This window comes from Colius striatus, chromosome 1 (genome assembly GCF_028858725.1).
Source record: "Colius striatus isolate bColStr4 chromosome 1, bColStr4.1.hap1, whole genome shotgun sequence".
Taxonomy (NCBI): Eukaryota; Metazoa; Chordata; class Aves; order Coliiformes; family Coliidae; genus Colius; species Colius striatus.
The window spans coordinates 139,869,587-140,074,926 of NC_084759.1; the positions used below are offsets into that span (position 1 = coordinate 139,869,587).

General features: G+C 38.7%; 1 protein-coding gene across 1 annotated transcript; it reads right to left on the reverse strand.

Annotated features, from left to right (window-relative positions):
* Positions 1 to 4,369: 4,369 nt before the first annotated feature.
* PTPRO (protein tyrosine phosphatase receptor type O) lies at positions 4,370 to 157,847 on the reverse strand. Its single transcript, XM_061988866.1, has 27 exons — positions 157,632 to 157,847; positions 68,504 to 68,777; positions 59,945 to 60,103; positions 57,843 to 57,995; positions 55,010 to 55,456; positions 53,875 to 54,036; positions 51,266 to 51,465; positions 47,996 to 48,116; positions 45,303 to 45,496; positions 42,961 to 43,072; positions 36,835 to 36,986; positions 34,113 to 34,233; positions 30,435 to 30,574; positions 27,182 to 27,314; positions 25,691 to 25,811; positions 23,310 to 23,378; positions 19,804 to 19,887; positions 16,585 to 16,620; positions 14,782 to 14,863; positions 13,646 to 13,736; positions 13,057 to 13,133; positions 10,626 to 10,760; positions 9,535 to 9,657; positions 8,068 to 8,222; positions 6,913 to 7,048; positions 4,529 to 4,649; positions 4,370 to 4,403 (listed from the first exon to the last, which is right to left on the reverse strand). Exons 1-26 carry the CDS (start codon positions 157,845 to 157,847, stop codon positions 4,545 to 4,547), a joined length of 3,798 nt encoding a protein of 1,265 aa, XP_061844850.1. The 3' UTR covers positions 4,370 to 4,403; positions 4,529 to 4,544.
* Positions 157,848 to 205,340: the final 47,493 nt, after the last annotated feature.

A 205,340-nucleotide genomic window follows, 5' to 3' on the forward strand; every position in this document is an offset into this window, starting at 1 on the left:
TTGAAAAGGAAACAAAACAGTTTTATAAATGACTAAAAAGTGCCTTACTAGATGTTAAAAAAGAGGCTGTATTGGATAACTTAGGAACTACTTCACTGTTTTACTGCCATTGAGCCTGCACTTTTAACTGGATGGAGGAAGAAAGTTTTAGCAGTGGGTATTCACTTGTCAGTTTTATGCTTTCAAAGCACATACTTTTTAACACCAGCAAGTGACTTCTTTGTTCTCCTTTAGTGTGTTTGTTCCCTTGGGACACAATGGGAAACCTCTGTGAAACCTCATGTTTACTACATAACACCTCTAACCAATATTGATACATTGAACAGTTTACTGGCTAGTGTGTTTTGCTCAGAAAAATTGTGATCTCTAAGTGGGATTTTTATACATTTATTGCTCCAAACCATTGTGTTCTATAAAAGCTGGTGGTTTGAGGGGAACTGGGGAATAAATGCAGACTTCCACATTATTGATGTGTGCAGAAATCAATGGAGGAAGTAGATCTCCAAAATAGTATGATATTCTGAAATGTGCAGAGCTCCTAGTGACTTCGAGTGCATTCATAAATGTTTGTCAAACTCTGACAGTGTCCTTGGAAGTGCTCTGCTGGGCAGTAACATCAGAACTTTGCTAATTTAACTAAGATAACAAACAGAAACTCACAAATAACCATGTGATGTGGATTTTTGCAGTTTTTCTGTAGTTAATGTACTAATGTCCTTTATTACTCCTTCAGCATCCAGACCAAACTCCAGGTATCAGGATATTAGTCTGTGCTTCTGCTTATTGATGAAATTTGCAGATTAAAAGAGCAGGTGAAAGAAACTAGGGAGACTTCCTAGATGCTTCCCAGCCACCACTGCTGCCTGTCACAGTAGTAGCAGAAAGCTCAAACTCCCCAGCTACTTTCCCTGTCAAGCAACAGCACCAACAATGTTACTGTTTCACAAGAAATGGTTGAAAGCAACAGCTTTTGCCTCCTTGAATGAAACTACTGTTTTCACACAAGCCCTTTTAAAGAGATAGAAGTAGGAGAGAGCAGGGTGTGACTGTATGGTTAATGATGTGAAGAGCCATTTTGGTGCCTAAGATTATGATGGTGAATATTTGACAAGGAGTGACTTAGTGTTCTTTAGGCACAACAAAAAACCTTGTAAAATGAAGTAAAGCACAAGTAAAGCCTCCCAAACTGTTCTTAATCTGTGTGTGAGGACAGAAGGAAACAGTTTTGAAGACCCAAGTATATTGGTTCGCTGCACAAGGTGCACTAGGAGAGACAACACTTTCAGATACGGTGCTCAGAAACTTATTAACTCTTCTAAAATATGCTCTTAGGTTCACTTGTTATTGTTTCCTTCCATGGTAGCATGCACAGCATGAGGTAACAAAGGAGGAAACCTGACCTGGTTTCAGTTAATGGTCATGCACTGTCCAGAGCAGCTTTAACATATATCTGGATCAGAAGATGCTGTATGAGCAGCAGATCAATACAGAGCATCTGTGGTGTTAGCAGAGCTGTAAGCATATAAGCCATAATTCAAAAAACCTATTACAAAACCTAAAGCTTTAGCCAAGCTTAACAGCTGCGATGACTTGAGTTTTTATTTTGGCAGATGCAGGAAACCATACCAAAATGCAGCAAAACCCCAAAACATTGTTCTTTTGGACTTACTTGATTTCAAGGAGCATGGCAAGGTATGACATGTCAATTCAGGCTAAAAGACTCTGCACGAGTCTTCTGAACCACAGTGACTCCCAGTCTCTTTCATCGCTTTGCTCATGAACTCAGGGAGAAGCAGTTTCCACTGTCATCCCAACACAGTTATGCAGCTTTGCATACCATATGGGATAGGAAAAGGTATTCTTTTTTGGGAGGAGTTTTATTGTAATTGATTTTGTGATTAAGTAGCTATGAAAAGAAAAATACACATCTGTTAGTGTGCAAATGGAATAATTTTTTGACATGCATTCAAAAACTGTCTAGTAAATTCAGGCTTACTCAGGCAGTATCGTTTGCAGCAATGTGATTTTGGCATCGTTGCAGCAATCTTGTACCCTATCACGTTGAGCCAAGCTTCTGTTACAGCCAGCTCATGCTGTGATATTTTATGTGCACATGAATGTTTTAGAAGTAACTTGCTTACTCTGGTCTATGATTCAGAATAAATGTAGGCTCAATGGACAATGGCCAGCAGGAGGGAAAAGGCAGTAGATGAGAAATCAAGAACATTTTGTGGGGAGGTGTGCGTGAACATATTTTCTGAGTAAACATATAACAAAACTCTGAAATACCTTTTTTTTTGTGTTTTTTTTTAAAGCATGAAGGTATTTGCCATTCTATCTTCTGTTCAGATTAGGGCAGACAAATCTTTGCTGTTCCTGCTGAAATGGCAAGCCCCTCACCTCAGGCATACTGGTGAAATAAGAGAAATGTTTACCATTGAAGCCTTTCTGGTTGGCAGTCCGCTCCCTGAAGACAGGGTCTGCTGCCTTTTAGCATCCATCGCTATGCATCTTATTTAGAGAAACAGCATCTCTGCTTTAGGACTGAGCTCAGTCAAAACTGTGGAAATAGTGTTAGAGGCTGGAAAGTGAAGCAGGAGGAAATTCATATAATATCCAGTTAATAATCAGAGGTAGAGTCCTGTTTCTTCAGTACCCTTGACAAGGACCTGTTTTATTTGAGCAGTTATGTGACCTATGCAGTTTTGCATAGTATATATGAAATAGTTTGAAGGAGGTTTTCAATTGTAACCTATAAGGTGGAGGAAGATACACCTATTTACCTATCAGTGGAATTAACTCTTTAGAAGAAAAGAATTCGAATATAATCTGAAGGAGGTTATCGGGTTCTTGGCCATAGCTGAGCTTCTGAAATACCCCCTAGTGCCCTGACAGGTGATAGCAGGCCCCGTGGTGAAAGAGCAGATGCAAGTGCTTTTGCTGTTTTGCTGACAGTGACTTCTACACAGGTAAGCAATCCAGTGTGTTTACTTTCAGTTCAAGTTTGTTTTGTTTACATTGAGTACCATTGCTGCTAACTTCCAATGAGGTGAACACAAAGCAACAGGTTACAAAAAAAATGCCATCAACATCCATTCTGACAGCATCCATGTCACAATACACAATGATGTACTGGAATTATACATAAGACCAAAAGAAAAAAGAAAAAAAATATATAGCTAGTTATTCTGACTAGAACTGAAACTGACAGGAAAAAAGAAAAGAGCCCCCCCACCCCACACTGACCCTGAAGCCCCTGCAGGAATCCATGCTGACGCTTTGGCAGCCTCGTAGCAATAATGCGAAAACCAGCCCTTCACATGCCAAAACCTCGTGTTTGTAACATTGTGAATTCCTGGCTTGGAGAAATACTTACATCTGTTAAAGCACTTTTTTTTTTTTTTTTAAATTTCTTTCTTTCCATTCCTCTCAACCTGAATTGAGTTTCATGTTTTTAGACAGGGTTAATACATATTAAAAATAATAAACAAATGAAGAATATAGGCACCATAGACTGCTTGGACAGTTAAATACTATAGTAGTGGAGTCTAAGATATCCCAGCTTGAAACTCAGCTGCACTTTGACTAGATTCATCTAAAAGAAGAGCCTGATCAGTGCTGTTACTGAAAAGGATGGTGAAAAGAGCAATCCCCTTGCTTAATTAGTAGTAGCACAGTCAAGAACTGAAACCACTCCATCTGTCAGGGTCAGCTGCCTGCTTCAGCTTCAGGCTTCGTGGTTTGGATTTCTGCTCGTCAGTCCGTTCCTCAGGTCTTGTGCTCCCCCAGACCCCACATATATCAGTGCTGTAGGAAACAGTCAAATCCATGTACCCAGCAACCCCCCCTCCCCCCTTTTCTCTTCACAATCTCCAGATTTCTTCATGTATGTTCATGCCTCGCTATTTACTAATGAGGTATTATTAGATACTAACAATGCCTGCTCTCCTATGGACATTAGCACAGACCAGTGACACATGAAGAAAGCTCATCGGTCAACAATTAAAAAAATATTGCACTTACTTTAACCTTAAGCCCAACCTGCAGAAAAAAAAAAAAAAACACCAAAAAAAGCCCCTTAAAAATTAACCAAAAGTACCAAATAAAAATTCCACACTCTGGAGCAATCTATTTTATGCACATATTATAATGTCTTTTCCTTCATGTTGTTTAGTAGAATTTGGTCCAGTATTTTTCTAAAAAAATGTCCAGAAATTAAACAGTTCAAAAGACACCGCAGGCTTGTTAAGGCTTTGTCTCCCCAGTGCTTCAGAAAGTTAAAGTTTCTTTCATGATCTGTGTACTGCAAAGCAGCGGTCTCTCATGGCAGAACTGGCCATTCAAACCATCAAAAGAAAAAAAAATCAGAAGCAAGGGAAGATGGGTGTGCTTCATGGTCTCACCTGAAACCAAACAACACAGAACAATTTATAAATTAAAAAGGAAATAATGAGGGTTCTTAGCAATTATTTTGCAGCCAGGACGTGAGGCTGTGTGCATGGCGCAGGGCTGGGCTTGCCTGACTTACCACCTGTGACTCTGAACTAGGACTTGCTGACGTTCTCATATATGACATCACTGATGCAGAACTGCTGCTTCTTCTTTTGCCACATCAGTTGCACACACTGGTGAATAAAAATGTATTGTTCCTGGAAGAAAAAAACAAATGAGTGGACATTTTCACACCTCAGAAAGCATGACAAAAACCCAAACAGTGAAACAGTTTGATAGTTCACACCCTGCACAGCTCTGTCTCTTGCTCCTCAGCCCCTCACAATGTACAAGGAGGTGTCTACTCCCAAAATAATATCCTGCAATTGCTACAGGTAGAATGTGCAAAAGCACAAAATCTACCAGAGCTGCCATGGCATCATAATCACTTATTAATTGCCTGAAAGATGGTGGGAGAACAGAACAGAACAGAATAGTTCAGATGGATCTAAGCTAAAGTAGATCTACTTTATATTGCCTGAAAAGTAATTAATTCCCAGAAAGGTACCTGAGTGCAACAAAATGCACTCATGCCACATATGCACTTGAAGTATAACTTCTTGTTCTTTAGTTCTTGACTTGACTTGGCAAAGACAATAAAAAAGCTTGTTAAAAGACCAATAAAAAGCTGAAACCTACTTTTGTTCACAGAGCAGTTAAATATTTGGGGAGTTGGCAACCTCTGTGCAAAGGACACTGTAACTAAGTCTGATCAATTGCATACACTTATATTTTTGGACAGGTTTTTTGTGCAACGAGACAGTGATTGTTTTTGGTTTTGGTATGGACAAGCTTTTCTAAGCATTATCATACAGATTAAACACTGGAACTCAGTTTGGAATAACCTTAATTTTTTTTAATTCAAAGAGAGAGAAGGCACACCCTGATGAATACTTGTACTAGTGGTTTATGTGCACTAGCCACAGGGAGCAAGTGGATCTCAAGAAAAAACAACTGCCCCAAAACCTGAATCTGGATTTTAGTCCCTGTCCCCAGTGGTCTGCTGATGGTAGGAGATATCAACTTGAGTTTAAAGCATGTTTCAGACCACAGAAAGGCCTGGACTTCCTCATGTCCACTAATTTGGAGTGGCTGATTTCAATTCAGGGTATTCTCCCATCCAATCCCATTTTTGAGCCTATGCTATTTGTTTTTTTTAAAACTGCTTAGCAAAGCACTGACTAGTTTCCAGCTTATGAGGCAATGTGAACCCAGGTGAACTGCGTGTGGTTTCAGATTTTGTAAGGAAAGCCTTTTTAGTGGCCTCTGTGCTGGAGAGTCAGTGCCACCTAGTGACCTCTGAGCCCAGGCTTGGCCACTGCCTGGAGCAGCAGGAGCTCAGCAACCAACAAAGTCCATGAAAAAAAAAATTAAGATCACATCACCTCTTCAGTGGTAACACAGTTGCAGCTGAAATCAACTATCAGGATTTGTTTCTCTGGTGTTTACATAGGATCTGCCTTTGGATTAATACTACCAATTGTGATGGGAAGTGCTAGTTTCATAGGAACGATCCAGAATGGTCTGAGAATACTGAGTTTTCACTTCTAGATGCTAGCTGTTACCACTTTGGGTTTTCCTTCTCCTATCCTCTCCACACTTAGTCATCTTTGCTTTGCTGTGGGTTCAACAATCCTTGGTAACAAATTATCTGCCAAACCTAGCCTGCAAACAGTGATGGTGGCACTTCCAAATGGATAGTGGTTGACAGCTGATACTGTCAACCAGTCAAGAGTACAACAGATGTGAAATCTTTCCCTCATCAGGAGAGGAGCTGGGAAGGTTTCAGATGCATAAGAGTTTCTAGTTTAGAAAAAGTTAGTGATTTTTTTTTTCCCATTAGATATTCTGACAATATGACTATTCTCCTGTTATTTGCTTTAAAGATAGACAAAGAACTACCCAGTAGATATTTTGCCAGAGAAAGAGGTGAGGAGGATATCTGTCAAACACACAATCCTTTTGTCTGTTTGCCTGTTATTTGTATTACCATTGTGTGACTGAGTTCCTTCGCTTGGATAGATGATGCCCTCTTGAACAAGCATGACTGGCTGTCTGATACTGATACCACTTTGTGAGCCATTAATCCCCTCAGCAAGCCCAATTCTTTTCAAAACGGTTTGAAATTTCATATGTTAATCTCTTCTAATGCATTTTTTTGCATACTAATTTCCCAGAAGGTGAGAATAACTCATCCCCTCTGGAAGACAGCAGTGAGATTGTAGCTATGTTATCACATCCACCTATGCAGCAGAATGATAATGTAACAATATTACAATGATTAAAACATAATTGTATCTATTGATAGCTATTTTGACAAGCGTCCAGGAGGAACAACAGTCATTGGAAACAAACGTGCTACAGAGAGGTATGAAATAGATCTGATGTTCCATTCACAGTGTTGTATAAAACTGAGCTTACCTCTGTCTGCACCATGGACATTCTGTAGGACCGCATGTCAGACACCAGACCCAAAATATCTACGAACTCGTGATCACGGATGTGCTGTAAGAGCCGATCCAGGGCTATGAAGGTTCCTGTCCGTCCCACTCCAGCACTGCAACACACAGAGATATGCATCTCATGTCAGGCTTCTCTGATGGGGATATGGAATAAAAAGCAGTGGTACTGCAAAAAACAGGCATTCTGTGACTGCAATAATCACATGTATCTAATCTGAGGTCAGACGAGCCTCTGTTAATCTGTACGATTTAATGCCATGCAACCCTTTGTCTGTTGTTTGGGCAGAATGTGTGGAATGGAAGGCTCTGCAGTTGTTTCACCTTCCTATGCTGCTCTTAATGCATTCCATGTGCATGCACACCCTCATCCATCCTTACCTGTCTACTTTCACTGCTCCCCTCAAACATTTCGTGAGACACCTCTAACTACAGGAGCTGTGGTTGTAACTGCAGAGACCCACTCAGCAGTGATTGCTGCACAGAGGCACCTAGGATTGAACCTGCATGACTGAGTTCCACAGCTCTCCATACTGCAAAGCTCAGCTTTGCTAAGGCACTGAACTATTGTCTCAAAGAACAAACCTCCCACAAGAGCCTACACTCCAGGACTTGTGTCTTGGGAGCATGACACAGAAATAATCAGCAACCCCTTGGCTGACAAATCTTCTTTTCCTCACAAAGTGAAGCTTAGTGGTTAGAAAAGAAACCTCACACTGTTATGATTTAGAGATTCTAATGTGCATATGATTCTTTGCATTGTGATTTAACATGCAATGTTCAAGTCTGATTTCCCTGTGGATGTGGCTCTAGAGGTTTTATAGAGTTTCCTGTAGAGTCCGAACAGCATACTTAGTAATAAGGATAGAAGTGTGCATCCCAGGAAAAGTTCCTTCTGCTGTCCAAGCCTTGAAAGTATTTTCAGTGAAGTTGAACAGCTCATCTCACCACAATTCAACATAACTATCAAAGCAGGGGACTAATCTTTTACCCTTAACATCAGAGAACCATTTCCAGCTAATAGGTGAGCAGAGCCCCAAAATCTGTCCTTCCAATGGTTTCCCAGCCTACTTAGTAAGTTACATCCTTTAGTTCTCCATTTCCTTGAAGCATTTACCTGCAATGTATGATCATGGGGCCTTTACTCTTGGCCGATTTCTGCCTGACCATCTGTACAAATTGGAGGATGCTTTCAGCAGCGTTGGCTGTGGGGACACCATGATCTGGCCAGGCAGTATAGTTAAAATGCATCACATCTTGCACCTCATCAGCCTAATGGGAGAAGCAGAATAGCAGCATGTTCACAGGCGTTTTAACAGTGCAGTCATGCTTGGTCAGACTGAGGGAGTTTTTTCATCATTTTGAGTTTTTTCTTTTTTTCCTCCAATACAGCCTAAGAAAATAAAGTCAGCCAAAAAAATGGCAAAGAATTTATATGCTATTTGATTAAAATGGAGAGGAGGTATCTGGCCATTATTATCAAAAGGGCATCAACTCTTTTCAAGTTTTACAAAAGCAAAAACAAAAGGGAAGAAAAAAAATAGAGGGGCAAAGGAAAATACTCATTATTATAAGAAAAGTTTATAATACCGAAAACTCTGGTCAACAGAGTTCAACACAATTCATTTTGTCATTAAGACTTAAAGAAACTTCTGACATGGGACAGGGTGAGGAGGTGTCATCACGAAAACCCATGGCAAGTGATGCTTTTAGTTTTGCCATTCTGAGTCAGGCTAAATAACCCTACTGCAGTAACCTCTCTCCAGTTACAGGCAACAACAGATCCTTAGGAATAGGATATTAAAAAATGAGATCAGTACAAAAGACCCCGAAGTAGCTGCCCTGAGTCTGGTAAAGGACCGTTTACCTGAACTGCAAACTGCAGTCTCACCATAATTTTCAAGAGACACCAACAGCCCAATATATCATGTTTTATGTGTTTGCACCTTTGTGTGCATTTCATAGCAGTGAGGCACGGCTGAGCAGGACTAAGGTCCTGGGTCAGGGTGGGCATGCCAATGCTCAGCTTTTCAGGTCCCCTCTATATCTCTAACCTTTCCTTCATGAGCTAGTGCCTGCAACAATCTAGTGAAGAAAACAAAGAAATCCTTGAAAATCTGAGAAGCTTTAATTTGGAAACTGCAGTCTCTCACATGTGTTTCCATGCTTTATAGAATATAGAAAATATAGAAATATATGAACATTGCAGAATTACACTGTTTTCAATTTCTACATTGGTATTCTCAAGTTTTGAATAGGTTATAGCAAAATGATAGCTTATAGCCCAAGATAAAGAAAATTAAGTTTAGATATTTGTTGTTACTATTGGGACCACAGAGACATCCAGAACTCTGGCTTTACTTCTGTTTCAATCTTGCACTTTTCTGATAAATTCACAGAGATAACAATTTTAGGGGAAACTTTTGTGATTTAACTATTTGCCTGTGTGGAATGAGGGTAAGGCCATCGATCTCTCTCTTAGGCTTTTTCCACTGAATGCCAGAAGTTGACAAAAGTTAAAGGAAAGGCTGGGCAGAAATTACTCCTACTGTTTCAGTAGAGTCATGTGAAATTTTTCACTTACATAGCTAATTCGGAAATTTCTATAAACCCAGTCTGTGTGCTCCTCCTCAGACAGCATCTCCACTGTGATGTCCCCATATGCAATAGGATCTTCTGTAAAAGGCCAGTAATGATCACATTTCACCTGAAAGGAAAATAAATACATACATATTTTATTTATATAAATATATATATATGCATGTACATAAAAGCACAATCAAAAGTATACTGAACCTCAGTATTAGAAATCTCTACAGAACTATTTACTTGTTGCTGAAATAAGAGGTAACATATCCTTTAGACTTTCAGTTTGATCATTCAATTTTGTAACCGTTGACATAAGCTATAGTTTTCTGAAGTGTAGCATTGGTATAGTGAAGAATGAAAATATTATGTCTTTATAGACTGTTACTTTTCCTAATAGGATAGGTCTAAAAGGAACAAAACATGAGGAGCAAGAATATATACATTAAAAATATATATATATTGCAAATAATTCTATTATAATACCAAAGAAAGTGCAAAAAATTGTATTTTGTTATTATTTAAACTTAAAAGTGCAGAATTGCACAATGGTTGAGGTCAACAGGGACCTCTGGAAGTCCTCTCACCTAACCCCTTGCTCAAGCAGGGGCACCTAGAGTAGGCTGTTCAGGATCATGTCCATACAGCTTTTTGGAATCTCCAAGGCTGGAGACTCCACACAATCTCTGGGCAACTTCTACCACTGCTCTGTTATAGTAAAAAAGTGTTTCCTGATGTTCAGATAGAAATTAATGTGCTTTAATTTGTGCCCATTGCCCCTTGTCCTGTCACTGGGCACCAGTGAGGGGTCTCTTGCCTCCATTCCCTCCCATCAGTTATTCATATACAGTAACAAGTTCTCCCTGAGCCTTCTCTTTTCCAGGCTGAAAAGTCCCAACTTTCTCAACCTTTCCTCATGTGAAAGACACTCCAGCTCCTTAACCATCCTGAAATGCCTGGCATAAGTGAATGAAGTCCCATTCCATTTCTGGTTATGATGCTGCATCATGATCAGGAAACAATGCAGATATTCACCCACCAGTAAATAAGTAGTTTATTTTCTATTATGTGCAAAAATTTGTCACACACCCTTCTTTTCTCATTACATTGAGTGAGCATAACAATAATTTGAGACTTTTGCTGGAGAACCATCTTCCAAAAATCATTCCTAGTTTCCGGCAGTGGTCCTTGGGTTGCAATGTATTCCTGGGGTGAATTATATCCCTAAGAAACAGAGACAGGTGCTGTTTACCAACATGATAAATATTTCAGAACACATCTTTTTCTCTGCCATACCTATTTTTTAGCTTGCTCATGTTCATTCTGTACTTTTTAAAGCAATTTCTTAGAGAAAGAGAAAAAAAAATCACTTTTTTTTGGTATTTATTTTGAGATTACAACTTTCATCAATTTTTGATACTCCCAAAGTATAAGCAATGTAGAAGACAGAAGATGGATCTGTTACTAAAGAAACCCTTTGCCCTGAGAACAGGAAAAGCAACATTAAAAAAAACAAGTAATGGGAATCCTAAATCAAAGTTCTGCTTTCTTCTAGATTTCACAATTAAGGGTTTGTTTAGGTACAGACATAAAAACAATTATAGACTCAGCCTCCTCAGCCCAGTGGTGCCTGTTATGACTTTCAGTCACTGATGTAAACGAAAGATAACAATGATCATGTGCATGTGTTTATGTCATAAGGGCTTAAATTAGTAAAATATTAACTAGAATTCTGCTTAAAATAATACAGAACATGCTGAGTCAACACCCTTAACAGATTGCCATTGCTATGTTTTAATGAAGCACAAGTGCTTTATACACATGTATTCCTTCTACTGTATCTATCGGCATGCTTGTAGCTGGAAAGACTCCCTCCCCTCTCAACACCAGAAGACCATTATAAAGATTATAACAAAAGATCCACGGCATGGTCATTTTGGCATCTGCTATAACCATATTTGTATCATCAAAACTGCATTTGGTATTCCTAATAAAAGCAAAAGATACATCCAACACACAGCATGATCCTAAGCAAATTGGGCAATTTCTGTGCCACCACAGCATGAGGGTTGTAAAAATATTTGTGATCTGGGAGCACTTTCCATAAATGGCTTCCCCCAGACATCTCTAGAAGTCATCTCAATCTGAGTTTTTGCATTACACTGAAATTGCTGTTTGATTGCCAGCATGGGCTATATCTGATCCAAGTGTCAAATCTCTATTATCACAGAGACAGAGATCACCACTAGCATCTGTGTTTGGAGGCAGGTAGTCCGTGGAGAAGCAATCATCAGGAAAAGCCAAGCATTAAGATGACACGTCTGCCCCAGTTTCTATGGTCAGCATTATGCTATAACTATGCTATAAAGAGATGTAAACCATCAAAAGCAGAACTCAGCAATTCAGAAGGGACTGCTACATAAAATCCTATTATCCCTAATCCCATGTCATAGAAGTTTCCCAAGTTATGCCTGATGCTTTTGAACACTGGAACATTTTTTCTTTCTTCACTGTGAGCTCAGGTTTGTGCAGCTTGCGTGTTTAGTGTCATGCCCTTGACACGTAGAAACTAAGTGCAGGCAACATGCTCAGCGGTACAGGCACAAAGCAACAAAGAGGTGTTTCCATCAGCTCATCTGAGGGCTCCTCCTTTTTCCATAATGCTGACCTAGTTCTCTCCAGCACAGCCAGGGCCAACTCTGTCTCCTGTTCACGGCATGGGTGCAGAAATGCTCAGCTGCCCATGGTCCCCAAGTGCAATGTCTTTTTTGCTAAATGTATGCTGTAGTGTCCTGCCCCCTCTCCATGCAAAGCATTGAACTTACAGGGAGAAGCCTGCTCTTCCTGAGCTTACACTGAGCCACAGTGAGGAGGCACAACAAAGCGACAAAACTTTGCAGCAGTACCAAGCATAAGCTTAGGTGACTGCACAAGCTCAGGCGTGAGTGGAAAAAGATGATGAGGTTTTAGTCCAACCCCAGTGTCAAATTGTTTGACTACAGCTCTGCGTACACTTTATCCTAAAATCCTGGATGCTACTCCCAGCACCATAGATGAAGCAGAAAGCAGAAGCTACCTCCATGCAACATGTGGGCTTTGTGCAGTTTCTCAGTTGTGGACTGTCTGGCTTAATCCTTTTCACATGTGCCATAGAAATCCAGAAAAGTTTCTCACTTAAAAGTTTATGGTTTCTATAGCTGTGCTAAAAAGCCATAGAACTAGTTAGCATTTCCTACCCACTTCCCTACCAGGTTTCATAAAGACTCACAGCTTATCCAATGCTACTGCAGCAGAATTTGCCAAAAATCCTGCCATCCCATCCCCCTGCCTATATTTCTGGGGGTTTGTTTTTTTTTATGGGTGGCAAAAAGCATAGTTCCCTGTAGGCAAAATAAGCAAAGTTATAGGAAATGCTGAAACACGATTGAGCTTCTAGAAGATATTGTGCTATATGCAGGTGACATGCTCTAACTGCTGTGCAGGACATTGTTCTTTACACTGACCAAGTCTCTGTACTCACAGGAATGTAGTTGGCATTGATGTAGTCAGATCCCTCTTCTTCATTCATTGAAACTAATCGGACACGACTAAAGTCATCTGTAAAAGGAAAAAAAAAAAAACCATTTGTCTCTCAAACGTGGCAACGTCTGTCACCAACCAGGTAAAATTAAAATGAATCCTAGAAAATCTGAAAAAAAATTCCATTAAAAAAAAGAAAACATTATATTTACCAACAGAGAGAAGTGTTTGATTCAGTAAACAATACATGGATGCAGCAGCATTACTGTTTTGCAAAATACTTCCTTCAAATGCTGTCTCTTTGGGCTCCCTTATGAATCATTAAAATCATAAGAGAAATATAGTAAAATCACTTAGTGGTAAAAATGACCTTGTTTTTCTCACCCCCAAACTCCTGTCTGGATAAACATCCCCAGAAAGCTATGTCTCCAAAATCAACAAAAGACATCTATTGCCTGGTTCTCTCTAAGGGCAGGTTTTAGAACAGGCTTTTTATCAGTCAGAGAATCTGTCCTGATTCTCCAGTTGTCTTACTAAAACTCTTTCCCTCTTGATAAACTTCAGCAGGAGCCTGTACATTTTGTACTTACATGGCAGGATATTTGTGTAGCGATTTTTACAACGATTCATGGGAAGATCAGCAGCAAAATGGGGTATGTCAAGCCCAATCAGTTTTAGCTCCTAGGGTAACAGGGAGAAAAACGCCAAGGTCAGCCTCAAGCACACTCAAAAAATAACTCTTTGTGAGGTGATTACTTGTGGCAGGTATCAGATGGAGAATGTTCATAAATCACTTTATAAACTGACAACAGGATTACATCGACTTTCCTTATCTCCAAGTTTGGCTACAAACTGCTAGAGAGCAAAGATGTGGTCTCTCCTGCTGATGCTGCCAACACACTGCTGCCATCCAAGGCTGTGACTGCAGAATTCTCCTCTTCACCCACACTTCATTAGCCAAAATAGTGTCAAACCAGAGACATGATAAGTTATTTCTGTGATGGTCATCCTCCCCCCTTAAAGAGTTTTCTTCCCATCTTCAAGTGTCCTTTGTTCTTGATACTGGGGAATGCTTGGAAGATCTTTCTAGTCATTACCTTCAGTAGCCACAGCTAATATACAATGAATCAGAGGACTTTGGCAGGAAGGGAACATGTCAGCTACCCAGAATGGTGGTAATGCCTTCACAATTTTCCCCACTCCCTTCCCATGTTTAAATCTTTGGAAGCTAGCCCTAGCATAGGAGCTTTTTGCTTTTATACTACTACATTGTCTTTAAATTCTGGGTCATTAAGAGAATGTACCTGAACTGATCTTAGAAAGATCTCCTTGCTCTTAAAGAGATTCTTCATGTTACTTTCTCATCTCATTCCAATGCTTCTTCTCAAATTAAGGGCATTAAATAAATAAAATCAAGACATTAAACATTAAAATCCTGAATTCAGTTCAGGCTGCTAGTGTGTCCTAGACTTAAAGGAAGTGTGTCAGTGACAATTATCTTGAACCAAATATGATGAGCTACAGATCAGCTTACTGAATGCAGCCTTTAATGACATCAAGGTCCACTTTTAAATTTTGCAGAGCTGGAAGTGAAACTGACCCACCTAGCAACAGCGTACATGAAACAACACACAGCACAGGAACATCCCACAGAAACCTAACATCTGGAAAAAAAAGCTGATCTAGGCGTGGCAGCTGGGCGAGTACAGAATCTCCACAGATTTACCTCAAATTGCAGAGAAAATTTATAATCTGAATCTTTGGCCATATCCTTGATGTATCCATCAAAATCATCCAACTGGACAGGGCTTTATAAAAAAAACACAACAAACCACAGAAATTAAGAATAAACCCCCTAAACTTTAAAGTACATTTTATTTCTGCTTTCCCTCAGAATACTATCAAGTCATGCATATGTATTGGCAACTGTTAATTCTAGAAAGCAACAATAAAGAGAAAAAAAATTCTGGTGGTCAGTGCCACCAAATGGTGAGCATATTGCTCATTACCTGCATCATATCATAACAGAACCAAAAAGAGAAACCGAGAGGGGGCCATTGATCCCTTTGCATGAGCTCAGTGCTACAGCTGCTGATGCTGATGATAACATAAGCACTCTAGTTTGGGGGGTTGGTCTTGTCCTACACAAGGGAAACCACTGGTCTGAGGTGAGGGGAATGGCCTATGCACTCTTCTTACGATTCCATGGCTCATTTACTGCTTTTGCAGGTGAGTATGTCCCCAAGGCGTAAGTGGCATCACGATAAACAGTGATTCAGCACCCCATCACAGATACACTCTCAGCACCATCCCATCAGGACAGTTTTGGAACCAGAACAGATGCTACTTCATTTAAGTTGCCTCTTGTGCAATGTAAAATGTTGCTTTCAGATATTTTCACATCTGGCACAGACATTTTTAAAACTCATCTGAGCTTTACTCATGCAAAAAAAATGTATTTCATATTTAGGTTTTTATTTTTTTTAGAAGGTCTACTATCATGGGTTTGTGTGGAGCTGTTTCTGGTAATGGGGAAGGGGCTGTAAAGATGGGTCCTGTAAGAATTTGCTCAAAACTTTCCCCTGCTCTAAGTCAGGCCCACTTCTAGGGGTGGAGATGGATGGGGGTGACAGTGAGCAAGAGACTGCATGGTGCCAGCTAGGCCTAAACCACAACAGTCCACAAAAATAAATCACCTAAGACATTACTTTGGATGCCACTGCTGTGACTATTTTCTCTGCTGGCTTTGAGAACTAAACACATTTGTCATTAGAGGTTAGATTCTCCTGAAGGCTAAAAAAAATATTGGTAGCTACAAAAAAGTGGCATATAACTATACAAAATCATGAAGAGCTTCACCAGACATAAAATAGCCTTGATTTAGCAACTCTACTCATTCTGCAACTTTTTTGTCAGGTGAGGGTCTGTTAGTACAGGCAAAGCCTCTGAACACAATGGAGAAATAATTAGGCTAACATTCTGAATAATAAAACACAGGTAAACAGCTTCCCTCACCTAATTATCATGCTCTAATTTACAAGCTACTGAAGCAGGTACACAGTAATCTTATCATTTACTTTCAGGAAATATGCCCAAAGGAACTTGTCTTATCACCACTTAATTACTCCTGTTTACCTGTTAGCATTAATGATCTAATGTTCTAGCATCAACCATAATGAAAGCCTCATGTCAAGAGGGAAATATCACTAGAAACAAATGCATCCTATTTTTTCACCATTTGTAATTTTTAACTAAGGATAAGCTCTGTTGGAATCACTAAATTGGATAATTGATCTTTTCCCTTATGAATAACTTTTTGTCAGCAAGAACCTGTTTTACTACAACCTATCCGTTGAGAATTGCTTTTGTTCAATTATTGTTTGTTTTGTGCCTTCAGATATCTCTATCAGGATGTTTATCAAGGTTTTCTACATCTGTAACTACAATATCACCATACCATCTACTCCATAATGTATGTTTAATCTAAGGTGATATACTTATTTCTTTAAATATCAAAGAAGTTACATACTTGGTCAGCTTTCTCTTCTTCAATCCATTTTTACTCCTGTAAAAATAAAATATTCTTTTTAATTCATTAAGCTATTGTATAGTCTTTATTCAAAGTTAGTACTAATTCAAGAATAAACATTTTCTGGTCACCATCATACTCAAGATGAGACTGGTGATATTATCTTGGACATTTTTAAGTTGATAGCAAAATTTCCATTGACACCCATGGGATGTGTTTTCCATTCTGTGGCTCTGAGAACTACCTGCTTGTGAAAAGGAAAAACCTGTGCCCCACAGAAGCAATGAGTCCTCTACAAATCCTGACCCAACAGTGCCATTGGTTACAGGTGGGCCAAGACTGAATCCCCAGGGCTGTGCTGTTGAAGGGGATGGGGGTACCACAGTGTCCCCTGAGCTGCTTCACTCTGGCTCTAGTAGGGTGGGAAACCAATGCTAACATCAGAGAGCAACTGGGAATGAGGAGCATCTGTTGGGTAATGGGAGAAGACCACCATTTGTAAATTCAAGCAAGGGTGAAGGGAAAAAGAAAGGGCTTGAACACTGTTCCTCATCCATTTCATAACCTGCTCATTATGATCAATGAAGACAATGGCAAATATCCTATTGTCTTCATCAGGGCTAAAGCTTAAACCTTAGATAATTGTAATTGACTTGTAACAAGAGATAATTAAGCCAGCCATGTAATACACTGTCTTCACATGATTTATAAGTGATGTAATTCATCAGTGACAGTTGAGAGCAAGATTATGAATGTGTTAAGCAGTTAAAACACGGACTTAAGAACTGCTCTACACTAACTACCACCATGTGGCTTTTTTGGAGGGAGAGCGTGCATTCAATTCATTGTTGACACAAAAAAAAATTAGCAATCAGCCAGATTAAATGCACAAAGTAAGCACCCTGGAATCATTTCTCTAGGATTCTTGCTTACTCAGAAGGGATTTTACTAGTGTCATTTTTTTTCCTCCTGGGCATTACACAGCAACTGTTCATTGACCATATTATAATGATGCCATTTTTAATTTCATGGTGACACTGAAATGACTTCTAGATAACTTGGGTCACAGTTTTAATCAGTAAATTAAAGGTGAAGACGTTTCAAAACAATGAAAGTATACAGAAACAAATATTAAAAAGTATTTTTATTTTTCTACTCTGCTAAGTTTAGAAATGAAATTATTCATTTCCAAAATTAAATTTTCCAAAATGTTCAGATTTAGGAGCAGACATAACCTATAGTATTTTTTGTTATCTTATCAAGGTACATTTTCATCTAGATGTGGACTTTGCCTGCAGAGTTAACAACAACTATCGCAACATCAGCTTGACACTAATGTGGAGGGTTTACTTTCCAAAGCTTTACTTTGCAAATATTATAAACCTCTTCAGCCTTCCATGTTATCTGTAATGTACCTGTATATTCATGTGTCCTATACACACAGTCTAGTAGCATTTACTCTGAATCTTCAAAGACTTTTTTCAATGAGATCTTAAAATATTTCTCTAAATTATTCAACGCATTTGTTTCCCCTGTGACTGTGGTAAACCTTTTAATGTCAGACACATTGGAATGACTTCTAAAAGAAAGAAATATATAAATGCTGTTTATGATGGGAATGCTTCTAAGTATGCTTCTCCAAGGAAAATTTCAAGATGCAATAAAGCAAATGATTGACATCTATTTCTCAGAAAAAAAATCCTTATGCTTTGATAGTCTCAAGAGGCCTTTGTTTCTTAGCATTGCAATTGTTTCTTGAATATTAAAAAAAGTCTTAAACCAACTTGTGTGCAAAACAAAGACATTTGAAACATTAGCTGGTGTTTTATCTGTTCTGTTTACAGATTAAAATACAAAGAAGTGTTTAATCTCATCTCATTCAACTTTAGTTCCTTTAAACTTGGTCATTTAGACTAAAATAGATAGCTCAATTTAAGAGGAAATCCCTGAAGAAAGGTACAGTTCTGCATATTAATGCATATTAAACAAAAAGACACAAAGGAGCAAGAGAAGATGATGACTCTTTTTTCAGCAGTGCTGATGACAGTGGCCATCTTGGGTTTCTCGACCATTACAGAGTTGAGAGAGACCAGTGCAACCTCCACGGTAACAAACTGCTTGTCTGATCCTCCAACTATGCAGTTCCAATAGTTCAGTTTACATCTGACAAGTTACAAGTCAATATGATATTAGCCTTGAAGAAAAGACTTCCATGTGTGTGTGAAGAACATGCTTTTTTTTCCTATTTTTTCATGGTAGAAGAAGTGGAATTTACTTTAGTTACATAAACCCACTCATTTCTGGGACCATGAAAATTTTGATAAGATTTTCCTACAGACCCAGTGTGACTCAAGGAAAACCAGTCTCAGAAATCCCTATTCTGAAGATGTCAGTGACTGCCTGCCAGGGCTTTGGTGCTATACATTAATGACAAATGACTTCACATTTTTGTAAATCACTATATCTTGGACTCAAGACCACCAGGAACTTAAGTTTCTTTTATGTAAATTAAGCACTTTTAGATTATAGTATTTTATAATTATTTGTTAAATGGTTTGTAAAATAGTTCTGGTTCTAAATGGACCCTGTGGCTTTATTGGTTCTATGGTTTTCAAAAAACCTCATTAATTCATTTACTAAGTCTCTATAAATTATTTACAGACTAAATTACTAAATATACAAACACAACACACAAAGACGTGCACACAGTGACTCAATTTTTACACTTTGGGACTTCTAGTTTATATCAATTCCCAGTGAACTGTTTCCCAAAGAAAAACTTCTACTGATGTCAGGAAAGTACCTTTAAAAACAGCATTTGACATCACACACCAAACAGGTGGAGCACAATCAAGCCATTTTAGTAACAGAAAAGCAGCAGAAGGCAATGCCAGGCTATGAAGAGGTAAATATCCAGGACAGAAGCAGCCAGGACTTACAATGAAGTGGCAAAAATTGCAAAGAGAGCAGTGAGATGAATATGATGGCCACCAAAAGATTAGCTTTTTAATACCAAAATGGGTTGGAGCATAGACAAACTAGATGAAGCAGGGTAGCAACTACTTTGATACCCACATCCTCTCCAATCCATGTCTAGTACAAGAAAATTATCTTCAAAAGCTTTGACTCATTTGAAAACAAAGGTATCACACACTTTTAATGTAAAATAAATTAACATTGTTTACATATTGCATATGGAAAAACAATAAAATCACTTACCAAGGATTAATATAAAATGCCAAAAGATAATCAGTCCAAAGGCATGAGGGTAGCAGAGTTAGGAAAGCAAATACACTTCTACGCCTGTGAGCATTAATAAATAACATACATAAAGATGAAAAAGTGAGGAGAGTTAGTAAGACAAACAGAAGTCAGGAGATCAGAAAATGCTAGTTTCAAAATCAGCTAAATCCATAAAGGCTTCCTCTTACTTCATAAGAATATTATTAGCATCTGTAAAACTTTTACTCCTCAGCCTGTCACCCTACGCAGGGTTTTCAGCTACCTAACATATAAAATTCTCTACGATCAAAATAAATGGCTTTTATGATATTGACTCAGGTCTCTTATTCTAAATCAACATTAATTGTGAAACTGTCAGATCTGCAGAGAGTAAAATGTGTTGGAAAATCCCATTCACAAGTTTATGGTAATTATATAGGTGGTGCTATTCTCTGATGCTTTGAGATATGTGAGGACACAGTTTGGTTTTGCCACATTTGCTCCTGATATCCTGTAGATATCAGAACATCAGTATCAGAGATACATTCAGATCATTCCAATATCTCTAAATACCCTCTGTTGAGTCAGAATTCTGAAAATATGCATCTAACATTTTGCAGACTCCTATTTTTAAGTCTTTTGAATTCCATCCTAGGTTTTCTGCAGACATTATTTGAACTTCTTCTTACTGTGGTTTCTATGACTAACTGTTCACACCATAGCTAAAGGAAATTTGAATACAAAGTCATTCTAAACATCTCTATTACTTGTTTACTAGAGTCTGCTACACGTTAATCCAGGAAACTCACTCAGGCCTGTCCTATCTACCAGTGAAGTGGGCTACAAGTGCTTTGTGAAAAGTGCCTTGAGTGAAAAATTCAAGAAACAAACTAAAACTGCCCCAGTAGCAGGATTTTTTGCCAAATGCACCCTCAGCATGTTTTTTCCTCCATCAGAAAATTTCCTGTCCTAAAAGGAATATTGTACTTCTGGAACTCTTCTAAAAAGGAGCCATACAAAGAGAAATTTCCTTTTTCAGTACTCTTGTCTCTTATGAAATCAGTACATACTGTGTTTTCCCCAATAAGTGGGTCACATCAAATGTAATCATCTTTAATTTTAATCTTTCAGCCAGCGGTGGAAAACTTCTGCCCAGGCAGTGAAGACTCCAAGTTATGCTTTAATGAGCTGCTGCTGAAGAGAAAACAGGCAGTGTAGTTTCTACAGGGCACCTTCCCCAGGCACTGGTAGCGATTGTGTGGGTCAAGCAGAAGCAAGAGCCCTTTCTAGTTATCCTGTGCCACAATAGTGCCTTCAGGCTTAACTGTTGTCAGGGTTTCTATGGGGGTGGATTAAGGACGAAATTTGGTTTTCTATAAGCAGCTCTCTGGTGCCCTAAAGAAGTTTTCATTAAGCTTAGAAGAGAGAGAAGTGATGATACTGCCCAAATACTCCAAATGAGGTTTTTACTTCCTCTTCCCTACAGAGGCAGGAATTATTCAAGCCTGAGTTTTCTTTCATCATCAAATCATCATGAGAAATGTCCACACTTTATCAAATCACAGGCTAACATGCTTGCAGGCTTACTTCTAATGTCCATAGATTAGGAATTCTGACACGTAAAACAATTTCTTTCATTCAACGTATGAAAAATACATTATTTCTTGATAAATACAATATTGTTCCCCTGGAATGATATAGTCTTTCACCTACTGCCTAGGTGTACTGAACGGTTTTATTTAATTCAAAGAGAGAGATGAAAAGGTTGCTGGAATCCTGAAAGCTCTGCTGAATCGTCCTTAGAAATCAGTGAATACATCCACAACTACCTTACTTGACCCCTGAAAAGACCTCAAGAAAAACAGGTTTCTTAATCCTTCTATCTGTCTTCAGAGAAATACTTTCCATTTGGCTGCCTGGACAAACAGTGAATTTGTTCTTGACGTTAGACAACAGAGGCACACAAAACAAGATCTCTTTACTAACTCTCAGAGAAGTCAGAACCATAAGATCATGACACACTGCGTTCAGTTAGTAAAAATTTGTGGAGATATTAATCAGGAATATTTTACCCTATTTTTGTTTGTACAACATAATTTATGTATGTATACATATATGCACATACACACATATATATACACACACATATACATACACATATACTACATCAAGCAACATGAATCTTTGCTTTTGCATCCAAACCTATTCATTTCCCTTTCCATAAAAAAGCCTTTTATGGTTTTAATAACATCTGTTGCTAGTTTAATAATTTGATTCAAGCTTGGATATTTAATTAACATGAGTGTTTGATCTTCTGCCTTCTTTGCCATTAATATAGTCCAAGTAAGAGAAGCTGAAAGAGAGATTAGTTTGTACTGCATACAGCTGGCTGCTATTAAAGCTAAACAAAGCAAGTGAAGCTTGTTTAATATCCAGTTAATTAGCAGCACAGTGAGGTATTTACAAGATTTGCTGGGCTTGTTAGTTCAGTTTGCACGTTTATTAGCAAAAAGCTTGTTGTGGTGCAGTGTCAATCCGTTTAATCCCATCCTTGCTGACAGGCTGTGTCCTGTGAGATCATGGAAGCAGCTCCCTGCACACCAACGCCTCTCTCCAACTTCCTGCCTGTCATCAAAGTTGACCATGGGCGTAAAACCATGTTTTCTTCCAACACACTGGAATGGGGCTGACAGCATGCTTTTAAATATATCTGTTTGGACTTGCCTTGAAAGATGAGAGGGTTTTGCAGAGATTGCTAACAAGAAGACAGTAAACCTTAGGTCAGTCATTAGCACCCATTTGATTATCAAAATAGGAATAGAAATGATCACATTGGTTGCCAATCAGGTAACTTTTGGAGTCCTCTTGCTTCTATAAAACTTAATCCTACAGAATTTATTTGTTTAAATACTTCTCTTTGGCTAATAGTGTCAGATATGGTTTGGAGTCCACAGTCAGTGCCTGCAAAACTTGTAGATGTTTTTCTAGACTAGCCAGTGGTGTTTTTTTTGAGTCTTTTTGACACTAAATTACAGTAATTATTTCATTTGGTTTGTTCTTGTTTTGCAATGCAAGGAGAAATTAATTAATGGCACTGCATGAACACAGTTGCTAATACGTCATTTATAGACAAGCTTACTCCCGGATGCAAATATATCTCTACGAAAGTGCTAATGACCTTATACATCAATTTTTCCACACTTGTGTTATTTTAGGAAGTCTTTCTGTAAAAGAAAGGAAAAAAAAAAAACCTCACAAAACACACCTATGCAACTTGGTTGACATGTATATACATCAACCACTACTAAAAATAGCAAGTGACAGAGTACGTAGTCTGGAGTCACCATTCAAGAAATAATATACTGAAACAACAGGTAGAGCAGTTTTATCTTAAAGAGGGATGGCAATGACACAAAAAATAAGCACCTAGGATTAAAGATCATATTTGACAAAAAGCAGAGATGGGGAAAAACATAATTAAAAGTTTTACTTCAAACACTCACCAGTTATAGGGAAGCTTTCCATCTCTCTCTAAAGATGCAAAATTGACAAAAGTTCCAGCCCCACACTCCCTGTTTCAGGAAGACAATTGAGTAGAAAGTTACCATTTTTGGATTTACAATGCTTGCAATGACACTGATTTAACAGAGAACTAGGAGTTGTGGAAAAGTGTTGAACTTGTACATCTGTCTGAGATAATCTGTGATAAACACAACTGAAATCCCTTAACACAGTTGTCCAAACACCCCTTGAGGCCAGGTTTCCTAATAATGCCTAAAGAGTGAAATAAGGGAGATGATGCCTGTAAAGATCTCAAATAGACCTTTCTACACTAAATATTCACTGCCCCAGCTGTAAGGAGATGATGTATATATGTGTCCATCAGGCAGCGTCATGGTAATTTTGAGTTCACAAAATAATTCCGGATACAAAATGAATTTCCCAAATAACATTCCAGTGCATTCATCACAAATACATTATATTCAGCTAAAAACGATAAGCTGATTTGACTGTTTTTGATTGTTTGATTTAAGTAAACAATTGCTTGCAGCTTATTACTGGATTTACTTTTTAAATTTCTTACTGGGCTTTTTATCTTCTGTGGCTAAAAGCAGCAATGAAGAGAAATCGAGAAAGCTTTGGGCTGCCTGCACAAGAATTAAGTAGGAAAGAGGATTAATTTATCTGGGATTTTCACCTAGACAGTTACATGTAGAAGGAATAAGCCACATAATGTTCACTGAAAGAGCTAGGCTGCAAAATATGTATGATATGGTAATCTACTGCAGAGAACACACAGCCAAGACATAACGTGTAAAAAGCAGTGTCTGCTACATAGCCAAGTGGAAGCTTCTTCACGCAAGTTTTTTTACATGAAATCATTTCTTTTCTTGACACAGGACAGTAAATTAATATAAAATATATGACATAGATTATAAAGCATGAAGACTCCAGGACATTTCCAAAACTAGGAGGTGAACCACATTTCAGAGGTTTGGGGAAACTCCCACAGTACACTCAGGCCATAATATAGCTCACAGTAAAGTGAACTGTTACACATAAGACCACAGGGAAAAGGAAATTGAATTTCAATACTCAAGTATAAATGATTGATGTAGATAGCTGAAGGAACCATAGGTTTTGTAAAAAAACAGTTTACTCCTACAAGGTAATTTTCCCCTTTATCTGTATGATACAAGAAATTGGGATCATTAATATTAGAGGTGAACAGCAGGACTTGATATCCGTTCTGCATTAGTGGGTCTCAGTGTATATTTGTCTGCATTGTGACTGCAGAGAAAGACAAGATCTAGGCGGCACCATATGCTCTTTCTCATGTGAGATGGACTAGATGATCTTTAGAGGTCCCTTCCAACCCCTACCATTCTGTGAATCTGTGACGCTGCAGTTCCCATAGGAAAGAAGCCCATATGAATGAAGAATTTTGACAACTGGAAGACCAGGATTTAGGGACAGGCTGTCAAATGCTTTAAACAGAGACTCTCAGGGACACATCCTGCTTTACCCTAGGGGTTGGATGGCAAGACTCAGACTCTACAAGGCCTCTGAAATGTGGCACCCTGGATCCTCTTGTCTGTTGATATAGGAAATCTCCTATTCCAAACCACGTCAAAGCATCTTAATGTCCTGCTGTGTCCAGCTGCTTCAGATCCTAATTATCCTTTAGATTCCTGATGCAACCCTTTAGGAAGAAGTGTTTGCACTTCTTAGCTACATGGTCTTGCAAAACTCAAAATGAGGCAAAGGTTGAAGCTTATAATGCAGGTCAGGAATGAAAGTAGAGAGAGAGAAGACATGCTAGTCCTAACTGACACCTTGAGTTTAGATGTGAAATTCCCACCATGGGTCTAATGGTGAGTCTTGGTGTAATTACAGTGGACACTACGTCTAGTATATGAGTGCTGGGACATGTAGGGTGTCTGATGTCAGCCTCTTCTCCCAAATAATAAGCGATAGGACAAGAGGAAGTGGACTCAAGTTGCATCAGGGGAAGTTTAAGTTGGATATTAAAAACAACTTTTTCACTCAGAGGGTTGTTAGACGCTGGCACGGGCTGCCCAGGGAAGTGGTCAAGTCCTCATCCCTGGAGGTATTTAAAAGCCATGTAGCTGAGGTGTTAAGGGACATGGGTTAGTAGTGGGCTTGGCAGTGTAAGGTAAGTGGTTGGACTCAATCTTAAAGGTCTTTTCCAACCAAGATGATTCTATAATTCTGAACAGCAGCAAGACAACTATTTTGAAGGTAGCCTGTTCATAAGCATCATGAGCAGCACCCATGCACACAAGCACCTTCATTTGCAACTATTGTCATGATGTGTTTGTTATTGTCTGAGATTTTTGAACTTAGCAAAAACTGGACTTACCTGGCCATTTGTAGATGTTTTCTCCTGAGTACAACAAGAGTCACCAGCAGCAGTCCAATCAGAAGGATACTTAGGATGGCTAACACGGAGATTACCACAACATTTGGATTCATCTCAGTAACTGTATATACAAACAAAGACTCTTAGTAATTCAGTTCAGAAGCACTGACTGTTTGAGTTTTTCCCCCCTGAATGTTATTGATAGTGTTATGTTTCTGAACTGATCTAATTCATCCTGAAGTGTTAACAGAGAGAAAAATCTACCACTAGAGATAAAAGGAGGTTTTGACTAGTCAGTGCTCTTACAAAACTTCTGTAAAGAAATGACTGAACTCTGGCATTTTGTTAAACTATAGCATGTTCTGATTATGTCTTTTGTCTCCCTTTTTAATTGACATTCATAACAAAAGAGAAAAAAAAGGTTGGAGGAAATATAAAAGACAGATATTCGTCATCATCTATCTCCAAAGTACATTTCAACTCTGAAGTTTTCTTCAACGATAATCAACAACTTTTCTTAACAGGCTAAGGTTCCATAACATACTGGGTTGAAATTGATTGAATAACTACGGCAAATAAATTTCAACTAAATATTCTGTTTTAAACAAAACCTGGAATCCATTCTCAACCTTGATTAATTTTTGTTCCATATTACGTGCTTATTAACTGTATTACTGGGAGACCAGATACCCTGTTCTGCCCACTATGTAAAAACTGTTTATACTTTACTTGCTCACAATAACTTTACATCCACAGTTGTCTAGAGCAGTATTTTTTAGTTCAAAAATTATGGAGATTTTTAAGCTAAGCATCAGAGACTAAACTCCAGTACATGGAGTAGCGTATGATGTACAGGACCAGTGACTACAGCTACACAACTAAGCAGAGATGACACCGATCATTCTGAAGGGGAGATTTTAAAGAAAAGTTTAGTGCTCTGCGCAGTTCAACACTGATATTCTTTCTTCAGAGTCAGTATAGAGCCCAACATGATGACATGCCTAGGGAGCCACTGGCTATCCCTTCAGGGTGTGACTGCTCAAGATCCTGCAGTGGCCCTTCTCCTTCTCTCTCCACTTCTTCACTGAAAGCAGATGATTTTTGGTTTAGGTGTTTGTGTGTGAGGGTTTTTTTTTTGCCTTAGTAGCTTGTAATTTTCCTCTTGTTTGAGCTTGTCTGAGAAGACATTTTTCTCCATAAATGTCATCAAGAAGTACCTTGATATTCAGCCTTAACACCTTAAACTAGGTCCCTTATTTTTAATTCCCAGTAGAGAATTGAGCCTCTAGTTTATATTTTTCCAAGCCAACCCCCTGGCAGTGATTTTTCTAAAGACTTTTTAAAATTGCTTCCCCACCTCATCCACATCTTGCAGACTTTTCATGATACAAACAACAACTGTGGCCAGCATTAATGACAGCAGCTTTAGATAGCAAGGAGAAACATGTTGTAGCTGGAGGAGGAAGAAGAAAGCAGGGAAGTGCTGCTTACCCATGGTGGAAACCGCAATGAAAGTGGGGATGCTGGGGCTGTTGTGGCTGAAGGTGGTCACACTGCAGTTGTAGGAAGTGGCAGGAGTTAGACTTGTAATGGTCACTATATGTGAAGAGACAGTAACAGGTTCCTGCAGACATGGGCAAAAATATACAGAAGTTTATCTCTCATGTAAACACAAGAGGACAAATCAGTGGTCCCTTTTCCACCCATATATTTGATCGGGTAAAGTCAGCTCTGGTTAAAGAAACCAATGGGTAACTAGGGCCTGTCTTTAAAAACAGACAGTCTGGCAGAATAAGAGAGAGGAACAGGGGTTAAACCAGCAGCAGGAACAGTCCAGAGCACCCTAGAGACCCTTGCAGAGAGCAGGAGGGTGACTCACAGGGTACATCAGGAACATGTTTGGTAGGAGAAAACTCTGTGACTTCCTGGACATCCCCAGAGGTGGGCAGAGATTGTGAGCTCTTGTTACTAAGCCATACAGAAGGAGGAAATTAGTTCTTTTTATACAAAGAGCAGCCAAAACAGTCACAACCTCCACATTCTTGTATGAATATGTGCAATTTCTGCCTCTGAGGTAGTTCCTCTGAATATGAAAACCTGTGAGCTTTTTGAGCAGCCAAGGCAAAAATCAAAGCTAGAGCAAAACTTTAGGATAATAACTATGATCAGACATCCCATACTTCAGTTTTTCTGACTAGTAGAAACTGTATGTAACATATTTATACAGTCTTTTAATTATTATGTCTCTGGTAAACACTTTTGTGTTTCTTAAATGCTGATACAGCAAAAGTAAACAAATACAACACATGCATTGGCTTAAAGATCTAGGTCCTCAGAAGCTTTTATGTACTCTTCAGCAAAAGCAAGAGTGTGTTGCAGACATGAAAACAGACTCTGAGCTACTGCTTTAGAAAAGGAACAAAGAGAAGTTTTATGAATGAATTTGGTCCAGATGGGAAGCTGTGAAATGCTGTAGCAAGTCCTGAGCATTGGATTTTTGTCAGCCATGGGCTCCTCTCCTAAGCTAGAAAGGACTCCTCTTGCAGAGCAATTCTGAGGTACATTAGGCAGATGTAATCACAAGTATATGACTGTAAGGGAGGAGACTTTTATTCCCTGAGCTGAAAGGAGTGGACACGTTTTGGCAATGGGATGTGTTCGGATGTTTTCCATCTTCCTCTCTAAGAAATTTAAATTAGTCAATCAAAACCCAAAATGTTAAAACCTAGAAAGATATTGCTTTGATTTTGCTGATTTAAAAATGGAGGAAAGGAAGAAAAATGTTGAAGTAATTAGCACAGAAAATCACAAAGAATTTTCACTAGTCTAACAGGAAAGCATCCTTTCTTTAGAGTTCAAAAACGAGTCCTTCCCTTTTTTTGATAGATATAGAAAGAAAAGTGATCAACCTAATTAGAAAGGAGCTGACAACCTCTGTGCATTTCTCAATGACAGATGTTCATGTCAACAAATGAGACACTCACCGAAGCTCCTGCCAAATGGAATAGTCTTTTCCTGATGTTCTTACAACAGATCTGCTCTGCACTAAAGCTGCAAATCCTGTGCTACCTTCCTGATCACATCAGTATTTTAAGTCTCTAAGTGGATAATGACTTCATGATCATTAGCTATTCACTGTGAGAAAGCAGGAATCTAGATGTCAGATCCAAACTACCAAAAAATTAAAGTGCATTTAAACTTTTTTTTCCCTTTAATCAGTGCCTTTCTCAATTTAAAAATAATATTGAATAATTTATACTGTTCTTCCATAGATTAGTGTGTACAATTCTTTTGCAGCAGTCAGTGGTCTCAGTGGGTTATTTTTCAATATTTTTCTGAATGATCAATGAATCATCAAATTGTTTTAGTTGGAAACAATCTTTAAGATCATCAAGTCCAACCACTAACCTCACACTGCCCAGCCCACCACTAAACCATGTTGCTCAGCACCTCACCTAGGCAATTCTACCACCTACCTGAGCCATTCATTCCAATGTTTAACAACCCTATCAGTGAAAAAGTTCTTCCTAATATTCAATCTAAACCTCCTCTGGTGCAATTTGAGGTAATTTCCTCTTGTTCTATCATTCATTACTGGGGATTAGAGACTCACCCCCATCTCGTTACAACCCCCTTTCAGTTAGTTGTAGCGAGTGATCATGTCTTCCCTCAGCCTCCTCTTCTTCAGACTAAATATTCTCAGCTCCCTCAGCTATTTCTCGTAATATTTGTGCTCCAGACTCTTCACCAGCTTTGTTGCCCATCTCTGGACATGCTCCAGCACCTCAATGTCTTTCTTGCAGTGAGGGGCCCAAAACTGAACACAGTACTTGAGGTGTGGACTCACCAGTGCTGAGTACAGGGGGCCAATGATTCCTCATTGTATGCCACAGTCCACATGAGAAAATGATGTTTCATGACTTGCAATCACAGTGCCATCAGCAAACCACAAATTAAGCCTCATAGGTTGCATAGCACTGAATATTAAGGAATTAAAATTGCTGCTGCTCTGTTCTTCATTGAACCTTACCAATCTAAAAATTCAAATGTTCAGGTGGCCTTTGAGCATGGGTACCTAACTGGATAAAGAGAAAATGAGGTTCATTTATGAGACTGAGAAAGTGGGTCTTGAAGGAAATACCCTGAGAGACAAAATGCATGAGGCAGTCACACTTACAGCATAAAAGTATTCTTTGAAGAGCAGTCAAGGTCCTATTGAGCTGCAGTTAACAGTTCTCAAAACCAAGAATAAAGTAAGTTACAAATAATTAAATGCTGCATAAAGATCTCATGACATCTAAATATGTCTATTTTCTCCATTCCTTATCAAGTTACCTGAATATTTTTCACTTTATGCCCATTGATATTCCCTTAATTTTGTAGCCTTTTAGATTTTGCATAGTATATTAGAGATATTTTCAGGAGTAGCCAAAGACTGGCACTCTGTTGGATGTACTTTGGTCAAACTAGTTCTAATTTCGTTAGTAAGACAGACTATTTTTAATATTGCAAAGTAACAAAATACTTCAGTATTCGAAATGATTTAGTAGTTTAGCCTTCAAAGGTTAATTCTGAACCACCTGACCACATTTGGTTTAATCATCTAACCTATATACTGAGCACAAAATGTCATTGGGCTTTACTTACAAATGCTAAACAGCAGATACCAAAAAAGAAAAGATGCAAAGGTCAATTTCAATTTCAGAGATGAAGAGAAGAAACTAAAGAAGAAACGTTTACATACCTGGACTTTTGTTTCCTGACCAGAACCAGCATGTTGGCAGTAGACTTCAAAGAAATCAGCCACTCCTTCTTCCACCCACAGCAGAGTCACAGAGGTCTGAGTCTTGTTGACAGCAAAAAGTGATTTTGGAGGGGCTGGTTCTGGTTAAGAGAAAAATCTCCTTTTATTAAGATTATCTTTAAATTTCCAGGCAACTGAGAAGAGGAAGCCATGAACAAAAATGAAAGCAATGCCTTCCCATCTTTCATTTCCTTCAGATGAAGCCTGCCAATGTAAAGCCCTGCCTCTCATGATGATAAACTACCACTGTAAAATAGGAAGATGATAAAGCCTCTTGGTTTTTCTTCTCTATTTAAACTGTTCTCTATTTGGACAGCTGGATAATTACTTTACTTCCCTTTTCAGCAGAGCCCTTGTTTGAGGATGATCAGCATATTCTATTAATAGAAAAATATTAGTAGAAACACTTTTGGGAGAAGACAGCTGTCCACCTACTAGCAACACGGTTTGCCTGAGAAAGCTTTTTTTCACAAGGCTTGCCTCAGGACATGATACAGAAGCCACTTTCCACAAGTGAAGGCCATCTAAGTTCATGTCATTGTAGTAGAGGAAACGTTTTGTCAAAAATCTTGTAGTATTTTTTCTTTTTCCTCCCATCATAATATTTAAGGGACAATGGGTCCGTGCTTATGTCAGCTGCAGGAATTTCCTCTCCTCACTGAAAGCAGAGGTCCAGATCTCAGAGGTCTTCAATTTATTGTTTTGATTTTTGTTGCGGTTGTGCTGGACGAACGGACAATGGGCAAACATAGACAAAGGTCTGGTGAGGAGAAGACAACCCCATGATAGGAGTGATTGATGTGTCTCGTGGGAGTGATGGTATCAGGAATACTGTGAAACTTGGACAGGCTTCTGCACCCAGCACTCCCAGCCTCACATGGGGTGGCATCAGCTGCCACCTCCAGGGCCACCTCCCCTCCTGCAGACCCCCATGGCTGGACGGGTAGTGGCCTGTGGGAAGCCACACTGACCTGCAGTGGAGGTCACCCCTGAACCAACTTGGAGTAGGGAAAGCACAGGAGAAAAGGAAGGGAACTCTTCAGGAGCAGCATGAGAGCAAACAGCCTGGGCAGTGTTGAGATATACTTTTTCTCTCAAGATTATTTGGAGACCAAGGATTGATCCCAATTTTCATCCTGATGACTTCACACAACAGATATTTCCAAACCCTAGCCTTCAACACCTCAGGCATCCTGGGCTCCTTTATTTTGCCTACAGAGAGTACAAAGTTTGGCTTGTACATTTCCAACCTGTTCTCCTGAGTCTTCAGATTTCATAATCTATGGATGTTTAACAAAAGTTGTCATTCTCAAACAATGATCTGATTTGAGGATCCTGACACACTACACATAATGTGCCATGCACAACAACATTGTGCTCTTTTTTTTTTCCCCTTCACAAATAATTTGTTTTTCTCATTCTGTGAGATGCTGTTGCAGCAGCCTGGATGTGATGTGTAAGATCCACCACAAAAAAAAAAAAAACTTGGCACAAAGTATCTGTTCAAGTGGTTATAGACATTCTGGAGACATATCTGATCCTCAGACAAACAGATCAGTGTTCTAAGGCTGGAGGCTGCCAAGATTATATTGGCACTAGGGAAAAAGTTGGGAAGGGACTGAAGCACATTCATGTGGCTCCTTTTGTGTCATGGGTTGCAGAGTATATGTTGTCCCAGTACTACACAGAAAAATGTCCCTCTCCCTTAATTACACTCATATATCTGCTGTTGGATTCAGAAACACATTCCACTCCTCTCTGCAGGTAAAAAATGGCCTCAATTAAAATATGAGTTTTGCATTTGGGCATCATCCCAAGCAAATCCTCTTCTTGCCTCCAGCAAATGGCTTGATTTGTGTGCAAGTGGAAAGTTGCCAGGATGAGGCAAACATCATGGAGGGAAGAACATTTGGCAGGAGTGCTTAAGTGACTGCCAAGTGCTGAGTCGTCTATCACTTAGAGTCAGTTCCCACTATTGCTAATTACACCTCCCCTTGCTACTCAGTAACAGAGAGTAGAAAAACCTCTCATAAAATATCCTTACTATTATCTATTCAAAGACTAAAACAACATAAAAAACTCCCACCAAAACAAAAAAAACCACTCCAAACCAACAAAAACTCCACACCAATAAGTCTAGAAGTGATTTATTAAAATGAACTTCATTCCACCTTCTCTTTGTTATCAATGAAAGAGTCAGTGCAAAATACCTGTATCAGTCCAATAAGAGTGTGCCTGTGCATAAGCAAAGAACAGGAAGACACAACTAGTCTGCAGGGTGTACAACATGAACAATACATAGCACTTGTGGACCTGTATGAAATACAAAACTAGCTAATATTTTGGAATACTCCCCTACAATATTTGGACAATGGTAGTAGGGGCATATACTCACCCTCACATATCCAGCCACTCAGTCCTGGGAATACACACATGAAACTCCGTGCACAAACACAAAGCATTGGGAAAAAAGTGGACAGGACACGCATAGGGAAAGGAAAATCCATGGAATTTGTCTACATTTTTTAAATACTCTGCTAAAAAGATCTGGAAGAACTTCAGATTCTTGTGGCCATGCTGATTGCCCTAACACTATTAATGAGATCTGTGTAAATGCAATTGAAAAAGATGAATAGCAATGATTGTTTCAAGATTTCTAATTCAATTAGAGATTATGGAGCCTTTCACATTCACTTACTTCACTGTCACTCAGAAAAGATTTATCATTCATGTATAGGAGAAAACCCAGTTGGAAATTACTAACTCTTCTTTACCCACTTTCACAGTGGAGTAATTGCCTGTAAAAGCACTTTGGCATGCTTCAAAATTTTGCCATGTTAGGTACCTAGGGCTCAACATTCTATGTGTGTGTAAAATTGAAGCATAATCTCTTATGGTGTAACAGTGTAGTGTCTGGTATTCCTCACAGGCAAATGAACATGTTAGTAGAAAGTTATATTTTAAAATCCTACTTAAAGGATGAAGTTCTTAAGTCTTTTTTGTTTGTTTGTTTGTTTGTTTGTTTCTTTCAGTAGATTACATATATTTCTCATAGAAACATGCTGGGTTCCAGATCCATGAATCTGATTGTTTTTGTAGGAGTACTGTCACTGATTTGTATTTAAGGATCTATTTTTGGTGTTGAGAATCTACAGAGATGTCTGATGAGAGAAGAAACCAGATCAGGTGGCAGAGTGTAGCCTCAGAAATAGGCTTGTCGGAGACAAGGAAGGTTCTTTGCATTGAAAATTTTGTCTGTGAAGCCTGATGGGCTGTTGATAAAACATGCCTGTGTTCAAGACCTTAGGGGAGTAACTATGAAGTAGAGTTCTTCTCCCAGTGAAGCATTAAGTGATTTTCACTCTCCTATTTCCACTTAAAGTCAAATTCTGCCTCTCTTGCTCCTTTTGAGTAATAACTATTTTAGGAGATTAGCTTCACATGCAAGAATGAGAGAATCATCACAGCAAAGGTGAGGTGAAAATTACAGCTTTGCAAAGGAAATGCAGGCACATATACGTGACTCAGAAATAAGAAAGATGCTGAATCTGCTGACAGTTACTTGTAGTCAAATGAGAGGAGGAGTAAGCTTATAATTTACAAACAAGCACTTCTTACCCAATTTCACCATCTGTGGCAATGAAGTATTGCTGCCTCTTTCAGTACAAGCCGTCACTGAAAGGTTGTAAATGTCCCCTGGAGGCAGGCTCAACACTGCAGTCATCACATTGCGTGTTATCTGCAATAATTATTGACAACAACTCTTAAATAAGACATAAACCATACATCCTTCCTGTAAAATTAATCTGGTCACTTAATATAATACAAAGAAAGTTCTGTGCACCAAAGCAGATGTTTTCTGCATACTCTGGATTTGTTACATGTACCAGTTCCCACTGACACCAACTGTGGAAGGCTGTAACGTTCTGCAGAGTATCACAATGTGGAAAGGAGAAAATCTTAGGCTGCATTTTCTATGTAACCAGTGAAAATTTAAGGAATAAAGAAGGTCTCCCTCACATCAAAGAAAGAACTCTTGTTTCTAGACTTTTCAAGTTCTGTAAAAGGCTGAACAAGCCATAGGCTTGAGTCCATTGCAATTTTAGAGGACTTTAAATCATGTCAGATATCTGTAAGAAGAGCACACAAGACACAAACAGGAAAGCCTTTATATATCCTAAGAACCTGTAAATTAAATCCAGATGGGCAAGTCTAACACCTACCTGGAGACCTGTTGACTTGACAATAAATCTCAGGGCCTCACTTCAGTCATCCGCAAGTTTGAAACCAGATATGATACAAAACTGAGCTGTGCTTCAAAAGGTTGTGAATAACTTCTTCCTGTTATTTAAGGTGTGAGTAAGCTCCCCATTCCACATGAAGGACAGAGAACTCAGATGCTGCAACAGACTGTTTTCGAAGCACTTGTAAACTATCTACAAAGGGTACAATCAGGAATCTCATGCTGGTTCTCATAGTCACTTAATTTTCGGCCTGGAGTTTTCAATTCCAAGTGAAACATACAGATCTCAATAGAGACTCACAGGACTATGCATATTATTTTCATCACTTTTTGCTAAAAATTGACCAACTTACACAGAGTCATGGGAAGTACAGGAATAGGAAGAAGAAAAAGTCATTATTGCCAATAGTGTTACCTATTTACTTTAATAACCTCACAAGAAAAACAACCTTAAAAACAATCACAACAATCTTAACAAATCAGATCAAGAGATCACATTATATCATGACTTTTTCAAGGAAAACATTTCTGAAAGTAACTAACAGAGCTTAGAACTGAAGGTGCATCCTGACACCTGCAAGTTTGTCTCCATATTTACAGACATGAGTAGGACCATGAAAGTTAGCTAGGTTGTCGCCAAAACTTCCTAAGGAATACTTTTTCCCTTAGTCCTGCAAACAATATAAAGACAAACACTTCTAAAGACATTCCTAAAGATTTAAGTTTTATTTGCAGATAAACTCTACAGTAGATACCCTCTATTTTTAGACTTTTGTTTAATCTAAAATTACCTAGTTAATATTTTATTTGATTTTATATCTAACATTTATTGTATAATTACTTAATGTAAGATTTTCATATTCAATGAAGTTGAATGGCCCAGAAATAAATTCTTTTCCTGGAAAAAAATAATAACCTTACAGAGAACATGACTTTTTAAAGGAAGAAAAATATCACAGCATTTTTTTGTTTTAATTCAATTGGTAGAAAAATAAATTAAAATGTGGAGTTTTCCTCTTGGTTTGAAACAAAGATACAAATATTGGAAGTTCCTGCTGTTCAGAAATGTCATGTTTTTGAACAGTTCTACTAATCATGTAATTAAGATTCATGCTGCAACAAGCTCCAGATGGGTGCACACTTGCTGGCACTAGGAATCCAATGAAAGCCAGGGTGCTCCATATAGATCCGAATGAAAATTGCTGAAAATCCGCTTCTAATTCAGCATATTCTGAGTCTTCAGAATGGAACTCTTTCCCTTGAAAAACACAATACATACTTTCCCTGTCAAGGATTAAAAGATCAATAGTGGTGTAGATGACAGTCACCAGCTGGGTGAAGCTACACTGCTGGCCATATACCTTCCTGTGCTGCAGTGCTCCACCACTATTTCAAACACTTCTCACTGTATGTCCAGGGGCTGCTCTTTTGCTTCAGGTTAGAAATGCACTTTGGCATCCTGCAGCAGCAGTTCCCTGCAGCAGCATTTTAACCTGTAATTGGAAACCTCAGGTTTCTTGTTCTTGGTGATTTTTAAGTATTCTCACAGAGTTCAAGAGAATGTGCCAAGAACACATCATCTGGCAAGTTTTCTAAGAAGTGCACATATTCTGGGTAAAATTCTCATCCTATCAGCTAATGACACTTGTATTCAAAGAGAAAAGGAAAACCACATAATTTATAAAGTTGTCTGTCTGATAAAGTCAGGAAATGGGAAATTATAGTACCTGGCCTGAATGAACTAAAGAAACCCAGCCAGTAGTGTAGTCTGGTTATTAATAAATAGAAATTGAAAATACCGTATCTGTTCACAAAAAATATACTCTTTGTATTTTACTGTCTGAAGCTAAGAAGTTTATAGGCTATTTTAAATTTTTTACCTAAATTGTCAACATTTGGACTGGGTCACCATAGAACCATTTTGTCCATCGGCTATTTCGTGAGCTTGAGTCTTTGGAAGTATGTGGTAACACTATGAAATAACTTTAACTAATCAGCCAAACTTAATCAGCTCGCTTAAACTTTGTAACACAAAGTTATCAAGTTAGCAAATATAATACAAAGAAATGTGTGACACCTTCCCCCACTCATACTTACACTCTTCTTGATTTTTTTCTTTCCTTCTGCAATGACCATCCAATGCAGCATCCTGGAATGAGAAAGGTCAGTGCCATCTCCTCCATAGGTCCAGGTGACATACAAAAGGTGGTTGTAATATTCTATGGAAGTAATCTCGGGTGCCACTGGTGCTGAAGGAAGAAGGCAAGTGTCTTACAGAAACGGTCTAATGCAGCTATTTATCAAATCCAGTAACAAACTTCTGCCAAAGGATGCTGTTGGGAATAGAGTATGAAAAAGGTAGCAGAAAAATACTAGGATCTAGTGCACCTGAGCACTAGGTGAAAGAAATGAAAACTGGCATTTAACCTGGGAGATGTGTAACAAAAATACACTTCTGTTTGCAATCTTTCTGTTTAAAAAAAAAAAAAATCATGAAGCTACTGTCTGATACAAATCATTTTTGGAGTCAACATTTATAAATGGAATTTGAGGTTAAAAGCCTCAGATATTGCTTCACTGTGTTCACTGAAAACAAATGACAATCAGTCAGAAGAATAATTTGGATAGCTTTTCTGCAGGGAAAAGGTATCTTCTCTTCACTGAGTATGCATCTTCCTCAGAGGAAAAGCCCCTATTCTGCAGTTTTCCAAAGAATATCTTTTGCAAAAAAAAGTTATGGCCACCTTTATTCCCAGGGTGAAAATCCCATCATCACAGAAGGCAGCCATCTAAGCACCAAGCGTCAAGTTTACAGGTCTATAGGTAGCTATATTATCAGGTATTAGGTGAAGCAGCTGTTGTCCTTCCTCTTCCTCCTGCCAGTGCTGTTCACTGCGCTGCACAGCTCAGATTGCCTCACCACAGCCCTGGCAGCTCCTTTGATGGCTTATCTTGAGATGGAGCTGCCAGCAAATCTTGGCTCCCTGTGCAGCTGTCCTGGTTTCATCTGGAATAGAGTTAATTTTCTTCTCAATAGCTGCCACAGGGCTATATTCTAGGTTTATACTGAAGAGAATGTTGATAACACAGGGATATTTTGTTTATTTCTGAGCAGTGCTTGCAAAGAATCAAGAATCACAGAATAAATCCCCTGCTTCTCTCCCTGTCCTGCCAGTGAGTGGGCTGGGGGGGCACAAGAAACTGGGAGGAAACATGATCAGGACAGCTGACTCAAACTATCCAAAGGGCTATTCCATATTATAGAATGTCACACCTAGTGTAGAAATGAGGTGGATTTGGTGGGGAGAGGTGGATCATTGCTCAGGCTTCAGACAGCAGGTGATGAGCAACTGCACTGTGCAGCATTTGTCTTTCTTGGGTTTTACTTCTTTTAATTACTATTATTATACTTTATTCTTCTTACTGTTATTACATTTCAGTTTAGTTTGGTTATTGTACTTGTTCTTATCTTAACCCATTAGTTTTGATTTTCTTTCCTGATCTCCCTCCCTATACTATGAGAGGTGTGGGGAGGGGGAGTGATTGAGTGGCTGCATAGTGCTTCGCTGTCAGCTTGGCTTGAACCACAACAGCAGTCCAAGAAGAAACATAATAATCTCTAGAACAACTCATCCTCTCTGAAAACAGGTATTCAAGATGACAATTACCTCCTGGGGGTGCTTCTCTAATAATTGCAGAAGGAGTAGAGCTGGTGAGCTCACTTTTCCTAATTCAGAGGTGCAAGTCCATAGTTAGGATTTAAGTTAGGAGTGAGTGAAGACCCAAAAGTGAAAGTCAGCAATAAGTAACCCCTTCACCAAGTGGTAGCAATGGAAAAAACTGGCTAAAACAGGGAAGTGTCTGAATCTGTGCTCTTGGCAGAGTCTTTAGAAGCACCATAGGGAAGACAATAAAGACTGACTGATCTTCCTCTGCACAAGCCTCGTTGAGTCTAGTGTGTTAGTGCAAAGGCAGCTCAGCCGGGGCTGCCCAGAAAGGGGGCTTTCCCAAACACCCCGGTCCCTCGTAAAGCCCTGGGTGCCAGCAGCCGAGGTGAAAGGCAGCACAGACTAGGAGCCTGAGTCTGTTTGAAGCGGCCACAAGATGTCACTGCTGCTTTCAAAGAGACTTCTGCCACTTCTGCGTCAAGCCATTGGCTAGAGAATAGATTTACCGAAGTAATTCCAGAGAGAGGCAGCAAAAAAAAAAAAATCCAAAAAACCCCACACGGAGCATTTAGAGACATTTCGAAACTCTTAGTAAGACTGTTCTCTCGAATCTTGAAAATGTCCTTTTATGCTGTTGAGAGGGAGCAATCTTATTTAGTATAAAATCTTTTAAGTAATGCTTCTTTTAATTTCTAGAGTTCCCCATCCATCCCTACACAGGGACTGTGTATTCCTCCCAATTTAAGGTCACAATTGGCACAGTAGTAGTCTTACAGACTACTACTAATTTCCACTTATACCTTAATATTGATTACATGCTTTCCCTCTTAATGTTCACACAGCTGTTTGCTTTAGGTATCTGGCAATGAATGTCCAGTATATGTGAAAGGAGACTAAGGACTAGGGATTGCACTATGTTCCACTGGGAGCTGAGTGGCACAGAGAGGCTGTAGGAAGTTACATTCCGTTGCTGACCTGGCCCAAAGTGAAAGCTGAAAGCATCCACAGGACCAACAGAGAGCAGACACGGTGGCACCTCAACAACACCATCAGTCTGTCTTACTCTTCTCTAAAACTAAAAGTATTTTCATTGTAAAATAAAAAAAGTGTCCTTGCTTATGGTTGCTTTAAACCCGTCTGTTTACAGCAGGTGGTATTAAAAACTTGTTAGTTACCACAGCAACACTGGCAACACCAAGATCTTTCCCTGCATCAAAACAACGGTGTGCAACTGTTGCTGCAGGAGCCTGAGAGAACAAATGCTGTTTCTGACAAGTCTATGAGACCTCCTAAATCTCTCCCATTCTCCTGGGGACACCTGGCCAGTTGTCATGGGAGCTGTCATCATCTGGTCTCTCCTAATAGTCTTTTCATTGCAAGTACTACAGTTCAGTAAATCCTCAGTAGACAGAGTCTGTGCTAGGGAAATGATTTGTCTGCTCTGAGCTTTCTGCAAGGTGTCATCCTAAAGTCCCAGATGATCCCTCTGCTTTGTTTTTAGAAATTAAGCTGAAGTACCAGGTGCAGAGGTTAGCTTTCCAGCTATACACAGAAGAACTGACAGATGGTGTACCATCAATAGGACTACAGAACCTTCATTTTAGTATTTACAATTACAGGCTTTTTGGTGGGATTGTTTGGGGTTTTGTGGTCTTAACTTCTGGCAACCTATGCAGAGGAGGTTGCAGTGTTCCGAATGATGCTGAAAGAGACTGAGGGCACCATAAAACCATCTATTCTCACTCTGGGAAAGAAAGTGGTTGAGGTTGATAAATAACTCTGAAGTCTCCTGGTAATTTGAAAGAGTGAAAAGCAGTACCTACTGGGGACAAAGATTTCAAACCTGCAGAAACGAAATATCAGCATGTTATTCTTGCAAGCTGGCCTGACTGCAGTCCTTGGAAAAAGCTGTAGAGATTTCAAGAAGTAAGGCAATCAGACGACAGGAGTGTATTTAATGCTTGCATTCAGTGGTGACCATCTACTGATAAGCACTTGTAATTCGACCAAATCAGATCTGGCTGTTAGGGCTCTTACCTTAAGATGCCGTGATCTGAGTTCACCGCTATGCAATGTTTTCATCAATACTTTGAAAGGAAAAGCACTACTGATGAAACATGTAAGTAACATGGCAACTGGCAGAGAAGTGGAGGACTTGGTCAGGGCTGTGATTTGAATTATTGGCTCCTATACTGGGCATGTTCAAATAAAACATATTTCAAAGTGCCAGGTGCAAAGTCGAGTCTAGGAAAAGACGTGCAGCCAACGCTTCCCAAATGACAAATTCTTGAAAGCATCTGCCGTAGGAGGGAGTCAGAAGCCACAGAATAGAAGCAAATCAACACAGACCTCCAGTGTGATGCCATAGTAAATGCAGTCATCTAGATGCACAAACAGGAGAGTATTGAATAGGGAGCTGATTTTGCCTCTCCAGGAGTATTCAGTAGGCTGGTATCACACTCTCAGTTTTCACTTACTTGGGTAAAGACAGTAAAAATCAGAGAGGTGGAGTGAAGAAAAAAGTAACATGAGAAATTGCCTTACTGTGAGAGCACCTGAGGAGTTCAATGGAAGCAATTTATCAACAGAAAAGAGTGAAAGTAAATTTTGTACGGAGAGGGAGGAAAAAACTTTGTGTTTCTTCAATCAATAAGTATAACAAGAATTATAGGCTGGATATTAAAATCAGAAAATGTTACATCAGAAGCAAAGGATAAGCCTTTAATAATATGAAGAATTAAGCATTGGTACAACTTTCTGGTTGGATATTTTCTGGGTATTCTCACTTAAGACCAGATGACCTTTTTGAAGAGAGGTTTTACCATCCACCGCTGGATGACATTATCTAAGAGAGTCATCCATTCCTGATTTTGTCTACATCTGGTAGTGAAGGACTTGATCCATTTTTAATCTAATAGCAGTAATACTCTTTACTTCCCCCATACAGAGATCTGGACTGAATCTGACAATGGCTTGTATTTTGGAATAACCTTAATCTCCCTAATTCCTGCTGCAAGTCTCTGGAGACACAATACTGAAGAGTGAGGGCCCCACTGAAACATTTCCACTCTAAAATGCTGAATCTGATACCCAAATCTGTTGGAAAAGACATTTCTCCCCTCATACAGCAACCAACCAGCTGGAAAATTGGTTCCTTATAGTGCTACAGAAAAGTTGATTGATGCTAAAGGACAGTGAATATCCCTTAAGACTGTTCACAGGGCCCTGGTGTGTGCTATGTGTTTCTGATACACTGGAGGAGTGCCAGATCTTGTTGGCAGTGAAGCTTGGGATCAGATATCTCAGGATGCAAGGTTTCTGATGACTTCAGTGGAGCTAGGACATAATCCATTAATATTTTTCTGTCACGGCTCTGTTGAGCACAGGCATTATATTAATCATCATTGAAAATGGGTCTTATTCAGTTCCTTCCTGGGTTACATCCTTTTAGCCTCTCACCAAAAAGAAAATCTGAGACCAGGCTAGTATCTGTTTTGGAGGAAGTGGCTGGGACCTTGTAAGCTGATTTTCCTCATAATTTGATTTCTACAGCTAGAAGTGTGAGTCATACTTTATTTTCTTTCACGGTGCATCTGAATTATTTATTGCTTCCAATCACCTTCTTCAAGGTGAACTAAACAGCAGTACATAAAGCAAAAGGATTCCATAGGGAACATTGATTTAACCAGCCTGGATGCTAGGAACATATGGCAAGGTGCTACCACAAGATCTCATATGCTCTTCCCTCTCCAGCAAATCTGACATATTGAAGATTTGAACCCAATGTATGTGACAAGAGACAATGGAGTGTGTTAAATACAAGGCTAGTCATAACTGGAAGAGGGTGATCCATCAGGTTGTATCAGTTTACTGCAGCCGAGAATTCAAATTACCAATGACTTGCAAACACACAGTTTCCTAAGGCCAATTTAGGTAGTGTGGGTGCAATGCCTTGATCACAAGAACACCATTCTCTCTTTACTGTGAGCAAGCAAAAAACACCTGGCAGAAAAGGCAAAATTAGAGGAAAAGAATAACGTGCTGCCATACTGCCTGCCTTGGTCTGCCTAAGAGAGAAAAACTCTCCATCGTGTTAGCTATGATGTCTGATCTGCAGATTATTGGAGGGGGGAAAAAGGAGGAAAAAGCATCTGAAAACATTGCAAATACACAGAAAAATGTTTCAGAATATTGACAAACCTAAGAATTCAGACCACTTATTTACCCATTGACGTCTCAATGTGTAAAACAGTGTTGTAAAAAGATGAGCAGGATCACTGGCCCTCACTGGAACCAGGCATTCAGTTGATGGAGAACTGGAACAAAGTAACCAAGTACTTCTCTTTGCATAGGAAAATTATATACATCCATTTAAAGCAGACTTCAGAGCTTTCCTTGAAATAAAGATAAAATAAAAAACAATATCCAAAAAGCAAAACTCCAAATAAGTACCCTAACTTGCAAGTATCTGCAAGTAAAATATAACTCAAGTTGGACTTTCTCAGCACTTCTGGTCCTGGGAGCATTTCCAGAGTCTTTTCAGATGGCTGCTTACCTGTTATGAAGCTGATGGTAGAGCTGTCACAGCAGCTCAGCTCTGGGTCCCCCCAAGTCACCATGGTGACCCGGAAATTGTAATACCAAGCAGGCAGCAGGTTAGCTATTTTCTGTAAAGTGATAAAAGACAAACAGCAGCTCAGGAGAAAATTTAACACCATGAGGTGTGACTTATAAAATACAACAATATTTATAAATTCATTTTGCTGAGCTCTCGTTCCTTACTCCAGTGGAAATCACTGTAATTTGATGTTTGAACATACTGAAAATATCTCTGTAGTGGGAGCGAAAACAGTTGTGCCTGCTCTGCTGCTTATACACATGGTCAAAATTCCTACCTGCCACAGGAATCTCTCATTGATTTCCAGGGTGACGAGAATGCTTCCTGCAGAGTGATTTTTCATCACAAAATCCTTATTTAATGAACGCAGAACATTCAACTGGAAAATGTAGGCCTTTCTACTTCAATTAAATAGGATTTGAGGATAAATTAAAAACAGTGGTTTTGACTCAGATGTTGTCACCTCAAAATACACATTTTTTCCAATTTTCAAACTACATTTCACTTTGTATTATTGTTTATTATAAATGAAATATGAAGGAAACAGAAATTACTTATGAGACATAAATTATATAAAAAACACAAATGAGATAGAATTGAAGTATAAAACGCAGTATGTTTTATATTATAATATCACAGGGAATATTTAAGTTAAAATTCACATTTTCCATTGAGAGCACAAACCACTTTAAATATTTATGTCTAAATGAAAAGCCTCATGATATTTTAAAAATCCAAAATAAAAGCAAATTGGAAAGAATGGAAATTTTCGACAAAGTAGAAATTGCTATTTTTACAGATCTCTGCTCTTTGCAGTGGCCTTTTTTTTCTACAGATACTAAAAGGCAATCCAAATATATGTTTTGTGGACTGTTCTCTTCATGCTTTTCAGAAAAAAGTTGTATCCAACTAACATAAAAACCTTGAAGAAGCTTGGACTTCTTCTGACATGCTCCTGGTCTAATATTGAAAATACCAACATTGTTCTGACAATTTTAAAACAAGATGCAGAGCACAAAACGAATGAAGTAACTTAACAGAGGGACAGGGAAAATCCAGTTCCAAAGGTTCTCACCAAGAGATAACACTTCAGGAAATAACTTTTGATCTAAGCTGTCAGAGAGCACTGCACTATCTGCCCGACAAATGCTGTAACAGAAGAACAAGGAAACATTCTTTCTAATTCAGATGTAGTCTTTGAAAAGATTTTTTAAGAAATGCTCACTTTAGCTGTGATAGAGCAGTCACATTTCAGGCTGAAATTCAGACAAAGGAATTCCAACTAGGCTTCTTTAAACAGAATTTGCAACTGCAAGGGACAATATCATCTCATTTTCTAATGAACCACATTAACTCTGGAAGATGGCATTACCTCTAAGTTGACTTGGATCACTCAGGTATTAATGTAATTGTGCTGAGTCATGATTACAAGATATTAATTACTCATTTGGCAAGTTATTTTTGTTTTTAATTTCCTAGGAGATTTACGTGCTAGATTTATAGTCACGTATCCAATTATAGTTGAGCTGCTGTAGCCAAAATAACTCCACAATTGGCATTATGCAAATCAATTACTGTAAATCATTGTGGCTTTCACAAGCAGCAAAAGTTATTGCTATCCTTTCTGCATGCTCATAACTTTCTGAACAAACAATTTCAGCTAAAATTGCTTGCTGTCTTGCAGTACAATGGTCTGAATAAAATCTGTTCACCTTCTCTAAAAAATAATGGAAAAGAAGTGGAAAATTTCACTTTACTTCAGCAAAGATACGTGTCTTCAAGAGACCAGTTTCCAATCTTGGCATCTTTGTAGCTTCAAAAACTTGAAGGCTATTTTCACAAGAACATCTCTGCAGCTAAGCCTTCCAGATGGCACTTTGCAAGACTTCAAATCCATATTATCAATATTAATTATGTAGATAAGGCTTTGGACTACTTCCTCTGAGGAGACGATGGAATTTTTAAAGCCCTGACTGACAAACTGACCCACAAACTGAGGCTGCCTCTGTACTCACTGAACATGCCCATTTGTCAACAAGAGAGAGGTTCAACTCCTACCTCATTGCTCTGTTTTAAATTTAACATGGTTCAGCTGGCATTCCCTTACTTTAGAACAGAAAATGCCTTTAGCATCCTGGCCATTTTCTCTGCTTTGCCTGAAAAAATGTGCCAGGCTTAAAGGCACTTATACATATCAATGGGGGAAAGGCTGAGTAAAGTCACAAGGTGCCAAGGCCACACACATGTGGGAAAGCAATAGTCAGTAATGGTCATTTTACCACGGAGGCGGTTAAGGAGACAGTTGCTGCTATTTCATAGTAGGTTGTCCACTCAGAGGTCATCGTTGATGGGTTGAAGTAAAACATTTCTACAACATATTTCCTGAACACCCCAAGGAAAGGTCTGTTCCAGCTCAAAACCACAGCAGTAGGTCCCAAAGGATAAAGCGTCAAATCCTTTATTCCAGTAGGCACTATAAACCAGAAATCATGATTAGTAATGTACCAGTGTTTATCTGTTACACTTTATTTTAAAACAGTACCTTTTCTTAACCAAGTTCTATCTGTTTTCTTCCTGACTAATTCATAGAATCATAGAATGGTAGGGATTGGAAGGGACCTTTAGAGATCACCTAGTCCAACCCCCCTGCAGAAGCAGGTTCACCTAGATCAGGTCACATAGGAACATGTCCAGGTGGGTCGCCCTAATTCCTAAGAGCTTCCTTGTCACAGGTAGCTGAATACCATTTTTTCAGCATTTGTTCTCCAGTTTGTTACATCTACTTTTTCAGAAATGACTGCAGGTTCTTTGGTGTTGGCAGCTCAGCTTGAGGCTTTGCTTTTTCTTAAATGGAAGGTTCCATTCTACTTTGAAAATCAAGAAGTTTAGGAGCTATTTCACATTGCTCAAAAACAAAAGCATCAAAAGCCACAGCACTTTGAAAGATGAAGACTAAGAGAAAGAATAGATTTTAAGTCTAGCCCCCCCTTCCCCAAGGAAATAAAGGTGCTGTCATGTATTGCTATTCTTGCCTCACGGATGATGACATTGAGAAAGAAGAGTCAAATGATTTGAAAAATGTCACATAAGGGTCAACTTCTGCAACACTTACTTGTCTGGAAAGCAATTATTCTTCATGACTTAACTGAGGACACTTAAATAAGTACTTTGCTAACATTTGCAAGGATTGCAGAGCCCTATCTATTCAATACTTGGTCAGACTCAAGACCAGCATCGAGACTGCTTCAGCCCATATTAGCACATGATTGTCTTTCCCTTCATAAATCATTTAACACATCTTTCCTTTCATTAAAGTGTTAATACTCACCCAGTTAAAGAAAGGCTTAGGATAAACATGGGGAGGAGTAAGTAATTTTTAAAGTGTATTTTATCTTGTTTCAGTTTCATTCATCATTATACATCACTGATAATTTAATAGAACAGGTTGTTTTTCAGTTCTACTATTTTAATTTCAAATTCAATATCCTGTTGTGAACTGAAAACTCGTACAACTGTTGTTTTATTGCATAAAAACCTCCCCTTTACAATATAAACCTATGAGATGTTTTGTTTAGAAACTGATTGCCATTTGGAGTTTAGTAAAAACCTTTTACGGTTGTGAGGCCACATAAAGTGATTTATTCCTTATTATGAAGGCACTTATTTACTCTAAGAATATGTGATTTTATTTTCTCAAGTGAAAACAGAATTTTGCAGATTTCAGAAGTAACTAGAGTGAGAAAGAAAATAAAAAACATTTGTAAAAATTGTGCAATGATAGAGACTGTAATAATAAAGTATACATACTTTTACTTCTAGGAGATTGCCTAGAACAAAAAGGCTCTCACCATATTAACTAGTCTACATATTTGCTCTCATTTAAGAATTATTAACTTTATTTTTTCTATTTCACTTCATTCCCTGCTTCATAGAGAGGAAGCAGAATGAAAAACACTGACAATCTCTAATTTTCAGTCACCTGCTCACAAGGCAGACTATTTGTCACATGGAGAAGCTGAGTGACACAGGTTAAATATTTCTCTGTACCTATAACCCTATACACTGAATTTCTTTACCTTTGCCCTTTCACTTCATAATACATTATGTTAAATGGTAATCTTAACAAAATAAAAAGATACTGAATTCTATCCTATTCTATTCTATTTTATCCTATGACTCTTTATGTAGGAGCCTAGTGGAATCTTGAACTACAGGCATGGGGGCAGCATCTCTGATTGTTGGCCATAAAACCACATTCTTGAAAACATCACAGTCTCAAAGGGTTCTTCTCATCTTCAAATCTCAAAGCAGAGAACACCAATACCCACCATTAAACTCAAGAAAATCAAGGCATACACAACTGAAGTTGGTGATGGTTGTGTAGTACTGCAGGAGACAAGACAGCCCTCCTGACTCTTAGCACTGTGGTCTTCAGACTGGGTCACATTTGCACTCTTCATAAAGCACATTTGCAACACATGCCTTAAGAACAGACCCACATAATTCGTGAGAGAGCAGGAAGGAGTCCCTTCTAGGAAGTGTCCACATTTGTCTACACATTTGTCCGCAGATCACTTGCAGCTCAGTCTGGCTACACCTAAGTGAGATGACTCCTATCCTAAATGATACACACAATGAGCACTAGTAGAGATAAACATATATTCAGGTGTCTAAGACTTAAGGTAATTCTTCTCACAGGGCACTCTGTAAATCCTGGACATAATTGATCTCCAGTTAGGTTTGGTAATAACATTTAAATGTGAAATCTATCTTCTCCTGAAGTATTTTCCTCACTTCAGTAAAAATCTAGACAGTAAAAGAAAAATATTCTCAGTAACTGTTCATTACGTTTGAAATAACCAACACAACAATTCTGTACTCCTCAATGGGCTCTAGGACTTGATGAATATACTACATACATTTAAAACCAAACCAAAACAAACACATTTCAAACAGTAGATGCAGGGTTTACCAATGGAAAATGTAACAGGATCAGAAGGTGGTCCAACCAATGGTCCTTTCCGTAAGTAAACAACAACTTGGTACTGGGCACCAGGAACAAGGTTTTCGATGAGACTGCTGGTTGAATTCACCTAATAGGAGGGGAACGCATCAGTTATAAAGTATTTACTTGGTAAAATAAAAGAATATTGAGACTGCACTTGAACTACTGCAGTTACAAAAGGCATGATTCTGAACACATTGCCATCAGCAGCTAAAACCATTTGTTAAGCACAAAATGGCAAAACTGTGAAAGTGGTCAGGACACACTTGACAAATGATCTGACTCAGAGAATCACACTTGCCTTGCTGCATAAGGTCAGCTGTCACACTGAAGACCTGCTTCCTCCTACCGTCCAAGTTTACTGAAATATTCAGGCTAAATTGTTGATATTCAGGTGATATTAGTCAGGCTGGAGTATTTAGATGGCGTGTTTTTAATAAAATCTAGAGAGTTTTTATCAGTCATCTGATTCATCTGCAGCTATGTGAGCTAAAGGCAGTGTTATAGGAAAACTGGTTTCTTAATGCATGTGCTGAGCAACTGCATGGTGAAATCAGAGACGAATTATTCTCTTTCGCCTCTTCTGCAAAGCACTACAAAACCTGACTAAGGGACATTATGATTTTTCTTTTCAGTTTGAAACATTACCATTAAAATTTCTGCTGTGTCACACCAGGTTTCAGACAGAAACTGGAAACAGAATGCCTGACCAAACGATTGCTGGTCTGACACAGTATAAGACTCTTGAAGAGTCACCAAACAGCAAATGTACGGAGCAATTTTGAGGGAAGGACTTCATGCACCGCTTCCAGAACTGCAGGCTGATATTTCCTACTAATATTTCCTTTGCAAACTTTCCAAAGTCTGTATCACAAGTCACCTTTGCACTGGTGGTTTACTGCAATGCACTTGAATCTATCACTGCCAAAAGAGATTTAGTGAAGAACAGAATTTGACTTTAACAGCTGCTTTGGAAAGCTAAATCACAATGTCAGAAACTTGTAAAACCTCTGCATTGAATTTTGCCCTTTTCAGCATGTCAAGGAGAATTCAAACCAACTGTCATTCATAATTTCAGGTATATTAAGCTGATAAAATTTGATTAGAAGTGGTACGAATATCTGTAATGACAGAAACAAATAATGATATTTAGACCCTCCTACCTACTTACAATAAGCACATATTTATTTTACAGATATCTTGTTTATTCATGAACTGGCTTTAAGTACTTATTTTTGAGTTTGTATATCAATCCTGTAGTATTTATTTTAATCATATATGTAATCATATATGTATATGCCTGTGAGCTGTGGTTTATAATACTTTATTATAATAATTCTGTTGCTTTGCTTCCTGATTAAATGACTGTATGTTTAACAAATGGAAGGAAAATGACTCAACGAGATTACAAACTGATTCTGAAAAACAATTCTCAAATTGTCACGAAAAGACACTTCCAAATATTCAAGTTCAGAGCCATTCTTGGAATAAAGCTCAAAACATTTTGACAAAGATTAATTTTAAAATACATTTTTAAATTACGCAGACTCTCTGTATTAATTTACTTGCAGGGCTAATGACAAAGTTGACGGAGATGAAGATTTACTTAGGAGAATTAGCGATCTCCTCCCATTCCCATGGGCAAGCTGAGGGTGCAGCAGGGCAGCACTGAAGTCTTTTGCAGACTCCTTCATGACACACATTTTGGCAGCCAACAGTTGTGGCACTGCTCAGAAGATGGCCTTGTCAGCATCTTGGTAAGGTAACTGAGATGTGGGCTAAATCCACTTTCTAATTAAAGCCACATGACACTGATCCATCATAGCCATGGGATTCGACATGAGGTTGTACTTGCTGAGGGAGAAAACTGATGTATTTTGGGGTTAAGGATTTTTGATCATTATAAACATATCCCATACAGCAGCTCTAAAGAATTGCTGTCTATCCAAATCATAGGTGATCTGAATTACTATCTGTTTCTCAGTGCTGATATTTCTTTTTTTTTTTTTTTGGATCATAGAATCCTTATGGTTGGAAGAGATCTTTAGGATCAAGTCCAACCAATAACCTCACACTGCCAAGCCCATCACTAAACTAAACCATATCCCTTGGCACCTCATTTATGTGTCTTTAAAATATCTCCAGGGATGGTGACTCCATTGCCTCCCTGGACAACCTGTTCCAATGCTTAACAACCCTCTCAGTGAAAAATTTCTTGCTAATGTCCAATCTAAACCTCTCCTGCTGCAACTTGAGCCCATTTCCTTGAGTCCTACCACTCATTACTGGAGAGAAGAGATTGACCTTCACTTCACTACAATCCCCTTTCAGGCAGATGCAGAGAGTGCTCATGTCTCCTCTCAGCCTTAGCTCCTCTCCAGGACAAACATCCCCTCAGTTGCTCCTCATAAGAATTATTCTCCAGACCCTTCACCAGCTTTGTTGCCCATCTCTGGACACACTCCAATACCTCAATGTCCTTCTTGTAGTGAGGGGCCTAGAACTGGACATAGTATTTGAGGTGTGGCCTCAGCAGTGCTGAGTACAAGGGGACAATCACCTCCTTGGTCCTGTATGCCACACTATTTCTGATACAAGCTAGGATGCCATTGGACTTCTTGGCCACCTGAGCACATGGCTGACTCATGTTCAGCTGGCTGTCAATTAACACCCTCAGCTCCTTTTCTGCAGGACAGCTTTCCAGCCACTTTGCCTCAAGCCTGTAGTGTTGCACGGGGTTGCTTGGGATGAAAAATGCTGACTCCTGATCACCACTAACTTCCAGAAATTTTAAATCTGGTTCTGTATTCATATATAGGGTATCTAAGAAAGAATTTATACTAGTTTAACAATAATTATGCAGATGAGTACTTTGCTTAATACAAATGGGTTACAGGATATGTCTAAGTGTTATTATGTTATGTCACCATTTTGCCTACTGCCACAAAAATGTCTCAAAGGGTACAACATAACTCACAAGCTTAAACAAAGGATTGAACACAGTCAGTCCAATAGAAATACAATTTTAATACTACTGTGGTTTACCACACACTTGCATTCCTGAATGCTGTGCTCTCCCTTCTACTCTGCATCAGCCATATCCCTTTAGATTGCAGAAGGGAGCACTGACCAACATGTTCTGCATCTCTGAGCCTAACAGGGTCCTTTGGGCACAAACAGGAGGGAGATTAGCAATTTTTTCCTGTATTTGAAAAGCTGCCTGCTTTCATCCTTTACCTCAGTGCAGTAGTGTTTTTCAAGCCTTTGACTTTCCTTTTGCTTCTGACAGGTCAGGGAGACCACAGACACAATGGTGCTGTTGCTGCCTCTCTCTTGTGATGCTGTCCAGGATGTCAGGGCAGTAGTGGAGCTTAGCACCGTCACGGTCACATGTTGGGGCTTTTCAGTGAGCTCTTCTATCCACTCACCTGTGGGGCCTGGGACATATCCCAAAAGCACATGTGAGCAAGCCACTCTATACATTTGAGGCACATATGTTAAAATGTCCTTCTTTCATGGGATTATTTACTACTAATGAAAGTGGCTGGACTGACAGTTTTCCATCTCTCCACAGCCCTCAGGCAGTGGAGATGGCAACCCCTGGGAAAAAGCCTGTGGCTGGTGCTGTTTCACCTGTAGCAGAACAGAGGATGAGAGAATTGTGACTGTTTGAAAGTTCAGAGTGCAGTATTCTCTGTTGCTTGCCAGAAACCACCAGCAATATCGGATTGGCTTCAAGGAAATGTTTAAAAGCAGTGATAATCAATAATGTACAAAACATTGACAAATATTAAAGGAGAAGCACACAAAATTTTTCACCTCTCCGTATACTAACAAACTTTGCCAGTGTGCTTCAGCCTCAAAGCATAAAAATTGAGTTCGCAGAGGTTATCTCAGTAAAGAATCTAATTTTCCACTGGACTTTTTGAAGCATTTGGTAGAGAACACAGGTTTAAAAGTAGGTAAAATAATACTTTGGAAAAGAACCTCAGTTAGGCTTGGTCAAAATTTCAGATTTCACAAAAATCTTCTTTTCTTGTCAGTTTAAAGTGATGCTCATGACAGGTCTCCCCTTGACATTCCATGTAATTTGAATGGTACTTTATGTTCATTGAGAAAATTAAACAAATGTCAGAGAAAGAATTTGGTATAAAATCAGTCTATAGGATTTGAAATCCAGACTGCTACCTTGAAGCAACAAAACTGTTGTGTAATACAAGCCAGTAATCTGACAGGATGATTCACTGACTGAGTAAGATAATACTAAAGCTATAAGAAGAATTTACTCATGACAGCAGACCCTCACCTACTAAAGTAAAAAGAGGAATCTGATCATTAGATTAGTCTCTGGAGCCCCAAAACCCAAACATTCTCATGTGTTACATGTAAAATGAAAATATTCTTTACATCCCTGTAACATCTTAATACTTTTTACCCAACAAGATTCAAGCTCATCCTTAATCTAGCCATCCATACACCTATACTTTGGATTAACATTGTCACATTTCTCAGAGGTCTCTGTCCCCATCAAGTGGAATTCATGGATGATACTGTATTGCATATTACTTCATGGAAATAAATCCCACCTTGTAAAATTGAGTAACATTTGGTATAGCAATGCTATATAATTCACTTGATATACTTGTATACTTATATATGCTTTAATGCTTTCCATATAATGAAACTCTCTAATAACCATTCCTTAAAAAAACCCAGAAGTCAGTTAAATTATTACAGTAGAAACCCTTTCTCTCATGCGATGTTCCCTCCTTTCTCTTTGATTTCCAAGTACTGTTTCTGACAACTATAAAGTTGTTAAAAACCATAGGAACAATAGTGGGACTAAGTGACACGCAGTCAAGTATTATAATGAATTTGAATTTAAGCCTAAATAGCATTTGTAAATGTTACAAGCTACTAAAGACACAATTTTCATTAGCAATGTACCTAAATACTCAAGTACATTTCCTTTTAATATGAATATTTCTGAAAGTTTTATCTACTGTTACTTGTTGCTGCACTCATGATTTGGGGAGACAGGTAAAATTGTGTAGTGCTGCAAGGTAGTCTCCTGTTCTCATGGTATGGCCACTGTGTAGCCTATATCTATTTCCTTTTGTAGAAAAAGGTACAAAGGTGATCACAGGTATCAGAAATATAATAATCTGAATTCACCAACATTTGTCTCGTTGATCTAATTATCAGTCGTGAAATTGGTTTACACAGTAGTGTATTATTACTTTGTATTTTGCTAAACCTTCAGTTAAGAAACCCTAAGATTCTACAGGGAAATGATAAATTACCTTTTCTCCTCTGAATTTAGCAGGCTGAACTATTTCATCTACTGTAATTTGCCCCGTGTTCTCTCAGAGACCATGTAATTTCAGTGTTCAGTGTTTAACTGTGCAATTCCCACACTCTCAGTCTGAGATGCCCTTTCGTCCCTAACACAGTACACGCAGCCTCCAGGAGTAAGGAAGTTAAGTATATTCAAGAATCTCTGTAACCGCTGATTTAATTCTTGGAATTAAAACCTCTCTTTGAAAGATGCAAGAGGGGAACCTGTTTCAGTAAGCCACTTCTGAACACTAGGCAATGACTCTATCAAATATATCACCTTCTTTCAGCTCTTAGCTCTGCCAAGGTGGTACAATGAAGGTGCATCCAGGCAGGATATAATATATAAGATACTTGCACTATATTTCCTTCTGTGGCACAGGGAACTGCAGAAGACCAGACTCTTCTGATCCTGCAGCAGATGCCAGAGTTGTTACAGTGGTTGAAATCTGTACATTATAGTTATGTTGGTCTGGGATTAAAAAAGACAGATTTGTTGAGATACTTACTGATGTAAAAGCTAAGTGTTTTTGCCGATTGACTTCCCCGAACTTCACAAGACCCAGAGGAGCTAAATGTTGTCACAGACAACTTATATTTTCCTGGTTCTTTCAGTTCAGCCACAAACTTGTGAGTGTCCTCACTCACTGTCAAAAATTCTGTGGAGTTCTCTAAATCAGAGGAAAAAGAAGTGTAGATTAATTGAAATTTGAAAGGCTTCAGCTACTGAGAAAAGTATTTACATCAGAATTACTGTTTCTGATGAAGGATTAAAAGTTATCCAAAAGGACTTGATTTATGGGGATAGTTTTATTTCTTGCTGTTGGGACAACAATAATTAATGACTAAAGTTTCAGTACAGGTAAGCCCAGCTCAAATTTTCATTCCACAGAAAGGATGATAAAATAGGATTGCCATGACTGTTCAAGTGAAAAACAGCAGAGCATGGAAGAAACAGAGCTTCCAATTTTCTGTTTCTTGCATTCTTATTCTGAAAAAAACCCGAGTATTTGTCCTCAGTGTGGAAAGACTTATGAAAACTCATTGCAGGAAATAAAATTCATTTGGTTAAAACAGATTTTAAACCAGAAAATCTTTAAGCAGCATGGCAATTTTCTTGTAGCTCAATCACTTGAAAAGTCTCCCCATTCTCCACCACAGACTCCTTGTGTCATAAGGAATACACTTAGTAACTATCCTCTGAGACAACTCTTAATCTAAATCTAGACTATCCTTTCTGTGTGCCCCTTCCAGTTGAGGTCTCTCTAAGAGCCTTTCTCAATGACAAATGAATATGCATGGTAAAAGATACTTTCTTTGTCTCAGTTTCCATCAGCTCATTTCTCCTTTCTCTGATACCAGAATGGATTAACAATAACTGCAGTGTAAACAATGAGAAAAAAAATCTACAACAGTATAGCAAAAGAGAATTCTAAACTGTGTTTTACTCCTCCTCCCTTACTTTTACAGTGTCTGGCCAGAGCTTGATGCCATTCAGTGCAAGAAACTTCTCAAGAAATACATGACATATAACAAAGTCCTCAGAAGCACCACTACTAGGTAAATTAATAATTTGTACATGAGGCAATCCACCAATGGACTTACAGAGAAGAGGTATGAAAAAGGTATAAGGCTCTGGTTTACCTTCCCTTTCAATATTGATATGGAAGCCATCAAATGCAGTGGGTGGCTTTGGTGGTAACCAGGTCAACACCATTTGTACGGGAAGGAAGGAAGGGGGCTCTGGCATGAGTTTTCCAGTCGTGCTGATGTTATTGGCCTTGTAATCACTGGAAACTGGATCGACAAACTCCTCTTCACCCTCTGATGACTCAGATTCATTAGACCACCAGTATGGCTGTGACGTGGTTTCATACTCAGTGCTGTTATGCTGGTAATTCGGCCAGGTTGTAGATGTGTTTGCTGCTGGAATTTCAGGTGGGTTGCCAGAAAAATGGCTAAGTTTTTCTTTCCTTATGACTTCTTGTGGTCCTATGAATGATTCTTCTGCAAAATTCCCACTGTGCTCTTCCCAACTGTTTCTGTTTATTGGTACAATCTGAACAGAAATGTTTCGAGGTGGGTAAGGAACTAAAAGAGAAGTAAGGGTTAGTCTTTTAAGAGGTATGTTCTGTGCACCTTTACAATATGTTAATTCCCCAGAGAAATATTGTTTGCAGAAAAACAAAACAATTAGGGATATTTTGAAATAACTTGCTCTTACTAAGATTCTCCTTTGTCTTAACTGTTGTCCTGGTTTCATCTGGGATGCAGTTGATTTTCTTCCTAGTAGCTGGTATAGGGCTGTGTTTTGGACTTAGTATGAGAATAAAGTTAACAATACACAGATCTCTTAGTTGTTGCTGTATCATTTATATACTAAGTTAAGTTCTTCTGTGACGCCTAGTGATAGGACAAAGAGTAACAAGCACAAGCTGGAACACAAAAAGTTCCACTTGAACATGAGGAGAAGCTTCTTTCCTGTGAGGGTGAGGGAACCCTGACAGACTGCCCAGGGAGGTTGTGTCTCCTCTGGAGGTTTTCAAAACCTGCCTGGATGTGTTCCCGTGTGATCTCATTGAGATGAACCTGCTTTAGCACGCGGCTGGACCAGATGATCTCTAGAGACCTCTTCTAACCCCTACCATTCTGTGATTCTGTGTATGACTCTATGATTTTCCAGTTTCCCAGCCTCTGACAGCTAGTGGGTGCACAAGAACTGGGGAGGGAGCACGGCCAGGGCAGCTGACACAAATTAGCCAAAAGGCTATTTCATACCATTGAATGTCACACTCAGTGTATAAACTGGAAGGAGCTCGCAAAGAGGGGTGGATCACTGCTTGGGCATCAGTCAGCATTTGGTGAGGAATTGCATTGGGCAGCACTTGGGTTTTTCACTTTTTTTTTTATTCTCCTCTCATTCCACTGGAAGAGGAAGTGAGCGAGTGGTTGCGTGGTGCTTAGTTGCTGGCTGAGGTTAAAGCACAACACATATAAATGTCCCAGAAGTGATTTTAGTAGGATCAAGATGAGTGTAAATTCACAGAAAAATCACAATTCAAAAATACCAGGAAGATAAGTAGATGTGAAGTCACAGTAAATCAGAGTTCAATGCTATTACCACAGCAAGGCTACTCAAGTGTGAATTTGTAAGAGTGGATCTTTGTTTATTTTAGTGTGTCTTCCAGAAAGATCTTGACCATAGAAAATACTTATGTAGAAATAAATTGTAAAATATTCACAACTAATACATGGTATAGCTCATATTTTAAAAGTATGAGTTTCATATTGCTGTAGGGCTTTTCATATGCTTTTAGCAGTCATCTATTCATAAGCATTAAACATTAGTTTAAATTTTAATATTTGTGAAAGCTTGATCTTAAGATTTGGGTCTCTAGAAGACAAGATTCTGGTACACAAAGAAGTTACTTCACCTTATGCCAGGAGGTGAACAGACAGCATTTTGTCTGCCTCACCGTAATTGCTTGTCTGTCTGCCCTCACACCTGGTTAAGTGTCAGTAGCCTCTACAAACAATTTTTACTGGAACCTCTTAAGCTGATACCTTACAACACATTAATTTGTTCACCTTCCCAGTTCCAGTCATGGCTGCTAATACAAAACCAGACACTACAATCTCATTGCAATTCATGAGAAGAATGACGGATGGGAGGGCAGCAAGAAAGAAAAATACAATCCCATTGGTCATATTCTTGTGGTTCAGTATCTCTGTAAGTACTTTTAGGATCCTTAGGACAGAACTCTGCTGGCATCGGTTGGCTTTGATCTGTCCAAGGCAATGGACCAACATTAGTTTATTCACCTGAAGATTTAGCCTTTTGATTTTAGCACTGGTTCATTTCACTTTGGACCCTGGAATATGTTTGTGGTCCAAAAGATTAACAGAAAAGTTTTGGGCACAGTCCCAGGATCAAATTAAATTAGTTCTGGATGCTGAACAAATGCAATTTTCAGCCTTCGCAACACTGCTGTCTTGGAAATTAAAAGTTCGTGCTTCAGGGCATAAACTGGCCGCCAAGTGGGGCGACTATGACATTCTTCTCTGTGATGAAAGACTGTACAATGAGGAAGGGCTTCACAAGCAGTTTAGCTATGATTCACTACACAAGGAGACAGACCAATACAGATAGATCAATATTATGCTCAGTGCGGCTATTTCTGTGGCTTAGAAATTAATTCTTAGCACAAGGCCTAGGATATATCATGTAAAGTAGAATTTATTTTCTAAGAAGCAAGCGTTACAACAGAAACATTCATGCAAATTTGCCTTTGCACTGTGTTGTACACATAACTGCATACTAGTTGCAGTATTATCCTCCCATGCTCCTGGCCAGGAGCAGCTCCTGGGTCTGATCCCACACAGACTCTCCTCTCTGTGGGATCAATCTCTGATCCATGACAGAAAAGAAAGCAGCCATACAGACTTTGAACAAATAGTATATAATAATTTTCTTCACCTGTTCTGTGCTGTTTGGGCTCATGCTGGACACCGCTGTATTCCACTAGCGTGCTTTTGTTGAAGGTTGCTTCTGATACCAACTGAAATGTGATGTTACTGTAGCATATACCCGGTAGCCAGTGATTGAAAACTGTTTTACCTTTAAAGAAATCTGCAGAAGATTTAAAAAGAAAAGACAAAAGGAGAAAAAGAAAGGAAAAAGGAAACATGCATCAAATGTTCACTTGATAATACAACTGCACATGCTAAACTGGCAGTGTTTAAATCTTGCTCAATCTGGTCTGAGACATGAAATTCTAATAATTTGGTTTGCCAACATCTTTTTTCTGTCTGTCAAAGCCACTTTGCAACAAAGAAAAAAAAAGCCCATCACAAGAAACATGAACTACTTTTCACAGGAAAGGGAACCGAATGTGTCAGCCTGTTCCATGTGACACTGAATATCTCAAAGAGCATCTCATGGTTTCTGCAGACCTTTAACTGCTGCATGCAAAAGCCTCTTTGGTCTTTTGCTGACTGAGGCATAACATTCAGAGTAGATGCTCAAAGAGCCATCTTCCATGCAACTGAGAGCCATGGTACTGAGAGCTGAGCTCATACATACAATCAATGTATGTGCTTAGGGCTATTTGGCTACAAGGAGGAGTGTGCAAGTTGATTAGTGAATGTCTTAATTCAGGATGACTTTTTATTTATCAGCAGTTGCAGCATTACAGCCCCTGGAATTATATATTAGCTGCAGAAGACTAAAATTACTGTTGGTATCTCTTTTGTTCTCTGGAAAGAGGTCACCTATATTTTGTGCTGTGATCCAAAATCACCCTTCCTAACTTCTGTCACTTCATAGCATAAAAAATGTGATTTTTTTTAGCCCCACTCTGTATTGAAGCAGAGACTCCAAAATTTTCTGACCTCCTGAAGGTGTGTATCTCCCTCTGCTGTCTTTAAAGAGAGCTTACAGCAACCAGATTTCTACTTTGGGAGCCTTAATTCAGTGCTTAAAATTAAATCCAGCACCTACTAGATTGCTCCAAGGCATTTTATTGCCACCATGCAATGTTAAGCCAACGGGGTTTCAGGGCCCACAGAATATACAGGTGCCTTTCTAACCTCTTGGGATGCTTTCCATAGGACAGTCCCATTTACATCTCTGAGACAGATGCCTTACTGAAGCTATACTGCAGGGTAAAAGGGAGTTCAGTCATAAAATGAAAAGAAAGCAGAATTTTCTCGTTAGATTGTTTACATGGTTTGATTGGTTGTTTACATTGTTTAGACTGACTGTCTAGATTGTTAGATTGATTGTTCTTGATTAGATAATTTTAAGAAAATTGAAATTTATAATATGCAACAGGGTTTATTAGCCCAGGGACAATAATGAATGCTACAGTAATATATAGTATTATAAAGCACAGTACTATTAGCTGGGTCACTGTAAGGTGATATACCACTACCAGGTTTAAATCCTGAATTAGAAGTATGGTATATGGAATGAGTTTTCCAGCTCTGGGACACTCCAGAGCTCTCCTATCAGTTACTCTCCAAAAAGGAATCCATAGCTAGAGGGAAGAGACTGGGAACTTTTTTAATGCTTTCAATTGAGACACAAAGTCATCTAGCAATTTCAACAAGCATTATCTACAAAGAAAAACATCTCTCACCCCTTTCTATTGACTTTTGGGTTTATTTCCTTTTTCTTTTTCTTTTGTTTTGGATTGTACAACATCAGAAAAGACCAAAAAAATGGTCAAAAATTTTTTTGATTTTAGCATATATGCTTATTTGGAAGCAGCAGAAATTGAGGATCCTTTCCCATGTTGATTTTGAACAGATTAAAAAAATCCAGACCACCTTGTCTTCCTCTAACATCCAAAAGAAAGGAAGCATCACTGGAACGAGGATGGGAAGCAGGTTTAAATCCAAAATGAACCACCAGCTCAATTTAAAGACCCATCCCTTATTTCATGTTCTATAAACAGACACATTATCAGAAATAGAAATCATTACAACAAATACATGTCAAAACCACACCTAAAGTCATTGTTTAAAACGTTTCCAGCAGAATTAGGATTAAGTTTTAGTAGAATAGTTTCCTCTTACCTTTGTACAGCATTGTTCGGTAGTCTTTTCCTTCCCAATAGCTTATATTTACTCTGGTAAAAACATTGTACTTCTCTGGGTACTGAATTTCAAACAACACTCCTGTTTCTGGAGATGGTTTATAATCATAAATAGAAACATTGCTCACAGGAAGGGGTTCTAAAGGATATACAAATAAAAGGAAAAAAAAGAAGAAATTAGCAGATTAATAGACAAATTGAGTTCTTCACTTATATACACCACCATGAAACAAATAGTTTTGATAGGTATGGCACAGGCACTCACATATACCTGGTGATATCCTGAGCTTCACAGAGGTCTGAGGCAAAGCTAATATTGTCAAAGCCAATATTTGTGTGCTCGCAAAACAATTTATGTTCTTGATGTCTACACTTTAATATTAAAAAAAACCCTTATTTGCCATAAAAAATAATGTTGAAATAGCAGATATTAGTTGAGCAGTCACAACTATCTCCCCAGAAAGATCTTCCTTTTTAATGTTTGCCAATCATATAAAAGTGACCAGACAAAAACAACAAAATACTTGAAATTGCTAATAAATTTGGATAAATATGGATTTTTAAGATTAGACGAGAAGTTTCTCAGTGTAACAGCTAAAGGAAGGTACCTGAGGAAAGGTTTTCTATTTTCATATACATTCATTTCTTTATTTCACGGGTAATTACACAGTCTTCATTTCTACCATATCTGAGAGGGTATCTTCAGTATATTTGTCCACACCAAACTTCCATAAAATATTGCAGTACCATTATTTTACAGATGAAAAACTAAGGTCCAGAGAATTAAAGGGATTTACTGAAGGTCACAGGGGAAGCCTTTGCACAAAAGGGAGGTAAAGTGAAGAACTGAGAATCTAGTGCAGTTGGGAGACTAGACTGTTGCTAATAATGAGACACATTCAGCCTTCTTTGTCCACAAAAACCTCAAACAAACAAAAAAATTACCCTTTTGCTCAATTCTGTTCACAGTAAGAAAAAAATGATAGCAGCCCAACTATATATTGGTTAAGATGGCCAAGCAGATATTCAAAACAAGGTTACAGTGTTTGTTGAAATTTGTCATACTAACGTATTTTAAGAGGTAGTTAATGCACAACACCCTCAGTAATTACGCTACATCATTATAAGTATTACCATGTTGATTTACTTTGTGCAAGCTGTAGGGATCAGACTGAAAAAAATAGGCTGTTGATTAGCATGGCCTTAGAGGATACACTTGTGTCCAAAATTCTGCTGCAGTAGGCCCCAGAGAAAAACTAATAAAGTATTTTTCCCCAAAGAGCATACAGTCATCATAGTCAAGAAAAAGAACAGATGAAAGGGAAGACCAGTAAAAGTTTCAGAAGTGTCATTTTTTAATTGATCAGAAGGTGGAATAGGTTAATCAGAGATGTGAAAGCAAGACTGTAGTGGAAGCAAAAATTAAATCCCAATTACCAGCATGGTATTTTTACCACAGTACTAGGTTTCCAGATGCAGTGAGAAGAAAAAAACAACTAAGAACAAAGCAACAGATGCAAACAGAATCTTTTCCCAAGTTCTAAGAAGACGCTACGTTGCCATTTCTAACTTTGTCAGAGCATGGGAATGCAATGGTGTGGGACTATTAAACTAGAATGGAAAAGAAGCTTCATTAGCTTCAGGTAAATATCATTATATTTGTATGTTAACCACTTACAAATAAACTATCTCACAGATACTAACAGGCACTCCAGTGATGGAATCCGTGAAAATTTTGCTGACAATTCATGATAGCCTAGAAATAAATAGGAGTAAAGCAGATCATGGGAAACAAAGAGGCTTTTCCCATCGCTTGTTCTGAAATAAATAGTTGATCTGGTTATCCACATGACCAGAGGGTTCATATCACAGCTCACACGGCACTTGATAGTAGTTTAAACGTCAATAACAATCTCTAAGTAGCACAACGCTTACATTCAGTCATCTTTCATGTTAGCGGGTGTGCCCTGGGCTTTTCTTCTGCTATCTCATTCACATCTGAGGTCTCCTTATGTCTGAAAAAAATTACTGAAACTTTCTTATGCCAGTGATTAAATTACTCCATTTATTCCTTCCTTCAACAAATCAAATAAAGAATGGAAGTTATATTCATTTTTAATCCAAATAATTTTTCCTCCTGATGCTTTGATTTAATTAACCAATAATTGAATTAAGTGGCAATCACATAGACTCTTTTTCTTGTTGTTATCTTCTGCTTACTATCCTCTACTTGCTTGTGGCTGATGTTAGTAGAGTAGCATGAGTGATATAATGCAATTTAAAGATTCTTCCATTATCTTACTTCCTTCAGCACCAAGTCTACACATCAAAAGATATTTGCAGACTGTGAAATTAAAAGGACACTCAGCAGATAAAAATCATATTCCGTTTTTCACATATTAACTGCTCCTAGGGTTATTAAACTCCAAGAATATGTAAAACGCCACTCTTCGCTATCTATATTTATAACTCAGAGCATAAAAAATCTGGTCTTTTTAATTTTACAATTTTCAGTATTTAGGATCTGGCTTTTCATAGACATCAGTGGTTCTCAAGAAACAGCCTAAATACAGTGTAATACAAATCTTCAGAAACATTTAGAAATGCTCTGCACTACATTGATATCTGAAGCCATGTTGCTGAAGGGACTTAGAGGATTACAGTGTCCCTCTGTGCATGTTAAAGGCAATTTATGTACAAACTTTTGATTTTTAGACTTGTATATTATATTAAACATATATAGACAAGCTTAAACTCTGAAGATCTAAACTGGCCTTTTTTCTCAGAATATGCTGCTAGTATAACAACTACTTTCCCATTATATCTGTGTGGGAAACCTAATTTCTATGCTTCTCCTGGGCTCTACAGATTTTTGCATTTAGCCCATAGCTTGCATTATATAAACATCAAGATAGCATAATAAATGTGGCTAACCTCTTCCACAAATGTCCAGGAAAATTCTGGATGCCAAATCCTCCATTAATGCATTACATTTGTGCCAGATACTCTAAGATTTGAAATTCAGGGGAAAGAAAAAAAAGTACATTGAAAATAAGTACCGTATTCCAGACTAAATACATTTTATTTTAATATTTGTAGATTTGGCCCCTGTAGAGATTGAATTAATGATTGATTACTGTGGTAGGTTAGATGTAGTATTAAAAGTGAATGGTTGAAATGAGACTGAGATCAACTCTCTTGCTTCTTATGCTCAAATAAAAATTAATCATGATTTAGTTTCATATCGTGACTTATGTAAAAAAGAAGTTCCATTAGTGGAGTGATCTAACTCCTATGGGTAATTTCTTTTATTCACATGAACTTGTGAATTATGTAATTTTCTACCGAGGATGTCAATATTTACATATTATATAGTTACTGGGAGTCAATCATAGTGAGGGCAAAGCTTCCGTTATGCTATAAACTTTAGGGATCATTTTATCTCTTGCTAAAAAGCAACCATTTTTGAGATTAAAAAGCAGTTGTTTAATTCTTTAGAAACACAATGTTCAAGTTTATGATGGGTAATAGAGATACCATATGCCATTGCTTATGAAAGAGGAATGTAAGTGAAAGTAGTATCTGAGCAGTAACAGTATATACGGCAATTTCTAGATGCCTACATAAGATAATAAATAAAAAGATGATACAAATTAAATAACAACATAGTGACACAAACTAAAGTGTGTATCAGCTCTTCTTGAACAGATTTAGGTCAATACATTAGATCAAGCTTCCAATAGAAACTATAGTTTTGTTTCCTTGATCCTAACGAAAGGGGTTTTTTTTCACTTTAAAATCGTATAACGTTATTTGTTAGCTGGGGAATCTGAACACTCTTGGACCTAGATGTTCTTCTGAGTTATGTTTGAAAATTAGGGCTGACACAGATAACCAGTCTTTTTAAACATGCACCGTGTCATTCTTTGAGAAGGAAAACCACAAAGGGCTTAGGTTTTCAACTTCATTGGAAAAAAAAAGACTTCTGCAGCTCCTACTTCACCAGCTCTGATCCATTAACAAGCCAGAGGAAAGTATTTGACCTGCTGAATCACTTCCTGCAGCATCTGGCACAAGTACAACTGATCATTAACTAGGTTTAGTGCCAATTACTTTCTGAGAGCTGAAGAGATCAGAGTCCCAGTCAGCAGGCCTGTTGGTCTCTTGAGGAGAATATTTTTTGTAGAAGACAGAGAAGCAGAATCCTCCCTAAAGGGAATATATTTTACAGTGATTTATGTAAAGAATCATCGGCTTTTGAAACAATGAGACATTTGCCACTCAAAACTCCTAGTCAGAAGCTAAAATAGAAGTCAGCCAGAGTTACTCTTAATTACCTCAAGAGATACTGAGATCCTGATTTCTCCAATTCTCGACAGAGATACGTTTTTTCTACAGCACACAATAGCTTTGCAAGGTACTGCTTTACTCATTCTTTCAAATGTACAAAACATTTTTTCTTTCACAACAAGAAGAAAAATTGACAGTGAGTAATTATAAAAAAAAGGCTATATGGGTATGAGTCATTCTAGGATGACTAAAACACGCTGGAGAAAGGGAGGCTGAGGGGAGACCTTATTGTTCTCTAAATCCTCCTGAAAGGAGGTGGTGGCGAGGTGAGGTCCAGTGTCTTCTCCAAAGCTACAAAAAGAAATGGTCTCAAATCAGACTAGATATTAGGAATGACGTTTTCCACTGAAAGGAATATCAACCATTGGAATAGGCTGCTTAGCGAAGTGGTAGAGTCGCCATCCCTGAAGGTATTTAAAAGACATATAGATGTGTCACTTAGGGACATGGTTTTGTGGTGGATGTGGCAGTTCTAGGACAACAGTTGTACTTGATGACCTTAAAGGTCTTTTCCAACAGAAACAGTTCTCTGATTCTGGAAGAAAAGACATTTTTTTAAGCACAACAGAACTCTATTCACAGGAATCTGGCCAAGACATCAAGATTCACACACCTATTCTTGTGAAAACCATCACACAGTTCTTAAGTGGACAGAGTTTCAGTTTTTCTCCTTCAGTGAACTGTTGAGCCCAATTTGACGAACACAGTTTTGCTACAAAATCATATAGGAAAGCTCTATTTTGTGCTTTAATTCTATTCTACATGTTTCCTGTCTAAGAGTAGAATGTGTCTTGCTCATCTTGTCCTAACATCCCACCTCAGGAAGTAATACCATGATACGGGCTGGGCCTAAGATGACAAAACCCCTGGGCTCTGATAAGAAATATTGCAACAAGTAGTTTATACTTTGCATTAAAATAGTCTGGACTACAGAACCTAAATAAGAAAACGGTATCTTGTTTTGTTTTGATTAATGTGTGAATGTCCTGAAATTACTCCAATCAGAAACAAGCAGAAAATAAACTGTTCAGCGTTTTCAGTCTTGTAGAGAAGGTCCAAATTAACAATGGAAGCCTTGGTAGCATACATACATACACACACATATATTTAATGTCAAGATATTTAATCTTTTTATATGTATATATTTACATGCACATATATCTTACTTTATATCTAAACACACTTATATAAGCCTATATATAATTTATAAAATATATATTGTGTAAAACATATATTTTTCTACTTTTTAAATCATTTGTCTCTTGAGAAACCTTTGAGGGGTAAAACAAAAGTCTTCTCTGTCTTAAATGGGATGAAGTTTCAAACTGTGAAAAGACATAATTTTTTCTTGCCAATATGCTGAGAAGCAGCATATTGTTGAGGGATGTAAATAGGAGAAAGGAAATGTCATCAAGATATACCATTGGAAAACAGAGGTCTTTCATGACTCAATGAATTTCCAAGTAGGCAATCCCTTTGAAGGACCTTGCTCTCCTTTTGACATGCCCAATTTGGATACACACTTCTCCCTGTGAAACTCAGCTCTCCAGCATATGGCCAAGCTGAAAGACAGCATCTCCCTGTGTAGTCTTCTTTGCAAACATCAGGAGATCCCAGAAAACTATTGTGAAATATCAAAGTACAGCCTTGGGAATAACCACACTGGCATCTCCGGCTATCCTGCTTGATTTATCTCAAGGCAGCCTAATGAATGGGGCTAATCTGCCACTGGTAAAGCTCTCTTGATACCAATAAAATTAGAACAGGAATTAATTTGGTCCTGGAAGCCAGCTGCAATGTGCCAGTTTTTTTGTTGTGTAAGATGTAGATGGAATAAATTAGATAGTCATATGTCTTTGCAGGGTTAAAATAAATTAATAATGTTAAATAGGCAGAAATAGCATGCGGCATGAAGAAAAATACGAATCTATCCTAGTTATTGTCTGTCAAAAAAACAAAGTTAATTAATAGTCAGAAAATGATGTAAAGCAGGCAGTGGACAATACCTATAGAAGGAAAGAAAAAGGGAGAGAAAAAAAAGGAAAACCAACTATCATGTCCTGCAGTTTTGTAGAAGACAGTGGTCAGTGCATGAGTTTTGAGATTTCTTCTCAAAAGCACTGTACTGAAAGACACCTTAAAAAGCCCAGGCTGCCACACTGTCTTTTCATTCCAAATTTATTTCCATTCCTGCAGCCTTGTGCTCCAAAAGTTGAGCTATGTTAATAGCTGAGGCTGCTATAAGAGAGCTAGCACTCATCAGCCTGTCTGACAGAAAATATTAGGAAAGAGACTGAGTCCTTTATCTCGCAAAGCTCCCGATTTATAGCATACTGATAACGCTCAGTACAGCATCTTTCAGTGCTGCCTGCAGGAATGCCCTTTCTTTTCCATGAATCTGATTGTCTCTCTGTTGAGATAAAAACAGCGAAAATAGTTGTTCCCTTTTTGTTAGATGAGTTCCCTAAGCAGCATTGACCAACTGCCAAAAAATCACTGGTCCTTCCAAGATCTGGATGAGCAGCAGAGGCCACAGCAGGAAACCTTGAGATGCTGCCAGTGCACTCACATAAGGCAGGTGGTGAAAAAGGGTGGACTCCTACAAGCCTTGGAGGTGAAATGCCTCTTGGAGTCATTGACCTCCCATTCTTTTGAGAATACTTTGTGGAAACCTCTCAAGCCAGACATGGGAAATATGAAGCTAGCTTTGACAAGATTAACAACACTGGTTCCCTTCTTCATTTGCAGATTCCCTGCACAGGAGTGTGTGCCCCATCTGCCATCCTGGATCACACTTTATTCTGCTACCTGTGACCCTTGTGGGCTCTGGAAATCAAACAGCAATGAGCCTTGCTGCAAAACTGCAAGTGCAACATTCAAAACCACTGGAAATGTATAGTGAAGTTTTTTTTCGTGTTTTTTTTTTTTTTTCCAGTTGCATATGACACCTAATGTTTGCATTACTTTCTTTTAAGAAAAAAAACCAAATCATAAAATAGAAAAATGGATCAGAATTACTATTTTGCAAGGTTAAAGTAGCCTAAGTAAAGGAAATTCAGGATATCTATGAACCATTACATTTTTCATTACACACAGATGTTGTTGCCTTTATGAATTACTTGCATTACCCAACAGCATGATACTTTTCCAATCAGACCCTTCATGGTTGTCCTCATCAGGGCACAATTCCAGAACAGAAGGGAAGGCTGAAGAATGTATAGATGATTCATTTTCAAGATTGAATCTTAAGTTTCAAGCACTTCACTTTGTAACATGAGGCTACTCTAACATGCTTTGAATGTTATGACACTTGATGAAATTTTCTCATTGACAGAATAAGTACAGAAAATTGTAACTATTCCTCATCTGCAAGTAAAAAAAATTTCTGGAAATTGGTCTTGCCTCATCCAATTTTTTTTTTATCTTTATTTTCTCTGAATTTGTCTTCCAGATGAAGAAATAATTTAAGTTCTACAAATTGTTTTCAGGTTGGCACACGGAAACAGTTCTGGAGCAACAGCAGAGCCAGAAATATGGTAGGAATCTGTGATGCTTCACATGATGACAGCAAACTAAATCACTTCTCTCCTCCATACTGGAAGCAGTATGAGATAAGCTACTACACATACAGTCTTCATTATAAAAAAGTGCTCAGCTGTACTGGCAGAAATACATGGTTTTGGTGACTGTTATCTGCTTTCCAAGTTTAGTATTGCTACAAAGAATATTAGTATAGCATTTAAACCAGAATATACCTAACCATGTACCTGAGTGCTTACATTGAAATGCCAGTCAACATTTTTTATTCACTCTGCTAGATTTTTGGAACTTCTGGTTCAAAGAGTTTAAGATGAACATTTGGAAAGGAGGTTCATCCATCACACTTGTTTCAATATGTTAAATCTGTCCAGTCAATATTCACAAAGGGTCAGATGGGAGAAACTCATAGCTGTCCCTTTCTTCTTGCCCAGACATTGTGAATTCTCACTCAGAAGCTTTGTCAACACACTCTTCCTACTGTTCTCACACAGGAATTAATCCTACACCAAGGAGGACCTATTGAAAACAAACAAACAAAAACCCCACACAACCTTCTCCACAATAAGAAATTCTGGAGACAACAAAATCCCAAAAACAATCACACACAAAGAGGAGAAACAGAAGTAAAAAAGAATAAGATATTACTTACTGGTTAACACAGTGATTGATCTTGCTGACTTGGAAACCATATTTGAGTTCACTACCAAGAGAGTTACTATGTAATATAGGCCATGGTATTTGGCATTAAAAACCACAGGGGCAGGTAAAGTGCTATTGAATTCTTCGAACTGGAAAAAGTAGTTCTTGGATTCTCCAGCTATCTTCACAACATATACAGAGGATGAGCTCACCACATCAGATGCTTCCAGGGAGACAATGATACAATTGTCTTCTCGGACAGTAACTTGGAAAGGTTCTGCATTCTACAAGACAAGAATAAAGACTTTGCTGAAATAGAATCTATTACTTCACTTTCACCTATTTCACTTAGTATTTCTAAGTTACCCACGTTATATTTGTGATAAAGTTACATTTCATATCCTGCAAGAGTTAACCTCAAACTAGCAATTATTTCACAGTACAATTTACAATCAAAGTCCACAGGCATGTGATCATCAGGCCAGTGTCTCTGCAGCAGAGGCTGGTTCCTGTTGTGTGGTTTCTGATGCTCTGGCTGCTCCATTCCTTACATCCCAAGGAACAAAGCCTCTGCCATTCTTTCCTGATGAACAATGGAGTAGAACAGAAGGATGACATTAAAAAGGGTATTGGGGCAAGAGGATTCCCAATAAAACCACAAACCATAAGTCATTTAAATCCCAAAAAAGAGATTATTAAATCAAGACTTCTTTATCTTGCAGAAACCAGATCATATATTCTTCAATGCAATATATTCTGCAAGCCTGCAACTAAAGAATAAGCTTTCCCAAATATGCCCATTCCAGCAAGTATCAGGTAATAAGCAACTCTCAGCACTGTCCATGGCTTTGGTCAACACTTCTCATTTCCTAAGCTACATCATTTCATTTTCAATATTTTTTTTAGTAGTAGAAAGGACCAATTGAACCCTTTTTTCATATATCAAGAGTATGTTAAGTCATTGTCAGCTGAAAACACTTTCCTTTTTCTTAATTGCAAAATCACGTGTCGGCATGAAGCACTTGTTTTCTACAGGAGTTTTAAAATAAATTTGTGGTAATTAATGAGAAGGAAAAGTTAAAGCTTACATAAAACCTTGCTGTTTATTACACCACACTGCTGCTTGGATATTTTTTTTTTTTACCCCCAACAAAAAGTGCAATATCTGATATTGTAGATTCTAAACTCCAGGGTATCTTTTTCCTGTTCATATTTCACTAGTTGAGAGGTCTATGTAGAGGGCAGGGTGGGCAATCATTGCTAGTTTGAAATTCATTCGGTCAAGTTGTTCCTGTACCAAAGAGCTAGACACCTCCTTCAGAGATTGATTCTAGCAGCTTGGCTACCTCCTGTCTTCCTGTAGTTTTGTTTACTGGGGATTCTTCCATGAGAATAATATTTTTTGGATTTATGCTGCAGGAGCCAGGCTCTCTGGAATTCACACGCAAGGTGTTGCCAACTCCTGGCATTCAAAAAACTCAAAAAAAACACCAAAACAAAGAACTAGTTCTAGAACTTGTAAGATTTTAAATAACAGTAGTTTGCCTTTACATATAATTATGCTTTTATCATCAGGTTTTGAGATTCAACAGTGTACCTAAGGTTTTATCAATCTATAGGCAAACTATAGGCCTACTCATCTGACCCAATGTGAGAACAAGGTAACAAGCGTATTACAAGTCCAGCTCAAATAGCACAACCAGTTTAGACAGCTTCAAGTCTGAAATTAAAAACAGAGGTAATACAACTTCAGCTGATTATTTGAGGTTTGCTTTGCCTAGTCTTTTAAAAAATGGTTTTTAACTTGCTAAAATTATTTAAGCCAATGATATCCATGGATGAATACACTGGTGTGCAAGTCTGGGTAATTTTTCACAGATGGCAGAGTGATTGCTCCACTCTTTACAATGTAAGACTACAATTATGCAAAAGCCTCCAATTCAGGCTCAGCTGAATTCAACAGACTTACTCTCGAGTAGATCAAAATACCACATTTCAAGTGTTTGCATTTTTCCATAAAAAGCATTTGGATCCACAGATTCAAGCCTTTAACTTCAAATCTGATAAAAAACAAGTAGAAGCTCTCTTATATTTCTTCTTGCTCATTCTCCCAGCATGAGGAAAATGTGAAATGGTTCCTACTTCATCTTTCTTGATGTGGGAAGACGGGAGAAGGAAGGCACCCACAGACTGGGCTTCCATTAGCACTCACACTATATATCACAGAAAGACCAGCTGTCTTCCAAGACCAAGCAAGGAAAGGCAGACCTGATTCAGCAAGGTTGGTGCTACATATTAATCTTGAAGTGTATGTATAATCCCAAAGAAGTCAGTGGGTTTTGACCTTCCAAAGACTTCCAAGTGAATGCTTCACTAGAGAAAAAGCACAGTGCTATCTCTAAAATTACCCTAGCCTTCCCTTGGCTTTGCCATCAAATTGTGCGGTATTAATTCAATGTGCCTACCTTGCTACAAAGAGATAGATAAAAAAGCCCAACAAATTTACACATGCCAACAAACAGTTCAAAGTAAGTTCCTTGTGTTTGGTTGTAATATAAATAATTTGTGATGTTAATCAAGTACAGCAGGAAACGAAGCATATAATTGCCATTACAGACATTCCTAGGATATAATTAGATACATTCAGATACTGCTCATATAGGGTGTGGTTTGATTCTTTGATTCTATGGGTATTATATTTACTATGTACTTTCATTACCTGTACTTTCATTTCTCTCCTCACAATGCTTTCTTGTATTCACAGCAAGTACCATTCAGCAAATGATTCACTAACTTTCAGTAGTTCTCACACAATTAGCGTAACATGCCCCTTCTAGCTAAATACATAGAAACCTCTCAGATATATGCTGTTGTTAACAACAATACCTAACTGAGGAAAATATTTTTTCCTGAGTCCTTTATCTCCTCAGCACATGGGATTGTGAAATGATAGCCTCCCTTCTTCATGTGACTGTGCTCAGATGCTTTTGAAACCCTGCTGCCATGAAGCATAAGCATTTTTTGAGTGATGCCTCTGTAGCAGCTATGTGGCTCATCCATCCCTGCATAATGCACCCCTCTCTTCAGTGATAGTTATTCTTTTCAGTGATTATATGGCCCTCTTCCACACACCTGTATGTGCCCAGGCTTTTAAACAGTTCTATGCACAGGACACATGGTTTGTGGAAGGCATCTGTTGTTTATTATCTATTGGCTCCTGAAATTATTTTTATCCTTCAATTTCAGCTCTAAGGTTTAGTTTATAGAATGAAGTGGCAAATAGGGGATGAATAAAAAGGCATGGCAATTAACATATCATAAAATGAAACCACTTATCTCGTTTGGCATATGGATTTCACTTTGGCAGTGTTTTAAAAGAACAGACCATTCTGGCCATCCTGTTCATGTTTTACGTGGTGGGGGTTACCAGCCAGCACTGAGCTTGTCATTTTGAGAAGAAGGTTAGGGAAAAACCTGAGTATTTTTTCTAAGCACTGCTGCAAGTGATAAATATGCCCCACTTAACTAGATTGTAAAGCCAGTGTGTCTTAGGACTGACAGCATCAGTATGGTAAATACACATTTCATTACTTCTGGTCAGCTACCCCCAGGATTTAATTTGCTGGTGTCACAGCTTGAGCGGCTGTTTCATGCCTGTGGGGAAATTTGGCAGGGCTTGTGCATTCAGAACCAAATGATTAGCTCTAACTTCCTTCCTAGTTTATTATTACAAGCTCGTGCCACGATAAAAAAAAAAAGAGAGAGGGGAGGGAGGGAAGGAGTAAATCCAACAATGTGATGCCTGTTCACAGTCATTTCCAGTGCAGGGATGAGTCATGCTAGTGGAATTTTTAGCCAATAACCAGGTCCCAATTAAAATAAAAAGGAGGGGGAGGGAAATAGATATACAGCATGTCAAATAAACAATATTCAAAGAGTAATAGGAAAATAAATGGTGTGCAGCAGAGCTCAGAGTTCTCTTTTCAGAAGTCTATATACTCAGTTTATTTCCTCATAACAGAATGTAATGGTTTAACCCCTGCCAGCAACCAAACACCATTCAACTGCTCGCTCACTTCTTCCCTTTCAGGTTGGGAGGAGAAGTAGAAAAAAAAGTAAAACTCATGGGTAGAGATAAGAACGGTGTAATAACTAAAATGAAATAAAATATAATAATAAGAAAATACATAATTCACTCAATATATTCACATAATATTTATTACTATTATTATTATAATGAAAAAGAAGGAAACAAAAAGAATAAGAAATAAAATCCAAGAAAAAAAACACTAGTGCTGCACAATGCTGTTTCTCACCACACACTCACTGATGCTCAAGCAGCAATTCACCCCTCCTTACCACCTCTCTCCCAGTTTATATACTAGGCATGATTTTCTATGGTATGGAATACCCTTTGGCTAGCTCAGGTCAGCTGTCATGGCCATGCTCCCTCCCAGCTTTTTGTGCACCTCTTTGATGGCAGAGCATGAGAAACTGGAAAATCCTTAACTCAAGATAAGTACTATTTAGCAGCAATAAAACCAGAAATACGTTATTAACATTATTCTCATATTAAATCCAAAACACAGCACTGTACTAGGTACTAGGAAGAAAATTATCTCAGACAAAACCAGAATACAGTATGGGTTTTTATTGAGGAAGAGATGCAAGTTGCAAAACATCTACTACTTTTATATACTTTAGCTTTTGAATGTCTAACTGAAACATGTTGGGTCAGAACCCAGTTATAAGAGGTGCAAGTAGTTGCATGTTCTGTCAACTTTATGAGGAGTTGTGGATGCTCATCAGCTGCACAAAATAACTGCATCCTGTAATCTAATGCTAGACAGGTGGAACCAAGACCCTGAACAAATCTGACTTCTGTCAGTTCTTGTGGAGTAAAACCTGAAGTATCATAGAGCTGTCAAAATAAGCATCTGAAATCCCAAAGCAAAAGTTAATTTTAAAGCTATGAGGATCTACTTCTTAAGGTGAAAGAACCATTGTGATCACCTACTGTATAATGGTGGTTGAAAATAACATCAATGCAAGCATTACAAGACAATATTGAACATTATATCCAGACCTCTTGGATGAAATACTCGTTATATATTCTATTATATTCAGATATATTTTGTTCCAGTGGCCAATAATGCTACTTTAATTCTAAATCATATTATGACTCATTTTCACCAATATTCGTCTTACCTAATTTGATGTACTCAAATGGAATAATCCAAATGACTGAGAGCCAGGATGACCTTTTCAGACAGAGTACCTGTGGATTCGTCTGAGATCTGAATTACTTTTGAAACTGCACTGAACAGCCAAAGTGCCCGTACTCCCATCTTGGCAAAGTTCCTGCAGTCCGCAGTCAGCAAGTTCAGTGAGCCCAAGCCTTATAACAAAGATAGGATTGGGATCCAGATTTCTGGATATTGGCCTCTGCTATAGTCTTGTAGTGGTACTTTCTTATGAGAAAAGGCTGTGGGGCCTGGGGCTCTTTAGCCTAGAATAGGGTCAGGGGAAACAGACTGAAGGGGAAATCTCATTAACACTTCAAGGCACTTAAAGAGTGGATGTCAGAAGGATTGGGCAACACTTTTTTTCTGTTGTCTCCAGTGACAGGACGAAGTGTAATGGACATAAGCTGGAACACAGAAAGTTCCGCTTACACACAAGGAAAAACTTCTTTCCTGTGAGGGTGAGGGAGCCGCGGCATAGGCTGCCCAGGGAAGTTGTGGAGTTTCCTTCTCTGGAGGTTTTCAAGAGCTGCCTAGACGCTTTCCTGCATGACCTGATCTAGGTGGACTTGCTTTTAGTAGGGAAGTTGGACTAGATGATCTCTAGAGGTCCCTTCCAAACCCTACCATTCTATGATTCTATGATTCTATAATTCTGTCTCCATGGAAAGAACATAAGAAATTTCATAAAATAAATAGTACTGCAAAACATGCGTAAAACTCACATCTTAATGGGTGTTTTTCCTCTGACAATTAAAAATGATACTGAACAATTACAATAAAAATGGTAAACGTTCATGTTGTTCAGAAACTGGAAACTTATCTCCAATAAATCTACCATGCATATTATTTCATATGAGTCCCTGTGCAGGGACAGAGTAAAATTTTAGCCTGTTTAAACTAGTTTAGTAATTTACTCTGTTTCATAACATTCTCTCTCTCTGTGCAAGGTATAGACTTCACAGTTTTGGGATGATCTCTGGCTCCTTCTAATCCTTTATAGCTAGAAAAAATAGGAGTGCCATGTGAAGTCACCATCCAGAGCAGGCAACAGGCTGGTTTCACACAATTTAGCTGCATTTTGAAATATTAACTGAACCTTTAATTTAAATGACCCTTCAAGTTCTTACCTTACTTCCGTCATTACTGCATCGCCTGGCCCAACTCGCTACTGTATCTTTCTTATTTTCACAGTTGCCTGCTCATACTCTTCACAGAGTATTTTCTGCTAAATGTTGCAACATCAAACCATAAGTTGTCTATATTCCTGCATCCAGTCTCTCTACTCCTGTTTCAAAGGCTTTCAATAAAAACCATTTAACAGGACTGAAACTGTTACGGTTTCACAAAAAAGATAGAAACAGCCTCAGAAAAAGCAGTTTATCACAGCCATAATCTAAGCAGCATGCTCTCCAAGCATAAGTAAGCACTGATGGAAACTGCCCCATACCAAGGCATCCTTAGAACTGTTAGCTGTCATTTTTAGATTCTATAATTTATACCAAAAAAAATGGGATAACTTTATCTTGACAGAAATTAGGGAAGAAAGTCTATCCTAAGCTTTCCACATGTTTCAGAGAATTCTGGAGAAGGTACAGATCTGAGTGTTGATTGCAAGAGGAAAGGATCATTTGAAATGGTCTTCAGGACCATGAACAAAAATGTTGCAGTCTTGTTACAAAAATGTAAAGACTTCTTGAAAACAAGGATAATTACTCCTGGGGCTTTTCTTTTTATCTACATTTCTCCACAGATGCAGAGAACTTCCCTTAATAAATACCCTTTGGAAGAAATATTCCTTGGAGAAAATGGAACTTTCATCTTCAAGATTTTCCATAGAAAACCCAATATTTTAAGAAATGAAAAGATAGTAAAAATAGTAGTTCTCAACCATTTATGATGTTTCATTCAGGTTAATACAGTATTTCTGGCATTCTGCTCTATGAGTAGTGTCCCGAGTACTGTTGCTATTCTCAGTCTCAAAAAGCCAGTAATAACAATCTGCTAGTCATATTTTATAAATGACCTTTAACATTTTTTTCTCTGGGAGATAGTTTTAAATGAATAAGTATTTTCCCCCCTCTCTGTACATGAGTGTAGAATATGGGGTGTTTTTTTTAGCAAACATCAAGTCCATTATGTTTTGCTACAATTCTTAAGTTAATAATATGTAAGGAAATCTTTCTGGATACTATCAACTGCTATTACAATGGCATTAGGTAAATGCCAGAATGCTAAATACGTGAAAATGAAATATTTGCATTCAGTAAGGCTAATATCTTTTATATATCATCTTGTTAGCATATCTAATACTTAATAAATTATTGCTAAATATATACTTCCATTCCATCTTTCTAGTGCAGATAGCAGAGTGCAAAACCCAAGCAAAGTGATCCAGAGAGTCTGATGTTAGCCAAGTTTAAAACTAGGTTAAAAATTCAAGGATGGCATTTCTCCATGCCATCTCAACTGCACACATACACCCAAATATGACAGGAATTCAGATTCAGGCACATATAGTTTGGTTTCTCTTCACTCTAGATTTTTAGCTTCTTTCTAGTACTAAAATTATGTCAAAAAAGGTAATTCTTCTGAAGAAAAACATTAATTTGGTCGCCTTCCCTAACTCAGACCTTCAGGGAACTTCTGCAGTTAAAGTTTAGCCATCTCTTGTGAACGTAGACAGACATCTTTCTTGAGCCTCTATGTGAATAACAGAAAACAAAAAAAAGGGCACAGGAAACATACTACCATTGCCCCATCACTTCCCTTGATTGTGCCAAATTTTCCCTTTAGTGATCTTCTCCAGTCAATACTTTTTCTCTGTCTTCAGGTGAACAGTGAAAGCAAATTTCTATGTGACGCAAATGTAAAATGATCTTAGTTGTACATAGGCCACATGGGAAGACAAGGTCAAGTTAGGTGGCTACTCTTTTAAATTCCAAAACGGAGAAGTTAGAAGGAAAGGAAAAGAAAGATTACTTTCTAGGAACAGGAGTTAATTTAACAGTACACTCCACGTTTACATTCCTAAGAATGTATATATTGTCTATCAATTGAGAGTATGTGCTTTCATAGCACAGCATCTACAGGTCAAAACACATCCGACTATACTCGAGTTCCCTATCTATCATAGGTGAAAAGAGGAACAGATCATCCCAGGAAAATGCTGAAGGAGAAAACAGAGTGAATGAGGAATTACTGTGGATCTGGTATTAGAAAGAAATGTCTCTTGATGGTGTCAAATGATCTTTGAGATATCCTACCTTTCCAAGTGATACTGGAGGAGATGTGTTTTCTGGATGATGAAGACCAAATTCACTCATGCTGCTTAGTGCTTCATCTCCAAAATTGTGGACTCACCTGTGAGAACGATGGAAGCCTGTAATATAATCTGATGCTAAAAAAGCTTCTAAACAGCTACTGATGCTGAAAGGTGACATTAGAAAGTCACACATAGAAAACTCCTGATGTTCAACAGAATGCAAAGACTGATGCTGCATCATGAGAAAAATGATGACGATGTGTGTCATCATTGCGGTGCAGCTGAGGGAACTGGACTGTTCTGGTGTCAGCTAACTTCATCTTACATGCCCTGGCAGAGAGTATGCTAGAAGAGTAGAGACTGAGACTTATGGATACTACAAAAGTGAAGATGCCTTCATTTTGAATTGATAGGGTGGACTAGTGAAATAGCTCTTAGAAGACAGAATGCAATGCTTTGCTATTTACAATATCTACAAAGAGAACAGCTAGGAAGAAGTTAGAGTTTTCATTTATCTGAGAAATTGAAGACCAAGGTGGTTATCTAATTCATTTGAAACCATAGAGCAGCTTAGTGGAAAATTGTGGAAGAGAATGAGACTTTCTGTCCCCTGCTGCGTTAATCTATAATAAGAGAACAGACTAGACACAGTGAATAAACTTATAGATCAAGGCTATTCCAGGAGCCTAAGTCCTTGTTCCCTAACTCCAAGTGATTTTAAAGGGTATTTAGGCACCAAAGTGCTCCTAAGTATTTTCAAAAACTCTGCTTTTTCAAGTATGACGTCTACAGAGGTTTGGAAATTTGAATTAAGGAGACATTAATAGAAAAGAATAATGACATTCTGTTTCGAATCAGATTTTCTGACCATCAGAAGCAGATGTGGGGTATTTTTTGACCCCATCTAAGCTGTCGACTTTGATTTGGTCCTGAGTTTACCTTAAAAAAGTAGACTGCCTTATTGCTGCTAATTTTTTTGTCACCTCCTGCACCCCAGCCACTCCTAGAAAAAAAAGCCCCAAACATCCACCACCCTTTTTTCAAACATCCCGGGAGCCATGGCATAATGAGGAAAAAAATGTCTAGATCTAGATCACCAGCTTTCCTATTCTGTGCTCTAAAATACTTACTACCTTTCTGCCTCAAGCCATAATCATAATGTGGCTATGGCTATCCCCTGAAAGAATGTATATTTAGGTTCAAGTGCAGGTTTATTTTGTTTTCAGATGCAAGCGGAATATGATAACTCTGCCCTTTGATCACTCTTTTGTGTTCATGTGTTCTCTAAATTGGGATGAGCTGATGAGATAATTTGCTGAGATTTTCTCATGTTATTTATACATAGTTTCTGTAGCTGAATGGTTTTTTTTCTCGCTAAAATATTTTTGCAGGTTTGTTTGTTTTACTTAGTGGTTTTTTTGCTTTTTGCTTTTTCCCAACCTGTGTTCAAAGACAGGCAAGCAGTCATTGCCATTTCCTTGATTACTAGCAAGAGATGAGCTCTGAGGTTCTCTATACAGCAGAGGGTCAATTGCAAATTGACATAGAGCATTTGAGTTGTTGCTACAGTCTGATTTTCAATTCACTTCCAGTGTGGCTTTAGGCTCAGCTCAGCCATTTGTACTGATGTGATAAATTCTTATCCACAGAAGAGTTCTCCATCACACTACTCCTGGCAATGTGCTGCTCAGTACTCATGAACGCTACCAAACTCTCTAATGCTGCAAAAACTCTGCTTGTCACTGCCACCTTCCCCTGCAGGGATAACTCCAGCAGGATTTATTTGGCTATAGTATACCAAGTGCTTAGTTTTCAGCACAGCTGCCACAAATTGACTTGAAGGAAAAGAATGAGAGGGGTAAATACAAATAGATCAGGAAACAGAGTCAGAATCCTCTGCTGTAAGTAAAGTCCTTTCAGATGTAGCGTGTGCCACCCCACCTGCCCAGAAGAAAAGACTGGATAGGACAGAGTAAGTGCTGTTACCTATCAGAGGGATAGCATTCCAGATTAATGAGTGTTATATGAAAGATATAATGCTGCTATAATGTCCTCTCCTAGCAGCTTAATGGCTTCAGTTTGCAAGGCAGAGTCAGATCAGACAAGAAACATTAGCTGTCTGTGGTATGACAGTAGTTGCAACTCAGATTTGTATTGCCATTATTATGCATTATGGCCCCAAATATTTTTTTTTCTAAATTAAAAATGTAAGGTTTAAATTTTGTTCAGCTATACTCTTTTTCAGTAGTATAAAAGTACACAATGAGCCCGACTGAGCAAGGCATATAACTTTAAGAATAGAAAAGGTCCTACTCAGCAAAAGAAGTAAGCACGTTCATAAATCCTTTGCCTATGTGACAAAGGCTGGCCCTACATATGGGAATCAGTCAGGAGATCAAGTTCTCTCCTCCTAAGTTGCTCAAGAGAAATAAATCCTTTAAAATTCCTTCTAATTTGTTTTGTGTCTTGTACGAAGTGAGGCTGCTAAAAAGTCATTCAAAAGATAATAAAAGTCTTGGTTCATTAGCTGATGCTGAGAGCTCCATTCTACAGGTTTGGTGTTCTCTTTTTAGAAATTATTATTCCTTACTGCTGTCATGTGGTTTTTACACTTGGCAGTTATTCAGGGATGCAGACAAACCTTTATAAATACATTCATCAGCCGAGTATCTTAGGTTGAGGTAGCTCAGCATTAATGGCATGGAGAGCATACAGATTAAATTTCTATCTGGTTTGGCGGTTACAAATCCTTTGAATGCAGAATTTATAAATTAAACTTCAGCCATTAGCTTTCTTTTATATATTTCTCTTTTAATACCTGACAGAGCTTTTCCCCAGGCATGACAATGGCTAGCCAGGCAAGAGAAGGCTTAATACACTGAGAGATGAAAGTCAGATGAGAAAAAGGTGTGTGGAAATTGCCAATGCAAAGTCTGTTCCCTAAAGTAGAATCGACTGTAGACCAAAGATAGATAATTTTAGAACTCGCTTTCCTCATTTTAACTCAGAATGCTAATCCTTTGTTGTTTCTTCTGAAAAGGCCGATTTTATAAACAGTATGACCTTAAATGAGTCAATATGACCTTTCCCAGACATACCCCACAGTAAATATTTACTGAGCTTTATTTCATAGGCATTAACTCATTGGTAAGATAAAAAGCTTTCCGGTCACTAACCAATGCAATATATAATATTACCATTGTGACATCAAAATATGCAGTTTAAAAGTGCCAATTATTTTCTTCCCTATTTAAAGTCTAGATATGAATTCACCATATGTTGGTTTATGTTATTTTTGTCTATTTTATGAAATATTTTTGTCACCAGTGAAAGGGAAGGATGGAGATGATGACACATATTTTTTTGCCTTTTCTTTAAGTCACAGCAAATGGTACTTCCATCCATGAGTGCTGGTCATTTTGCATTACATTAATTCAGGCAAAAAAAAAATCTATTAGTCTAGTTGGCTGGTTGCCATTTTACGGTCTCAGTATCATCATTTCTCAGTAACTGCAACACAAATACACAAAAATCTCTTATCTGATCAATTCCCGCACTCAAAATTAAAGCTATAAATATATTGGCTAAACTCTTGTTCAGCTTTGACTGAACCAAATCTTTTTTTCATGACCCTTCTGTGATCACACCTGCTTGTAGTTCAGAATATGAAATGTCAAGTTCTTGTTTTACCACAGATATGACCATAAAAAATCACTAAGATCAGTTTTGTAAACATATATAGATATCTTACAATGCAGATTATTATTTATAAGATCTTTTAAAAACTTGGAGCTGGGCACCAACATGTTTTTTTTTCTGAAGTCAAGTGTGTACCTTTAAGTCTCTCCACTTGCAGAGCATGGTCCTTTATGTACGTGTACATATGCAAGCTACCCATCAGAAAGATGCAAGAACATGCACACTGGTAGCACTGAGCCCTCATGGCAATAGGAGCTATTTGGTAACCAAGCCAAACAAGTGGTTTCTGTTAGTTATTCATAGCTTTTTAAAACTTTAAATACATTCTCGACTTATTCCTGACTTATTCTCTACCAGGTTATTACTGATATCATTCAGTTTTTCCTCCACTTCCACTCCCGTGTGCCCGTACAGGGGTTAAACCCCTTTACTATCAACATCACACTACAATATTGTTTTTCAGCTCAGATTTTTTCCTAATGCAATATTTGCCACCTAATTCAGGTGCTAGGAGAGTCAACAAATAGAAATGTGCTCCTCACCAAGCTGTTTCTCATCAGCCTTTAGAGAGTTAAAGCAGTAGAGAAGGAAGAAGGTTTGGTGTTTGGTTGATTGGGTTTTTTTCATGGCTGTCAATAGGTTAAATTAAGTATCGTAACTCCAACCATGTGCTTGTGGTGATTTCTCAAGATGATAGCAAGAGTGTTGAAAGCACACAGAAGAAAGCTATGGCTCCACTGTTGCCATTGTGTTGTCTGTCCATCCCACAAATTTCAGAGCAGAAACTCATCACCCAATAGCACTGTGAGCTCCCTACATTTTACAACACCAGAAGTCATTTGCAAGAACCAGCTTCTCCACAGCTTAATGAAACACCACCAGTAACCGACTGGGTGCACACTCTGAGCTCACTTCAAGCAGCAGGTAAAAATAATTGGTTTAAATTACCCCAAAGATTTGGATCATAAACACAATCGGTTACTACAGCTCAGTCTATAAGCAAAAATGTATTTATTGATGGTAAGAAAGTTAGCCATGCTCTGCTTATCTCTGCTTTGCAAATACATCTTCTAGTATGTACATGAAAGTGAAGATTCATACTTGCATTAAGTATTTGTATGTTTTTGAATAAATCCTAATCCATTTGATAATATTCTTTTTTCTTGTCTTATTAGCCCTCTAAGCTCTTCATTCAGTTCTCACACTTTGGACATCAAAAAGGCAGGAAAACATCAATGTCCTTATAAAGTTGCACATAAGTACAAAAAATCTGCCTAAATATGAAAGACTAGACCCAAACACTAGAGACCATGCTCCCAAGAGCAGGAACGCCTTACTACCAGACACAGTGAAAACAGAAGCTGCAGAAATCTTGGAATTCTTTTCCTCAGCTTGTCTCTACTTGAAAGGGGAAAAAAACCCACATGCATGAATGATGGTAATGGAAGACCTATTTGTGTCCAATTCACTGGAGAAAAGCTACAAGGACGTATCATCCTTGTGGAAGAATTTGCCTTTTATTCCTTGAGCCAGATGAAAGACCCATTACGTACAAAGTAACACGTGCAGATGAATACAGATTGGGGAACTCTATTATTCTCCCAGCACACTGCCTTGGTGTATCTTGTCTTCACCTCTGTCAAAAAAAAAAAAAAGTCTTCTTTCCAAGTGCTTCATACTATTGTAATGTGTGACTTTTTTGACTAATCTAGAATAGATTTGAAAGTGCACAGCAATCATGAGGAGTAATTCATGATTACGGCTCTTGCTGTGAAACAAAACTAACATGTGCTCTTGAAACATATAACAATCAACAAGTGTGAAATAAAAAAAAAATCACACCAAACCAATTGTTAGCAAGGCATGCAGAAGGAAAAATAAAATGAAAGAGCTACATCTTTATAGTCCTGGACAGCTTTGCAATTCAGAGAGATCTTTATAAGCATATAATAATTTTATTATCCTAAGATGAGGATCTGTGCCTCATAGTGACACATACAAGATCCTCAAAATTTTCCTCCACACACCACTATAAGATACAAGGTGCTATAAGCTCAAACTCTTTCCCCATTCCTATCTGCCTAACCTGACAAGAAGTTTGTGGAGGAACAGAAGATTTTGAGATCTAAACAAAAAGTCAGGATCGTGCAGGACATCACATTGGAGCCTGTTCAGACCATAAGCTGTTGTGTTACCTGTGAGTTTTAAGGGCTAACAGAGCAACTACTTCTTCCATATCAAATCATTTAATAACAAAAGAAAAAATTGTGCTTCCTACAATGAATCCCCAGTCTTGGTTGAAATCTTCATTACAAATAATCCCAAACACTGCAAAAATATGTCTCTGAGAGCAAAAAAGCATTTACACATGGTAAGACAGAAGCTGGAAAATAAAGAGCATGCTGTTTTATTCAGCTGTCCTAAAAAAGCCAGTAGCTATCAATCAGATGCAGGTCAGGAAAGAAGTGTCATCCAACCTAGCACGAAACTAGCTTGAAATCAAATGCCCACAATTCTCATCATCACCTGGTACAGCACACCTTGATAACTGTAGATGTGAGGATGGAAACAAAGCCACCTTTTCCATTCAAATGTGAATGCAGTCTGTTTTCCCTGCGTTTCAATCTGCCAGGTTAATGGCAAGATCATCCTTCCTTATTTCACACCAGGGAAGATGTGATCTTGATGCATGGTCTCAGAAGTGTGCCATCCCTCACTGTGGCTAACCAAAACATTATTCTGACTTGGCCTCATGGCTAGGAAAATTATGGACAGAGGTTTATGCAGTAGGTGAAAAGTACTCTGAGATTTCTAAAGGTATTTATAGATCCAGTATACACTGGCTCACTTGCACCAGTTTGTACCTTGAAAGACCTAAAAATCTGGCCTTTATGACTTCCATACCATGGGCCAAAGCATGATTCCTGCAGTACTAAGCTAACTCACTGATATTAGCTTTGATTTCTCAAGTATTTTACCTCCAGATGAAAAACTTGCAACTTATTTTATCCAAATATATGCGTTTTAAAAAAGTATTAGGAACTTATTTGGTACCCCTATCTTACACATTGAGTTCTGTGTTATTTAATTTTAAATATTTCATGTTAGCTATTCCAAGAAATTCCAGCATGCTTTTGCAAAGGTAGCTCAGAATGAGGATCTATGGAGAAAGACCAAGAGCACAGAGAGAATAATGATTAGTATTCAAACAAAACTCCTCAAAGGGCAGAAGAAGTTAGAACTGTGATAACTAATTGATGCTAAATACACAAAAAAATGACAAAAAGGATTTTGCCCTGGTAAGACAGCATTTTTTAACTGTCAGGTAGTGTATCCAAAGAAAAATGATACAATCCAGGAAGTAATTACCTGCATGAAGTGTGCTGTTTGACTTCTTTCCTGCTACAGTGATCTCTGGCAAAAGGAAGAAACAAAGAAGTTGGGGGAGGAGGAAGAAAAATTTGTTTGGTAACCTGAGAAGTTTAAGACATTTCTCTGTGTCTCAATTAACAGAAGGAGGGCTTGTTCTGCTGTGGGGACAGCACACAGTTCATAAAAGCAAGGACTATTTGAGCGTGTCATGTTAGAAATGAAGAAACGTAAGAGGCTTGATACAGCATTATTTGCTCTGAATAACAACCCTGTAGAGCCACTGCTAATCAGACCTCTTATTACACAATGGGTGATCAAATTCAGGCTTCATCCACACAGTAAAGTCAGCTCTGGATACAGGCAGATGTTGAAGCCCTCATTTATCCCAGTTTTGTTTTTCCCCAGCTTGCTTACCTGCTCTGGGCTGCCACACAGGGACAGATGAACAGCACATGTCATTCAGGATCTTCCCTTCTCTGTTATCTCAAGACTATACCTATTGACTACAGAAACTTGTTTATAAGTTTTCAAGGTGAATGTAATTCTTAGAGTCCTGTTTATAAATGTTTTATTACCCTGACTTTAGTTTATCAGAGCTCCTGATATCCTACACAATTGAGAGTTTAATGAACATTTAATATTTAAAACATCTCCCATGTGTTCTGATGATGTCAGCTTACTTTTTTAATACCTTCACCGGTTATCCCACATAGACTAATCTTTTGTCTTTTCTCCCCAAGACTTTTGTAACTATTATTTGATGTTATTCTTTCCACATTGTTACTTGACTTCTCTTCTGCCAGTAGCAGCAGATACAAGTACCTATTTCTGTTTCCCTCCTTTCTGCTCCATGACAATGTCTTGCCATAAATAAGCAAGAATGTCTCCTTTTTATAGAGGTTCGTAATAAATCTCAACAGCTTCCATCAATTTGCTTCATGTATATATTCAGAAAACACATAAACAGGAAACCAATTGCATACAACTTGCGGATGCTGTGCTCTCACATTGCTTACCTTTAAAATTTAAAAAAAACAGTAGGTTAGAAACCTAAGTGTTTTCTGTCTCTGGCTGATATATCTGTGTGTGGCACTCTGCAGTCTGTCCCTCTTTCTTCTTTATCCCTTTTTTTTTTTCTTGCTCCTCACTGATATGGATTGATGCTGCACTTTTGGAGACCAAGCTGGTTACCTCATCCAGTGGTGACAGCAACCAGCTGCTTCCAGTCCCACCAGGAGCTCTCATTGGTCCTTCAGTCTGCAATGCAACCATTGAACACAACTATGGGATGCTGAATCTATTTTAATTTCTTTGCTCCCCAAGAGGCAAAAAGGATCTCATTAATATTTACAAATATCTAAATGGTGGATGTCGGGAGACTGGGGAGTAACTTTTTTCTGTTGTATCCAGTGATAGGACAAGGAGTATTGGAAAAAAGCTGGAACACAGAAAGTTCCATTTAAACATAATGAAAAACTATTTCACTGTAAGGGCAAGGGAGCCCTGGCACAGGCTGCTCAGGGAGGATGTGGAGTCTCCTTCTCTGGAGGTTTTCAAAACCCGCCTGGACGTGTTCCTGAGTGACCTGATCTAGGTGGACCTGCTTGAGCAGGGGGGTTGGACTGGATGATCTCTAAAGGTCCCTTCCAACCCCTACTATTCTGTGATTCTGTAAAAAGGATTTTGTATCTACTCTTTTATGTGCAGGATGTCATCCTTAACACGAAAGACCCTGACCTGAAATAACACAAGTCTACAAATAAAATCTTATTTTAAAAGATTTCAGTTCACAGAATCACAGAATCTTAAGGGTGGGAAGTTGTGAACTATTTGGCCATGGCTGCTCAAAAAATCCTTGTGCTAAGTCTCCACTCACTCTGTGAACAGAAACTATGCTTTTTGACAAGAGATCAAGAAGTCAGTCTGAAATAATCACACATTTTTCTATGCATGACCGCTTTTGTGACTAATCCCAATTTGCTCCCTTAACTCCCTGCCTCTGTCTCCCTCCCTTTCAGAAGGTGGTAAGCTTGCCTAGTACTGAAAACAACTGACAGTGTAGGAGAAAAGGCAATTTGTACTCAGGCTCTCTTCCCCACTATGCTTCCTCCCACTCCAAATACAGTAGCAAAAGCGTATGTTTTGGTTCACTATCTGAGCCTAAATTCCCAGCTATTATGTTAATGAATAGCAATGAGAAAGTATTTCTGGTTATGTGGAGAGAAGACTAGAGAAAATCTGCAGAGTTTATGGTACCAATGAATGTGGGAAGCGCCCAAGACACAGACTTCTTACATTGTCATTCAGTTTCCAAGAAGTTTGGAAGCACTTCAGTCTTGTAACCTTCTTGTCACCCTGAGAGAGGATCCTAAACTGAAGTTCAGATCTAGACAAATTGGAGAGTTGATTGAAGCTGATGTCAAGATTGGAAAAATGCTCTGTATTTCTGTGACATGGTATTTCACTTGAGAATTTCAAAACACTTTTCTAATACATGTTAATGAGACCTCACGAGAATGCTATAAATACAATATCATGTGTATATGACTCACAGGGCTTACTAATTTTACATCACCTACACCACTGTTTGAACAAGAGAGCACCATTCGGCAAATTCCTCTGTGATGACTTAGCCAAAACAGCAATACCTGTGTTCTCAGGGATCAATCTGCCTCAAGGGTGACTCTTTAGAGAGATTCAAGCAGAAAGATATGTTCCCTGCTCACCACAACCCTCCCAATTGCATGACTGACTTACAAAGCAACAACAGTACAGTCATCTTGTCAAAAATGTAGAACATTCTTCTAATAAAAAAACAAATTCTAAAGCAATCTATAGTAGCTATCATGCTAAATGTACCATACTATGCCAATGGTTTATAGCAGGGTATAAGGAAGAGAGGGGAATGGATATGGATCCAAAAGGTATAGATCCTCTGGGACTAGACTTTAATTATATAGCAAGAGAAAAATAGATAATTTCTTAAACTTATATCCTTAAATAAAAGACATTTTCACTTGGTTTAATTAACTTAATATTGAGTTCCTGAGAAGCCTTTAGTAATTTCAAAGTGTTCACTCTACTCCTGTGCAATTACCCATTCAAGAGGTTCTACAGATGGAATAATAAGACATATGAAGGATTTGTTCACATAGTACTTTTAGAGGAACTGTGAGCCAGACAGATGCTCTTTACTTGAGACAAATAAGATGCTACAGTTATACACACTGATGAGAGGTCAAGTATATTAGAATGGGGTGAGCACTGGCTAGTGTAGCTACCTGATAGTTTAGAGCATGGGTAGGTAATCTAATGTCTATCTGTAAACTATGATAAGCCAAATCAATTGTTAAAGGCCCCACAAAGGGTAAATAATACAGCTGAAATCACGGTAACTAGATTTCCTCGGCCCGGTCTCAGTGGAATCAAGGAAGTTGTATCAAGCCATCCATTTCATGGTGATTTCTTTCTTTCCTACATACAGGATGTTTGAAGTCATGGAATTCAGTCAAAACAAGCAAGGCAAATTTTGATGCAATATTTACAGGGGTGAGAGCACTGAGACGGGGTAGAAGTAAAGGAAAAATCTGCACTGCTCTCTCAAAGCAAAGAAAGATGGAGGACAAGGACTGGAAGATGCTTCCTCTCCTCCAAATGAGAGAAAGACAGAAAGCATCTTTTTAGGTTTCAGTTAAACCCAGGAGTTTCAGCTCCTAATTAGTTATTAGTAATATAATAATATAAAATGATAATAAAATTGTTAGTCTTTTATGTTTTGGTGACTTGATGATGTTAATCATAGAATGGTAGGGTTGGACCTTTAGAGATCATCTAGTCCAACCCCCCTGCAGAAGCAGGTCCTCCTAGATCAGGTCACACAGGAAAGTGTCCAGGCAGGTCTTGAAGACCTCCAAGGAAGGAGACTCCACATCCTCCCTGAGCAGCCTGTGCCAGGGCTCCCTCACCCTCACAGTAAAATAGCTTTTTCTTGTTTTTAAATGGAACTTTCTGTGTTCCAGCTTTTATCCCTTGTCCTGTTGCTAGATACCATCGAAAAAAGGGATATCCCAACCTCATGACACCCACCATTTAGATATTTGTAAATATGAATGAGATCCCCATGCAATCTCCTCTTCTCCAGACTAAACAGCCCCAAGCCCCGCAGCCTTTCCTCATATGAAAGATGTCCCAGTCCCCTGATCATCTTGGTGGCCCTGTGGTGGACTCTCCAGAAGAACCCTGTCCCTCTTGAGCCGAGGAGCCCATAACTGGACACAGAACTCCAGATGATGCCTCACCAGGGCAGAGTAGAGGGATAGAAGAACCTCTCTTGACCTGCTGGCTATACTCCTCTTGATGCATCCCAGGATGCCGTTGGTCTTCTTGGCCATGAGGGCATATTGCTGGCTCAGGACACGTTGCTAGCTCATGTTCAGTTTATTATCAATCAGGACTCCCAGGTCTCTCTCTGCAGAGCTGCTCTCCAGCAAAGCTCTCTAATCTCTGACATTAGTGGATAAAAGATCAGTGAGAATGACAACTTTCCCACACTGAAATCCATACTTGTCTCTTGTCTTTGTGAATGGCTTCTCTCGAAACCTCAATCTAAACAACTCCAAACTTCTCAGTATTCAAATCCAAGAGCAGATTCTGAAGTAAGAATATACCTCTGAACTCTAAGCCATTCACAATCACCATAAGCTTTGTTCTGTAAGTTGCTATGATTGCTACAAATTCAATAGTGCACATTTTTATTTAAACAGAAAAATGGCTATTCTCTGCCTTTGACAATTAAAAAAAAGACACTGAAGTTTAAACCAAGCATTTAAGCCTTTTCTGTAGTAATTAAAGACTGAATTAAGAACTTTGACATTTAATATGTTTCTCTTAGTCCGGTCTGCTGTACTGTAAATGTTCTGCATGGATATGTTCTGTTTCTTTGTCAGTACAAAAATGTTCTGACATCTCCAAAAATTTCAGCTTAAATAGTGGGGAAAAAAAATCAGAAAACTCAGATGCATCTGCTTGCATGTTGCAGCAACACAGTACAGACTCACCTTGTTGGTCATTGACTTGCTAAGGAGAATTAATACAATCAGCTAAGAACAACATTGATGACAAGACATGTACAATCAAGAAGAGACAATCCAAGAGTAACCATTGCACCCTGGGATCAGTCAATCATGGACTGTCGGGGAGATGGCTGCTTCTAGAGGTTGAAAGGGTTCCTGAAAGGATTGATTGCTATTTGTAGAAGGGCACAATTTGGAAAAAGCAGTGTTCTTGTAAAACATCTGATGGAGTTAAAATTGAAATGGCCCCTATTCTCAAGAGTTAATGACTTTCTGGAAGAAAGATATTACTTTAGGACTCTACCATATTTCAGAGAAGAGAGAAATACACTTCGGGGTTAAGGAGATGTGGTGGGAACAGCAAGTTATTCTCTTGACCTGCAGAAGAAGCTGTGAAGTGAAGCTGTACAGTGGCTTGCCAAACGAGTCTAGCAGTTTCTGAATTTAAGGCTCCTATTTCCAAGACCAGAGGCTCCAAATTTGGTACTTTCCACTAATGATATCTGCAAGGCAGTTGTATTATCTATATGTATTTTAAATTAGCTGGTGACCTGAGCTGTATCTATTACAATCCAAATGCAGTTTGCATATCATCCATTATATAAATGAGGTCTGAAATGAACAAAACTGTTTACTCAGAAGACATCCATTTAGTGAGCTGGCATTTCTTCATTACCCAAAATATACAATAGTTGTCCACATAATTCCTTCAGCAAGCTAAATACACATAGTCCTGCTCCTCAACGGAAATTGTCTTTCAACCTCATTCAATTATTATGCATCATTCACAGTTAATAATAATTCATTCATAATATTGCATACATAAGACTTTATTGAAATTGTGTTCAATACATAGTAAAGTAAGCCCCTTTTTTAAAGCAAAAAGACCCTACAGCAATGAAGTTTTTACAACAAAGCTAAAAACACGACTCTCAGTTCAATTAAAGAAGTGCCTGTGATGGAGTGCTTGCTACATAAGAGTGAGGAAAGCCCTTGGAGTGCAGGGAGACTTCAGCTCGCTACAGAGGCACACACCTTTCTCCAGGTGCTAGGCAACACAAAGCCTTTTCTTCCACCTCCGGACCCCTCAAAGTTGAAAAAGTCCCTTTCCATCATGGAAGTGAGGGTTGCTGAAAGGTGTGGTGCTAGCTGAGAGCAGGTGGCAGCCTGGGGGGGTCCCAGGTGCCCCAGCAATGTCTGCTGCAGTCTGCTCCCCTCTCTCTGTGTGAGCAGGCTCATCCCAGCTGGCTTTCATGTGCCTGTCTTAGGACATCATTAACCCCAGTGTCTCCACAGCTTCCCACAGGGTTTTAGCAAGCTCAAGGCTGCTAGCAGCACCTGAAACATTTGCTTATGGGTGACTGCAGCGTAAAGTAGTCTAAATACTTCAGAAAGCCTGAGAATCTTACCTGCCTGTAACTGAATTCATGGCAATGTACTTCATCTGTATTCACTTTGGAGTGAATGGTGCTCTGAGACATCATGGTAATAAAAATATGACATTTGAGCCCTGTGGTTGCCTAATGTCTTGGACATTAAAGATGCAACAACCCCTACAGTTCTGTAATGACCCACAGTCCATCAGAAATTATTAAGACACACCAGAAGGCTTCATAAAACCATAAAAAGTCTGAATCTTTTGTTGTTCCTTGTACCTATTTCTTCACTTTCCATTTCATTCAGGCACTTGTATCACCCTCAAAAAGAGTGAGAAAAAAAGCATATGCTAGTATTTCCGAATAGATACAGATATATCCCTTTTGCATACATATGATAATTATACAGTGAAAGGTAATGGTAAATCAGAGTAATAACATTCACTCCTGCAAAGAGAGTTTCCATTTGCAAGAGGGATGGAACGATGAATTTTTGCAACAGGAAGAGTATTTTGTACTAAATTGATCAAATTTATCTCACTTTCACTGGAAACAACCTTTCATTTCTAACAGATTTAGCTGCAAGCGTATCAATAGAGCTTTAGTGCACAAGGGATTCAGTTCTGACAGGAAGTATTTTCTACCCCTGCCACATCTGAAGAGGAGGTACAGATCTTGAGGGAAATCCTTGACAGGTGGAATTGACATTGCCCTCAGATCATGTACAAGATATTACGTCAGGCACATTGTTTACTGTCATCTCTAATTTATCCTTTGTGACATAGTGCAAAACAACACGTACTATGAAAGAAAAAGAAAAGCATGAAACAGAGTAACTGGTACAACTTAGCAAATCTGTCAAGAACATCATATGTACATCATATGTGTGTGCATATCCCCAAAAATCTACAAAGAACATTCAGACAACTAGTTCAAAATAAATGCAAATCCCCAAGCCCCCAAAAATCTGACAGAACAAGGTCTTACCAGCTAAAAATATAAGTGCTGTGACTTAAAACGGTAAACTGACAATCTAGGTCAGGTTTTGCCACTCATTGGTGACTGCTCTCAGCCTTTCTGAATCTTTTAGTTCCTGATACTTACACATCCTTGTGTTATGACTTAAAAAAAACAGGAATTGTGATTCTAGATCCCATACCTTCTGCTTAACTAAATAAGGGACTTTACCAACTTAGGCTTCATAATACTATATTTTTTAATTGTAAATTTATAAAGGAAAATACTCTGCAGTACCTATTTCAGATTGGAACATAAATTCCAAGCATACTGACCTGATCCAGTCAAACCCTTAATGTTCATGAGGGCATCCAAAAAAAGATACAGAAATAACAAGAGCAAATTATAAAGATTAGAGGCACTAACTGCAATGTACTCAACTGCAGCACCTATAGCATTTTATACTCTGTGCAGGGAGTAAATAGGAATATCTAAAGTGGTTACATTGAGGTTAGCTCAAATCACTGCTTCCAGTGACTGTTGTTTTCCTATAGTGCTACTCAAAGGACTAAAAGGAGCACTTCCCTACCAATTTCACCTCCACTTGTAGACATCATATTTCTGCAACTGTAATGGAGAACAGATACCACCAGGCTGCAGCAAATGTAGTCCTGTATTTCTCTTTTTACTGGATAAGAAAAGAAGGCATATATACATTTAATTTAGGTGAGAAACATTTCTTCTCATCCATTCCATCTCCCTAACACGATGCACAGTCAACAGACAGGAAAAAGGAAGTTTGCAGTATTGAAGTGTTTTATAATCCCAAAATAGGAAACTTCAGAATAAACTTTCTCTAAGTTATCATAGAGCTCTCTACTTCAAACCCAGGTTCCCTTGTCATTCTTATATACAGAACCTCAATAGATTCAGTTTATTTTGGTGGGAATGTCTGACCACGCACAAAAAATCAGACAGAATTTTCTATAGTGTTTTGGTACATGAAGCTCTGTGTGTCTCAGAGTGGATCTGAATGCACCAGTAAGGGTCAAGGGTGAGACTTACAGATATGCTACTAGGTCTCCTGCTGTTTTCCTATTTCCTACTACACATACTAAAGGCAGGACTTCAGTGTTTAAGCTGACTTCAGAAGGGCTTGTGTTCCTCAGACTCTCATGGGGGCAAAAACTATGTGAATCTGTTAATATTTTTAGCATCCATAAAATAAGGTCTTACATTCACAGCTCAAGATGATTCAGGAACGAACATTTTAATGTGGAAAAAAAATATATTTTTTTCAGTCAAGGTCACAAAATTAGCCCAGAGCCAATCTCAATCCCAGTTCAAGAAAGGAAATACAGTGGTGTTACTTAAATGTTTCATACATATATGTGTGCCAATCACTTCAAGAGTATGTCTATTAAAACATGTTTCTGCACATCTAAGCAGGCCAAGGATCAAAAGCTGGGTTCAAATTTATGCTACTTTGAACTTAAGGTAGTGAATAAACAATCTTCAGTTTATGCTCTGAGATATATTTTCTGATATTATAGATCTTCATCCAAATTTCCTACTGCATTTCTGATACTTCTTCTTCTTGTCCAGAATGGATATCACTTGTTACTTGGGAGAAGAGACCAGCACCCACGTCATCACAGGTAGTTGTAGAGAGCAATAAGGTCTCCTCTCAACCTTGTTTTCTCCAGACAAAACAACCTCTATTCACTCAGTCACTCCTCATACGACTTTTTCTCTAAACTCTTCACCAGTTTCGTTGCCTGTCTTTGGATGTGCTCTAGAACCTCATTGTCTTTCACGCAGTGAGAGGTCCAAAACTGAACACAGGTGCGGCCTCACCAGTGCCAAGTACAAAATATAATCACTTCTGTGGTCCTGCAGGCCACACTGTTTCAGATACAAGCCAAGATGCCATTGGCCTTCTTGGCCATCTGGGCACACTGTTGGCTCATATTCAGCTGTCCACACTCCCAGGTCTTTCTTCCATCAGGCAGCTTTCCAGCCATTCTGCCCCAAGCCTGTGGCATTGCATGGAGGTGGTGTGGCCCAAGTGCAGGACTCAGCACTTGGACTTGTTCAGCCTCATACAACTGGCCTCAGTCCATCAATCCAGCCTGTCCAGTTCCCTTGAAGAGCCTTCCTACCCTTTAACGGATCAACACTCCCATCCAACTTGGTATAATTTGCAATTTACTGAGAGTGCACTTGCTTCCCTCATTCAGATTATTGATAAAGATGTCAAACAGAACTGGTCCTAATACTGAGCCTTGGGGAACACCACTGGTGACTGGCCGTCAACTGGACTTAACTCCATTCACCATCAGTCTCTGGGCCTGGCTATCCAATCTTTTTTTTTTTTTTTTTCCCAGCAAAAAGTACAACTATCCAAGCTGTGTGGGAAAAGGCTTTACTAAAGTCTAGGTAGACAACATCCACAGCCTTTCTTTCATCCACTAAGCAGGTCATCCTATCACAGAGGGACATCAGTTTAGTCAAGTAAGACTTGCTCTTCATAAAACCATGCTGACTATGGTCTGATCACCTGGTTGTCCTGTATGTGTCACATGATGACACTTGAGGTGATCTACTCCATAACCTTCCCTAGCACCGAGGTCAGGCTGACAGGTCTTTAGTTCCCTGGATCCTCTTTCCGAATCTTCTTGTAGATGAGCATCAAATTTGCGAACCTTCAGTCAACTGGGACCTCCCTGGTTATCCAGGACTTATGATAAATGATAGTAAATAGCTTGGAGAACACTTACACCAGCTCCTTCAGTACTCTTGGGTGGATTTCATCCAGTCCCATAGACTCTACAACTACGGGACAGCATTATAACATCAGTTGCCACATAATAATTCTCTGTGCTCTCCAAGCAAGTTCAAAGAAAAACCTAATGCATTCTTGTACACCAACTCATCCTATTTCATTATAGAATTTCTTTAAAGTGGTCTATACTTTACAGGAAGTACATAGTTTTCAATTTTTTCTTCATGGCCCAGGAGCTGGTTCCCTGAAGAAAAAGATCTGAAATCTGCAGCTTTTAATATCATGTCTAATTATATTAAATAGAGATCTGTCACCTAAGCAGGAGATGTCTGAAAGAAAAATCCACTTGGAAAAATTGTGTATTTTTTCAGTTTGAATTAAAGAAATAATTATCTGGAAGGAAATTAGTTAGATGAGGTGTTAGATTACATTGATGAAGTGTTTGTTTGATGTCCATTGAGAAGGGAACACCACTTTCTTGTCAGCAATATTTTACATATTTCACCAAAGACAATCAAACAATAACTTTCCATGTTCAGTAAAAACAGAAAAGAAAGAAACACAGCTTCAGAAGACAGTGGCTGAATACTGTCATTCAGCATTTTCTGTCTTTTAACACAAATGAAAATCACTTTGGGAGAAAAAAATGTTGCTTTTAAAGGTAAACCACATAATTTATGATTTTTTTTTAAAAGAATCCATCTTTAGAAATACAAAAGCTGTAAGATTTTAAGGCTATTTAACTAAAGGTGATTAACGAAAACTGAAAAGTCACCAATTGTTGAATCTATTTTGCCATAAAAACATTTGTAGTAAGTGTGAAAATAAATAAACACAAAAATTGACTGAAAATGTCAGGAAAAGTATGTGGTACATCTCGACTCCAGGAGATACCAGCAATATAAAAATCTTGTTCCTTCGATATTTTGGGTTTGCAGCTATGTGCATGTTACTTCTTTAAAAAGCTATCTATAGCAAGTGACAAGACACAGATTTTATGCAAAACATCTACAGCCAAATGCATAATGAAAATAACATTGGCTGAATTACTTAATGCCATCTGCTCTTTCTGCATTTACCCAACTGGGCAAAGAGCAAGGAAAGTTGCAGGATTTTCTTAGTTCATGCAGAGTCAACATGGGCGGCTTCCTCTGCCAGCATGCCCTGATGAAGTCAGGGCAAGGGACATGGCCATGCTGTATGCTGGAGTGGTTTCTTTGAATGCTATGAGTAGAAAAAGGAGACTGGAGCTATTCGAACCTCCCAGTTAAGGACAGCTGTGCTGCACTGACTCTGGGAACTCATTTTAGTGCACTTTGTCTCATTCTGTCTTCTCATTAACCAGTAATTGAAATGCTTGCTTGAAAATTTGGCCCTGTAGTTTTGGCAAATCATAAGAAGCCCAAGATGACATGTATTGGACAGGGTCTGGAGTGAGTGCTCCTTGGAGAACTGATAGACTAACTCATGCCTTGCTTTTCTGATCAACCTCCTTTTCCTATGTTAGAAGAAAATGAGCCTTTCCATAATTCCTGTCTTTCCTATTATCTCATCCTGCTGCTGAGCCCACAAGAGCAAGTGACAGATTGTGGAGAGGGCTTTTAGTGATACTGTAGATGCTTATCTGCTGTAAATCACAGCTTCATTACCTCCAGTGGAATACACTGAGCTAATATCAGCAGAGGGTCTGACTCTGCATGCTGCACTTTAGAGCTGTGAAGTTGTCTCTGCAGAGAAGCTACCAGTTTTCAATTTATAATTTAAATTAATGAACAACAAATGTTATTACCTCTGCTACAGAAAAGAAGGTCCTCATACAGCAAGAAAAATGATACTGAGCTTTCTCATCTACTGTAACTCTTCAATGGTTTTATATAGAAAGTAAGTAGTATTATTCTGTTCCACAAATTAAGGCAGAAATAGGGTTGTGTAACTAGCATAGCTAGTGGAAGATCCAGGGAGAGGCTCTCATAAAAGAAAAAAAAAGCCAATCTACCATGCATAAGGATTTAATACAGATTAGAAAACTACAGAAAATGATTCAGAAAACTCAAGAATTGAAGGCCTTATATAAAGCAAAGTGATCAGAACGATCTGATGGCAAAAAGAGGGAAGAGTTGACACATTTCTAAACATTTTCCAGTGGAGCAGTCTTCTGTAAGCTAGCATCTTCCCTGTCTTTGTCAATCTGAATTCATCTGAAACTGGATAAACCAGCCTTGCTTTGGACAAGGCAGCCCAGGATTAAAAAAAAAACCAACAACATACAAAATGAGCTCTATTACTCTATTTCAGAAAATGAGTAAAGTGTAACAGTGAAGGACCAGAAGCACAGTGTCAATATGCACATTTTTTCCAAGGCTAGGTAAAGACCCATAAAAATATCTCTAACATAATTGCTGCTAAGAGTTATGAGAGGTAGGGCCACTTTCAGCTTGGCAAAACTTCAACTGAAACTCACCTCAGCTTGAACTTCACACAATACTTCAAATCAGACATGCAAACCTCTACCCTGGTCCATGGGGCAAGAAGGACAAGGAGACCTCACACTGCAGAGGTCCCATGTGGCTGCACCTCCCTTGCATCTGCTGTCCTCAGGGCCCTTAGCTCCTCTGAGCATCCCATCCTGAGAGAAGTGATGGCCCATTCAGAATTTTCTAGCTATCTCAAAAAAAAGTCCTCAGTAATCTCTCATGTAATGCTCATGTAAGTGTCATGGTTTGACATGACAGCCTTTTCTGGTATGGGGGAAGGGTCTGCAAAGATGGCTCCTGCAAGAAGTTGCTCACAACTCTCCCCAGCTCAGAAAAGGCTCACTTCTGGGGCTGAGCCAATTAGACGCCTCCACGATCACTTTTTAAGAAGAAGTCGGAAGGGGAGGTGTCTTCCTCCATCTTCTTTCTTTCTTCTGCCCCTTCTCTTCTTCTGGCTGGTGGTGGTGCAAGGAGTAGGAACGGTGAGAGAAACAACCATACAGACTCCAAGGTCAGTGATGAAAGGGAGGAGGTGTGCTGGAGCAGAGACTCCCCTGCATTCTATGGAGAGAACTGGTGAAGCTGAGATTTATTTTCATTTCTTTAAAGACCCCGAGCCAGGGACAGTGATTTTGGCCGGAGGAGGCCTTGTCCCGAAGAAGGGGCTCTTTATCACTATGGCCGGAGGAGGCCTTGTCCCGAGGAAGGGACCTTGCAAGTGCAGAAACTGCAACCGCGGTGAAGAATCCACGTCAGAGATATTCACCAAGGACTGTGTCCCGTGGAAGGGAACCTGTATCGGCAGAAGCCGCAGCTGCTGGGAACAACCCACACCAGAGAAGTTTGTTAAGGACTGTGTTCCTGGAGAGGAACCCCGTGTTGGAGCAGGGGAAGAATGCCAGGAGTCATCCTCATCTGAGAAGACAGAAGCGGCAGAGCCCATCTGTGAGAGACTGACCACATCCCCCACTCCCTGCCCCCCTGAGCCGTTGGAGGGGGAGGAGGTAGAGATATCGGGAGCAGTGAGCTGGGCCCGGGAAGAAAGGAGGGATGGGGGAGGGAGATCTTAAAGCGCTGGTTGTAATTTTCTCATCATCCTACTCCCTTTTTGCTTTTATTCTGTTCTGTTTCTTGTAGAATAAACTTTCCTACTTTCCTCTCTAAGTCGAGTACTAGAGTCTGTTTTGCCCAGAACCATAATTGGCAGCGAGCCCTCCCTGCCCTTGTCTCAATCCACAACAATCTTGCTTATCTTTTTACTCCCATTTCACTGGGTCCTCCGCCATCTTAACGAGGGTAGGGGTGAATGGGGGCATCGAGCGAGAAACTGTCGTGGTGCTGTTGTGCTAGCTGGGCCAAACCACGACAGTAAGGTCTCAGAGTATGTATACTATGTATAGTTAAAAGTTAAGGTTTTGAATTTTAGGACTATGTGTACTGTTTTTCTAACTTGAAAGGAAGCCATCTGGATTAAAATCTTCTGGCTGTAGTTGTCAATGAAATGTAACTAGCATTATTAAAGTGTGACAGGTAGTCCCTGCAGATTTAGCCCTTTCCAGTGCTGAATGACAAGACATGTATTTGCGGTACACAAGAGAATTCTGGATAAAACTTACATCATTTAACAGTCCAGTTATTAAAATAATCTATATGACCAAGATGAAGAAGCTTATACCACTTAAAAAAAAACCAACAAAACCAGACGCAACCAAAAAAACCACAGAAGTATGTTGGTGTAATGCTTACAATGGCAATACGAGAGTCTATATTTGGTTTGTAAATAAAGATTTTTGTGACATTGTTTGTCAGTTTATCTCATAATCATTTGAGTGCAATGATTTATTACAGCCTTTAAAATAATACCATAATCCTTATCTGGGGGGCTATCTTACTACAGAAGTTCATACAGGAAGTTCATTTAGGAAGTTCCTAGAAGAGTCAGGCTCTAGGTACGCTAATTTCTTATCCTACGCTTAAACCTAGCACCTTGTCTAAACTTTTTAAAATAAGCCCTAGTGCAATTATCCAGCTCAATCATCTAAAAGCTTAAACAGTCTATTTGTTAAATGCATCCAGAAATCAGTTGTTTTTAAATAGCTGTCCTCACATATTTGCAGTAATGGGGTTAGTGCCAAGACACCCAAAAGCAAGCCAGACAGCCAGCCCTTTAACACATGCTCTTTGCATTCCACCTGACACAGTTTTGAGCAAAAACTATTTTTCTTCTCCTCCTCAGTTTCAGTTTGTTGCTTCTGTTTTATGTTTTTGCCAAAACATGTCCCCATTACCTGACTACATGTCCATCAGTGTATTTGAACTGGGAATCCAAGTGTTGCTTTGACCCAATAAAACACACATCTATTGAAGTGTCTCAAACAGGAACTGTTTTTAAAAACGTGAAGACTCGGAATACCAGCATATTTATCTGTCTCTAATTGCAGCTCACCCTCCAGCACACTGCACAAACAGAGATTTGCTAATTATCTTTTGGAGGTGAGCTTGGCTACTCCAGCTTTGATGCTCTGCTTTGCAATTAAATGTATTCCAGCAGCCACATGGGGGAGAAGGAAAAAATACAGCTTCCAGTTCTGCAATGACCTACTTATAGCATTAAAGCGCTGAGGGGGAGGGGGAGAGCTGGGAGGAGAAGAGAGGTCTAACTACAGCTTAATGCAAACTGACACTTATCTGTGCTTCAGACTACACAGCAATCAATATCAGATATGACTTCACATCCTACAGAAAATACTGGTAAGACAAAGAAAGTTAATGACAGGAAGAAATTAATACAAGACCTTGGTTTTCAAAACCTACAGTACTTTTAATATCTCAGTCCTTTTCTGCCTACTTCTCCATGCCCCATACCACAGTATTCCTAAAGTTTGTGTTAAATTCACATTATTTTTCAAGCTATGGAAATCACCATAATGAGCACTCTACAGTCACAGGCTCCCCAACCCAGAGAGCACACCTTCCAAGCAGGCAAGTACACAGATTCCTTTTCCTTCCTCTCAATAAGTAAAGCAGGGAGAGACTCTGATTTATTTAGTGTCACTAAGTCAATGCCTGAGCCACAAATTGACTCTACATCTCTTTCTTTTTTTTAAGCCGCACCCCAACACCTCAGTTTTGGGGTTTTTTTCCCATCTCAGGTTGTCTTCAAGGCAATTAACCAGAATTCTTAGAGAAAGGTGTTGATCACAGGAACATTTTTACATTCTGTCAAGAATCCCAGAATACACTGGATTTTTAATCATAGGATGTATTTTGGGGTATGGTTTCTGTTTTCAATATTCCACTATCCTGGTTTACGGCACAGATAATTTAATTCCTGGACTTCACTGTAGTCATAGTGCTCATTGGTGATGTAGTCAAATGGACTTAACAGTGCTATAGCTGGATTCTTATCAAATGCCATATACTTGGAGCATGTCAAATGTCTATCATTTAAATATCACAGCAAATGTTTTGAAAGTTTAATTGCAAGAGTTGAGTCAAACATATCAATAAGCACTTAAAAATCTGTTCATTCATTTGTAGCTTTTTATACACTATAATAAGAAGCAAAGGAAACCTCTTCAACTTATGCTGGAATAGATTTGGAATAATAGTTTGAGGACAATCACCTGCAATTGTTTTTTCTGCTGACAGATGGAATAGTAACTTCCAGTCTTGCTACCAAAGCTTTACAAATATATTGTAAATATAAAATATAAATGTACAATGGCAACCCTGCACTACAATTAGCTAAGGATCAACATAGAACAAAGAAGTGAGGGAGAATACGGGTTTTCATGCTTTGAGCCTCCACTCAGATGAGGAGCAATATCCAGAAGCACCATTTGCCCCAGTCAGAAGAGTTTAGGCCTAAATTATTAGCATTCTTCAGTATTCTTTAACTCAGTAGTCACATTGCTTAAAGGAATCATTCACATCTGTAGGATTTACTAATCCTTTTCCACAACTATCACAGAAATTGTCTGTTGTCTCTTTTCCCAACTATTTCTGACTCACATTACCTAAGGCTGTGAGCTTGTCATATCTGATAACTGAGGCAGGGTCAGACACGGTCAGTATTTTAACAAGAGACAGCCAGAAAGAGGTGAGATGCTATGGAGACGATGTCAGTTAATCAATGGACAGCAAATTACGCTTTGCATGACTCTGCACAGAGTATCATTTCTTCAGTACAATCAGTTGTGATATAATTGCTATGGAGCTGGAAATGAAGAGAAATATTGTTTCTACTTGGAATCACAGAAAGAATACAAGAATTTAATAAACAGCTCTAAGTCAAAACCTATTGCAATGGATAAATTCCTGAATTGATGTCTTGCAAGAGTGTTTGCAAAAAAAAAAAATCTCCATTTAAATCACTGCTAAAATCCCATTGCTCAGTCAGAGGTTTCATTTAGCATCATGTCCACGCATCAGTGCATTGTCAGGGAGATGGAGGAGCTCTAATCTCAAATTTACTCAGCCTGCAGCATGGCATCAGATAAACAGGGACTTGCTAGAGCTGGCCAATTTCAACTATTTATAAACCTTTGTGCCACCAAAACCCAGGCGTTAAAATGAGCAAGCAATTGAGAACACTGGACAAAAGGTGTTGGTTTCCTGGTTTCCTGCTAGTTTGGAAAGGTTTGCTGCTCCCTTCTAGTAGTCTCCTATAAACATTATCGCCACTGCTTTTCCATAGCTAGAATTTGAAGAAGAGGAAATGCATCCTGCAGAGGAGAAACAGGATTTCCTTGTTTCCTTGCTATGCACCCAAGATCCTTTCACAGGCTGTCTTATAAGGTGTCTTATAAGACATCAGTATCTCACTTCATCCATCAGGACTGTAAATTATGTACTTTGCCTTGCAGTGACATTAAGCCTCAACAGTTGTAAAAACTTTGCAACGCTTGGATGAAAAGCATCATCTACAGTACACTGTATAATTAATGTGACTGCACAGACTTTTCCTTCTTTTTAAGTAGCTTCTTCAAAAGCATCTGAGCATCTAAATCCTTGTTTCTTTTCATATCAACATGATTGATTGCATATTTAAAAGTATTAATTGGTTCTATGATAAGTTTTTAAAAAACTTTTGAAGCTTCAAGATATCAGGAAGAAATATTTTAATTGCTCAAACAACTTAAAATGTTCATACATTTTCACTGGTTCTTAATACACTAACACAATAAAGAGACTTATAGGTGAGCTATATGATATTTATTTAGAAAAACTGCTTGCAAGTAATGAGCTAATAATAAATAACTTGTAGAACATTGTGCATGAACTATAAAGAGCATTCAGAACAACTGATCTCATTCCTTGGTTTAATTATTCAGTTCTTTTTAGGCTGGAGCTACGTGTCTGGTATATTTGCTTCAGATCTCGAGAGGGTATTGACCAGGTTTTCTGAAGTCTTCTGCATTATTTATCTCTTCCTACCATAAGGGGTCTGATAGGCATACTGTTTCAATAATTAAATGTCAACAATTCATGCTGTTGGCCAAAACCCAGAGGACCTTCATAAATAAATAATAACATCTTGCATTTTTATAGCTTCTTTCATTCAAGGGTCTCAAAGCATTCTGCAAATATTCATTAAGACCCCCCCAATAGCCTTGTAAGGTAATTCAGAATTCTGCTCCCAGTTTTTCAGAACCAAGAAAACCAGCACAGGGAGATGGATCAGTTAGTCCAAGGTCGTGGCTCAAGCCAGTGGCCAAGGTGGAGATAAAGCCCATTCTTCCAGCCCCTTCTGTCAGCTCCCGTCACCTGGAAGTGGGAAGCTGATGCAACCGCAGGGACCTCACTGAAGTCACAGTCATGTTAAAAGCAATGAAAACGGCGCAGGGCAGAGAGGAAAACAGCAACTGCCCTACTCTTGATTTTTGTTTTAAACTTGTTTTATCACCAGGTTGTCAAACAAGATGAGCGAAAACAATGCTACATGGTACACCCATCTGACCCAGCATTGCCCTTTCTCTGTTTCTAACTGTGGTGCTGCAGCCAGCAGTGATTTCAGTCACAGCAAGGAAATATTTCACATCTTGTTTCCAATCTAGTCTGTCAAAAATGTTCATTAGAAGTCATACATCATGTTTTATTCACCTTTTTCCAGTCATTTTTGTAAGCATCATTCTCCGTGGCCCCTTTTTCACTCCGTACTGAGAAAAATAAGAATTATAATAATGATCTTACATTTTTGTAGTGGCTTTCATCCCACTGACATGTTGAGAGCAATGATGAACACAGAAATACCATAAGATGCTTTTCAGACAGTCTCATCTGAAATTAGAACTGAGAAGAGAAAGGCTAGGTCTGAAAGCTTGCTCTGCTCACTCAGGTAATTTTCAGACATTAATTCTACTTCCAGTCCTCCAAAGAGACGAGAAAATCCGCACAAAAATGACCTCAACAACCAAAACAAACCTTCTATTAAAATTCTCACAACAAATACCAAGTTCAAAAAAGCTACAGTACTGTGCTCCATTGCAGTTCATTTCTCATTTGAATGAAATGCCTAGATAAATGCAAAACCAGAAGGCTATATAGAATGCTATGTATATCTAGAGAAAGAAAGCAACATCCAGATGTGCTTTGGCTTATAAATTGCACTTTAAGGTGTCCAGCTTTCTATTGATTTCAGAAGAATGTCCATATTTTCTAACCCTTACCCAAACTGTCACTGTATACATATATATACATGTATCTGTACTCAGTATATTGTGTATGTGTACATACACACACAAAGTGCAGCCTCACATTACTAAGATATTTTAAACTTACTAAATTTGAGCACAAGTTATCCCTACACTTTTCACTAATTATTACCATTTATCACATGCCTGAATGTATTTACCTGTTCCTGGTATGACTTCCTGAAATTCTGCATTTGAACTTACTGCTATTAGAGCCAGGAACACTTACTGATTTTCAAGAACTAATACAGATTGGTTAACATCGCTGTAGATTTCATATCTATTTATTGAGAGAAATGATCAATGCCTTTTTTAGGTGTGATTTTAAAATGAATGTACATATTTGCTCTGTTGATGATGAAGATCAGAGGCTCTGATGAGAAAGAGATGACATGAAGCAGCATCCACATATAGTATCACAGTTCGAAATATACACTTTGTCCTATCTTGACCGATTCCTATTGCCAGTAAGAAAAAGATTTTAAAACTAATGAAATGTACAGATCTAAGGCTATATTAAAGTATTTAAAGAAATATCATTGCATCAATAAAAAGGAAATTAATTTTATACATTGTGAAAACCAGTAAAAAATAATGAAAAATAGCATATATGATGCTTTCATAACAGCAGTTTGCCTTTTTCTCCTGCAGATTCTTTTCTCCATGCCTGTGCTAGTCCTCTGCTTCCTAGAACTCCCTTTCACCAAATTTCATGTTCACTTTCAGTTTTCTTTACTCTACAGAACTATAAATTTGGAGCAACTTAGGGAAAGTGTACGTTCTTTTAATTGCCATATTTCTGTATCCACTCCATAGAGTTTATACATCATCCTTCCCCATATTCTTCTCCATAAGTCATCCAATTCAGAAATTAATTTTAATGGTAGTTTTGGCTTCAGCTGTGTGAGATAATGAGCTGTGGAATACAATTACGAAAAGACAGGAGATTATACGAAGTCACTTGTTTTTCAGCGATGGTGGCAATGTGGTGGATACCCAAAGATCTTTTTATCATTTGTGCAAAAACTAGCTGATCTATAAACTCATCAGACCTAATTCACCCATACATATACATACAATTTACAATTATCCTCTACCTGAATTTGTATTCAGTATGTGATCCTGTGCTAGAATAACACCTGTCATGTTGACCAGCTACAAGTGTTTATCAGTTTTCTATGTAGTTTGAATAAACGGCCCCATCACAGCCCTTACAACCTAGTATACGGGGAAAATGTTGTTGATGTGGGTTGAAGGGGCCATGAAAACACGAGGGTACCTATTTTGAAATTAATAGCACTAAATTTGCATTCATAAAGTCTTTTTGAACTTCTTCTCTACAAGCCTCAGCACATTTGGTCAACATTTCACAACTTACTGTTTATGTAAGATACTACCTCACTGAATGTCTTCCTTTAGAAGGCTACTTCACAGTGACCTTAAAAATACAAGGTCGAATTGAGTTCCATCGTGATCAAAGCTGATAGGTACAATACGCCATTTTGGACTGCTACTTGAGATAGTTTCAAATCACTTTATGTCTTAACAAAATTGTGAGTGTGCATGCACATGTTTGTGTCTAGTAACCATTTAAATGATTCATTTAGACAGACTTAACCCTGTCTCACAACATTAGAATATTGTCTCATGACAGCAAACTCCTTGATGCTGAACGCTTCTATATTACTACTAAAATATATTTTTAGTCACTTTTTTGTATTACTCTGAATACTTTCTGCTTGCTTTGTCATCCCCTTGAGATCCAGCAAGCAGTATAAGATAAATATAATTCATTTTCAAAGCAGGTACTATTGATCTCATGTCACTGCTCTATTAAAACGACATTTTGCGCTATGCAGAATGACCAATGCAGAAGTTATTTAATCTGACAGATGCTAGAGCAAAAAGACTGCTCACAGTAGCTGCTCACTGCATCGTGATGTTCAATAGATAACACTTCGGCTCACTTTGGAAAGGCCACTGTCGAATATGGAGTGCTACTGAACTAACTTTATTTCCATTTCAGAATATATTATCCACCTTTAACATTCCCTCTCTCCCTCCAGCCAAAGCAATGGTGACTGAAATACTGCTAAATTCCATTCTTTGAATCAGATAAAGCTACTAAACTGGCTCAAATAATATCCATATTCTACAATGTTTTTTTTTCAGTTCCCTTCTCAGTTTCTTTACTCTAGATCATTTAAAAAAAACCAAACAAAAAAAAACAAAAGAAATATCACACCCCTCAAAAAAACCCCTCACAGACCATATATATAGAGTGAGTAAGACTCTCAAATTTTACTCAAGATTTTTGCCTTTTGTGCCAAAAAAACTGTGTCTACAAAAGCCAAAAGTTTGTAGTTTGAGTCCACAGTTGTGGCCAGATCACCCAGTGCAGAAGTAGTCAGTTATTAAGCTGAGAAGAGTCTCATCCCAGTTTTTAGAAAATTCAGAACTCTGTCTTGTTTTGCTCATTCCTCCCAATTCATAACCTGGAAACTCTCCTAGAAGAGCTAAACAAAAATCTTAAATTAGGAGAAAACACTGATCAAACTTACACCTCACAGATCATTTCAATGATGACAATAGCATTATTTGCATGAATGAGGACTACTTATGTAGGCTTTTACTTTTTGCACTGTATTCCAAGATGCATCTACACAAGACAGGACAAAGCAAGGCACCTGGGGAACACAGCAGTTCAGCCACGTCAGAGCAGTGCTTTGCAAAGCCTCATTAATACTGCTGAAATGCAGTTCACACACTCTCCCAGGCATCTCCCAAGTACTACATACTGACATGCCTTCAACCACAGCCAAAGCCCATTGAAAGAGAGAGCTAATTGCATATCCTAATTATTTTTTTAATTGAAAAAGCTTGAGTCACTCAGGTTATGTCCACAAAGGTCTTTTGCAGATAGATGGGAAACTAGTTTGCCCAGGCTTTGGGCTGCCTAAGTGTAGCCTAGCTTCACCCAAAAGCCACAAGAGATACAATTAATGACGCTGTGCTTAAGCTAATCAAGCCTTGTCAAAACCTTTCCTTGTGCAATATGTGCAATATGTCATCTACTTGAAGACTAATGGTTTCAGTTCTGCTATTTAATGCCACCCTTGAATGGTGTAAATACCAGAGAAACTGGATTCTAGCAGCACATGAACTTTCCAGCAACTAAGTTGATCTTCATTTTCGCTTAGACAAGAGCTTAGGACAAATCAGGTAAAAAAGCACAGGCAAAGAGTGAAGGGTAAAGAAAGCAGGAGTAGCAAAGTTGCCACATGGATAACAGATATACGTGCAACTGCATGCAGGCAATCCTTTTTGCCCCACTCGGGCAAGCAGAGGCCACAACTGTGGCATACTGCTGCAAGTCTCTGCCTCTTGCCATCAGTAAAGTCTATTTCCTTTTACCCCTCTGCCATGCAAGAAATAGACTGTAAAGGATTTGCACCATAAAGTCATGGAAACCTCTTGTCTCTGGCAGAGTATGAAAACCAGGCTGTTAGTGGCAGAGCGTATTAGTTTATTTAGGTCATTTATAGAAGAGCTTCTCACTTGCTGTCTGCTCTCTAATAAGAGATGCGTCATCAGTGCTAGGCCTCCAACCCCCAACAGCACTACTGCTGGAGCCAATTTTTTTTTCCTTTTCAGTGTAAATTTGATGAGATAGGCAACATGGTGACTTCTGCTTTTACCTGGGTTCAGACAAGGAACAATATTAAGCATTAGAAGCAGAGGTTTAGAGTCAGCAGTTGGCTTTACCGGCTGTTTTGATAGCAAGTCAAACAGACCAGGTGAATCTTCCAAGGGACTTGATCAGTAGCCGTAAAATATTTCTAATGCAAACAACTGAGTATTAATAGCTACTCTATGGTGAGTATCCCATGTGATAAATACACTCATGGGAATCCAAGGCTCGTGCTAGTAATCTTAAGAGTTCCCAGAGGTCTGATTATTTTGCAGGAATGTTGGAAGCCTTGTCAAGACTCATTGCTTAATCAATCTCTGCAGAATCATTGGACTAACCAGCTCTTCACTGACAGGATAACCAGCAGCAGCCTGTGATCTTTACTCCTGCACAACTATCATGTTAACAGAGGCAAGGAAGCATAATTGACCATTATCAGTTCAATACCACCAGTCATTAAAATTGAAAAGGTTTGCTAACACAGAAAGAAACAAGACAAAGATCTATCTCCTGAGGAAAATGCTTGATTTGGTCATTTCTCTCCTAATGTACACGTTACTAAGTATTTTTTTAATTAGTAGCAATCTCTGATACCTAACTGCCTATTTTACTACTTGCTCATATTCTCAGATTTATTTTTTGTAAGGCAAGAAGATGGCATTCTGGTTGTCTATTCTGATCTTTCACATGAAACAGGCCAGGGAACACCAACCAATTTCTCTTAAGCCTAAAACATCTCTTTGAACCAAAATATACTTTACACGGATTCACAGTCTTGGCATCTTCTGTACCAATTTTTCTTTACTTTATATTAAAAAAAAAAGTCTAAAAAAGGTAGATATTACAAAAGTAAAGACCTACAAGTACGGAAGAATATGTTACTTCCCTAAGTTGCTACAGATTAATTACCCATAACGTAGATTTTTTTCATATTAAACTTAGCATCAAATTCTCTGATCTAACAGAATAAAAAATATGGAGATCAAACTGCTAGGTAGTATCAGATGTCTCTTTTCCATGTTGTGTCTTCCAGATCATAACAAAAAAACCTCCTTCCCTTCCCACGGATAAACTAACTAAATCGAGTTTCTTTAATCTCTCGCTATAAGGCATGTTGCCCAAGCCTGGTATCACTCTCATACTTTTTCTCCTATTTTTTAAGAGATACAAAACAAACAACATAGAAACAGCCTGCAGATTCGTAAGTGGACTTGTTGGATGTCATTATAGGATACAGCAGAAGCTTTTTTTTATTAGCCTTGAGCTGAAATTATTGGTGAAATTGTATTTGTTTGTAACAAAGGAAGTTTATAACCTTAAATGGAGATTTCTGATAGAAATGAACCTAAACTACACAGAGACAGCAGAAAGAGATTTAGGAAGAACTAGAGATGTTAAGAAAAGAAAAGCTTATTTTGTGTAATATCCCTTTTTTTCCACTTTTGCTGAAGAGTGAAAATCCCTCTCTGGAGGAATTCAGAATTAGCATGGACCAGTTTGTTTAAATCACATATGAGATCTTACTGATAAGTGGGAAATGCCTCTTTCTGAATTGCCTTTGGAAAAGAATCACAGAATCACAGAATGGTAGGTGTTGGAAGGGAACTTTGAGATCCTCATTCTTTTGTGTAATTGTTAAACATAAGTGTATCTTGCGCACAGTAAAGATTCAAGGCTGCTAGGCTAGAAGTATAAATAAAAATAAAGAGAAGGAAAACCAAATTTGAGCTCCTTCAATTCCCCCTCAGACAGTCCACATTAAACAAGCCATGAGAAAGCTTGTGGAATTCACTTTATCAGGGAGAATCAGCAACAATTTAAGGAAATGGGAAAGTTTTGCACTCACACATGAGCAACAATGGGGTCATTATAAAACATGACCAGTGTGCAACATAAACCTGACATGTCTTGCCACCTCGTTCAGGTCTGCAAAGCTCCACTGAGCACTACTACTTCAACACTCTCAACACATGGAAGGAGACAGAACACTGAAAATGTGCACAATCAAGTAAATGTTTCATTCTTAGCTTTTCCCCAGGCTCCATGTATTTGACATAACATCAGAACCTGGATCTCCATGTCCTGGACTGCAAAAAAGATTCAAAGTATCATGGCTCAGAGTGGTAGCAACCAGGGCAATAGGTAGACTGTGACAGCAAGAAAAAGATGAAGGGAAAAAAACACGGAGACCTGGTGATCATTCTAACAACTGTTTAGAATTCTGAGTCTTTTTGCCCCCTCTGAATTAATCCTGTCGATGGGCTATGGCAAGCTGTTACAGCCCTGGACACATCACAATGTCAGTTACCACTGTATAATTGCACTAAAAGTTAAGCTTTTGCTAAAAAGGGGAGGGGAGTGGTGTGGTCTAAATTTATACTATCATTATCAAGAAATAGTTGAGAACATGTCTAGAGAAAAAAAATCAATACACTGCAAGCTACCTGAGTCGACAGAGATCCTAAAGTGACAAATCTCATGGCAATATTTAACCCAGGACCTATTGATCTGGAGGAATTTCATCAGCGCCATCTTGTTCCCTCTTGTCTAATCAAAGTGTTTCCTATCCCCACAACACAGCAGCCCTCACTGGATGCCAATAGGTCTGCCAGGATGCCTTAGGAAGCATCATGTTATACAGCACTAAATATTTATGATAGTTTTCAGATAACTACACCCAATAAAGTAAATAGCATCTTACGTCAAGTAACATAGAACTGCATCCTTATTTTATCAGAAGTGATTCCGCCATTATTAAGATGTAAATCTACAGTGATAACTGCAGATGTAATCTTAGTTATTCTGTTGCAACTGTCTTGCTCTATTAAGAATCCAATTTCCAGTAGTCTTGCTTTTGGACAACACTGTGAGCACCTGCAAATTGGATCCAACATTAGAGACAACACAGAATGGTATAGAAAAGGACTTCCTATGTCAAAAGAACCATGGAATTACTATGTAACTGCTTTGTAACCAAGAAAATATATACCCTCGGAGTAGCTTATTAGTGTTGGTTATAAAAATCTCCAGGGTTTTGAGGTAGAAGGAAGAACATGAAAGAAACCTAGGTTTTTCAGGTGGCAGAGCACGCCTGCCAGCCCTAGGACCTGAGAAATAACATTACAATTTTAAAATGGCAGGAGGAGCTAGATTAATAATTTAGGACATGAGGCATAAGCAGACTTCGCTTATTCTCACTGCCATGTTCTCAGAACGCAGGTCAGGGCTCCTCCCTCAGGCAGGAAGCTCACTGCCATGACTACAACAGCAGGCTCACAATTTGGACAGTCAGTAAAAAAGATGACCTCAACTGCATTCATTGTTATTCTTGCTTTGCTAATGAAAGAGCAGCATTTTTCCTTAGGTGGAAATTACTCTCTCTGAGAGAGGTTCACATATCAACAACAAATTATTATATTTACCTCTTTGTGACTTATTTGGCTACACAGAAAATAATTACACTTTACACTTGTAGTTTTATCAGGAAAACAGTTTGCATATTTTTATGTTATACCATGCCACTCAGCATTATTTCCTTTAAGGCTTTAAAATTTCAGTGTTGGCTTTTATGTTTTTGGGAAAGTTTAATGGATAACACCAAGTAAGCATTTCACTAGTCCATTATTTTCTCTGCATTTAAGTGTACTGTATATGAAAAGAAAATCCTTTCTAAGACATCGCAATGGTATTTGCCGTTCTCCCTGCAAACATGAGGAAAAAAAATCTTTAGCAGTTTTTCAGATACAAAAGTAAAATTTGGCATCTCCATTCTTTGCTCATATTTGAAGTAATAACTTCTCTCTAAATGCATGATTCAGAAGTATAATTCCTCTAGGAATTTCTCCCAATCAGGTGTAGTGTCTTTGAAGACTAAGCCCTTCACCCTTACATACCAGTATGACAGAAGTTGAACAACTCAAATTGTGATCTCTAAGGTCTAATGCCCTCCAATTATCTAAAGAAGGCAACTACAAATTAATTTTATATGTATTGTACCTAGAAGTGTTTTGCTATGTGGCATCTTGCAAGGCCAATTTCATCTACCCTGATATGGATGAAGCATCCGTCATGATACCAGAGCATTATCATCACTTGTGTTTTAATTTAGATGCAGTCACTCCTAATGATCTCTGTATAGACACTGAAAGCCTGGGGAACTGCAGGGGACATTTATCCATCCTCCCTTCCTGCTCAGAGATGCAGTATGTGCTGTCTGGGATGAGACAGAGCAGTGCCTGACATCCTGCTGAGCATCCCTTTGCCAGCGGTTGGCCTCCTTTAGCAGTGTTTAACTTGTTTTGAGTTAGAAATGTATAAATTCAGCATCAAGGAGGTAGCTTCAGATCAGTGATCACAGTTGGTGAGGAAACCCAGCACAGAGCTCCTCACCTTTCCACGTGGTCTGAGAGGCTACACCGCTCTGCCCTGTATCAAAATGAATACACATGAATATGCTCACAACTGCCATGAATTTCTCCATCAAACCAATCTCTGGCTTGATTATTCCAGCAATTTAAACACTAGAGGGATAGGCTATGCATAAGCTGCCAAAGTGGAGGGAAGGGGGTGAGAGGACCAGGAGGTGAGCTGTCAGACTGCCACTGACCTGCCTAGCTGCCACAGCCACACAGGAGCACAGCAATAGGGTCTTGTCAATGGGAACTTCCAAAGTAATTGTCACAGAAAATGACTGTCATTGCTGACACAGATGGTCTTTCCTCTCAGCTGCATCCGTGGCTCTGAGTGGCCAAGGATGCCCTACGTATAAATGATCTGGGAGGTGAAAAGAGCTGTTGCCATGTTCCCGACCCTTTCAAAAGATGGAAAGCAGAAGAGGAGAATTGCCCCTCCCAGCAGCGGAAGCAGAGCCGTCCACATAAAAGCAAAGGGAGAAGGGCTGCTGTCACACAGAAGCTGGTGATATGACAAAGATGAAGACATCAAATAGCATATACCAAATGATGAAGAGCCACTGCACACCTCAACTTAAAACAGATTAAATGTCAAAATCAAAAGGCCATCAGAGAGATGAGAGTGCTTTTGGTAACTAGCAACATCCATCACTAAAATGCTGGTGTTTTCCATTCTGCCCCACAGGAGGAGGCCTGTGGCAGAGGGGCAGCATGAAAAGGTGGTACAGCCGCCAAGAAAGGTCACCTACCTCCACATAGTTTTGCTATTGCAGTCTGAAGCACAAAGTGCTTCCAGTGGTTACCATTGGTTACCAGCCTAGCTCCATAGGGACAGCTACTGCATGGCAGACAACCCCACATGGAAATAAATATTGAAGGCCTTTTGAGGCTACTTCATATTCTGCCATTTTGCTGTGTTCTTATTAGCAATAAAGCAGGGGCAGAACATAACCACGCAGACATAAACAAACTAGTTTAATTTCTTTCAGAAATTCAACTGTCTAGTTCACTTTCCATTCCTTACTCCCCCTCTCAGGAGTGAGAGAGCATTTGTTAAGTTTGGCTTTGAACACAGGAAAACATTGGGTTGTAATAACCCATCTAATTTGCTTTTCTTGGCAAGCATCCTGCACCAGTTGTCCCTGGTTCTGTTGTTAGGGGATGACTATGAAGTTAAGAAAACACACATACACACAAAATCTCCAGTAATTATGTATGCAGTACCTGCTTTTTATTGCACTGCAGTGTAATTACCTTTTTGTCATCTCAACTTCATTCCACACAGAACAGCTGAAATCCCTAATTACCAACTGCAGCAGCAAAAGTCTCCAATTTGCTCCCAAGGATGTAGTATCATTAACCCAACTCATTATGTGCCACTTGTCAGGTGATGGCTATGGAAATTTCACCTGAAAATGTCAATTTATCCATTTCCTTCTACAGAAGAGTAAACACCACAGTCTAGATGAAGTACTGAAAAACATCCACTCCCCAAGAGCAAACTCCAACAAGCTGATCCAAGCAGGAATCTCCCCAAAGCCAAACTGGATGAGAAAGATTTGCCAGTTGATTTCAGGATTTAGCTTGAAATAATAAGTGGCATTTTCTTTATCAGGAAGGGTCAGAGTTTGGAATATTGCACATATCAAATGTGGCACCTAAAGAGCAAGGCCCATCTGAAGCATAATTTGAGCTTTGGCCTAAATTGTAGCATAGCGCTATATGGCTTAAGAGTGGCTCCCATGAGCTGCCAGAGTGCCTAAGCAGGGAACATGATGGCGGTTACAAAGCATGCAATTTTACATAGCCAGCTGGGTGCCTGGAGCAAAATCTCATCCAGATTTCAACTTATATATTTTTGTTCTGTCCAATCAACACCCTTTGCAAGAAGCTGAGGAAAGAAAATCTACACAATATAAACTATGAGCTACGATTACTCACCTGAAAGCTAAGGTTTAAAACTAGCTCATCACTACCTGCTCAGAGCTACTCCTCTTTGCGTTTCTCTGTGCTTACCTTTTATATGTCTTCCTAGTGAAAGAGCCAGTTTTCAGAATCTATTTGCACAGGGTCTTGTATGTTGGATACTTCCATAAAACAAATAATTTGTCATTAATAATTAATAATTAAGCTGCTATAGCTAATGTCAAACTCTTAATAGAAATAAATAGATATGATCGCTCACCAAAGTAATGTGTGAATTTTAAAGGGATAAATATCTTACAAGATTTCCGAGAAGGGTATTTAGTGTAGGGGAAAAAAAGTGCTTTAAATGTCACTGTGGCTGTTTCAGCAAATATCTAAAGTTTCTGAGAATGTGGCTTGCAAAATAATGATCTTTAGTCAATGCAACAAAATTGCAGAGAGTAAATTTTGAATTCAAGTATCTGAATCATAAAATTGATTAAAAGCTGTATAGAGCTTTTCCACTGAAACAGAAGTAGAAATTGATTTGATAACTGATAGGACTTCAATGATTAAAAATCAGGCATTAAGACAAACATGGGTGGTAGGCATCAACCCTACAGTGTAGCCAGCTATATTTATTTGAATACCATAATGAATTTTTCTCTCTAGAAGTCCATGTGTACTTTTTGAATTGGTGATTCACAGATATATGGATTTCCATTGAAAACACTACAGAATGTCACACAGCCAGGTATCAGGTTCATGTTCTTTAGTTTTATGGTCTTGCTTCATACGTACATGTTGAACAAGTACATTTCAGAACTCAGAACATGGATTCGGATAGAATACCCACAGATGCTAAGCATTCAAAGAATTCTTGAATTTCCTGTATAAGTTCTAAACAACTGAAAGCCTTTATGAGTCAACCACTTCTCTGCCAGGAACTCTACCGTAACATCAGCCTATTAGACATCTACAGAAGGTGATACAAATAAATTTTCTTTTTAAGTGAACATACTCACTTTCTCTCCTCTTTCCAGAAACTAAAAGGCAAGACAAAGCAAATAACAAAAATTTAGCAACTTCTGCGCAGATTTAATTAAGCAGGCTCCATTTTATTGCAGACAGACTCTCCTATTTAATCTCTCACTCACAGTTTTCCTTCTCACTGCATTTTTGTGCAATTAAAAAAAGACAAACTGGAATGCCAATTAAATGTCTTTTGAAACGACAGCCACCCTTTCTGACACCTGTTAAGAAATTCATGAACTGACACATTTGCAAACTAATTTCAGCATTTCTGCAGTGGCCTCAATTGCCTTGTGCTCTAGGCTGCTGCATTTTATGCCTCAGGAAAGCAGAGTACATCAGCTGTTCTCACCACCTCTATGTGGCAGTGCTATGGGATAGAAGAGTTTCCTAAAGCAGGTGCTGAAGCAACAAGGAGCTATGGACTTTAGATTTTCAGTGGTTTGGAGAGAGAGAGAAAAGACTCTTCTGATGTTATTCATTTTTATTGATCTACTCCAGACAGAAAGTCATCAGGAATCATGATCCAGCTCTCCTCTGTCAATCCTCTCAGTGCTCTCATCGTCCTCAGACCCAAAGAAGCCCTCTTGGTCTATCTCCTCCCTCATGAGGCATCCCTTCTGCACTGACTTTAGAGAGAGAAATTTTAAGCTGCATGGTAATGGGAAAGATAATGAGTTTCCCCTCTGACTAGTCAGTTGCCAGAAGCATCTGAGGTTTCAGGATACAATAAATACAAGATAAAACCAGAACCTCCTGAAAACTATCCTAATAATCGTCTCTGAGAAAATATTGAGTTAATGGTCTCCATAAGCTTGTAACAAGACTTCTGAAGTTTGAGCTTGGTGGTAGTTCCAGGGATGTATTATTCAGACATATGGAGAAGCATAAAGGTTGGAAATGAGAAAACCCTTTCTCTTGCAGCAGAAATTACAATTACACCAGCAATGATAATAAACAAGGAGAGACCATGACTTGGCCTGGAGGCCCAGTATTCACATGTCACCTTGCACCACAGAGCAGTAATTTCAGACTTGAAACTCTTCTCCAGTCACCCTCTCTGTATAATCACACAAATGAAGGCATGAGCACTGGATGCCTGGAGATGTATGCAAAAATAAGAAGATTGAGGGTACAGTGAGAGGGCTAAAAGGGGCTGGTTTCCTGACACAGCTTTAGTCAGCACTACAGGAAAAGTTGTGAAACTACCACCTCATATAAAGCATCCAGTGGAGAGGCTCCAAGTGCTGTGATCAGGGTGCAGCACTGCTGCTCCTTGTTGTTCTCCTCCCGGCATCACCCACCCTTTCCGCTCCACAGTACTTGCAAGGCAGATCGCCCTGGTGCCTTGCTCTGAATCCAACCATTAAACTGATCTAGGTTAAAGGAAAAACACACAGGGAAGGAGAAGGAAAAGCCTTGGGATGGAAGGATGACTAGCATCATGATGCTGTTCAAAGTGAAATGCAATGCCGTCATGTGTCACTTGCATCAGGATGAGAACGAAAGTGGGGGAAACCCAAAGCCTGTCCAGCTGCCAAAGCCTCTGATTTGCAGGCAGTCTGCTAGATGAATCATCCCCCAAAGTATCCAAACCTTGTCAAACAATTTAAAATAAGGTGTTAAAAGTTTATTGACTTAATAATTTACTCTTTCTGCTATTCTGTTCACTTTTCCTCACTGTTTGATGCTTTTCATATGCCTCTGCTTGCAGAGGCTTTGTGCAGTCACTTTCACCTCTGCAAAGCAAGTGGAAGCATTAATAAGTCTTTGGTAACGAATCAGACTTGCTACAAAGAAAATATTACTGCTTCTGTAGTAACTGCTCATAAACCAAGCACTAGCTTAATTATGCCAGCACTGACACTACTAAAAGCCATAATCATATCTTCCTTTCTAACAGGCTATTTTTCTTCTGTTCTCTTTTTTCTCCCTTATGCTCTGATTTCTCTCCACTCTTATTAAAATTGCTGGATATTTTCACAGTAATCATACCAAGAATTACTTTATTTCCTTGCATTTTTTGTCTACAAGTGTTAGGAAATAATTTCTCACCTTTCTAAAGCACTTTTTCCAGCATTCACAGATTATAGCATCTAGTGAGAGTGCCAATTACAATCTACTTTCTACATCTGCAGGTTCTTTAGTTTTTTGCTTCATTTGAACATCAGTAAAAGTGATGGCATACTGTTCTTTTATCTTGCAGAAAGGAATTGAGATTTTTTTTTTCCTTGTTCTTCACAAAGACAAAACGGAACTTGCGACATTTTCCATGGAAGACAAGAAACACAAGGTAGGAGAAAGGGAAGAGGGACAGCAGGGAAAGGAGAAAAGGTAAGATTAAAAGAAATGGAATGAGGTAGGAAGGTAAGACATTCCCATTTGACAAGTTCTTGTTGACTTTAACTGCAGTTGAACTTGTTATTTTGGTGTATTTTTCATGTTTCATTTGCTGGAGTCATCACTTTCTGTGTACATACATGCTAACTGGGACTAAAAGAAATGGAGCTTATAGTCAAAAGAATAGAGATGTGTGGTGGAAAATTAGAGTTCAGTTCCCTCTGCTCACAGCATCCCAAACACGCAGTTTGACTCCCAAGCTATAAATTCAGTCACTCTTAGGTTGGAGCAATGCATATTATAAACATAGACTGTGACAGCTCCAACCTGAAAGGCTATAAGCATCATTATGAAATCATTGATAACTTCGGCAATTTGCTTGTAAAGTAGCAGCCTGCTAAACATGTGAAGGACCTGCTGGCTGCACATCTCAGATGAATGCTCATGTCCTTAAAATGCCACCTCTTCCAGGATCAGTCTCTCCTTAAAACAAACTTTCTTTTTTTAAAATTTTGTATCATACATTTTTTTGTTTAAAGCCTCTATGAAATTGATATATGCCCAAGTAGAACAAAAACTACAGTAGGGCAGAAAACTAGCCCACAGAACTATTCTTAAAGTTGAAGCACATATACACACAGCTGTTTGTGTAGGAAGATGAAGCATTGTGCCATGTCTTTGAATGCAAACCAAAAAACACACCCCCCGAACCAAAACCCCACACTCACATAGCACTTCTCTGTATTCCTTGCTTCTGTATTTCTTACTTTTTTATAACCTTTCTTGCTGCCTATTAGGTGTTCTGAAAATAGATATTTATGTTGGTAGCGTATTCTGTTCTCCCTTTGCATCCAATAGTTAAGCTACGCCGCACATCTGCTTGCTCCTGTCAGCTCATATCATGGCATTACTCCATCTTCAATCACCTGCAGCTGCAGTACTGCTGATCCAGCAGCCTGGCTTTGTCTTTCCTAGGTAGATCTCCAAGGCAGCACTTGCCTCTATATTTGTGTTTGAACAGCATCCAGCACAAGTTCACCCATTCAAGTCTCCAAACTGTAAAAATCTCCCAAAAACACAGAAAGAGATTCCACATGATTTTTTTTACTACGTTAAAACATATTTTTTCCTGCTATAGGCAGAGACTTAAAATATCTAACCCTAGCTAGTTTAAGTACTGACTTGAGTACTACACACTAGTCTGAAGCAGAAGCAATTTCAGAGGCCAGAAATAGAAACAACAAACAAAGGCTCACATACAGCTCTTGACAAAGTACATTAATGATCCACACCAGTCAAAACCAGCCAAAACATTTCATAGTTCTTGACTGCAAGTCTTCAGGCCTGCACTGATGACCAGAACTGTTTAAAGGTCATTGCAAACCCTTTGGCATTGCCAATTTATTCTGTAAATCTTTGATGTATAGGACATATCAACCCAGTAAGCAGGCCAGATGAACTATGTGGGTGACCCCACAGGTCCCCAACATCTCAATTTCTGCCAAGGTTAAAACAAACTTGCAAAAGCACAGGCAGACCTGGAGTATCAATGTCACTGCTCCTTGTTGTGCTTAGAGGCTTTGATGGGCTTGTCTCTCTCCAGGAGGGAACAAAACACCTGTGTGGTTCATACAGCAATGTGTAGATGAGCCACTGCTTTGCAAAGGAACCAGGTCAGTTGCTGACGAAAACAGCTGTTACAAGAGATTGCTTATTAAAGGTGCTTGTGTGAGCTTGTGCATGTCTAAATGGAGCTTTACAGCCTGACAAGCTGCCTATACTTACCTTGATACACATTCTTCATTTAAGTGCTTGACATAGGTAGGGACCTATTATGCTGTATACATGCTTTTGTATATAACACCATAACACAGTAACAAAGCACTGATGGGTAGCAGACAAGCAGCTAGGAGAAGACATATTTTGTAGAATTTAGTATTTTGTTATTGATGCAAATATGACCATTATTGAAGCAAATCAAATAACACACATTTGTTTCCACAAGATGGATCTTGGGGGTCATTATTCACTGCCATGAATAACATTCATTTTCTTGATTCCACAAGAGACAGCGGTGACTAATTTATTACCAAAGTTCATTGCTTCAAGAAAGAACATTTTACAATTGATGCCTGGACATCCTGTACTACAATCTTGTCATAGGAAATTAGTATCTAGCATCCTTCTAAAAGGTGGTGGTGGTGTCATCTTGTTTTAAAGAGTACTGCTTCTAATGCACTAGATGTTGTACAGAGTAACACATGGCCCTTTCACTAAAGGAGTTTGATTATTACAAAAAATAGACAGTCAAAGTGCTGGAAAAAGAAGCATTAGATGAGCAAAGTAGCAAATGCAGTATATAAAAGGACCTAGACAATAAAATATGGTTGTCTTTTACTATAAATAGTATGACTGAGATCATTGAAAAAAACCTAAGACACAGAAGAAAAGCTAATGCACATGCATAGAGTTCAATTTTTGTTTATTTAAACAGTAGTGATATTTCATAGTGATAGTGATATTTACAGGATTTCTGCAAATTTCCCAGCTTTAAATGGGGGGTTGGACCTGATGACTGCCAGAGATTCCTTCCTGTTTAAATTATTCTATGTTGCTGTAACTCCACTGATGACTAGTGAGGGATCTCCCAATCAATCTGCATTGAGAAAAATATTGGCCACATACTTCTCACCTTTCCCACAGCACTCAGAATAAAAAGAAAGAGCTACAAAGGACAGAAAGGCAGCATTCAAAAAATTCACATAAAAATCCCGTAGACAGATTGACAACACAGTTAACAAAATAAATTCACCCAATAACAGCCTAGAACTTTATGATGTTCTCCACTCTTACAGTACCATTCTACAGAAATAAACTTGCTAAAAGGGACTCCAGTTTCAGTCTGGACAATTCTGGTCAGCTCAGCACAAGGGCTGCAGAGACTGATTGTGTTCGAGGCACTGATCTCCTCAGCCAACTTCCTGCTCCACACAGGTTATGGGTTGCAACTAAACAATTTTTGGCTCTGGCCCCAGGACTCGCAGTGGAGCTGAGAGGTGTCACCCGGAGCGCCAGCCAGCACTTCTCAGCAGGGAGGGCTGGCTATAGCTTGCAGGATCAGCCCTTTTTGAGGTGAAAGCCATAAGGCACATTTAATTCCAGCAGCAGAAAGTGCAACACAGCTGTGCCACGTAAAATACCGGCATGATTAAACGATGTGGAGGAGAGGTAATTACTCATTGCTGGGTCACTGGAGGAGGATGGCTTATGTACTCATGAGGAATGTGGCGAGAGATAGATGCATATGTAAGCAGCCTGACAAGAATGTACTAACATTTCATAGACACAAACCTGGATCCACTTGGATTTTCACCTTCCCTCCACCAACAAAATGCAATCTAGATGCAGAAGAAAAATGACTGTCCCTGCCAACTCACTAGTAGTTTTATTATACCTACAGCAGCACTTATCCAGCATATTCAGTCTCATTAGCTTCAGTAGGGCTCTTCTTACTGCAAGATCAAAGGAGTCTTTTCCTGGAGGGTTTGTGCCATTGATAATTTGGATATCTGCAGTAAACTTAATCTATCTGTGGTACACCGTAGAGATTTGAGGCAGGGGAAGATTAAAGTGATTTGCCTAAGACAACAGATACAGTTTGAAGAAACTGAATGCAGGTTTCCACAAAGCCCAGGCTTAAAAAGAAGTAGTCTCTTCACACATTAAAAGCCGCCAAATACACATTTGGAGAATTAGGATTTTGCTATCACTACACTGGATATTTAAAGGGGAAGGATTTGGAAATAGGCTTACGTTTATCTTTGCGTTTATCTTTTTGCTGTTTTTTTGTCTTCTCTTCTAGTGTACTTTAATTTTGGCTGTGAAAGGCTCAATCAAATAGGTCAGGTAAGTCTTTTGCATATGTATGTTATCAGCAGATAGCAGCTTTGGGAGCATGCTTTGCCTACAGGCTCAGTCCTGACAAAAATACCAAACAAACCCTTGCTTCTTTTTGCAGGTATTTCAGAGTATGCTACTCCAAGAAGACAAGAGGTTCTGATAGCCATGGCCTTCCATAGAGGACCAACGCTGGTGTGACCAGACCACATTGGTTCTTCTGCAAAATGAAACAAGCCACTGAGCAGGCCAACACAGTCATCAGTGGTGGCACTGGGAAAGGCACACAGCACACACCTTGGGCATAGGGACAAACAACAAGATTTCTTTTGAAAGTCCTTTTAAGTGCTCCATTTCTTAAAAAGGTTTAAGAGAGAGATATAGGTATGATAGAGAATACTCTTTTGGCTTTGATAATGACATTATGCACAGCTAGCCTGTTCTTTGGCTTGTTAAATTTGAAATTTCCTGTGGGTAAGAAATGAACATTACATTGTCACTGTTTTCAGGGCTTTCTGCCATGTTAATCTGATTATCTATGACAGTTTCTGTCAGTTTGTTAGCAAAGATCCAATTATTCTGCTTGGCTTTTAAATTCTCACATATTTCTAGCTATGGGCCTGATTCTGAGTTCTTCTTTGTCCTCAGGTCTTCAGTGAAAATTTTAATGTAAAAAAACAAACCCACAGAATCAGAACTGCTACACTAGTGGTTTATACACAGTTCTTGAAAAATGGATGAATTCTTCATTCCTAGTAAGCATAAACAGAAAAACTGTTGAAGAAAATAAATGGCCCTGCACTTGCTCTGACTACACTTCTGTAATTCAAATTTACAGTGTTGGTAAAGAAGGGAGGATTGTTTTTTTTTCCCTTTCCTTAAACTCTTGTTTAGAACTTGGCTTTCCCCTCATGTTAAAAAAAGAAGAAAAATATATGACGTATTTTAAGCATAGAAATAAATAAAATAACCCCGTGGATCCATTTCTGAGGCTTTTGACATTGAAGACAGCAAATTCAGCCTGCTGTTTTCTCTCCTACACATAGTTTGCCTCAGATACAGGTTTGTGTGGGACAGACCAATAAGACTGGAAACTAGCAAGCACATAGTAAGCTATAAACAGACAGAAAAATAGATGTCCACATCATTATAAGTTGCTCAGCACCTAATCCTTGCATGTTACTAGCTTTTAACTCACCTATGAGGTTCCAAAATTAATTTGACCAGTCGTCACTTCTTAATGTCTTTGTCAATAAAACCAGTAATACATGTGCTTCATTAATTCCTGCCAGCAAACTCAGTGCCTTTCTCGTTCTAGTCTGTCCTAGATGTAAACTTTTTTAGTGATGTCTGTAAATACTATATGTCTACACAAGAGTTTTGTACTGAAAAGGACTGCCCACCTTTTCCTACAATGGTGTAGCGCCACTGACAACAGTGTCAGCAGGAGATAGGCACAACAGTCTCCTGTAGGTACTTAGCATACTTAAAGCTCTATGAAGCAACTATAGAGGCAAAGGTGCTGGAAGATAATGGCCTCTTTTGCTTGAGTTCCATGTCTCTATTGCTGCTACTAATCAATATTAGTGATACTTGTAGTAGTCAACATTCCCACCCCCCTCTCCCCCCAAAAAATAAAAGCATAATGGAAAATTTTCTATTTGGCAAAGTTGCATGCATATACATCAACTGAAAAATGAGTGGAAGAAGTCATGACACCCTGGCACCCACAAACTTTAGTGACAAACTCCTGATGACTACCTCACAAGCAACCTTTCATCAACAAACAAAAGCTGTCAGTCAGTCCTGGCAAGTCTCTCCATCGTTTCCTGTTGTTTTCACCTGCTGCAAGATACTGGCAGTGAAAGACGTGACCCAGAAAGGGCATGCTTCTTCATAGAAGAAATTCCTATTAATGCATACTTCTGGTCTATAAACAAATGTTTGCAGATAAGGGCTTTACTGTCAGCATTTGGGGACCAGATACTGCTCTTTTTTTTTCTTTTTTCTGTCCTTATTTTTGGGGGGTGATAGGGGTTAACTGTCTCTTGAGGCCACATATAGGTCAATCAAACACAATAAACATTATACTAGTGTCTTTTATTTACAATCTCAGTAAAAACACTGCATCAAATCAGGAGCTTAAGGTAGAAGCCACCAGAATTAATTTTATATTAATTTTCCTAAACTTTACAAAGTGGATGTAAGTTTCCATCATACCAGATGACATACTCAGCAAGAACACTTAACACCAAGCCAAACTCTGTTGCTAACTATTAGGTGCAACTTTCTGTATCATCATTCTCCAGCATCTCACTCAATGATAATTTATTTGCACAGTTCCTTCCAAAATGAGCCTGCTCCTGTTGGGTGTAACTTGGCAGAGACTACTCAAAGTCAGTAGAGTACTGTCAGCCACTATCAGGCAAGGATCTCACCAACAGTTCCATTTCTGCATCTCTTAAAAATGATAAGCAAAAGAGAAAGAAATAATAAAAAAAAACCCCACAAATCTTCTTCAGGGACTTTTAAAGCTTGAAAAAGTCTTCCCTTTCAAGTGCAAGTGTAAAATATATGCTTGAGGGACAGAAAGACTGGGACTTGGATGTTAAGAAGGAAAGATATTCTATGCTATTGCTGCCCCTTCATCCTTTCTGCCTTTCCCAAGCTAATTACGCCTAAGAGAATCAGACAAAATGTGTGTGTGTGTTAGGTGCATGAGGGGATTGGAGTAGAGCAAACCAAGGTGATCAAATCTCACCACTTCAAAGCGTAAACCTATCACTTGCAAGGGTTAGAAATTCTACAACCTCTCCCCCTCTGCCTGCTACAGCATCAAAGAATCCTGTGCTCCAAAGTGTTTGATGGAGTTTTACCATCTCAGGCTGCACAGCTGCTGCTTCAGTCAGCTTGCTGATCTGTATGAGCCAATTACCTATACCAACAGCTGGGCAGGTGTACTAGGAAACTGACTGTTGTACTAATTCAACCCGCTGGTGATCACCAATACACAAAGTTTCATAACAGAAGAACCCTGCAAGGTCTGTCAAGCTGTGTAGACAAAATTTGTCTATTACATCTGTCTGACCCCACTGGAAGTGAGTATGTTCTGAGGAAACAGTGAAAATAGAATATAGCACACACTCCTGAGTCTGGCAGATAGAATTATACAAATTATTAGCTGGCTGCCAGCAAGTCTCCAAAGCACTGTACCAAACAGAAGTTTATAAGTCTACAACACAATCAAATGAGCAAGGAATGACAGGGGGACTGCTCACTGTGCATCTCAAACCACGCAGATTAAAAGCGTTAAGTCTTGCTCACTGTGTCATCCAGGGTTTTTTCAAAGGCAAAAAAAAAAGGGGAGGAGGAAGGCTTCAAAGTCTTAGTGGCAACAGGGAACAGCACAAGATCAGAAAGGTGAAGACAGTACAAAAGTACTTACTGCACGTCATACAAAGGAGGTCCGTCTGCTAATGCCCCGTCTTCCTTCCTACATGCAAGAGCTGGTCGATTTTCTCCAATAAAAATATTTAAAGCTTTCATCAGTGTGTTAATCAAAAGAAAGCTACCTTATAGTTAAGTAAGGAATGGAGGGGAGGAAAACACAAAAAAACACTGGTAATTTTCATCTTTAGGCCTTCCCAAGCCTGAAACTTCTGAAGGAAAGGCGAGCAGCCTTCAAGAAATTTAAGATTAGCTATCACAACTGCCTTTAATTTTAATGCAGCAACAAATAGTTGTGCAGGGGACACTTGGCAGCCGGGATCATTGGCCACCCTGGTCTGTTACCTTTCCAAGCTGTCACAGGGTCACAGCACCACTCAGTCCACACACATAAAATGTCCCACTCTCCTTTACACCAAGGGTTATTGCTGTAAGCCACAGAGTTAGCAGCTACAGCCTGCACTTGGAACAGTGAGAATATTGTAAAATTCTTCCAGATTTCCTCAGAGAGGTAAAGCAGCTTAATTCAGTCTTGACTTCCATAAAGCTTTTGAAGATCCTTAAATGCAAGGTGCAGAACAGCCTGGAAAAGTAACTATGTTTGAGCCATTCAATAATTACCAGCATAGAATGAAGAGAATAAGTCAAACCAGTAAATTCAAAGAGAATATGACACTATCTGCAGCTTGATTTATTGTTAAATACTGTAGTATATTATTTGCAGTTCTTATATAGCCATATCACTGGGAGCTATGCATAGGAATACCTAGAAATCTAAAATACAAATGGGAGGATAAAAAATTTTCTTTATATGATTGTTATTTTCTGTATAGGCCATTCCCATTCTTCAAAAATCACTTTCACACAAATGAAAAAGACAAAAATGAGGCAGGAGGAAGGAAACATATCTGCATACAATCACCACCAGATACAGGTGAATTTACAAGCAGCTTAAGAATTTGAAATACCTGTACATATTTAAATTTGTGTAACTCCCTTGTATGCAGCCTTTCTTGCCAAGATGCATGGGCAATATACAGACAAGGCACAGACGATGCTTGGAGCTATTTCCATGGCAACAGACAGTGATGAGGTAATATACCTGAGATACTAATGACCTCAGTGTGGAGTCTGGATACTCAGATAAATGAAATGAGATGGCTGAAAATTTTCACATTTCAGTGTTTTTTTTAATGAGCAAGAGAATGAACCCATAACAAAAGTTTATAGATAGTAAACACTTTTTCCTTTGTAACACCTCTAGGGCATATATTTTTGTTAAAGACAAAAGAAAACCAAAAAACAACCTCCAAAACTGCAACTTAAAGCAAAAGCAATGTGGGTATCCTCAGGAAGAGCAAAGCTGACACAAGCAGATTGTCTGCCTCTTTTTATGCTTCTGCATGTAGAAATAAACACCCTAACACTTCCTGACTGAACATATTTAAGTCCATAGAGAGCTCTTATTTACTGTAGCAGGTACTAGCATAGGATTAGCATGAAGATTCATTTTCCCTCCTGGACCACTTTCTCTGTCTCAGTCTCCCTAAGAAATTCCTCAGTTAGTTTTTGCCAATGGAGACTACAAGAGTAAAAAAACCACAAAAAAACCAATTACAAGAGTATCTTATGATTTTAAACACTGATCAGTCAGGGCATGGAAGACATTTAAATTTTAGTATGTTAAAAATCGTGCTATTTGAAACTGAAGAACTATCTGCTAGATCTTTCTGTGGCTCTGAAGACAGTCTTCCGTCTCACTACAGTATTCTCTGTCTTCTCTCTATCTGTCAGAGAGAGACTGGGATGAACAAAGGAGAACAGGAAAAGCAAAGTCCCCTTAGACCATAGACCATATACACTAGGAGCTCTGAACCTGAAATTCAGAAAATGTCTCTTTTGCAAGGCAATGCTTGTCCTCACTTGCACCTTTACTCGTGGGTCAGTTTACCCATACTGTGTAGAAGGCAGCTTTGGTTCAAAATGGCACAAGACATGTTTGCCTTTTTGCTTTCAGCAAGCACAAGGAGCTCAGTTCAGGCTCCCAATTTTGTGCTTATGCATATGTAGATAAACAGGGTGAATGAAGCTAGACTTTAAAACAGACTAAGACGTGCACTTGGTAAGTAAAGATAGGCATGGACAACCTCATAAAACAAATGAAGAAACCTACAGATAATGCCAAATTCGGACTATTTTCTGGTGTTTACAAGAATAATTCTCTCAATTCTTCCCTCTTGTAAGTTAAACCTCCAGTTGATTTCATCAAGATGTAATGATTGCCAAGAAGTAAAAACTGTTTTTCATTTGTAGATCATCTTGTTATGATTGTCAGCTACATCACACTAGTTTCTAAAGCTGTCCCTACCTCCAGGGATCTACGTAAGTTTCTGCTGAAAGCCAACAAAGTCAGTTTAACAAATCACCCTACAAACACTTGAGAATATGAATTTAAATCCTGACTATGTCAAGCCAGTGGTTACATTACTGATGATTTATAGGACAGAAGTTCATCCTGGGTTTCTACTGAATTCTATCATGAAATCATAAAACTACAGTGTTCCTGCTTCATCAATTCAGCCCTAATACCAGGGCAGTACACAGCTCACATGATTTGCAGAATAACTGGGCAGCTGAGAAGTGTGTTGAGGACAGCTGAGGAGATACAACATCTGGGATGAAAGATACAAAAGCTTGCAGACAGGTTTGGCAGCAGGAGGTTGTCATAAGAAGATCACTTGTAAGAAGTAGTGTCCATACTTTGCAGAGGTGGGAATGATTAGACAAGAGTTTCCCTTCTTAATCACTTGTCTTTTCCTTTCTTTCTGTTAAATTACTACCAGATAACCAATACTTTTTCTTCTCTTGCAGCTGCCCTTGAAAATGCATTCCATCAAGATATAGAAAAAGCTCTGGTACGCTGCAAGCAGACCTTTTCTAAAATACTCTTTATAACAGATTAATTTGCAAGTTACTAAACACTGTTAAGCTCCTTTTCATCACCTCTTTGAAATGGGTTAAGTACCCTCTCAAGATCAAAAACATTGCATCAATTTCTCAATAAATATCCTTCAGTAAAACTATCACACTTTCCATTTTGAAAAAGTCTGTAACATGTAATAGTTTATTCATCAGAGGAAGCCAAGGTGGGGACCAGGAGTTGGAATTCGGTACTTCTAATAATGCAGCTGCAATGAGATCTCACTCCATGAGCACCATGGAAGTAGGTGACCCAGTTCTTTGTGTCCAGGTCCTTATAACTGCATCTGCAGTTGTTTGCCATCAGATAAAATACAAACATGTAGTAAAATCCCTGCAAAGGACTGCAAATAACCCATACAGACGTGACTGCTGCAGTACAGGGGACATTGGCCGACTAATTGCTGTGCTAAGTGAGTGCTGACCCTCTGTGCCCGATAGCAAGCAAATGGGGCTGAAGAGAGCAGAGCAACCAATAGACTTCAGGACCATCCTTCTTAGCAATGACTTAGGAATCAATTCACCTTGCCTGTCTTATAGCCCAGGGTAGGCACATAGCTGTTGTATTTCAGCTGTCTGCTTATACTTAGTTTGAAGCTTCACCAAGCTTTGTTTCGGTTTTGTGCATGAGAAATCAGTCTGTGAAGCAGCAGTAAGAACTGGTGATGCTGAGGAATAAGCCAGTTTAAAAGATAAAAGCATACAGCAGAGAGGCAGGGGAAAAAAATATAATCACTTCATAAGTGACCTAAAAATTAAAGCATACAGAAAATTCTGATCACATAAGGAGTGCAGCACAGGCGTGCCCTGCCACAGACATACTACTTTCTTGGCAGAGGAAGGAGATTTTCTGATGAGAGAACTGGGTCAGTAGAACTGGAAGTCCAGGCTTGTCACTTCAGCTGTTTAAATACAAGTCATGTTAGTGTTTAAATCCAGGGTTCTGACTCAAGGAATGTAAACAGATGCCATACTAAGACAAATCACAGATAAAACTATTTTTACTGATTTTAGTTTGTTTTTTTTTTTTTTTTTTTTTTTTTAATCTTCCTTCACTTGAACTTCCAGAGTTTGGTGCAAAAATTCAACAAAACAATCCAGTTTTAGTATGTGTCACAGAATCTAAGCTTTTCCTCATGAATATTTATAAACTGTAAATTATAGTCATTTGCATTGTTCACTTCATGCCAAAAAAAGCAAGTGTCACAAACCTTTCACTTAACTTACTTGATATTTCTATTGATGTTGAGAGGTCTACCTGGGTTTGAAAGCAAACAGGATTTGGCTTCCATCAGTGTGTAATTTCAAATAAGACTACATTGATAGGGCTCAACAGTATACTATAGTTTTACTCCAGAAAGACTCATGCTGAATATAGAGAAGGACAGGATAATTTAACCTGGAATTGTCCTTTACTGTAATTAAAAGTGCCCAATAATATTTACGATTCCTTCCTCTTAGCAGCTGCTCCAAGATTTAATGCAAATTAAAAAAAATATTTTGGAACATTGCTATTTTATTGTATTCCTGTTTATATTGCTGATCTTCACAAGCAGCTGAAGGACTTTTAGTGAACTGAAAAAGTTCAAATGGGTGTAACTCAATAGAAATGCCAACTGCAGTGCAAAGAGAATGGGAGTACTTGGTCCCTGAAGCATGAGAGTGAAGGTCAAAGAGTCCATGAGCTAACCCACAGAAAAAGGCAAGTCATAAAATGTGCTTCTGAATGTCGGTGAAATTATCATCTACATCACAGGACTATGGTTTGAAGATATCTCATTCATCAGGTTGTTCTTTTTTTTTAATTACTTCATGAATCAATTCATCTGAAGCCATTTTACACCTATGCTGTACCAACTTCTAAGGAAAATCAAAGTGAAGTCCCCAGAGACCATGCACCTCCTTGAGATTTCCAATGCTTTTCTGTCACAGTCAAATCAGAAACACACTAAGAGTATTTTGTGGCCTGAGGCATTTGGTATTTTCATTTCTGGGATGAGACATTTATGCAAATGCGTATACAACAACAGAAAACTTTGAAGCTTCTAAGGTGTCTTTTCACCACTGAAGGGTTGATGGGAATTTAGCATTTTCAATTCAGCAGCTTTCCCTGTCCTGTGTAAAACATTATTTTCTCTCATGCAAAATTGAGTTTTGTGGAAATTACTGTTAAAAGCACAGCCTTAAACAACAACAAAGCCTGTTGTCAGTGTCAGTTTAAACCATGACTGCTCTTTGGGTGAACTTCTGAGCACAGAGCACAGCACGCTGAACACAGTGTTGCTACCTGAGGGATGTTGCTTTTGGCCCTCTGTGGCTGTATGCTTCATATAAAATGAGATTTGCAGAGGAGGAAATTAGCCAGATGCAATTGAATTGCAATGAGATTTGAGGACCTATTTCCCATAAACCTTGAAAGCTGTATTCAGGATCATGCCCTAAAACGAAGATAAATGAGAAATGCTATTCTGCCTGCTTCCTGCTATCCAGTGGTGTGCAAACATGCTGGTTTGATGCAGTCTCAGAGCTCTCTCCTAACCCTGGAAGGCTAAACAATTTCACTTCTGTGGGCTTTTTTTCACCCAAGTTTATTCTACGCTGAACTGACAAACCTCTTCATGGTTAAAATTGCCTTTGGGAAGTTGGTTCCTGATTTAAGCTGCTTTTTTTGTAGTCCATTTCTATACTGTAAAGCGTTTCTTCTACTTCATTTACCTCTTCCCTTTCAAGCAGCATTCAGATTTGCAGATTTGTCTTTCTATCTTTTTTTTTTTTCCCCTGGGTTTTTTTTGTGTATATGTGTAATACTTGCAATACTACTGAGATAATCGGCCAGGGAAAATTTCTCCAGATAGAAAACCACAGAAAACTGTTTCTGAACACTTATGTGAATATCCAGTTTATGTTAAGAGAAAGAACGCATCTGGAGTACTGTGTCCAGTTTTGGGCTTCCCAACTCAAGAGGGACAGGGAACTTCTGGTGAGAGTCCAGTGCAGGGCTACAGAGATGATTAGAGGACTGGACCATCTCTTTTACAAGTAAAGGCTGCAAGATGTGAAGCTGTTTAGCCTAGAGGAGACTGAGAGGGAACCTAATAAACACTTATCAATACCTAAAGGGTGGGTGTCAAGAAGATGGAGTGAGTCTTTTTTCTTGGGTGCCCAGCGACAGGACAATGAGTAATGGGCACAAGCTAGAATACAAAAAGTTCCTTCCTGTGAGGGTGATGGAGCACTGGAACAGGCTGCCAGGAGAGGTTTTGGAGTCTCCTTCTCTGAAGGTTTTCAAAACCCACCTGGACATGTCCCTATGTGACCTAATCAAGGAGAACCTGCTTTAGCACTAGATGTTTAGCACCAGTTCAACTAGATGATCTCTAGAGGTCCCTTCCAACCTCTACCATTCTGTAATTCTCTGAAAGTGATAGAATATTGGTAAGGTGGAGTGGAGAAGCTGGTTTTACCACACCAGTCAGTTCTGACAATGCTTTCGTTGCAGAGCTGTACTTGTGCTGTGAACAACGGATAATCAGGCAGACCATAAGGGGACCAAATTAGCTGGAGGGATGCACAACATTCACTTTTCTGTTTTGGCTACCAGGGAAATGGGAAAACTATTGACAAAGACAACAATGTAGCATGCAATTCCCATACAGATAGCTTTATCTTACTCTATATTATCTACTGTATTCAAGAGTACAGATCAAACTCCTCTCCTCCCTCCCTCCCTCCACTACTTTTCAGTTTCTAGTAGAATCTTCCAGAGAATTTTTGGCTCCAAACCATTCTTATATTAAGTTTATGAGAGCCTTCCTCTCTGGTAGACAAGACTTCTTACTTAGCTTAACAGCAGACTAGAGCCAGCTAGCTTCTCTTCAATAGGTTATAGATGTGCAAAGATTAACCAGAAAGAGGAAAGAAAATCCCACAACTACATCATTTTAGTAATTCAGTCAGATAAAATGTTGAACCTGTGCTTCTCTGTAATAAGGTGTTAAAGAAAATGCAAAGTATGATAAGACAAGGCCAATGCCTCCAAATCATCCAAAAACTGAAGATGGTTGTGTTTGGGTGGCAAGAAACATACACTTGGTATCAGTAAGATGGTCGTTTCTTTACAAGTCAAAATCAAAATGACAATTCTAGTAAAGAGGCAGTCTTAAATCCTTGTAAGATTTTTTTAGATGAAACCCAACAGATCAAAATGGAAACACTTTAAGAGATTTAACTGTGAACTCCATTCCTAAAAAAAGAGTATTTCAAATCATGGTGTACCGTTAACATGTTAAGTGTTTTTCTATGTTCTATGAAGAAAAGACCCAAATCTCCCAGTATCTATTAGAAGCACGAACTTGTTTCCAGTGCCTGGAGAAGCAGCAGGTAATTACAAAACAGACAGAATAGCTGGAGGAAGATAAGAAAAATCATTATGTCACACAACCTTGAATTAGGTTTTTTGCATACTAAAAAGCTACAGTGTAAAGTCTTAATTCTAGTGAAGTCAATGGCAATGTTCCCACCAACTACTCTTGGGAAAAGTTTTATACAAAGGTTTACTTACTGAATGCTTGGGTCATCCTAAAACATTTATAAAGGTTACAGTAGTTATTAATGAGGTGTCTTATTAATATATGGCCTGATATATCACTTTTAATTTACAGTACTATAGGGGAAATTGAGTGAGATTATCATTTCCCCCACACTCCCAAACATTAGAGTCCCAGAGGAGGAGAGAGGGGAAGAGCTAAAAAAAAAAAATAGTACTTTTGTTACTATTCATGCATTAGGTGTTTTGAAATTTAGAAGATGGGTAAAATTAGACAAGAAACTTAAATTCATATATACACCTTGAATGAATGTGCAGTGACACAATTCAGTCCCTAATCCTGCAAGCATTCGTTTCCTGCGAGCATTCCAGTAATAGCAGGAGTAAACAGAGGATCTTGTGATGGACACAAAGTATTTTGTTCACCCCAAGAAAGTGCCCTCTGAGAAAGAACTGCAGCATGTGGAGTTGGTGTTACTCTCAGTGGCATCTTCAGTGGGAGGATTTTGTCTCCAGAACTATGAATTTGGCAGCTTGCTTATTCAGAAAAATAAGTCAGGAATAAAGCATTTGCCATATGTTGATTCTTCCTGGCAAGTGAAAATGAGCCAGCTGCAAGGAGCTGAAGTCTCCTAAGTTCTTCCTTCTTTGTGTGGTGTCTTCAGCAAAATTCAGCTATCAGGTAGGAAAAGATCTACAATTAACTGAATACAAAACTCATGTTCATCTTCCAGGTAGTCTCCAGGTAACCCTGCAGTAATTTCCCCTCACAATCAGGTAAATAACAGACTCCGGGGGGATTGGAACTTATATGCAACTTGTCATGTAAGTAGAGAATAATTAATTACACTCTTATTTACAGTTTGTCTGATAAGAGCATTAAACAGCAAGTAACTAGAAGAATTCTAAGGCACTGAAATGTTTGCTCTCACCCACTCAACAAGTAAACACAAGGGGAATGAAATTAATTTGGCATCAATTCACACTAAGGTCCCTCATAGTGATGTGGCTTAGTTTTTGCAAAACAGGAATCACAGATGTCTCTGTCCCGAAGTTGCAATGAAATTTTGTTGGTGCTCCACAAGATAATAAAGTGTTCTAAATATGTCAACAGTCTTAAAAATCATGGAACTCCAATTTTCTACTCTGAGGTCCTGTAGGTCCTCCATTTACTACTTGGATTATGATCCAAGATGTGTCCTTAATTTTTCTGAATTTTCTCAATTCAGACTGCTTTACTGGTTCCAGGCTCTGCTTGTATTTAAACTTCAGAAGCTGTATCTAGAGTAAATCAGCAACTTCAGACACAAACTTGCCTGGCTAATTACAAACCCACTAATTTCTGAAGAAAGCAAGTAAAGAACTTTAAAGGGAAGAGGAAAAAAAATAGGGGGTAGCGGCATAAACTAGGCAGAAAGCAGTTACAATATCCATGTCATATTCACTTGCATCCTGTTAAAATATCATTCTGGTAGAAGCAGGACATCTGTCACAGGTCTCTTAATACCTCTCTGACAAGGTGAAAATACAGTCACATTAAAACCTCTGAACTTGCCAGTGAAACATGTAAGTTATTCTTACACTTAGTAGAAACGAAGGCCCAAGATTTCAAATTGCAGTCATAAAAGTAAAATAAAAAGCAGAAAGGTAGGAAAAAAAAAAAAAGAGGGAACTGCTTTTATTTGAACCATGAAAAAGTAATTCCCTGGGATCAACACACTTTATTTCCTTTGCATATTCTTTTCTGAATTAATTTCACTGCTTCTTGATAATGATCTTAACTCATCAAATGAAAATAAAAAAAGTTGATGCCAAAAAAGCAGCACTAATAGGAGCATATGCCTTTAATGGTCTGGTAAGTGGCTATACAGCCCCTTTTATAGGTCACTTCTTAATCCATCTGCAAGGGCATTAGAGAGCAAATGTTGCTGCCTTCTTGTGGCAGCAGATAAGCCTGTCCATGACACTCATCCCTAAAAAACAAGGGGACCACAACATGAGTAGCAGATTAAGAGGAAGTGAAGGTGGAACCATCAGAAGAGTCCAGCTTTCACCAGTCAAGTGACTAACTAAATCTACCTCTGCACTGAGATATAATGATGGTCCAGGGCACATGGCAAGACAAAAATTCTGCCTTTCCATAGAAACAAAGCTTTGGTGTCAGTTACCCAGTTCTTGATTTTTTTTGTAACGTTAACAAAGGGAAAAGCAACATAAGTGCAAAGGATTCCCATGGGCTAAATTTCTATCAAGCTAAATTGAGTGACAGCTCTAGAAATTATAACCATCTGTAAGGTATGTATGCAGTACAGCAAACCCCCTCCTATAAACCCAGTGAGAAAAGCTACTTATTCTTTTCTGTAAAGTAGTGTGAGATTGACAAGTGAAATGGAAATACTCACATGGGTATTAACTATTATCATTTACTGCTACTATTATTTAGTTTTGGAGAGAGAAAAACCTTTCCTAGTCACCTAGTTTATTCAAGAAATATTTGTTTAAAATCATATTACCATAGGACTCAGGCATTACAGTATGAAATTTCACAGTTTATAGGTCTTGACATATGTTTAATTATCAGGCAGCGTGTAAGCTTTTCTTTCCTACTCATACTATTTTATGTATACTTTTTACACCATGTTATGAATAATAGGAATACATATAGTAAGTACAACTTGCAATAAAAGTAATGTATTATTCTGATTTGAAAAGGAATAAGACACCCAAAACAATAATGTAGAAAATAATTTGTCTGTGACAAAAAGAGATGAAAGAAACATAAATCTGTTCCATTCCCAAAACTAAAGCAACCAAACAATCGTATCCACATATTTATCCATTGGCACAATCCACTGATCCACTTCCTTTAAGCTCAGGCACCAGAAACAAATTGCATCCAGGATTTCTGCAAACCACATCTCCAGCTTTGTTTCAAAGAGCTGTCAAGTCCACATCACACTGCACTTCAAAGACTAATTTCAGCCTTTCAAAGGTGTGTGCCAACTTGTTTGAGTCTCAAAACTGTGTTTTATAAAACAATAGCAACAATAACAAAGAAAATTGGAAAAAATTATGTAGCCCAATGTGAACACTAATATCTTATGAATGCTTATTACATTTCAAGAACACACAATAAACATGAAAAAAAGCCAAAATAATATATATTTACCTGAACAACCTAAGGAACTCCCCAAAACCCCCACCTTTTTTTTTTTTTAATGTCTAGAGGAACCACCACACCACCATGTTAAAACATGAGAATCAAGAAAAAAAAATCTCAAAACAAATCAAAAGAATCCCAACTAGGAATCCAGCACGGAAGGCAGTTTCACTGTATACTGTAAGTAGCATCTAAGTAAACATATATATAAAAATGAAGCACTTTAAAGTCGATTTTACTTCTGGTGTTAATATTTCAATATATGAGAAAAGAGGAGGATGTTTTACAAATAAATCTTATATGAGTTAGAGTAATTTTTAAGAAGCAGATTAAGCACAGGAGAAATTGAAGCTTTGTTTCTCCTTCAGCTTAATATGAGGTCTCCATGCCACTTCATGCTGCGCCTTTCACAGATTAGATAACACTGACTAAAAGATTTCATTGAAATCTAATCAACTGCTTGCCAAAATAAGTTACATTTTCTTAGCTACTTGCATGGGGTTTAATATAAAAAGTAGGAGTCTACAGCTAAAACAATAACCAGTATAAATCACCTGGGAAAATCATGTATTTTGTGGAGATCCAAAAGCTGGAAGCTGATGGAGTTAACTATCTTAACCACTGTACTCCAAGCTTTATGCATTTGTCTTGTGCTACTGAGAATCCAGTGCAGGTTATGATTTCTGCAGCCAGAGCTGACATGGCTTTGTGTGCTCTCTAAAATCAAGTTACTTTTTTAAAAACCATGTAATTAAAGGTTTGAATGGTCGTGAAGAGAAGGGGGAAATCAAGTGTTTGACAAGAAGCCTCCTGTTTACTTCTAAATGAATAATGCAGTTTGAACAGGTGCATTATAACACATCCCAGATATGGCTTGTCAGCCTTGCTTTCTTCTGTGTAAGAAAGCATTGCTTTTGGATGCAAGAGATTAAACGCTAATGATATAAAATGTACGATGTTTTTAACAGGTTAGATAGACAACTCAAAGTTTGTATGCCTGTTCAGAATTTCTGGATGTGCAGTTTCACGTGACTCTAGGCAGTTTCTGCTATCAGCCAGAGACTGTTTCTCTCAGTTTTTTTCAGTATTTCTACATGAAATTGCAGAAGTGGTTCTCGTTGAAACAGAAACACAAGCAGAAAGTTTTGGTCAAACTATTCTTTGCTTCCAAAATATGAAGTTGAAAGTCACTAATAGGTATTTATTTATCTTGTCCAGGCTTTGTTGGCTTAACCTATAATATATAGAAGAGGACTGAACAGGTTTAAGCCATTATCACTAGGACTTCAGGGTAAAATCCTAACTCCACAAAGGCAGTGGAAGTCAATTTTAGATTTAAAACATAGAGTTGATGCTTTAATATTCACTTCCCCTTAATGTTCTTTTAAATCCATTCCCGAGATTTGAAAACCTTAGTCCAAATTACTTCATTTAGAGCTGCTGAAATTTCCCAGAAGCTTTCATGAACAAGAGATACTGAAATTCCTCTGCTTTTTGCAGCATAAAATTGTATGCAGCCCAAAAGGTGCATTTAAGAGATATGTACTTCAGTTACAACATCCAAGGAGTCTAATGGGAGTTTCAAAATTATAGTGGAACCAGAGGCTAGGCAGGTTTCTCTGTGATGCCTAATAAATATTACAGATAGAGCTTCTAATATCAGCTCTGAACTTTGTGCAAATCCTATGTCAGGTTTTGGCAATGTTGTAGGTTGGTAGAGAGCACAATCCTATATTTCCCCTTGTCTTAAAAGGGGCAGAAACAAAAACATCACTGCAAAAACATGAACAACCTTTCTCCACAGTAGCTGAGAGATTTTTCTTGAATGATGAGGGGAAAATGAACATGCAATGTTTCCAGACATCTATCATTCCAGCACAACCTACCCAACCCCTAGAAGCAACGGTGCTATTAAGAAAGTTTAAAGTTGTTATCAGCTCCCAAAAGTCATGATTTTTTGAAGCATAAAAAAACCTCAAAAAATCTTGCCATGCATTACTAGAAAAACTGTACCCCTCATGTTTCTACATAATTGACAGAAACTTTTTAAAGGAAATTTCACTTTAATCTGAGTATTCAAGGATGCTAGGAAATTTCCAGTGCTTTTATTCAGCATCTGTTTCCCCCACATTCCTCTGTCTGTGCTGTCATGATGATAAGGCAAGTCAGCACAGGGCAATCCAAGCCACAAGGGAAGGAACTCCATGCACTGGGGGCTGGATTCATCTTACACCCAGCTGAAACTACCAAAAATTGGGACATCTGGTCTGAGCAAGATGGATTGATTCTTATTCAACAGAGATGACGAGGTCTGGAAAATAAGCTAGCAGACATTAGGACCTATATGATTATATATCCGAGATATATAATTCACTCCCCTCCACCAAGTATATAGCAAAATCTACAGCTCAGGCCCAGGCTATACACAACTTTTCAATGGTTAACATGAGGCAAAACAAATCTCAGACACACAAGCCTCAGCTGCAATAGACAAGTCCCAGAAAGTGGTTTCTCCTTCTGTGAGGGGAGGACCTGATGCCAGTGAGGCTGGTTATCCATTGCTCCCAGGTGCTTCTATCACAAATTCAGTTGCACTCCATTGCTGCCAAGCAATTTTAATACGCTTATGCTGCACAGAGCAATTCTGCTGCCTTTCCCTCATGGAAGTGGTCCCATTGAATTTAACAGAATTATGCATGTGGAAGAGAGCTTGGCCCTGTGCCTGCCAGCTATGGAGCCATGGAAACCCTGTTTCAGGTGAAGGCTGTACCTTAGCTGCTTACTCAAGGGCTGAAGCCCACATCACTACAGCTCTGCTGCTAAGGGTAGCTGACTCAATTACATTAAAACCAATTTAGGCATAAGTACCTGAGGTGTCATCATGTATCCCAATTGTGTTGCAGACCTATCCAGCCAAAGGGCCCAGAGAGTAATAGCTTCCACCACAGGAGACCAGTTCCCAGACCTTGCCTCCTTGCTTGGGTGTACTCTGCCCACAGTGTCAGCAGTGTGCTGGGTCAGGCTGACACTTCCTTCGTTAACTGTCTACTGACACCACTTCTACGGTGCAGAAAATCCCAAAAGGCATAACTGTAAAAGTTGCTCAACGAGGGAAAGTCTGATTTGAGCCCACGGATGCCTACTGGAGCCTCCTCTTGAAATCGGCAACTGGAAATGAATCCAAGGAAACTGAAATCTGAAGCTATGCCTCTTGTGATGCATATGAAACAGACCTTTTTCTTTCAGTTTCTACAATCAATACGGATTAAACCATTCAAAAGCACAATATAGAGAACGTTAGGCTGGTCTCTCACTTAGGAGGCTAGACAAGCAAGGAAGGATTATTTTATCTAATTGAGACAAAGTACAGTATTTAAGACAGAGTGTTTGCATTAAACCAGAAAATTCAGAATTAAAAATACTGTTGAGTATAAAATTATGATTGCTAATCTCTACTCACAGGACAATGTTCTACTGACACATTTAGTAAATTACTTCCCTTTGCTTGCAGTAGATGAAGCCATCACTCAAGATGCTCAATTATAAATCTGAAGACAATCTAAAAGGTGAACTTCCTTTAGTTTTACTAAGGGCAGAAGGGCAATGCTGATGGTGTAATACTAATGTTAATGCATTATTTATTACTGAAATGTAGTCTGTATTCAGTAGTTCACTCATTTCTGAGATCATAACAGGCAGCAGTTTGCTTTCCTGGATCTTATTTCCCTCTCTGAAAGTGCATTAGGTGTGTATGCACAGGTTACCCAGCTTACCCAGCCTGCATTTTTGATGACGCAAAGAACAATTTGGTCCCAAACTCTCCATGAACCTATTCTTTTGAGAGTCCTTCTTACACATTTATAATATGTGTAACATTAATCTGAGAATTATTTTTAACAATTACCCAAAAGGTGTCTTAAAAGGAAATGTTAACTATAGTAAAAAATAACCAGAAAATAAAACTCAGTATCTTAATTTGTATATTAATGACAGGAAGATTTGTGGTTTACAAACTACAATTAAACATGGGTATGGAATAATTAAAATATAAAATGCCACATCATTAATTTTCATTTTCCTATGGAGATGAAATAGACATTAGCAAGTACGTGATCACCAATGTTACTACTCTCTACTCTCAGCATTTGTAGGTGCCACAATTTCATTATCCTTTGTCTCATGCCAATCTGCAGAGACACTTCTGCTTCAGTAGAATCTCCTGTCTTTGTTGAAATCAAAAGCTAAAAAATAACCATTTTCAATGCAGAACTATAGTTTACCAAAATGCAGGCATACATGGTTTTACAACTGTAATGGGTTTGCTGACCAAGTGAAGGTCTCCAGGTCAAGTCACTTTACTCACTTAATAATGGCAGATATTTTGAACATATTTCATCTCCAGATTCTTCTTCATCTGACTGCTGATGTACATCTACAACAGTCTGACTTAATGATAAATCATTTCTAGAAATGGCCAGAAGGTAAAAGAACTCATCTCTCATTTTAATTAAAATTTAAGCCATTCTTTATGGGACTGTTCACAAAGACCATCTAGGAAATCTGTTACAGGACATGAAAGGCAGTAGTCCCAGCATGATTGCTTTACAAATTTCAGGACAGGACAATAACATCTTACATTGATGAAGAACCCATTTTTCCCAACAGTGTTCCTGAGACTTCCCAAAAACAATTACATAAGACACATTGAATTATTTGCAAGATGAAACCTACATGAAACTTTTTTTATACTAAAAAATGTTTACACTAGCCTACTATTCATTTGAGACAGAGGAGTTTCTCCATTTGCTGCCTTTTTCTGGACTTTTTTTTTTCCTCTCACCTCGTTTTTTTACTAGTGCTGATAGTGACAGACATGTGACTCTGAGTCTTCAAGACTGGAACAACCCTGGGCCAGTACCAACACTAACTAGCACTAGGTCCACTGGCAAGGGGCTTTTTGTACAGCTGAAAAGACAAACAGTATTTGACTATCCAGACTTTGAATTTAAGAAAGGCTCTAAGTACTTCTATTCTTCTAGGAGAGAAACTAAAGAAAAATTCCTTCCTAGTAAACTGCTTGTTTCAGGTGGGTTCCTGATCAAGTACTGCTTGGGTTTGCTCTTATTTCTAAAACTGCTGACACATGAGACAGTTTGTGCAGACCCAACAGCTTGCTGTTGGCAGATGAAAAAGGAATTGCTTCATGTTTTCCCTGTCTCATCCCAGACGTCCACTCACATTCTTTTCACTGCCTGCTGGACTACTTCTTATGAAGGCTGAACTTGCTAATCATCCACAAAACTACCCCAGCTGAAGAGGTGAACAGGTCTGGTTTCAAAAAAGGGTCCAATGAGAGGACCCAGCAGCTTTGCACAGGGCAGGACTAGAGCCAAAAGGAATGAGACTTCCTGGCATCAGCAAACCTAGGATGAAGCACTATGAGCCAGGTAAAACCTAAGATCTGCTACCACTGTAATAAGTGCTGACAATAAACATAAGGTTATGTCATCATAGACATTCTACTTTGGAAAATGCCTTATGTCTCCTCCTTAGATAAACCAGGTCTTGCAGTCTGTACTCAAGATGACCCCGAGGCTTGTAAAACAGTCTGAAGTCAAAGTGATCATTGAAGAGTATAAATTTTCGAACCCCAGTTCAGCCAGGTAGTTAAGGACATCCATCCCCAGCCCTCAGGGTGCAGGTCATTTTGACAAAGCCGAGTGTTCCAGGCTAGGCATAGCCTTACAGGTTTCACTCACATGAGGTCTATGCCTGCAAGTAGGCAATGGAAGAAAAAGGCCCTTAGCTGTGGCAGAAATATAGTGGAGAGATTGACATGGATTTCAGTGGAAACAAGACACTGCTTACATTAGCATGCAGGATTAAGGAAATCCAACTGCTAGGCTTGTACAGAAACAGGCATGCATATCCTTTGAAGGCATTTGCAGTGCTTCCTAATGCCTTCAGAAGCATAGAGGCAACGTCGTCTTCTTAACTCTGGAAGTTACCATGCAGCAACTCATGTTGTGGAGATACATGTTTAGAGATATTCAAAAATTGTCTGGACATAGTCCTGGGCAACCAGCTCCAGGTGTCCCTGCTCAAGGTTGAGTGTTTGACCAGATGACCTCCAGAGGTCCCTTCCAATCTCAATGATCTTATGATTCTATGAACTGTAACAAGGAAAAGGTTATGAAACTCTAGCATAGTCACAGCCAGTTGAGCTGAAAGTAACAGGGACTGATGATGATTTTAATTATATTTGATAAAAATGAGTGTAATACCATTACTTTAGGTGAAGTTCATTTGAATTCACAGTGTAGGTGACTAAGCACGGTAATTGGCCCTTTTTTTTTTTTCCTCAAGAAATATGATCTCTATTTGAATAGCAGCTCTTTTCCCTAAAATAGTCTTTTCATGTAATCATAGTCTTTTTGTGACTATTTAGCATTCCACTGCAAGTCAACTATTGAGCTGGGCTAAATGGCTGCAAATGGTGAGTGCAAGGAAGCCTTTTCTTTGAGTGTTTTAAAATGCAATCCAAAATGTTTACTGGAGAAATTCAACTTCTTTGTGAAGTGAAAATCAAAATATCTCAGAAATGAGATTACACAATTTAGGTGAGGAGGGTGTGTTAGAAGCTGCATTTGAGCCAAAGGGATTTGAGCAGGATTAAGTGCAGGTGGAGGAGAATCAGGGCTGAGAAGCGCAGGAGGAAATGACAGATGAAACAGAGGGGAAGAAATGTGCTGGAGGAGAAAGAAGCCGAGGAAACATTAGCAAGGGGATAAACACTAGAAAGGATAAATTCAAGAAATGGGCTTGTATTTTATTCTTGGGAAGATATGGAATCTCAGACAATTACAGCTATTTGCGAATACCTGCACATAGTTGACAGTTACTGAATTTTTCTTGACTGACTGTTCCTGCCTCCATTTTTCTTTTCTCTAATGAGGGCTTAAAGCTTAGGATTGCAATGTTCTTTCTGAAGAACTGAAATATTTGGTGGGAAGTTTCTTAGGCTTCTCTGTCATACCAAGGACTACAAAATTAATTTTTGTTGGTCTATCCAAATGATGTTTTGGCCTCTCAAATCTTCAGAATACCCAATCTCCAAAATATTTTTTGCATAGCTTTAATAAATAAAACATTCACACACTCTGCCTGTTACCAAAGGAAAAAAAAAATCTAATATTTAATTAATGAGAGAAAGGAGAAGATTCTTTAAATTTTCCTAGGAATTTCTTCCAACTCTCCTATGAGATGCTGCTTCAGAGCTGCTCCTCCTCTTCCCCTCAAGTATTGATCTTAGTTTCACAAACTGAAAACCAGATTAGCCTGCTGTTTATCCATGGATAAGCTCCCCACTAACATTTAATACCAGCCAGCACTCTGTTATGATGATGTGATAATCATAGAATCATAGAATGGTAGCAGTTGGAAGGGACCTTTAGTGATCATCTAATCCAACATCCCTGCCAAAGCAGGTCCACCTAGATCAGGTCACACAGGAACACGTCCAGATGGATTTTGAAGACCTCCAGAGAAGGAGACTATACACTGTCCCTGGGCAGCCTGTGCCAGGGCTCCCTCACTCTTACAGTGAAATAGTTTTTCCTTATGTTTAAATGGAACTTTTTGTGTTCCAGCTTTTTTCCATTACCCCTTGTCCTGTCACTACATACAACAGAAGAAAATGATGCCTCAACCTCCTGACATCCATCATTTAGATATTTGTAAATAATGAGACTCCCCTGCAGTCTCCTCTTATCAAGACTAAACAGCCCCAGTTCCTGCAGCCTTTCCTCATAAGGAAGATGCTTCGGTCGCCTGATCATCTTGGTGGCTCTGTGCTGGAGAGAGCTCTAAGAAAAAAATCTGAGCTAAAGTAGCACAGAAACCCCTCTATGGCTTGTACCGGTTGCATATCAGAAAGGGATGCACTAGCACAGTCCAGTTGCTCCATGGAAGTAATTTTCTGCTTCTTCCCCTTCAGGATACAAATGACTACAAAGAGAAAGTACCAGCTTAAAGCATGGTGTTGCCTTCTTCTCTCTAGCCAGCAAAGCTGCATTCATCTGTAGATGGAAAGATACACCATTTCTCTAGCATAGAGCTGCAGGGGCAGAGAAGCATCATTAACATGGCAGCATTAGGAAGCCCGTCTCCATGAACCCTGACATGACTCACAGGCAGGCAAGGCTGGGATGTAAGAGTAGCTGGATCTTCCTTTGCCACAAAGCCACCTTTGCACTGCATGTACATGCTCACAGTTAACATCAGTGGGCACCTCCTGACATATAATGGGAGGGTGCCAGGCTACAAAGCCAAGTCAGTTGTTCTGCCCTCTCTTCTCCTTCCAAATGAATTGCTGGAATAAGGACAGGACAAAATAGGAACAGCAGCAAGTGGAGTCCCAAAGGAATTGCTCCGGTCTCTCAGCAAGACCAGACTTTCTGAAGGGCTGGGAGAATAATCCAGACCCCACTACGTCACTGTCATCCTATTTCCACAATCCTCATATAGGCAACCAAAATCTGACTGATACTAGATAAAAGAGCATCTACAGAGACTCCTCCATCATTGCCACAATACCATTTTTTTTTAAATTAAAACCCATATTTGTTTAATCCTTCACAGACAGAAAAGCAATATTTACATTTATGAGTCCGTGCTGGTCAAGGGATACAAACATTCAGGGAGTATCTTTATCTTGTCTCTCACCATAAACAATTTATAGTTTGATCTGACTCGTTACTTTGACATAGCTCCTTTAACCATAACATCTTTCCACTCCTCTAGTAGCAGATATTTAGTATTTAAGGCTCAGTACATATGTTGGATAAGAATGTAATCCTCAGCTCTGGGCATTGCAGTTCATGGTAAGATGATGGCTCTGAATACAAATTGAAAGTGCTGAGATGCAGAAAAGAAAAACACACTAAACCCTAATATGCATATTGTGAAGGCCTTCTGGCATCAGAATAAATCATCAGTTATTTAATTTGACATCTTTAGAAACACAGAGAGTAGAGGGAAAAAAAAAAAGAGAGAGAGAAAGAGAGAAAAAATGGATATGACCTTTAGTCCTATACTCCAAGCAAAGACTTTGGATAAATACTTGCAAAGAAAGAATATGCCAATATGCAAATAGGAAAAGAGATTAATGAGATTGGACCATTTCAGTAGAGAAAAATACCAGAACTCTCATTCTACAGGCATTTCTAACAGCACAGAGATGGATTTATCAGGGGCAGAAGGTCACACTTCCACTCTATTAGCCTTCTTAACATAGCATGTGCATTCCTGGGTGCCCGATGCAGACACACCTCTGCAGTCCATCTGCTTCCCCTCATTCAGACGGAGACTCTTCTCCTAACACAGAAAGACAGAAAGACTTTTCATCATCATTGTAAAAATTCACAGTGGGCATCCAGCCATCCATCACACAGTACTGTGGGAATATGGGGTAACGTTTCTGGACAAAAACATAAACAATCAATCCCTGGCATCATCTGACACCACTAGCCTTTGTTCTTTAAACTTGTAAAAGACAGAAAGAAACAATGCACTGTGGAAACCAGAGAATAAGTAAAACTCCTGCATCCACATGACAGGCGACTGTCAGACCATCCCTGTTTGAATAATCTATTATTAATCTCAGATTATTAATATCAACTGAAATTGTGCGTTTAAATCTCATTGCAGGCAAAAGGCTCTGTGGCAGAGCCAGTTCAGTCTGCAGTCCCTTTCTCACATGCCTTGCAGCTCTGCTGTGCCCTGCAGCATGTGAAGCGGACATCAAGGTCTCCTCCTTCACATCACCCTTCCTGCACAGTGGAGGATGGAGAGTTAGGCATAGCTAAATCTAGGTTTGAAGAGAGTTGGGATTAGAGAACCAAACTTTCTGAACCCACAGTCTGAGCACAGATGATCCACCCTGGACCATACATGACGTCTCAAAATCCCTCCTATTCATTTTTTTTATGCTAGATATATCAAAATGCAGAGGTTTTTCCTTTTTCTATAAACTCAGCTCATTCACTCTAAGCTCTCTTCTCCAAGATATCTTCACACTCTCTGCTGACACTTTTCACCTCACAAGTGGTAAGCACATTCCACAGAATAGTCTGTCTTTCTTCCCAAAATAAATTAAATATGGCATTGTGAGGTCTTCAGGGAAAAAGCATCATTTTGTTTATCTAAGAGATGATACAAGATTACTTTTTTATTGGTTTTTTGAGAAGCGTAAAATATGCTTTTAAGTTATTCACCAGATGATTTGGCTTTTTAAAGCTATAAGCAAGAGGCTTTTTTATGATCATAGAATCATAGAATGGTAGGGGTTGGAAGGGACCTTTATAGATCATCTAGTCCAACCCCCTGCAGAAGCAGGTCAACCTAGATGAGGTCGCAGTGATGCTGTTTGAAATGATGACGTTTGAAAAATCAGAATTCATGGAACAGGACTGGAACAAGTAAGGATCACAGAAAATCTATCATTTATGGACATTTTAAAGTTGGCGGAAGTTGGGTTTTGCTGTTTTGGTCTTTTGGTGGGGGGTTTGTGGTTTTTTGTTTGGTTGTTTTTTTTAATTCTGTACTGTGTAGCTAAAAAGAAATCTGTATTTTAGTATGGACAAATAAACACCTGAAAGTATGAGCTAACATAATTTCAAGGAAAAAAATCTGAGAAGCAAACCCTAATGAATCACTGAACTTATCCTCCCCACTGACATTATAAATCATTAGGAGTAAAAGGGCAGTATGATGCAGAGTCAGGCAGCAGAATCTGTAATCACAGCCGAAAGAAAGTGTTCCTTTGGAGCTCATTAAGTGTATCGAGTCCCTGTAATCTTCTATTGACTTTAGGAACAGTGGTTCAGTTATCAATAGAAAAAGTATAGGGGAGATTTCCAGAAAGGATTCCATATAGTCCCTTGAGATATATATTTTTCAACTTTGATTTTTACTTGTTTCTCTAAGTGGATGCAGTGATGACCACTTCCTCAGCTCCAGCACTAAGTCAGACAGGATGGAGGCCAGCCCTAGCTAGCCCAACAGCCTTTCAATTCATGTTGCTCACAAAGTACCCTTGCAGTGAAGCTTTAATGGTTTTCTGCATGTCTAAGACCTAAGCTTGTAAAATATATGAAGACATGTTTCTCCTCCTAGAAGTGCAAATCAAAAGAAGAGAGGGGGGAAAGAATAAATCTATCAAAAGCTCTTCTTGAGAAATGTGAACCTGTGAAATAAATGTGCAGTGATGGCAGATAAACTTTCTGCAGAGTCAGGCAGGTAAGTGATAATTTAGGCAAATTCTAACAATGGCAGCTATAAGAATTTTATTCTTGGTGTTATATTTCAAGCTCAAGCTCCAAGAAGCTGGTAAATGCAGGAAAAGCAGCAGACTTCAGCAAAAAGCTTGTGACTGTAACCCAGAGTTAGAAATTCTACAAAGAAAGATCACCTAAAATTATTTTTTAAAATTAAAGAAAAACAAAACTCACAAAACCCAGTCAGGTTAATACAACATTTTTGTGCTTATTTGAGTTCCAATTCATGATTTAAGAAGTTTTAATTTACTCTTATTCCTTTCCTGCAGAGCCTTATGAGGTTGTCCAGAGAGGTGGTGGAATCTCTGTCCTTAGAGACATTCAAAATTCATCTGGACATAGCCCTTAGTCCCTGACCTACTTGGCACTGCTTTGAGCTGAGGCTCAGAACAGATGGTCTCCAGACATGTCTTCCAGCTTAAAATTACTGTATGACTCTAAACAGTTACACATTTCCTCAGAGACACACTGTCCTTGCTCTATACCACAGCATTTGCCATTTTGTTGACAACCAGAGAACAATTCTGAATCACCTGCTTTCTCAACTGGTCCATTGCAGTCTCTTGCTCTGCTTTCCCCACATTCAGCAGTGGGCCCTGTAATGCCTTCTCAGATATGCAGCAGAGCAAGGAATAGCAGCATTATTGTCTGCTAAAGCCAGCTGGAAAGATAAATACGAAGATACCTATGGTAATCCAAAAACATAAAGTTATCCAGTGATATGCAACCAGACCTCATCCATCTTATAACACCATTGTGTCTTTTGCCTTGCTGTTTTTGAAGAGAATAATTCCTTTCTTTTGACTTGCAGCCTTACTCCTGCAACTACAGTCCTCACTCTAGACAAGTTAGCTTGCTGCAATGTTGTTGAACCTCAACACAAAAGTTATTACACTGGGAATTAAGCATGAGAAAATTTGACACCTTCTTGGCAAGACCACAGGAGACCCATACACCTTATGGGGCAGCAGAAAAATGCAGAGATGGTAAACTATCATCTAAGAAAACCAAATCATATTACTCTAAGCATTTCAATGGTCAGCTTGATTCTTCCAGTTAAAACTAACACTAATTCAGGTATCCAGTAGGTCACATCTCCTTTAATTGTATAACCAGCACTTCTGGAAATATTAAAAAAAATCTTTCAGATAAAATTAAAAATACTTTAATCAATAGATGATTTTCCTCCACAATCTGGACTGACAATGAACAATTGGTCCTATACCACCATTGCAAGATACCATTATTAAAAGCCAATCTCCAAAGAGGTCATGCCTTCATTTAAGGTTAGCTATAGAAAGAAAAAGAGATGCAGAAATAACCATAACCAGAACAGATGAAGCCTGCAAGATATACAACTACTTGAAAAGAGGTAGTAGGAAGGTGGGGGCAGTCTCTTCTCCCAAGTAATGAATGGTACGATAAGAGGAAATGGCCCCAAGTTGCACAAGAGGAGGTTTAGACTGGATATTAGGAAGAACTTTTCCACTGTGAGGGTTGTTAAACACTGGAATAAGATGCCTAGGGAGGTGGTGGAATCACCATCCCTGGAGATATTTAGAAGACAAGTAGATGAGCTGCTGAGGGTCATGGGTTAGTGGTGGGCTTGGCAGTGTTAGGTTAGTGGTTGGACTTGATGATCTTAAAGGTCTTTACCAACAGAAACGATTCTATTATGTGGTCTGGCTTGTTCCAAAATGCTTCCATTTCTTTTCAATTTCATCTCCTAACCTCATAATGTTCACAAACATATTTTAATTGTATGTGAAACAGTCACCTGCAACTATTCCAGTCACATCAGTCCTTCTGGTGAGGCCATAAGGAAAGCATTCTGGCTCTGCTCCAAAGTGCATATTCATGCACCTTATAAACAGATATTTCAGAATTTATTTCCTCCATTTCAGCACTTATCAATATTCTGACTTGCACTGTCCATCACCTGGTAGTGTCAGAAAAAAATGATATCTGATAAAAACTCCATCATCTCAGCATCAAGCATGATGTCTGTCTCTGGCCTGTTGCTTTGCAAAAAGGCTCTTGCAATGTTCAGGACATCAATGGCAAAATATTAAAAGGAAAAGCTACATATCTTCTTTTTAAAAGATACTTACAACACTCAACAGATATGGTTAGAAATTCCACTTAAAGCTGTTGTGAAGAACTGTAGTGAAAGGGCAAACAATTATTTTAACACTTGCTGCTATTAACTTATTTCAACCATTCACCCCTAGTTCTGTCATTTTAAACCATGTTCATGCAGAATCTCCACAATTTCTCTAAGAATACATCTATTTTTCTCCCCTTCATGGAAGGAATTCAGATGATGTGACCCTACCATGAGTTCCTCCAAGCAAAAGCAGCTCTGCTACTCAATATATTAACTAAGACTTGTTGCCAGCACTTAATGTCACCTTGCATTTGCCTTCTAAAGAAAAAATATCTTCCAGATACCTGTCTTAAATTCTGGCTCCCTTCTGCATTTCACATATGTATGACAACATATTTTGAACTTTTATTTCCATTGTGTGATCAGATATGAAAGTCTTTCTGTAGCTAACTGCAAGCATGTGAGTGAGCATCTAGGAAATAATGGCTGTGTTGAGATCGCACCTGAGCAGAACAGGATGAGAGTTTATGTTCTGAAATTAAAAGGCCTCGTATCATTGTTGGGTTTTGGTGTTGGTTTTGACTCGGCCGATTAAAGAAAGAGGGACCAGCTGTACTCGTCAGATCCATACATGAGTGTGCATCTCATATTGATGTAGAATTTGGTTTCCATTCATCCAGGTATCTGTGTTAATGCTGCAACACCAGCAAAAGTTGCTGTAAGTTGAAACATATATAAATCTGAACTCTTACTTGAATAGTCCCCAAAATACACAGAGGAAGAGAAACCCAGAGAAACCCACACTATTTTTTTTTGCCTAGCACCAGCAAGTTCCCTGCAAAGAAGATCCTCCTGTACGAGCAGAAGCGTTCCAGTACACTGCTACACTAGTTCCAGCAGTCGATTACAACATAGTAATTCTTGCCAACAGTCCTACTCCTTACGCAAAAAGGTTACTCAAAATTTTTCTGATAGGAAGTTTGTCCAAGTTATCAAATTCTTAGATACCAAAAATCAAAAACACCCGTGGCCTCCAGTTCATACTACCAACACTGCAGCAAAGCCAAGGTCAATGTCGCGTCACAGTTATCTGTCCTGCATGTCAAACTGCACAGCATCACTCAGCTGAAATTGCAAGTCTTCCTGCTACAGCTTGATCCAAAGCCCATTTAAGGCAACATAAAGGCATCCATTGACTTCATTTGGACTTTGGAGCTGTTCCCAGAGGAACAGTAGACTCTCTGATAGCTCCCTGCATCCTGAGAATTAGAGGCAACTCGTCAGTTCTGGTTCCAGCTAACACAAGTCAATGTTGTACATAAACAAGTGAGATGACAAAATTATTATCCATATTCATGGTCTACCTCCATTTCAGTTAAGTGCTGGTGATACCATACAGTGTCACCATTCTGTAGTTTTCATGATTTCCCACATTGCTGATGAGGAAATCTGACAGAGCTTCAGAGTCCATGGAGTCTTCAGATAGTTTTCAAAAATAGATTTCAAAATGAAAATGCATTTTTTAACACATTACTGAGAAGTAATTTTATACCAGATATAATTTGAAATACACTTAAGTATTCACTGTGTATTCATTTATTTTTCAGAAAATGTCACAATTTTTTATGTTGTATTTAATAACTGCTAGTTAATTATACAAAATCCCATCCCATCTGCTTATTCCTTCACAGAGAGAAATTAGAGGGCTTGATTCTACAGTCATTACTCAAAGAAGGAGTGGCATTGATTTAATGGACTTCCTGAAAAGGGATTACAGAATAGGTTCCTCTGATATTGATTTTGTGACATCATAATCTTTTCTTCAGAAGCAGGCACTGATGACTCAAGATAATATCAGTACGAGATTAGGCAGGGGCAGCCAAGTTAGAGAAAGAAAATTATTAAAAAACCCCAAACCTCCTAATTTACAGTAAGCTGACTACAATAAAATATTAGCTATGTTCTCTGTTTTGAATAAGAGTTCTCTTTATTTAAAAAAAAATACCCAAGTGATGTTTCTGTCTTTCATGTTTCCCTGCTTAGAGTTACTTTCATGAAACTATTCTGAGCTAGAGCATTTTTTGTAGGTTAATGCGTTCTCTTTGAAGGGATTAAAGTCACATTGATCATTAATTATTTTTTTGATGTTTTAAACTGATGTAAATGTCCAGAAGCTCTGATGAGTAACATCCTGTAGAAATCAATACTGAATAAAAACAAAAGCAACAGACAACCATCTCTCTGCTCAGCTCCTGAGGGAAGCAATTGTAACATTTCTGTTTGGAAGGTATACCACCCCTTCGAGAATACCAGCAACTGGCATATATGGTAATAATTTCTCAGTTATCTAGAGCATCCTTATTTTGATGTGTCTATCTTTCAGAGTTCAGGCAGAGTCTACAGATACTTTGCATACAGAACAAAGCTAGGCACAGCACTGCTAAGCAAACAATAAATAAATTAATTTTATTGCTGTTGGAAATGTTCATTTTTTTTTTCTTAAATCTGCCTTGCAGTACTTTGGGAAAACACTAATTAGCATTCTTTCTGTGATATATTTTTTTTCCCAACCAATTCTCTCTACTGTTATTCACCACATTTTAATAGGCTGTTGGGGTTTTTTTTGTTGTTGTTTTCTTCTTATTCAGGCTTGTAATTTCTTTGCTGTTCTTAAGTGGAGTGAGAACTACACCATTTCTTGGTTTATAGGGCAGAGTAAAAGGACACAGTAAAGATTCTCAATGTTACAATGACTTCCACGTGAACAACAAAGAAATTATCCTGAAAAGCTATGGTGCAGATAACAGACATGTGCCAAATAGTAGATTACACAAAGATAACAAGACAATTGGAAGAGTTTGTTGTCTGAACTGGGGACTCCTCTTAGCCGTGAAGAATGGCCCCTTCTTGGTTGATTCTAGGTGTGTGTCCAGCTGGAGAGGAAATGACTGAAAGCTCTTAAAATTGAAGAAGTTTCTGATCTGATCAACAACTTAAAAAACTATCTCCCATCTCTCTTTTCTCAAAGATTTGGTCTTTGCACCATATAGTCAGATGCCAAAATAACTAAATTGGGCACCTACAGCCTTGTAGCACGCAAAGAAACTACAGTTGTTCAAACACTTCTGACACAACCCATGTCTCAACTACCTAAAGAGCACTGACGGCAAATCATTTCAAGATCACAACTGTTACATTGACAGGCAACACTATCTGTTTTTCTCAAAGAACTTAGAAGGAATTTAGGATTTTTATCCCTGAAGAGGCTCATATCTACCAAATAGGTACCTCATATTAAATCTCTGGCTGATACAGAATGGCACAGAGCTGTTGACTTCTGTTATCTCCAACCAGCTCCTCTGAAATGCTCAATCCTCATGCTTAAATGTCCCATTTAAATTCTTCTGTCCCCAGTATTACCTTTTCTACTCAGTCACAGTACGTATCCCACATATTCTCTTCTCACGTCCATGCTGCTACCTCAAGACCAGAATATTAAAAGCTAAGTGAACTAATTCCTTTAGAAATGTATCTCCTGCCAACTCTCTTCCCTGTTCTGATCTGCTGTGTCACCAACTTTCCCATCACCGATGCTTACTGTAAAGCATTTCTTCTCTAAATACATGCACATAACCCAAGAGACAATGTATGTTAGCCGTAGTAATTTGAGCACAGTACACACTACTTTTTCTCTGGTACAATGTGCTATCTTTATGGCAAGCCAGACATGATGCATATCATTTTATTTCTGGAACTCCTTCATTTAAAAGCCACTGCAATTTCCTAGCATAAAAATGAAGGAGTTCCAGAAATGAAATGCATCACATTTGGCTTACCGTAAACACAGTAGGACTTCTTCCTTAGGAATGGCTCCCTTCACTGGCTGTATTCATTCAAGATTACACAGTACTATGAAAAGCAAGGTAACCTTTCTGTTTCAAGTTATCTCCAATTCTTTATTCATCTGTTACACGTTGCACGCGTGGCAGCTAGTATGTGTTGCTACATGTCTTTATTAAAGATTTTCCTCTTTTCAACTATACATTGATAGAAGTTTAATTAAAAAAAAAAGTTATGATAGCTTTTGTGTGCAGAATGTATTTCATAAGTCACTTCATTTTCTTAGCAGACTTCTAGGTACTGAACTCTGTAAAGATTTTAAAACATTTTTAACATTTGTCAAAGTTTTACTTTTTTTCCCATACTTTGCAACCAATTGCATGTTGTTACAAGAACAACTTTTTTTTTAAATCTTGAATAACAAAAAAATTAATCATTAACTGAGTGGAAGACAAGAGTACTCAGGATGACAAAAAATGATATCTACTTCTCCAATGGAAAAATAAAATCATTTCAAAGAACACTTAAACCCAAAGTTAACTGCTTGTCTTTGAAGTTGTTCAGAAGAAAAGACCTGTTTTCAAAGCTTTATTTTTGGACATTTATTGTCCTGACCCATATGCCTAGTAAAGTGAAAAAGACCAAAAAATCTCTCTTCTCCAGAGCTGAGATTGTCTACTAAAATAAGTCTCAAGATGGATTTACACAAGACTTGTTCAGTTTAATATTCATTCTGAAGCTCTTGAAGGTCATTTCATGATCTGCCTGGATTTCTGTGTGGTGACTGCAGAGATTAGTGAGATTTTCAAGTTCAGTCAGCACATCATCTTTGAAACCTTTAATGGGCTACCAATGGGATTACCACAGGTAAGACTTTCTTCAGCATGGTTCCTGTCTTAACCAGAATGAGGGATCACCTTTGAGTGTAGCTTCTTACTGAGGCGATACAACCTAGAAATTGCCTTACTGACCTTATGCAATTTGAGTCTGGGGCTCCAAACACGTCCAGGGATGAAAGATCTTTTCTTGATGTCTCACTATCATTTCACCACAATGAACTCAGAAATTTGCCAAAGACTAATAGTAGACTCTTATTTCACTGGCAGAGAGGATTTTACAAGCACCTACTATAGTTCTGTAACCATGAGTTGCCATCCAAACATCCTCCTCTTCATTAGTTTCACCTTCTAGAATCACCCTGATGATTAAATAATAATTTGAATAATAACCCAAGCCAAAAAAAAAAAAAAAAAAAAGAAAATAGAAAAAAAAAATCCAAGTAAAAAATTAAATGAGAGACAACATGACTTAAAGAAGTTTGGGGATAAGGATGACCACTCATAATAAACTTTTATTATTTTAAAAGAAAAGTGTTTGCTTTTGCTAGGAGGATGTTTCCTCTCCCATTCAGCCTGGAGACTAGTGGTAGGCTGAAAAGTTCAGACCATTTCACCTCAGTAGCTCTACTGATCCTGTCCCAGGAAACCTCACATTAGTTTTGCAAACAAAAAGGAACTGGTAAGATAAAGGGGTGTTATTTTGATACTAGTAAGAGGCAGTCATGAGGAAGAAAACAAACTTGTTTTCTCAGTAAGCTTCAGACAGCATCTCTTAGTGAGATGCGAGATGCTAAAAGGACTCTGTACTAAGTGTCCTCTCTTTTCTGGTCAGAAGGAAACAGCGATGAAGCATTGAGACTCCCAGCTGTGAAATCAGTCTTTCTCTTAAAAAGGTTTCTGCCACAGAATAGCTTTTGCCTCAGATTATTAAACATTAGATGCAGATATTCTTGAAAAGTACACCAATAGAAACACATTTTCTTTGTCAGGTAAGATGGTGCTGAGAAAAGTCTTATAGAATCTAAATCTCTTTGAATGTCTTGGTTTGTGAAAACTTTAATTTAGACTTCACTATGACACCAAATTCTATAAATTGATGTAGAAGTGGACAAAAGTCAACCCTGCTAGACAAAAAAAAGTTGTCCTTGCTAAGAGAAAGAGAGCTTTACTGTTTTATATGCAGAGCCTGAAGAGCATATGAGTGACATACAGAGACCTCAGTCTCCTGGAAATAAGATATGCTTTTTTTTTTAAAAACTTTTATTTGTAGACAGTTTTCCTGAAAAGCATCATCTCTCCCATTTAGTCCAGACAAGGAACTACTGTGCCAACCAGTTTTCTCATTTTTTTCTTTCTGAGAGTATTAGTCAGACCTTCTTGGAGGTATAACAGATTGTAAATGATGTCCCAGCATTATGTTTGGCATGTTTAAGATGCTTTTGTCTTCTACTTAAGCTCTACCTTGTCTCACGCAAATAATTCAAAATCACCCAGGTACAAGCTACTAACAGCATAGAACATCTGACATATCAGCCACATAATCCAGGGCACAACTTCAACTGGTCAAAGGTCACTGTAGACATGACTATGGAAGGTTGTTGGCTTGCAGTTAGAAAAGACGGAAAAGATAACATCAGTCACTGGAATCGAGGAACATGTCTACTTTTTAGTGTTCTTTATTTAGTTGAAGTACAGCTTTTCCTTTCAGTTGTGATCAGCTGTGCCTTTGCCACACCAAAATGAGACAATTACAAAACAGGCTTCTAAAGACTATCTGTTCCGGTCATTCAGACTGAAACACCAGAGAATGCAGACTTGCTGCAAAATGGCAATATATTAAGGAAGAGATTCCTGTGGCAGAATGGTTGGAAGCTTTTCTGTGAAGCACGACACAGCCCTGTTTCTCTCTCAAGTATTGTAAATCCATATTAATATTTGAGCTCATACACAATGCCTTTTTTCTGCTGGTTGCTAAACCAGCTATCAAATAAGAAGACTCCTGAAGAAAGGAAAAGATAAAGATTCAAGATCGCACTGCAATATTTCCAAAAGAGATTACAGGATTACCCTGGAGCACAGAAAGCATTGACATTGCATTGTGAATGAAGGAACTAAACATTATTAGCCCATGGGCAACAATATTAGGCACGTGACATGCAGCGGGCAATATCTGTGTTTGATCCCCTTTTGTCACTGATCATATCAGCAACCTCAGACAACTTCAGGAGTTGGAACAAGTTGGCACTGTTACTTTACATCATCAAATATGGCAATTGGAAGAGAAGACGTGCCTTGAGCAGTTTTATCACTGTGCAATGTCTGCTGATGATTTTACAAATCACCAGATGGACATCAAGGCCACATCAAGCAGATATAGCTTAGCAAGTGACGTTTGGGCTGCTAACACTGAAACAGCAAGCACACAGCCATCAATTTTGCCCATATTCAGATTCATCAGTTCAATGCCACTGCTTTCACAGTGAGATTAACTTCCAGGTGAACCATCAATTTAGAAACTTGAAAATGGGTAATTTTAATATTGCTTCAACAAGCTGGGAGAACAAAACAGCACAAAACTGCCGTTCAATTATTTGTCCCTGGAAAACATTGCAGACATTAAAGCAAACTCGGTGAATTTCAGCCTCAGAAAATTTAGTCCCATTTGTGATTTGAAACAAGTACTGCTATTGCTTCTCCAACTTCTTTCCTGTAACCATGTTCACTTTGAGCATCCCCTAAAGTCTCAGTTCTCCTCTCATTGCAGCGTCTAATAATAATGTACAAGATAACTAATTACAGTAGACTTGCTACCTAATCAAAGTCATAATCCAGTCACACATGGTGTCACCGATGCAACTCTATCTTGAGCTACACCTTTACTTTCTCTCACACTAAAAAGAATCTGCTAATGCTCATCAGTTTTCTTTGTCATTTCAGTGCTGGGTTTGTCTGAGTTTTATCTGGCTCACAAATTATGGTTACTTTCCAACAGAATGAAAGCCTGAGGCCCTGGCTACCTTCAAACCTTACCAAATTTCTTGAGATGTACTATTTATTTTACAAATTTAAACTACTTATTTCCTGTCTTGCTTTACCACAGTGGTTTTTTTTCCACAGTTAGTGCTAGTCAAAAACAAAATAAAACCCACAGCAAAAAAAAAAAAAACCACCAAATCATCTTGATTTTTTAAAAAATGCAGGATTCAGAGTGATATGAACTCTGTGCCTGTAGGATAAAACAGTCACTTAAAAATGTGTGCATTTGTATTTTAGCAAACAAACTAGAACATTCATCTTTCTGCTGGGCCATAGCATCCATGGTCTTACTTTCTTAAACATAAAAAATTAGGAAAACAAAATCACCACATTCGAGAGAACAAAATTTTGTTTGTATATTAACATTTTATCTTGCATAAATGTATGTTTCAGCAGATATGAAAATGAGACAGCTGACAGTTGACTACTATATGTGAACAGATGCTGTGAAAGCTTCCCTTTAAATAGTTCTGTCAATGCAGTGTCAATTTTAGAAGTGACACCACTGCTGTTCTAAGACATGATCCTGCAAACCCTTATTCACACAGGGAGCCCCACTGATTTCCATGGAACATTTACGTTTATAAGGCTTTGAAAGTTCAGGTCCTTAGTTGCTGAGCTCTCCTTAGCAGTGACTGACAAATATACAACAAAGTTTTTAGTAGTGCTGAGCACTGTACTTCAGGGCAATGACATTCATAGTCAGTGATATTCGCCTAACGGTACATACATTTTCTTTTAGAAGTTACACGAAGCATATTAAAAACGCTTGAGAAGCCATTAAGGGAGTAAAAGCATAAAGATAAAAAATGTCATGTGAAATCAAGCTTGCAGTATTAAGAAGAACTTTGAAAAATTAATCTGCCACGAAGATAGCCTGAGCCTGAGCACAGCGCGGTGCTGATCAAAAGCAACGCTGAATTCTACCACGATAAACCCGACACGATACGCCGCCCGCCCCTTTGTTAGCTGCATTTTCATAACGGCTCTCTGGGAGGGTGAAGGCGTGAAAGATAAGATACATGTCTCGGGGGAACACGTCCCGGAGAGTGTGTTTCCCCGGAGCTGGGGCGGCGGCAGGGGCTGGGACCGGCGGTGCTGAAGGACAGCGCGGCTCCCCAGTCTCGACCACGGCTCCAGCCCGGCCCCGCGAGGCTATTACACCCCCCAAAGGCTACATCGCCTCTCTCTCGGCACTCCCGCGGGGAACAGAGTAATTTTGGAGAAGGAGGAGAGGAAGAGCTAGTGCAACTCCTTCTCAGGCTGCTGGCACTTTCGGAGGGGACAGGAGAGCGGTGGGCGCACCTCGCCCCGGGCAGCGCGGCACGGTGGAGCGGGTTGCCCGCCCGGCCGAAGGCGCACCACGGAGCGGACCACACCACGGAGCAGACCTCACCGCATCTCCCCCAAAACCACATGCTGGCGCGGCTGCCTACGGGAGCACAAAGCAGGCAGAGCTAGGGCTGAGCCCCTGCCTCCGCATCTCCCGCGGGAGAGGAGGAGCGGACACAGGCACCTGGCCCTGCCCGGGCGCCGCGGTCCCGCCGAGAAAGCACACAAAGGCGGCGCGGAGGGGGATCGGCGTCAGTGAGAAGAGGGGGGACCCGCACCCCTCCCTTTCCCCGGCACTTACCTTCAGCAACACAAAGAGCCAGAGGAGGCAGGAGCGGGCCCCCGGGGCCCCTCGCCGGCGGCGGCTGGGCATCGGGGTGGACGGCGGCCGCGGCCCGCGGGGGCGGCCGGGCGGGAGGGGCTGTTGCTCCTCTGCCCCCTTGTCCCCCGCCTCTGCCCCACGCGTCCCCCGGCTCGGCTCCAAGCCGTGCCCGGCAATGGCGAATTGCGGCAGCATCAGGCGGCCGCCGGCAGCGCCGACCTCTCCGCCGCGCGGCGCATCCTGCCGCCCCCCGCCCCTTTTATTTGGGGTTTGCGGCGAGGAGGAGGAGAAGGAGGAGGAGGAGGAGGAAAGGGAGGCGGCAGCGGGGGGTGTCTCCTCTCTCAGGAGTTTGGGCGATCGCGCCGTTCGCTGCACGGTAAGGGGTGGGGAAAGCCGCTCGCCCGCTCCGGCAGCCCGACTCCTCGGCGGGAGCGGCCTCAGCCCCCGGCGGAAGGCGAGTGCTGGGAGACGGCAGCCGCCGCCCTCACCCTCACTGCACCGCCCCCGCTCTCCCTCGACCAAGAGCATCTCCCCTTCACAGGCGAGGAAAGCAAGTCGGCAGGCACCCCCAACTCTCCCGCTGCCCTTCCCCTAGGGCATTTTCCCTGCCCCGCCGCGGTCAAGGGGTAGAAATGCCGCGTAGCACCCGGGGGTGGGGGGACGGCTGTCGGGGAAGAAAAAGACGGGGCCCTAGCCTTCTCTGGACAAGCCAGGCTCCACACAGGGCTTTAGGCTTCTGCAGGAGGCAGCTGCTCCTTAGTTGTAAGCCCATATCCAAGTACCAGCAGACGACACAGTGCAAACAGCATAGACTTCCTTAGGGCTGTTCTCAGGAGGTACAATAAGCATGTGGACAGCTCTGCAGAGGTTGAAGGTATAGATCTAAATCTGAAAGGCATGGAGAACATCCTGTCCCCTGAGATACTCGGGCTCAGCAATTAGAGGGGTACACGGAAAAACCCGAGGTGACATTCTCTGTTTTATCTTCCCCCCCTATATTGCACTTTGCACTCCTGCAAGTTGGTCAGGGACATCTCCAAACTTAAGGAATAGGCAAGCTATTCATCTGTTAGGGTCTCATTTAAGATAATGACCCCAGAGGGGAAAAAAAAAAAAAAAAAAGCAGAGGAAGACACCACACACAAACCCCCAAAACACTTATACACCACTATTATGAAAATAGTCTTTCCAAAACAAGATGACTACATCAGAATCTGGTTTGTCACTGACAACACCTGCCCTCACACCGGTATGAATTAGGGTGCATTCATCAGAGCTATAACCAGTAGTGATCTGAACAAAATAAAGCTCTAATTGGAATAAGGCTGTGTTTGGGGCATTGAACTTCAGAGCAACTTTGGACCTAGGTGTGGGGTTTTTTGCTTACAGTAGTTGATCACCTTGCTTTTCCTTAAAAAAAAATAATAGTTGCTGAAAGTAGATACAGGATTTGTTTTCAAGTTTTCTAACTCAATTAATCAAGGCAAACTCTATTATATTCTTGTGGGAATGTCCTTTAAACTGATCAATTTAAAAAATTGTTTTCTAAGAGCGTTATTAAATTAGACAATAATGAATCTACATTTCAGAGTCCTGCCTGGCTTACATGTGGTATATTTTAATTTTCATATAACTTGTGCCTTGAGTCAACAAAAGCTTGATTTCAAAGTAGCCAAAGCCAGGGAGAGATGTGGTTATTTTGTGGTGAAATAGGCCCTTGAGCAGTGATTTGCCACACTTGATGGGAATTAATCCAGATAATGAATGAGAAATCCAGGTCCTGTGTAGATACTGGCACAAAGCCCAATATTTAGAGCTCCAGATGGCAAATGCTATTCATATCTTAATTTATAAGAAGCTGAGGATAGAAAAGACCTACTCAATGTCCAGTAAAGGACATGGGCCTCTCTTGGGTACCCATCACTCTTTTGGTGTTTGGAGCATTATCTGAAGTTGGCATGCAAAGGGTTAGCTGTAGTTAAATTTCCTTCAGTACCCAGGTTTAGGATGAAGAGAGAGGTTATCTGAAAGACAGAGCAATGAATTTCTTTAGGAAATTGAGATTGTCATCAGTACTTGAGAGCTGTGGATTGAATTCTAGACTAGGAAGTTGTTTACCAAGTAAATTAAATTGTAATAGTCAATTATTATTCACATTAAGATCATACTTTTTTTACACTCTTTCTTCTGCAGTGTTCTGCTCATTTACACTATTTAGATGTCCAAATGATGATGACATAAACAAGACTAAAGACTAAGGGTATCTCAAGAGAAAAAAAAATGCTAGTAATATTTTAGCCTCAGAACAACAGTACATGAATCAAAGAGTTAAAGCAAACAATAGCTGAAAAACTTGAGGAGCTTTTCTGGAATGTAACCTTTGGTGAAGGAGTAGTATATTAAAACACTCTGGTCTGGCTGATGCAGCAAAGAAAAATGTAGCCAAGAGAATACAAGAATTGCATCCCTTTTAAATTATGGAAGTCTAGTAATACTCAACCTTTTAAAAAAGTGACAGTGATTTGGAAGATTCCAATCTACCAATAGAAGAGAATCCATCAGAAAATTCTTTTAAAAAACCCAAAAAACCAAAAAAACCAAACCACAATAAAACCCCCTGTTCTATCAACTGTCCAGGATTGCATTAGACATAGGCAGTCAAACAGTTCCTGCCAAGGAAAGCCCACACTCGAGTAGAGAAAGAAGATAAAATGTGAGCAAAACTAACAAGCACAGATTGGCTTACTGAAGGGGTTGGCTTTAGGATTTTTCAATGGGTAAAATCTGGAAAGTCATACAAAGCCCTTCTTAAGAGTCCAAAGCAGGATGTGAAGGAGGAGCAAGAGATACTTTTTTCTGAATAGGAGGTGTGAAAAGTAAATACAGACTGGAGAACTAAAAAACAACTATGAAAACAAGGGCAACCTTATGGTTTCTAGCATATGAACTATAAAAACAATGAGTCTATTAATAAACCAGTAAAGCTTTTAAAACAGCAAAACAATGAGGTATCTCCCATTTATTTATGGAAAAAGAAATGAGCAATTTGTGTTTGCAAATGGTCAGTTAGTGAGAGATGCTGATACAAGGATATTCCAGAAGCTCCAGAAGCCACTATCTGCTAGTCAAAAGTACACTGACAAAAGTCTTCCTAAGGGCTCTTTAACCTACTACATCCCATCAGGAGGAAAGAAAGGAATAATAGTGCATCAGTGTACCTCACAGATTAATCTAGAATTTGGTTTATTCGAATTTAAAACATACAAACATTTAGAAAAAGAGAAAATAAAAGTCAGCATAGAAGTGCTCAAATCAGAAACCCATTCTGGAGTCAAACATGGCTTTTTCTGAATTAGATATTGTGGTTTTGGTGATTTGACCAAAAACTCTTTTCCTCCTTCTTTGCAGTCCAGAAATCTGAAAAACCCATTGTTGGCAGGGTACAATCTGAAACATATTCCCTGTTACTAAGAAAGTCCTATAACAAGGACTAAGTCAAACCCCTGACCTTTGCGTTTGTGTAGCTCCTGCAATACAAAGCAGCGAACTGAACAAGTCCATCACTTTACCAACAAGTTTCCTTAACTCACGTAAGGCTGACACTCTGGAATCTGTGCCATTCTTTCCCAGAATTTATTGAAGGTCATAGGTGGTATTATGGCATGGATATCTGGCCAGAAGGTATTGCATTATGAGCATTTCTCATTTTTACCTAGAAATCTAAGCATATACTTGGAAAGCATCCTCATTTTTCTTGGGCTATGATGTACAGTGGGCTGAAGTGGTATCAGGGCAAGTTTCAGGGACTTTGGTTCTCTCTAAATCCACCTGACAGTATTATGGTGAAGAAGAGAATTTGGAGCAGAGGGACCTGACAGTAAAGTGCATAATAGTATTATGATACAAATGAAATTCCTAGAGTCCTTTCTGTGCTCATTAGAATTACTGTAGAATCTAGGGATGAGTTATTTTGTGATGTGCATTCTGCAGGAACGTGACAGAAATAGTTCAAGGTATAAGACACAGGTGACCATAAGACAAAAATAGTTAAAAGAAAATCCTCTTGTGTTTTAAAAGTACCATGTTCAAGCAGGACTCCGTATCAAGCATACTTTGTCAAGAGCTTCTCAGGTAGTCCATCAAATGCTTAAAGGTGTGCTAGTGACAGTGCTTTACCTTTCATTTAATGACTTGATGAATGAAAATATTCATGGCTGCTTGTAATCAATGAATGAATGGAATGACTTAATGAATGTAAATGTCCTAACCGAACCAGGATTAACTGTCATGTGTCACCCTAGTTTAGAGGAAATAATAATAATAATAATAAAAAAATCAATCAAGATGTTATGTAGTTTCAAATGCTTATAAAAGGTTTCCTGCTTGTAGCTTACATGGACTTACAACAAATTGTTCCCTTGCCCCTGAAAACCCCAAAGCAACACTCAGATCTATCAAGTTTGCCTGACTTATGGGAAAAAGCTGTAAATTACCATTTATTCTTAGCTGTAGTATAAGCCCAGATTTATATGAAGCTTTACAGGCCTCAGCAAGTCTGGATAAATATTGCATGAAATGAGGTTTATTAAAAAAAAAAAAAAAGAAAACTAAACTACCCTGTAAGCAGAAGTCCTAGTCCATGAAGCTTTTAAAGCAAAAAACATTTGTCACTGAAAAATAAGTTATGAATAAAAGTCTGTATCCTTAAATATATTCCCAAAGCCTTTTCATTTAAGTGACAGGAATGGATAAAATAATAACAAAAAGAAGTGCAAAAAATGTCTAGAATAATGTGCATGAGTTGCCATTTATGTGTTTAAGGGCAAATTAATCTTAGCTTTCTTTTTGATAAGTACAGGCCCTGTGACTTTTAAAAGTGTGTCCCAGAGCCCCCCTAACAAATTTTGACAGGGTTTTTTTTTTTGAGATGTCTTTTCATGACAAGAATGATTGACACACTTCAGAAGTACAACCTGACCAGTTTCCAGAATGCTTATTAGTCTTTCAATGCAAGAGAATCACAGAAGCAGTGAACTCTCCCACAAAAGGTTATTTTCCTTAAAAACAGTCAGAAATCTATCGTTGGCATTGAGTATTTTCCTCATAAATAAGTCTATGAAAGATTTTGTCTGATATATTTTTCCTTTAGCACAGTACAGTGTTCATTGAAATAACGTGGAGAGGAAGTGGGTTGGTTTGGGATATTTTGTTGTACTTTGGTGGGGAGGGAGGCTGGGGTTTTTTCTGTCTTGGAAATTTTTTGATTGGTTGGTTTAGTCTTTGTTTTTCCAGAATGTCCACAAAGGCCAATTAAATTATTTAACGTTTAAACAGCTTATGCAATGTCTATTTACCTGTTCCACAGTATCTGGATGTCACAGGATACCGAAGAAACACAGCAAATCTGTGAATGGACTTATATATGGAGAAAAATAATAATATATGTTTATCTTTCTTGTGAGCTATTAAACGTTTGCTCGGCCTTGCCTGTTATTAGGAAACATCTCTTTTACATTTACTGTTCTCCCTCAAGTCTCAGCAGATATAGCTGATTAAAAAAAAAAGTTGCAGTTTCTAACTGTGCTTGTTTTGTATTATAGCCTGTATATTTCCTTCCAGATGCAGCACCCTTCTTCATTTTTGTCTATAATCTAAGCAAGTCAAAGGCACACTCACACTGGTGAAAGAAGAAGGTTGGGAATTTGTTTTTAGCACCTCCACCCATATAAGATAATGGGAAAAAAAAATAATCAAGTGATCTTTTCTGCTTAGAATTGGCACATCTTTCCAGAGGTAATACTCAGTAGTTCAACTGTACTTTACAGTGCAGAACCATTCAGGAACTTTATCCTCCCTCAAAAGATAAAAAGGGAAAAACATCCAGAAGAAAGATTGGCTTCTAGCTCACTCCAGTCAGATGTGGACTTCAGTACTTTTCACCTCTAAAATATACTGACTTCTTCTGATCCTCAGAGGCTATATTGATTCACAGAAATCTGACTCATGCTTACAGGAAGCATTTCTCTCCCCAGAAATTTACAATGGGAGCAGCAGATTTGCACAGATAGCATTCTTCTTTTCTTCACTAGCATCTAGGCTACAATTTTTTCTCTGTCTTCATCGTTTGGGGTTACCATATCCAAATACAAATCTGCATGACTTAAATCAGTGCCTTTTCACTCCCATTTCCCAAACAGGCTCAATAAGCTGCCTTTCCTACACAAAGATACTAGCTTCTGTGTATGACTTCCCAAACACAGGTATCGAAGGATTTTTTCAGAAGAATAAGAATAGCTGTCCCCCTGGCTCTGCAGTTAAGGGAGGTATTTAACTCATATGCTCCGTAGTTTCTGAAGGCCGTAAACAGAAGCACAGCACTCTCAAAGTTTCACCTCAAACCAAAGAAAAAGAAATCCTTGTGAGGTTTGCAGTCAGATTTGTTATCTCTTCTCAGCTAGAGTTACCCACTGATGGACAGCAATGTGAAATCCAAATCAAGACAAAATAATTGTTTCAGGCATTGAGCTGCAGTGTCACTATTTTACACACTTCATGACTGTATTCCCACAGCAGGAGTGTCCATTCTGTGATCCTTCTCCCAGGGGTAACGGTGGGTGAAGGTAAGCTACCCTGACCCAGCCCTGTGGGGATATTGCTGCCAGCCCCGACCACTTTTGCACTGTGCTCTCCCCTAACCCTTTGCAGTAAGATGCTCTGCTTAAAGAAAGGACTCAGCATCTTGCCTCCGCTTCATGAAAACCCCAGTCAATCAATAAGGCAACAACACAAGACTAAAACAATCGGTCACACTCTTTGATTAATCATGCCAATTACCGGATTCTCAGAGTAAACGATTTCAAAAGTAAGACAGTGTGGAAAATGGGCCTGCAGCTCTGTAAGAAGAGGTCAAAACGCTTGAAATCATAAATATATTCATAAAAACCCCATTTCATTCACAAACAATTTACTTCCTAGGGGGTGAATTTCATTCAGAGAGAAAAAACAAGATTCAGCAAATTTATCATTGACACTGTCAGGTGTTCTAATTTCAACTGCAGAAATCACTGAGGAAAGCGGCTTAGCAGGATTTAAGAGGGTTTTAAATGTTATGTGGAGATAAGGAGAAAACATGTAGATTTTTCAGTATGGCATCAATGTTTTATTTTTAAATTCAGCCTTTAACATTTCAAGATCTCAGGGACCAGAAAGAATATTAAACACCAAGGACAGGATGCAGGAATTTTTTAGGTTTGGTTGTTTGATTTTTTTTCAGTTTTACCTTTATGTATATATGGGCTCATTCCAGAGTGTTTGGGAAAAACATCCAACAGTAGGAAGGGAAACAAAAGCTTTTTCAAACACGTAAGTGTTACAACATCTCTATAGAACTTCCCCTCCATTTTTCAGACTCTCTTGCAAAGTCTTAATTCAAAATAGTCTCCATTCCTTTTTCTTGATCATCTTTCAAGAAACACATTTGGTCTATGCAGTTTACATAAATTAGCACAGTAATATGTCAAATACATCAATTATGAACTTAACACACTCTTGGACTAACAGAAGTTGCATTACTGACTTCAGCAGACATAGGGTGCCTTACTCATTTTTTTTGGAAAGTAATTTAATACAGATTGATACGATGAATCAAGCAAAGTGTTTTTTCTAACGTGACCTTCATCTCTAGGACTACTACTTCATAGTCCATATAGGAAGAGCTGGGTTGAAAATATGCTAAGACCATGGCTTACTGTCTCTACCCTGACATCTTCAACAACCCCTTAAATCAGGAAATAGCTAGCAGCCCTGAGCAAATCAGTTATGTAGCTGTACTGTTTGAGCTATGTGGCAGAAACAGAGCCCTTAGTTGCTGCATTTAGCAAAAATCATCTTCAAGGCCTCTTTCTCCAACAGAGCATTTGAAGTCTCAAATGGGATGAGCATGAGTCTCCTGAGCACATCTGCAGCTTTCTGGCCGCCCTTGAGGCAAGAGTGCCTGTCTGTACGAGTCTTCACTTCCCACCCAGACCCATCAGGAGGGTGCCAAGCAGCTCTGCATACTCCATAGACCATTGGGCAACACCAAGGGGATGACTCCACAGGTGACAATTCTGGCTGGGCTGTTACTTGCTTCGTCATGGCCAAAAACAATGTGTGTTTTCAATTGGCATATTTAACTAATGCTGGAGGAGAGCAGAGGACATTGACTTAGGTTAGGTAGGGACAGCTGAGGTGGAAAATCCCTGTCCTCTCCCCATTGAAGTACACTCCTGCTGGCGTCCTTGCCCAGTCTTAGTGTTTGCACATCAAAAGCCATGCCCATCTAGTGCTCAAAGTAGGATAATACACAAGGAAAAACATTGTCCAAATCAAGTGCAGGTATCAACCTAGTAAACTTGGGATGTTTTATTCAGTTATAGAGTTTCTATGTCCTAAAGGAAATGAACTGATGTTCTTAAGTCTACTAAAAGGCAGAAAGAATTTTATAAGGAAAAACTCACATAGTTTCTGAGAGATGAGAAACTAAAAGTTTGAAGAGAAACCAAAGTTTGAGCTAACAAAGGCTAGCTAACATATTGTCTCTTGCCCTGACTCCCATGGTCCTCACAGGGTGGTATTGAAGTCTACTGAAGTAGTATGAGGAAAGCCTGTGCTTCAGAGGCTTGAGACTGTCAGTGTCCAATGAGAGTGGCAGAAAGAAAAAAAACAATCCAGCACTGCTAACACTCCGCAGAAGAGTTCTTGCATTAACTTACCCAAGGTTATCAAATCCATGACAAATATGGGGTTCACTTTCCTATGCTTCCAGACAACCCACAAATCTCAAAGTACAAAATCAACGAAATTGCTATGAAATTAGAGTCATGCAAAACTACATGCAACAATAAAACCAAGGACAATCTTCATTTCCATGGCATTTTTGTCATAATTAAAAATATTCATAGAGCTTTATAAAGCATGAAATTACCTCGGCATTTTCATATCATAGAGTAGAACCTTGGCATCAGCTCAGGGTAAAACTCTGGAGCCCCAGGAGGCTGCACATTAGACATCAAACAGGCATCTACAGAGCTGTTCGAGTACATACTGAATGCCTTGTAAAACCAGAGGCAGCTATGAAATGGCTGGAGTGGTCTGATGCTTTTGGACAAGACAGCTCTGACATTTTCTGTCAGCTTAGGAAATTTGCACAAAGCAGGAAGTAGATCAATAGTGTGGAAAACATCAAAATGACATTATGGGGACTTTGACAAGGGTAATGTGTTTACAAGCATAATAGCTTCAGTTGCAATAATTAAATGTGGAGCTTAACACAGGCTGTACATGGAAACAGCCCCTCTGAAGCAGACTTCTAACTGACATGACCTAAATACACATACAGGGCTAAAAACCACTGAAAACGAAAGGCACCTTGGTACACTAATTCTCAGAACTTGAAGTGACTAATAAAGAGTGATGCTCGCAATATCTGATAAACCGTACATCTATGCAGCAGAGGAAGGGAAAATGTGAAATTCTCAATTTTAAATATGAGAAGTGCTGTGACTGTTTTCTGACAACAGCTTGTGTTAGAGCATCTCATTCCTGTAACAAACATCTGCTCAAGTCAATGGAGTAGCTTATGGGACAAAATACCATTTATTCCATGTAAAAGACTTAAGAACTTGGTCTGTGGAATTCATGAGATCAGGTTCAAAATAATTCACATATGTGCCAAAGAATATTCTGGTTTTGGTGTTCACACCCTTTTTCAACCCATCCTGTCATGGTCAGCCAAACACATCGCCTCTCCAAGTCTCATTAGGTACTTGTTCCTGGGCAGTTCATTTAGGCTTGCTTCTAACTTGGGGAGCCTATTGACCTTGGACAGACTGAAATTACAAGGACTCCATGATTTCAGTAACACACATCAATGATTAGCAGAACAATACAGATGCATATTGGGGTTCAGAATAACTAGACCCAAATTTAAGTAAGCCTTGTTTCAAATGTTTGACCATGAAAGCCCTTGCGAAAGGACATGTACTAAAAAAACCTCTCCAGTTTCTGTCCCATCGCTGAGTGAAACAAGTAATGTTCTAATATCAAGGTAGATTTGAATGCATTGCCATCAAAGTAATTACATTTGACAGATATAAGAAATGGGATCCTGTTATATATGGCAACACACTTTATTACAAAAAAATCTGACTGTGCAAGGAAACTCCCCCACATATCAAGGTCAACTAAAATTCCTGTGGAAAAGAGGATGAAACTAAAAAGACAGACAATACTCAGATGAAAACACAGATTTTCAGGATAATTTTCACTGCGTTCTAAGACTCTGAAACTTATCTGAAAGATTTCTGCCAATCATCCTCACAGCCCTGATCTATCCAACCTGAATCAAGGCATATCATCATTTTAAAGTGCAATATTGATTCAAGTAGACAACATGACAGGAATCAGAAAGGAGAAGCTCGTTACTGTGCTGGCAATGACTTTGTTATTGCAATGATAATAAAAAAAGCACCTGACTGTATAGTTGCAAAGGCTCAACTGAGCTTGAAAATGCCCATTTTCTTCCAAGAATGTCACAAGCAGAGTCAACATAAAAAAAACCAGACATAGCTGTGTTCTTCTCACTGGATTTCAATTAATGATGTTGGAAATTATTTTTAAGAGAGGAGATTTTATAGTAATGAAAGCGAATACAAAATTTACTGCTAAGATCATTATCCATGCAGAATACACACAGGTGGACATTTAAGCTCATGCTTATTATTAGAGAGTCCTCATCCAATAAATGTAATCAAGCAAGAGTCTGACAGATATCCTGAGGAGTAAGCAAATCCCTTGACTAGTAGCCACACATTCAAGTCCTCCAGATTTCAAATGAGACACAGGCACTGTGATAGCCTGATGTGGCACCAGGCAGAGGACAGAAGCACAGCAATTTGAGATCTTGAGATCAGTCACCATCAGGTGATGAAGTACTTGTCTTTGCCCCTCTTCCCCATATACAGTGCTGTAGGAAACCAATAAACATATCTTAAATACCAGATTTGCCAGACTGTCTATTTTCATTAACAGCACTTGTCTTTTGTGGCTACCAGTGCATTACCTGGGCCCAGCTGTCCAAATATTGCTGTCTTTTGTGGATTTTGTGCTTTCTGCCCACTTATACCCTTGTTTTAGCCTTATTTTTATCCCCTACTCTTGAAGTAAGCTGACCTACTTAATCACTTTGTTCTGCAGCTCCACTGAGTACCACTTATTAGTGTCTGTTAATGTCAAAACATCCTGCAAATTTTAATTTTTCTGGCACTTTCCTGCACTTGTAAAGCAAAATAAAAATCAAATGAAAGCAGCATCAGTAACCATCTATTTTTAGTGTTTTGCATGCAAGTCTGTAAACTATTATGACACTCATTTTTAGTATGAGCTCTCCAATAACTCTGAAGTATTTGAATGTTAGCATCAGTGCAATCAAATTATTTTAATTGTCAGTAAAAATGCATAAAATTAAAGCACTATCAGATTACATTTTGTTTTCATACACTTTAACCTATGCCAAGCAATATTTTGACTTTCATTTGAGTATGGCAAAGAGTTTCATAATATTAATTAATTAAGCCTTAAAAATCTCTCTCCATAACAGGAAAATACTACTATCTCCATTAAACAGATAGGTAAGCTGGAGTCAAATTGTGTTTAATGACTTGCCTGACTCAATGACAAATCCAGGAATAGAGCCAAGAAGTTCACTTTCCCAATTCCTTCTGCTTTATCACTGGAAAACATTCTCTGACTCTGGATGAGCATGGCTCTGGGTAAGCATGCACGAACTGCTTCAGTATGTGTTGTCATTTAAGGCATATAAGCAAAAATCACTACATATCCGTTTTGGTCGTACATAAGGAAGGACTCCATCAAGGCATGTTCTAATTAATATATGAAGATGGTCAATATAATATGTTGACATCAAAGCTCATATTTGCTGACAGTGTATCCCATCTCATTAAATTGAAATAATTAATTATAACAGTTTATCAATGTCAAGTTCTAAACTAGAGGCTCCCAAAGCAACGAATGCATCATTGCACCTTGTTTGATCTAATTTTCCTTTGCTGACAAAGTCAAATATGAAAGTGCCATGGTTTATGAACTATAAAGCTTTTCCAAATCCATGCATTATTGCCTGACTGTATTTTGCTAAAGTAAAAATCAATACAAGTGCAGCACGCTAAATTAGACCAGCTATAAGCAATACAGTGCATGTGTAATATTAGCGGTAGCCTTCCAAATACATTAGTGTCTTGCAGCAGGATTAACTGAATTGGTATAAAAGATAACTCTTTGCTTATACATGGAGTAAGAAAAGTCTTTCAATGAATTTAAGGTCCTTTCAGGAACATGAATGCGACTGGAAACTGATAGCTGCTAAAGTATGTTTGTGCAGACTTCCTAAGATTTTAAGAGTAACACTGAATTGGTGGGACACATCTGTTAATTCCTGTTGCTCAAGTTACCCCATAGGTTGTGAGGGAGCAACATTCAGAGATATGTCTCAAATTAGAATGACGTACACTCCATAACAGATGGAACAAAAATACACCAGTCTATGGACATATAACCTATTCACCAAGTGCTAAAAAAAAAAGGTGACTCTGACAGTATAAATCTTCTCATAGCCGTAACCATTGTGTCCTCCTGGGCTTTGTGGGTGAAAATAAAACTAAGCGTTGAACATAATCTTCCATACCACTGAAAACGTCTGAAGTCCTCTGATGCTTTAGTCCATTATTTATTAGGTTAAAGAAGTAGAGGAATTTGGCTGGAGAAGAGGTTCAGTTCAGTTCTCCTAAACTTTGTTTTTACTTTTCTTATAGGCAGCTGCACTGCAGCAGCTTCACAGCAGGACTTTGTGCCTCTGTTACTCCACATCAGTTCTGCAGGGAACAAAATACATAAGCAACTACTCCTGTACTCACAGACATTCTTAGTACCTTCATACTTTATTAATCTCTCTTTAGGATTCAGTTTCATAACTGAAAAATTGCTTAGATATCCCAGGGTCCTGGTCAGTATATATAGACTACCCGTACCTGATGAAGAGAGTTGGACCATAGCAAATGTGTTGCAGAGACAGGGCTCCACCTCAAAATTAGGCAAAAGGGGAAAGAAAGAGGACCAGATCCAGGAAAAAGGAAATACTACCTTTGGTTTTACACATTTACAGCTGTATGTTATTACATGGGGCAGCAGTATGTACTAATCAGTAACAATTTTTCCTATATATCACATTTCCATAAATCTGGAATTCTAGTTTCTTTATACTCACCATCAAGGATCTGATATACAACTGACATTTGACAACTACAGGGCATAATGTCAAAACATAATCCTAGGGGTCAGCCAAAATCCAATAGATTAGTTTTATTTTTCATGTAAGTACAGAATAATTCTGCAAAGTAATCTGGATTTTGAGGAAATAGAGATTCCTGAATTACAGGAATCTGACTAAGCTTGAACCTAACTGGATTACTTTTGTTAAACATAGACAGTAATCTTGGAAGATCCTAAACATCCTTATTGGTAATTCAGAATATTGACATATTTTGTTTTTGCATTAGAGAATATCTGGATGTAAATAGGAGCACTGGCTGATTCCCCAGAAAGCTGTGCTGCCCTTCAGTGAGATCTTAACCAGCTTAAGAGTTGGACAGACAGAAATCTCATGAGGTTCAACAAGGACTAGTGCAGAGTTCTGCACCTGGGGAGGAACAATCCCATGCACCAGTACAGGCTGGGGCTGACCTGCTGGAGAGCAGCTCTGCAGAGAGAGACCTGGGAGTCCTGGTTGATAATAAACTGAACATGAGCTAGCAATGTGCCCTCGTGGCCAAGAAGGCCAATGGCATCCTCTGTTGCATCAGGAAGTGTGTGGCCAGTATGTTGAGGGAGGTTCTGCTTCCCCTCTGCTCTACTCTGGTGACGCCTCATATGAAGTCCTGTGTCCAGTTCTGGGCTCCCCAGCTCAAGAGGGACAGGGAACTGCTGGATAGAGTCCAGCACAGGGCTACCAAGATGATCAGGGGACTGGAGCATGTTTCTTATGAGGAAAGGCTGTGGGATCAGACTGTTCAGCCTGGAAGAGGACACTGAGGTGGGACCTCATTAATATAAGTATCTGAAAGGTATGTGTCAAGTAGATAGGGTAAGACTTTTTTTCCTGTAGTGTTCAGTGATAGGACTTGGGGTAATGACAAAAGCTGGAACACAAAAAGTTCCATTTAAACTTAAAGAAAAACTTATTTTCTGTTCAGGTGAGGGAGCCCTGGCACAGGCTGCCCAGGGAGGGTGTGGAGTCTCCTTCTCTGGAGGTTTTCCAAACCTACCTGGACATGTGCCTGTGCCCCTTGATCTAGGTGAATCTACTTGAGCAGGGGGATTGGACTAGATGATCTCTCGAGGTCCCTTGCAAATCCTACCATTCTATGATTCCTGTGTGAAATGTTAGAGAAACAACTAAATATGCCATTGTGCCCACTGATTCTCCCTACACAAGAGATATACAAAAAAACCCAAAAAAAGGATCTCCTAAACCCTACACAACTAGAAGGGAACCTGAAGAGCTGAGAGAGCAACAATGCCAACTTTTCCCACCCCAATTAAAAAGATTTTGAGAATTAGAAAAAAAAGAAAATTAAATCCCTCTACCCTACTCTTATCCCAAACCACTGAAATCCTTTGCTCCAGCAGCTGAGTGGATGCCAACTGCTTCTTGAAGCAGGTGCTTGTCCTTGCCACAGTGAATCATGCAGAGCACAGAGTTATAGGGAAACCCTCCACCACCAGCCCACTGCTGGGATTAAATGATACTGTCAGCAGACTTGAGCAAAGTTTTCTGAAACACTGCCACTTTGTGGTGATTGAGAGTATAAAATGTATAATTTTCTACAGTTGGAAAATCCGGTTTTAACTGTCATGGCACATGGTATTAAAAAGAGAAAATATTTCTGGCAAAGAAATAACACCAATTAAAATATAGTAAAAACCCCATCCAATCAAAAAAGTAATTCTCCCATGAAATCATGGGAGTGATCTTCATACACTGTGTAGCATCACTGAAACTAGTTACTGGGAAAGTTTCAAATGAAACATTACACATGTGTGTGCAATATTCCACAAATATTATAATATCAGAACCTACCAATTGCTACCTTTAAGGAACTCAGTAAGCATAAGTCCCAAAGATTAAATGGTCATTTTGCATTGTTGATTGAGGGCAAGCAAAGCAGATTTTAAAATATTATTATTCAGGTAACTGTTACCTTAACATATTCAAAGGTGAGGAAGGCAAACAGAATTTTATCACACCTCATTGTAGACAGCAAAGCATTACCATACATCTTGCTGCAGGACATACACATCCATTTACGTCTTTATTTTTTTAGTACTTTATCATAGGTTCACTAGTTTTTAGTAAGTGGTCATGCAGGGATTGAGTTGGAACAGGGTCTCACATGGGGAAAACACACTGAAAAACACAGAGCTCCTCAAGCCCCTTCACCCTGAGGCTGTGATTCTTCCACTAGCAACCACCCAGTGCAGGCCTCATTGTCAAGGAAAGTTTTTCCAGGTGTCTGTTCTACAAGGAAACATGCTGAAGAGAGTGAATATTTTAAAATTTTACTATAATACTGAAGAACATTTTAGCAAGCATTTTATATTAAATATTTAATTAAAAAATTAACATCTCCTCCCACCAGTGCCATTGTTACAGGGAAAAAAAAAAAATCCAAAAAAAAAACCCCCACCCCATACAAGTAATTCATTAGCAGGCTGCTAAGCCCCCAGTTTTCAAAGAACCCTTGAGTTTTGGAAATGAAACCACACTAAAAGAAAAAACTGAAAAGAAAATAAAAATCAGACAAAAGGGGTTTTGTTTGCTTGTTTCATGATTCTGGGTTTTTTTCAGTTCCTTTGAAGTTCAAGTAGTAGTGCTGACTCAAATGGAGTTGCCCTTGATTTAAATCTAAGGTCATAGTCAGGTTCAGTTAGATAGAAACTCTTAACTATTTCTCATCACAATACAAGTACACACACACTCAAAATTAAAACCACTATTTTAGCTTTTTTAGAAGTAAAATACCACCCACTCATCCTACATCAGTAATGTGCAAAATGGGTTGCAAAATAGGTGATTTTTCTTCTTAGTGTACTTGTATAACAAAAATTAGTCTCTGATCTCCATCTCTGTGATGCGTAAAAACATCATTTCCCACAGCAAACACAGTAAAACTTTGCCTGTGTTAAGACTATAAATGTATTTCATCTTGAGGAAAATCCCAGAAAATTAACACATTTGTCTAAGATTGAAAACACACTATTTATTGAGAGAAATGTTTTGCTGATTTCCCAGGATTAAGAAAAATATTTTTATCTCAGAGGTAGGAGAGAAACCATGCTCCTTCTCTCCATAGATATGCAAAGTCCAACCTGACATATGACATGCAAGCAGTGGATTTCATGCTGTTTGACATGACAGGTACCAAAGTAAACAGGAAAAGCTGTAGCAGTATAACAATAAGTTAGTTAACGTTCAGGACAATGTTACAAACAGGAGAACTAAAACCACTACATAGTCTTTGAGAAAATTTTGCTATTTTAAAGACAAAAAAAGAGAGAGATATTTGCAGATTACTTGGTTGCTTTCATGTTATATAATTTGTTAAAGTACATAGAATTGGTCACAATTTCATACAAAAAAAAAAGGAAGGGCATTAGTCTAAACATAAATTACCCATCAAGATGTTTTTCTTTTTATTTTTTTATTACATTAGAATATAAAAGGTATTTTTTCCTATGTGGGAAGGGAAACTTTCTCTGAAAAATAATTGACATTTTTAACCTAGCCTAGTACTCAATCTAGTCTAAAACTAAGCTTATAAGAAAAAAACAAGTCTCATATTCAGACACACATGTGTTGGAACACAGCAGGGCTGAGCCATAGACTGTCATTAATTTAAAGGAGTGTGAAGGGAAATGAGTCCTGTGCCATTCTTAGCTACTTGTGATGTTTCAAATAGTATTTTTCAGTCCTCATCCTGCAAGACATGTCATCTAGTATAAGTACCACAAAAAAACCTAAACAATATCCACAATATTTCCTAGGTTGAGGCACTCAGTCACATATAAACTACAAAACATTTAATCTAGATACCCCCCAAGCTGAGGATTTCCTTCTTAATAGCAGAGTTATTCCAATGGTTCAAAAGCATTTTCCTAGAATAAACAAAGTGGCAAATACTAACCTGAGTCAAACCCACTGGGATGAACCCCTGCAATGGAGAGAGGTCAACTTGCCTTGCAGTATGGACAAACTCTGTAGGACCCTAGAAACCCAATGGTATGTATAGGCATTCTTCCCTCTCTTAGGGTAGAGTGAGACAGAAAAAAGGGGCTTGTTGCTACTCTCAACAATAAACCCATCAGCATAACTGGGCTACTTAAAGGGATATGGCTTCCTCCTGTTGACACAGTCTCAGGAAAACAAATTTTAGGGAAAATCCCATTGAGCTACATGCAAGGTAGATCATGTGAGATATCATCTTCTGCTGACCCATTCTCACCTCAGCTGCACCCTCTCATAAAACAGAGAAGAAATCTCCTCTCATCACTTCTAAGAGTCTGGAAAATCAACTGCAAATATTCAAGGTGATATTGAACTGACTGATAACCTGGAAGGCTGGAGTAAGATAGAAATGCTTTCCTACCAGACTGTGTAGGCAAAGATTACCTGCAGAGAAACAGCATTAAATCAGTATATGCAGCTTTAAGTTCAGTGATTTCTGATTTCAGCCTGCATCAGCACGGGGTCTTCATGTTATCATAACATAATGCTTTCTATGGGATAAGAGAAAGAAACTATAGCTATGGAAAGGGATCTCATGAGATTTCAAGCTGTGAGGATGATGAAATCCCCTCTCAGCCATTCCTAGCAAACAGCAATGCTTTTCCATGCTTAAAAAAAATGCAGTTAAACATTAAGCAGCTTAGGAGAAACCCACAGCAAGTGAAACAAGCTGGTGTCTCTAATCAGCAGTATGTTTAGGAAGCCTGGGGCAGGTTGCTTTTGCAAATCCAACAGCAGAAACTTATGGTGCATCACTGTAAACACACGAGCTGCCACAACTGCCCAGATCGGCAGATGCCCCAGCAGTAGAGGTGCTTACTGTTTCTTTCTACTTCCCCTGACACCTTTTTTGGACCCTCTGTAGCCTCTTCCACTTCACTGCAACTCTAGGTACTTTGGGTAGGGGCTGACTTTGTATAATGTATTTTGGGAATGGGGCTTTCTCAGGGCACATGGGAGCCTTCAATGCAGTGAAGACCACATAGTAAAACTCAACTAACTGCCTACGCATTCTCAGCCATCTGATCCCTTCAACGACCTTCAAGGATAGAAGCATACTTTAAAGGTCTAATAGCAACTTCTCACTCAGACCCTCCTCCATGGAAGACCAGCCCCCAGAAATCCTCACTCTGTCTAGCAAAAAGTCTTGTGAACTGGTGTCTCAATGCAGTTACAATCAAGATAGTAAATGCAAGTGTTGTGCAGAAAGGCCATTATTTAACCATCCAATTAAATCTCTGCTTGGGATTTATCATCCACCTTCAGCTATGCCATCTGCAAGCATACTGATAATAATTCTACATCTGAGTCAGCAGAAAAATTGTAACCATGAAAAGTATCTTGGGTAGGTGCAACCAAGATGTGAGAAAATATAGATTGAACACAACTAATTTAGTCAAATTCTTAACCACTCATGTTTACTAAGGATCTCAGAGCTCTTCCTATAAGATTAGTGATGCTAAATGCACCATCATAGCAAAATTCTAGTCTGGACAATTTTGATCTAACACTTCAAAAGCTCTTTCCTATATGAGTTGGATGAGATATTTCTTTACTTCCTCTCCTGCAACAGATTAGCTGTTCTTAGCAACTGCTGAGAGTGTCCTTCTCTGTTACTTTTGTTAAGTAGCTGATTGTGGAAGTGGAAGGGAGAATTTAACAACACATGATGAAAAGTGTTCCTTAAAAGGAGAAATTTAGAACTTTTTCACTGAATCCAGTCTTAAACACAGTCAAAGTGAAGGGATGCACAAGTTTTGAGTGCAGTATGGTCTGGCTCTGCCCCACAACAGGTTCTAGTCCCAGAAAGGCAGGTGCTGCTCCTCATAGCAACAGGATACTTCTCTGGAAAAGCACATGGCACAAAAGGAGAAAGTGAGTATAAGGTGGACAGAAGAGCAAGCAACGCATGAAATACTTTTACCGCACACAGACTCTGTATGTCTCCCTCTTTTTAGCTGGAAGGTACACATAAAAGGAGACAGTGAAAAGTAGAATGGTCTGGAAAGGTCACAATAGATTCAGTTAAAATATCCAGTCAAAGTATACAGTATATCAGCTGATGTTATTCACAATTTTTTTTTTTACTATTTCAATTTTCTTTTAATTTGTCATCTTAAATTTATGTTTTGTTTGGAAGCAAGCCTAAACCTAAAGCAGCAAGCAGTCCAACAAAGATTTTTACTAAGTAGAAACATTTTGATCCCTCTCCTTATGCGTTTTGGGGATTTTATCTTATGGAACTGACAATTTGATTTGCTTATTGCTCTAGTCTCACAAACAGTTAGCTACAGCAAAGGAGGGACGACACAGACTTTTAGAAAATACTGTTTCTGCTGCCTGACAAGACTCTCCCTGGCACTTCTGAACACACAAGTACTCTCCTGACATCTTTGGCCTTAAACTCATATTCTCAAAAAAATCTCTAAAGGGAATGGGGAAAAATAAAGCCTTCTTTTAAAACATATACCACATCCTTCACATCTGATGCTCTACAAAAAGACATTCTCAGAACAAAAAGCCAAAGCCTTCTAATGTTTCAGTGTAACATCCCTTCTTTATTGGCAAACAATATTTATTTCATACAAATACTATAGTAGCCGAACTCTACATTATTGTGAACTCAGCACTTTTCTGTTCTCAAGATTTCATTTTCAAAACTAGTGGGTGTTGTTGTTGTTGTTACTAGAAAAAATCCAATTGGTGCAATATGACCCTTCGGAAAATGTCTCACAGATCTGGTTCAATTCATGAATCTGTCCCCATGTGTATCAGCAGAACCACAGCCAAAGGCTCATCTGGGGCAAGTTTATTAGTCTGAGCACCATACCTCACAAAAAAATGGGTGGGCTGCATTCAGAGCTACATTGGAAATTCTCACTGACTGGGATCTCTGCTAGCTTGGATACCTCTATATTAGCCTCCAGCTTAGAAGGTAGATAAGCCTGGAGTTAGTAAGGCTGTGGGACTGTAGGTGTTTATCCACAGGAAAAAAGTTGTGGCTCCATATTGAATTTTAATTACACGTCAGAAACACTCTCATTTAATAAGTAACAGTCGATTTGCTGACAAAACTGTGTTTGTGCATAGCACTTCTATGCGTAGGACAAACTCAATTTAGCCTCACTTCATTTGCTGTAATTTTGGATTTCAAAGAAGTTCATTATTAAAATGGAAGACATTGCAGACAAAACTCTATTACATGAAGAATTCCTGCTGGGAAAATTCTCCAAATAGAATGGATTTCTCTGAAGCATTTTGAAACATCAGGGAGATCCTGGAAAGGTTTTATAATTCTGTTTTGATTTCACTGGGTCCTATAAACAATACATTTCCTGTATACTTGACACTTGTCACTAAAGAATCCTCATTCTTCCTGAGTTTGCATTACAATTAATCCTCTTTTAAGCAAATCACCACAGGCCAGATGTCCTCAGCAAAGCTTAAAAACATTAAAATGCATCATACCCTTCCTGTCCCTTTTATGATCTGCATTCATTCTGACAAGCCTGGGGATTTATGGACAACAGAGGTTTACATATCACAGTTTATAGGATGCAGCAGAAGTAAAACTCTAAAGAAGAGGCTGAAGTAACAACATAGTTACTTCTTGGTCTACAGTGGTGTAACTACGCTTTGCATCTTTTTGGTGAGCATGAGCACTGCCACGGCCTTCCAAGGTGAAGAAGAAGAGAAAGAGAAAGATTAAAAGTGTTAAGAAATTTCAGGAGCACAAATCTAAAAAAAACCCTAAAGCCTAATATGAACATACCAGTGTACACCTGCAATTGGTACAGTCAACATCAGTCCAGTGTCTTTGCTCTGAAATTAGGCAAGAAATATTTAAAGTCCCACAGAGAATCTCAAAAACACAAATATTGTCACTATGAAACAAACCAGAGAGCACAGAAAGAAGATTAAAAAATTCTGAGGCCCTCAGATATTTTAGAATGAGGGGTTTTTTTGCTCATTCTTATTTTGCCTCACAAGCTTACATTCCAAAATGAATACATGAAGTACATGTTTTTTCATGATACATTACAATGGATAGTTTAAGCAGCAGTAATTTCAGTTAGCATAACCTACAACCTTTATGTTCTATGAGCAATGATGTATTTGCAAAAACCTTCAGGCTTTTGAAGAAATCCAGTACTGCATTTGGATTAAATACAGTGTTCAAAGTCTAATTCCTCTCTTTTTGCACAGCAGACTCTCTTTTCCTATTTCCATGTCCACCTGAAAGATGCATCTGAAAGAATGGAAAAAAGAAGTCCATTCTTAATATTTCTCAAATTCATAATGTATATCCCAAAAATTCACCTAATTAATTAATTAAATTTTTTTCCACAGGTGGAAGAAGCACAGCAAATAATATTTTTAAAAGGCCTACAGGAGAAGAATTCATCCTGTTTAATTTTCAAAGTGTAAAAATAAGTTCTTACAGTTTGATTCTTGACCACATTGTGAGCTTTACATGCCATTTGTAGCACCTGGCAGGAATAGCTTACCTGTCCTATGGTCATATAATCCTCAGTATGTCCCTATGGACGCTTTTTATTAAGAAGATAATTATTTTACATAGCAACTCTATAATACATTGTAATTCACAATATGTGTGCATTATGAGAGATAATATAGCCTGTCAGAAATAAAAATTTGCACATACATTTTGCTGTTTCATCCATAAATTCTAAAAGACTTTTTGGTCAGCTGCTAAATAGGGGATAACAATGTGTATCTGAATGTGGATCAAATCATATTGCCTTCTAAAATTTGTTATCACCTCATCAGCTCAAGAGAAAAAAGAAAGTCAGTTTAAATGGAGATGAGAGGTCAAATAAAGTAAAGCAAGAATTCTGTAGCATCCTACCTGTAAAGTATGCTTTCTTCTGAGAGAAGCAAACCTAGTGCTCCCTAAAGCAGGGAGAGCTAATGCTGAGATAACCATTGCAGCTTCCACCCTTTGCATTCTAATTCCCTCAAACCCAGCAGTTCACGAGCATAACTTACTCAGAAAGAGAGCTAGAAGCTAGACAACTCAGATGGGGCTGGACAAGAGAAGTATTTGCAAGCATGACAACAACCTCTCTTCCACCTCTTCTTGGACTACACAGCAGGTACTTTATCACCCGTAGGGAGAAGATGACAAATTCCTACTTCAGATTTTCCGAGAAGAGCAATGTATATGTAGTACTACAAGATCTTTTTATGATTATTTTCATAGAGATTACTGACAGAGACAGCACTGGCCACCTCTCCACTCCACCTTTTCTCAAACCAGCAGCTCTCCCTGCTGCAGCTGGCCACTCATCATTCTGTATCCAGGCAACACACTTTGCAAGCTTTCCATCTGCTTCGTTTGTCCTTCCCAGAAAAAAAAAAAAGGGTCAATAAAACACTTGCCAAGCAATATGGATTTTTACATCAGATTATAGAACTTCAAGCACCCAGTACAGATCCAGCAAAACCAACATCTTATCTGTACTTCTTGATTTCTCTGCACATGTCATGGAGGGAAGGTAACCTCCTGAAATGTAGCAGGATACTATACATTTCAGCTTCTACAGTGACCTTCTCAAGTGATCACAGACAACTGTGGTGCACCTGCATAAATGGAACACAAGCTAATTCAATTCTGTACATTTCTTGAATTTTGAGTGTTTAAATGCATCACCATCCTCCTACTTTGGTTTTTTTTTGTAGGCATTAACACCTACAAGTCAAATACATACATATATTGTGTTTGTATACCAGTTAAACATTATCTTTAGTTTTATAATTGTTTTGTTTCACTGTTCATTCTTCTATATCATTCATAGAATAAAGGCATTGAAATAATGTATTACAGTCTCAATGCCGCATTACGTTCTGTGCTTGATTAATAGAATCAGGCACTTGGTGACGGATCACGCCCTGCTTATCGACTGTCGGTGCCCTCAGGCTGTACACGGTCACCCCACTGCCCTTCGGGCTTCTGCCTTTGGTTCTCTCGCCGGGCACTCACGTTGTGGTGGCCCCTCGGCTCCTCAGCAGAACTACCCGCAGGTGGCAATGTTGGATCAGTTGTTCGGGGTTTCCTGGCATAAGGGCCTGAAGATTTAACACAATTGTCTTCTCGTTGCTCGCATATTCCATTTCTTAGAGCATTTATTCTTTATGTTTAGCCTGCACTGGACAACCACCCTAAGACACATTGCAATGTTGAATTCACTTCAGATTTACTAATATTTCTACCTTGTCTACCTCATTACCCCACATTTACAGGCTTTCCTGAACAGATTTTCCAAAGGGATAAATTTTTTGAAGTGTAGAAGAGTTAGATTTCATTATATTCTGTGCTTGATGCTTTCTGTGTCCTATACTTGTCCAACCTTGGCAGGCTCAAAGGAGATGTAAATTACTACTCCAGATTCAATATGTTTAAGACTCCTTCAGGCCAAGGATTTTTTTCCAGAAGCCTCAATACTTTAAGTACTGCTACAAGAAAGAGACAGTATTCATAATTTCTCTTCCCCCCTCCCCGTTTTTTTCACCATAAATGTGCAGCTGCTGGATACTAAGTCCCCCTAGACCTCATTATCAACCCATAATGTAACATTGATCCCTGCTGAACAGCATATGGGTTTAGCCTTCTATATTATCATGCCAGTCCAAGGTACAGAAATGAAATGACAAATGCAGGATTGTGACTGGATGCCTGTATCACATCATACCCACTGATCGCCACCCAAGCAGTCCAGAGCCTTTTGGTCTCATTAGCTGGGGCAGAGGAAGCAGCAAGGTCAACTTTGCAGAGATGTTACTCAAGCTTCTCCTTCCAAACCACACACATACAGAAGGTTATGAGAGTAATTGGGAAGTACAAGGCAACTCCTCTTGTATGGTTTGATGTTCTAGTGTGACAAGGATGAGCAGCAGCACAGGATGGCGCACATATACGCCTCAAAGGGCTGGGAAGGCAGGCATAGGCACATCAGCCATGCCCCTAGCTGGGACCTGATCAATTTTGGCAATATATTGTAATGAAGAGTGTACAGCTGGGAGGCGGAAAGGAGTTTCTGCTCAGCTGCAACACATCCACCAGAAGCTATAGAGGTCTAACATATCTCAAGACTCTATCTTACTCAGCTCGATGAGAGAAGTAAATTTTCATCTTTTTTCGTGAGAGCACTGGAGAAAAGTCATCACTCACAGTTTGTGATTAGCTACCAGAGAGAGCAAAAGATTATTTTAAAATCACTTAAACTGTTTAAAAATTCTCTTTAACCTAAGATTACATGTGCAGCAGAGAGCATCAGCTTATAAATATTGCTTAGTTAATAACCACACATTGTGGGAATTGTAAGAGGATACAGTGCATCTTTTGCATTTTGGTTACTTTGAATCTTTTTTAAAACTGTCTGAAAGATACAATTTCTTTCTTGATAGTCTCCCAGTGGCTTACTAGTGTACTGCTGTAAGTTCCATATTCAGTTTCAAAAGGGGAGAGGGGGGGTTGGTGGTGATGGTGGAAATCACAGTTATATTTCCATCAAAGTTTTCAAATGAGGAGGAGCAGAAGTAAGCCTCAGAAGGTGCTAACATCCAGAAAGGAAATAACTAATCACTTCCAAATTTAAGTGTTAAATTTAAGAACCTAGTTGCAGTAGGATCCTTCTATTGTCAACAGGGAGAACTAGAATTTCTTGCGGAAATTCAGATGTTAAGCTTTCTACAAGGACTGTATCAGAGATGAACAATGAGTTCTAATGGCTATCAGAGATAGTAGGAATTCCCATTTCCTCAGTTCTTGACATCCTGTTTTCATAGAAAAGCCATCACATAGCTTCTATGATTTGTGGGTTGGTGGTGGTATTTTTTTTACATTAATTTGCATGACCTAGGGAAAAACAGTACAGAGGCACTAATAACCAGATTAGTAACCGCAGACCATCTTCTGGATGCATCACAAGATCACAGATCTGAAAAAAACCCACCCCATCTTGTAGCTTATTTCAGATACAGAAACCATACGCTATGAATATTGCTATCTCATAGAAGAGTGTGCCAACATTTGAACTTTTGATCACACACTATATTAGCAGCAGGACTGTGATCAGGAGAAAAACTTAACAGTAATTCCACCCTCAGAAATCCTCTGGAGAACTTGCTGCTGAGAAACTCCATCCTGAAGGCTGCCAGAAGCTCTAATCAGCTAATATATCAAAGTTCCAGTGTTGCCTGTCTACTCCCCTGATCTCAACAAGAGATAAAAATAATTCTCATGGGTCAAACTACAAATCTAAGAATAAGTAAGAAAATATGCATTACTACAATCTGCAAGATTGTGAATGGATGATGGTGGTCAAGACAATGCTTTGATGCTGTATCCAATACATTCTTACATATATCTCAGTTTGTGTGTTTCTTGAATCTAGCATTGATGCAGTAAGCGAGAGGTGAATGGAGGCATGTTGATTACTTCCACACTTTATGCCAGGCAGACATGCTCACATTTTCTGCCTTTATTGGAATTTAAACAGGCTAAACAGACACTGTGACAAAGCAGTTAACTTTTCATAGACTGAAATGGTAAACTAGACATTTAGAGTCAGGAGATATTTCTTCCTCTTTCCATTACAAGGCTTTAAATGGTAACACAGTACCAGACAAAGAGTCACTATCAGCATCAGGCTTAAGGAGCTCATGTGACTGTTGCTGTACAGCTCCTTCTTACCAGTTTTACACAGAGATGGATTGTACCCCGATTACACTTTTATCTTCACAAATCCATCTGAGTTAACTTTCTGATTAGATCAAGTTATTCAACTAACAGCAGAAAGAAAGAAAACAGGATTGCTTCCCAGGATAACACCTTTCCATTTAATGTCTTGTGCAGAATCAACAGTGATTCAAATCTAAACATCCAAGAGCTAATCAGTTTTCCACTAACTGCAGAGTATATGATTAACCCCAGTTTGCCTGAAGACATCAAAGTACTGGGAGGCAGCCACTTCTGAAGCATTTGTACCCAAGTGCCTGCTTAAGAATCCTCTCCCATCCTGAGCAAGTAACAGGTGAGAGTCATAGGAAGATCTAAATTAATCCTTCAGTCATCTTAGACACTATAAAACCCCTCAGATTTTCAGGTATGTGCAGATTTCCTTCTCTAGGAATGTTGATAATGATACAGCCTCTAACGTTTGGTTTGGGGTTTTTTTGTTATTGTTATTACTATTTTCTACCATCTGCAGAATTTCTCTGGCAGGTGTTTTCATCAAGAAAGCAGCATTATCCCAAGTTGTACATTGGTATATTTACACAATAAACACAACTTTACTAAACAAATAGCCAGCCCTACACGTTTCACTGAGGCTACTTTTAGAAAATATTATTGTTCAACTGAGCTAAAGTGACCCTGGAATATCCTGTGTGAGCAAGTGGGACTGCAGGAGGCTGTAGGTCAGTAACTTTGGATGTATTTTACGTAACAGATCAAATAGCTGTAAATTATCCCTGAAGTGGGCAAGATTAAGTCAGATGAGAGCAAGGGCTGTGTGGCTGTGGTCATGCAGAGCTTCAAGACTCTGTTCCAAGTCCAGGCTTTTTGGAAGCCAGTGATTAAACACTGGAAAAAATGTGAAATGTTTCAGATAATTAGAACCATTTATTCAGTGGGAAAGGGCATGAACTGCATTTTCTTAAGGAAGAGCAAATGTAGAAGGACTACTACTGGTGTGGTTGCACTCTGAAAACACATCTTCCCTATTAAGGTTAGATGATTCCCATGTGGGGTAGTAGACAAGAGGACTCTTGTTGGTTGTTTGCTATCTGCGCTTATTTACTATATCTAATGAAGTGCGCTATAAATGAAAATGAAGTGGTACACTGCAGAAATTGTCTTAGTATGTATTTGGGTGGTCAAAGTCTCATGGGGGGCTTGCAGTAAAAGCTAATAATGGGGCAACCTTTGCTTTGCATAATGAGAGCCTAAACAGCTGGAGGTCTATCTGAAATCTGGATGTAGTACTCCAGCAGCTTGAGGACCATCTGCAGTTACTTTCATTCATGTCTTCCTCTTAATCATCTTAATGATTAGCCAGTACATCATCCAGTGGAAATGCTAATATACCATAAGACATAAATTCTGAATTAGCAATTCCTGCTTCACACCAGTAATTTTTATTCAGGTTATAGGAGCACTTTTAAAAACGTCTTTTTCAAAAGATGTTCAGTTTAGTTTAAGACATAATGAGGCAGTCTGTTTAAATAATTTGAAAATTGTTTCTAATCTCAGTCCAAACAAAATGAAACTGAACATGAACGTGAACACTTTTGGAGCACAGAGGAATTTAGTCACCCTGTTTCTCCTCCTCTACATGTGCTCATAACTAGAGACAGCTCAGATTAAATCTAGATTTAAACTCTGTCTGATATTAATATCTTGTCTCAAATGGTACAAATCACAGTCCTGTCTCCAAACATCCAAGAAAAAAACCAAAAATTTGGATCCTAATGCAAATCCTGGGAAGCCTGAAGAGTTCTAACCAGCTCATCTTGAGCCAGCAAGTATGAGCTCAAACTTGCAGCTGAACTCTGACCCACATATGAGCTCTGGATTCCTGGGTTATTTGCACAACTCCTTATATGTAACACTCCTTATAAAGTAAATTTTTATCACATTTGGTTTGGAAAGGAATATGCAGAACCCAAAATGCAGCAGTCTCAGAGTAAGTGCCAAGAATAACTGGCCCTGCAGGACATGAAACCACTCAAAGCCCATCTATGGAGGGGCCAGCATGGTCACTCTCCCATCCCAGGAGCCCCTGCCAGCCTGCCTGTCTTGGAGCTGGTACAGCCAGCAGGTCTGGTCCCTTTGTTGAAGCACAGACTGGCTTTAGAGAAGGGAGACCTGTGGACTTGGCAATCAACCTGAAAATCCAGGCTTTCTCAAATCTATGTTCTTGATGTCACCCCTGAACCAGGCTGGCTGGCTTCAGGCCGTCTCTGAGTTCTCTGGGCTCTTTTCCCAAGTTGCTTAGCATTGAAGCTATATCTGTATTCCTATATCTCACCTAACCTACATTCAGCACCAAGCAGTTACCCACAGTCTGCTCCCATCTCCATTGCCATGTCCACAGGCATACTTCACTTAGGAAAATAAATTCACCACTCAGACACTGCCTTTTTCCTCCTGAGACAAAATACTTCTCTCTCACTTACCTGCAAAGGTAACTAACTGTGAAACAATCATAATGTTAAATGGTTCAATAAAGTTTTCAGCTCAAGGAACAGCAATCTGCAAGGACTCAAGTATGATATAGGTTGTATCAGTATGCTGATGGAAAATAATAATATATTACACATAGCATTTATATACGTGTACTATTAAACTGACTGTGTATCTTCAAAACCATGTAAATGCAGAAGTGATATGTAATACGCAAATAATGAACAGCTGATGTATTTATTTGATAAGAAAGCCAAGTAATAACCTCTATATCCAGAAAGTAAATGGAGAGATATTCTCACATGCTTCAGTTCTGGTCCTAACGTCTGATAAATTTGTATGGAAAGTTTGAGGGGAAAAAAAAAAATTTGCCCCAACAGAAGTTTTCAATTCTCAAAAACCTATTTATAAAATACTTTATTTGGAAAACAAAAATCTTGAAAATATTTAAATTGTAGTAAAGCTATTTTCTTTGAGTAAGTTTTGCAATGATTTCCCTACTAATCTTCATTCAACTTCAGCAAACCATTGATATGCCTACAGCCAGCACCTTCTATCTCTCTTGCAAATTCAGTTTATTATCCTTTGAGCAAGATAATTTCTTTGAGAGTTTATTTCTGCAAATTGCTGATATTCTGGCCCCAGTCTACAAAGCACTTGGCAGACATTTGGCTTTAGTGAAACTGCTGATGGAGTTAGAGTTAAGACTTGAGTACTGTTTTGGATCAGGGCCAGAGCAGGTTTTTCTTTGCAGGATTAAGTCCTAAATCTCCCTCTAGAAATGATTCAGTTCCAGTTCTTTACCCATTGTTTTGTTCTCTGAATTTCTTCATTTGCTTTTATCTCTTGGATGAAAATCAAGGCCTAAGGCCTGATTCACTCATATATTGTTACTCTTTTACACGAGCATAATAACTTCAATGAAATGTCTTAAATTAAATCTGGGAAAATGCTTATGTGGTTGAATGGATGTGTTTATTATGCACTGCTGGTTTCAGACATCTGGTCACTAGGAAAAAAAAAAAAGTCTTTGCCATTGTAGATTCTGCTGTACAGTTGCATAAAACTCTACTAAAGTATCATTTTTCTTCTTGTGATGAGGCACAGGAAAAGCACAGGTTTGGCAATAAGATACGTACAGGCTCTTCCTGACAACCACCACAAACCAAGAGGGCTTACACAAAAATGAGGGCAAAGGAATTAAAATCGACTAATATAGTCCAATAAGCTTTAGAGGCCTGCATGATTATAGGATATGATAAAGTTTGAAATGTAGAAAGTCTTTCAAAAACATAAAGTCACAATATTTCTGGCAAAAATCACTGGGGTAGAAATCTGTGGTATGCTAGGGAATAAATTCTCATTCAAGTGTAAGATGCTGGAAAATTCTATTTTCTTTTAGTTGAATTCAGAACATATCAAAATCAGCCCCTCACATTGCTTTAGACTTCAACTCCCATGCAATTTTTATGTTTTCTCAGTTTAAAATTATTTGAGAAAGTTTTCTGAGAAATATAATTTTCAAATACTGCTATACTTGATACCATCTTATTCCACGCTGATGGGCAAAATCTGCTTTCCCTGTGTCCACAAAAGGATGCAGAACAAGAGAAGCAATTTCTTGACTTCCATGGAGTTTGTCTCCATAGCTCTGACAATAGCTCATTCTGAACTTGATCATGTGAGTGGATTTGCAGCTCACAGCATTTTTTTGCAGTTAAATAGAGCAGTGCAAAGTCATCACATCTCATTGCAAAGCTGGTCAAAGCTCATCTGAGACAGCCTATATAATAGCAGTACTACATAAAAAAGCAAAGTAAATCCTTTCAGAGTCAATCATGATGTATGGAAAGTGCATCATTTGGGAAAACCTCCATTCTTTATTTATCAGCTGAGATACATCTTGACTAATATAGTAAACAACAAAACCAGCTCAAGTTGACTTTAAACCAAAGACTCTAAGCAGATTGTTCCCATTTTCATCTCAAGAGCAGTGCTAAAATTTTAAATATTTGGGTTTTTTTGCTACAAGTACAAATTGCTTCTAATGTAGTAAATAATTCATTAATCCTGCTTTGCTTTAATATGTTGGGCATTTAATTGCTCTTTTTCAAAGGAATATTACTTGACTATCCTAGAAAAAAACAGATGTCCCCAGAGAAGGAGACTCCACAAACCATCTGGGCAGCTTGTTCCAGTGCCCTGTCACCCTCACAGTGAAGAAATTCTTCTTTGTCCAGCTAAAGTCAATATCATTAAGGACTTTCACACATGATCTCTCAAATAAAATCTGCTTTAGTGGAAGTTAGTGATAGGATGCATGTTAATTCTTTATTGTCAATATTAATACAATCTTGTGTCTATGATGTCTTCAGGGTGTGTTTTAGCAAAAATGTGCAGTGACATAACCTTCAGCAAGAAAAGAAAGCTGAGCTGGACACAGAATAGGTGCATCTTAAGAGTCAGTGAAATATGTTGAGAGCATCTCATTGCAGATCAGTGGTATCCTGAAAAACTCGGTTGGTTCCACTGCCAGTACAGGTCCCCAACTTTTGGAATAAGTAGGCTACAGTCTGAATGCAGGAAAGCTAACTATTCAGCTATATTTATACAGAAGATCTAGTTTGTGCTGTTGCCATATGGCTCCCATCTGCCTTTTGGTGGAAGCGAAGCAGACTGTAACTGCTGGTGCATACTGGGGTCTTACCTAGACCTGCATCAAAATACATCTGGACATTAACTCAGTCTGAAAGCTTAAAAATCATTCACAGGTTCCGGAGTCTATGTGTATCCTAATTTAAGCAGGAAGTAGAGAATGGATGAAAAAAATCGGGTATTTAGAATTCTGATTTTCTATTAATGCTCTTTTAAGAACTGTAATTAAATATCTAATTGTCTTTATATCCCTTCTTACACGTAAATGTCACAGAATATTGCTGTGGCACTTTACCAGTTGCAGCCGCTATGAAGAAAGCTGCTGCCTTTCATAGCAGCTGTGGTTCCCAAATTGATTTAAATTATATCTCTGTTTAGAAGATATTGTATAATTACAGTCTTTTCTGTACATTCAGATAAAATACATAGTTTGTGTGCTGTTTAAATACCTTAAATACCAAAAAAATGCAAAAAGGACTCACACAATATGAAATTCCAGAATAAATCTATACAAAAGCTTTCCTAATTCACCTTCACCCAGTGTATACTCAGTGATTTCTTAATTATATGATGCAAGCCATTGTTTTACCTGTGGAACCCAGTCTTTTCCATCAAATCTTACCCTCAAGGACTTTACCATTGCTGCATATAATCCAGCTAACCAGTACATTCCTCCCAACAATATAGTTCTGAAGCACTTAAGACTAATGCTAAAAGTAACCAGCAAAACATACTTACTGTCAAAGATTACTGTTTTAGGACTAGATACTGTAGTCCTTGAAAAAGTGAGCTCTAATCAACAGGCACCACTAAAGATCATTGCAGCTGCCCCTTTTATGAGCTGTAAAAGAGAGGAGTGGGGGCTAGTGCCAATCACTTTCCCTAGAACTTCCATTTGCACAAAACTTGAAGCTTGTGGAGGGTAAAATATCCATACAGCAAGGACTTCTAGGCTCAGGAAAGAATCCATACCATAGAGAGAAAAATACCAATAGTCCCGTTTGCACTTACCAATATGAAGTAAAGTTAGAAACCTGATGAGCTATGAAGCTGTAACTAGCTTTTGACACTTGCCTTCAGTGAACCAATTTTCAGCACATTTCTGCAGTCTATCTGAATTTGGATATACTAAGAAAATAGTTTTATCCTGTTTCACTTAAGGTAGAAATGAGCATAAGATACAAAGAAGAAGGTACGTTGTCCATGACCTGCTGAAAAACTAGGCCCTTTGGAACACCAGACTTGTCAGATAATATGTATACAACCCTTGGACAAGATTTAAGTTTTCAGAAATGACAAAAATTTCCTTAGAAAGCTGAAATTTTTTATAGAGGAAAATATGGATTTGATTAATTTCTGCAACTGAAGTTGATTTTACTTAGTAAAAGTTAAACTGAGAAATATAGGAGAGTTAAAATTGGTTTCCATTTATTTTTCCACTTTGTCATGACAAACATTTAGACAAATATTATCGTCCTGAATTTTTCAGGATTTTTTTCTCTAATGTCTATAAATTTATTATTTCCAGGTTCAACATACATAAAATATATTTTTGCAGTAGTATTAAAAATACTTCAAAAAATGCAGTTGTATTCAGCCACTGAGAGAATGTCTCCATTATTGCCTTGTTCTTGAAGAACTTTAAAACTGCAACATGCAATCCTTTAGCTAATGCAGAAAAGTAGATTTTTCTGATCTTTGGAAAATATCAGAATTTTCACATTTACAGACTCTTCAGCACTATCACCCAGGTCTTTAGGGTAAAGAAGGGCACAGTGAATCCTTTTTCAACAACAGTGTAATAGACAACTTTGGACACATTGGAGTATTTACCTATTTTGAAGGATCAGTGACTAAAAAGAAAAAAGTGTCTTTTCAAAATACCTAGTAATTGTTTTTTCAACTGAAAGAAAAACCAGTATGTTGTCACGGTTTTGTGTGGAGCCATTTCTGGTAATGGGAAAGGGACTGTAAAGATGGCTTCTGTAAGAAGTTGCTCAAAATTCTCCCCAACTCTGATCCAGACCCACTTTTGGGTGAAGCAAATTAGGCACCTTTGTGATCACTTTTTAAGAAGAAGAAGCCGTAAGTGGAGGGCTCTTCCTGTTCCTTTGTGTTCTGTCCTTCCTTCTTTTCTGGCTGATGGTGATGCAGGAGATGGAAGAGCGAGAGAAGTAATCATGCAGACCCCAAGGTCATCAAGAGAAGAAAGGAGGTGTGCTGGAGCAGAGACTCCTCTGCATCCTGTGGAGAAGCTGAGATTTGTTTACACTTTGTAGAAGACCCCATTCCAGAGGTAGTGACTATGCCCAGAGCAGGCTGTGTCCCGTGTGAGGGACCCAGTATTGGCCGAAGCCGTAGGTGCTGGAAACAACCCGCACCAGAGAAGTTCAATAAGGACTGTGTCCCATGGGAGGGACCCCATATTGGAGCAGGGGAAGAATGCAAGGAGTTACCCTCCTCTGACAAGAAAGAAGTGGCAGACTATCTGTGAGAGACTGACCACATTCCCCATTCCCTACCCACCTGAGCCGTTGAGGGGGGAGGTAGAGATATCGAGAGCAATGAGTTGAGCCCGGGAAGAAAGAAGGGATGGGGGAGGGAGATCTTAAAGTGCTGGCTGTATTTTTCTCATCATCCTGCTCTCTTTTTGCTTTTAGTTCTGGTTTTTTTCTCGTGGGTAGTAGAATAAACTTTCCATACTTTTGTCTCTAAGTTGAGTACTGGAGTCTGTTTTGCATAGAACTGTAGTTGGCAGTGAGCCCTCTGCACCCTTGTCTCAATCCACAATGTCCTTGGTTATTTTTTTTTTCCCTCCCATCTCTCTGGGGCCTCTGCCATCCTAAGGAGAGTGGGGTTTGATGAGGGGGAGCAAGTAAGAGACTGTCATGGTGCATCATTGCTGGCTGGGCAAAACTACAACATATATAGTTAAGAGAAACAAGAAGCTTTAAGCTCAACATAACTAGACCAAACTTTTTAGTTGTGAATGAAGCTCGGAAAGCAAAGATTTTATTTGATACCTGTACTGGATAATCTCTGTGAATTTACAATACTGCAGCCCACTCTGCTTCTATCACAGATATACTGCCGGTTTTGGTCATTTGTTTTTCTTAAAGAGTTAAAAAGGTAAAAAAATAAACCCAAAGACTTTTAGTCTCAAAAGCTATGCTGTAGTTATTTTTTATATTTACTTCATTTATAGGCTACTGAATATGTTCTAGTCTATCATTAGCAATTGGTAGAAATTTTTCTTAAGTATTTAATAAGTAACAAAGTAAGTCTTATGGCAATTAACCAAAGAGATTTCCAAAGATCTTTGGAAATCTATGAAAAATATCTTTTTATTAATGTCAGAAAGTGTGGCTTTTTTTTCAAAGACAGAATTATCATGATTATTGAATATTACCATTATAGTTAACTCAGGAAGGCATGAAACTTTATTGACAAAAAATAATGAAATGCATTGAAATACATAAAATTCCACCTCAAGTCATAGAATCCTAGAATAATTGGATGCCACCTCAGTAGGTCATCCAGCTCAGCCTCCTGCTAAAAGCAGGCTCAGCACTGAATGTAGACCTAGTTGACCAACATTTTATTCAGCCAGGCTGCATAATCTCTCTGCATAGCCCTTTCCAAGGTCTGATTGTCCTCAGGGTGATTTGGTTTTCCTTTTATATCAAGCTGGAAGCCTGTGGCATCCAAGTACTGACTTTTGGAGTCTAATCCAGCTGAGTTTTGAGGTCAGACAAATTCCAGTGTGTTCATGGGCACGTAACCACATGTCACGATGTGGAGTAAATCGGAAATTTGGTTATCATCCTTGCACAGGCCTGTACTAATCTCCATACTATTCCAAGTTTAACACATGCATGCTAAAATAAGCTACAATCAAAACAGTCACTTTATCTGCTCTGTATCCCTCAACTATGTCCTAACAAATCCTGGATATTGTGCCTTATTTAGTCACTGACAAATACAAGAGAGGAAAATTAAAATTACACTCTGAAACATTGAGAGTATTGGTTAATCCTACCAAACAATAGACTAGGTGGTCTAGAAAAAAACCTCATCCTTTCTGCATTTCAGTTACAGTCATTGCAGAAAAACCTTGGTTTTAAAAGTTATGCTTAAGTGTAAATATTGTCTGAGACCAAGAGTACCAAACAGAAAGGCTTTTAGTAAATATTATTCAAATTCATTCACTTAAACACTATTGTAGACAAGCATTTCCAACACTTTTTTCAGATATTCCCATTCCATTGCTTTGGATTGATAAAGCTTTTCCAAGGTCATATATTAAGCCAGGCAAATATAGGAGCTGAAAGTTCTCTATCCCACTTCTTTTTGGAAATGCTCAGTTAGTCACCGCTATCATCCTAAATAACAGAAGGAAATATTTTTACAATTTGACTATAGAGATCCAGTGCTGTTCTGCTACAGTCTCAGCAGTTTGAAACCCAGTACCAGCAAAGAAGTCATTAATGGTCTGGTCTTTTCTTGGTTTTGTTTTTTTCTTATGTACTAAATGAAAACATACACAGAGCTTTGGTAAGGCCCTATTTAGAAATTTATTTCCTGTGCGAGGAGCTAGATAGCTATCACATTTCAAAACCTTACATTGCACATAGTGTGCAATGATCTTTTTCCACTTGATTTAGAGCTAATATGTAACAACTATTTGTGGCTGATAGAGCCATTAATAAATATTTCTAGAAATCTGCATCCTTGTGTGTCATCTCCTTACCTGGCATGAGTAGAAAGACTCCTGGGGGAGTTATAAGTCTTAATAGGTAAAGGAATTAATTCCTAGAAATTAATTTCACATAGACTAAAAATTTTGCTACTTTTGTAAGTAATAATCAGGAGATGCTGCTTTTAAGAGTTATATAAACTACAAGTTATGGTTTGCAGGTATCTTAAGTTACCCAGAGGATTCCTTTTTTTTCTTCACTGACAACAGAGTGCAACTCAAAAAGATGAGTCTCCCTTCCTAAAATAAAAGCTCTCCAAAATCATAGATCCACATGCTCAGTTTTGGTTTAAGTTTATGGGACAGAGATATTGCATACTTCTTTCTTCTTCTTTTCATTTTGAAGTATACATTTTATAGTACTAAGTTTTTGCAAGCTGAATTATATGTGGAAAGCAAGATTTAATGACCAGGTACACTACCAGTGTTAGTTTTCCTCTGCAAATTTTTGATCACTTAATACAATCTTTCAAATAGTCACGTGAGAAATGAAAAAAATCATGAACACTCTTAAAAATACAGTTTGAATGTTCAACATGGCACAAATCAAAGAAAGGAGGGATAAATCTGCACTCAAATAGAGAAATTCCAGTGCATAAAACCTGTTATCTTAAGATCTCAGTTTATTTCTTCCATAGTGTTAGTCTAAGGGCATTTCTCTAATTACAATTCAAAGCAGCTCATAGGCAATTAGTTTCTTTAAATTTCTTGGTACCATCAGTAACTAGTAACTTGATTGGTATTTTAACATGGTAGAAAGTCTGTAAAAAATAGGTTGCTTTCTCTCTTGGAAGAGAAATATTTTTATATTGGATTCTTTTCAGAGATTATTTATAGTTTGGCTGCATAGTTAGCAGAGTTTCGGTGTTTGTGAGATTAATATAAATCGGGGAAGAAGGTGGCTTAATGATGCAGATGGCAGAGCGCCATGGAATGCAAACGCTGCCTGCCTTAAAAAAAGACATAAAACTGCATTCCATTCACCATGGCATCCCCAGAAAACCTAAAAGGGAAAATATCTTTATTTCATTTGAAATTCAGCCTAGGAATTTAAATTTCTAAATACAGGCTACTAGTCTGTGCTTTTTAAGAGGTGTCACTCTGAAACTCATGTTAAATAGCTGTGTGCATGTGGAGATGGTTGTTTTCCTGAAAAGCTTGCGGTTGCCAGAGCAGTAATAGTGGCGTTTAGCACTAAGGACAATAGTGGACCTCTTTTAAACCAAGCTGTCCCCTCCATACAGGCCTAAGAGACTGACAGTCAATCCATTTATGTTGCTGCAGGTGGTGATGGTGACTGCCTCTGATCTTATAATAAAGCCAGGCAGATTGTAGATCACAGTTACTGTGGTTAGGTTACCTTTTTTAGTCTCTGTTTTGTTTTGGATTTCTTTTTAATTGTAAAGGATGGAGTAAGACAAAACCAGGAGTTAAGAGAAACAGAGACAGTTTCTTATGTGAAACGCTCTCAGGAGTGACACATATGAAGCTTTCCAGAACACTTCTGTTGTGGTCCAGAAAACAAACCATCGTCCATAGCCCAAAACTGTGTACAAGATTGTTTCAGAAATATGTGTCATTTTTATAGGCTTCTCATCTTCTGCAAAAACAAGAAGGAAAGTCACAAACTTGCCTGATAAGGCATATATGTAGAATATGAATTCCAAATTTTGAAATCCTGGAGGAAAGTCCTGATCCTTCAGCTGTGAGGCAATCACTTTGCAGAAATATACTTCATAGGAACATGGCTTGAGAACTAAATCTTCAAGACTTCACCTGGAAACAGGACTTATTTGACCAATAGTAAATGGTTCCATCTGAGCTGCTCAACTAAAATCACTTTATAGTTAATGTGGGGAAAAAAAAGTGTGCTAGTCTCAATGCCTCTCACCAAAATAGATGACTTGGACTATATGAGGAGGTAGAATGCCTGTGACTGGTGTCCAGCTAGGTAAGAAAGGTTGCTGAAAGTAGGTTATATCAGCAGTAAGTTGTTAGGTTGTATTGAAACACTGGAGCTTCCAAGTGCCTTCAGAGAGAGGTCAGATGAACTGCCTGTTAGAAGTAACTCAATGGACTGCAGAAAGTTAGGACTAGATGCATGTTAAATGTCTAAAGACAGATGAAATAACCTGCCCACCCCCACTTTTTTTAAAAAGGATACCATTAACAGTAATGCCCAGAATGGAGATGCTAGCTACAGACACTTCCCACAGCTAGGGATACTTTTTCCCATGTTCCACCAATTGATTTACTGCATATGATCATGTTGTATTCAGGCTGAACTCTTGGCCTGTTGTCTGACTCAACCATGATGGAAGCAGCCTAAAATCACCTGCAATTTAAAATACAATGGAAAACTTACTCCAGTATATTTATCTCTCTAACAGAAAACTCAAAGCATTACAGACATGCATCCATACTGTATGTGAGATGGATGGTGTGGGCTACCTCAATTTGATTGCTCACTTGGAAACATCTCATATGGAATTAGCATTTAAAAAATACTAGATTACAGTTCTCTGAACATCATCAACTAACAGTAGTTTTAGACAAGAGTTAGTGCTGTCAAAAGCAACAGATAACTTTGAGTGCCTGATTTTCTGAAAATGTCCTTATAAATTCTTCACAAATTTCATGACCTCTTAAAGATTTCTCAGACATCAGTCAATTTGAAACACATCTATCCTCTAGTAATTTTTACCAGAACTTCTAGGTAAGCAAAGGATGAACTCTTATATTAGTACTAATATTTTCCAGGGTTCTTAGAGTATTTTTAGAATATTAATATTTATCAGAGTATTTATTAATCAAAGTTACTTTACTGAATAAAGAGGTATAATTTCTATTTCGTGCATGACACTTTCAAATATGCTGACGCCTCCTTGTTCTGTTGCAAGGATAACAATAAGCTGTTATTTTGGTGTTTCAGTCTAGATATGGAATGCAGCAAAAAAATCTGAACTTTTCCTTCTGTGTTACAAGGACTTCAGATTACCTCTATCCTTAAACAGATGAAAACAAGAAATCATGTTGCCTGTGGAAAAAACACTGGTCCTTTGTGTTTAAGAATCAACAGGTTACAATAAATTTAACTAACAACAGTCAAAATATTGTAAAATTCTTATAACTAGGCTATTTAACTTGATGTATTCTTTCTCAGTGCCCATTTGCTATGCACCTGTATGCATGAAATGGCTGAACTACAAGTTTGTGTGACTTTAGAGAAATGTGTTATTGGATGCCTGAGGCAGAAAACTCAAGTAACAAATGAAAAAAGAAATGTAGAGATGGACAGGATGCTCTTTAATCATGTAAGGATATTGCAGCTATGCTTATTGCTCTAAATTCTGAGTTTCCTGTAGGGTTTTTGTTTTTCTGAATAAAGCCAAAACAAAAAAGAAATTAAATCAATTTTAAGTATTAGCTGTAAGTATTTCAAAATTAAATGTTTATTTTTTAATCTGTTGCCTGACTGGAGCCTGAAATATTTAATGGATTTTTTAAAAGACATTATTATTACAGATTATGCCATATTAATTAAGGTTACAGTACAGGCATTACCGGAGAGTTTTCTTTAAGGAGTATTCTTAATTGTATTCCTGCTATCCCACTATCAGTGGTGATACTGAAATAATGAGCAGCTTACATAAACTAGCTACTGCTAGGTTAGTTAATCTCCATAATGATGTTACACTGTTTTCCATGGGATTTATGTTTATACAAAGATGGGAAGCCTGGGTAAAGAACCAGAGGCTTAATCTTAGGCGTTTCTTTCTGCTGTTTTAACTGTTGCTGTCTTAGTGAATCTTTCAAGTTTTGTCTTCAGTTGAATAGGGAGTCCATGGGAATTTAACACGTTTGAAAGATTTCTGAGATTATTGCATTGTTAGTTCCTTTTAAATAAAGTTCTGACAGCGTTTCTCTACCTCATAGCACAATATGCTGACATATTTTCATTTTGTAACATCTGTTTGTAAACATTGCCTTCTATTTTGTCAGAGGGTATCTCTGACTGCTTCTCTCATTCTGTCCTAACAAACTTTTATGTTGCTTTATTAATCACTCATTTACAAAGGTGCTTAAAGGTGGTTAAACTTTTAGTGCTCACACACAGCCTTAGAAATTTGTTCACAAAAAACTTTGATAAGTAATGTAATAATAGCAGCAAATAGTATACAAAAGCTAGACTGATTAGTAATAATGATTTCCAGATGAGGATGGACTACCCACTAATGCCTCACCTCATATCCTGCAGTCACATTGCAGCAGAGAAATGCTCAGTGTCTGTTACTAGCTCCAACTAGCTCCTATAATCCTGAAATGGCTCATTTCCTTCACCAGCTGTGCCCTGAACAGGGAAGACTGAGGTTGCTTGAAGTCCTTCATTGGCTTTTATAAAAAGAATTCAGCAACAGTTCCAAAAAAGTCTTTAGATGACACTAATACAACATAGGAGTCAAGTAGCTATAGAATTGGTAGCATCTTCCCCTAAAGACCTTGTCCCAAAATATTGTGAAGACAAGTGACAATATAAATCCCAGAGTATCATTCTCCAAAACAGCACCAAATTGAAGAAATACACAGGCATACTTCAAGGTAAAATTACATAGCTCAATCATATAGTAGAGGACACAAGAAATCATTCAGCCTCCAAAAGCCCTGGTTACTTGAATCAGATTTGGGTTCGCAGGACTCATAGATGGCAGATCATCCAGACCTTGACTGAAAAATGCATCTACTACTTTTCCTTCAAGATGTTTACAAGATGTGTCACCATCCCATTAACATGAATTATGTAGAGGCCATTCCAGTTGCAGAGCCTTTGCGTGCATAAAAGTTGCTTCTCTACCACAACATACTCATAGTCCTGGAAGACAACTGATGAATATAGACAGATGGAGAAGAACAAAGATTGTAAAAGTATTACTTAGCATGCTGAGCAGTGGTCATAACGTATCTATAGATGAGTATTTGTCAGGTTGATTTTAGGGATTATGGCAAGGAGGAATTTTAAGAGCTAGATTTGACAAAGGATAATGAATTATCTTAATGTGAGCTCCTCCCAAGCAGAGCAGACAGGACAGAGGAAGGCACAGAGGCACATATCTGAAGATTTTTTAAATGGATTTTATAAACAAAATTGCTGTTTCTTACGAACAAGAACAGAAGTCAGAGAGAAACCAGGGAAAGAATAAAAGTCTGTTCATCCTCAAAAAAAAATTCATTTTCTGTTAATGCAGTGTTCTGGCTAACCTAAAATGAAGTATTTCAGTTCTGGATAACTTAGAAAAGTCAAGGAAGGTGCTCCTATGGTGACACTTTTTACACTTTCCCCTCTTTGATTGTTACCTTATTTTTAGCCAGTGCTATGGACAAGATGGTGAGTTGAATTTTGGCTTTTGTTAAAGAGTTCTGGATCTATCCCTCCCAAACTCACAAGACTGTACCCTATCTTTAAATACCATACTGTTTTGTGGCAGGATTCTATCATGTTATCACATGTACATTTTCCTAAATGTAATTAAATATTCTTTGTGGCAAAGAACACTATTTTTACCTTCATACTTGACAGAGGGCTGCAGGGTTATCTCTTTCAACTATGTCTACAGATGCTCTCTGATAGTGTTGTGTATTTGCCCATCTTGCTACCTGACTGTGCTCAGTTTTTGCACAATACCTTGCTGTACATGTTATCAAGCCATTTTGGGAAGCATACTGGCTGATGGGTCTATTTGCTGTTGGTCACGGTCACTTTCCCACAAAGCAACATATTTTCATACACTGCAAGGACAAGCAGATGTAGTCTATGCTAAGGAGTAGCCCATACTCAGTATTTCCCTTGCAGTGTATCTTGAGGTCATTTAAACCCTGCTCCTGAGAACAGACTAGCACCCAAAAGGCAAGTCTGGATTTGATCAGGCACTTATAAAGATTCCTACTTAAAATCCACAACTACCTACCTCTTTCCTTGATACAAGCACAGAGCTGTTTTATACATCGTCAAACAACCCCAGTGAAAAGACCAGGGTATATATTCCTACACATATATATATCATAGAATAATAGAATGATAGGGGTTGGAAAGGACCTTTAGAGATCATCTAGTCCAACCCCCCTGCAGAAGCAGGTTCACCTAGATCAGGTCGCATAGGAACATGTCCAGGTGAGTCTTGAAGACTTCCAAGGAGGGAGACTCCACAACCCCTCTGGGCAGCCTGTGCCAGTGATCTGGAACTTTTTGTGTTCCAGCTTCATCCCATTACCCCTTGTCCTGTTGCTAGCTACTATAGAAAAAGGGATGCCCCAACCTCCTGACACCCACCTTTTAGATATTTGTAAGTGTTAATAAGATTTCCCTTCAGTCTCCTCTTCTCCAGACTAAACAGCCCCAGTTCCCGCAGCCTTTCCTCATATGAAAGATGTTCCATTCCCCTGATCATCTTGGTGGCCCTGAGCTGGACTCTCTCCAGAAGTTCTCTACTGTGGTCTCCTGGTTACCAAGACACTCGACACTCTCCTGTGAAAAGGCATCCCCTGTCAAATCCAATGCTTCAGAATGGGAGATGGAGCTGTGGCCTCCTGCCTCTCCAGGTATGCCATAGCAATTGGCAATACAGTGTTGAAAGTAGATGTTCTTCAGTGTCATCTCTGTGAACATGCCTCTGTCTCCTACATCCTAGATCTTAATATCCTCCATAGTCCTAGAAGTCATTCAGTTTCTTGAAGATATTAGCAATGGCAGCAATTTCCCCTTCCCATTCTCTTGATTAAACAGAGGGAAGGAGGTAGAAAAAAGATAAGAGACATAAAACTCCAGATGTTGTCAACACCAATATCTGGTTCCACCAGAGAATTTGAACACTGAAGTAATGATGAATTACAGTGGGGTCCCTATGGCAATCCAGATTGCAATCATAATACCACTGAGGAAGAATAAGGGCTAGAGTTCATTAACATGAATAGTAAATGAATTTATGACAATTTCCACTGGTTCTTTCAAAGAACATGAATACATCTGTAAGAAATTAATACGACACATCAGTGTTCCTCATTCATTAATAAAGTCTGGTATTGCACATTTGTTGAAAAATTTGTTGCAACTGTTACCACTGGTTTTTAATTACATAACTGTACTTTATTAAAAGCATAATGCAAACCTCTCTAGCAGAAGAGTTTGCAGATTGCTATGTAGGTGATTTAATTATTAGTCCCAAGTTACTTTGGTGTAGAAATGGAACTTCTTCAGTTTCAAAGCGTGTAGGTATTCAATCATGCTAAATATGTACGATAGAGTTACAGTCACTCTGCCTTCTTCAGGGTTAGCAATTAACTTTATATTAATGAGAGACTACTAAAGGATCTTTCTGTGATCTAAGCATAGAGGGTGAAATAGCAACACCAAAAAAGCAAGCCCTAAACACAGAGCAGACCCAGTAATAACATAACCAACTGTGATGGAGTCAGCACAGTCACTGCTGTACTCCCAAGTGTGAAGTCACAGCTTGCCCATTTTTATGGGCAGACTGTCAGGATAAGACCTAGCACAGGTGAGAAGAAACACAGATTAGCAGAATTTATGCATTTTAACTTGGGCAACATGAAGAGTATTCATTAGCCCTGTGTTGTAAAATAAGAGTTTATGCTCTGCTACTCTACTCAGCAGTAGTTCCTGCTGACATGTGCCTCAGCATTGCATGTGTATCACTATTAAGTATCCCTGATGAAAATGTTGCTACTGCAAGAAACCCAAACTGTGTATTTGCATGCCTCTGTGCAAATGCACCAAATGCCTACCAAGACAGAAGGTCTGCATTACGACCTAGCGTAGAGGTATTTGCATGTGTGAGATCCACAAGATGCTGTGAAGAGCATTCCATCTCCACCTCAAGCGCCCTGGTTTGGCAGCTCATGAAGCCAAATGGACCAAAATGTGGAAGCCTGGATTCTGCAGGCAACTCTGCAGCCCACCTTCAGTTGATACTAATGGAAGTTATAGCTTCCTTGGGAACTCCATTAAGCCTGTCCACATAAGGTTAAACACAAACAAATGTTGACAGGATTGCAGTCTTATTTACTACATTAGAAATAAACACTTATTAAAACCTGCATCTTAAAAATATGCATTTGATTTTTCTTCTACATAGTGAAGAAAAAGTAGAGAAAAGGAGAAGTTGTAAATCCTTAGGGTACACTCAAGAAAAACCATCATTATAAATGCAGTTTCATGAGCCGTGAGGGAAAATATAAAAAAATGCAATATTAAATTAAACCAGCGATGCTTCATATTGACTACAAACCAAACTAACAGCAAAGTTCATCCATAATTTGATGACAAAGTTGCAAATTTTTTTCACGGCACTACATTAGCATAACTGAACAGATTTATGTACATTGCCCAGAGCCAACACAACAACATTTGGAAGATATTCTGTGAAAACGAAGAAAACTATCTGAATGTTTCTCTGTGAACCTTTAGTAACAGCTACAAATATTTGTGTTAACATGCTATTTGTTTGGTAGTTTTTCTACTAGTTATTAAGTATCATCTCAGGAGAGTGCTAAAAGGAAGGGTGAAAAAGTAAACCAGGTCACAGGTGGGTTGCTGTCTGAGACAAGGATTCAGCTCTGACCAGGTGTGTTCTGCTCTTCAGCAGTCCTCACTGCAGGTCTGGGCTGCTCTTCTACATTAACAGCAAAGACAGTAGCCTTGAGCTCAGTAACCCTTTCCCTACTGCAGGAGTCATACCAGAGGAGTCCATTTCTTCATCTATGTCACCCATGGCGTGATCAGCTCTGGAGTTTGTAAACTTGGATTCAGCTAGACAAAGGTGCCCAGAAGATGAAATGCCACTCATTTTCCATAGAATTCAGTCAGGTCACTTGAAATCAAGTCCCTGTCATCTTTTGCTCTCTCATCAAAGTCTCATCAAACTCCATGCCAAAATCTTGCTTTGGAAGTTGTTGAAACCTGCAAAATCATCATCTATAATGGGATTTCCAGATCTGAATGCCCACCTTCCCACCTTTAGCATTCCTTTCCTGTTCACACATTCTCTTCACATATTAGCTGTCAGGCCTGCAGTGTCACACCAGTCCTCTATCCTACCTTTCATGAAGCAAATACCAGTAGCTTTTACAACAGAAACACCTCTAGAAAGTACCTCATAAGCATCTAGAAAGAAAATTATAAGCCAGTAAAATTGTTTGATGATTAACAGGTAGCACCACCAGACCAGACAGAAAGTACACTCTGGACTTTGGTAACACTTTGATATCTTATTAAGCCAGGAAAGTATTGTTTAGTAGTACTTCAAATTGTGAGCCTTTACAAAATACTTCTGTCAACTGTAACTGTTCGGATTTACCTATGTTAATTAATCCTGAAACAGTATTTTGCTTTAACTTAACAGTCTGTGGCTTCATTTACATTTCAAGTTGTTTGCATTCTTATTTCATTATCTGCTCCCCATGCATTACGGTTTCTGGTGAACTGAGACAGTCTGAAGCTCTGACTGAAGACACTGGCCTACTGCAGGCATTTACCAGACCACAAAGGAACCAAAATTCCTGTTCTGAACCACTGGTGAGCACGTTCCTAAGCAAAAACAGGGACACATTCAGGTGTGGATAACAGGGGAGCTAAGCCAGCTATATCCCTTGCAATATGAGGTAGAGGCCCACATTACAGACCCTGGAGTAACTACACAGTCATGGACCTCGAGCCACAGTTTTCATGTTCACAGCATGGACGGGCCCAGCTCTTTACCACCAACATGTCTGCAGTGCTGGGCTCAGCAAGAGAGAGGAGGTTGTCTGCTCTATCCTATTGCAAGTGTCAGTGTTGCCCCTGGGAGTCCTAAAGCCACAGATAAACTGACTGGTGACTGTAGGTAGATAGAGTTCACTGCCTGACACCATAGAAAAGAAGGCTACAAGAAAGACTGAGCTTCTCTCAGCTTCACTCCAGCCAATAATTTCCATAAGCCAGCTATCCTCTTGTGCTGGGACTGCTCCTTTTGCTGGTAAAACAAGAATAATATTTTTAAATACATCAAAGTGCTACTTTCAAAAATGAATTAAGGCTGTGAAACACATTGACCCACCAAAGATGCATGGAACAGGAGGGAGAAATCTAAGACACGTGACTCCGGTGGGGTGGGAAAAGAAGGTGCTCCTGACTTCTGCCGGATCAGGCTGAATTTAGACTGACAGCACACAGACCATCTGGGGTCAGATCCCTAGTACCTTCAGCTTTGTTTATCTTCTCCCAGTTTTTTGTAAGATGGAAAGACAGAAAGGGAATCTGACCCATTGTTCAGGCAGTCAGTCATGTGATGGTCTTCACAGGGGAAAACCTTCATCTAATTACTGCTATCAGGATGAACAGCACCCATGCACACATTTTAGGATCAGCACAAGTGGCAAAGCGACTGAGAAAATACACAATGTCAGGTCCAACTATAAACAAATCATTGCTTATGATGAAGCAAGGTGGCCCTTGGACTATAGGACTAAACCCAAAGGCTTTTAGAAACTGTTTTGGGTAGAAAAACAAAACAAAACAAAACAAAACAAGTAAACTCATCAACATTATATATCAGAAGCATGAGTATAGAGAAAACAAACAGCAACTGAAGTGGTCCTGGGCCAGTCCCGTGGGTCTCAGTCATCCGAAACCTCTGCCTGTGTCCGTGAATAACATTTACTAAATTGTTATGACCTGGCACCAACAGGAGACTTCAGCACAAGCAGACTGCACAGCCACTAGGATTTTTAATGACCAATAAATTATCTGCTGCTTTGGAAAAGCCAGTTATGGCATTTAATTTGACAACCCCATGCAGAGTGAATTCCATAGACACCAAACAAATGTCAGGCCTAGAGACTAACACACATTTCCCCAGATGCAAAATAAGACACTCACCAGTTGCTCTTTTAGGAGGATGGAAAAAGCTAATCCCTCTAAATTATGTAAACCAAACAGAGAGTGAAGGCTTAAAGCCTCGGCATTTACTTTTAACAAGTAAGGCATAAACCACACTACTGCTTTCACATTTGCCTCCTGATTTTTTTTTCTTTTTTGCCTTTGAATGATATGCAGCACAACTATTTTAAGATCTGCTCCAGAGTGCCTGCAGCTGGCGTAGTTTGGAGGGAACAGTAGATGCTCTTTTCTCCTCAGAACTGCCACCCTGCCTTCTAAACACTTAACCATCTTCTTGTAGACAGACTTGGATTATGGAACGTCTTTTCCAATCCAGCTTTTGTTTAATTTTGCATTGAGAAAGACAATGAGGGGAGAGCTTTTTCTTTCACTTATCTTGTATCTCATTCAGATCTGAACTGGAACAGAAACAGAAGAGGAACATCCACTGAACTCTAAGTGCTTTCCAGCGCTGTTTCACATCTGTTACTAATGTATCTTTACATTGCTGGATAGTTTAATAAACAAGGAAGTAAGAGTTGTCTGGTGAATTTAGTCCTATCATTTCCAAACTTGATCCCCGGCTCTGACACTAGCCTCTTGGAGAGGCTGATGTAATTACATGGTTCATTTTCTCCATTTGCAAATTGAAATAAGAATGCTTCCTTTTGCCATAAGCCACGTTGGGATGCAGGACCTGTGAAACGTTCGTGCTACTGGAAAGTGGTCTGAGGAGGCAGCAG

What these genes read in the sequence shown, in the direction of transcription:
- PTPRO (XM_061988866.1), bottom strand. Translation starts at nt 157,847, where the DNA reads ATGCTGCCGCAATTCGCCATTGCCGGGCACGGCTTGGAGCCGAGCCGG. An exon ending in GCCACAGATGGTGAAATTGG is followed by an intron (nt 30,575 to 34,112) that starts GTAAGAAGTGCT and finishes TCTCTTAACCAG; the next exon opens with AACCAGCCCCTCCAAAATCA. An exon ending in AATTTTCTCTGCAATTTGAG is followed by an intron (nt 13,737 to 14,781) that starts GTAAATCTGTGG and finishes CTGTTACCCTAG; the next exon opens with GAGCTAAAACTGATTGGGCT.